At 41.9% G+C, this 288,358-nt stretch overlaps 8 protein-coding genes, 2 non-coding genes and 2 pseudogenes across 26 annotated transcripts; 7 read left to right on the top strand and 5 right to left on the bottom strand.

Annotated features, from left to right (window-relative positions):
• The first annotated feature begins 21,325 nt into the window (after positions 1-21,325).
• NRROS (negative regulator of reactive oxygen species) lies at positions 21,326-46,560 on the top strand. The gene is made up of 3 exons (XM_036448491.2): positions 21,326-21,460; positions 39,991-40,111; positions 44,348-46,560. The coding sequence occupies exons 2-3, from the start codon at positions 40,004-40,006 to the stop codon at positions 46,301-46,303; spliced, it is 2,064 nt and encodes a 687-aa protein (XP_036304384.1). The 5' UTR covers positions 21,326-21,460; positions 39,991-40,003; the 3' UTR covers positions 46,304-46,560.
• A 28,396-nt stretch (positions 46,561-74,956) lies between these two features.
• LOC118725111 lies at positions 74,957-75,079 on the top strand. The gene has a single exon (XR_004989857.1). It is a non-coding gene; the product is annotated as a small nucleolar RNA SNORA23 (small nucleolar RNA).
• An 8,170-nt stretch (positions 75,080-83,249) lies between these two features.
• Positions 83,250-90,759, bottom strand: CEP19 (centrosomal protein 19). 3 transcript variants are annotated; one of them, XM_036448494.2, is made up of 3 exons: positions 90,622-90,759; positions 85,745-85,938; positions 83,250-84,446 (listed from the first exon to the last, which is right to left on the bottom strand). In XM_036448494.2, the coding sequence occupies exons 2-3, from the start codon at positions 85,878-85,880 to the stop codon at positions 84,085-84,087; spliced, it is 498 nt and encodes a 165-aa protein (XP_036304387.1). In that variant the 5' UTR covers positions 85,881-85,938; positions 90,622-90,759; the 3' UTR covers positions 83,250-84,084. The 3 variants fall into 3 exon arrangements, with proteins under 3 accessions (XP_036304387.1, XP_045439823.1, XP_036304388.1); XM_045583867.1 differs by lacking the exon at positions 90,622-90,759 and adding an exon at positions 90,432-90,613; XM_036448495.2 differs by lacking the exon at positions 90,622-90,759 and adding an exon at positions 86,671-86,721 and having other exon boundaries at positions 85,745-85,941.
• Positions 87,754-90,470, bottom strand: LOC118722466 (annotated as a pseudogene).
• PIGX (phosphatidylinositol glycan anchor biosynthesis class X) lies at positions 90,746-106,052 on the top strand. The gene is made up of 6 exons (XM_036443932.2): positions 90,746-91,160; positions 94,879-94,942; positions 97,388-97,529; positions 98,966-99,179; positions 103,033-103,133; positions 105,867-106,052. The coding sequence occupies exons 1-6, from the start codon at positions 90,746-90,748 to the stop codon at positions 106,008-106,010; spliced, it is 1,080 nt and encodes a 359-aa protein (XP_036299825.1). The 3' UTR covers positions 106,011-106,052.
• Positions 106,053-115,589: 9,537 nt separating this feature from the next.
• PAK2 (p21 (RAC1) activated kinase 2) lies at positions 115,590-199,289 on the top strand. The gene is made up of 15 exons (XM_036448492.2): positions 115,590-115,855; positions 151,727-151,934; positions 166,398-166,498; positions 167,111-167,258; positions 169,456-169,487; positions 170,465-170,572; positions 172,119-172,251; positions 174,584-174,647; positions 177,747-177,795; positions 178,336-178,448; positions 180,472-180,589; positions 184,585-184,684; positions 188,275-188,471; positions 193,448-193,585; positions 195,987-199,289. The coding sequence occupies exons 2-15, from the start codon at positions 151,748-151,750 to the stop codon at positions 196,071-196,073; spliced, it is 1,575 nt and encodes a 524-aa protein (XP_036304385.1). The 5' UTR covers positions 115,590-115,855; positions 151,727-151,747; the 3' UTR covers positions 196,074-199,289.
• Positions 179,264-180,461, top strand: LOC118724827 (annotated as a pseudogene).
• Positions 199,290-207,402: 8,113 nt separating the features above from the next.
• Positions 207,403-207,505, bottom strand: LOC118725060. Its single transcript, XR_004989811.1, has one exon. It is a non-coding gene; the product is annotated as a U6 spliceosomal RNA (small nuclear RNA).
• Positions 207,506-210,675: 3,170 nt separating this feature from the next.
• On the top strand, positions 210,676-259,202 carry SENP5 (SUMO specific peptidase 5). 11 transcript variants are annotated; one of them, XM_036448557.2, is made up of 11 exons: positions 210,677-211,187; positions 227,260-228,746; positions 234,885-234,990; positions 235,134-235,272; positions 235,535-235,582; positions 237,412-237,489; positions 250,176-250,313; positions 253,454-253,537; positions 255,194-255,244; positions 255,417-255,488; positions 256,087-259,202. In XM_036448557.2, the coding sequence occupies exons 2-10, from the start codon at positions 227,291-227,293 to the stop codon at positions 255,456-255,458; spliced, it is 2,142 nt and encodes a 713-aa protein (XP_036304450.1). In that variant the 5' UTR covers positions 210,677-211,187; positions 227,260-227,290; the 3' UTR covers positions 255,459-255,488; positions 256,087-259,202. The 11 variants fall into 11 exon arrangements, with proteins under 11 accessions (XP_036304452.1, XP_036304454.1, XP_036304450.1 ...); XM_036448554.2 differs by lacking the exon at positions 255,417-255,488 and having other exon boundaries at positions 210,678-210,884; XM_036448553.2 differs by lacking the exon at positions 255,417-255,488 and having other exon boundaries at positions 210,678-210,906.
• NCBP2 (nuclear cap binding protein subunit 2) lies at positions 257,139-266,354 on the bottom strand. 3 transcript variants are annotated; one of them, XR_004989712.1, is made up of 5 exons: positions 266,196-266,353; positions 264,763-264,944; positions 262,353-262,491; positions 261,673-261,804; positions 257,139-257,319 (listed from the first exon to the last, which is right to left on the bottom strand). XR_004989712.1 is itself a non-coding variant. In XM_036448564.1 (4 exons), the coding sequence occupies exons 1-4, from the start codon at positions 266,271-266,273 to the stop codon at positions 261,733-261,735; spliced, it is 471 nt and encodes a 156-aa protein (XP_036304457.1). In that variant the 5' UTR covers positions 266,274-266,352; the 3' UTR covers positions 261,289-261,732. The 3 variants fall into 3 exon arrangements, 1 of the variants encoding a protein (XP_036304457.1); XR_006742076.1 differs by lacking the exon at positions 257,139-257,319 and adding an exon at positions 259,821-259,924 and having other exon boundaries at positions 266,196-266,354; XM_036448564.1 differs by lacking the exon at positions 257,139-257,319 and having other exon boundaries at positions 261,289-261,804; positions 266,196-266,352.
• A 13-nt stretch (positions 266,355-266,367) lies between these two features.
• On the top strand, positions 266,368-267,211 carry NCBP2AS2 (NCBP2 antisense 2 (head to head)). The gene has a single exon (XM_036448565.2). It carries the CDS (start codon positions 266,483-266,485, stop codon positions 266,783-266,785), a length of 303 nt encoding a protein of 100 aa, XP_036304458.1. The 5' UTR covers positions 266,368-266,482; the 3' UTR covers positions 266,786-267,211.
• A 4,077-nt stretch (positions 267,212-271,288) lies between these two features.
• Positions 271,289-287,068, bottom strand: PIGZ (phosphatidylinositol glycan anchor biosynthesis class Z). Of its 3 annotated transcripts, none has more exons than XM_045583864.1 (3): positions 286,158-287,068; positions 275,347-275,560; positions 271,289-272,878 (listed from the first exon to the last, which is right to left on the bottom strand). In XM_045583864.1, the coding sequence occupies exons 2-3, from the start codon at positions 275,489-275,491 to the stop codon at positions 271,350-271,352; spliced, it is 1,674 nt and encodes a 557-aa protein (XP_045439820.1). In that variant the 5' UTR covers positions 275,492-275,560; positions 286,158-287,068; the 3' UTR covers positions 271,289-271,349. The 3 variants fall into 3 exon arrangements, with proteins under 3 accessions (XP_045439820.1, XP_036304456.1, XP_045439822.1); XM_036448563.2 differs by having other exon boundaries at positions 275,347-275,557; XM_045583866.1 differs by having other exon boundaries at positions 275,347-275,551.
• Positions 287,069-288,358: the final 1,290 nt, after the last annotated feature.

The raw sequence follows: 288,358 nt of genomic DNA, 5'->3' as shown, positions 1-288,358 counted from the left end.
CTCTGGAGATCAGAGGCAGAGAGGAGAGAGCAGTTGGGGTGTTTATTCTTCTGGCTCCCTTCTTTCAAGGTATCTTTAGGGTGGCTGCTTCCCTGTATCGAAGGCCCTCTCTGTGTCATCGTCTGAGTCTGATCACCATTGCCTCTCCTCAGACCTGAAGGCCTTATCAGCTCTTTATGGCCAATCCTGGGTTTCTGCAATGCCGTGCCCACATCTTTGTATTAGTCCCTTATTAAACCCGTCTCAAATTGCCTAATTTGCATGTACCAAGTCTTTGCTTCTGGGATTCTACTTGATACACATAACATGCACATGGGAAAATACATTTGGTTATGATTGCTGAGCCTCAAAAACAAACACACACACACACACACACACACAAAACAACAAAGTAGGAGAAGTTTACAGAAGGGGAACAGAAGTGATCAAGGGGGTAGGCTTGAGAGAGAAGTCATTTGGGGACAAATCACAATCTGATGCCTGAGCATAAAATTCTAAGTAAATAACTTATAGATTAGATGATAAAATAGAGGTATTGGGAGCACATCTTGACCTTGAAGATATACCTTAAATAAATAAAATGAAGTACTATTCACGCAGAGAATTGTACAATTGTGAAATTCATTACCCAAAGAGGTGGAATAATTTGAAAGTAATGTTTAATTACAAAAGTAGTTTGAATACTGAAATCAAGAAATTATAAGCCATGAAGGGAAACTTGAATTTTAAGGTTAATATTGAGATATGATAGGGGGAAATGGGGTGGCTGAAATAGAACTGACTGGGAAATCATTGTTTTTAATAATAAAATAAAATGTGAACAAAAATAAAACTTGGAGTCAGCTTTTTATTTTCCACTCTAGTTAACCCTTCTGAAAACAAATACCTTTGATAGTACTTAAAAAAATTCCAAACTATTATCTACTACCCATTCAGGACTTGTTGACCTGGGGTCCATGGACCCAAAGGGCCTGTGATTAAATTCTATTTCAATATAGTCTATTTTCTTTATGATCCTATGCATTTTATAATCTTCATTTAAAGACATGACTCTGAGGAGGCCAAAGGCTTTTCCAGACTAATCATGTTAACTATTAACTGGGTGTGTGTTTTTCTATTATATTTTTCCAATATGTTGTGGCAACAGCATCATTGGGCACAATAGTTTTATTTTTTATTACATTTATTGGGGTGACATTGGTTAATGAAATTACATAGGTTTTAGATGTACAATTCTATGATACATCATCTGCATATTGTATTGTGTGTTCACCACCAAAGGGGTGTGTGCCATAAGGAAAGATACGATTCTTGTGGACCATGTCAGCCGCCTGAATTACCCTCAGAGAAGTGCATTGTCTTGCTTCACATCTCTGGCAAGAATCCTGCTTACCAAGGCTCTTCCCTGGGGAAGGCGGAGAACTCCTTGGAGAGGCAGAGAATCCCGCTCTAGTCTAGATGCAGAGGGCACCGAGGATGGAGCAAAAACTGGTAAGGAACCAGTGTACGGGGCTGATTGGACAGGATGAAGGGAGGGTGGTAGGATCTCGCTTCCTGGAAGAACAACAGCGGCCACATCCCTTCCTTGGTGGCTGCTGACAAAGACTCTCTCCTTGGCTCCCTTCCCTGACCTCATCTTGCATCACTGGACACACTTTTGGGCCATCACACTGATGTTTGGGCCGCTTCGTCCTTGTCCTGATCTTTGGAAGCTACACAGCCTTGAGCCAGCCTACTTAGCCTGTCATTGCTTTGTCCCCAGCAAGTAACCCTCAGGACCCAGACTAATGACTAGTTACGTGGCCCAGGGGCCAAAGCCTCTGCCACGCCGAGAACCACACCATGGAGTTGTCTGGGTCACTAAGACAGCGCGGAGCAGAGGGAGGAGTAGAGGCTGAAATCCAGCCTCTGTGTTACCTGTGGGCTGTGTCCGGCTGGAGGGGCGTCTCTGCTAACGTGAAGACACAGCAGAAGCCCTGGACCAGAGCTACTGGTGGAATTGCCTCCCTAGTAACAAATCCCTCTGCAGATATTCCATCATGCATTTTAATCTTCATAGAGTCATAGTCTCAGGGTTAGGGGGTTCTAAAGTTCTGAATAATTACTTGGTTTATCCCTTAACCCAAAGAATATGTCCAAATCCCTTCTGAATAAAACATGGTATTTTGAGCACCTCTGACTTCACCCTCCCTTTACACCTTAGGTTCTTACATTATGCCTGCAGAAATCTCTCTTCCCTTCCCTCCTCTCCTCTCCTCTCCTCTCCTCTCCTCTCCTCTCCTCTCCTCTCCTCTCCTCTCCTCTCCTCTCCTCTCCTCTCCTCTCCTCTCCTCTCCTTTTCTCTTCTCTTCTCTCTTGTCTTCTCTCGTTTTCTCTCTCTCCCACTCTCTCCCTCCCACTCTCTCCCTCTCTTCCCTCCCTCTCTTCCCTCCCTCCTTCTCCTTTCTGACTGATTGCTTGCAATATGCTCATGGATTAACCAAGAAATAAAGTATCTTTAACCTTCTATCTAATTCATAATGAATATTACTGGCAAACACAATCAAAATAAAATAAGATTGGCAACTGCCTATACTGAAACATTTTTAAAAATTGTTTTTAGCTAAAAATTGAAAAGAAAAATAGAATCAGAAAAGTTGGACTTGATAGAAATAATAGCGATTAAAAAAATGGGTTTATCAGTGGGTGTATCAGCTAAGGCATTTTCTATTGCAAGGAAGAGAAAACTCAAGTAAATTGGCAAAAAAAGAAAAAAGGACTGGGAGGGGACTGAGCGGCTCATGTAACAGTTAGATCCATAAATAGCTCTTTCAGGTGTAGTTTGATCAGGGCTTCAGATCAGTTTCCATGGAGCCCTGTCGGTCTCTGTGTGGTAGCTTAGCTTCCCTCATGGAAACTAAATGGTTGCAAAGCTCCCGGGCTTCCCATCTTCATCCCACATCGGTCGAATGAAGAGAAGGGAACTGCTTTCCCAGAACCACAAAAAGTCCTCGCCCAAAGTCTTTTCTAACCCATTGGCCTACTCCCTGCAATAACAACCCTTCCCCACAGATGGGATTTTTCTGATGCGCCGAAGCCTGAGCCATGGTCCCTGCGTTAGCCAGGGTGAAGCTGGCTTTCCTGAGAGCCCTGGACTGCCTGGTGGAAGCATACTATATATATAATAGTGATTGGCCAAACGTTGGCATGGTCACCAGGAATAAGGAAATGGATATTGTTAGGGGTTGGGGACAAGCACAAAGTCTCCTAGTGAAAAATATTGCATTTGAAAAAAATGAAAACGAGTAAAAATGGAAATGTTTCAAGTGTTTGTCATAGAAAGACCATGAAGGAGTTAAATGGACTTAGTGGTGTTTGTTCCAGAAAACACATTCCTGATGAAAATGAATCAATGTTGGTGTCATTCTTTTGAAATGTTTGTCTTGAAATCGTCCTTGGGGACAAAATGGCAGGGATGGAAATGTTCTCCCACTGCCCTTTCGAGGTGCTCACCAGCCATCTTGTTAACAATCCATTCTGTTTCTGGGACTCACAATAAATACAATGGCCTGTGGCGTGTGGCATTGAATTTCCTCACTGGTTTAAAACTTGTAACAAGTGCTTGCCTCCAGAGTTCTGTCCTTTAGACCACATGTGTCAAACACAAGGCCCGCAGGCCAAATCCGTCCCGCCAGGCCTTGCAATGTGGCCCGCACCGCGGTGTCATCACTGCACTCCGCTGCGTTTCCATCACAATGACAGTTTATGACTGTTCAGTAAACTATTCGGGCCGCGATTTAGGCTGGATTTTAGATTTTGGCCCCTTCTCTGATTGAGTTCGACACCCCTACTTTAGACAATGCCTTTAGGGTGATTCACTTGCAAGTCTCCTCACACTCTGGAACACAATTTGTTCTGGGCAGGTTCCTGGAATTCATACAAAGACCCTGATGTTGCCTCTCTGTGATATTTCTCCCATCTTGGGTTAACGTTTCCTCTGGGCGTTTCTGTTCCAAGAACATTCCCTTTGACAGAAAAAAAAAAAAACACCAAAAAAAAACAAACCAGAAGCAAAATACAAACTGCGGAGTTCTGCTTTCTCTCTGTCACCCACCAACATGACAACATTGACCACAAAGATTGTATCCCCTTTTTGCTTTGAGTATGACTTTGTGAAGGTCTTTGTGGGCTTCAGTTTAGTGGGGGCTTTCACTTTCTCAAAACGACATCAGGCATCCATTCCATCTTCTTAGGTCATGTGCCTCTCTGTCCATCTTACCTTAGTTTCTCTTACGATCAAATAAACAAACATTAATGTATCTGTATGATTTCTTAAGCCCTTCCCCTTTCTCACTGACTTAAGATTTCATAGGTAAAGAGAATGTTCTTAGGAAGTTATTCAATTCTTGAGCATTTTTCTAAATCCTAAAGCTATGGTATTAATACTCTTTCAACCGGTATAATCTAGGGAATCCATCTAATTGTGCCCTCCTGTTTCTCTCACTATCACAAACTTCAAGAAGACACAGTTGCTTTCTCCCAAGGTTCCTACCACTTCCACTCTGCCAACCAATTCCTCCTTTTGGCCAAATTTAGGTTCAGAGTGGCAGTTCCCCTTATCACTTCCTCTACTCTCTGGAAGATGAAATTGTCAGCAAGCAATAAGAACAGCTAAGGCCTATTGAATTCTTGTTGTGTGAAAGGCACCTTTCCTATGTGGAAACTGAGGCCCAGAGAAGCTAAATATCTTGCTCAAGGTTATCCATTGGGAAGGTCATGGAGCACGGACAGAGTCTGGCTCCAGAGCCAAGTTCTGTCTCTGGTTAGAAGAGCTTGTCGATCCCAGAGGGGAAGAAGGGTGGGAGGTGGACAAAGAGGGTACAGGCCGTCAAATATCCAGTGACAGAAGGAGATGAGCTGCAGTGGTGAGCACACAGTAGAGTATGCAGATGTGGTATCAAGTTGTAGACCTGAAATATAATAATGTTACTAACCAATGCTATCCCGAATAAATTTAATTTTTTAAAAAGAGAGATGTTGTTGCACAGTCTGGTTGGAGTTGTTCAGACTTCCAATAGGCCTGAGATGTTAATATCTTCCGTCAGCATCTCCAATCTCTGGGCCACTTTTGGGGTACAGAGCAGTTTGTGGTGTATTTCCTGCATCAAATTGTGGGCACTGTGGTAATCCTGCTGCAACATCCTTTCTGGATCTCTCCTCTCCTTCCACCCTGAGCTTTTGATTCTCATGACCCACAACCCAACACCCTCTCCACTCCCAAGAGGGTTTGTGTGGTTACCTCCCAGAATGTCTTCCCTGACAAGTCACAGAAAGAAACTTTTCTTTAACACTTTTGCTTCCTCCTGCCTGTGAACCATCTCGCACTCATGACAGGCATGGCTGGCATAATGGTGGCACACCTCTGTGGGACACTTGAGGTTAGTGATTGGTTACCAAGTAGAATGGTTACTTCTGTGGATCCTCCTCTAAACAGTTCTGCTCGCTCTCTTTTCCCCCGAAAGTTAGATAAGTTTTGGGATGCCACTTCTTTTTTTAAGTTATCTTGTTTTCATTTTTTATTTTAAAAAATATATTTTATTGTTGTTTGTTTGTTTTTTTACAAAGAGGAAGGGAGAGGGATAGAGAGTTAGAAACATCAATGAGAGAGAAGCATTGATCAGTGCCTCCTGCACACCTCCTACTGGGGATGTGCCTGCAACCAAGTGCATGCCCTTGACCGGAATCGAACCTGGGCCCTTTAGTGAGCAGGCTGACACTCTATCTCTGAGCCAAATCGGTTAGGGCTCTTGTTTTTGTTTTTTTTAAAAATATATATTTTTATTGATTTCAGAGAGGAAGGGAGAGGGAGAGAGAGATAGAAACTTCAATGATGAGAGGATCATTGATCGGCTGCCTCATGCACGCCCCACACTGGGGATTGAGCCCGCAAACCAGGCATGTGCTCTGACTGAGAGTTGAATCCTGGACCCTTCAGTCCACAGGCCAACTCTCTGTCCACTGAGCAAAACTGACTAGGCCTGCTTTCCTTTCCACAGTCATCGAGAGTACATCTGACTTTACCTCAGCAAAAAAAAGCCCAAGCACAAGGACAATAGGGGGGTGGGGACATGAGTTGGGGGTGGTGGGGGATTGGAATGGGGGATTGAGGACAAATATGTGATACCTTAATCAATAAAAAAAAATTTTTTTAAAAGCCCAAACATTACAATAAATACAACTAACACTTATTGGGCTTGCTGATAATCATCCAGTTTGCACCTAAAATAGAACAAAGCCTATATGTATCTGTTTCTTTCACAAACTTTCTATAATATATATTTTTGTTTGTTTATTTATTTATTTTAGAGAGAGGAAAAGAGAGAGAGAGAGAGAGAGAGAGAGAGAGAGAGAGAGAGAGAGAGACTGATCTATGCATTTATTGGTTGATTCTTGTTTTTTTTTTGGCGGGGAAGGGAAATTAATTCTTATATGTGCCCTGACTGGGGACTGAATCCACCAATTTGTTGAGCTACTTGACCAGGGCTACATATTATATTATCAAACAATCTGTATGATTGAAGGAATCCTAAGATTGAAAGAAGTATTTCATTGAAATTATTTTATTTTATTATTATTTAAAAATATATATTTTATTGATTCTCTCCAGAGAGGAAGGGAGAGAGTCAGAAACATCAATGGGAGAGAAACATTGATCAGCTGCCTCCTGCACACCTCCCACTGGGGATGTGCCCACAACCAAGGCACATGCCCCGGACGGAATCAAACCTGGGACTCTTAAGTCCGCAGGCCGTCACTCTATCCACTGAGCCAAACCGGTCAGGGCTCATTGAAATTATTTTAAATTCAATATTGCCAAATTTAAGTATAAACCATTATAAATTTAGAAAGTATTATTTTTTGTCAGTAATTCCAATTATAATGTTTATCTTGCCCTAGCCAGTTTGGCTCAGTGGATAGAGCATTGTCCTACGAACTGGAAGGTCCCAGGTTCAATTCTGGTCACGGGCACATGCCCAAGTTGTGGGCTCAATCCCTAGTGGGGGACTTGCAGAAGGCAGCCAATCCATGATTCTCTCTCATCATAGGTGTTTCTATCTCTCTCTTCCTCTTCCTTCCTCTCTGAAATCAATAAAAATATATTTTTTAAAAAGAGTTGGTATAATATTTATCTTAATTACATAGAATTAGGGTTTCAGAATAGCTTTAACAGTAATTATAACCTGCCTTGCCGGTGTGGCTCAGTGGTTGTGCATTGACCTATGACCCAGCGGGTCATTGTTCAATTCCCAGACCTGGCATGTACCCAGGTTACAGGCTCAATCCCCAGTGGGGGGCTTGCAAGAGGCAGCCAATCAATGCTGGGGCGGGGTGTGGGGGCAGGGGTGTGGTGTGGGCAGAGGGTGCAGCCTGAGGTCCCCCAGCCTGGCACTGAGATGGGGAGAGCAGCCTGAGGTCCCTTAACCCAGCACCAGGACGGGAAGCACACCTTGAGGTCCCCTGTCATAGCCTCAGGTCCCTGCTGATTGCTTGTTAAGGCTCCTTATGGGAATTTGGCCTCAGCTGTGGGTTCAGCCATCTTTGTGATGGAGTGATGGTCAATTAGCATATCCCCTCTTTGTTAGGTAGGATAGTCTTTTGTGATGGATTCTTCATATAAATATAATTATATAATATACGGTCTTTTGTTACTGACTTATTTCACTTAGAATAATGTTTTCAAGATTTCATCATGTTGTAACATACTTTATTCTTTTAATGGCTGAAAAACATTCCATTGTTACATTGTTTCATGTACTAGTTTTTGTGTGGATATGTTTTCATTTATTTGAGTTATCCAGGAATAGAATGTGGTAAGATGGAAACAAGGTGGAGTGATCTTCTGTTTTTCTCACATCATATGATACCTTCATGTTTAACCTTTTGAACCGTACTGCCAATATGGTTTTCCAAAGTTTCTGCACAATTTTGGATTCCTGCAATGGTGTATCAATATTTGTTATCTGTCTTTTTTATTGCAGCTGTTCTGTGGGTATGAAGAGGTATCTCACTGTGGTTTTGATTTGCATTTCCCTGATGACAAATTATGTTGAGCACCTATGTCCATTTTTTAGTTGGGTTATTTGTCTTTTTACTATTGAGTATAAGAATATATATATATCACCTTTGGACCAGTAGCACTGACCACAAAGGGACAGATGCTCCAACCAGTAGGTTAGCTTGCTGCTGGGGTCCGGCTGGTCAGGACTGAGCGAGATGGGCCGGACACACCCTGGAACCCTCCTGTGGTTCCTCTCAGGCCCCAATTATGCACCAGGGCGAGGGACACCACTGGTGCACAAATCCATGCACCAGGCTGCTAATTCTTTATATGTTAGTCTTATCTTATGAGCGTCAATGACTGATTTGCTGTGCTACGGTGGAGTGCTCATGGGCTATAGACCCATGCAGGGCTTTCTGCCGTATATTAAAAGGCAACACGAGCTGTCAGGAAGAACCAAAAAAACAGTTACAAGAGCCTGTCTTCGTATATTTACATATTTCTTTTTTTCTTACTTTCCCTGCTATCAGCCCTTGTTCTCACAGCTCTAAATACTATTAGTCTAGGACCGAGGTAGAAGTGGAAGGTGACTCAGCTTATCCTATGAATGAAATGCGTGGGCTTTGAGACAGACAGCTTTCTGATGTGTTCTGGGTAATTACAGTTGCCAGAAATCTGATTCTGAAAGAGTTAGGTGGCGTTTTACGTAACTAGAGGTAATAAGTTGAATAGGATGGGCTTCATTGGGGTGGCTTTTGGGAGGTGAGTAGTCGGTGAAATTCCCAAGGGGGAAGTGACAAGATCCTGGCAGAGAAGTGGAGATTCCCGTAGGAGGGAATTTTCAAGATGTGCACGGAAATGCCTCATTGGTTCCACTGATGTTGGTGACTCCTGGGAGAAGTGGTGAAAGGTCTAACTGCAGCCTTTGAGCTCATTGCTAGGCTGCTGATAGGCCTGAGAGGTCAATCTTCTTTTGGCTTCCTGATGTGAGAAAAAAGATCACTCCACCCTCTTTTCCATCTTACCAGCTTCCCCCCGCTACCGACTCCACCCTGCCCTCGGCTTGTGGCTAAACTGCCCAACTGCCAATTAAAACCCACACTTCCCAGCATGCCTTGCACCACCCAGAAGCCCAGTCCCCACCATTCAAGTCTGCTCCCCAACCGAAAGGGCTCTAGCAAATCACCTTCCAGATTCAGGGCGCCCACTGCAGGGCCCCTCGCTCTTTGGAGGCCTCTCCCCTCCGCCTCCCCGATTGTGGCTGAACTTGCTACCACTTGACAGCAAACCACACTTGACAGGAACAGGAAGGAGGATGGGCCTCACTGCCCTGCGCCTTCTACTAAAATCAACAAGGGTTGATTGTGCTCATTCCCCCTCCATAGCAGGCTGCCTCGGAGTCTTCCACCCTCTTTCCTCTCCCCCAGGGTCTCAGGAGGCCTGATCCTGGACACGCAGAGCTCCTGGGGGTAGGTGGATGTGAAATGAACACGGGACTTCTGACCTGTGCTTTGTGGTAGTTTGTATCTTGCTCCATGGCCAAGGCCTCTCTGGTCTTAGTCACCAGCACTTCCCCCTCCGCAGGCACTCCCTCACTTCTAAGGAAATGCTCCTGGTTCCAGGGCTGACCTCCAGGCCTGCACCCTTCCCTGTTCAAGGAATCCCACCACTGCTTTTGCCCTTCTTTCACCTCCCTGAGCAGCCGGAATGGCTATGCCTTTGTGGCTATGCCTTGCTGTTGCCATTCTAGACTGTCACATGGGAAACATGGCCAAGCAGTGGAATAAGCCAGCTTCAAGTCCTGACAGGAGTCCATAATTCTGAAATCCACAAAGCTCTAAACACCAAAGGTGTTTTTGATGAGTTTGGCATAAACTCATTTGGTTACAAAACCTGGCCTGAACTGACAAGAGCCTATTTTGTCCACTTTTTCTTTTACCCATTTAATGTGAATATTCATTATTGTTGCCAAATTATTTCTGTGCTGACTTTGGGGTGTGGTTTTAGACTTTGTTTAAGGAATTATGCAATATGGCATATGCATTATATTGCCTTTTAAAAATGTATGTATTTTTTTTATTAATTTCAGAGAGGAAGGAGAGGAAGAGAGAGATAGAAACATCAATGATGAGAGAGAATCATGGATTGGCTGTCACCTGCATGCCCCACACCGGGAATTGAGCGCACAACCCGGCCATGTGCCCTGACCGGGAATCGAACCATGACCTCCTGGTTCAACCACTGAGCCATGCTGTTTGGAGTATGTTACCTTTTAAATCATGAAATATTGTGATTTTTTAAACACTTCTGGCCCCCAAATTTTAGGGTAAGGAATTTTGGACTTGTACTATTATGCCACACAAAAGAGGACAGGAAAATTAACTGTAGACATCCAAGGGACAGAATAATATGAACCTAATCAAAAGCATGTCCAGCCGAAACAGGTTTGGCTCAGTGAATAGAGCGTCGGCCTGCAGACTGAAAGGTCCCTGATTCGATTCTGGTCAAGGGCATCTACCTTGGTTGCGGGCACATCCCCGGTGGGGGTGTGCAGGAGGCAGCTGATCCATGTTTCTTTCTCAGCGATGTTTCTGGCTATCTATCCCTCTTCTTTCCTCTCTGTAAAAAATCAATAATATATATATATATATATATATATATATATATATATATATATATATATATATATGTGTGTGTGTGTGTGTGTGTGTGTGTGTGTGTATATATACACACACACATATATATAAAAAGCTTGCCCATGCCCTGACTGGTTTGACTCAGTGGACAGAGTGCCAGTCTGCAGACTGAAGAGTCCCAGATTTGATTCTGGTCAAGGGCACATGTCTGGGTTGTGGGCCCGGTCCAATGTGCAGGAGGCAGCCAATCAATGATTCCCTCTCATCACTGATGTTTCTATCTCTCTCTTCCTCTCTGAAATCAATAAAAATATATATTTTTTAAAAAGCATGTCCAAGAAAATTAGACATAGAGAAACAATTCCAATTATTGTCATAAATTATGTATGTAAATTTACAAAAGAGCATATAGAATCTAATCTCCACTTTATTTAAAAATATGTTACATATGGGCCAGCCACAGTGGCTCAGTGGTTGAGTGTTGACCTATGAACTAGGAGGTCATGGTTTGATTCCTTGTCAGGGCATATGCCCTGGTTTTAGGCTTGATCCCCAGTGTGGGGTGTACTGGAGGCAGCCAATAAATGATTCTCTCTTATCATTGATGTTCCTATCTTTCTCTCCCTCTCCCTTCATCTCTGAAATAAAAAATAAAATATATTTAAATATAAATATACTAAAGGCCTGTTGTACGAATTCATGCACAGGTGGCCTCCCTCGGCCTGGACAGAGATTAGGGCCAATTGGGAGGGCCAGCCAGCCTGGCAGAGGGGTGGTGGGAGGTTGGCTGCCAGCTCCCCCAATTGGGGCTTATTGGGGGCCAGCCACTGGGAGAGAGGGACTTAGGGAGGCTGGCTGTGGGAGCACACTGACCACCAGGGGGCAGCTCCTGCATTGAGTGTCTGCCCCTGGTGGTCAGTGCGTCTCATAGCAATCTGTCATTCGGTCACTTGGTTGCTTAGGCTTTCATATATAGATATATATTGCATACGTATAGAAAAAGCTTGGAAGGCAATACACCAGTGTCAACAGTGAGTTGACTCTGTACTGTGGGTCTGTGGTTGATTTTCTTCTTTTTAGACCTTTTAATGCCTATGTAATCTATATAATAAAAGCCTAAACGACCATTATGGTGGAACCATCAGAATGACCAGTCACTGTGATGCACACTGACCACCAGGGGGCAGACACTCAATGCAGGAGCTGCCCCTTGTGGTCAGTGCGCTCCCACAGGGGAAGCACCACTCAGCCAGAAGCTGGGCTCACGGGTGGTGAGGGCAGCGGCAGTGCTGGAAGCCCCTCCTGCCGCTGCAGCAGTGCTAACGCACAACCAGCAGGTGGGTGGCAAGGAGCGAGGGGTCCCAGACTGTGAGAGGGATATCCGACTGCCAGGTTAGGCCTGATCCCCTAAACCGGCATTCAGACATCCCCCAGACTGTGAGAGGGTGCAGGCTGGGCTGAGGGACCCCCCTCCCAGTACATGAATTTCGTGGACTGGGCCTCTAGTACTTTTATAATGAGAAAAACATTTTTTTAAACCAGAACTGTTGATACTAAAAACAAGTCGATATTGACACTTTCTATTGTGATCAATAGGAGCCTTGGGTAAAACATGTGATCAATAGGAGCCTGATTTTCTCTCTTGTAAATGGAGACTATTAGTACCTGCTTAATGGAGTTGTTGAGGGGTAACGTATGTACCGTATTTTCCGGCGTATAAGATGACTTTTGAAACGAAAAAAAGTCAACCGAAAATCGGGGGCAAAAGACCAAATTTGCACAAAAATTAACGTGCAGATCTTGACTGCAAAGTAAGTCTTTTCTTTGAAGTGGGGGGTAGTCTTATACAGCGAATATAGGCCTACACCTATGTTTTAACTGTAAAATTAGGGGGTCGTCTTATACGCCAGAAAATACAGTACTTAGGCTTTCTCCTCGTGCAGGCCTGGCTGCCCAAAGTCATATGACAGTGCAGGTCAAGTCTCACACATTCCTGTTGTATCGCAAGTAAGGATTGTAAACAGGGATGACCAACAGTCCTTTTAGCTCTGTCTTTTTCTCTCCCTATCACATTGCCTTGACTTCTACCACACACAAAGAGTTTGCCAGTCTGTCAAGGCTAACCCCATGAATGGACTTGATTCCATTTCTACTTATCTCTCCCTGAGGGAAAATAGACATATTTACATGGTACCTCACATTTTACATAAAGTATTCACACATTGATGACCTCGCGACCTTATTTCTTGAACTAGCAGTTGTTTCTCCCTATGTTTCTTTCTATACACCTGGTCACCAATTAATCACCACCGGACAACCTGACTCCAGACCCTACTACCTCTGTACTGAAACTTCTCTTTTTAAGATCATTCATTCACTAATGCATGTAGTCCACATACATTTCTGAGTGCCCAGGACGGATCAGGCTCTGCTCTGGGCACGGGGCTATAGCAGTGCGTAAACAAATGTCGTTCCCTTAAGAGTACCCAATTTAGTTGGGAATGCAGACAGTTAGCAAGTAAATATACCATTCGATATCAAGCAGTGACATGAAAAAAATATTGCGAAGGAAAGGCAAAAGAACGTAATAGGAGTGTGCACTGTTTTAGATGGTGTGGTCAGGGAAGGTCTCTTTGAGAAGGCGACATTTGAGCAGAGGCCGAAGGGAAGTTGGGGAGTGGGCTGTAAGCATTCTTGGCTTAGAAAAGACCAATGGCAAAAGCCTGCTTAGCTTAAATGAGGAGCTGCTGTTCATTTATTTATTTTAAATATATTTTATTGATTTTTTACAGAGACGAAGAGAGAGGGATAGAAAGTTAGAAATATCGATGATGAGAGAGAAACATCGATCAGCTGCCTCCTGCACACCCCCCGACTGGGGATGTGCCAACTAAGGTACATGCCCTTGACCAGAATCGAACCTGGGACCTTCCAGTCCACAGGCTGATGCTCTATCCACTGAGCCAAACCGGTTTCAGCAGACGAGCTGCTGTTTAAATGAGGACTTCATGCTTTGAGTGGAGTGAGTGAGGAGGGAAGTGATAGGGTATGAAATCAGAGGGAGCAGAGCACCTGGGCTCATGGTAAGGATTTGTGCTTGTATTTGTCAGTAATGAAAAAGGATTTCTCAATGGCCAGCCATGGACTTTTCCCAAGTCCTTAACCTCTTCAATTGCTCTAGAGCAAATGACACTTTAATTCATTTAAGAAGCCTTTGCTGGGCACCCACGAGGTGCTAGACTAGGCATTGCTGGGGATACGTGCAACGTGAACAACTGTGAACAAATCATGTTCCCTCCCTGCCAATCTCACTGCCACGAAGGAAAGGCAGAACTATCACCTGTTAACAATGTCGCCCCTGGGGCAACCTGGACAGAACCATGAACTGAGTCCTAAGGGGACACAAGGAGAGGCCATCATCTCTCCCAACTGTCTCTTCCCCTTGAAGTGTTTGTCTCAATGCATCATCTTCCTTATCGCTTCTTCCGTCATCAACCCCACGCCCAGTCCCAACGCTGAAGATTCCTATCAGAGGCCTCCTCTTCCAAAAAGCTCTCCCTGAAGCCTCCCTCCACCTGTGCCCTCTTCCTCCAGGACTCGCCCAGCACCTCGCTCCTGTTCTTCCAGGATTCCCTTCCATTTTTCCCTGATTGGAACCATGGTCAGGTGTATGTGCCCCTCCCCCTGGATGCGCCACTGCCAGTCATGCCCTGGCACCGACAGGATATTTCCGTAAGCATCTTGTTATCTTTGCACAGCACCCAATCTCTGATCAAATGTTGATCACTGTCAGTGTTTACAGAAAAGGAAGAGGCATTGTCCCCACAGAGTCAGGCACTGGAACTAGCGGCTGAGGGAGGGCCATGGGCTGCTCCCGGGTGAGCTTTGTGAGCTGCCTGGGCAACGGGGAGCAGGAGCAGCTGCCCTCGGAGACCCAGCTCTTCACCCCCAGATGGCTGAAGGAGAGGAGTAAAGAGGGCGGGAAGGGTCGTTAGCCAAGCCACTCTCGCTTGCCCTGCCTTCACCCCTCAGTTGTTCCAGGCCTGGCATCACGAGGGGTTGAGTGGTATCAATGTAGGTGGTGGCCTTTCCCCTTTCCGTTCTCTGACTTTTGATTCTTAAAAACTACATCCCAAATGAGGGAAATGAAACTACTGAAGACTCTCCCCCAGGAGCCGGCTGACGTGGGGCAAGAGAGCAATTCCCAGTTCAGGCCCCAAAGGAAATCCCCTCCCCATCATGTGCCGAGGCCGGAGAAGTGGGGAAGGCATCCGTTCACTGCCCGGCCGGGCCCAGCCTCCAGGGTGAAGGGCGGGAGCAAAGGACTGCCCTGCCTGTGGCCAGGAACGGAGCACCCGAGGCAGAGGGAGGAACATCACAGGTGACAGTGAGAGGACCAAGATCTTGGACCTAGAGGGAGCTGCGGGTTCCAGAAGCAGACCCTGCCACTCCATTCTAGTGTGGAAGAAAAGGGGCCATAGACTACACCTGACAAGCTCAGGGGCGGTCTGCATGGTGGGCTTAGAAACTCAGAGACCCCAAGTAACCACATAGGATGGTATGAACATACAAATTCCCAACTGAAAATGAGTCACGGTGGGTAGACACAATCCCAGACCTGTAGCTTCCTTGACAAAGGTTAATCTTTTCCTTCACTGAGCCTGTTCATTGTCCTTTTGCATCTAAGATTACAAATCTTTGAAATATCAGAGTAATCCCCTTTCTCTGGACTCCTCCGGGTACGACCTCACCCCAAAGCATAGACCACAGAGCTCCTCATTGCGATCGTTTTTTGTTTTTTGTTTTTTAAATATATTTTATTGATTTTTTACAGAAAGGAAGAGAGAGGGATAGAGAGTTAGAAACACCGATGAGAGAGAATCATCGATCAGCTTCCTCTTGCACATCCCCTACTGGGGATATGCCCGCAACCAAGGTACATGCCCTTGGCAGAATTGAACCAGGGACCTTTCAGTCCACAGGCCGACGCTCTATCCATTGAGCCAAACTGGTTTCGGCCTCATTGTGATGTTGTTGCCTGAATATCCTCTATGTGCTGTAGATATTCACCGTTGACTATCCTGTAGCCACTAATGTAAAAGGAGTGCACATCTCTCTGTCTTACTCTTACTTCAGTCCCAGAGATTTTCTTGATTTGCTTTCTCCCACCCCCTTGAGCTACCACCAATATATAAAATAAGCTGTAAAACTGTTATTCTCTGGAGCATTTTCTCAATCCGTTGAGATTTTGCTTCCTGATCATTGTCATCAGTTAGACTCAAATAAACTCATAAAAGTTCTCTGCAGATTTGTAAGACCGTCCAGTAAACCATGGCTGGCTCTAGGCCAGTGGTTCTCAACCTTTCCAATGCCGAGACCCTTTAATATAGTTAGTTCCTCATGTTGTGGTGACCCCCAACCATAAGATTATTTTCGTTGCTACTTCATAGCTGTAATTTTGCTCCTGTTAGTGAATCGTCATGTACATATCTGTGTTTTCCGATGGTCTTAGGTGGCCCTGCTAGCAGGGTCGCGACCCACAGGTTGAGAACTGCTAGCAGGGTTGCCTAAGACCAGAGCTGCTCTAGGCAGACCCACTCGGGGCCAGGGGCCCCTTCCGGTAACATTTGGACATTTCTTACATCGACATGGGTACAGTGGACTGTATCTTCTCTCACAGACCCATCTAGAGGAAGTACAGTGCCCCTCCCTCTCCGCCCCTCATTTCTCCTTTTGCAGCCTTTGCATATTACCTCCCCCACAACTTGAAATGTCTTCCTTCACAGTCTCTGCTGTAGGCCTCCTCACCCCTCAGTCCTGAAGAGTTGTTTGCTTACCATCTGAAAAAGCAGTGGGAGGGGAGACAGAAGCTCAAGTCCCTTTGATCTCTTTGGGAGACTGAGACCTCCTACCCATAACAAACTATTGTACAGCTTAGTTTAGAAACAAACAAACAAACAAACAAACAATTAAGCAAACAAACACATCTCAGGCAATACTTAGAGAATCATGGACAGCTGAAACCGGTTTGGCTCAGTGGATAGAGCATCAGCCTTCGGACTGAAAGGTCCCAGGTTTGATTCCAGTCAAGGGCATGTGCCTTGGTTGGCACATCCCCAGTGGGGGGGGTGCAGGAGGCATCTGATCGATGTTTCTAACTCTCTATCCCTCTCTCTTCCTCTCTGAAAAAAAAAAAATAAATTAAAAAAAAAAAGAATCATGGACAAGTTAGGTTTGCTGCCTTCCTTTCTTTTTCCTTCTCCTCCCTCCTTCCTTCTTTGACTAAGCCCTTTGGAATAACACACGACCCCTCCCCTCAGATATTTTTAGTATAATTGGAGAAACCCGACAAAAACCCTAAAAGTTAAATCACAGTACAAGAGATGTCATGAAGCCCTGACTGGAATGGCTCAGTTAGTTGAGCAACATCCCACGAACTGCAAGGTTGCTGGTTTGGTTCCTGGTCAGGACACAAGCCTGGGTTGGAAACTTGATCCCCAGTAGGGTTATGGAAGCAGCTGATAAATGTTTCTCTCTCTCTCTCTCTCTCTCTCTCTCTCTCTCTCTCTCTCTCTCTCTCTCAAATCAACAAAAACATATTTAACCTGTTAACCGGGGAGTTCCCTTTTTAATGATGCAACCTGTACTGGGTGCATACTCTTTCACTAGGACGTGTCAGTACGTCACACCTGGAACACGTATTTTCATATTATTATTATTTTTTTAAAATTTATTTATACTTAATTAAAATAAATGAAATATATATATATTTTCATTTATTGGGTCGGCAAGTAAGTAATTGCGGATTTTTTAAAGAAAATCAAAGACAATTTTTTCATGGAACTAAATAACTTTATTCTGTAATGTATTGCCCATTTTGATCAATGACCTTTTGCCATCTTTCAGGCAGCATCATAATCCCACGTTCAAAAAACTTCTGGTTTTTATTAGCAAAAAACTGAATCAGGTACGATTTGACATCATCATCATTATTGAAATTTTTACCATTCAAGGAGTTTTGTAAAGATCGAAACAAAAAGTAATCAGATGGTGCAAGGTCAGGACTATATGGTGGATGTGGCAAAGCATCCCAACCAAGCTCCATTAATTTTTGCCGAGTGACCAAAGATGTGTGTGGCCTTGCATTGTCATGATGGAATACAACACCTTTTCGATTTGTCAATTTGGGCCACTTTTCTTCAACTGCATTGTTTAATTTCATTAGTTGTTCAATGTAGACATCAGAATTGATCGTTCGGTTGGGTGGTAAGAGTTCAAAGTAGACAATTCCTTTGTAATCCCACCAAACTGATAACAAAACCTTCTTTTGATGAATATCAGCTTTTGATGTTGTTTGAGTTGGTTCACCTGGCCTGCTCCACGATCTTTTCTGCTTGATATTGTTGTAAACAACCCATTTTTCATCGCCAGTTATCAGTCGTTTTAAAAATGGATCATTTTCATTATGTTTCTTTAGCAAATCGCAGCTGCTAATGCGTTGCGTTAACTGTGATTCTTTCAGTTCGTGAGGAACCCATGTATCAAGTTTTTGAACATAGCCAAGTTGTTTTAAGTGATTTTCAATGCATGTATGTGATACATGAAGCTTCTCTGCAATCTCACGTGTTGTACTGTGACAGTCCGAATTGATTATTGCTTTGATTAGGGCGTCATCAACTTCAACTGGACAACCAGAGCGTTTTTCATCTTTGAGTGAAAAATCACCAGAACGAAATTTGGTAAACCAATTTTGACACTGCCGTTCTTTTAAGGCTTCGTCACCATAAACAGCACATAACTTTTTATGAGCTTGCAATGCGCTTTTCCCTTTGTGGAAATAAAAAATCAAAATATGACAAAAATGTTCCTTTTGATTTTCCATTTTTCAACGAACGCCAAACGAAAACTACAAAACAGATCAAAAAACTTTTTTTACTGATTAACAGCTGAATAGCCAACTATCAAATAACAAAATGTGTTTTACATTTGTACTACGTCTGCAAACCTAAAAATTCAACTGAAGCCATATATGTGTGAAACCCGCAATTACTTACTTGCCGACCCAATATTTATTGTATATATAAAGCGCAGAGGAAAATACAAAATTACAAACAAATAGAAAAGAATACCAACAAAAAAATGGAAACATCGAATTAAAAATTATAAATTTTACAAACAATTATAAAGATTACAAAAAATATATACCGTCCCTCTCAGGGCGCAACATATATTTCAAGGACGTATTCATACGTCCTACCCGTTCCCAATATTGTTTACGATTGACGTATTTATATTATAGGTCCCGCTCGGTTAACAGGTTAAAAAAAATAAATATCATATTAAAAGAGAGAGAGATGTCATGAAGCCAGTGGATCTTGTAAGACACTTGATGCTCTGTGTTCAGAGGAAGAAATAGAGGCTTGGCAGAGGTGAGGGAGCCCAAGCCATGCCTTCAGATGGAAAGGGTTGTGGCAGGCAGAAAACAGGCCACTTCAAGCAAGGGAACCCTCCGAGGGAACCCTTTGACAGAGGAAGTACAGAGTGGGGAGGTTTGTTCTGTGCTGAGGGAAACTTGAGCAGATAGGAGTAGATGACACCCACCTGCGGGCCACAATGGAAAGAGGCCGGAGGCAAGATCAGGCTGGATAAGGCACGTTCTCCTCTAGCTGGGAACTGCTCAACTCCTTGCTTTCACCTCAGATCTCCTCTGAGATCCTGGAGTGCTGCTTGCACTGAACTTGGCTTAGGCATGGGGTGTGTACACACTTCCCAACACATGGAGCAAGCTCCAAAAAATAGGGAAATGGTCCCCCAGATGTGCTTTGCCAGTGTGCACCGTGGGCTGCGTTCCAGAAGTGCCCTCATCTCTTTGCCTGGCGCAGGGTGGCCGGGTGAAGAAGCACAGCCCCCCACCAGGTTGGAAAATCCTGAACTGTGCGGTCAGGGTTACAGCCTCGCTGGCACGAGTTGTAAATCAACATTGGTTTTGGCTGCAAGTCTTAGGTCCTCCCTGCCGAGCCAGCCTGCTGCTAGCAGGGGAGTCACTGGTGCTCTGTGCCAACAAACTGGCTCATCCCCACACATTCATCAAGATAACTGGTTTCCTACGTTTTTGTTTGTGTGTTTTTTTGTTGTTGTTTTGTTTTTTAGGGTAGTAGCTGCCTTTCTCAAAAGAAATTCTACAGAGAACCTCAATGTATAAAACATACAAGAGTGAAATTGTGCCCTAACCGGTTTGGCTCAGTGGATAGAGTGTGGGCCTGAGGCCTGAAGGGTCCCAGGTTTGATTCTGGTCAAGGGCATGCACCTGGTTGCGGGCACATCCCCAGTAGGAGGTGTGCGGGAGGCAGCTAATTGATGTTTCTCTCTCATCAATGTTTCTAACTCCCTATCCCTCTCCCTTCTTCTCTGTAAAAAATAAATTTTATATATATATATATATATATATATATATATATATATATAGATGTCTTAATTAAAAAAAAAAAGTGGAGTTGCTTGTGATAAGGAGTGGGTAGGGTAGACAACGTGCTGGATGTTTGGAGCCAGGAGTACTTGCTCCTCTCTAGGATGGCTATGCCCAGGGCAATAATGCCAGCAGTGTTTCCCTAACTTTTGACATATGTGTACCCCGTCTATAATTTTCATAATGCTGAGTACCCCTCATGCTCATGAGAACATAGAATTAGGCGCAGCTAAGCACGGTGCAGTGCATATCCCCACCAAACTCCGGTGCAACGTGTACCCCCACCAAACTCTTCCTGTACCCCTGGGGGTACACGGACCACACTTTGGGAAACACTTTATTGAATAAATATATATTGAATAAAGCTTCGTAGGTTAACAGGCAATAAGAGATGTGAACCAGCCCTCCAGGACCCTTGGATTACCCCCCTCCCGCCCCCGATCTGATGGGAGAGAGCAGCCCTGGAGACCCCTTCTTTGACCCTCCGATCACCTTGTCCTCATTCAGCACGCGGCTGACTGTCCACGTTACCTTCTCCACTGGATTGTTAGCTGCTGGAGCGTACAAGCTATGAGATAATGCAGATAGCGTTCTTAGCATAGTGCCCGGCCGCCTTTTGATAGTAGCTATCATTAATTCGATTTAAAAAAAATTTTTTCTTGGAGAGAGCTGGCAGGGGGTTTTGTACACAGCAGGTACACAGGTTTATCCAGTCCCTGATCACTAAGCTCAGGGCTCTCTGCCGTCCACCGCAAAGCAGCTTCCATTTCTTTTTCTGTGTGTGATGTGCTGGACCCAGAGAGGGAGATTGTTAGTAAAGATCGGCTGGTCGGATGGCTCTTCCAGGAGCTGGACTTTGTCTCAAGTGGAATTTCCGAAGTCTGCACCAGCGTGATGCTCGGACATAACCTCGGAGGAGAGGGTTTTTTTGAGTCAGCAGAGCTCACAGACAGGGGCCTCTAGCTCAAAATCTCCAGGGCAAGAAAGCCCTGGGAGCCTCGGCTAGCACTGCTGGGGGTCCATCACCAATACCTACCCTCCTTCTCCGCTAACCCAGCTGCCCTCTCCCTCCCCCCTCCCCACCCGCCCCAGGAGGGGGCAGTTCCTTCTCCGATGCCTGGTCGCTGCTGTGAGTGCTGAGTTGCAGAGCAGCGCGCTCTCCATGTGACTTCAGTTTCCGTCAGTTCCTTCCGCAAGAGCTAAAATAATCTGATGCTCCGGAGAGAGGAGGCAGCCCAGCCCTGCGCGGGGCTGCTGTCGAGGAGGCCGGAGCCCCGGGAGAGGATGCGCCCGGAGGAGCCGCCTGGGCCTGCGGGAGCCGTGAGTATCTCCCGCGCGGCGGGCTGTCCCCTGTGTGAGGCGGGCGAGCAGGGCCCACGGCCGGGGCTGCCGGGGAGGTGGCTGCTTGCTGCATCCGAGCCCCGCCGCTGCTGTGCCCGGCGCAGGGGCTAACAGCTCGGGGTAGGTGGGATTTGCGTCCCTAAGGAGCGCTGGGCACAGAACAAGGTGGTGTGGGGTAGGGGAGCCAACAAGGGCTTCCAATTCCTGGCGTGAGAGTTGGATGACTGGCCTTCCCAAGCCTCAGTGTCTTCATCTGCAGAATGGGAGCAAGCATGCTCCCTCCTGGATTGGATGGGTGGGTGCAGTAAGATGACTACTGTGAGCACTCAGCATGTGGGGGTGCTGGGATCTTCTTTCCTGCCCCACGAGCCATAGATGGAGACCCTGATACTCACTGACAGCAGCACACCCTCACCGGTGTCTTCCCCGCGCAGGCCTGCTCTGGGGCTGGGAACAGAGCTGGGAAGGACGCAGGCAGAGCCCCTCGGCTACACAGTGTCCTTGGGAAATTCACTGGCTAATGAGTCTCAGAGGGAGGCCAGATGCCAGGCCTTCCTGATCTTTGCCCAGTGCTCTTCCTCACGGCCTCCCTGTGGGCTGGATTCTGGAGGATTCGGCACATACTCCCATGTACTCAGGAGCTGGCATACGTGAGGAGCCACTGGCTCGGCCCTGGCTCTGTACCGCCTTCAGGATGGGGGCCCGCTCACTGGGTGCCTGAGACACGGTGACCACGTGCCCAACCGTGGCTGCTTCTCAAAGAGCCTGAGGCGTGACCTGGGGAGGGAGCCCCGGACAGGCTGCTCTGGGGTGGTGCCCTTCCAGGAGAGGCGAAGGGAACCTTGGGAGTGGGGACAGCCTGTGGGGAGCTTGGACAGTAGAAATGGTTTGAATTTATGAAGCTGGTCTTCTGTGCTCCTTTCCCCACTGTTGGCACCGCACAGACTGTTTCTGTGGGTTTCACAGCCCTGAGAATTATTTATTTGCCTCACACACCCCAGAGGTTTTAACAGGTATGTCAGAGAGTTCCTAGAGGGAATTATAGAATTATGGGCCCAGAAAACACACACACACACACACACACACACACACACACACACTTACATACACTCTCACACACACACACACATACACACACCAAAAAACAAAAAACAAAAAAACAAACAAAACCCAGCTCAGCTCCTGCCGTTAGGTAAAAAAGAAACAAGAAACAAAAAACCTGTTTCACAAAGAGGTTGCTTTCATCTAATGGGGAGTAATCTCATGAAACTCCATGAAAACCCATAGAAACCTGATCCCACATAGTGTTTCAGTCCGTCCTCCGAGAGAGCAGAGCCTCCCAAACAGATGGCGGCTCCTGGTGTCTCTGTCCTGGGCCCAAGCTAGGACGGCACTGACCTGGCTGTCTCTGATCTCTGATCTCTGGTCGTCTCTGCCATGGAAGAGTGACGCCAGGACTGATTGTAACCTGCATTGGGTTACACCTCAGATCCACAGTGTAACCACATAGTGAGGGGAGGGGAGGCTTTTGACCGTGACTGAGAAACATCACCTCTCTCAGGGCAGGCTGGCTGTGTGCTCAGCGATGCTCACTGATGTGTCCACACACTAGCGACAGATACTTTTTTGCCTTTAGTAAAATGTCTTTATTATATGCACTTCCCTCCCCTCCCAAAACTATTCTTTCTCAACTTCATCGCTGCACACTTGTCCTGGCTCACTGTGTGGGACGCTCTGGGTTAGGTTAAGGGATGATCTCTGAAAGCTGAGGGAGTTAAGGAGAGGGAAAAAAGGACAATAAGCCAAAACTGGTTTGGCTCAGTGGATAGAGCGTAGGCCTGCGGACTGAAAGGTCCCGGGTTCGATTCTGGTCAAGAGCATGTACCTTGGTTGCGGGCACATCTCCAGAAGGGGGTGTGCAGGAGGCAGTTAATCAATGTTTCTCTATCATCAATGTTTCTGGCTTTCTATCCCTCTCTCTTCCTTTCTGTAAAAAAATCAATAAAATTTCTTTAAAAAAAAAAAAAAAAGGACAATGATACTTATATCTTACCAAGCCTCACAAGTAAGTGTAAATCTGAGTTTAGGGGTCTTTTAGTTACAAATGACAAAAACCCAATAAGCTTGGCTTCAGGAAAAAAAAGATAGAAAAAAGTAAACTTATTGTTCCAAAGAACCAAAAAGTCTATGGAAAAAAGCTTCAGGCGTGGCTAAATCCAGGTGCTTAACCATCACTAGGAACCCATCTGTCCCCATTCCTCAGTGTTGCCTTCCTCTGTTCTGGCTTCATTATCAGGCAGGTCCTGAAGCTGGTGGCAAAGATGGGTGCCTGCTGCTCCAAGCTTACTTGTCACCAGTGTGGCATCTGAAGCAGGAAGAGAAAACCTTCTTTCCCAAAAGTCCTAGAACACTCCTTGGATTGATTCTCCAGGGCTTGGCTTCGTGAACCCGTTATAAACCAGCCACTGTGGTTAGGGAACAGGAGGCTCTGATGGGCCCCCGCTTGTTCACAGGGGTGAAGCTCAAACTCAACTGACCGTGAGCTTCTTCAGAAAACAAGGGGGTTGATTGCATGACAATGTCAATGCACTTAGTACTACTGTGCTCTACACCTAAAGTGCTTAAGATGGTAAATGTTATTTTTTAAAATACATTTTATTGATTTTTTTACAAAGAGGAAGAGAGAGGGATAGAGAGTTAGAAACATCAACGAGGGAGAATCATCGATCAGCTTCCTCTTGCACACACACCCCCCCCCCCCACTGGGGGTGTGCCCGCAATCAAGGTACATGCCCCTGACCAGAATCGAACCTGGGACCTTTCAGTCCACAGGCCGATGACACTCTATCCACTGAGCCAAACCGGTTTTGGCAAGATGGTAAATTTTATGTTAAGTCTATTTTACCACAATTAAAAATTAAAATAATAGCCCCAGCTGGTTTGGCTCAGTGGATAGAGCGCCAACCTGCGGACTGAAGGGACCTTCCTGGGTTCGATTCCAGTCAGGGGCACATGCCTGGGTTGCTGGATTCGATCCCCAGTGTGGGGCATTCAGGAGGCAGCCGATCAGTGATTCTCTCTCATCATTGATGTTTCTATCTCTAACCCTTCCTCTCTGAAATTAATAAAAAAAATATTTTTTAAAAATTAAAATAATAAAGAAAGAAACTGGTGATTTCCTCAAAGGGGAGTTAAGGAATTGTCACCAGAAGGAGAAATGAATGTGGGTAGGCAAAACCAACTGATTTCCAGAGCAAATGGAGTCAGGTGCTGAGAGCAGACCACATGTGTCTTCTCACTTTAATGCATGAGAAGTTTCAAGACCGAACAACGGGAATAAAGGAGGAAGTAGATACTCTCGTGGTTCTCACCATCGAGGTGGGCAAGAAGAGCAGGCTGGGACCAGTAATGGGCGAAATGTAGCTACAAAGCCCTGAGGACATAGCGATTCCACACACAACCGAGAAGGCTGCCTTAGTCAGGGGCCGTGCCATGGGCCCACACTGCTTACTGCTGCCAAGAAAGAAAGAAAGAAAGAAAGAAAGAAAGAAAGAAAGAAAGAAAGAAAGAAAGAAAGAAAGAAAGAAAGAAAGAAAGGAAGGAAGGAAGGAAGGAAGGAAGGAAGGAAGGAAGGAAGGAAGGAAGGAAGGAAGGAAGGGGCAGGGACTTCAGGAGATGGCGTCTGCGGCTCTATCTATTCACCCTGGCTCTTCTCCAGCAGAAAGTGAGTGAGGCCGCCAGCACCCAAAGTGACCAGGAGCAGCTCACCTGAGAGTGCACGTCGTGTTCTTCGGTAACCTCATGTCGCTCCACCTTCAACATCAGGCTGGACACTGGCTCCTCCCGATCTCTCCTTCTGTCCTCTCCTGGACCAGCCACAATCCCTTAGGTCTCTCCTGCCTTTCCAGTGTCTCCTCTCAATGGTCCCACCAGACGCCAAGGCTGAAGTCCCTCCCTCAGCCTGCAGGGTCAAGGGCAAATGAGTCTTTCCCTGACTAGCCCTGGGCCACTGCTTCAGCCTCAGACATGTTAATGGTCTCCTTATTACTGCCCCCTGGTACCCCGTGACTTCCTCATGGCCTCCCCCAATGACCTTTCTCTTGTTCTAGGTTCTTGCATCCTTCCTCGGGTTCCTAAGCTTCCATCTTAGCTAATAATACTGACTTCTTATTCCCTTCTATATCCTCTGTTTTTTAGGCTTTCTGGTTTCTTTTGCAGAACCTCTAAAGATCCTCATCTTTGTCATAAGTACAATCCCTGGTGTCAATAGGTTGCCTCATCCCCGCAGAGATCACGAACCCATGAACACCCAGGGGTGCTACTTAGAATGTCAGACACCACATGATACAGGCACTGACCAATCAGAATGGACATCATCGTTAGCAGCAGGGTCCTGGGTTGCTGGATCATGGTGGGAGCCTTGAGAGTTCCAAGACAGTGGCTAGGCCGCTGTGGTGGGATTCATGGGGTAGCTGTTTACCATTAAATACTTATCTATGCAATCCAGCTGAACATTCATTCAATGTATATTCCTCTCAGACAGGTTCACATTGAGCACTTCCCACCTGGGCCAGAACTCAGAATTGGTTTTGGCTTCACTGTCTACAAACTATGAGACTTGAGCAATTCACTCTGGCTTTTTTGAGTCTTGGGTTTCTTATCTGTAAAACAGAGATAATAAGCAGGGACTAGAGCATAGATGTTTGTACGCTAATGTTCATAGCAGCATTACTTACCAAGATCAAAAGGTAGAAACATGCCCAGCTGTCATGGCTCAGTGGTTGAGCATCAACCTAAGAACCAGGAGATCACGGTTCAATTCCCAGTCAGGGCACATGCCCAGGTTGCAGGCTCGATCCCCAGTGTGGGGCATGCAGAAGATCAATGATTCTCTCTCATCATTGATGTTTTTATCTCTCCCTAACCTCCCCCCTCCTCTCTGAAATCAATACTATATATATATATTTAAAAGGTGGAAACAACCCAACTGTCCATTGATGGAGAATGGATAAACAAAATGTGGTGTATACTTACGATGGAATGCTATTCAGCCATATAAAAGAAATGAAATTCTGATATATGTTATACAATGGAATGGCTTTGAAAACATAGTGCTAAATTAAATAAGCCAGACACAAAAGGACAGATGTTAATGATTCCACTTACTTGATTCTTCTTAAATGAGGTGCCTAGAACAGGCAAATATTGTATATAGGGAAGAAAGCATAGTGGTTACCAGAAGCTGAAGCAAGGGAAGAATGGGTAATTACATTTAACAGAACTTCAGTTTGGGATGATGAAAACCACTGGAGATGGGTAACAGAGAGATTGAATGGCAATGTGAATTTACTTAATGCTCCTGGAAAGGCATTAAATTGGTAAATTATATGTATATTTTACCTTAATTTAAAAAAATGGAGATAGCCTGGGCTGGTGTGGCTCAGTTGGCTGGAGCATTGTCCCATACACCAGAAGGTGGTGGATTTGATTCCCGGTCAGGCTCCATACCCAGGTTTCGGGTTTGACCCAAGTTGGGCATGTGTGGAGGTAGCCAGTCAATGTTTCCCTTTTTCCCTTCCTCTCTAAAATCAATTTAAAAATTTTTAAATGGAGAGAATAATGCCTACCCTGTAGAAGTGTTATGAGGAATCAGACTTAAACAGGCAATCGGACATCCCTCTCACAATCCTGGACTGCTGGCTCTTAATCACTCACCTGCCAGCCTGCCTAGTCACCCCTTACTGCCCCCCCCCCCCCGCCCTGTCAGCCTGATAGCCCCCAACTGCTCCCCTCTGCCAGTCTGGTTGCCCCTAACCTCCCCCCACCTCCTCTGCTGGCCTGGTCGTCCCATACAGCCTGTTGTTCAGTCATTTGGTTGTCTCTCACTAATCCCCCTGCTGGCCTGGTTTCCCCATGAAGCCTGCTTGTTCAGTCGTTTAGTTGTCCCTCACTAACCCCCCTGCCGGCCTGGTTGTAGGCAACCGTCTTGTGAGGACATGATGGTCAATTTGCATATTACCTCTTTATTATTTAGGATATGAGATCAAATGTTTGTAAAAAGCCTTTGCAACCTCAAGTGCTATTTTTATTAAGCAATAGCATTAAGTTATAATCCAATTACCTTGGATTCATTCAAGGATTTCCTAAAAAATCATTATTTGGGGGTTAAGAAGGGATATTCTTCTGTGAATTCAAATAAGATTTAAGAAGAAAAAAATCAGCCTTAGAATAGCCATGTTGCCAATATAATTTGAGGGATTTTTGAAAGGGCAAATTTATCTCCCCTACTGTTCTGAAACTATACCATGAAATTTTATTATTTTTCATAATTATTATATAAAAAACCATTAAAGTATAATGCATGAAAAAGGATATCAGTCATTTACACTTCAGTATGAACTGATTTCCTTCTGAGAATAGTAAGATAGTGATTATCGCTGAAACTGGTTTGGTTTCAGTGGATAAAGTGTCGGTCTGCGGACTGAAGGGTCCCGAGTTCGATTCCGGTCAAGGACATATACATTGGTTGTGGGCACATCCCCAGTGGGGAGTGTGCAGGAGGCAGCTGGTCGATGTTTCTCTCTCATAGATGTTTCTAGCTCTCTACCTCTCTCCCTTCCTCTCTGTGGAAAATCAATAAAACATGTTTTTGTTTTTGTTTTTTTAAAGATAGTGATTATCAAATTCTTTTTTTTATAAGACATAAACATTTTCCCAAATAAAATACCTGACTTTGCAATTTCAATTAAGTTGAGATTAAATTAATTATATTGATCCAGAAGATTGAAAACATAGGAACTTTTAAAATTATTTTATTTTATTTTATATATGCATATATATATATATTTTTATTGATTTCAGAGAGAAAGGGAGAGGGAGAGAGAGAGAGAAACATTAAAGATGAGAGAGAATCATTAATCAGCTGCCTCCTGCATGCCTCCTGCTGGGGATCAAGCCTGATACCTAGGCATGTGCCCTTGACTGGAATTGAATCCAGGACCCTTCAATCCATAGGCTGACACTCTATCCACAGAGCCAAACCAGCGAGGGCAAGAACTTTTAAATTAAATCACTTGGTATGCATTCTGGGGAACTCAGAGAGTGCGCTCACTCCCTGTCGGCAACCTGGGAGAGCTGTCATGGGGAGAGGGGGTCCAGAGGGCATGGCTAGCATTGAGAAATGGGAAATTAGGAGGAGACAGACTTCAGGATGATGGGAAGATGTTTCTATTCGATCCTTACAGGGGAGTGTATTGATGACTGCATTCTATTTTGAAATGCATCAAAAATAAGGTGGATTTGCCAAAACCAGTTTGGCTCAGTGTATAGAGCATTGGCCTGAGGACTGAGGGGTCCCAGGCTCGATTCCGGTCAAGGGCATGTGCATTGGTTGCGGGCACATCCCCAGTGAGGTTGATGGTTCTCTCTCATCGATGTTTCTAACTCTCTGTCTCTCTCCCTTCCTCTCTGTAAAAAAAAATCAATAAAATATATATATTTTTAAAAATAAGATGGATTGAAGGATGGATAAAAGGGTAGAAGGATAGATATATGACAAAAACTAGTAAAAAGTTAATAGTCGTCTTGGCTGGTGTGGCTCAGTTGGTTGGAGTATCATTTTGGACACCAAAGGGTGGCGGGTTTGGTTTCTGGTCAGGGCACATGCCTAGGCTGCAGATTCAATCCCTGGTAGAGTCAAGTATAGGAAACAGCCGATTGATATTTCTCTCTTTCTCTCTCCATTCCTCTCTCTAAAGTCAGTAAAATTCTTCTTCTTTTTTTTTTTTTAATCGAAGAGTAGAATCTAGGTGGTGGGTATATGAGTGATCATTGTCAAATTCTTTCAACTTTCCTATATGCTAACATATTTTATAATGAAAAGGAGGAAAGTTAAATTACTGACAGGAGCTGCTCATATTAATTTTCACAAACATAGAAATCAAATAATAATTAAAAAAATCTTCAAGCTGTGGCTGGGCAGCTTAGTCATCCCAATACACCAAGGTTGTGGGTTCAATCCCCGACCAGAATGAATACACCAGTAAGTGGAACAACATAAAAGAAGCAATGAATGAATACACCAATAAGTGGAACAACAAATCAATGTTTCTCCCTCCCCTGCCTTTCTCTCTCTAAAAATCAATTGGAACTACATCTATAATATATTAGCATAATGTATGCGTTATTGAACCGTTAGGATGTGATGAGGAGGAAACATATGCACTGGGCCTTGAAGGATGAGTAGGAGTCAGACAGGTGGAGAAGTCCAGGAAAAGGCCCTTTCCCACAGAGGCATCAGTGTGTGAAAATGCATGATTTTCAGTCAAGTACAGCCAGCATCCCAGGGTGGCTGGGGCTTGTGGTATTGAGGTTGAACTTTGCTGGACTCAACCACAGGCTAAGTTTAAATTGCTGCTTTGACATGCTCTCTAGCTCTATGGCCTAAACCTTTGCGAGACTCAATTTACTACCTGTAAGATGGGGATGATAGAAATTACCTGCTAGGGTTTTGTGAGGACCCTAATATATATAGACTAGAGCATTGAACATAGCAGTTATCCCAAGATGAGCAGTCCATAAACATTAGCTATTATAATTATGAGCCGGGAACGCAATCTGGGAGCTTGAATACTATCCCATTTAGCTGGTCAGTAACCAGGAATACATTTCATTTCTCAGGTGTGCTCTTTCTCAAGAGGACCAAGATTTAGGGTGCAGTGGTGATATATTCCATCTGGGCAATAAGCCTAGGTCAGGGGTCTGCAACCTTTAAGACATAAAGAGCCACTTGGACCCGTTTCCGAAGGAAAAAACCTGGGAGCCGCAAAACCATTGCGACATTTAAAACAAATATAACCCTGCATATATTGTTTCTTACCTTAATGCTATATACCGGATCGTGCAGTTAGCTGTCAATCTGAAGAAAAAAAGGACTTTTGCACTTAACAATGTAAAATATATTTTTGCGAATTAATAGCTAATTAAAATATTTAATTTACCTGATTAATGGGATTTTTGCTCCTGAACCTCAGTGCACAGTGTCAGCACATCAGGGCTGTAAGACGTTACCTTCGTTTTCACACAGGCTTGCAAGGTGTCGGAGCCGCGGTAAAGCTTCAAAAGAGCCGCGTGCGGCTCTGGAGCTGTAGGTTGCCGACACCTGGCCTAGGTTATCGCCTAAAACCCCCATCTTGGCCATAGTCTCCCACAGGCTCTGCATGGTCTCACCTTCTCTGAACACCCCCAGGTCCACATCCTGCAGCTCCTACAGTCGGAGGAAGATACTGCACCTGCTCTGTTTCATTTATTTCAACACCAGCTCCCGTTTGCACAGAGGATCTCTGCCTTTGCTTTAATTCTGACACTGCTTTTCTTACCAATGAAACCCACAGCATTTCCTTGTACTGACAAAGCTTTACCACACACACACACACACCTCTTACTCGGTCTCAACACAACCCAGTGAGGTTGGCAAGGCCGGCGTTATTGTCACCGGTGGCCACAACCGGAGAGAGGTGGCCAGAGAGAACACGCCTGTGACACTGAAAGGAAACGGGAAGTTTGGAACGAATGCATTATGGGTTGGGTTCCCACCCACAGGTGTTAGGTTGTGGGTCTCTCATAGGCAAAGGGGACACCACAGAACTACCACCGGCCACGTACAGGCAAGGTGTCACCTCCCCAGGGAAGCAGAGGTGCATTTTTATAGACCTGTGGCCAGATGCAGCCCGCGGCCATGGAACAGAATGAGTCGAATGACCTCTGTTGGTTCTCAGGGCTGACCCTGACCACAGAGGAAAAGCAGCCGACTCATTCGAGCAGGGCAGTGCTCTGCGTGGCACTTCACACGTTGGCTGCCCAGAGTGGTGGTGGAGACAGCCCCAGGGGAGAAGAGCTGCTGTGGCCTCCAGCCTCCCTCCAGGAAGAGGCAGCCTCCGATATTCCCAGATGAGACTCTTCTCATGAGCCCAAGGAGGGAAGGGGAAGCCCTGGCTGACCAGGTACGCTGGGTGTGGGGTGGGAACAGCACTTGGAAGCCCCTACATGGCGGCATTCCTCGTGGCACCTTGTTCCTATCATTTCATCTCTCTGGCCTGCGTACGCTCACCTCCACAATAGCGGTGTGTAGCCTCTTTATGCTGCAGTTCCTCTCAAGAGGATGGTCAGTTACTGCATTTGATTGGCAGGGCATTTGCCAGAAAAGGCACTTGCAACAGAACTGTCCTTTCTCACACAGATTCTCAGGGACATACACTTAATTAGCATTCCAACAAATTTAAAAGGGATCCAACTTCTAGAGGCAAATGTCAAGGGACCCAGAGGTACAACCAGCGGCTTACAAAGCAGGGAGCGCCCACGCTGGGTGTGTTGAAGCATCTGCTGGGGATGAAGGCGCTGTAATGATGACAGAAACAACTTTCGAGTGTTCCTTTAAGGCTCATCTGAATACAAGCTCTATGATTCCCATTTTAGCCGAGTGATGTGCCCAAGTAAATGTTGAGGATTTTAGATGCTCACTCAGCTAAATGTTGTGGATGTCATTAGCCTGTTCTGTCTTTCCCCTTAACCTGGGCTCTTTCTTTACCTTTTACCGCTGCCTTTCCGGGGGCTAAGAACATGCAACCCCAAATCTAAATCCCTGGACCCTGAAAAAAAGAAAATAATGTCTATAATAAAACTTATTTTAGTTACTAGGCAATGATATCTTTTCTTCCAATAATTCCAGACATGATCATTTTAAGCACACTCACATTAATTTCAATCTAAATACCTATAAGAAGTTCTCTGTTTCAGTAATATTTATTAGGCTCTCATTTAAAAAAAATATATTTTATTGATTTTTCACAGAGAAGAAGAGAGAGGGATAGAGAGTTAGAAACATTGATGAGAGAGAATCATCAATCAGCTGCCTCTTGCACACCCCCCACTGGGGACGCGCCCGCAACCAAGGTACATGCCCTTGACCGGAATCGAACCTGGGACCCCTCAGTCCGCAGGCTGATGCTCTATCCACTGAGCCAAACCGGTTTCGGCTATTAGGCTCTCATAATGACATATATTTTAAGTAATGATAGGTAGATTCTATTATTTTTAAAACTTGTCTTAATACAGTCATTGAAGTGGGCTGTTGGAATATTAGAAATTATTTCTGTAAAAATACTTTTACATATATTGTAATCCCTTAGGATGTTTCTAGACGTGTAACTACTGAATTAAAAGTAGCCTATGATGTCAAGATCTTTGATAAATTATGCTAAATAGCCCTTCAGAAAAAGTGTGTAAATTTGCTCTCCTTCATGTGGGATATGAAACAGTTATTGGGAGTCAGGGAGTCAAAAGCCATTCTGTTGTCTATATTTTAACAACATCATCATTAAGAGAGAAAGCCAGAGAGGCAAATCATGAGGTCTGAGTGCACACATCACAATTCTAAATGCTCACCTGGCCAGGTGGCTCAGTTGGTTGAGTGTTGTCCCATACATTAAAAAAAAAAAGATTGCTGGTTTGATTCCTGATCAGGGTGCACACCTAGGTTGTGGGTTTGATCCCTGGTCAGGGTGCGTATGGGAGGTGACCCATCGATGTTTCTCTCATACATCGGGTGTTTCTCTCTCTAAAAATCAATAAAAATATAATCTGGTGAGGATAAATAAATAAATAAATGCTCTGTCAGCCCAATCTTCAATTTGCAAGTTCTTTTTTAATGTATCCACCATTTAAATATGATTCTTTGCAAAATATATGAATACTAGAGGCCCAGTGCATGAAAATTCATGCACTAGAGAGGGGTCCCTCAGCCCAGCCTGCCCCCTCTCACAGTCCGGGAGCCCTCAGGCACAGGAAGTGACCTGGTGATCAGGGGAAGGCAACGCACCCATCACACCTCTGCTACTGCCACTGCTGGTAGCGCAAGCCTATGCCGGCCCTGGTTATCTGAGCCTCAGGCAGCCATAGGCAGCTGGGAAGCTGCCGTCTGAGACTTGCCTGCACCTTTGGACCACCTTGGATGGCTGGGCAGCTGCCATCTAAGGCTTGCTTGTACCTCAGGCTGGCCCTGGGCAGTTGGGGGACTGAGGGGACTGGGGGACCCTGGAGGCAGGCATGTGCAGTGGCCAGACCCACCTGAGGGTGGGCCCAGCCATGCTGCATGCCTGCCACCCCAGCAGGACTGAGGGTGCCACCATCTTTGAGGGCATAATAGTCAATTAGCATATTCCCTCTTTATTGGCTGTGGGCACTGCCATCTTTTGTGAGGGCGTGATGGTCAATTATCATATTCTCTCTTTATTAGATAGGATATTACTTTGACCAAAGAATAGAACTAGTTCTTTAATTTTATAACCTTTTTCCCCCATTTTCTTTTATATGTATTTCCAAAATCATAATTGAAGAAATATTTGGATTATACATTTTTTACATTTCTCCAAAAATACATAGAAATGGTCAATAAACATGTGAAAAAGGCACAATATTATTACTAATTAGGGAAGTGCAAATGAAAACCACAAAGAGACAGCACTTTATAACCATTAAATGGCTATAATAAACACGACAGAAAAGAGCAAGTGCTGATGAGAATGAAGAGAAATTGGAATGTTAGTAATATTGCAAACAACATGCTCCTTTTCCTCTAAAAAATTCAGTGTATATTTTCTAAGAACAAAGATAGACTCTTACATAACCACAGTGCAATGATCAAAATCCAGAATTTTAACATCGCTATGATATTATCATTTCATCCATTATCTGTATTCAAATTTTGCCAAATACCCTAGTAAGGCCTCTTTAGTAATTTTGATCATTTGATTATAGAGGTGTCTGCCGGTTTTTCCACTTATAAAGCTATTATTTAGAGTGTGCAAATTTAGCACACTATGTTGGCAACTCTTGGGCCAGCTGCTGGGGCGGTGATGGTGGTGGGGTGCTGCCATAGGAAGCACGGGGCTTGGGAAATGGCCCCGGCCCCTCGGAGAGCCGCCAGGAACCCGAGAGGCGCTCGTTCTCTCACCCTCTCTTCCAGCTTGTGGTCCACCCCCTTGTCACTCTTTCGTCTTCTCTGATCTCTGCCCTCGGTTGACTATTTCATTATTTTCTTGGTATCTACCTCATAGCTTCTATTCCTCAAGGCAAGATCTCTCAAAATTTCAATTCCATTTTTAAAAAATATATTTTATTGATTTTTTAGAGAGGAAGGGAGATGGATAGACAGTTAGAAACATCAATGTGAGAGAAACATCGATCAGCTGCCTCCTGCACACTCCCCACTGGGGATGTGCCTGCAAGCCAGGTACATGCCCTTGATTGGAATCGAATCTGGGACCCTTCAGTCTGCAGGCAGATGCTCTATCCGTTGAGCCAAACCAGTCCTGGCAAAATTTCAATTCCATTTTATCTGTGCCTCTTAGCTCCAATTTCCACTGCTAATTCTCTCCCTTGTCTCTATGCACTGGGATCATTCATAGGGTGCATGTAAGAAATGACTTCCTCTGGTGAGGTCCTTCCCCAAAATTCTGCCAGCTAGGTGGAGGTGGAGGTGGAGGTGGAGGTGGAGGAGGAGGCGGGGGTGGAGGTGGAGGTGGGGGTGGAGGTGGAGGAGGGGGTGGAGGTGGGGGTGGAGGTGGGAGTAGGGGTGGGGGTGGAGGTGGAGGTGGAGGTGGGATGAGGGTGGGGGTGGGGGTGGGATGGGAGTGGAGGAGGAGGTGGAGGTGTTGGTGAGGTTGTGTGCTTCTCCTGAGGACAAAAGGTTACTATAAGTTCCCCTCTCCCTTTAGAAATTCCAACAATTATTTAATTTTCCTCATTTTTTAATTTTAAAAAGTTTCAAATTTATAGGAAAAAATTAAAAAGCACAATACTAAATTTACCAGTTGATAATATTTTACTTCAATTTTTTACTCTACATTTGAAAGTAGGCTACATAAATTGTAGAAATCATGAAATTTCATCTCTAAATACTCAGCATACGTTTCCTAAGATTAAGGGCAATTCGTATATAACCAAAACATTATTATACTTAAGATAATTAGTAATAACCTGATAATATAATACCATCTGAAAAGACATTATTTAGCTAGTACATATGTAAATTTCTCCAATTATCTCAAATCTTCTTTTAGAGATTTTTAAAAACCCAAAATCTACACAAGGTACATGCATTCGACTTGATTATTATGCTTCTTGCTCACCTATAATCACACACACACACACACACACACACACCATTTAGATTTTTTTTTTTTTTTTTTAGGCTTCAGGGCAAACATTTTTGGCTAGGGCACGGTATGGAGATGGAGCTGTGTTACCCAAGGCATTGATTGCACCTGGAGGCCAAGGGTGCAGCTGGTCTCACCGTGGGAAATGCTAAGTTTGAACATTTGATGGAGGTTGAGTTCACTTTTTATTTATTTATTTATTTATTTATTTATTTATTTATTTATTTATTTTTGCTGAGAATCAAAGAGACCAGAGCTACTTGCCTGAGGCTTTCGAATACCTCTTGGTAGCAGGGATTGTTTGATGTGGTCACCGAGTGGGGTTTCTGTTTTTGTTATCTGTTCTCTGTGGTCCCTGACCAGCTGCCCTTTCCTTTCTCCCAGGGTCCGGGTAGGATCTGCTCTTTTCTTTTAAACAAAGCCAGCCGCCCTTTCGGCGGGAGCCCTCTACCTAGCCCTCAGATCAGAGTTTCTTCTTAGCATTCCCATAGTTTGAGTACGAGGACGCCTTTTTATAGACAAAAATGCCTGAGATTGGTCCTTTCAGCTGTAATGTAGAATTCTTAGCCAATCTTCCCTCATATTATTTTAAATTTATTTTATTTCCCCCCTTATATTTTCCACACAGTTAATATGACATATTTATTCTTCCAGCCAAATTACTCGTTATTTTATTTTATTTATGTATTTATTTTGTTAATCCTCACTTGAGGATATTTTCCTATTGATTTTTAGGGTGAGTGGGAAGGAGGGGGAGATCGAGACGAACATTAACATGAGAGAGATACATTGGTTAGTTGTCTCCCGCACACACCCGGTAGGGATTGAGCCTGAAACCCAGGTATGTGCCCTTGACTGAAATCAAACTGGGATCCTACCAGTCTTCAGGCTGAGTAAACTCAATGGACGCTCTATCCACTGAGCCAAACTAGCAAGGGCCACATTACTCATTATTTTTTCTTTTTTGTGTAATTGCTGAATTACATTGGAGGTTGTATCTAGGAATAATAGCCACACATAACCAGCTCACTGGTGTTCTGAACTCATCCTATATAATAAAAGGATAACATGCAAATTGACCCTAAGGGAAGAATGACCAGAATGACCACTCGACCAGTCACTATGAGGTGCACTGACCCCCTCTCAGCCCCCCACCTCCCTGCTGACAGGCTCCCATTGGCCCATGGTGAATGGGGAACCAGAGGTGGGTAGTAGGGGATGCGGGCAGTGCCAGGCCAAGACCCCTGCCCTGCAGGTTGCCCCACACACAGAGGGTGACCTGTGATGGGGCGGGGCTGGCAAACGGGTAGGAACGGCTGACCTCTCGGTATTTTCTCCTGGCTGGCTGGCCAGCAGGCTCTGATCACCTGATGGAAAATGGGGAACCACAGGTGGGTGGCGGGGCCAGCTGTGGGCAACCAGGGAAGATGGCTCTGATCGCAGGCCGGGCCTAGGGACCGTACCTGTGCACGAATTGCGTGCACTGGGCCTCTAGTCAATAATAATTATGTTAGCCGAAACTGGTTTGGCTCAGTGGTAGAGCGTCGGTCTGTGGACTGAAAGGTCCCGGGTTCGATTCTGGTCAAGGGCATGTACCTTAGTTGGCACATCCCCAGTGGGGGGGTGTGCAGGAGGCAGCTGGTCAATGTTTCTCTCTCATCAAAGTTTCTAGCTCTCTATCTCTCTCCCTTCCTTTCTGTAAAAAATCAATAAAATATATTTTTTTTAAAAAGAAACAGTTAAAAAAAACAATAATTATGTTATATAGTTATGTTACCTTCATAGTTAACAAAGCACTTTCACATATGCTATTTGATTCTCATTGAAACTCTGAATGGCTATTATTGTCTGCATTTTTAGAAGGATTAACTGAGTCTAGGAGACTGTGAATTGCTCAAGGACAAGTGAAAAACACTGGAGCCAGAATTCAAATCCTGGTCTGTTTGGTTCTAAATTCCATAATCTCCCCAGGCTAGCTCACGATAGAAGGAGTTTCCCAGAGGGTACAAGAAACGTTTTTCTGGGCTGTTTGGTTGAGTTTAGGAAGAAGGAGAATATTTTAAATTTAAAAATTGTCTTGTTGACCCAGAAATTAAAATTACATTCTGGGCATTAGTGGCAGGCCTATCTAGCATTCCAGTCTGAGTTACATTCTCCCTGAAGAAACTGCACTCTTTCCCTGAACACCATCTAGATTCAGTATTTCAACGTATGGAGTTGGTTGTTCTAGAAGGGTCAGTGTCACAACAAATACCAACCCGAATATGTTTTTAAAAACATATATTTCATTGATTTGAGAGAGAGAGAGAGAGAGAGAGAGAGAGAGAGAGAGAGAGAGACAGAACGAACTACCAATGATGAGAGAGAATCATTGACTGGCTGCCTCCTGCATGCCCACTACTGGTAATCAAGCCAGCTATCCAGGTATGTTCTCTGACTGGGAATCAAACTGGGAATCAAACTCCTGATTCAGAGCTCATGCTCAACCACTGAGCCACACTGGCTGGGCTACCCATCCCAAATCCAACAGAGATGGTGAAGAGGAGAGGAGGGAGCAGGTCCATGGTTCCCACTCCCTTTCTCTTCTCAGTGAAATACAGGACACTCATTGAAATATGAATTTCAGATAGACAATGAATTTTCTTTCTTTTCTCTCTCTCTCTCTCTCTCTTTTTTGTATAAGTGTGTCCCAGATATTGCACGGGACATATTTATTCTAAAATGTTGTTTGTTTTTAGTATAATCTGCTAAGTCTAGCAACCTTATTTCAAAGTGAACAGTGATTCCAAGATTGCAGGTGTGTGTGTGTATGTGTGTGTGTGTGTGTGTGTTGAGAAGATACTGAGAACAGGAGCCCATATGGCTCTGTGTTTGCCATCTGTGCCCTGCACATGCCCAGAGGTGATGATTCCTGCACAGGTGCAGAAGCAGAGAGAGTCTGGGAAGAGAATTCCCAGTTAATGATGAATTCTGAGTTCTTCTGAATTGGAGGTCTCCTCTGTGGTAAGGAGAGCGGGCCTGGCCTGAAGCGAAGGTTGGAGTTGGTTTACCGGGTTTCACTTAGCCTTCCTGTGGGTCTGTTTTCACTAGTGAGTATTCAAATCTAACCAGGAAGTTAAAATTAGCCTTAGAGATTGTGCAAACTCATTCAAAGAAAGGAAAAGAGGAAGGGGCCCTAGAGAGCTGAGCTGTGCCAGGCAGAAGGGTCCATGGGACAGGTGAGGAGGCTCATGTCAGTGCTGGCGCTGTTGGCCCAGGAGAAGACGGGAGCGCTGCCCCGGCGTCTGTCCCAGGCAGAGGTCAGGGAGAGGGGGGGCAGCGGGAATGCTGGGGCCAGGCACTTGTCTCCGATTCTGACAGATGCCGAGCTGGGAGGCGATTCCACCCACCGGTCTACAAACTCTCTCAATAGGAGGATTCAACCGAACAGCACCTGCAGGGAGAGCAATTAGTCTGGTTTCTCATCCTGGAGCTCAGGGAAGAGGGTCTGCCAGCTGTTACCAGCCGTGTCCTAAGTTGATCTTGAACCTTGAATAAGCCATTATTATTTGTGTGTTCACCTGTAAAAATGTGATGGTGGAGGATGTATTATATTTCCATTATGGTTCCTCTTAGTTCTAAAATTCTGTTGGTATAGATGTAATTTTAAGCATTCTCATGTCTTTTGTTCTGTGTTCACTGGCATGATAAGAGGGCTGGTAATCATACTTCATCAATAATCCATATTATACTGAAGATTGCTTTTTCATTTTCCCCTTAGCTTTTCCCTTATCCAGGCAAAATATCAAAGTCCTATTTTCAAAGGGCTATATTCAAATGAGTTAACCAATGCGATCTACTCTTTTCTAAAGCCTCCTGTCACCAATTAGTAAGTCGATGGGACCAGAGGCAACAATTAATATTTCAATTCTAGCTCACTGTTCATTCATTCAAAACTTATTTATTGAGCTCAGGTGACACATCTGGCAGATGTGAGCTTTGGGAAGAAAACTTCAACAGAACTAAAAAAACATGACAAACTCTAGGTACCTCAAATCTTTTGCTTCTCACTTCTGTTGCTGGACTCGGTGTTCAGCCACCTGTCTATCGGATGGTAGGGGCAAAATGAAAGTGAGTTCTTACAGTAAGAGGTTGAAAGTATGGGTTAATGTGAAGTGTCTGTGGGTTTCCACCTGCCTGAAGCTATGGGCTTCCATGACCAGACACCACTGGGAACTGGCTCCTTCTCCTGAGAGTGCAGCGCGGCCCTCTGGGACGTCGTTCTCTGACCGTGTTTTCCCTGCCCTCTGTCCACAGGGCTGCACTTGAGATGGAGTTATTGGCTCTCTGGCTCTGCCTCGGTTTTCACCTCTTGACAGTGGAATGGAGGACCCGAAGTGGAGTAGCCGCAGCTGCTTGCCAAAGGTGCTGCAAGCTGGTGAGTTTTCCCGGAAACTCTGGGTTGTCTGCTGTTCCTGTGCTGACAAGGTTTGGTCCATTTGGAAAGCTGATGGGCCATCAATCAGGGAGGGCTGGAATGAATAAATCCGAATTGCTCTTCACCTCCCTAGCTATGATGCCATGTGCAGCCTGCTCTTTAACCAAAGGTTAAGATGATGCCTAGGAAAGGCTCTGCCCCACCTTTTTCGTACCCCCTGAAGGCACGAGGCCTCAGAGACAGGCCTAAGTGAGCCACCGGGAACAAAACCACCGTGTTAAAAGCTGGATGATTGAGCTCCACTAATGTTATTGGGATCTGATAACGGTAACGCATATTACAGCTGAAGAAGCCCTGCCTCAGAGTTTATGTTTGAGTTAATAGCAATTGCTTTAAAAGCTGCACTGAAGCCCCGGGCAAGTGGCTGAATTGGTTGGAGTGTTGTCTCAAACACCAACAGGACTGTGGGTTCGATTCTGGTCAGGACAGATTCCTAGGTTGTGGGTTCAATCCTTGGTGGAGGTGTATATGGGAGGCAACTGATTGATATTTTTCTCTCACATCAATGTGTGTGTTTTTTTCTCTCTCTCTTCCTTCCTCTCTAAAAAAAAAAAAAAAAAAAAAAAAAAAAAAAAAATCATTAAAAAGATATCCTCAGATGAGGGTTTTTTAAAAAAACACTGTACTGAAGAGCATGCTGCCCACGGGCACTGCAGAGCAACACCCCTGACCGTGCGTAGGTGAAGGCAATCCAGGAAGCAGACACCAAGCTTTTGCGGTCTGCTCTCTGCAGGGCTCTCAGCCTGTACAACAGCTGTGTACATTCCTAGAAATTTTCCCTTTGACTGTCACTCAGGGATGTAAAAATCTGCCTGAGAAACATGCATTTAATAAACATTCCTTGTGCTCTATTATAACCCAGGCACTGGGAAGACTAATTGGATGCCAGGTTTAATACTTAGATTAGAAAATGTGTTCTTAAGGCTGATGAATCTCAAAAACCCAGCTGGTCATAGTTCTTAACCACTTTTGGTAACCTCTAACCACTACACTGTAGCATGCGCCAGCGTGGGGTAGAGGTTATGAGCCAGGCCAGGTTTAAACCCCAGTCCCACCACTTTCCAGCTGGTGTCATTGGGCCACTCTGCCTCAGTTTCCTCATCTGTGAAAGATGGAGGCGTTAATAATGCCAAGCAATCATACCGTCGCACTGGGTTGTAATGACGACTAAATGAGTTCATGTACGTAAAGCTCTCAGAACAGTGCCTTGAATGTGGTAAGCGCTATGTATTTTATCCATTATTATTATTATTGTTAGTCTCTGCTACACAGACTTCCATTATTCCCGTACGGAGGCGATGAAAGATGAACTTCGCAGCAGCTAATTCAGGAGTTCCCAGGCATAGAAAGAGGAGGGAATAAAGTTCTGTGACAGGCTTTGAAGGTTCAGGCTAGACTCTCCCTAGCCTGGCGGGAAGAAGTGGGAACTCAGCTCCAGTTCCAGGGAGTTCAAGGAGCGGCTTTCCTGTGGCTTCTCGGGACAGGCGGAGGGTTTGGGAGTCCAGGTGCCCCATTGCCCCTCCTTGCCTTAGCCATGTGATGTTATAATAAAATGAGGAGGTTTTCTTGGGCTCTGATGGCCCCGTGTGAGCCCCAGGGAATTGCAGGGTGTGGCGCCCATGGCCTCCACAGCTGTGATAAAACAGTCTTACCCCCTTTGGAAAGCCCCTAACCACAACATTCTCCAGAGAGTCCCAGTGTGGGGGAGACCAGCACTTACTCAAATAAAGACATACATCGTGTTTCTGCATGGGGAGATCTACTTTTACAAAGATGCCAGTTCTTCTCCAAATCACTCCATGATTGTAAATGCAATTCTTATAAAAATTCCAAAGATTTTTGGAGTAAAGGGAAGGTGTGGAAAGAACTTCACAAATTCATCTGGAAATGAGAAACAAGTCAAATGCTCTATAAAATTAATTGATTAAATACAACGTATCATTATAGCTAACATTTATTAAGCATTTATGTGCCAAGTTCTATGTTAAATGTTTTACATAAATAATCACAGTGAATCCTCATTAAGAAAAAAAAAAACCCTATGAAAAAATTACAAGTATAATTTCAATTTTACAGGTGGAATAATGAAGGTCCTAACTGGTTAGGGAACAAGATCAAGATCACCCATTGGTTAAAAACTAGAACCAAGTTGCATTGACTCTACAACTCTTGCTCTTAACCACTGTTCTATTCATGTAACAAACTCATAGACAGTTGCTAAACAGAAGATGATCAAAATTATTTTATTGCTGGGGCAATATGTCTATTACATATTATTGGGGAGATAATAGATAACTAAACAGTTTGTAGAGTACAGACTCATTTAAAAACAATTTATTATTATTATTATTATTATTATTATTTAGAAAAGGTAGATAATATCGTTAGAAAAGAGTCCAGAAGGAGAGGTAACAAAAGGTTATTGGTGTTTCTTTGAGGAAGAGGCTTAGGTTACTGATGAGTTTAATTTTCTATATTTCTATATTATATCAATTTTTAATTATTAGAAGGTTTTATTTTTTAATATATTTCATTGACTTTTAAGGGAGAGGGAGCGTTAGAAACATTGATGAGAGAGAAACATCGATCAGCTGCCTCCTGCACCCTGCACCCACCCGGGATGTGCTGGCAACCAAGATACATGCCCCTGACTGGAATTGAACCTGGGACTCTTGAGTCCACAGGCCGACACTCTATCCACTGAGCAAAACCAGCTAGGACTAGAAGGTTTTTATTTTAATAATCAGATAAAGAACTTGGGGCTGTGAGAGGTTAATTCCTTGTCCAGGGCCCAAGCTGAGATTCAGACTTGAGTCTGTCATCTCTCCAAACTGGTGCTGCTTCTTCTCTATCAGATTTTTCTCCTTTTTCCGTCAGTCCTCTTGCTCCGGGGGATTGGGCCCACCTGTGCGAAGGGAAGGCCATTACTACCCTTTCTTATCACTTACCACTTTTTTCCTAGACCCCTAATTGACATCCTGTGGCTGATAGTTTTTGCCAATCTTGTAACACATTGCTGACACACTGGGCCGAGTTTATCCTGGGGCTTGAGTGACTTCTGCAATGAGACCAGGGTCATTCCATCCCTCCCGCCTCCTTACGCAGCACAAGGTAGAACCGTATCCAGGGAAAGAACTGGATTGGGCATGACGAGCTCCGGGCTCCAGTCCCAGCTCTGCCCCTGACTCTCCACTTCTCTCCAGACCACGTTCTGCTTTTCTGTGTGGTCCAGGGTGGCGATGAGCTCCGAAGTCCTTTTAAGCTGAGACATTTATCAAGGCCGCATGTAGAGGAATGTTCAGACAAACTTCTGTGGTGGAAAAGAAGATGCCACAGCACTGCCGGTTGCTAGGCAGTGTCCCTCAGACTCACAGGTGCAATGGGATAGCGATTACAATGCAGCGGTGACAGGCGGCATTAACAGTACCCGCTGTGTGTCAGGCCCTTGCCGTCTCTTGTCTAATCTCACTGCAGACCTCTGACACAGGTGTTCCCTTTATCTCCATTTTTCAGAGGAAGTGTCAGACTTAAATTATTTGCCCAAAGCCACATGGAAACAAATGGCAGAGGCAGGATTCAAATCCAGGTAGAGACCTGGCTCTCAGTTCCTCTCACGGCTAACACCAAAGTGCAAATACAATTGTTGCCACTCAGCACCTGATGGACAGGTGCTCAGATCTTCTCTCACCTGCTGTGTGTTTTAAACGAGGCCTGGAACTCAGCTCCCAGCTGACTAGTTTAGTGTGACGGTCAAGGACAAAGAAAAGTCCCGCTTTTTTTCCTACAATGTTTGATCCTTTTCTTTTCTTTTTCTTTTTAAAAAAAAAATATATTTTATTGATTTTTTTACAGAGAGGAAGGGAGAGAGATAGAGAGCTATAAACGTTGAGGAGAGATAAACATCAACCAGCTGCCTCCCACACACCCCCTATGGGGGATGTGCCCGCAACCAAGGTACATGCCTTGACAGGAATCGAACCCGGGACCTTTCAGTCCACAGACCGATGCTCCACCACTGAGCCAAACCGGTTTCGGCTGATCCTTTTCTTTAATTATGATCTCTAGAGCCATTCCTCCAAGATGCAGGGACAGTCTGATGACTGAACTAAGTTTCTGTACCCCAACCTCTGCCTCCGAGGCCTCCTCCTGCTGACCCGTGTGTTTTTTGGGCCTTAGGTGGATGGAGTCGCTGACTGTCGAGAGCAGAATCTGGCTTCGGTGCCCAGCGATCTCCCTCCCCACGCGCAGACGCTCATCCTAGATGCCAACCCTCTCAAGACCCTGTGGAACCACTCCCTGCAGCTGTACCCGCGCCTGGAGAGCCTCAGCCTGCGCGGCTGTCGCCTGGAGCGCATCGGCCGCGACGCCTTCCTGGGCCAGGCCCGCCTGCGCAGCCTGGCGCTGCCCGACAACGCCCTCTCGGAGGGCTACAGGGAGACGGCGGCCGCCTTCCACAGCCTGCGGGCCCTGCGGAGGCTGGACCTGTCCGGGAACTCCCTGACGGAAGACATGGCGGCCCTCATGCTCCAGAACCTCTCTTCCCTGGAGTCCGTGTCCCTGGCGAGGAACGCCATCATGAGGCTGGACGACTCCGTCTTCGAGGGCCTGGGGCACCTCCGGGAGCTGGATCTGCAGAGGAACTACATCTTTGAGATCGAGGGGGGAGCCTTCGAGGGCCTGGCCGGGCTGAGACACCTCAACCTGGCCTACAACAACCTCCCTTGCATCGTGGACTTCAGCCTCACGCAGCTCCGGTCCCTCAACGCCAGCTACAACGACCTGGAGTGGTTCCTGGCCTCGGCGGGCGCGGCTGCGTTCGAGCTGGAGGTGCTGGACCTCTCCCACAACCGGCTGCTGTTTTTCCCGCTCCTGCCCCAGTCCAGCAAGCTGCACACCCTCCTGCTGAGGGACAACAGCATGGGCTTCTACGGGGACCTGTACAACGCCTCGTCGCCGAAGGAGATGGTGGCCCAGTTCCTCCTGGTCGACGGCAACGTGACCAACATCACCACCGTTAACCTCTGGGAGGAGTTTGACTTCAGCGACCTCGCAGACCTGCGCTTCCTGGACCTGAGCCAGAACCAGTTCCAGTACCTGCCCGAGGGCTTTCTCAGGAAAATGCCTTCCCTCTCCCGCCTGAACCTCAACCGGAACTGCCTGGGGACGCTCCGCATCGGGGAGCACGAGCCCCCCGGGGCGCTCCTGGAGCTGGACCTGAGCCAGAACCAGCTGTCGGAGCTGCACGTGGCCCCCGGGGCCCCCGGCTGCCTCCGGAGCCTCCGGTCCTTCAACCTGAGCTCCAACCAGCTCCTGGGTGTCCCCGCCGGCCTCTTTGCGGACGCCGGTAACATCACTACAGTTGACATGAGCCACAATCAGATCTCACTCTGTCCCCAGCCAGCGGGCGTGGACGGCTGTGTGGACGTCAGGAACGTGGCGTCTCTGAGGAGCCTCTCTCTGGAGGGCTGCGCGCTGGGAGCATTACAAGACTGCTCCTTCCAGGGCACGGCCCTCACCCACTTAGACCTTTCTGGAAACTGGGGGGTTCTGAATGGGAGCACTGCCCCCCTCCGGAATATCGCCCCCACGTTACAGGTCCTGTCTCTCAGGGACGTGGGCCTCAGCGCCAGCTTCTCGGAGTTGGACTTCTCCAGGTTTGTAAAGCTGAGGGACCTGGATCTGTCCGGAAACGCTTTGACCAGTTTCCCCAGGTTCCGGGGCAGCCTGGCCCTGCAGACCCTGGATCTCCGCAGAAACTCGCTCACGGCCCTTCCCCAGGGGGCCGTGTCTGGGCAGCTCACGACAAGTCTCCGGACCATCTACCTCAGTCAGAACCCGTATGACTGCTGCAGGGTGGAGGGCTGGGCGGCCCTGCAGCGCCTGCACACCATCTCCGACTTGGCCATGGTCACTTGCAACCTGTCCTCGAAGATCTACCGCGTGGTGGACCTGCCCAGAGGCACGCCTCAGGACTGTAAGTGGGAGAGGGTGAATATGGACCTGCTGTACCTTGTGCTCATCCTCCCCAGCTGCCTCACCCTGCTGGTGGCCTGCACCATCACCTTCTTCACCTTTAAGAAGCCTCTGCTTCAGGTCATCAAGAGCCGCTGCCACTGGTCCTCCATATACTGACCTGGCTACCATTCAAGGTCAGAAACCTGGTCTGTCCTCGCAAAGACACATTCTCTGCCAAGTTTCAAGATCCGATGCTGCAGAGGACACGTCTGAGGAACTAAGCTTTAAATTAAAGTGTAACTTGTTTCCATTCCTTCGTCACTCCAAGTTCTTCCTCTGTCGTTATGATTCATCCTTATCATCCTGGTGAAATATTTATTAATTGACATGCCACACAAATAAAAAAACATGTTTCATACATACTCTTAAAATCACAGCTTGCGTCTTTTTCTTTCTTTGATGTGTCTTGGTAGTTTCGCGTAGGTGATTTTTCTGTGCCCTTTCCTTGATGGCACCCACGGGGCTGGTGAGAAAGGGTGGCGATTCAGTGCCACCCCATAGCAAAAATGACTTCAAGAGCGTGTCCTGTGGAGGGTGAGAGCCAGTGCCCTGGGAGTTCAGCAAGAGACAGAATCTCAGAGCCGAGCTGGGGGAACAGAGATGAGCACTGTCACCTCCTGACTTGGCTTGCGTTGCCTCCACAGGCAGAGCTCATCCCGGGAGTTGCTGGCAGGCAAATGTGACGCTTCCAAGGAAAAGCCACCAGAATAGTAACGGGGCCCTGAGTTTATCTGTGCAGGAAACGGAACACCAGGCACCGTCCTGGTTCTGAGAGGAAGTGAAGAGGAACACAGAAAGGGGTGAAATCTGTTTACGTGTGGATTAGGCCCCCCCCCCACACACACACACCAAACAACTTCTCAGCAGTTGTCCTATATCTGTATTCACGACGTCCCTCTCTCCTTCCCTTCCCTCAGTGAACAGTGAGCAATTTCTGTGCTCCTCTCTGGGGAAAAGATGTTAAAGAGACAGCCCTTGCTCTTTTGGCAGTTTAGAATTTACACTGTCCTTGCACTTTTTATCCCTGCTTATTAAATCATGAATGAATTAAAGGCAGTGGTGGTGGGGTGGGAGGAGGATAAAAATCTCACTAACTGCCAAAACCGGTTTGGCTCAGTGGTAGAGCGTCGTCGGTCTGCGGACTGAAGGGTCCCAGGTTCGATTCCGGTCAAGGGCATGTGCATTGGTTGCGGGCACATCCCCGGTAGGGGGTGTGCAAGAGGCAGCTGGTCAATGTTTCTCTTTCATTGACGTTTCTAGCTCTCTATCTCTCTCCCTTCCTCTCTGTAAAAAATCAATAATATATATATATAAAAGCTACCATGAATACTAATGTCAGCAGAAACATTAGGCAAATCAAAGAGATAAAATCAATGGTCTTGCTTTGGTAAAGCAGAAGCTTCCCTTGGATGCTCCCCAGGATGACAAGGCCATGTCAGTCAGGCTCCTCACTCAGTGTCAGCCGTGTGAGTTTTGCCCTTACTGCACCTCCATCTTTCTGGTCATTGTGTCTGTCTCCACCCTGCATTGCCCCAGCCTGGTGCCTTGTCTGGCCCTCAGGTTGCTTTGAGGCCATGACCAATATCCTGCTAGGAAAGTCCCATTCAGTCAATATCCATAAGACTAGATTCTCCTTAATTCATCCCCTCATCAACAAAAACTCTTTCTTGGGGTCCTATTGTTCCCCAAGGTGTGACAACTAACTATTTAGACAAATGAATCCATCTGCAGCTGATACATTTATGGCTTCTCTCCAGGTAATGTGTCACCTCTTGCATTAGTCAGTGCTCTTAGTCAGGTATGAGTCTTGTGTTAGTCAGGTTCTTGCAGCTGAGGGTGACTCTGTCTGATGTGAGCAGCATGGGATTTAGTAAAAGTGTGTATGGGAGCTCTAGGCTCTCCCGGAAGGCAGTGGAGCTCACGTGGGAAATGGGCAGGAACGGGGGATGCTAGGCAGCAGCTGGGACCAGGCACAGATCACGCCATCAACGGCAGACGCTCCTTACTGCTGGATGCCACAGTTTGCGCTGCTGCTACTGACAGCTCGGGACAGGGCCACCGCCAGAGGTCACTGCCACGGCTGCTGCCCGAAATCAACCCTCTCCCAACTTCTGCTGTCTTATGTCACCAGCTCCCGCTGTGCGGTCTGGAGCATGTGGACCTGGTTGGTCGACCTTAGGTCACGTGTCCCTGTCCTGACTATAAGAGCGGCTGGGACAGCAAATGCTGCACCTCCTGGTGAGGATTCTGTACCAGAAAATGGGATCTGTTTCCTAAAAATATTCGTAAGGGGTGCATTTCTCAAAACAGGAAGGGAAGTGCTGTGTTGAGAAGATAAAAGAAAGACAAATGTGCTCCACACCCTGCTAGGCTGCACACACATTGCAACAGAGGACTGGTCAGCATAGAGTGACTCGGGTGGCGGAAACCTCAGGCAGATTCTCAGGCCAGCAAGGGAGATAGCTGGGGCCAGGAAGGCCTTTCCAGTCCCTTTATGTAGCTCACCACCCCGTCTACCTGCGCTTCGGGCCTAGCCTTGCGGAATGGCATATTGAGAAGACTTAGGGCGGACCCCTGCCCTTGCCTGTGGCAGTGACTTCAGAAGGCGGTGGGCTTTTCTTGGTTGGTTAGTCCATCGCTAGGGTCCGAAGACTATTTCCTAGGTTTCTTTCAATATGGTGAGAAGGATGGAAGGAGCGGGTGGATTTCTGTCTCCAGTCCTGAGCTGTGGTTTCTCCAGCAAATCCTATACCTTTGTCCTGCTTTGCTCAGCCCTACCTCCACCTGCAGGAGAGAAGTACAGTCTAATGTCCACGCTGAGAGCACTGGGGGGTGGGGAGAGAGGACCCACAGAGCCTTTTCCCGAGTTCCCTGCCCGGACCAAAGTGGTGTCTGCCTAAGGCTTCCCACTGAGCGCCAAGCAGTTCTTTCTCATGGGTGGGAAGTGGGGGCCACCCCTAGCTGTCAAATACCAGAATACTCAAAGATAAATCAGGCATAAATGATGTCAGAGATTGGACTGTTAACATGAGTAATAACAATTCAGATTTTGAAAATCTGGTTATAAAACAAAAGCTTCAAGTTTTTCTAGTGGCACAAAGTCACTAGGGGTCAACTGATTTCTTAAAGAACCCCAGTTTCAAGAAATTGGATCAATTATAATCCTTGGTTCATATCACTGGTTATCTTTGGTCATCATAGACAGGCATGGCCCCCTTTATCTATTTAATGTTCCATATATCTTCCATTTGTCCCTCTGAATTCACCTTCACCCTCCTCTGTCCTGCCCCAGGAGGCTGACCCCAGTAGGCTCCCTTGCCTTCTGCCATCCTTCTGTATTTGCCTAAGGAGTTTTGTCAAGTCAGAGAGATGAAGGAAAGTGAGATCAGGGTGTTTATTCTGCTGACTCCTCCCTGTGGACGTGCCTCAAACTGGTTGAACTTACAACAAAGATCACAGTCCTCTCAAGGTGGCCCTTTCCATATAGAACCCCTGAGCCTTAGGGTTCCAGGAACCACTCACACCACAGGCCCCTCCCCTCATACCATAGACTCCACCCCTCACACCACAGGCTCCTCCTCTCAGGGACACTTAACAGCTCTGTCATTACCAACCCTGTGTAATTGCATTACCCCTTGTGATGTACCTTTTCCTGTCCCTCCCCCCAGTTGTAAACAGTCCCTTTATAAACCCTCTAAGTTATCCTTGTTTGAATGGTGTTCCCACATTCACCCATTTTGTTCCTGCTGAAACCCCCTGATGTGGGGGTTATTTATTTGGTAACACTGATCCAGAGAAATCCCAATACTTATATCAGAGTCACCAAAGGAAAAGAGCATAGCCAGATATGAAGGCAAATCCCCTAGAGATGACTGTCTTTATGGGTGGACATGACAAAAAAGCTGGACATGAGTAAGCTGTCACATGTCATCATATTACAAATACATTCTGACTAGAGGCCCAGTGCACAAATTCATGCACCAGTCAGGTCCAGCTGGCCTGTCCTGATGGAGACCGATTGGGGGCGGGCCAGCCTGGGTGAGGGACTGTGGTCATTCTGGTCATTCTGGTCATTCTGGTCATTCCACTATTTGGTTGCTGGGTTATTATTATACAGGATGTGACTCAAATTGCAGAGGGAGAAGTTGTCAACCTTGAAGACCTTCTTTAAAAGAGTATGAGTGTTGTGATGGCATGAAGCCAAAGAAACAGACAATGGGGCTAGAAAATGTGTTATAATGAAAAAGAAGAAGAAAAAAAAAGAAAAATATTCTTCACTGACTAGTCATCTTCTATTCTGTCCTTATCAAGAATTTCCAAGCCCACCAGTGTGGCTCAATGTGGAGCTTTGACCTATGAACTAGGAGATCAAGGTACGATTTCCAGTTGGGGCATAAGCCCCGATTGTGGGGTCCTTCCCCAGTGTGCGGTGTTTAGGAGGCAGCCGATCAATTATTCTCTCTCCTCATCGACATTTCTCTCTCTCCCTCTCCCTTTCTCTCTGAAATAAAAAAATATATTTTTAAAAAGAATTACCAAGAATATCACCTAGCAATCCCACTTCTGGGTACTTATCAGAGAAATTTTTTAAAAAACCACACACCATGAATTAAAAAATATATGCACAACCTTAAGTTTATTGCAGCATTAATTTATAATAAACAAGATATGGAGGCAATCTAGGTGTCCATCCATAGATGATTGTGTAAAGGAAATGTATATTTATAATGGAATATTATTCAGCCATAAAATAATGAAATCTTGCTATTTATTACAACGTGGATGGACCTACAAAGTATTATCCTAAGTGAAATAAGTCAAATGAAAAAAATACTTGTTTTTTTAAATCCTCACCTGATATGTTTTTCTTAATCTTAGAGAGAGATGGTAGCCAGATAGAAGTTTGAAATAAGGGCAAAGAAGGTGAAAGGATTAGGAAGAACAAACTGCAGGTTAAAATTAGTCACAGGAGCCAAAACCGGTTTGGCTCAATGGACAGAGCGTCGGCTTGGGGACTGAAGGGACCTGGGTTCGATTCCGGTCAAGGGCATGTACCTTGGTTGTGGGCATATCCCCAGTGGGGGTGTGCAAGAGGCAGCTAATCGATGACTCTCTCTCATCTCATCGATGTTTCTAGCTCTCTATCTCTCTCCCTTCCTCTCTGTACAAAATCAATAAAATATATATTTTTAAAAATTAGTCACAGGGGTCTAATGTACTGCATAGGGAATATAGTCAATATCATAATAGCTATGAAGGTGCTAATTGGAATTAGACTCATTGTGGCGATTACTTCATAAAGTATATAAATGTTTAATTACTGTGATACACACCTGAATTGAATATAATATCATATGTCACCTATAATTTTAAAATTTTTTAATTGAAAAAACTGCCAAGGACTTACTTTGTGCTAAGTGCTTTACAATAAAAATTTTCACTTAATTCAGGAAAACTCTAGAGCAGTTCATATTCGCTCCAGGTCATGCAGAACTGTGGTAAAGAAGTTAGCATTAAGTTCTAGAAGAGTAAGGCAGCTGCAGCAACTTGATCATCATTATCAAATCTATCAAACTGTCCACCTGTAGGTGGCTAGGGGTTGCTGCTGAACAGCATGTTTGCTGATTAAAAGGCAAACATGAAGAGGTTCATAAGGGCATAGGTGAGGAAGTCCAGAGCATAGTAGGTCCTCAAATAACGTTCCACTAGAACATTGATGAGATATCATAGCAGCTTTACTCTTGTTTCCATCAATTAGCCTGCGGTAAAATTGGTTTTGTTATACAGCGTTTTGCTGCAGTTTTGATAACTTATCAACGATGACCTTAAGAGAGGATTTGCTGTAGTTAAAAGTCACCCTTCTTTCTGAGACCGTTCTGCCGGCAGCAGCTCGGTTTGTGATAACGTGGAGGTAATTTACAACAGAAGACTCTCTCCCGATGCCTTCCTCTTCAGCAAGGCTCAAAACCAAGACAAAAGGCTGATGCAGGAGGACTCTGATTTTCACCAGGATTTCATTCATTCACTGTGGGTGAAGGGACTGATCAGGGGAACCATCTTGTCAGAAAGGAGATTGTTTCTGGAAGAGCCATCTGATCCAAGTTTTTCAAGTGCAGGACTCAACTTTTATAGATGTAATAGCTCTGAGAGGAACCATTAGGTTAACCCTGGCAAGTGTGGTTCAGTGGTTGGAGCATCATCTAATATACTGAAAGGTCGCAGGTTTGAATCCCAGTTAGGGCACATAACCAAGTGGTGGGTGCAGTCCCTGTTGGAGTGTGTATGGAAGACAACCAGTCGATTTTTCTCTCATCCCCTCCCTCCTTCCCTCTGAAATCAATAAGAACATATCCTTGCTTGAAGACTAAAAGAAAGAAAGAAAGAAAAAGAAAGAAAGAAAGAAAGAAAGAAAGAAAGGAAGGAAGGAAGGAAGGAAGGAAGGAAGGAAGGAAGGAAGGAAGGAAGGAAGGAAGGAAGGAAGGAAGGAAGAAAGAAAGAAAGAAAGAAAGAAAGAAAGAAAGAAAGAAAGAAAGAAAGAAAGAAAGAAAGGAAGACTAGGTTAAACATTAATAGAAATAGCACTCACTCACTAGAAGTAGACGTATGAGTTGTTAAAACACCGACGCATTCACTCCAGGACCTCTGAGAGCTCAGGCAGACCGTGAATGGTAGATAAGGGTCGGGTAAACCCCAGGAAATACTTAAAGAGAAGGATTGCGGCACGCAGACTTTGGCATTCCGCATGGAGTCTCCCTCAAACTTACTTCTCAGGGCTCTTTAAAAACTGTCATTTGTGACTGCTCCCAAGAGTTGTTTGTGTCTTTCATTCATATCCTTGACAACGGCTTTTATTTCAATTGTCCCATCTTCATGTCTGTGTGATGACTGTCCTCAGGCACTCAGTCCTATACTTCTGCCGGATCTTTTAATATGAAAAATTTTGGAAAACTAGATTCTGAACTTCTGTTATATTTTAATCTCTTATCCCTGGACACAATGAGTTTGTAATCAATAATCCCTCTTTTTGCTTATTTCATGAGTGTTTAGCTTATAAAGGGCAATACCACACACCATTTTCCATATAAGAACATGCATAGCAATACTGATTCCAATGGAGTCCAGTCACAATGATTAAGCCTTAGTAACTTTAGACAACAGTATCTCACACAATGCTGAGACCAAGAGAAGTTTCTTACAGAATCTTGAAATCTTGAGGTTGAATTAGCAGATCACAGTTTGAACACAGTCTTTCTGCACAGATCTCCAAAACACTTTATTTAAGAGGAGGGCATGAGGAAGGTCATGGCCCAAGAAATTTTTTTTTAATTCTCACCCAAGGTTCTACTTATTGATTGAGACAGAGAGAGAGAGAGAGAGAGAGAGAGAGAGAGAGAGAGAGAGAGAGATGAGAGAGAAACATTGTTTGGTTGCCTACTGTACATCCCTAAACCAGGGTCGAACCCACAACCTAGGTATGTGCCCTGACTGAAAACTGAACCCACAACTTTTTGGTGTATGAGACAACACTCCAAACAACTGAACCACCCGGCCGGGGCCAAACCAATTTTAATGAGAATAAAATTGCCTAGAACACTGGAGCGTCCTGAATTGTGCACCCCAGCAAGGCCTCAGAGGCTGCGAGGAGGAAGTCAGACCACGTGGGGAGGGCTGGAGAGTGAGGAGGGTCATGCTTTCTGGAGGGTGGGCGTGTTTCTTTTCCGTCTACCGTTATCGATGTGGTGAGCCCGGCCCTTCAGCGGAATGCCCTGGAGAGGAAACCCAGCGCTTCCTGTTGTCTTACCAAATGCTGCAAAAGGCAAGTGAGAAATAAAGAAAAAGGGAGGAAAAGTGGGGGAAAGACGTGAAGCTCTCTGGCTAGGTCAGGGCTGCCGATCTCCAGCTCACTTTTTCCTGGAGATGTAGAGGAAAAGGCACATCCCAGAGGTCAGCTGGTTTCCAGTCCATCCAGATCCAAAACATACTCTCTCCATGTGAAAAGGACATTGTTGAGAAACAGCAGGACAGACACCAAAGTTAAAGATCTTGAAAGAAAGAATAAGGAAATGTGTATAAGGACATACTGCCAAAGAAATGCACACATCCCTGCTTCATGCCCTTATTATCCTCTCTTTGTGAGGTGTTACTCTACAGTTTTGCAAAAATTCTTCTAATATCAGATTCTGTTTTGTTTTGCTGCTCTGAGCATCTTAGCCACCTGTGAGATACTTCATGAGATTTAGTTGAAATAACATCCTGGGTCCTGAGGCTGAGTGCACAGGGGGTGCCAACAGGTCACCACATATTTATATGTTTATATATTTATTTATAGCACCATCATCAACATAAATATGTTTATTTACTAGAAGCCCAGTGCACAAAATCTGTGCACAGAGGGGGAGTCCCTCAGCCCTGCCTGCACCCTCTGCATTTCGGGACCCCTACACCTTTCTCTTATCTAGCTAACCTCTTCACATTTAAAAAAATTAACTGAAATATCACCTACTCCAGGAAATTCTCTTTGAACAAATGTCTTTACAATCTGTATTAAGTATTTTCATAGTATACCATTCTTTTTTTTTTTTTTTTTTTTTAACAGCTACTTAAAGTGGATGCGATGTGGTTTTTATCCTTGCAACCTGAATTTTTTCTTCTTGCTCTTGTAATAACAAAGCTTATCCAATTTACATTTGCCCTTCAAGGGCTTATGTTCGGTTCAGTTTCTAGTTGGCTCCATGCTTTTTTTTTTTAAGCAATAAACTTGGGTTGTGATAGTAAGCCTCACTTGTAATCAAGCCCATAGGTCTCCCTATCTGAATATTTCTATAATACCTATCACTTTAGCATACCAGAGATTGTGTTCATTTATAGAAAATAACAATAAATGTCACCTGAACAGTTGATCTTCCTATAATATTTTAGGGCAAAATGTATTATTCTAGTCATTTAACTATTACAAAACTGAGGTGTACAGAAATAAATCACATTGAACAATAAAGAATGACTCAACTATCAAAGCATGGTACACTTAGGGCCTCCCTTGTCCTGTGCCTCAGATATCATAGCACAGTACACAGTTCACATGGAACTCAGCTTCCTTTAAAATAGGAAGGGATGCCATACTCATGAAGCAGCTACTTGCACACATTTTTTTAAAAATTTAATTCACAGCACATACTCTTTGTAATAATTATTGGAAAACCATCCTAGCAATTACCTCTGTTCCTCTCTGTATTGTTGCCTTACAGTCTGATGTTATTACTGCGCTTTTATCAACCACTCGCTCTAATAAGATTGTGAATTTTTTAAGGGCAGAGATCATGACTTGAGCTTGTGGTTCTCTGTCATGGTGCCTAGATAAATACTCAAATGCCATCCACTCCAAATGACTGTGATGAGAGAGGCCCACCGTTGCTGGAAACCTCTGACTTTTATTTAAGGGGCCTCACTTGTTCTGCACCTTTACAGAGGGGTGAGTCGGGGCTGAGGGAATTTGAGGAAACCCAGACAGAATTCTCCTCCTAAAAGATTTTGCTAAGCTGGCAACTGGGACACTGGGCATTTTGTCCAGTTAAAATCCAAAAACACAGCAATAACAAAGGCGCTGGTCTCCCACTGCTAATGCGTGGGGATCAAACCCCCGCCTGCAGGAACTCAACCCCGCAGTCAGGACCAGGCCGCTGGGTTGGCCTGAGCTGGAGCTCCTAACTCTGGGGAGAGCGAGACTTCCCATGGCTGCAGGCCAGAGGCCGGGACTCTGCACCATGTGCCCGAACAGGTCCCTAGCACAGGTTGGTCAGCAGAGCAGCTTCTTTGCCTGGGATTGGGGGGCAGCTTGGCCAGGCTCAGCCTGGCCTGTTCGCCCTGTGATTGCGAGGCGGCTCGGCCTGGGCTCACTGCTTTCCACCAGCTGCAGCTCGCCAGTCTCCCATGGCCTGGGGGGAGCCAACCAATGGAGCCCACGGCATGTGGCAGTGGCTGTGAAGGTCGCCACAGCAACCCAGCACTGACTTCCGTTTGGTCAGTCTTCAGTGGTGATCAGTGGTTACAAGTTACAACCCTGGGCTCTTATTATTAGGATAACACTACATAACTTATCACTGAGCAAAATACTATCCTTGTCTTGTTTTTCAGTGGCCAACATTTTTTTCTCCTATTCTTCTGAACGCCAGCTTTATCGCAATTAAAATTTGGTTTGCCCGTGAACCTTCCCGTGTCCTGCTCTCAATGTTTTCTGGGGATATGGGGGGCTTCTCAGGTTGCAACCTGTTAATGCCACCTCTCCTAAGCTTTTGAGCTTCTGTAGAGACCTTCTCTTAAACTTTTCAAGCACGCTTCCTTGAACTAGATTTTTTTCAAACCCACAGTATCTCTCCCTCTGGTACCTGTGTTTCACGTGGTAGAACATCCTTCCTTTGAGAGATAACAACAGAAACTGCGCTTTGATCATCATGATTGATTAGAAAAGGAAATTCCCTCCAGTTTTCATACACGTTATGCATTCCCCTTGAAATACAAGTAATTTTTGTGTCCTAACTCCATTCCCTGCAGTTTTTTCTAACAGGCGAATGGACTGCCGGAGGCAAAGGCGAACGGGACAAACATCTTTCTCGATAGCGTCACCTCAGGTCTTTCGTTTGTCATATCCAGCTTTGTTCCTAAAGATGACGTTCTCTACTTCACTCTTCTTTACCAGACTTTCCAACAGTGTTAGAATTACCTTCTGGACTGATTTTTATGAACAATTCTAAAATAATCTGCAATATGTGTCTTATCCCAGAGAAAATGCCTTACGTATGTGTCATGTCACACCCTGAGTGCAGGCCTGCAGAGGCAGGTGGTCTGCTCTGTCAGCTGGCTCTTTCTGGGAGAGAGGAGCATTGTAACATAGATTGAATTGCTTCATTTTCCTTTTTATTGTTGAAAACAACTATCATTAATTGCAAAAATGGCTACAATTCTACCACAGTAATTATCAGAACAAGTACAATCCAAGTGTTCTTTAAGAAACTGAAGACCATAAATATAACCTGGGATTTGAAAGCTTAAATGATTATGATGTGAAAAGAGATTTAATATTGTTCTGGCCAGTGTTGTTCAATGGTTAGAGCATCAGCCCGAGGACTGAAAGGTCTTGGGTTTGATTCCTGGTTGAGGGCATATACCTGGGTTGCAGGTTTGGTCCCCAGCCCTGTTTGGGGCACTTTTGGGAGACAACCAATTAATATCTCTCTCTCAAATTGATGTTTCCTTCTCTCTCTCTCTCCCTCCCCCTCCCTTCCACTCTCTCTAAAAATCAATGGAAAAATTCTCTCTGGGACAGGGTTAACTAGAGGAGGGAGGGGAAGAGAAAAGAGAAAGAAGGGTGGAGAGGGAGAGAAAGAATGGTGAGGAAGAAGAGAGAGATTGATTTAATATTATGTTGGGTCATCACTAAAGTTACTGTGTGGCAAGAATGCTGTATGTGAGGCATGACAAATTGTTAGCAAAATCATTCCATTTAATGGATCCAAAGAATGCCTCTGTTCAATGGCTCTAGAGAAGCTGATTGCCCAATATAAGGCAAAGAGACATAGTCCTTTACCTAAGTTCCAGTTTCACATGAACTTTAATGCCATTAAACATGTGTGTGTGAGGATAGACTAATGGAGAAATTGCACATAAAATAAAAAGTATTCAAAAAATAAAATAAAATAAAGAAAAAATAAAAAGTATTCAAAAATGGATAGAGAATGAGATATCACCATTTTGTAAATAGCCTATCTAATAAAAGAGTAATATGCAAGTTGACTGTCATGCCAACACACAAGATGGCCAACCCCATGTGGTCAAAGATGGCTGTCCCCATGTGAACACAAGATGGCCACCACAATATCACCAGCAGAAGAGGGCAGTTGGGAGGGACCAGGCCTGCAAGGCAAGGCAGTTGGGAGGGACCAGGCTTGCAGAGGAGGACAGTTAGGGGTGAACAGGCTGGCAAGGGAGGGCAGTTGGGGGTGACCAGGCCTGTAGTGGAGGACAGCTAGAGGTGACCAGGCTGTCAGGGGAGGGAAATTAGGGGCAACCAGGCTGGGAAGGGAGGGAAGTTAGAGGTTACTGGACCAGCAGAGGAGGGCAGTTGGGAATGACCAGGCCTGCAAGAGAGGACAGTTAGGGGTGACCAGACTGGCAGGGGAGGGCAATCGGGCTGGCAGGGGAGCAGTTAAGCAGAGATCAGGCTGGCAGGGGAGTGGTTAGGGGTTATCAGGCTGGCAGGCAGAAGCAGTTAAGGGCAATTAGGAAGGCAGGTGAGCGAGCGGTTGGGAGCCAGCAGTCCTGGATTGTGAGAGGGTGTCCTGGATTGTGAGAGGGAGCAGGCTGGGCTGAGGGACACACCCCCTGTCCACATGCATGAGTTTTATGCACCGGGCCTATAATTAAAGGAATAAAAGTTTAGTAGAAAAGGAGAAATGTAAAATGTATAAAAGCATGGACTAGTTCAGTGGAGATAATGTCCATTGGGCAAGTTAATTACAGGGCGGGGGTTGGGGGGGGGGAGAGAAGAGATAAAAAGACCAAGGGAAGTAAAATATTTGACTTTGTAAAGACAGCTTCGTTTCAAAATGAGAGAACCATTTGCATAAAGAATGTGTTCACAAACAAGAAATTGATGAACCCTGGAATATCCTGCTCTGTGTGAAAGAAATGAAAGTACAGTCTTTCAAACATGGGCTTTATTTACCTCCAGCTGCGTGCTCTTACTGAGGTTTTCGAGATGAGAGAGGGTTCCCGCAACTGCTCAGCTCTCCGTGGGTTTCAGGGCTCCCACTTCCCTCTCCCTCTCCCCCGCAGGCAGAACATCTTTGTTTGTGCTTTTTAAGTTTATTCAGACCCATGGGGAAATCTTTTAACAGCTGGATTTTTTTCTTCTCCTATTTATTTATTTATTTATTTATTTATTTTCACCCATACATTTTTTTTTAAATAAATCTTTATTGTTCATATTGTTACAAAGGTTCCTCATTTTCCCCCCCTCCACCAGATTCCCACCCCACCCACAACCCCCTCCCCATCCCCCATTGTCCTCATTCATAGGTGCAGTTTATGTTCAGTCTCTTCCTCCCTCCCTTTCCCCGATAGTAAATCCCTTTTCAGATAGTAAATCAGTTACTTAGCATTTTCTCATATCAATAATACCTCCACATGCCCAATGATACACTTCACACAAAAGACATTTCCAAATAGGTCAACCAGCCTCATCCAGGCCCCACCCAAGGCACTCACAGATCAACACTCCAGCCCTATACTAACTCAACACATCCAGATCTAAGCCTTCATCACTTGATTCAGCAGACCCTCAAGTTTCCACAAAAGTTTCCAGCCATGTCTGAGAGGCAGCCGTGGGGGAGGGGCAGGCGAGGAGCGAGCTGTTCCGGGCCTGGCTGCTCCGGGCCTGGCCTCTGTTGCTCTGGTTCGTTCCACAACCAGCTGCTCCGGGTCTGGTCACTGCCGCTCCCGACCTAGTTGCTCTGGACCTGGCTGCTGCTGTTCTGGGCCTGGCCGCTCCGGGCCTGGCCGCTCCCAGCCTGGCAGCTGCTGCTCCGGGCCTGGCCGCACCAGACCCGGCTGCTTCGGGCCTGGCCGCTCCCAGCCTGGCAACCGCTGCTCCAGGCCTGGCCACACCAGACCCGGCTGCTCCAGGCCTGGCTGCTCCCAGCCTGGCAGCCGCTGCTCCGGGCCTGGCTGCTCCCAGCCTGGCAGCAGCTGCTCCGGGCCTGGCCACACCAGACCCGGCTATTCCGGGCCTGGCCGCTCACAGCCTGGCAGCTGCTGCTCCGGGCCTGGCCGTACCAGACCCAGCTGCTCTGGGCCCGGCTGCCCCAGGCCCAGCCGCTCCGAGTCTGGCTGCTCCCAGCCTGGATGCTCCAGGCTTGGCTACTGCTGTTCTGGACCTGGCTGCTCCCAACCCAGCTGCTCTGGGCCCGGCTTCTCCGGGCCCGGCCACTCCGGGTCTGGGTGTTCCTGGACTGGCCACCCTGGGCTTGGCTGCCTCCGCCTCAGGCCTGGCTGCCACTGCCCCAGGTCTGGCTGCTCCAGTGCTGGCTGTTGTTGCTCTGGTTCTGGCTGCTGCTGCTCTGAGGCCTGGCAGTTGCTGCTCCGGGCCCGGTTGCCATTGCTTTGTGCCTGGGCACTCTAGGCCTGGCCGCCGCTGTTCCAACATTCTGTCCTTTTTTTTTAAAACGCATTTATGTTGCAATGTTGGCTGGTGAGTTGAGTTCTGAATTAGTCATTGATTTTTCAAGATCTTCTTTGTATTCTTTCTTAAGTAATTTTACTATCTTTTGCTCTCACTTGATTTCTTCACATTGAGAACTTTGGTTTCTTCCTCCTTGTCGTGGGAGCTCAGCAGGTTGGCCTGTGGCACCCCTTTGTTCTCCGCGGGCTCCCGCGCTGCTCCAGCCTGTTGCCGGGGTCGGCGCCGCCCAGGAAGCAGTCCCCCGGCCTTGGCTTCGATGCCCGCGCTCCGAGGTCGATGGCTCAGGGGCACCCCCCCCTCTGGGGGCCCCGTTGCCTGCCTCCCTGCCGGCGCCCGGCTGGCTGGTGTCCAGCAGGGGCTCCTGCTCCTTGTCGCATTCCTCTAGTCTGGAGCTTTTTTTCTTCTCCTTCCCGCTAGGGGAGTCCAGGATCAGAGTCAACAGACTGTCCTCTGCGCGCAGTGCGTGCAACTCTGGGGGCTCTGCTTTTCACCACTCCCCTGGGATTCCGCCTCACAGCCCCGTCTCCCCCTGCCTGAGCCTGGGTCCCCAGGGTCTGGTCCAGGACTGGGGTTCAGAGCAGTCCGGACTGAGGCTCAGCACCGCCGGAGGTTTTGTTTCTTCACGCTAGGGTAATCCAGCATCAAAGTCAACATTCAGTCCTCTGCGCACAATGTGCGCGGACTCCGGGGGCCCTGCTTTTCGCTGCTCGCTTGGGATTCCGCCTCACAGCCCCGTCTCCCCCGCCGGAGCCTGGGTCCCCAGGGTCTGGCTCATAACTGGGGGTCAGCGCTGCCGGTTCGGGGGTTTAGCCCAGGCTGGGGGTTTTATTTCCTTCCTGCTAGGGAACGCCAGGCAGCACCCAGCCCTCTCCTCCTCTCCAGCTGCGACCTCTCCGCGCACGTGTGCGTGTGAGCGCGCAGCATGTCTCCGTACCTTAGGCTTTTTTTCAGCTCCTCTGATTTTCCTTCTGGTTTTCTCTTTCCTTCTTGTTGTAGAATTTTCAGTCAGTCGACTACCTGTAGCTCTGGGCGATGTCCACTCTACATTTTAGTTGTATTCCATTGAAATTGTTGTGTGCTGCTGCGGTTAGGTGTTTACCCGAGCAGCCATCTTGGATCTCTTCTCCTTTTTGATAGTTATTAGCTTGCATACTATCCCCTCTTTGGCATTCAAGATCTTGTAAATAGGTACAATGTTTCTCAGATTTCACAGGAAGGCTATTGCTGATGCTTCTTGAATTGAGAAGCTCAGCCTCTGGTGGCATTGAATTCTGTTGGTCACCACTAAAGCTATCCTCTTCCATTCATTTAATCTTTTTTTTTTTCCTCCCCAGTTTGTACTCATTCAGCTCCCCCCTCCTCCTTATTCTTCTTCTTTCCTTTTTTTTTTTTTTAAATATATTTTATTGATTTTCCATAGAGAGAAAGGGAGAGGGATAGAGAGCTAGAAACGTCGATGAGAGAGAACCATTGACCAGCTGCCTCCTGCACACCCCCCATCGGGGATGTGCCCGCAACCAAGGTACATGCTCTTGATGGGAATCCAACCTGGGACCTTTCAGTCCGCAGACTGACGCTCTATCCACTGAGCCAAACCAGTTTCGGTCCCCCCCTTCTTTTATTTATTAGGTGCTTTCCTTGGATGTGTTTTTGTGAGTTCACGACCAAATTTTACTTTTTTGGGGGAACGTACTTTTCTGATAAACGTAAGTCTGTGTACCCTTGCAAAATGTTGGAACTTACTGTGTAGTTTGTATTTTGTTTGTGTAGTCATTATGACTTCACCATTGGAGAACTATATTTCTGTTGCTTGGTAACCAAGATAATGCCTGCTGTGGCTTGTTTGTTAAGAATTAACTAGCGCCTGAACTTTCATGTCTAGGAGGTTTGTTCATTCTCAGAGCAATTTAAGTTTGAGTGGCTTGCTGAAACTACTAGATTTTCCTATCACTGGCTTTCAATGTTAACTTTAGAGCCTGCTTTCCTTTTTGTGGTGAATGACAGTGCTCATCGCCTTTGAGGTGACTTGAGTGTCGCTTCTTTGGGGGCCAGTAGCCATGCGGGATGGTTGCTGGTCCTGCTCCTTTGAGTCCTCAATGGCTAACACTTTCTGTCTTTCATGGGACGTGTTCTGCTTCCCAGTTCCAAGCTGCTCCTTTTTACAAGTATGATTTTTTTTTTTTTTAAATCCACCCATTTAGCCAAAACCGGTTTGGCTCAGTGGTAGAGCGTCGGTCTGCGGACTGAAAGGTCCGGGGTTCGATTCCGGTCAAGGACATGTACCTTGTTTGTGGGCACATCCCCAGTAGGGGTGTGCAAGAGGCAGCTGGTCGATGATTCTCTCTCATCGACATTTCAAGCTCTCTATCTCTCTCCCTTCCTCTCTGTAAAAAAAAATCAATAAAATATATTTTAAAACAAAACAAACAAACAAACAAATAAAACCCTACCCATTTAATCAGTTTTCCCCTTGTCTGTTCCTGAGCTGTAACAGGTGGGAAGGTAGGACAGTCTAGGTCTGGCCGTTGAATCTACTCTGAGGAGCAGCCCAGGGTAACGGAAGAGCCTTCTGCTGGGAGTGACCGCTGAGGTCATAGTCCCACTGGGCTTCTAACTCGACGTGGACCCTGAAACCAGACATTTGCCGACACCGGTTTGGCTCAGTGGATAGAGCGTCGGTCTGCGGACTGAAAGGTCCCGGGTTCGATTCCAGTCAAGGGCATGTACATGGGTTGCGGGCACATCCCCTGTAGGGGGTGTGCAAGAGGCAGCTGGTCGATGTTTCTCTCTCATCGACGTTTCTAGCTGTCTAGCTCTCTCCTTTCCTCTCTGTAAAAAATCAATAAAATATATTAAAAACAACAATAAAAAACAGACATTTGCCTTCCCCGCCTACAAAATGAGGAGGTTGAACTGAACAATCTCTTCAGCATCTTGCAAATCTCACACCCCATGATGTGAAGGAGCTTTCTGTTCAACTCTCTGTGTAACGTAGGCAACTATTGCAAATATTAAAAAAAAAAAAAAAAAGAAGAAGAAAGAAAAAGAAGTTAATTAAAAATAAGCGCTGGCCCATGTGGCTCAGCTGGTTGGGCATCCTCCAGTACATTGGAAAGTCACTGATTCGATTCCCGGTCAGGGCACAGACCTGTGCAGGGAGCCTGGAGGAGGCAGCTAATCCATGATTCTCTCCCATCATTGGTGTTTCTATCTCTCTCTCCCTCCCCCTTCCTCTCTGAAATCAATTAAAAAAATATATATGAAATTAAATAAAAGTAGGAAGGTTGGGAGGTCAGTTTAGTTAAGAAATGGAGTGACATGGAGATGCCTGGTTTGCTGATGGCACAAAGGTAATGGTGAAGCAACCTTACTTCTTTTTTTTTTTTTTAATATATTTTATTGATTTTTTACAAAGAGGAAGAGAGAGGGATAGAGAGTTAGAAACTTCGATGAGAGAGGAACATCGATCAGCTGCCTCCTGCACACCCCCTACTGGGGATGTGCCCGCAACCAAGGTACATGCTCTTGACCAGAATCGAACCCGGGACCTTTCAGTCCTCAGGCCAACGCTCTATCCACTGAGCCAAACCGGTTTCTGCTGACCTCACCTCTTTTTACCCTATTTCATCTGATTGTGTGAAACTTGGAGCCTCCAGATGTGTGAGAACACTCACATGGGTTTTTTTGGTTTATTGTCTGTGAGAGTTAATTCATACCTATTCCTGGCCTCATCACCCTCCAGGAACTGTGTGTTTCAGCTGTACCCTTCTCGTCAGGGTGTCAGGATCTACGGATACTGACCAGGCACCTCCCTGTTAATTTCTCTAAAATGGGCTGGAATTCCCCTCTGCCACAAGCCAACTGTCGGCAACTGAGGAGGATGGGCAAGAGGAAAGCCAGAGGCTCCGGGCACGGCCAGGGGTGCTCTGCCGGGGAACTGCCCACGGGTTTCTTGGTATCAGTCAACTGGAGCTCAAAAAACAACCGAAAAAAACAAAACAGCTTCATCATCCTACCCAACATCCTCAAACTGATGTCATAACCAGGGAATGACGGCTCAGTGTCTTCCCTAAGATTTCAACATCATAGATTTTGTTGGTTCGCTTGCTTTTTGTTAATCCTCACTAGAGGATATTTTAAAATATATAGATTTTATTGATTTTTTACAGAGAGGAAGGTAGAGAGATAGTTAGAAAGATGGATGAGAGAGAAACATCGATCAGTTGCCTCCTGCACACCCCCTCCTGGGGATGTGCCGGCAACCCAGGTACATGCCCTTGAGTGGAATCGAACCCAGGACCCCTCATTCCACAGAACAACGTCTATCCACTGAGCCATACCGGCTTCGGCTAGAGGATATTTTTTTCCATTGATTTTTAAGAGAGAGTGGAAGGGAGAGTGAGGGGGGAGAAAGAGACAAGAGAGATGGATGCGGTGAGAGAGACACATCGATTGGTTGCCTCCTGCTCTTATCTCAAACGGGACTGGGGATCAAACCTGCAACCTAAGTATGTATGTGCCTTTGACAAGGAATTGAGCCTGAGACTCTGGTCTGCGGGCTGACTCTCTACCCGTTGAGCCACACTGGCCAGGGCAACATCATAGATCTTTCAGGTTTAACTTAAGAATGTTTATTTATTTGCTTTGAGCTCATTTCAAATCCAAATGCGCAGAAATGTCTTACTCCTTGTTTCATGCCCTTCAGTGTTCTACTGAGGGAATGGGCACAGGTTCCCAAGACAAACATTCATTCAGCAAATACTTATTGAAAAACCCTTCAATAGCCCTAGCTGGCTTGGCTCAGTGGATAAAGCATCGGCCTGAAGGGTCCAAGGTTCTATTCCAGTCAAGGGCACATGCCCGGGGTTTTGGGCTTGATCCCCAGGAGGGGGTGTGCAGAAGGCAGCTGACTGATGATCCTCTCTCATCATTGATGTTTCTCTCTCTCTCTCTCTCTCTCTGAAATCAATAAAAATAAAAAAATAAATAAAAATAAAAGAATCTAGAGAATTTTTTTAAAAAAGAAACTCTTCTATGTGCCAGATGCTAGTTGCTCTCGGGATACATACAAAGTTAGATTTCTTCTCATAGGTTGTCACGTATAAACTATTTTTCGCCATTTCCATCACCCAAACCGTCCACTGTGCTTGACACCCCTCAGGATCCTTGAAGGCTGAATACAGGACTACTCTGGCTAATGCAGGACTGAGGCACTTCTTACCATATTTGGGCAGTTACAGAAAAGGTAGCACGTGTATTATACGCTCTTTTCTGTGTCTTCAGTTTTCTTAATTTAATTTGTTCTTGAGAGAGGAATCGGTTTCTGTTCCTGTGTCAGCCACGCATTTGTCAGAAATCTACACAATGGCCCGTTTTCTTGGTTCCAAAGCTGGGTGACACAAAACCAATTCCTCACAGACCTAGTCATCCAAAAGACACTTTAGGCCTGGCTCTGAGCCGCAGAACCTCAAAGAAATGATAAAACAAGTTAAGTAATATTGACTTGAACCCAGGTGCCAATCAGCTGCCTGTTTACTTTCATATCTATTCTTCTTTTAAATCCTTTCTCAAGGATTGAGGATATTTTTCCCATTGAGTTTTAGAGAGAGTAAAAGGGAGGGGGAAGGAAGAGAGAAAGAGAATGAGAGAGCGAAACATGGATGTGAAAGAGACACATTGATTGGTTGCCTCCCGCTCACATGACCTGGATGAGGATTGAATCTGCAATCCAGGTTCTGCCCTGACCAAGACTCCAACCCGAGACCCTTCAGTTCTTGGACCAACGCTCTAGCCACTGAGCAAAACTGTGGAGGGCTCATTTTCAGTCTTTATACTTCCCGTTTTTCTGAGCATCCATACTGACATAAAGAAATTACTGAATAAATAAATAGTTGGGAAAGAAGAGACAAATATTCCTTACAGAAGAATTCCAAATAATGAATGTAGATACTTCCCACTCTAGGAAGTAAGCTTAGCCTCCTCTTATCTCCATTGCTTTTTAAAAATTATTTTTTTATTGTTGACAGTATTACAGTTGTCCCCCATTTCTCCCTCTTTGACACCCCCCCCCCAACCTTATCCTCACTGCAGGCCTTCACCACACTATTGTCTGAGTCCATTGGCTATGCATACATGCATATATGTTTTATGGTTAATCTCTTCCTATCTCCCTTCCCTCTGAGATCTGTCAGTCTTTAAATCTATCCATGCCTCTGACCCTATTTTGTTCATCAGTTTATTTTGTTCATTAGATTCCACATATGAGTAGGATCATTTGATACTTGTCTCCCCCTTGTTTTTTGAGTGTGGGCTGAACTTAGTAGCTCGCTTTCAAAGAATAGAGTATGGAGAGAGAAAAATAGCAACTTTATAGTGGAAAGAACTGGCAGATATTACTTTAACCAAATAATCAAGCTTAACATCACCAGGGGGTGGTTATTATACACCCTAATATGATGTGATGGGCATATCACCTCTGGGTATTCTTTTTAAAAGCCCATATCCCATTCTAATAATTAGAAAAACCTAAAACATTCTATAAATATCTGACCAGTACTTCTCAAAACTGGCATGAAAAATAAGGAGAGACTAACACCTAAACACAATGTAGTACCCTGGGTTGGATCCTGGAACAGATAAAGGTCATTAATTTAAAGAACCTGATGAAATGTAAATAAAGTCTGGAGTTTAGTCAATACTAATGTAGCAATATTGGTTTCTTAATTGTTAAATATATTGCACAAAGATAGTTATATCATCATATTATCTTTTTAATTTGTAGAATCTGCAGATATATTCTTGTTTTCAGTCCTATTGATAATTTGTGTGTTTTTTTCTCTTGACCAGGCTTGCTAGGAAGTTTTTATTTTACCAAAGTGCAGGAAAAGTACATCAATTTAAAATGTGCAATTCAACCCTAGCTAGTTTGACTCAGTGGATAAAGCATCAGCCTGTGGACTGAAGGGTCCTGGGTTAGATTCCAGTCAAGGATACACGCTTAGGTTGCAGGCTTGATCCCCAGTATGGGGCATGTAGGAGGCAGCCAGTCAATGATTGCCTCTCAATCTCTCTCTCTCTCTCTCTCTCTCTCTCTCTCTCTCTCTCTCTCTCTCTCTCTCTCTCTCTCTCTCTCTCTCTCCCTCTCTCTCCCTCTCTTCTTCTCTCCCTCTCCCTCTCCCCTCCTCTCTGAAATTAATAAAAAAACAAAACAAAAATGGAGGTACATCTACCCAATGGAATACTATGCTGCTGCTAAAAAAAAAACAAAAAAAAACAAAAAAAAACCAAAACTCTTACCATTTGCAAGAGCATGGATGGACATAGAGAGCATTTATGTTAAGTGAAATAAGCCAGTCGGAGAAAGATAAATATCAAAATATCTCACTCATTTGTGGAATTTAAGAACAACATAAACTGATGAACAAAAATAGAGCCAGAGACATAGAAACACTGAACAGACCATCAACTTCAGGAGGAAGGCGGTGTGTGTGTGTGTGTGTGTGTGTGTGTGTGTGTGTGTAAGAGATCAACCAAAGAACTTATATGCATGCATATAAGCATAACCAATGGACACAGACACTAGATGGGTGAGGGCATGTGCTGGGAGGTAGGGGTGGCTGGGGAGAGGTCAATGGGGAAAAAAGGAGACATATGTAATATTTTAAACAATAAAGAATTTTTTAAAATTTTAAAATGGGGGGTGCTATTAACATTGAAAAAAATGTTGAATTATAGCTATAAACTCAGGTAATGGTTTTCTTTTCTTTTTCAGGTAATTTCTAAAGAGCCTGCCAAATGGGTTACCAAAACCAGCGTTCCTATCCTACTTCTGCCACTCAGATGATGCTAAGCAGCCTATTTACTTCACTCTGCTTTAGTTTCTTAATCTGCATAATAGGAACAGTAATTGCTCAGTAAGGAAATTCTCCCAAAAAGGAAATTCAAACCCAGCAGGTTCTAACATCCGACGTTGGCATACTCCTGCCCCCTGGTGGTGATTTTTAGAATTATGTGGGCAGTGGTAAGAGCAAAAATAAAATGTGGAAACTGTTCAACAAAAATAATGAGATGCCTTCCTTGTAACCCACATTAGCTTTTTAATTGTTAATATCCTTGCCTCCTTCGTGCTTTCTCCCACCCACTTGTAGCATCAGTCCAAACACACTGCAGGAAATGTCAGGAGTCATCAGTTAACCCAGAGGAATGGCGTATGTTTGTTCTCATTTATATTTTTCCTCCAGGTCAGGTGGATTTGTGAAGCCTGTCCATGTCTTTGTGTCATTAGCATGGCACCTTTAGGAAATGTAACAGGAGACACACCAAACCCACCTGGAGGTCATTGATATCTCACGCTGCTGTAGCACTAGCAGGTAGAGCGAACGGGAACGGAATTTCAGATTGAACGAAGCAGTAAAGAGATGAATGGTATTTCATTAAGGAGAGAAGTAACTGAGGTATGGAACTTCATCTATCCTAATTAGGTGATAAAAACAGAAAGAAGTTTAAAGAATTAGTAGGGCTTTTTAGTATATTCAAGGGAATAGTATGTATTTTCCTACTTGACATGACTGTAAATGGGAGAAGGAGTGGAACAGAGGAGCAAAGAGAGAAAGGAGTAGGAGGAAGATCCTAGAAATGTGGGTGGGGTGGGAGCAAAGTTATTGCATATATTCGCCAAATCAACTCTCCTTCCTCTTCGGCTGACTTGGTGGACCTTTTCCCCAACTTGCAGCTGGCCCTGCCATTGTGTTGCCTCTGGGTGACCAGGGCTCCTGCTCTGTCATTGCACCTGGACACTCATCAGGGGGTCTTGGCCAGGACCCTATCACTACCCTTAACATCCGGGTCTTTCATCTGCTCCACTTTCTTCCACTGATGCCTACTAGGGCCTAACCCTGGGTAACGTTGTGATGTGCCCGAGGTATCGGTGTGATTCAAGGGTCCTAGGAAGAGAATTAGGAATTTGGGGTTCCAGCTCCAACTTGGCAATTTACTACCTTACAGTCTCCTGGAGCCTTGATTTTCTTACCTGTAAAATGGGTGTATCAATATTCTCTAGCTTCAAGGAAGGATCAAAGATGTAAAATACATGAGAAAGAGCTTATAAAAGCCAAGGCTTGAATCACTGTGAAGCTGTGTTATTAAAATAGCTATTAATATGCTATGTACATGAAATATGAAAGGTATATGATCATCTGCTGCCTCCATCCTCCCCAGGTGCTCTCAGGCTCTCTCCTTCCTGCCTGACTTTTCCCATCCCGTATCATAATTTGCTCTTTGTATATAATTGCTCTTTACACCTTGGTAGTATTAAATCAGAGAGATATTTGCATATTAAACCGAATCTCTATTTCCATGGTAAAAATGTTTATCCCTTATTCCAGAAATGTTAACCAGCAGTTTGGATAGGAGAGAGAAGCAAGGCTTTGCTTGTGTTTAGAAACAACTTTTCTTTTACTCCTCAATTATTTCATCTGAGCTGGAATTCAGAGTGAATCTTTGGATCAATGTTTTAAAGAGATAGCTTTAGAGACCTAAATTTTATCCTCCCCATATAGTTTTTTTTTTTATTGGAACCATATTACATGTACAGTTAACATCCAATGGACCAACATAGTCCACTGAGAGACACAATCCGTAATAGTGAGGAGGTTTAGTGCACAAATTCTGAAGCCAGATGACCTCGGTTCAAATCCCAGCTCTCCCATTTATTACCTGTGTGTCCTCTGTGCTTCAGTTTCTTTGGCTATAAAATGGGGGGAATTGATGCTACCTACTTCCATAGGTTTATTGAGAGTATTAAGTAGGTTAATATGTCTGAAACACTTAGAACAGTGTCTGGAAGTTAGTTAGGACTAGTTAGTATTTATTGCAATTACATGTAAAAACTTCAAATCATTCAGAACTTTTTAAAAATATATATATATTTTATTGATTTTGTACAGAGAGGAAGGGAGAGAAATAGAGAGTTAGAAACATCGATGAGAGAGAGTCATCGATCAGCTGCCTCTTGCACACCCCCTACTGGGGATGTGCCCGCAACCAAGGTACATGCCCTTGACCGGAATCGAACCCGGGTCCCTTCAGTCCCCAAGCCGACGCTCTATCCATTGAGCCAAACTGGTCTCGGCAAGAACTTTTTTTTTTTAATTTAAAAACCTCCCACTTAAGCTCCTCCTCTCTCATTGTAACCTCATTTCCCTCTCCACAGTCAACTTGGTTTGTGATCATCCTTCAAGGGTTTTACTATCATTTAAAATCATGAATTGTAATATACTTACTACTTGGCAACTTATTTTTCTCACTAACCATGTATCTAGGAGATATTCCAGGTCACTAAGCCTACCTCCTTTTTCATGTGTGTATTATAAGACACCACAGCACAAATAATGTCTCTATGATGGATAAAACAGACCAAAAAAGGAGTTCTTTGGAAAGTAACCTCACAGGGTAATCTGATCATAAATTCCTAACTGAGCAGGTCATGGTGGGTAGTCACACCTCAGGACTATAACTTCTTTAGTAAAAGGTTTATCTTTACCTTAAGCAAGCCCTGTCCATTGTTTTTATGCATCTAGGTTAACACACCCTTGAAATAAATTGTAACCACCCTCAAGAAAGCATATACAATGGTGCCTCGCATAAAGAACGCCTCGCACAGCGAACGCTGCACACAACGAACTTCGTTTCACACAACGAAGTCGCCCGAGCTTCCACGACCGCTTTGCCCGAGCTTCCACGACTGCTTCGCCCGAGCTTCCACGATCGCTGCTGATGTATTGCATCCTTCCGCGCAGGCACTGCAGGCAGTCGTTAGTCACTGCGCTTAACTTAAGCACGTATCGCGGCAATCGTTCTTCATTACGAATTAAATCACGCACGTATCACGGCAGTCGTCCTTTTAAGTTAAACTCAATATTTTTTTATATAATTAAAAAAAATTATGTTTTTAGATGTATCTAAATAAAAATAATAACAAAAAATTTATCTTTTTTATGTCATCTTAGCATATTTTATGCTACAGAACGAATTATTTTTTTTAACATGTATTGTTATGGGAAAACGCGTTTCACATAACGAACTTTTCGCATAACAAACTTGCTCCTGGAACGAATTAAGTTCGTTGTGTGAGGCACCACTGTAATCTTGTTAACTATCCTGTAATCCAATCCCTGCCTTGCTTTCTCCCACCTCCGTGTTTCTTTCTTAATTTCAAATGCATAAAATAAGATGCAACGCTGTTATTCCCTGGAGCATTTAGATCTTGCTCCCCACATTAGTGATCATTTTGGCTCAAACAAACTCATAAAAATGCTCTTCAGGTTTGGCTGTTTCTTTTTCTTTTTCTTTTTCTTTTTTTTAAATTGATTTTCCACAGAGAGGAAAGGAGAGAGATAGAGAGATAGAAACGTCGATGAGAGAGAAACATCGACCAGCTGCCTCTTGCACACCCCCTGCCGGGGATGTGCCCGTAACCAATGTACATGCCCTTGACCGGAATCGAACCCGGGACCTTTCAGTCCGCAGACCGACGCTCTATCCACTGAGCCAAACCCGTTCGGCTGGCTGTTTCTTATATTGATCGAAATCTGGGTTGTTTCCAATGTTCCACTCTTGTGTTCGCTTTCTACACATTCTTTCTGTTTTGTAATTCAAAGCCATCAAGCGAAGCCTCACAGGGCTTCCTCATTTCACCGTCTGCTCATTTCCTATTGAGCAAAGCCTCTTCCTCAGGGCCGCTCTTGCCGCACCCTGCGGGGTGGGGGCTTTTTCCGCAGAAAGAAGAAGTAGAATTATCTATCCTGGGCCTTCGGAGCAGAGGCCCACGCTGCCCGGCCCACACAGCACGGCCCCTGTGGCTCTAGAGGAGCCGCCGAATCACCTCGTGGCAAAATCAGCATCCCTCTGCCTCCGGTGAGGTTGACTTGCACTTAATAAGTTACAATAGTTCTGGCAACAGCCGAAATCAGTTTGGCTCAGTGGATAGAGCATTGGCCTGCAGACTGAAGGGTCCCGGGTTCGATTCTGGTCAAGGGCATGTACCTTGGTTGTGGGCACATCCCCAGTAGGGGGTGTGCAGGAGGCAGCTGATCGATGTTTCTCTCTCATTGATGTTTCTAACTTTCTATCCCTCTCCCTTCCTCTCTGTAAAAAAAACAATAAAAAAAATATATATTTTAAAATAAAAATAAAATAGTTCTGGCACCAGATGGGATGCTTTCCCTGGACATACTTCACCACTTCGCTGAAGACATATGTGTTCCAGGGTGAGTCTGTTTCCTCAGGTGATTCTCACATATGTTCCTGTTGTCAGGGGTCACTGGCATATGGTTCTGTGGCAGGATAGTAAGAAAGCTAGGGAAATTCCTGGGCAAGGGGAATGGGGAGACGGAAACAAGAAAATTAAACAAGGCCAAACAGTTTGGGCAGCTTCCAGCCGACGTGTAAATCACAAGATCTTATCTTCCCCAACCAAGGACACGTAAGAACAAATGGCTTCTAGCTCTCCTCCTAACCAGGGAATACATAGCTTAAATCACCCTGGCCTGGGAAAATAAAGAACAAAGATCCAATCAATGCCATTTGTGCCAGCTACATCCAAGGACAGATGAAATCTGGGGGACAAATAACAAACACCCCAGAAGCATTTGGAAGGTTTCACTTGAGGGGGGAATGTTGGCCAGGACAGATAGCTGGTAGGGCAGGAGGAGGGGAAGGGGGGAAAAAAGGAAGAGTTGATCTCACCCACTGAACAAAGAAGTCAGCAGTCTTGGGACTTGCCAAGATAATACTGGCAGATGCTCTCATTCATTCTGGGAAAAGCCTCAACAATGTAAAAAGGGAACCTTGAAATCTAGTCTATCTTTTAGGGGAACCTTGAAATCTAGAGGGAGAAAAATATAAAACCCTTGAACCCCCACCCGGTGAGGCACTCAGACTAGCTGAGTTGCCCATTTGTGTGCTATGCCAAGTGTATTTTTAATAAATTCACTTGCTTTGCTTCAAAACTCATCTGAATTTTGTCGTTCATCAGAATTCCTTCTGGTGAGTGTGACAAGAGGGGGGAGAGTCAGCCCCCTCTGACTTGGGTGGCTCTCTGGTACAGTTTTCTTTCAGAAATGCTCTATTCCACCTGGCCAGTGAGGCTCAGTAGTTGAGTTTTGACCCATGAACCAGAAGGCCACAGTTCGATTCTCTGTCAGGGCATATGTCCAGGTTTTGGGCTTGATTCCTGATGGGGTGCATGCAGAAGACAGCCAGCTAATGGTTCTATCTTGTCATTGATTCTCCCTTTCCCTTCCTCTCTGAAATTAATATATATATTAATTATATATATATATATTTATATATATATATATATATATATATATATATATATATATATATTTCCTATTGAGCCAGTTAATGGTTCTATCTTGTCATTGATTCTCCCTTTCCCTTCCTCTCTGAAATTAATATATATATATTAATATATATATTTTTTTTAAGTCTCAGGAGATGTAAAGCAAGTAAGAGGACTCCAAGTGTTACTCATGCTTTATTTCATTGTCAGCCCCTGGACCTGGTGATGGAAAATGGAGACTCAAATCCAAGTGACACAGGGTCCTTCACTTTGAGGACAAAGGGGATACAGTGATTTTACCAGATAAGGTGGGCTCAGTGTCAAAGTGAGTGGAAAAATGGGGTCCCTTGGAAGAGCTTGTCACAACACAGGTTTCTAGATCCCTCCCTGGGAGATTCTGATTCAGGAGATCTTAGGAGAAACTGAGTCTATACCTTTTTTTTTTTTTTAAACTGAGTTTATACTTTTAAAACACTGCTCACCTTTTTTATGGCACCTATAAACATACGCCTGGTTTGAGAAGCCCTGGTATGAATAAATAGTGGTGATGAGTTCTGAGTAGGGAGGAGAGAATGCATGCGTTGGGTAGTTGGGAAATCCTAGCAAGCAGGAAGGGATCCTCCTATCTGCTGAGCTCCCCTCCAGGGGCCGACACTGGCCAAGTGTCTCCTAGAGGGCCGCTGCCACATGAGGAGGACAGATGCCCAGGGCCGGAGTTCTGACTGAAACGTGATCTCAGAATTCTCTCCCTTTGGGTGGAGGAGCAAACCTTTGTTGTCAGAAGTTGGGAGTGAGGAGGAGGCAGAACAGGAGGAAGGGTGCATGAGAGGAAAGGCTTAAAGGTTAGTGCTATGTAGCCTCCAAATTGTCAGGCCTTACACATTCAAGGGATACTAACCAAAAGATTGAGTCTGCTTTTTTTTTTTTTGCTTTTTTTTTTTTAAGGGAAAGGAGGGGACCATTTAGATAGCTCCAGCGGTGAATGAGCTCAAATGGTCCCCTTACAGCCATTTATTAGGACTTCCCTTGCCTGTGCTCCAGAGCGAGGAGGTGTTGTGTCACCACATGAGCTGGTGAGAAAGTCAACATCTTCAATGGTTTTAAATATTTGATTCTGGTAACAGAGGCCTCAAATATCTCAAGTGGAACCCCCAAGAAAGAGAAAACTTAAAAATTAAGAACTGACCTGCTATGGTTAGTTACGGGTTCACACAAACATCATGCAGCCAAAGAGTAAGTTGGGATCATAAGTATTGATCCAGTGTTGTCTCATTGGACATAAGTTACCAATGGCCAGCCTCCAAATTTCCATACAGAAAAAAAATAGGGGTCCAGTTCCTCCTTAGTCTCCCTCCTTTCTATCCTTTGGAACAATGACCATTCCCCACCTTGACCCCCGCCCTGGCTCCCTGGGACAGCCCTCCATAGAAAGCAGGTTGGAGAACACTGATCTGATGAAGCTTTCGTGCTATTAGATAGATTGCTTTCTGGGACAGCCAGATGGCCACTTCACAAAGCCATCCTTCCTGTTCCTGGAAACTCTGATCCTCAGAAAGTTCTTCCTTTTATCGACTGAGTGCTGCTCCCTGAAGTTCCACCCACTGTCCCTCGTTTTCCCCTCCTAAAGTTCTGCTACGTTGTTCTACATGGAAAGTCTTTAAATAAATATTCATTAAGAGCAATCTTCTCTTTTCCAGGCAAAAACCTCTTCACGTCTTCCAATAGATTCTCGTGTGACATGGCCACTCTCTGCTGGACACACTCCAGTTTGTCAATGGCCCTTTTAAAATTAGGCTCCTGAAAGAGACCATGGCTCCAGACAGGATCTGGCCGAGGCAGTGTGAAATGATGGGCCATTCCTTCTCTTGATCTGGACATTAAGCGCTCAATTAGTGCAGAGTGGAATTATATTAGCTTCCTTGGCAGCCACTCCACAGTCTTTTATAGTGAATCTGCTGTCCATTAAACCCTCTCTGTTTCACATTAATTGGTATTAGAAGTGAATCATTTTTTTAAAAAAATGGATTTGAGCCGGAACCGGTTCGGCTCAGTGGATAGAGCATCGGCCTGCAGACTGAAAGGTCCCAGGTTCGATTTCGGTCAAGGGCATGTACCTTGGTTGCGAACACATCCCCAGTGAGGGGTGTGCAGGAGGCAGCTAAATCGATGTTTCTCTCTCATTGATGTTTCTAACTCTCTATCCCTCTCTCAAAAATCAATAAAATATATTTAAAAATGGATTTGAGAGAGAGAGAGATGGATTTGGTGTACCATGTATTTATGCATTTATTGATTAATGCTTGTATGTGCCCTGGGATCAAACTGCAGCTTTGGCATATCAAGAGGATGCCCTAACTCAACTGAGCTACCTGGCCAGGGCCATTATGAAGTGAACTCTTTTCCATCCTGTGCTCCTGCAGTTGACATTTCTTAATGTAAGTGTTGGACTTTACTTTTATCTTCCTAATATTTCATCCTGTCGCTTTTAGTCCAGTCACTCAAAACATTTTAAATTGTCTAACCACTATGCTGTATGCCTGAAATTAACATAAAATAATATTGAGTGTAAACTGTAATTGAAAAATAAAAATTTTAAAACCTATCACAAGATCTTCAGCCATCTTCAGTGGGGTATAAGTTTAATAGTTGCCTTGAATTTTAGTGTTACTTCTGTACATCTAAAAGACTGATAACTTAGAAGAGAGGTAAAGGCAAGAGACACTTTAAAAAAATTTGCACTTCCTGAATACTTATTCCTTGCCAGATACTGTACTATGATATTTATTTAATCTTACACTGCCATAGTGAAAACAGGTAAGAATACAGTATCTCATTTTATAAATGAGGAAACTGAGAGGAAGGAATGAAGAAGAAAGTGTCCTATTCTCTGATGAATCTTTCTCAGCATCAGTCTCAGTGATGACTGAGCATATAGAAGCTCCTAAGCACACAAGCCATGTAAGTCTTCCCAAAAGGAAGGTTTTGGCTCGCCGGTATCTAAAAGGCTTGGACTAAAAAGGAACAATAAACTACTGTCTCCTTCTCCTTAGGGCAGTGGTCAGCAAACTCATTAGACAACAGAGCCAAATATCAACAGTACAACGATTGAAATTGCTTTTGAGAGCCAACTTTTTAAAAAATATATTTTGTTGATTTTTTTTCAGAGAGGAAGAGAGAGGGATAGAGTTAGAAACATCGATGAGAATCATTGATCAGCTGCCTCTTGCATACTCCCACAGGGGATGTGCCCGCAACCAAGGTACATGCCCTTGACCGGATTCGAACCTGGGACCTTTCAGTCTGCAGACCGACGCTCTACCACTGAGCCAAACCGGTTTTGGCAAGAGCCAACTTTTTTATTTTTATTTTATTTTATTTATTTATTTTTTTTCCTCACAAGAACTTTATTTACCCTAATTTTTTTTTAAATATATATTTTATTGATTTTACACAGAGAGGAATTGAGAGGGACAGAGAGTTAGAAACATCGATGAGAGAGAATCATCTATCAGCTGCCTCTTGCACACCCCCTACTGGGGATGTGCCTGCAACCAAGGTATAATACATGCCCTTGACCGGAATTGAACCCGGGACCTTTCAGTCCGCAGGCTGACGCTCTATCCACTGAGGCAAACCGGTCCTGAGGAGCCAACTTTTTTAAACTTAAACTTCTTCTAACGTCACTTCTTCAAAATAGACTCGCCCAGGCCGTGGTATTTTGTGGAAGAGCCACACTCACACATGTGGCTCGTGAGCCGCAGTTTGCCCACCACAGCTTTCGGGTAACATCAGCCTTTTGACGAAAATGAAATCAGGCGTAGGAATGAACAGAAACTGAAAACAGCTAGAGAAAGATGAAGTTTTGGGTTACATGGATAAAGCTTAGCCCTGGCCAGGTAGCTCAGTTGGTTAGAGAGTTGTCCAGATTCACCAAGATTACAGGTTAGATCCCCGGTCAGGGCACTCACAGGAAGCAACCAATGAAAGCATAAACAAGTGGAACAACAAATCCATGTTTCTCTCTCTCTCCCTTCCTCTCTGTCTCTCTCTAAATCAATCAATTAAAAATATTAAAGAACTCTTATTGGGCATAGAATGCTATAAAATGTGATGTGGTCATACAGGTGTCTTAGTTACATGACCTTGGAATTTGCACTTGTGGCTTTGTCAGGCTGCTAGAATGTTTTTTCTTGTCTTCCTTTTTATTTTTATTTTTATATTTTTAAAAAATATATCTTATTGATTTTGTACAGAGAGGAAGGGAGAGAGATAGAGAGCTAGAAACATCGACGAGAGAGAGTCATCGATTGGCTGCCTCTTGCACACCCCCTAATGGGGATGTGCCCGCAACCAAGGTACATGCCCTTGACCGGAATCGAACCCGGGACCCTTCAGTCCCCAAGCTGATGCTCTATTCATTGAGCCAAACCAGTATCAGCTTGTATTCCTTTTTAGATTAGGAGGGAATGATGCTTCGGTGAAGGACTTAGCCCATATCACTCCACTTAAATTTATCTGTACAGAATGTATAATATATAATATTTTCCTTGTTTATTTATTTCTCCGCATGGAAATGTGAGCTCCATGAAGGCAGGCTCCTGTCTTATTCTCCTCTGTATCCCTATTACTTTAAATAGGGCTTGGCACAGATTAAGTGCTTAAAATGGATGAATCTAAGTCTGACACAAAAGACCTACTATTTTTAAAAGATTATTTAAAAACCATGTAAAGGCTGAGCCAAGTTTACCCCAGCACTCACTTGGATGTGGATGCAGGCACATGGCTTAAATTTTAAGAAAATATTACTAACATCCTTTTAGTGCTTAGCCAGAGCTCCCTTTTGATAAATTAAAACACACACACACACACACACACACACACACACACACAAATACTGCCCTCTGATGGTAGTGATTTTTTTTATCCTTTTTAATTTTAGTAGCAATAGTTGTACATCCTCATTTCCCTAAGATCAAACTATGGCTGCAGGTAATGGAGGGACTTTAAGATGGACAATGCTTTGCATATTCCAGACAACTTTCCTAGCTACAACCCTTCGCCCCAACCCTTCCAACTAGTCTGCTTGCCCAGCCCTCTCATTCTGCAGTCCTAATGGTTAAGTTGGCAGTGCCAGGGTGGACCTTCCCAAAGGCTTATCGTAAGACAGTGACACAGCTTGCTTGCTTGGGCCAGCTGTGACTCAAAGGGCGAGGGTGACCCCTCATATGGCAATTGTCCTTTATTTGTCTGACTTCACAGCTTGGCCTCTTTCTCTTTTGCCTCAAGCTTTCCGTTCTTTCTGGCTTCCTGTTCCCAGCTCCTCTCCTAGGTGAAAATGTTAAAGGTTGAAAGTTTAAAATATGCCAGCCCATTATAGCAAAAGTATGTCCCAAAATCTAAAAATATTTTAATTATTTTATCAGGGCTATTCAGGTATCAAAGTTTAATTCTCAAAATTTTAAAAAACATAATTTTCATACCAATGTAAAATGAATGCGTATTTAAGATTTATTTAACTCATCGATTAAGTATCAATAAAATGATAACACTGGTTCAAAAAGTGGTTAATGTCTGCCCTAGCTGTTTGGCTGGGTGGATAGATCGTTGGCAGACTGAAAGGTCAAGGTCGATTTTGGTCAAGGGCACATGCCAGGGTTGTGGGCTGGTCCCCAGTAGGGGACGTACAGGAGGCAGCTGATCAATGATTCTCATTGTTGATGTTTCTATTTCTCTCTCCCTCTGAAATCAATAAAAATATGTTTTTAAAAAGTGGTTAACCACCCAGAACTGAAATATCATTGCTGACATGTACACATAGGAACTGTTTGACATTGAAATTGGGTCTCAAAAGATCTGGTGGCCCAGAAAGAAACTCACCACAGACTGATTCATATGCCTTTCAGCATAACGATTATTGCTTGTTTCATTTTTTATTCTTATAAGTATATCTCCAGTAGGACATGATCTTACTCATCTAGGGGAAATGGTGAACAACATAGACTGATGAACAAGAACAGACCCAGAGATAAGGAGCCATGGGTCAGACTGTTGGATTTCAAAGGGAGGGTGGGGATAAAAGGGAGAGATCAACCAGAGGACTTATGTGCACACATATGAGCCCAACCAGTGGTCGAGGTCAGTAGGGGGGTTGGGGCATGAGTGTGGGGGAGGGGGTTGGAATGGGGGATTGAAGACAAATATGTGATACCTTAATCAATAAAGACATTTTAAAAAAGTGGTTAATGCCTTATAAGCAAATAAACCTATTAGTTATCTTCTCTACTGGACCAAAATTTTCAAATTAACATGGAACTAAATACACAGTATCTGGGCTCTAATCAAATAGTAATACACTAAGAAAGTCAAACACAAATACACTGTCCTAGAAAATTAAATAATCCTTGAGAAATTTTAAAATAATGCTGCAATATAATGTTGAAAAGACATGTGGCCCTCATCTTTTCCCTTATGTGTAAGTTTTAGAAATTTTTCTTAACACAAGTTTATATATATATTTTTTATATAAATTATATAGATATATGTTTTACATAAAACATGTATGTTTATCCTGTCAGTCTTTACCTGTTTTGTAGTGTGTTAGTACTTCCCAAGTAGTTAACAGTAGAAGTGAGAGAGCAAAAACATAAATCTTATTTTGTTACTAGTTGATAACTCTAATTTCAGGGTGAGAGTGTTGGTGTAGAGTAGAGGGAAAAGAGACAAAGTGAGGGAAGAGATTAAAAGATTTGGATAAAATAAACTTTGAGGGTTACATTAAGATGTTAATTTATTTCCATGGTTATCAGATATAATGGATACCTCTAAGTTTCTTGTCAGTAGAGAATGCATCTCACCAAATATGTGAAAATTGTGTAGTAGCCAGTGTAATAACAGGAAAGAGGGACAATGAAATCACAAATATTTAATAGTAGTGATGACAGATGCCTGGCTCTGGTTAAAATTTCCTTATAAGTATTGAGGCATGTGGTAATTTTGCTCTAAGTACATAAGGCTACTATTAACGAGGGCAAGGTCAAGAAGGAAATCCTATTAGTATTTGTTAACCAAATAGCTTCTATCAGAAACTGAAAAATTCCTACATCAGGATGGTCATATTGAGGTTGGGAACAAGGAGCATTCATTCAATTTAAATTTGTCTTTAGCATGTACTACCAATTTTGTTTGTTGTTTTTTTTTAAATATATTTTATTGAATTTTTACAGAGAGGAAGAAAGAGGGAGAGCTAGAAACATCGATGAGAGAGAAACATCAACCAGCTGCCTCTTGCACACCCCCTACTGGGGATGTGCCCGCAACCAACGTACATGCCCCTGACCGGAATCGAACCTGGGACCCTTCAGTCCGCAGACCGACGCTCTACCACTGAGCCAAACCGGTTTCGGCTTGTTCGTTGTTTTGCTTTGTTTTTGTTTTTCTTCTTTTGGTGGAACATATATGAACTTTTTTCCTGCCCTAGCTGGGTGTTCAGTGGTTAGAGCACTGGCCTGGGGACTGAGGGGTCTTGGGTTCAAATCCAGTCAAGGGCATGTACTTTGGTTGCAGGCTCAATTGCACAGGGCAACCAATCAATGTGTCTCTCTCAGATCATGTTTCCCCGAAAATAAGACATCCTCCGAAAATAAGACCTACTTACAGGTTTCCTTCTGAGTGAAATATAAGGCATCTCCCGAAAATAAGGCCACCCTAGGCTAAACATGAGAGATTTGGTCCACTGATTCTGAAAGAAATGGAGTCACAAGAAATTCACCAGGAAATTCAGGAATTGGATTGTTATGATGTTCCAGAAGATGATGACATGATTGTCATTGAATAAATGAGTAAATTTTTTTTTTTTTTTTTTTTTTTTTTTTTTTTTTTACAGAGAGGAGGAGAGAGGGATAGAGAGCCAGAAACGTCGATGAGAGAGAAACATCGACCAGCTGCCTCTTGCACACCCCCTACCAGGGATGTGCCCGCAATCAATGTACATGCCCTTGACTAGAATCGAATCTGAGACCTTTCAGTCCACAGACCGACGCTCTACCACTGAGCCAAACCAGTTTTGGCATGAATAAATGAGTAAATTCTTGATACTGTAGGATTCACAGTTTGTCTGGTTTGTGTTGACAACTACCATACTACCGTACCGTATACAGGTAATAAATTTCCTTTATTTTCATTTAACAATAAATGTGTACCGTATTCTTCTTCATGGAAAAATAAGACATCCCCTGAAAATAAGACCTAGCGCCTCTTTGGGAGCAAAAATTAATATAAGACACTGTGTTATTTTCGGGGAAACAGGGTACCAACGTTTCTCTCCTACATCAATGTTTCTCTCCATCTGAAGTGGGAGAGGGAGAGAGAGAAATATTGATGTGAGAAACATCGATCAGTGCCTCCTGTAAGCACCCCAATTGGGGATGGAACTGATAACCTAGAAATAAGCCTTGATGGGGAATCAAACTCACAACCTTTTAGTGTACAGGGAAATGTTCCGACCACCTGAGCCGCCCCGCCAGGGCTAAACATCTATTAATTCCATCCCTCTACATTTTCTTCTTTAAATTATTGATGCCATTGTCCAAAACCATAGAATTTTATACCTACTCAAATGACTTTAGGATTTGGCCTATTTTCTTATCTTTGCCCCCATCAGTGTTCCCAGGATCTTTCAATATCCGAGCTATGGCTCCTCCAGACTCCTTAATCTCAAGACTCCATCAGTTTGGGTCTGGAAAGTTCAGATGCTCCATGTTATCACCACCAGGAATTGCTGAACTTCTGAGGTCACTTAACTCAGCATTTCCCTTCTCTGACCCAATTACTTTAATTGCTCACCAGTCACAACTTGTCAGACCTGGCTTCTGGGGCCACCCCTTCTAGTGCTTTTCATTGCTCAGCCCCTAGATCTTCTCCAGTCTCACTAACCAGGTGGCTCCACCTTGTTCATGAAGAAGACTGAAATCATAAACCTGGTCCTGCCCCTGGCATAACTGCTCTGTCAGTCTTCTCTCTTGTTCTTCCCTCTCCTTTAAAGCTATTTCTTTTGAAACGTCCTGGGGGAGCTTCCATAGAGTAAATACTGTGTTTAGTGAGTGAATGAATGAGTAAACAAATCTCTTCGGAGGAAAATAGCAAAGTTATAATTTAGAATGCACATACCCAGCAAGTCTCCTCTATACATTATTTACATTCATGCACATGTGTAAAATAGAGAATGTACAAGGTTATTTGCTGTGGCATTGTTGTTATAGTGAAAGGGGAAAACAACCTAAGGTCAACTTTTAAAATACTTCATCTACATCCCTGCAATAGAATACTATGTAGATATGAAAGAAACTCCTATTCTGAAAATTCTTTTGCTACCTATGGCAAACATACATGATTCATGACCATCTTGTTCCTGGTGATGTCACCATAAGAATAATCCCTTCAATGAGGCTTTTAATGGTAAAGAGTAGAAATGGACACATAGAAAGAATGAATAATTTTTACAGTTTATTTAATGAGTATTGAGTTCCTTGCAAAAAACAGGATTTCTACCATTTAAATAATATTATCTGTATACATATAACCTTGTCAACAAAAATCTCCTCTTTGTAGATCCAAATTCATAAATAGGCCTAAACTGCAGTACCTATTGTTCATTTATTATGGGTAGGGTTCCCATTTTACAAACAAAACTTTTTTTATGGGAAAAGGTTCAAGGTTTCAGAATGCCTTTGGTGTACATTTCCTGATACGGGAAGGGCAGAATTCTCCTGCTGTCCACCCAATGACATGCCCTGGCAGCTGCAGGGCACTGTGCAGGGGCACTTCTTTACTCTAGAATGAAATACTTAGGAAAGAGTTAAATATATGTAAAGACATAATGCACACAGGATAGTCTGCTAGTAACTATATATGCCCTCCAATCTTATCCAACTATAATTTGCTTACTGTGCCTCAATGAAAAAAATTTTCTTTTTTAAATCCTCACCCAAGAATATTTTTAGAGAGAGGAGAGGAGAGAAACATCGATGTGAGAGAGACTCTAACATCGATCAGTTGCCTCCTGTATGTGCCCCAATCGGGGATCAAACCAGCAACCCAAGTATGTGCCCTGACCAGGAATCAAACCTGCAGCCTTTTTTGTGTATAGGTCAGTGCACCTATAGAGTAGATGCTCTCCATGCCCTGTTTTTGAAAAGTAACACGGTCAATCCAAACATGACCTGATGTGTACATTTAGTGTTCTTTACAGATTTTTCTAGGACTAATCTACGTTCTCTGTTTAAACATGGAGTTTCTGCTAGCCCAATAAAATTTTTGTTTTTGATATCAGAACTCGTCAGCTGACTCTGTGTCCCAGCCACAGGATTGCAGCTGTTCATCCTGTGGGAATTCAACTTCTATGTCATAAACAAAATTTGGATCATCCTTCTTCTTCTGATTTTTCTCAAAAAGTTCATCCATGATACTCTTCCTTTTGGCAAGTTCCTTGTCATCTAGCTTGTTTAGGTCTTCCTCAGGATCAATGGTTGTTTCCCGTTGAAACTGTTCCATTGTTTCGGCCAAACTCTGTCCCCACAAGTAACCTCGTAAAAAACTGAATAATTTCTCCAGCTGTCTCAGGGACACTTGTTCCAGGTAACTCTTGTGGCGTGGATTATTCTTTAATTGTTCAGCAGCTCTGCTGCAATCTAGGAGGGAAGAATAAACAAAACTATACACCACACGAAACCTACACACCACAAGCTATTGGTGCACCACAAACTACTGACAGCATTATTGCCATTATAGCCAAAGAGCTAAGTGGTTTGTTCGGAACAAATTGTTCTGCAGAACTATTTCTTTATATGGAGCTTTGAATGTGGTAGAAGAAGAAGGGATTTTTTTTTTTTTCTTAACTTAAAATCATTTTGAGGAGATGTTAAACACTTTCAACTGGAGAAAAATGTCGGAGAAGAAAAAGTAGTATTGCAGCTTTAGATATTAGTACAGGTACTAAGAAAATATGGAGACTACAAGTAAAAAACACATTTGGAGGGAGAGATGGAAGTTAATATTATTATTATTTTTTTAAAAATATATTTTATTGATTTTTTACAGAGAGGAAGGGAGAGAGATAGAAACATCGATGGAAGAGATTCATCGATCAGCTGCCTCTTGCACGCCCCCTACTGGGAAATATGCCCACAACCAAGGTACATGCCCTTGACCGGAATCGAACCCGGGACCCTTGAGTCCACAGGCCAATGCTCTATCCACTGAGCCAAACCGGTTTTGGCAGGAAGTTAATATTATTGAATAATGCTATCTCAGTTAACCTACACAGCTATTCTGAAAGGGTGGGGATGATTAATTTCCTTTTACAGATTAGAAAACTGAAGCTCACGTCTGCCCTGAGAGATGTAATTAAATGAAGGTCTGTTTAACTGTGAATGCCCTGTCACACCATTACATAAAACACAAATTGTTCTTATTCGGTCATTTAGAGAGCATTTAAGATGGGAGGTGAGATAAAACATGAGGTACCTGAGCTTGGCCGGTGTGGCTCAGTAGTTGACCTTCTACCCAGGAACCAAGAGGTCACTGGCTTGATTCGTCAGGGCACATGCCTGGATTGTAGGCTTGGTCCCCAGTGTGGGGAGTGCAGGAGGCTACCGATTAATGATTCTTTCTCATCATTGATGTTTCTATCTCTCCTTCTCCCTTCCTCTCTGAAATCAATAAAAATATATTTTAAATAAATAGATACATAAAACATGCGTTAGCCGAAACTGGTTTGGCTCAGTAGATAGAGTGTTGGCCTGAGGACTGAAGGGTTTGATTCTGGTCGGAGGCATGTGCCTTGGTTGTGGGCACATCCCCGGTGAGGGGTGTGCAGGAGGCAGCTGATCGATGTTTCTAACTCTCTATCCCTCTCTTCCTCTCTGTGAAAAATCAATAAAATATATTTAAAAATAAATAAATAAAAATAAAATAAAACATGAGTTACCTGAAAACTTGGAAAAGTTTCGGACAGGCATGATGCGCTGGCGATTTTTCCCTTTCATTTCCTTCTCATAGATTAGGATAATAGCTGGAGGCTGAAACCTAACCCCACATTTCTTGGCAGTGCACGTCATTCTCATGTACACTTCACGGTAAGTGAGAGGAAATCTGGAAATGTGTTAGTCACATAATGACTTCCTGCAAAAGAGGGGAAAAACGAAGTGTTGGATAAATCACACTCCTCCTATCTCTCCTCCCCAGCAGATGTGGCTCTAGTCCAGATCTAGATCAGTTCTAGAGATACATGCTCAATCTCAATATTTTGAGCATTACCCTGAAAGTTTAGTTTGGCCCTGGGTTAGTCTTAAGACTGTTGGATCCCTGATTGAGGGGCACCTGAGCTTGGAAATGCACTTCAGTTGGGCTCTCTTAGTGCACTGTACTTTTAATCAAAGCTTATATATGAGCCCATGAGTCAGCCCCAAAACTGACTTACAGGATCTTTTCCATTTAACAATTAAACAAGTATATACAAGCACACTCTGTCACAATACTAAGAATTTTTCAAAATTTTATAATCATTATGTTTTGAGGGGTTAACCAGAGCAGATCTGTTTCCCTTATCCTTTCCCAGTCATTTTACACGTTGAGTTTTTTATAATTACTTAATCATTTTTCTTCCTTTCTCTTCCATATACTCTATGAGGACAGGGAACATATCCACTGATTACCACAACATCCCAGCACAATACCTGCAATGCAGTAGGCATTCTGTACATACTTGTTTAAACTGATGTATTAAAATAAGCCCCTGTACATCCTGAAAGATTTTACAGTCCAGAAGTCTGACCAAAAAGGCAAACCCACCTAGCCAGTGTGGCTCAGTGGTTGAATTTCGAACCAGGAGGTCATGGTTCAATTCCAGGTCAGGGTTTCAGCCTCGATCCACAGGAGAGGGCATGCAGGTGGCAGCTGATGGATGATTCTCTCTCATAATTGTTGATGTTCTCTCTCATCCTCTGAAATCAATACAAACATATTTTTTAAAAAGGCAGAGCCACCCTAGCTGGTTTGGCTCAGTGGACAGAGCGAAGGCCTGCTGACCGAAGGGTCCAGGGTTCAATTCTGGTCAAGGGCACATACCTCAGTTGCAGGCTCCTCCCCGGACCAGAACCTAGTTGGGGCACGTACAGGAGGCAACCAATTGATGTGTTTCTCTCATATCGATATTTCTGTCTTTCCTTCTCTCTTCTACTCTCTCTAAAAAGCAATGGAAAAATATCCTTGGGTGAGGATTAAAAAAAAAGGCAGAGCCAATGCAGAATCAGCCTATACATACACAAAACAATAAAGTTTATATGACTTTTATTTTTTATTATTATTATTTTTTTAAATATATTTTATTGATTTTTTTTACAGAGAGCTAGAAACATCGATGAGAGAGAAACATTGACCAGCTTCCTCTTGCACACTCCCTACTGGGGATGTGCCTGCAACCAAGGTGCATGCCCTTGACTGGAATCAAACCTGGGACCTTTCAGTCCACAGGCTGACGCTCTATCCATTGAGCCAAACCGGTTTTGGCTGACTTTTAAACTTGTCTCATTACATTATTTTTTTTTTTTTTTTTTCGGTTACAAAGAACACAGCTATTTTTTAGGGTAATACTTTCTATTCCCTCTTCCTGCCCCTGTCCCCAATGCCAAAGTACACTTACTTATAGGGACTGCTTTAGATGTGACTTTAAGACTTTTTCAGTCTTTATTCCCAGGAAATTTTGAAAATATCAAGGAACCTAGAAGTAAATCACCATAGAGTAATGGTATCTTTTTCTTTTTTGAAGGTATTTTTATTAATTTCAGAGAGGAACGAAGAGGGAGAGATAGAAACATCAATGATGAGAGAAAATCATTGACTGGCTGCTTCCTGCATGCCCCCCACTGGGAATGGAGTCCACAACCCGGGCATGTGCCCTGATGGGAATCAATGATGATTTGGTTCACAGGTCAATACTCAACCACTGAACCACTCGGCTGGGCAAGTAATGATATCTTCATAAACTTGGCTGTCAGCTACAGGCACATAGTTATTGAATACATGTTCACTGTAGAAAACTGGAGGTGAAGGTGGGACAGGGGGAGGAAGAAACAAAAAATAATTACCCTTAATTCCTTTCAGTCTTTTTTCTAGGCATACCATTTTATTTTTTTAAACAGTAGCCGGGTGGGTCCACCTTTTCGATCAGGCTTTTAGACTGTAAAAACTTTCAGGAGGTACAGGATGTAGCCTTTTAAATTTAACAACCTATGTGATTTTATCATTAAATGTGCCATCAAAATGCTATTTTTTGTTGTTAAATGAAAAGACATTTTGTTATTATTTTACTCTATAACATACCATGTTTCCCCGAAAATAAGACATCCTCCGAAAATAACTCCTAGCGCATGGAAAGATAAGACATCCCCTGAAAATAAGACCTTGCGCAACTTTGGGAGAAACAATTAATATAAGACACCGTCTTATTTTCGGGGAAACAGGGTAGTAGTGAATATATCTGATTGCATTTTCTCAAATGGCAAATGAGAACAGGACAGTATTTAACTGAAAACCTCAATATCATGTCTTTTGGAGGATTCAGTTTCCTAGATGAGTATGATACTGTCCATAAGGATACCAACAGTGCTTAGGAATAAAGAACATTTTGCTAGAGTTGTTCTATCATGGGTCCTTGCTCAAAGTGTTCTTTTTCTTCTAATCTGGTTTTCAGTATTTGATCCTGTGTTTCTTCATAATTATGCACAGGATCTGGCCGAGGGATAGGCTTGGTGTGTTCATATGGAATATCCACTGAAGGATGGTAGCAAACTACTGTCCTGCCATCAGATGTCAAAGCAAGTTCTACGTGACAATTATAGTAATCTGGAAGAGAAGAGTATGTGGATTTAGGACAAACACAGTATAAAGTTTCATTTTGGATTGGAAATAAATGTTTCAAAATAGTTCTGGATATTGCCCGTTTCACTGCTATACGGCCATGGTTAATCGAGATGCTTATAAGGTGGTATGGGAAAAGATTTGAAGAGAAAATGCTTTTAAAATTTGCTTCTAGGCATACCTATTTTCATCCCTTGACTTCTGCTCACCGTGAGCCCTCCATCTTGCCTCCACAAAATTCTAACTTTTATATTACTGATAAATGTTTGTCCTAAGGATGTATCAAAATCTCTCTTATCCACCCCTTACTGTCAGATGTAAGAAATTTTACTCTTAGAAAATTAATAATATATAAAGTTTTTTCAAATTTCTGTGGTCTGTCCCTGACTTGTAATGCAATGATCCCACTCCATCCCCTCTTTCTTCTTCTCCTCCTTCTTCTTTTAACAAATAGTAGTATTCCCAGTTCACCTCACTAAAATTTGGTGTATTAGTAAACGTTCTAGGAGATCCTACTGAGCACAATATAAATTCCACACAGTCAAGTAAATAGCTGTACTCATGAAGGACACATGCAACTGATATTCAATAATACAGTTTAGCCCTCGCTGGTTTGGCTCAGTGGATAGAGCATCGGCCTGTGGACTAAAGGCTCTTGTGTTCGATTCTGGTCAAGGACATATCCTGGGCTGTGGGCTTGATCCCCAGTAAGGGACATACAGGAGGCAGCCAATCTCATCACTGGTGTTTCTATCTCTCCCTCCCCCTTCCTCTCTAAGTCAATAAAAATATATTTAAAATATTAATAATACAGTTTAGTAATTTTAAAAAAAACCTATTTTTAAAATTCAACTTTTATTCTTACTAAAGTAATGTTTGTATTCTGTTTAAAATGTAAAATAGCTGGAACCGGTTTGGCTCAGTGGTAGAGCATCAGTCTGCGGATTGAAAGGTCCCAGGTTCGATTCCGGTCAAGGGCATGTACCTTGGTTGTGGGCACATCCCCAGGAGGGGGTGTGCAGGAGGCAGCTGATCGATGTTCCTTTCTCATTGAAGTTTCTAACTCTATTCCTCTCCCTTCCTCTCTGTAAAAAAAACAATAAAAATATATTTTAAAAAATAAAAATAAAGTGTAAAATAATTCCACGAGGCTTATAACTACTTTCCTTTTCCAATTCTTTCAAATGCTTCTTCCAAAATTTATCTTCATAGTTCTTTTTTTAATTTAATTTTATTGATTTTTCAGAGAGGAAGAGAGAGGGATAGGGAGTTAGAAACATCGATGAGAGAGAATCATCGATCAGCTGCCTCTTGCACACCCCACACTGGGGATGTGCCTGCAACCAAGGTACATGCCCTTGACCACAATCGAACCTGGGACCTTTCAGTCCACAGGCTCTATCCACTGAGCCAAACCGGTCTCGGCTCTCCATAGTTCTTAATAGTGTACGGAAACTGCTATTTTCAGTGCTATCATCTTCTGACATCTTTCCCCTTTGAGACGTCCCTCCCAAAGCCCCTCTTCTGCTCCAATCTGCAATGGATGTTCTCTTGATCTGCTTACATGGTCAACTCAACCCCTGAGGCCAGACGGACGCAGGTCCCACCTCTGCTTCTACAGTAATGCTTCCCCAGGAATCAGTGACGGCCTTGATCTAGCCAAGCACCCCCCAACCTAAAAGGGTACGGATTTTGCCGACAGGTAGACGATCCTCTCCCTACTCACGTCCCCAGTAGTGAAAAACCGACTTTTTTACCCTGAGAGAAGTACAGAAAGTGCATCTTCTGCCGGCCATCAACGGACACCTCCGGAGGGGGCGTTTCCACCAGCTGCGGTGCAGAGAAGCACCTGCTGGGCCTGGAGGCCGGGCGGACAGGCCGCAGCCACCGCCCCGCAGACGGCACTGTGCGGTGCACTCTCCGCGAGGACGCCGCGTCCACAAGCACCTGGACCTGGAGGCGGAGACCCACACCCGGGCGGGCCGCTCGGAAGCCAGAGTGAAGGGGTCAGGGTCCTGCTGCAGGCGCCCGAGGCCGTTCCCACAGAAACAGCCCAGAGCACTCACGGCGCATGCGCCTCTCCTCGCCCCGCCCCCTCCCCGACAGGGGCGGAAGTGGGCGGGGCAGCGAGGCGGAGAACCCGGAGCCGGGACGGCGGCCGCCGCTGGAGACGCCGGAACTTTCGGGGGCCGGGGCTGCGGGCTGTGCCGGGGACGGCGGGACCGGACGCGTGCGCGCACCGAGGCGTCCGTCTCAGGCACCTGCACCGGGGCCGCGCGTTGTCGGGGCGGCGGGAAGCGCAAGTGGCAGGCGCCTCCGTCCGCGTTGCATCGGGCGCGCTCCTCGCCGGCGCACGTCCTCCGGCGTCCTGGCGGCCCCGGCTGCGGTCGCGGCGGTCCGAGCTGCGGCCTGGCTGCTGCTCTGGGCGGCTGCGGAGCTCACCTGCCCGGCCTCCGGGGCCCTCCCCGCCGCCCAGGCCGACGCGGGTAAAGAGGGGGGCGTGGTTGTGGGAGTGGGGGCGGGGCTGGAGCGCGGACTCCGGGGTCCTCTCCCCCGAGCGGTTTGCGGAGGTCCGTCTGTGTACCCCGGAGGTTAGTCTCTGTACCCGGGCGCCTAGGACTGAGGGGTGAGCTGGAGGAGGTTAAAAACCAAGGCCATGTGCCTCCTCTTCTCTGGCTCCGCCGGCCACCCGCACAGCCCCTCGGACTCTGGGCAGTTTTTCTGGCCACACAGTTACTAAAACATTGTGAAGGGAGTATGGCGATGAAGCGTCTTGGGATGCATGGAGCTTCTTTTTTTTTTTTTTTTTTTTTTTAATATATATGTTTTTTTTTTATTTTCCACAGAGAGGGAGAAGGATAGAGAGCTAGAAACGTCGATGAGAAACATAGACTAGCTGCCTCCTGCACACCCCCTACCGGGGATGTACCCACAACCAATGTACATGTCCTTGACCGGATTCGAACCTGGGAGCTTAGAGACCGAAGACCAAGGCTCTATCCACTGAGCCAAACCGGTTTCAGCTGCATGGAGCTTCTTACACCCACAGGGAGCCAGTAAGGTCCCCGAGCCCTGTGAAGTGTGAGAACCCCAATCCCGAAGACAGAGGCTCCGCGGGGGGGGGGGGGGGGGGGTGGGGTGGGGGGGGGCGTGGGAAGAGAGGACGACTAGGTTTTTTTTGTTTTACAAACACCTTTGATGGTAGACTGGATTGCGCTGGGGTTTCTCTCCGGTTTAGCCAGCGCATTGATGCATTTCTTTGGGCCCCAGCTCGTGGGCTGGAGTGCTATGTATGCTGTGTGTTGTGGGTCAGCCCTAAGCTGAAAACACACTCCCCCACCCTCGTGGAGCGTTCAGTGGGTTTTCGGGGGGAGACATTCTACTAGTGATAATTAGATAGAGCGATAACGTTTGCTAAGGAAAGAAAGGCAGGGCAAAACCACGCGAGTTTCTCCACCTGGAACATGATCGACTAATACCTGTCAATCAGTGCAGTTCTGCTTTTGTGTGTCTACATATTAGGTTTCAAATTTATATGAAGAAATGATTATGAGGCCAAGTAGATTTTTGAAACAACTTGTCTTGGTGGTTTTTAAGACTCCTCCTGCACTGGCATTTTATGATTTAAAAAATGGGTCAATTTCCAGAGCCAATACAGACCGTAATAACCAAATAAAGTAAAACTTAAGAGAAAAAAATAATTGAAGGTGAATTTGGATGCAACAAATTCGTTTTGAAAATGGTACTTTTGCCTTAAAGATCATAGTTGTCTGGTATTTGCTATACTGTTTGTAAATTAGCTTTTCTACCATCCCAAGATTTACAATTTGCTAGTGTATATCAACAGAATTTAAATCCATTAATCTGGTCTTTTTTTCTAATTTAATATATTGGTATTTAAAAACTTATTCCCTACTTCACCCCCTTTAAAATTAAACATGATGAAGAAACATCTAGATTTGTACAAGAGGTACCCTAAGTTATTTGGGGAAAGATTAAATATGCTTTTCCAAAGAAAATAAGGCTTTCTTTAAATAGCTAAGAGAGGGGAAATATACGAGGCTATAAAAGTCAGGCAAATCTTGCCCTGGCAGGATAGGTCAGTTGCCCTAGCAGGATAGGTGAGAATGAGCTAGATATGCCAACGTTGTGGGTTGGATCCCTGTCAGGGCACATACAAGAATCAACCAGTGAATGCATAAATAAGTGCAACAAATCAGTGTCTCTCTTAGTCACATCAATAAAAAAAAATTGAAGATATATGTAAAAAAATACATGTCAGGCAAATCTTGCTTCTAATCAGTCACTTATTTGTAAGACTTCCAGAGCCAGTTAATATCTCTTACAAGTCAGAGCTTCCTTCTTTGTACAAATGGCAATGATTTATTTTTATTCTCACCTGAGGATATTTTTCCAATGATATTTTAGAGTAGAAGGGGTGGAGGGGGAGAGAGAGAAAAAGAGAGAGTGAGAAATATCAATGTGAGAGAGAGAGACATGCCCCAACCAGGGCCAAGGATCAAGCCTGATGGGGAGTTGAACCAAAAACCTTTGGTTTATGGGACAATGCTTCCAACTGACTGAGCCACCCAGCCAGGAAAATGGCAATAATTTTGACTGCCTACTTTGCTAGGTTGTTAAACTCATGTGAAAGCCCCTATCATATAGGTATTATTTAATAAATGTTATTTTTTCATACTTTTCCCTTCAGTTGTATATTTCATGTTTTAATCTCTCTGACATGCTTTTTCAAGTATCTTTTCAGGAATATATATAATGGACCTAGCAACATAGAATATAATATGGTCTTCATGTATTTTAATGATTTTCCCACATTCTACCTACTTTTGAAAATGAAATAAAATTATATTGCAAGGCACTTGGCAGAGTTGGTAATCTGATCATTAGTTATGATGCTCACATTAAGTAATAGCTTTTAAAATATATATATTTTATTGATTTTTTACAGAGAGGAAGGGAGAGGGATAAAAAGCCAGAAACACTGATGAGAGAGAAACATCGACCAGCCGCCTCCCGCACACCCCCCATCGGGGATGCACCAGCAACCAAGGCACATGCCTTGGACCGGAATCGAACCCGGGGCTCTTTATTCTGCAGGCCAACGCTCCATCCACTGAGCCAAACCGGTTTCGGCTAAGTAATAGTTTTAATGTCTGAATGTCAATGTTCTTAATTCCCATGCTATAGAGTCTGTATAGTGAGATTTCTGGTTATTCTAAATTTATTAAAGAACCTTTTGGAACGAGGTTTGGCTCAGTGGTCAGAGCATCGGCCTGTGGACCACAGGGCCAGTTCCCAATCAAGGGCACCATTGGGGCATGTGCAGGAAGCAACCGATTGATGTGTCTCTCTCGTAAATGTTATCTCTGTCTCTCTCTCTTTCCTTCTCCTGCCTTCCCTCTTACTCTCTCTAAAAGTCAGTGGAGGCCAGGCCGATATGCTCACTGGTTGAGCATTGACCTCTGAACGAGGAGGTTTGATTCCTGGTTGGGGTACATGCCCATGTTACAGGCTCGATCCCCAGTGTGGGGCTTGCAAGAGGCAGCCGATTAATGATTCTCTCTCATTGTTGATGTTTCTCTCCCTCTCTAAAATCAATAAAAGATATATTTAAAAAAAAATTAAAAAGCCAATAAAAATATTCTTGGGTGAAGATTAAAAAAGATTCATTTTAATTTTTTTTTTTAAACACTTCCAACATGTCCACAAGGCAAATGTACTGTCTTCTCAGTTTTATAGGTAGTTGGAATTAAAACAGATTTTCTGCCCCTGCTGGTGTGGCTCAGCTGGTTGGAGTGTTGCTCCTTACACCAAAAGATCACCTGGATAAAGTAATAACACTATATGATAAGACCTATTTTAACTACTACTTCATATATTAAGTCTCATGACAACTAGCAGAACAATTAAACTATCTTATGTAAAGTCACATAGCTATTAAGTGACAGGGTTTTGAAAGTAAGCAATCTAATTCCAAAATCAGTGTTCTTAATTCCCATGTTAAACTAGAAGTAGATTTATATGTAGCTCAACTTGCTTAAGTTTTAGAGTTTTTGTTTCATTTTCAGGTTGGTTAGATTCTCCAGGCAATTAAAGCCTATTAAGAAAATTATTTTCTAATTTGTAAGTAGTATTTGATTGAATTCTTGTTTTATTAAAAATCAAATCTTTTGGTTCTTACAGGCATAAAGGCCAGTTGTTCTGAAATTATTTTGCGGCAAGAAGTTTTGAAAGATGGTTTCCACAGGTAAGTTGCCTGTTGACTTTTACTTGTATCAAAGTACTGTTTCATGTTTAGAGCAAAAAATCAATAGTTGAAAAATGGATAAAACTGAAAAGAAAATCACTTAATTTCTTCCAGTTGTAAGTGGCAGATTTATTATAATGTGGGTACAGTTTGAAATAATGATTAACCCATTGTATGCCATAAGCGTCTGTAGACCCAAGTGGCTGACCTTCCCCACACACCACACACATCTATTAAAAAATAAAAAATTTTCCCTAAGAGATAAACCTGACCAACTTTAGAATCATTTTTCATGAGAATTTTCAGCTGAAAATATTTAAGAATACCCGAGCTGTAATATATTTGTTTTTATAATATTCATTGCAAATTGATTTTTTTAAGTAAATTCAAAATTTTGTGGCATGTGGGCATGGTTTCCGTTTTGGATGCATATTCAATCCCCAAGCCGAATCAATGATTCTCTCTCATCATTGATATTCCTCTCTCTCTCCCTCTCCTTTCGTCTCTGAAATAAATGAAAATATATTTAGTTATAAATTAACTGGAGATGAGGGGAAAACAAATGTTTATAAATTAGCCAAAACCGGTTTGGCTCAGTGGATAGAGCGTCGGCCTGGGGATTGAAAGGTCCTGGGTTCAATTCCGGTCAAGGGCACGTACCTTGGTTGCGGGCACATCCCCCGAGGCAGCTGGTCGATGTTTCTCTCCCATCGACGTTTCTAACTCTCTATCCCTTCAATTCCTATCTGTGTAAAATCAATAAAAAAATAAAAAATAAATTAAAAAAATGTGTATAAATTAACATATTTAGAAGTTGTGTATATGTAATATCCTATTTAATCTTCACAGTGGATGAGAGATGATACCTTTCTAGTTTTTCAGATGAGGCAACTAGGGTTCAGAGAATTTAAATAATTATAATAGCAATATTTCCTTCCTTAGCCAAAAGTTGCATTTGCTTTATTGCAGTCTTTTTTCATTATGATATAGCTATAAATATATTCTTTTTTTAAAAAGTAATAGACTTTAATCAGTGTGGCTCAGTGGTTGAGTGTTGATCCCTGAACTAGGAAGTCATGGTTCAATTCCCAGTCAGGGCACATGCCCAGGTTTTTGGGCTCAATCCAGGGGGCAGGCAGAAGGCAGCTGACTGATGATTCTCTCTCATCAATGTTGTTTCTCTCTCCCTCTCCCTTCCTCTCTCCAGAATCAATAAAAACAGGCAGTCAGACATCCCTTTCACAATCTGGGACTGCTGGCTCCCAAATGCTCGCCCCCCAGCCTGATCATCCCCTAACCACTCCCCTGCCAGCCTGATCGTCCCCAACTGCACTCTCCTGAAAGCCTGGTCACCCCCAAATGCTCTCCCCTGCATATTCACTCTTTATTAGATAGGGTTATTTCTTTAACATATTGGACAGTGTACCTGCCGTGTCTTGACAAACCAGTAAAATTATAAACTCAAACTGAAAGTGTCATGAAATAAACTCCTTAAACAGAAATTTCATACGACCTTAGAGAGGTGATATCATGTGGCTGTTTCTTCCTTTTTTCCTTCTTTTTCTTTTTCTTGATGTTGCATCTTTTGTCTTTTCTTTTCTCCTTTTATTCAGTGGTCCAGTTTCTCTATCAATATTTGAAAACAATTAAAAAATGAGAGAAAATGTTTTTATATTTGCTCATATATTTATCATTTGCTCTTCTGTCATTATTTCTATTTTCTTACCTAAGTGAGTCTCATTCCCTGAACTTGGTCCAATACATGCCTCCAGACAGAAAGCTGTGACAGTTACCCCGCTAGATTATAGACTATTTCAAATTAATTTTTGTATGTCTAGTTGTTTCGATTTTATTTTTTGAAAAGACTATCTTTTCCTCATCAAATTATATTTGAACTTTAATTGAAAATTTGTGTATGCTCTTTTTTCACACTAATACAATTTTCCAACCTGTTTCATCTCATGGTACATATAAACTACTAAAATTCTGTGGCACACCAAAATATGTATTTTTTTGTCAACCTGACAAAAAACATAGGTATAATTTTGATTCATTCATTTGGATGGCTAATGTTGTCATTTTTTTGACAATCTAAGGGAAAATTGGTCATTGCCCCTAATTAAAAAGTGAGTGATACTTGTCATGCTTGTCAGTAGTAAGCCAACTAAACTGAGCTGATTGAATGCATGTTTTAAAAAAATCTTGTGGCACAGCAGTGTGCCTTTTGCTGGTTGAAAATCACTGCATTAATATAACACTATGGTTTATGATATGGATTTTTGAAAGATCTAATGGGTGGTTCTGATATGAAATAAATATTTCATTTGATTTTATAGTCTCTATAATTTTTAAAATAGAGTGTTTCTACTAATTTGAATGTAATGTTATGCTATCTCATTAACAATTTAATGAAGAGATTTTTCTCTGAACATACTTGTCTTACAGAGACCTTTTAGTAAAAGTGAAATTTGGAGAAAGCATTGAGGACTTACAGACCTGCCGACTCTTAATTAAACAATGCATTCCAGCGGGACTTTTTGTGGATCCATATGAGTTGGCTTCATTACAGGAGAGAAACATAACAGAGGTACAGCTGTTAGATGATTTTTACAACTATTGGAGCATTATTTTGAGAGGAAATTTTTTTAGGAATGCTATAATTTGGATCAAGGCAAAATAGTATGTAAGAAAACACTAGATACATTTTGTAAAAGTCTATCAAGTAACATTTTTAGATAGTATAGGAGTATTTTTTAATAAGTGAGTGATACTTGTCATGCTTGTCAGTAATAAGCCAACTAACCTGAGCTGATTGAATGCATTTTGGCAATATGGTTTCCAGTTTAGTGACTAAGAAAATGAACAATTAATAAATACTGTTTCAATAGCAACTTTGTTAAATTAGAGAGACATACCTGACAGCTGTATAATTTGAGTATGAGAGGAGAAAAAATTAATATTTATTGGATCTCTATATGTCAGGTATTTTCTATCTTTCTTTTTTCTAAGAAACAAGGTAAAATAAGCATAAAGAAAGATTATTATTTATTTTTTATTTTATTTTATTGATTTTGTACAGAGAGGAAGGAAGAGAGAGAAACATCGATGAGAGAGAGTCATCGATCAGCTGCCTCCTGCACACCCCCCACTGGGGATATGCCCTCAACCAAGGTACATGCCCCTGTCCCTTCAGTCCCCAAGCCGATGCTCTATCTATTGAGCTAAACCAGTCTCGGCTTAAAATGTTTTTTACCATATTATTTTTTTAAGGAGTAATTTACTATTTTTTTCCATTACCTTTTATACCCAGTATATAAAGAGTGCTGACCTTTGCTTTGATTTTCTGACCACAGTGATCTATCTCTCTACCACCTTACTGGCATCTCTGAAGAACAGGAAATTACCAGAATGATACCAATCATTTTTACCCACAGCTGGGTTAACTGTTTTTGTTTTTTTTGTCATAATTTTCATACTTATTGAACAATGCTACACTTATTCACAAACTTTCTCATTTCTTGGTACCTGTTTTATAACCTAAACAAAGGTTGATAATTTTTATTGTGGGAAAATTTTCTAGTTTCCTTTTAGTAAACAAGCTTTTATTAAACACAGATCACATCTTATGTTTTCTTAACTTGAGGATGGAAGGGGAATGGAAATTGCTTATAAAGGGGATGAATTTTAAAATCTTTTCACCTGTATAGCAGTCCTCTGGTTTATTTTTTATTTTTTATTTTTATTTTATTTTATTGATTTTTTACAGAGAGGAAGAGAGAGGGATAGAGAGTTAGAAACATCCATGAGAGAGAATCATTGATCAGCTGCCTCTTGCACACCCCGTACCGGGGATGTGCCCGCAACCAAGGTACATGCCCTTGACCGGAATCGAACCTGGGACCTTTCAGTCTGCAGGCTGATGCTCTATCCACTGAGCCAAACCAGTTCCGGCTAGTTTTGTTTTTTAAATCTTCCTTATTCATTTTTTTCTCTTGGATTAATAATTTGTTTTTGTTTTGACAGGCAGTCATGGTTTCAGAAAATTTTAATATAGAAGCTCCCAATTATTTGTCCAAGGAATCTGAAGTTCTCATTTATGCCAGACAAGATTCACAGTGCATTGATTGTTTCCAAGCTTTTTTACCGGTGCACTACCGCTACCATCAGCCACATAGTAAAGATGGAGAAACCTTTATTGTGGTCAGTAACCCTGATTTACTGATGTATTGTGACCAAGGTAAGGGTTGCACATCTTTTCTGAGGGTTGAAAATAAAAATAAAGGTATGGTGGCAGGTCTGAAATCAAGGGATAACAAAAGCATGTTTCTTTTTTCTTTTTAACTTTTTGGTTGTAAAATAGGGCATAGATATGGAAAAACTTCACAAATATGTAGTTTAGTGAGTTATTATAAGGCAGATGTTCTTGAAATTATCACGCAGGTCAGAAATAGCACTTAGCCTATCTAGCAGCAGCTCCATGTATCATCTCTCAAACATAGTCTCCTCCTTTCTCCTAAGACTAAACCCACTATCCTGATAATCACTTCCTTTTATTTATTTTTTAAAATATATTTTTATTGATTTCAGAGAGGAAAGGAGAGAGAGATAGAAACATCAATGATGAGAGAGAATCAAGCCCCCTACTGGGGATTGAACCTGCAACCCAGGCATGTGCCCTTGACCAGGATCGAATCTGGGCCCCTTCGTCTGCAGGCCAACGCTTTATCCACTGAGCCAAACCAATCGCCAGACTGTGACTCGTGAGCCACATAGGGCTCTTTGGCCCCTTGGGTATGGCTCTTCCACAAAATACCACGTGTGGGCACACTTGTACGGTGCGATTGAAACTTTGTGGCCATGTGCAGAAGTCGGTTTTCGGCTCTCAAAAGAAATTTCAGTCGTTGTCCTGTTGATATTTGGCTCTGTTGACTAATGAGTTTGCTGACCTCTGAACTAGGGCAACTATTTCCTTTTATAATATATATATATAAATATATACACTGAGTGGCCAGATTATTATGATCTCTGAATACATAATAATCTGGCCACTCTGTGTATATCCTATATAATAAAAGGCTAATATGCAAATTGTCCCCTCAATCAAGAGTTTGACCAGCAGGCAGGCTGGCCAACCGCCCATATCCGCCCCCCCTCGCCAGGCTGGCCAGATCCCACCCATGCACGAATTCATGCACTGGGCCTCTAATACACACACACACACACACACACACACACACACACACACACACACAAAGTGGCCAGACTATTATGTGTTCAGAGATCATAATAATCTATAAACTATACTAGAGGCCTGGTGCCTGGATTTGTGCACAGGTGGGGTCCAGCCTCCCGCCCCGATGGGGGCTGACCAAGCCAGTTGGGGGGGGGGGGGCATAAGAGGTTGGGGGACCATTTGGGGCCCTGATTGGGATTGGGCTGGTTGGCCACTGCAGTGCATGTCATAGCAACCAGATATTCCAGTAGTTATGTTGTTCCAGTCCCTTGGCTTTTATATATATCCTATATAATAAAAGGCTAATATGCAAATTTTCCTCTCAGGAATTTGACCAACAGGGAGTTTGACTGCTCGCTATGATGTCTGCTGACCACTCGGGGGTGGCATGGAATGAAGGAAGGCCCCAGCTGGTAGTCAGGGGAAGGAAGACCCTGGCCAGTAGTCAGCAGCCCAAAGGCCCCAATCGGCCCTGATCGCCAGCTAGGCCCTACCCTTGCATGAATTTCGTGCACTGGGCCTCTAGTAGATATATAAAAGCCTAAGTGACCGAACGACCCGTTGACCAGTCACTATAACACACACTGACCTCCAAGGGGCAGACACTCAACCCTGGTGGTCATTGTGCTCCCACAGACAACCTCCTGTGGCTGGCCAACCCCCTGAGGTCCCTCCCCCAGGCTGGCCGCCCTAATCAGCCTCCTTCACCGGCCAGGCCGAGGGACCCCACCTGTGCACAAATTCATGCACCAGCCAGGACCGGTTTGGCTCAGTGGATAGAGCGTCGGCCTGCGGACTGAAAGGTCCCGGGTTCGATTCCGGTCAAGGCCATGTACCTTGGTTGCGGGCACATCCCCAGCAGGGGGTGTGCAAGAGGCAGCTGGTCAATGTTTCTCTCTCATCGACGTTTCTAACTCTCTGTCCCTCTCAATTCCTCTCTGTGTAAAATCAATAAAATATATTAAAAAAAACAACAACAACAAAAATTCATGCACCAGGTCTCGTGTGTGTGTGTGTGTGTGTGTGTGTGTGTGCTTGCGCGCTTGTGTGTATACACACATATTATTTCAGGGAGAGGAAAGGAGAGGGAGAAAGCTAGAAACATCAATGAGAACAATCTGCTGCCTCCTGCACACCTCCTCCTGGGCATGAGCCCACAGTCCCCACATGTGCTCGGACCAGGAATCGAACTGTAATGTGATCTGGTTCATGGATCAGCACTCAACCACTGAGCCACACTGGCTGGGCCCTTATATTTATTTATACTTTTATCACCCAAGTATATGATACACTATAGCTTCGTCTTGCCCATTTAGCATTTTTCTCAGAGTTGGGGTTTTGGTGATAGTAACCATGCAGTTCATGTGACCTTTTTATTTCCTGGAAATTGGCACCTGGCTCCAGGGGTGTGATTAGATTCAGGTTTGCTTCTTTTGGCAAGTGCTGTGTTTTATAAGGAGGTGTATAATGTTTGGTGTGCTTCTATTTTCAGCATTGATACTCATTGCCCCTTTGCTGTTTTCTATTTATTCAACTTATTGCTGTTGGTATTTTGTTTACACTTGCATGTATTTGGTGTTGAGGGTACTTTATTACCTAGTTTTCCTATAAACAGTCCATGAATTTTTGGTTTTGTAAGTAATTGTTCTGTTTTTATGTGTAGATTTGAGTAAGTATTTAAAAATTTGCTTTTCATTCTCATTTTTTTAAGAATGAAAACTTTTTTAATTAATTTATTTTTTTAATGTTTTTTTAAAAATATATTTTATTGATTTTTTACAGAGAGGAAGGGAGAGAGATAGAGAGCTAGAAACGTCAATGAGAGAGAAACATCGACCAGCTGCCTCCTGCACACTCCCCACCGGGGATGTGCCCGCAACCAATATACATGCCCTTGACTGGAATCGAACCCGGGACCTTTCAGTCCACAGACCGATGCTCTACGGCTGAGCCAAACAGGTTTCGGCTATTTTTTTTTTAAATGTTTTATTGGTTTTTTTACAAGAGGAAGAGAGGGATAGAGAGTTAGAAAATCATCAATCAGCTGCCTCTTGCACACCCCCTACTGGGGATGTGCCCGTAACCAAGGTACATTCCCTTGACCGGAATCGAACCTGGGACCCTTAAGTTTGCAGGCCGACGCTTTATCCACTGAGCCAGACCAGTCTCGGCAAGAATTAAAACTTTAATTTAAGAAACCCTTTTCAGATTTTTGGCTCTTGGTGCCTCCATAATTGGGTTGATTTGAATGTTTGCAAAAGTTAGTAGTACTGTTACTAAAGACTGGCAGATAGGAAGTTTTCAATTCATACATTTGCTGCTGTCATATATTTCATGGTGAAAAAATAAAAAAGTGTTCAACTATGTTAGCTTTGTTCATCCAACCTAGTTTTCTGTTTCTGTTAATGATATTGACTTGTCTTAAATAAAGTTTAAAAATGTGTTCTCTTCTGAAAGAGCATCTGGGGTTCTGGTGTTATTCGGGTGTTGGTCTGAAAGCTCTTTATGGGTGTGTTTACACCTGGAAATTTATTGAGTTGGATGCTTAGGACCTGTTTACTGTCTAAATATGTGTTATACTTCAAGAAAAAGTTTAAATTAAAATACTTAAATAGTGGCCTCTAGTATAATGGGATTTGTTAAGAAATCATGCACAGTCTTTGTAATTTCATAATTTCTTAGGCATTCACTTAAAACAGGCTGTTAAAATAAAACAATAGGTGATAGATGGAGCCAAATCAAGTGGCTCCATTGTGTATTAAAATGCTTGAATACTCATATTCCAACATGACAAATTGCCCTAGCCTCTAGTCCAGATTAAAGTTTTGTGACATGATCTTCAACCACTTTTTCTCAGAGTTTCCAATTTTGAAATGCTGGGCTCAGTCAAAAGTGGCAGCTCCTTGTGCTTTGAAGAGTAAGGATATTTGCCAGTGGAACAATATGAAATATAAATCAGTAAGTTAGTATTTTATATTTTTAGATTGTACTATTTCATTTAAAATTCTTTATGTAATGTTTCTGCCACATTTAAGGGATTAGAATTTTATATTTTACCATAGAAAACTGTTTTGGTTTTTTTTTGTAATGTCATTTCTTTGCTGCAGATGACAACAGTGGTTCCTTCTTTATATAGAATCATTTGAGGGCTAGAGATTTAGTGTTAGTCCCATGTCTCATTGGTCCAGAGCTTAAGTATAGATGATAAGGCGATTTAAATGTGTGAAATGGCCAAGAAAAACAGTGGTACATCCATAAGGTATAAACTTTATTTAGAACTTTTTATTAATTTTTGAACAAATAAATTAGTTAACTTCATTGTATTACAAAGAACAAGTGAAAAAAAGGATAATAAAACTCAAATTAGTATTATTTCAACTGTGTTAGTTTTTAGACAGTTTTCTTTTTACCTTCTTATGTTAGAGGCCCGTTGCACGAATTCGTGGACGTAGGGACCCTCAGCCTGGCTGGCGATCGAGGCCTATTGGTGGGCCAGCTGGCTGCAGGGAGGGACCATGGTAGGTTGGCGGGCCGCAAGAGGTTGGCTGTGGGAGCGCACTGACGACCAAGGGGCAGCTCCTGCATTGAGCACCTGCCCCCTGGTGGTCAGTGGGCATCACAGCGACTGGTCGACCGGTTGTTCCGGTCATTCAGTCTTAATGGCCACTTAGGCTTTTATTTATATAGTCTACTTTTTTCCTCTCTTCAGAGTAGTTAAGTTTTTCCCCCCATTGATTTTTAAAGGAAGTGACAGGCAGGAGAGAGAACATCTATGTGAGAGAGACACATCAACTGGTTGCCTCACACACACCCCCCTAGGAGCCAGGGATCAAACCTGCAACTGAGGTACATGTCCTTGCCCTGGAATCGAACTCAAGAATTGATGCTCTAACCTAGGGGTGTCGAACTCAATCAGAGAAGGGGCCAAAGTCTAAAATCCAGCCTAAATCCTCGGGCCGAATGGTTTACTGAACAGTCATAAACTGTCATTGTGATGGAAACGCAGCGGAGTGCAGTGATGACAGCGCGGTGCAGGCCACATTGCAAGGCCTGGCGGGACGGATTTGGCCCGCGGGCCTTGTGTTTGACACATGTGCTCTAACCACTGAGCAACCAGCTCCTCTCCTTGGAGGTCTAGGGTGGGACTGAAAGTTCCAACTCTCTTATCACATGGTTGACTCTATTGGCAACCAGTCCTCATCCTTAGGTGCTTTCCAAATCTACTTCACCAACGTAAAAGACACCATGCTTATTCTTAACACTTAGGAAATTCCAGTTTGGGGAGCTTTGAGCCAGAAAGGGAATGAAAACCAAATATATATATATATATATATATATATATATATATATATATATATATATATAGTTATTGATATTTCACGGAGAGGAGGAAGGGAGAGAGACTGAGAGAGAGCTAGAAACGCCAATGAGAGAGAAACATCGACCAGCTGCCTCTTGTACATACCCCACCGGGGATGTGCCAGCAACCAATGCACATGCCCTTGACTGGAATCGAACCTGGGACCTTTCAGTCCGCAGACCGATGCTCTACCACTGAGCCAAACCGGCTTTGGCCATGTTACAATAATTTTTTTCAAACTCTAAAGTACATCTGGAGAATAACATTTAAGATTATGTGAATGAAGAATATGATTAGTGTTTATGATTTATTGATTTAAAAATTGGAAGTGTACAGATATGCACGGCGCCTCTGGTGACGGTGGTAGCCTAGTAAACAACTGCAGCTGTCTAGGAGAGCTGTTTTAGTTCGTGACGTACCGGCGGGCAGGCCTTCTTAATGGATGACAAGGCGGAGGATGGCGGAATGAATAGTCAGGGTGGTGGAGAGAAATCGCTCAAAAAGCGACTGCGCATGCGCGTCCCGGGTTACCCAGGGTCCCCGAGCGGCGCCGGCAGGCGCCAAAGAGGAAAAAAAATTGGTAGTGTGCATTGCTATAAAATAAATACCCTGTTAGAATAGTTTGAATTCATTTCTCTTTAAGACCATGTGACTTGAAATAAGAAGTCATACTTAAGCTATTTGATTTTTTTCCCTTTACTTTGAGTAATAGGGGGCCGTTACTAAGTTGGTGATCCTTATTAAGACTTATTTGCTTAAGATGCCATTTTTTTTTAAGATTATAATTTTCAAATAGCACTTTGTTACAGATTGTGGTGATAAAATATTTTTTTGGATGTGAAGTTATAATCCAGGATTTATAAAAAGAAGTAAAAAATAAAAATATCCCCAAATTTTAATGTTTTTTAAAAACTCACTTTTAAACCACAAAATTTCCCAAAGTTTTTAATTGAAACCTTTATCTTCAAAACCAAATAGAAAATAGAAACTAAGTTGAATCTGCAACCTCTTGTACATGGGACCACAGTCAACCAACAGAGCCACACCAGCCTGGCTGGCCTCGGTTTTTAAAAAGAATATATTCAATTCTATGTAAAATATTAAAAAAAAAAAAAAGTAAAAACTAATGACAATTTAAGAATTATTGTGGGAATTGAGTCTGATTTATTTACATTAAATGTTCAACCCAAAAGAATTAGCCGAACAATAATGGTACATTTAGTGTAGAATTGGCTGAAGAATATTTAAAAGCAAAAAAAAAAAAGAAAGAAAGAAATAGTGGTCTTACTTAGAACATCCATTTTAAATGTCTCTAACTTCTCTCCCCACAGGTGCATAAGAATGTGACTCTACAGGTTCCAGTGGGACTGACTGTACATACCACTTTAGTATGTTCTGTCACTCTGCTTATTACCATCCTGTGCTCTACTTTGATTCTTGTGGCTGTTTTCAAATATGGCCATTTCTCTCTATAAGTTTTCTGCAATTAAATGTTTTCCATAAACCTAAATAAGACCCAGTCGTTTGTGATCAGAAGCATTCTTATAGAATTGTCATTACTTTTATATTTTGTCTTCATTTTTGGTTAAAATTATATTTATTGGAGGAAATTTTGGATCATTTTCAACAAATTCCAAAATTGAGTGCTCTGTTGTGTAGACCTGTGATAATCTTCAAGTATCGAGTGCTAGTGGAGAAAACTTAATTGTTACTATTTATTTTGTGAGAAGTGACTTTTATCCTCATTTGGGTTATAAAAGTGAGTACTTTCTGTATTAGAGACAAATTATTCTCATTTTATGAATAGAAACATTTCAATTTAAGCTAAAAATTGAGAAAATCATTATAAATAAGAATAAAATAAGTTAGATGAATGAGTTTATTTAAATCTTAATTTTATGAGATATTGAAGTCATCCAGAGTTTCTAAGAAAATATTAATATCAAAATTGATTATTCTTTAAAGCATTTCCATTTTTCTTTTAAATGTTACATTGCTTAAAAAAATCTATAGTAGTAAAAGGGTAATATGTAAATTTCTTAGGAGGCTCTCACAGTAACAACAAACAGCAGGCTTTGTGGAGCTACAAAGCCAGCAGAGGGGTTAGTGAGAGATGACCAAACAACTAAACAGCAGGCTGCATGTGGCGACCATGCCTGCAGGGTGATCAGTGAGGGGCAACCAGGATGGTGGGGAGGGGGCAAGGGGCAACCAGGCTGGCAAGGGAGGCATGTAGGGGCAACCAGGCCAGCATGGGGGGCAGTTGGGGGCGATCAGGCAGGCAGACAGGTGAGCAGTTAGGAGCTAGCAGTCCTGGATTGTGAGAGGGATATCCTGGATTGGAGAGGGTGCAGGCTGGGCTGAGGAGATGACGACCCCCCTTCCCCAAACCCCCCCTCCCCCCATGTACAAATTTCATGCACTGGGCCTGTAACCGATATATATATATATATATATATATATATATATATATATATATATATATATGTGTGTTTTTATTGATTTCAGAGAGAGAGAGGGAGAGATAAACATCAATGTTGAGAGAATCATCCATTGGCTGCTTCCTGCATGCCTCCTACTGGGAATTGAGCCAGCAACCCTGTCATGTCTCCTGACCAGGAGTTGAACCATAACCTTCTGGTTTATGGGTCGATGCTCAACTACTGGGCAACACCAGCTGGGCTATATTGCTTTTTAATATATGAATTGCCTAAGGACTTGATGAAAACTTGATGAAAGATTTAGTTCTGACTTAGTACTGAATTTTTCAGGAAGACAGCTCAGAAAGAGTGTATTTTATTAAGTTATACATTTGCAAAAAATCTTTTTGTATCTTCAGGCAATTTAAAAAAAATTATTGATTTTTTACAGAGAGGAAGAAGGAGGGATATAGTTAGAAACATCGATGAGAGAGAATCATCAATCAGCTGCCTCTTGCACACTCCCTACTGGGGACGTGCCCGCCACCAAGGTACATGCCCTTGACCGGAATCAAACCTGGGACCTTCAGTTCGCAGGCCGATGCTCTATCCACTGAGCCAAACCAGTTTCGGCTCTTCAGGTAATTTTTTAAAAAAATAAGAGGTCTTGATTTAGAACCAAAAAACTATATTAATAAATACAACTATGCTAAAAAGAATAAAGTCATTGTTAATAGTCTCAGAATTCTGTACATACATATATTACTTTTCTACATTTTGAATGCACCTCACATCAGCTTCTGCATTAAGTTTGTGACAAATTTGTGCTGTTCTTAGTGTATGCAAGACACTTGACTTTATTGTTTTATTCTTTTATGTAAAAAGTGCAATATGGACTTATATACAGTCTTTACTATGTTAGATTTATAAACTGTTGTTTTGGAGAATGTAATTGATAAATCACAAATCTTAGTGAATAATGGTGTGATTTAAAGCTGTTACCAGCTCGAGCTGGTATGCTCAATAGATAGAGGATTGGCCCAGGGATTGAAGGGTCCCTGGCATGTACCTCAGTTGCAAGCTCCATCCCCGGAGGAAGGCAACCAATCTATGTGTCTCTATCTCACATTGATGTTTCTCTCTCTGTCTCTCCCCTTCCCACTCTCTAAAAATCAATGGAAAAATATCCTTAAGTGAGGATTAACAAAAAATTAAAAAATAAAGCTTTACACTAGTATTTTGAGACATTAATTTAGTAATTTTATATTGGGGGTAGTAAGAGTTTTCAATTTTAATTAGAATCTCTGCCCTCCTGTAATTAAACATTCTGTACAACATCTGTATTAAAAATAACATTGCTGATTTTTTGGGAAAAGTCTTGGTTTATTGTTTTACTTTGGGGGAAAAATAGAAAATAAAGTAAGTGCCATAAGCCAATTAAAAAATAAAAGGGCAAGCATGCCCTTTCATTTATTTAGGGCAATTTTTTAGGGCAAATATGTTCCAAAACCAAAACCACTAAAACCTTGCTATGTTGGCATTGTTGGTTTTAAATAAATTAAAGGGATGTGATAAATGTGTATATGCTATAACTGATTTCCTAAAACATTCTGGGTTTTTTGTTTGTTTGTTTTTTGTTAATCCTCACATGAGGACGTTTTTTCCCCCATTGATTTTTTTTTTTAGAGAGAGGAGAGACAGAGAGACACATCTATTGGCTGTGTCTCTCCTGCACTCGCCCCTACTAGGGCTGGGGGAATCTGCAACCGAGGTACACATGCCCTTGACAGGAATAGATCCTGTGACCCTTTGGTCTGAGGGCCGACATTCTAACCACTGAGCAAATCGGCCAGGGCAATAGCCTGGTGTCTTTATGGGAATCTTTTATAATTTGACATGTATGGCTTGACTGACTAGTCATAACATTTCTTTTTGAAGATGTGTTTGAGAATTTAAATATTGAAAAAAAACAACCCAGTGCCATAAAGCAGAAATATTAGAAGTCTTAAAAATGACTAAAATTTCCACCCTGTCTAAATCGTGGCTTGGAACATGTTTTAGCCATTTACTCATTTATATAGCTATTCAAAGGTATTAAAAATGTGTATGTCAGTGAAGAAGACTTGGATATGACCATTCTTGCCTAATAAGTGGTTGCAGGTGACATTAATATATATATGTATGTATTTATTTATTTATTTTAACATTTTTCTTTTTCTCTTTTTTTAAATATATTTTTTAATTTTTTATAGAGAGGAAGGGAGAGGGATAGAAAGTTAGAAACAATCAATGAGAGAGAAACATCCATCAGCTGCCTCCTACACAACCCCTACTGCCCGCAACCAAGGTACATGCCCTTGACTGGAATTGAATCCAGGACCCTTCAGTCCGCAGGCTGACACTGTATCCCACTGAGCCAAACCGGTTTCTGCTATATATGTATGTATTTAAAGTAATGTCACCTGCAACCACTTATTAGGCAAGAATGGTCATATCCAATGATCATATATACAATGTTTTTACTAGAGGCCCGATGCATGAAATTCATGCAAGGGGCTTGGCCCTTGTACCTCGGCTTCATCTGGAAGGTCCTTCGGCTCTCTGGTCTAATTAGCATATTATGCTTTTATTATTATAGATTGATTTCAGAGAGAGGAAGTGAGAAGGATAGAGGGATAGAAACATCAGTGATGAGAATCACTGATGGGCTGTCTCCTGCATACTCCCTACTAAGGATCAAGCCCAAAACCCAGGCATGTGCCCTGGTCAGGAATCAAACTGTGACGTCTTGTCACAGTGGCTGGGTCAGATGACATTACTTTTGATAGAACATTTCTGGTTTTGAACTCTGTATATTTGGATATTTTAAAAATGAATAAGCACTTTATTTGTAAAAATCGGTTTTGTGGTTATGTATATCATCTTTTTTATTTTATTTTATTTTTTTTAGGGCCAAGAAAATGGGTACTGATCTCTTGGTTATTATGATCCAGTAATTGTTTTACTTTTGTGGTTAAAGTATTATGTTATGTCCTTTTGGGTGAAAATGACAGAGACAGGAAACCTCTACTAAGGGGGAACAGAGGTGTGTGTGTGTGTGTGTGTGTGTGTTCCTCAGCCACTCTACCAGGAATTGAGATATTTTAGCTATTTATCATGGCAGCTGGTATATACATGGCTTGGGAACTAGAAAAATCTATTGCAGTTCTAATTATTTCAAAATATAATGAGTTTCAGGATTATTCTAGTCAGATATTCTATTCATTTCAAGCTATTCACATACCGTATTTTTCGGACCATAAGATGCACTTTCCCCCCCCCCCCCAGAAGTGGGGGGGGAAAAGTCCCTGCGTCTTATGGTCCAAATATAGCCTACACATATACTATAAAAAAAAAGTTTTTTTACTTGCCCGGCTCTGTGTGGTCTCTGTGTGCTTGCCTGGCTCTAAAATGGTTCTAAATGCTGCTGTTTACTTTACAGGGTTGATTACATGTGTTTATGACTGTGATGTTGGGTTTTAATGCACATAAAATATTTTAGGACACTGTTTGTTTCAGAATCTTTTTTTCTTCATTTCCCTTCTCTAAAAACTGGTGCGTCTTATGGTCCGGAGCATCTTATGGTCCGAAAAATACGGTATATTTTGGTAATTGATTCTGATTCATATGATATGGAAATAAGGAAATTAGAGTTAGGTGACCAACACCTATCTATCTGTATTATTCTCCATACTCAAAAAATATGCTATTGGCAGATTATTGAATGTAAGAGGGTTTTGGTAGGCGGAGAGACAGTGAAATAATATGGACTAAGCATGCCCTTCAGCATTGTCCTAATCAGTGATAGGATGGTAGGTTTAGCTGTCTACCTGATTTTTTGCATCTCAGACCTTACTTCTGGAATCAGTTTCTTCCTGAAGTATATATTTTTAAGGAGTTCCTTTTTCCCCTTTTTTTATTGAATTTATTGGGGTAACATTGGTTTCAGGTGTACAATTCTAGAATACATCATATGTATTGTGTGTTCACCATCCCAAGGCAAGTCTCCTTCCATCACCATTTATCTCCTATACCCTCTCTACCTCCCCAACTCCTTTCGCCTCTGGTACTCAAGGAGTTCCCTTAGAAGGTCTCTGTTTTGTAACATATCTGCTTTTGTTTGATGATATCTTTATTTTCCCTTTACTTATATGACTGATAATTCAGCTGGGTATAAACTTCAAAATTTGGTTATTTTCTCTTGGTACTTTGAAAATATTTGTTCATTGTCAACTGGCAACCCATTTTTTTTAAAAAATATGTATTTTATTGATTTTTTACAGAGAGGAAGAGAGTGGGATAGAGAGTTAGAAACATGGATGAGAGAGAATCATGGATCAGCTGCCTCTTGCACACCCCCTACTGGAGATGTGCACGCAACCAAGGTACATGCGCTTGACCGGAATTGAACCCGGGACCTTTCAGTCCGCAGGCCGACACTCTATCCACTGAGCCAAACCGGTTTCAACAGGAAACCCATTATTATAATTGTTTCTTTACAAGGCATGTCTTTTCTCTCTGGTTGTTTTACCTTTGGTATTTTGCAGTTTCACTTTGATATGTTTGGAGAAGATTTATTTTACTTATTCTGGTGAGTAAAAGAGAAGACAGGAGAAAGTAACATCTATTTGTTGTTCCACTTATTCATGCATTCATCCTTGTATGTACTCTGACCAGGGATCGAATCCACAATATTAGCATATAGGAACGATGCTCTAACCCCGTGGTCAGCAAACTACAGCTCGAGAGCCACATGTGGCTCTTTGGCCCGTTGAGTGTGGCTCTTCCACAAAATGCCATGGCCTGGGCAAGTCTGTTTTGAAGAAGTGACGTTAGAAGTTTAAGTTTAAAAAATTTGGCTCTCAAAAGAAATTTCAATCACTGTACTGTTGATATTTGGCTCTGTTGACTAATGAGTTTGCCAACCACTGCTCTAACCAACTGAGTACCTGGACAGGGCCAGTAATGGGATTGTTTTTAAGATTATCTAATAGTAAATAGCCATATTGCTCTTTAATTCCTTTCTCTTGTATTCTCCATATCAATTGAGTTTTTTCTCTTGTTACTTTGGTCCATTTCTTGTATCCGTCATCATTACTGCCTCCCTAGTTCATTTCTCTTCTATTCTTGCTTCTCTGTACTCCATTCTCTACATAGAAACCTAGTGATCTTAAAGTGTAGCCCAGATAACATCACCTCCATGCTTGAATTTAATAGCTTAGAAAAAAGTCCAAAGGCTTTATCATGGCATTTAAGGTTCTTACTGACCTGAATTTTGTTTACTCTAATGTTTTCATACTGCCCTCAGCTTCATCTAAACAGTCATTCTGAACTGACCTTAGCAAGCCCCTTTCTTCCTCCTTCTGCTTGAATACTTTCTCCTAGGTGCTTCTCATGGCTCTGTGTTTCAACTTACATGCCACCTCCTTAAAGATGCTTTCTTTGGTCAAGCTATTCAAAACAATCTCCCCAGTTTTCCCTCATACCAGATATCATGATTTTAATTATTTTTTTTTTATATTTGTGAGCACCACAAAGGCAAAGTGACTTGTACATTTTTAGGTCCCTGATGCCTTAACAGTTTCTGGTACGTATTAGACTCTCAAATATTTGTAGTACTAGGGGCCCAGTGCACAAAATTTGTGCACTGGGGAGGGGTCCCTCAGCCCAGCCTGCCTTCTCTCACATACTGGGAGCCCTCAGGGGATGTCCTAATGATGGCTTAGGTCTGCTCCTCATTGGAAGCGAACCTAAGCCTCAGTCTGGCCTCCCTTTGCATGAGGCGACAGAGCTAATCAGGAGAAAGCACCAGCCCCATCACCCCGCTGCTGCAGCCACTGCCCGTCACCGCAGCTGCCAAGATATTTTCATCAACATGGACTCCAGTCTCTTCACCATGAAAAAATGACAACTTTTTTCAGGTATTTTCAGGATTTGTCTTTCATAGGATATGCCATTTCTTTCTTTATTTTTCTATTTATCCTCACCTGAGGATATGTTTCCATTGATTTTCCCCCCCTTCCCTCTGATCTCAGGCTCGGCCCCTTCCCAAGCCTAAAGCCTCTGCTCTATGCTTTAGGCTTGGGGAGCACACACACCCCCTCTCTGATAGCCAGCTGGGAGTGACCTGGGTGCCAAGGAGGTTCCCAGGACCCAGGCATGTATGCAAATTAACTGCCATCTTTGTTGGGTTAATTTGCATACTCTGATTGGCTTTGGGCATAGCGGAGATATGTTTTTGTTATTATGTAAGATTAGTGAATACATCGATAACTCCTCTGAAGATAAAAGTTAGAGGCCTTAATTTGTAAGGAGGTGGGACTTAGCAGCAAAATATAGTAGAGTTTGTAAGTAAAAAGCAAAATGAATAGCCCAGCCAGTATGGCTTAATGGTTGAGCATGGCCCTATGAACCAGAAGGTTGAATTCCCCATCAGGGCATATGCCCCAGTTGAGGGCTTAATTCCTAGTAAGGGGCATGCAGGAAGCAACCGATGGATGATTCTTGATTCTCTCTCATCATTAATGTTTCTCTTCCTTTCTGAAATCAGTTATATATATCGATATATATAATCAATATACACATTGATTATATATAACACACACACACACACACACACACACACACACACACACACACATATATATATATATATATATATATATATATATATATATATATATATATATATATAAATCAGTCAGACATCCCTTTCACAATCTAGGACTGCTGGCTCCCAACTATTCGCCTGCCTGCCTTCCTGATTGCCCCTAACTGCTTCTGCCTACCAGCCTGATCACCCCCTAGCCACTCCCCTACCAGCCTGATCGATGCTTAACTGCTCCCCTGCCAGCCTGATTGTTCCCAACTGCCCTCCCCTGGCACCCTGGTCACCCTCAAATGCTCTCCCTTGCATATTCCCTTTTTATTAGGCGGGTTTTTTCTTTAGCATATTGGACAGTCCTAACTGGTTTGGCTCAGTGGATGGAGCATTGGCCTGCAGACTCAAGGGTTCCAGGTTCGATTCTTGTATCTTGGTTGGGGACACATATCCAGTGGGGAGTGTGCAGGAGGCAGCTGATCGATGTTTCTCTCTCATAGATGTTTCTAGCTCTTTATCCCTTTCCCTTCTTCTCTGTAAAAAAATCAATAAAATATATATTTTTAAAAAGAAACATTGAAAATTCTTCCATATCTGCCTGGCTGGTGTGACTCAATGGTTGAGACCCCAGGCTGCCACTGCTGTAAGGGGATCACACCCTGGCCAGGCTGAGACCCCAGCCCAGGCTGCCATCTCCGGGGAAGCAAGCCCCACCCAGCCTGGCTGCAGCTCCCGCCCAAGCTGCCTCTGGGGCCAGGGGGTCGCGCGGCTTAGGTGTGAGGCCCTGCTGTCCTGAGACCCCAGCCCAAGTTATTGCCGTGGCCGGGGGATCTCGTGGTGCTGCTGCATGGCCCCAGCCCAGGCTGCCGCCGCTGGCGAGTGATCGCACAATGGGGGGGCATGGCCATGCCAGCCTAAGACCTCAGCCCAGGCTGCTGCTGCTGCCAGGGTATCGTGCAGGTTGGATGCTAGACCCTGCTGGCCCAAGGTCCCAGCCCGGGATGCTGCCGCCGCTGGCCAAGATGGCTCCGGACACCCTGGACTGCCACCGCTGGTCAGACTTGGGGACTCCCGCAGGGCTAAGATAAGGTGATCAGACATCCCGTGTCCCACAACATTTCTTGTCTCACAAGATTCTTTCCAAAAATCGGGACTTTTTTTAAAACGCCGCGGGACAAATTGTTAAAAATTGGGACTGTCCCGCCAAAATCAGGACGTCTGGTCACCTTACGCTAAGAGGACTGGGCACCGCCATCTTGTAGCTACAGGCGTCACCATTTTGTCAAGGAGTTATGGTTAATTTGCATATTTTATTAGATAGGATATATATACACACTAAAATACTAGAGGCCTGGTGCACGAGATTTGTGCACTCGGTGGGTCCCTCGGCCTGGCCTGTGCCCTCCTGCAGCCCGGGGTTGAGGAGTGGACCTGAGCTGTCAGTCGGATATCCTCAGCGCTGCTGCAGAGGCGGGAGAGGCTCCCACCATTGCTCCTGCTGGCCAGCTGTGAGCCTGGCTCCTGGGCTTCTGGCTGAGAGGAGCTCCCCTGTGGGAGTGCACTCACCACCAGGGGGCAGCTTCTGTGTGAACCAGCGGCTGTCCCTCGTGGTCTGTGCGCGTCACAGCGACTGGTCCTTCCACCGATTGGTCAATTTGCATATTACCTTTAATTATATAGGGTAGGATTTTTTTTTAAGTACGGTAAAATGGATAATGGATGAATTCCCAGAAACAAACGTCCTGGAGCAGATTCATATAACAGACATCTGTCAGCGTCTTTGGTGGGCAAGGAACTGAGTGGAGACAATGTTGAATGGGATGAGGGACCGGCTGCCTCTCCATAGGCAGCACATCCCACGCCCCAAAAGAGAAAAGCTGTGACCTCAACTACAACTACAACTCCCAGCATTCCCGCGGGGCCCGCCCACCGGGAGGCGGGGTCTTTCCTCGCCCCGCCCCCAGCCCCGGGCGGGGCCGCCCCGCCCTCCGCTCCCGCCGCCCTCCCCCAGGGTTGTGGCCACGCGCAGCGGCGGCGGTTGTTCCGCTTCCCCTCCAGCCGGGGCCGTCGCCATTGCCGAAGCCTCCCTGCCCTCCCTCCCGGCGCCTGTGGGCTCGGCCGCCGTTCGGCCTAGCGGTAGGGCGGCCGCTGGCAGCGCGGCTCCACTCCGTCCGCCGCCTCTGCGTCCCCTCCCGCCCCGCGCCGCGGCCGCCGGAGCTCGGACGGAGCGCCTCGCCGGGCGGGGGCCGCTCCTCGCCGGGTAAGTGGGCAGACGGCGGGGCCAGCGCTCCCCTTCCTCCTTCCGTCCCCGCGGCCCGGGCGGCCGGGCGCGGACCTGCCCGCCCCGCGCCGGGCCGCCGCCGCCGCCGCCACACCTGCGCACCCGGAGCGGCTCCGGGGCGGCGGCTCATTGTCTGCTCCCCGCGCTGTTTTCCTCCGCTCTCCCCCGAGCGGGGAGCTGGCGGCCGGCGAGGCTCCCTTTCCTGGCCGGTCCTGCCCGACCGGGTCCGCCGTGGGCTCTGCCCTCCGTCCCCTCCCCCGCCTCTGCCCCGCTCTCCGGCCGCTCCGCCCGGACCCGGCGTCCCGGGCGCAGCCCCGGCCCCTCCGCCGCCGCCGCTCCGCTCCCCGCCCCGTGTACCGCTCAGCATATTGTCACCTTCAGACCGAAACCCAGTCTCTAACCCGCTTCTCATTCGGAAAAACGTACAGGTACCCGAGGGTTGGAGGGCCTCCGCTTAAAGAACAGAACTTTGGGGTTTTCTTGTGATTTTTTTTTTTTGTCTGATCTTCTGCCAGGAGGTGATGATTTGCTTCTCTAGGTGATTTGGGTGCAGATTGGCTTTTAACCATGTTTGGCTATCTTTTTCAAACAGCACCCACCCACCCCACCCCCTTCCCACAGATTCCTGGCGGACGCAGCCTTTTGACTAATTCTTTAAATACAAAGTTCATTCAGTAACCCAAGCGTGAAAGGCCATTGCCAGCGGCAGTGTTCCTCTTCCTAAACTTTGTGGGGATTCTCTGCTGTGACCGATATTTTGTTTCCTCCACAGATAAGGCCGCCTCCCGTTGACATGATTATCTCAGTACTCCTTTACAAGTGACCTACAGTTTTCTTTTTTATTCTGTAAAAAAAGACGAATCAGAATGATTAGGCCTAAACTTAGACCACAGCGAGCTGTGTTTTGGATCCAGGTTGTGCACGTCACGTTTCCCCCCCCCCCCCCCCCCCCCCCCCCCGTTGTGTTCAACTCTTCCGCTCTTATAGGTAGGCAGGATATTGAAATGGGCAAGAATTTGCTCTGGGGTGTGTGTGGGGTGTGTGTGTGTGTGTGTGTAGAGTTTATCCAAAAGAAGAACATTCAATGAAGTTAGATTGGGATAAAGGCAGTGAATAGTAATTTTTAAAGCAGGTTGGAACTTGTCAACTTTGCCAGGTGCTCTGTGGCATTTGTAAAACATACTCATACTCCTGTATGTTTTATATAGATGTGAAAAAATTTACATGAAAAGTTTTTGCTCGTGTCCTCCTCTTTAGGGTATTGATTTAAGGCAGTTTTTTGCATCCTTGGTTTTAAAATCTGATTTACAAAGAACACTGATTTACGTTGTGAAAAGTGAACCTCAAAATGTTTTTGACCTATAATATACGTCAAACCCACTTTCAGGTTTTGGTGAAAGACATTAACCTTAATTCAGTGAATTTTGTGTTTTCACTAACTAGTCATTGTTACTGATGACTTAGTACTGAGCTTCAGTACTGCCATCTTTTGGTAGCATCAGTTGTCCTCAACTTAAAGAGTTAATTAAGGTATAGAATGCTGGAGTGTAAAACTTGGTCTGTGATGTCAGCTTCTCTGCCAGTTCCTTCTATAAGCAGATACTTTTTCTGAGAAAAAGCTAGGCATTCATTCCACTACCGGCCTTGATTCCTGGCTTACCAAGTTATGCATGGAGTTATTCTTCTGGACTTTGTGATGTTTAATGCCAAATTTATAAAGTTGCAGTAGGTTTGTAGTTGGAGAATATCTCTTAAACAATGAATAGGGGTTTCTATGTTTCTCTGATGTTTGTGATAGGCGGGTTTCCAAGGGGACATGGTTGACGGTGGTGTGTATTTCTTTTTCAATTATAAGCGAAAACTTAGAAGTTGTTTAGGTAGCTAAGGATAAACGTTCATTTATACTTTTTAAAAAAGATCTTGTTAAAATAGCTGAGGATAAAATAGCTACTGTCAAATCCTTCCTATGTTTAATCTGTTAATATTGATTATTCTTATATTCAAGTCTAATGTTTCCTTTGGCTTTCTAAATTTTACATTTCTTTTTTTTTAAATATATTTTATTGATTTTGTACAGAGAGGAACGGAGAGAGAGATAGAGTTAGAAATATCGATGAGAGAGATCATCTATCAGTTGCCTCTTGCACACCCCCTACTGGGGATATGCCCGCAACCAAGGTACATGCTCTTGACCAGAATCGAACCCGGGTCCCTTCAGTCCCCAAGCCGACGCTCTACCCGTTGAGCTAAACCGGTTTCGGCTAAATTTTACATTTCTTATTTTATATTTTTTATTGATATTTTACAGAGAGGAAGGGAGAGAGAGAGAGAGCTAGAAACGTTGATGAGAGAGAAACATCGACCAGCTGCCTCCTGCACAACCCCCACCGGGGATGTGCCCGCAACCAATGTACATGCCCCTGACCGGAATCGAACCTGGGACCTTTCAGTCCGCAGACCGACGCTCTGCCGCTAAGCCAAACCGGTTTCGGCTAAATTTTACATTTCTGATGAAACATGAAACTGGGCCTTGTTTAAGGCTTCAGAGTTCTGATCAATTTGTTGACAAAAGCCTAATTTCAGTGAGAGGGCTACCTAATTTCAGACCAAAAAGAGGGAAGTTGTTAAGTTACCCATCTGAGTTGTCCCTTGTATCCTTCTTGTTCCTTGGTTAGAAGCAGAGAAGGAAAAAATAGCTCCTATTGCCTTGAAGAAACACTGATTGTTTTCTTCTGTGTTCGGAATTGAGTTTCACTACTTCTTCATTTCGGGATCACTAATCTGATTAACAGTAGACAATCTGAACACTCATGCAAGATTTGAGTTCTAGCTTATCTCTGATGTGCATTTGTACTTATTCCATATATCTCAGGTGGTTAGGAGCTGGAGACCTGGGTTTAATCCTGGCTTTTCTACATAATCCTTGCCAAGATGTGCGTTCTTTTCAAAACCTGATTTTTTTTTTTTCATCTGTAAACTGGGAATAATAATAACAGTATCATACAAATTTCATAGGGCTATTTAGAGCAATGCAGGTAAAGTACTTAGCAGATGCAGTGCTTTAAGTGCTTAATAAATGTTAGTTAATATTCCATTCTAAAATAGGTTTTACATTTAATTATAGCAAATGTTATACTTCTATAGCAAATGTTCTACTCCCAAACTTAGATTTAAGACTGTTTTATAAAAGATGTTGGAATCTCAGGACCAAGTTTCTGAGACCAAAACTGTTAAATTAAAAATTACTTTTTCAGGAGAAAAAAAAATAGTTTCACAGCTGAAATAAAATACAGGTGTGTGTGTGTTTTTTAATACAAGCTTCTCAGATTAAAAAATATGCATATTTCTTATAGAAAATTTGGAAAGTAGTGAAAATTATTAAGGAACAGGACACTTTATTTTCAGCTCTTAAGGATAACTATCATGACAGACTAATAGTTTAGTTTTTTTCCTTATTTTAAAATTAAATTCCAGAAGAGGGATGTACTATTATAAAAACTTCAAGTAAATTATTTAGAGTAAAAAGTGAAGATTAGATTTTCCTCAATTTCTAGTCCCATTCCTTAGAGGTACTCACTATTAATAGTTTTGTTTTACTTATGCAATTAGAAATAAGTACAGTGTGTATAGTTTTTTAAAATTACAAAATCGATTATTATATATTATTTTCCTTGTCAATACTTAATAGTTGTATCTCACCATTCAACAGACATGAAGTATTCCATTACATAGTTCTACTTTAATTACTCATGTTTCAGTTTTGAGCAACTAAAACTGAAGATCTAATGAACTCCTTCTGTCTCTATGTGCATGCATATGTATGCAAGTATTTTCATAAAAAGAATTCTTAAATGTACACTTTAAGTTTCAGAAGATGCCAAATCCACTTACTAAAAGGCCCGAGCAATCCATACTTTCTTATCTAAGTGTATACTCTCCTTATACATAATAGATATTAAACCTTTGCCTTCTGTTTAAGATCGTCCCCATTTCATCTTTATCAAAAAAACATTCTTGCCGAAACTGGTTTGGCTCAGTGGATAGAGCGTCGGTCTGCGGACTGAAAGGTCCCAGGTTCCATTCTGGTCAAGGGCATGTACATTGGTTGCGGGCACATCCCCGGCAGGGGGTGTGCAAGAGGCAGCTGGTCGATGTTTCTCTCTCATCGATGTTTCTAGCTCTCTACCTCTCTCCCTTCCTCTCTGTAAGAAAAATCAATAAAATATATTTAAAAAAAAAAAAATTCTTCATCCTGACTGATTTGGCTCAGTGGATAGAGCACTAACTAGCCTGTGGACTAAAGGGTCCTGGGTTTGATTCCAATCAAGGGCACAAGGGCACATGCCCGGGTTGTGAGCTCGATCCCCAGCATGGAGCATGCAGGAGGCAGCAGATCAATGATTCTTATCATTGATGTTTATCTTCCACTTTCCAAAATCAATAAAAAAAACCATTCTTCTATATTGTCTTGTACTTTAAAAAAATATATTTTTATTGATTTCAGAAAGGAAGGGAGAGGCAGAGAGAGATAGAAACATCATTGATGATGGAGAATCATTGATTAACTGCCTCCTACATGCCCCACACTAAGGATCGAGCCTGCAACCCTTGGCATGTGCCCTTGATGGGAATTGAACCAGGGACCCTTCAGTCTGCAAGCCAGTGCTCTATCCACTGAGCCAAACCAGCTAGGGCTTGTCTTGTACTTTTAATAATTGTTGTATTTTAATCTTAATCCTTCTGGACTCTTTTTTTGCTTGTGGTGAGGGCAAGTAAGAGAGTTTTAAAAATATAAAATAGCTTGGCTACTGAAAATCAGATATAAAAATGTCTTTAGGGGTTTGACGTTGGTGTGAAAGTTGCATTTATAGGGATTCAGAAAATAATAATGTAATGGTTTTATTGTAAGCATCACATCTGAAAAGAAAAAAAGTGCCCCTTTTGACCTCTTTCTCATCACCTACTTAATTCATCCTTATCCTTCAAATCTCAGCCTTGGTGTATAGCAAGCATGTCAAACTCACAGCCTGAAGGCTGTCTGGGGCCACAATGAATATTTTTGTGGCCCAGACAATATAACGGTACGCAAGAAATGTTTTAATAAAAATTTTGTAACTTAATTTTTATAATATCCTGTTATACATAATTATTAATAAGGAACTACAATGTTTGCTAAGGACTGATTACTATAATCGTGTTGCATTCATTTTCCTTATGTGCCTTACTCACAGGCGCACCATTTCTCCCACTAATACTAGCAGCGGATATTTTAGCAGCTGATGGCCACTTCATTAGTCTTGGACTGACTTGTTTGGTTGCACAACAGGAAATATTATGCTTTTGGAAAACAAGAAAAATAGGTTTATTTGCGTTACACTTATTGTGCAATTATTCAGTGTCTGGTAAGTTAATGTTCAAGAAAAAATATTAATTTTTATTAAAATGTTCTATTTTATGTTAACGGTTACTCATTTATTTTAGCTCTTTGTATTCAGCATGTCTCTATAAAAATAAACCTACCAGCACATTTCTATGAAAATTGACGCTTTTGTTTTTTTTGTGGCCTACATAAACTTAAACCTTGTTTATTTGGCCCGTGTTAGCCTTTGAGTATGACATGCTTGGTGTATAGCTTTCTTTGGCAGTCTTTCCTGATCTCCATTATGATTTTGATATTATTACGTTCTTACACATTTATCTTAACATGTTACCCTCTAACCTTTATTTCCAGTGCACTGAAAACATGAGTTATTAGGGCACTTTTAATCCACATTAGTATCCGCATATGATCAAGCTATTACATTTGGTAATATTGTTTCATGTAAATGTTTAATAGGTTCTGGAAAGATAGGTTTATTTTTATTTTCCACAGAGAGGAAGGAAGAGGGATAGAGAACTAGAAACGTCGATGAGAGAGGAACATCGATCAGCTGCCTCCTGCACACCCCCTACTGGGGATGTGCCTGCAACCAAGGTACATGCCCTTGACTGGAATCGAACCTGGGACCTTTCAGTTCGCAGGCCGATGCTCTATCCACTGAGCCAAACCGCTTTTGGTGATAGGTTTATTTTGCATTAATTAATTAATTTTAAAAATATATCTTTATTGATTTCAGAGAGGAAGGGAGAGGGGGAGAGAGATAGAAACATCAATGATGAGAGAGAATCATTGATTGGCTGCCTCCTGCAATCCCCTACTGGGGATCAAGCCAGCAACCTGGGATTGGACCTGAGACCCTTCAGTCCACAGGTTGATGCTCTATCCACTGAACCAAACCAGCTAGGGTTGCATTTATTTCTTAAGAGCAAATTGTATTTTAAGATAATCTTAGCTTTTAAAAATTAATTCCTATTCCTTTTAATTTTGAGTTTGTTCAGTAATCTATAGGCTTGTGAATGAAGCAAAATTGTTATATCAATATAATAAACACATTAGCAACAGATATGGGGTAAAGCATTTAGGTAAAATTTCAGGTGCTCTAAAGAGCAAATTATTAATAAGAACTTACATAGTGGAAATATAGCCAGATGTTTGATAACGTATCTGTGTTGTAAATTTTTTCTAAACTTTTTTCACCTTCCTAATTAAATATTTGAAAAAAGCAAAGTAAACACACACCGAAAAACTCGTTTCTTTTCCTATGGGTAATTACTGTTGATATTTTGTTATGTTATCTGCTAGTACTTTTTCTCCTTTATATATATGTGTGTGCATAGTTTACTTTTATAAAATTGGTATCATATTTTGTATAATTTGCTATCTTGCTTTTTTAAAAAATATTTTTATTGACGTCAGAGAGGAAAGGAGAGGGAGAGAGAGAGAGAAACATCAATGATGAGAGAATCATTTATCGGCTGCCTCCTGCACGCCCCCTACTGGGAATTGAGCCTGCAACCAGGGAATGGGCCTCCACCGGTAATTCAGCCCGTGGCCCTTCAGCCCGCAGCCCAACGCTCTATCCACTGAGCCAAACCGGGGAGGGTGCTTTCTTTTTTTTTTTTTTTTTTTTTTACCTAACTTTATATCTTGAAAGTTTTCCTTTGTTCTTTTTAAAAACGATTTTTTCTGTTTACTCCTCACCCAATGTACATTGATTTTAGAGGGAGGAGCAGAAGAGACAGAGACAGAGAGACATTAATGCAAGAAACATTGGTCAGCCCTACCCAGTTTGGCTCAGTGGATAGTCGGTCTGCAGACTCCAGGGTCCCGGGTTCGATTTCGGTCAAGGGCATGTACCTTCGTTGCAGGCACATCCCCAGTAGGGGGTGTGCAGGAGGCAGTTGATTGATGTTTCTCTCTCACCCTTCCTCTCTGTAAAAAATTAATAAAATATATTTTTTTAAAAGAGAGAGAAACATTGGTCAGTTGCCTCCCATATGTGCTCCAATCTAGGGATCAAACCTGCAACCTAGGTATGTACCCTGACAAGGAATCGAACCCACAACCTTTTGGTGCATAGGATGACCCTCCAACTAGTTGGCAAGAACTAAAAATGATTTTTTAATGTTTACCTAACATACCATTGTAGAGCTCTGCTGTAGTTTCATTATTTTCCTATTGCTGAAATATCCCAAATGTATATTTCTAATATTTTATATAAATAATGCTATGGTGAATATCTTCCTATTCCTGATTATTACTTTAAAATATATTTGTAGACGTGGAATTACTGAATGGAAAGGTATAGCATTTAAAAGTCTTAAATTGACCCTTCAGAGAGGTTGGATGTTTACTATCACTAGAAATGTGAATCTTGTTTCTAATAAATACATAGAAGTAACTAGATTTTTGTGTTCACTGTTATTTTCATTATCTCCCTGTACTTAAATACAATTTTCTTTACTTTTGCTTTCCTGGTTCATTGTGAAAATAATAGCAACTTTTGTCTCCTTTCAGATAGTCAACATATTTATATTTGTTTTAGCTCTTTATTACATTGAGCAGAATCTCCAAGACATGGTTAAATAAGAGAGATGATAATTGTTTTGGAACATTTTGGGTATTTTTACAATTAAGGATGATGGCAGCTGTTGGTTTTAGAGAGAGATTTATTTTTAAGTTCTTACCCTAGGATATGTTCTTATTGATAATAGAGAGAGAGGAAGGAGAGGGAGAAAGAGAAGAGAGAGCAAGAGAAAATATCAACCAGTTGCCTCCCGTATGTGCTGTCACTGGGACCAGGTCTATTTCCATCGAACCTGAAACCTAGGTATGTGCTCTGGCTGGGAATCAAACTGGCAACCTTTTGTTGTATGGGATGACACTCCTACCAGCTGAGCCCAGCTGGCCAGAGCTAGAGAGATTATTATTTTATTGTTTCTACTTTACAGAAAATAGAAATGGCTTCTGAATTTTATCAAATGTTGTTGTGTAACACTTATTTAGGAGATGATCAGGTTTTTCTTTTTTAATTACTGATAAGAGTATCCATATATATAAAAGCCAAGCAACCAGAAAGGCAGAATGACCAGAACAACTGGCCACTACGATATGCACTGGAGTAGCCAGCCAGCCCGATGGGGGCCCTGATCAGCCCCTCCCAAGCACCCGCTGCCCCTGTATCCTGGCCGGCCTGGCCCCAATCGGCCCTCTTTACCCCAATTGGGGGTGGGGCCAGCCGGCCAACCTCCCATGTCCTTCCCCTCCCCCCCTGCCTGGCCCCAATCAGCCTCCATTGGGGTGCTGGCCAGCTGGACCCTACCTGTGCACGAATTTGTGCACCCGGCCTCTAATATAATAATAAATTTGCTAATAAAGGCATATAAGGAATCAAAACCCTACTTACGTTAGTCAAGTATATGGAACTTATTGAAAGGATAAAGAATATCATGGGAATTTGGTAGTAGTATAATAAGAGTAACAGGCCATATGGTAACACCTGAAGTTCTTTTGTAGTCTTCTAAGGCCTCTTTAGGTATTGGAGAGTTAGTTTTGATAATTTCTATTTCCAAGCAGTATATTTTAAGATTTTAAATTTATTATAGAGATGCATGTAAAATTTTTTATAAAATCTGGTACATATTTTCATCTTTTATTATTATTATTATTATTAATCCTCACCTGAGGACATGCTTTAAAAAAAAAAATGATTTCAGAGAGAGAGAAACATGTACATGTGAGAGTGAAACGTTAATCGATTGCCTTCTGCACTCGTCCAGACCAGGACTCAGACCTGCAGTCTGGGTACGCGCCTGGACCCTTCGACCTTTCAGTGTTGCCATGACACTCCAACCAACTGAGCCACATCAGCCAGGACTATTTCCTTCTCTTTTTTGTTATTTCATTATTTTTCTTGACTTTATTTGCCAAATGTTTGTTTACTTAGTGTGTTTTTTAATAATCAGCTTGGAGATTTATTCTGTTGTTTTCTGATTCCCTGATTTCTACTCTTCTCTTTATTTTGCTCTTGTTGCTTTACTTCATAATTTTTGTTGTACTTTTTTTCTAGCTCATTAAATTCTTAGTTCCTTTGTTTAAAATAAAACATTTAGTGTTCTTAATTTACCTCTGAGTACAACTTTGGCTGGGCTGAACTCTATAATTTTTATGAGTGATATTCTTATACTTCTAAACAAATAATTGGTAGTTCTAAGTTGATTTTCACAGTGACTCAAGAGGTATTTAGGACAGTTCTATTCACTCTCTTTTTTCCCTTGTCAGTACTATAATCTTTTAAAATACCTTTAAATTTATTGAGGTTTTCTTTGTGATTTAAAGCCTAATCCAATTTAGCAAGTGTTCTTTGGAAACTTAAAAAGAATATTTTTTTTTTTGTTTGCAGGGTATAGTGTAATATATCTATTAATTAAACTTTATTAAAATTATCTTATTTGACTTATTCCTTATTAATAGTTCTTTTTAATTATATGGCAATCTTTATTAATTTTTAAAAATTCTTTGTTGTTTAAAGTATTACATGAGTCTCCAACTTCCCCCCATTAATCTCTCCCCTACTACCCCATCCCCCAAGCATAAGCCTTCGTCCCCTACTGTCTATGTCCATTGGTTTTGCTCATATGCATGCATACAAGTCCTTTGGTTGATCTCTTACCCCCTCACCCTCCATATCTCCATAGTTTTGCATTTTCCAGAATGTCATGTAGTTGGAATCATATAATATCTAACCTTCTCAACTTGACTTTTTTTCACTTAGCCATATTCATTTGTGTTTTCTCCGAATCATTTCATGGCTTGATAGCTCATTTCTTTTTAGCTCTGAATAATATTTGATTGTCCCAGTGTACCAGTTTGTTCATTCATTCACCTACAAAAAGCTATCCTGGTTGCTTCCACATTTGGCAATTATGAATAAAGCTTCTATTTAACATTTATGTTTAGGTTTTGTGTGGGCATAAGCTTTCAGCTGATTTGGGTGAATACCAACGGCCATGATTGCTGGATTGTATGGTAAGAGTATATTTAGTTTTATATATAACTGTAAAATTGTATTGCAAAGTGGCTTTACCATTCTGCTTTCTTACCAACAGTTGCTCAACATCCTCACCAGCATTTGGTGGTGTCATTAATGAGATGGATTCAGTGCTCATTGCCATTTGGAGTTTAGCCAATCTAAATGTGTAGTGGAATCTTATTGTTTTAATTTATAATTTCCTACTGATGCATGATGTTAAGCCTTTTTTGGGTGCTTCTTTGCCATCTTTAATATATATGCCATCTTTGGTCAGGTATCTCTTTAGATTTTTTTACCATTTCTAAAAATATATATATTTTATTGATTTTTTTTTTTTTTTACAGAGAGGAAGAGAGTGAGATAGAGAGTTAGAAACATAAATGAGAGAGAAACATCGATCAGCTGCCTTCTGCACATTCCCCACTGGGGATGTGCCCGCAACCAAGGTACATGCTCTTGACCGGAATTGAACCTAAGACCTTTCAGTCTGAAGGCCGCAGCTCTATCCACTGAGCCAAACCAGTTAGGGCTTTTAACCATTTTTTAATTATGGTGTTTATTTTTTTATTGTTGAGTTTTAAGAATTCCTTGTCAGGGCCCATACCCCTGTGGGCTCTATCTTCAGTAAGGGGCATGCAGGAGGCAGCCAATAGATGTTTTTCCTCTATGTTTCTATCTTTCCCTTCCTCTCTCTGAAATCGATTAAAAAAACACACCCAACAATAAAAAACAAATTATGTGTAGTTTATTTTTGTTTTAATTTAAAATGAATGTTTAAAACATTTATGAAAAATGTTATAATGAACTCTGTTGGGCGTGTTTCTGTCATTTTATGTAATGCTTACTGGTTTGTGTGCATTTGTTTTTAATTTATTTCAGAGAGGAAAAGGGAGCAAGAAATAGAAACATCAATGATGAGAAGAATCATTGATTGGCTGCTTCCTACATGCCCCACACTTGGGATTGAACCCCCCAACCTGGGCATGTGTCCTGACGGAATAGAACTGTAACTTCCTGGTTCATAGGTCCACCATCAATCACTGAGTCATACTGGCCAGGCTGTGTATATCCTGTTTTTAAAGAGCATTAGTTTATATTGTAGTTTAAATAAATTCAAGTATAAATCTAAATTTCAAAAAGTAAACTCCTGATTTGTTAGCATGAAAAAGAAAATTATACTTTGACTTGTCTTATATCTGAAGACTATTATTTTCTCTTAATCCATCCTCACTTTATTCCCTTTTCTCTCTCTATGGTGAATTTGGGACCTCAGAATATTGTTAGTATATTTTTGGTACATGTCATGTTTTTAACTTCTTTCAGGACTTATCTTGGTAATTACATTCAGTGCTATCACAAATTATTTAGAAGCATTTGAGATTTCACTTCCTGGCAATTGTTATCAGTCTGGCTCAAATAAACTCATAGAAATTCTCAAAAATTATTTAAACTTTATTGAGATGGGTGCAGTGCTCATTGCCATTTTTCTCCATCTTAACCTTTAAGCAAATTCATCATGTAGCATAGATTTTTACCTAAATACTTTTAGTAGAAATACCTGGAAGACATACTTAAAAATTATTAGATCACTATTGTCCTTAGGAATTCTGTAGATAATCACTCTGTCATCTTGCATTAATCATTTTGTTTCAGAGCTTCCTGTGCCTGATTGTGGTAGGAATTTTCCTTTTTATTGAAATATTTTGACAAATCATGCCTTGTTCATTGATATTGCCTGATATATTAGCTACTTACACTTTTCAAAATTGGTTCTTTTTTCATTTCCAGAAATATTTGTGGTATTTTGCTTTAGTTCTGTTTTCTTCCCTGAAAACACTTGTAATAAGTAGTCTGGCTTATCATTTCTGTCCTTTGTGTAAGCTTCTCACCTGGTTGTCCTTATCTCTCATTTTCTTTTATCATCTGCTATTGAGCTTTATTTCTGCTATTGACATTTTCGTTTCTTTACATCCTTTAAAAACTTAACCTCCTCCCTTTTTTTCTTAAATTACTCTATTTCATCTTGGTTTTTTTTTTCTCCATATGTGCCTGTTTCATCGAGCTTGCCCTGATTGGGAGGCAAACCCTTGACACTTCAGTGCATGGGACTGTGCTCCAACCGAGTCACACCAGGCAGGGCAGTGATCTGGGATCTTTTTGTTGCTCCCTCCCTGCTTCCCCATTCCCTACCTCACAGGCAGTTTTGAAGCCTTTTCTGAGTTTCCCTTTTTTTTTTTTTTTTTTTTTGAGTTTCACTTTTCAGTGTAGTGATTGGGTGGAGGCCAGTGGGGGAAGAAGAAAAAAAAGAAGGATCGCATTTAGATGACAAAGTTTCCTTACACGCACTGTTTCCTCTATACACAGAGACCTTCCTTTCTTTCTTTGCCTGGCAGATTCCTTCTTCTTTAAAAAAGCCAATTCTGATTTCTTTGCCTAATTACTCTCATATAAGTAGGAGCTCTGGGCCCTCTTTTCCATTGCATCCCACTCATCCCTGTCGGCTCCTCTCAGTTGCGGAGTAAGTCCTGTGTTACTATTTCCCCACTCATGGTTTGGTGCTCATAGTGGACTAAACCTTAGTATTTTGATCTCCAGTATGGGACACATTGTACATATGGTAAATAAATATTGGAATTAGGATAGGCTTATTAGGAGTTTCCTCCTCCCCCTTCATTTCATTTTCCTGCTTTTAGTGTTAAAAATAGGTTTCTCTGGAAAGTGGAATTATGAATTTTTTAGTTTAGATTTTATTCTGGTTTATTCTATTTTTTTAATAATGATTATGTACTATCAGAATTAAAAACCCAAAACCTTAAAACTAAATCTCTCAAATTTCTAGGTTCTCCCTGTGGTCTAGCATCTGTGTCTTTCTGCCTCCATTCAGCAGTCTTATTTACTTACTACTCCTTGCTACTGTACGCCCTCCCGTTTCCTTGCTGTGTCTCATGAACTAGGTCCTGCTTATTGTTCCTGTTGCCTAGAACCCATTTTCTGCGTAGGAATATGAGCTGTTGTAAATTGGAAAATACTTGTAATAGAGATTGACTAGTGACAATTCAGACTAATGTCCTGCTGGCCTTATCCTGAATATATGGTGGATAAATGGAACATTTAATTGTAATTAGCTTTCTAAAATAGAGATCTTAAGAAGATACAGTGGTGGGTGTATCTTCAAATTTTCCTGCGTCTCCCCTAGCCTAAAGCTTTCATCACAGATAAACCTTTTCATTGATTCATGTATTCATTAAACGGATAATTACTCATCTCCCGGCCACAAGGACTAGACATAGTGCTAGGTGTTAGTGATGTAATGTCAGCAGCATTTTCACTGGCTCTGTGCTTGTGGAGTTTATAACATAGAAGACATTTAAAAAGCAAATCCGGCCCTAGCCAGTTTGGTCTATGGACCAGAAAGGGTCCTGGGTTCGATTCTAGTCAGGGGCATGTACTTTAGTTGCAGTACATGGTCAGGGCTTGTGCAGGAAGCAACCAGTTGATGTGTTCCTCTCACATTGTTGTTTCTCTCTTATCTTCCCTTCTCTTTTCCACTCTCCCTAAAAAATCAATGGAAAAATATCGTTGGGTAAGGATTAACATTAACAAGGAAGGCAAATTCAGCCCTAGCCGGTTTGGCTCAGTGAGTAGAGCATCTGCCTGTGGGCCAAAAGGTCCCTGGTTCAATTCTGGTCAAAGGCTCCTCCCTTGATTGCAGGCTCCTCCCCGGGGCCGTGGTCAGGGAGCATGCAGGAGGCAACTAATCGATGTGTTTCTCTCACATCGATATTTCTATCTTTCCCTCTCCAAAGTCAATGGGAAAATATCCTCGGGTGAGGATTTAAAAAAAAAAGCAAATCCAGTGTGGCTCTCAGTGTTTGAACATCAACACATGAACCAGGAGGTCATGGTTCAATTCTCATTCAGGGCACATGCCTAGGTTGCCAGCTCAATCCCCGGTAGGGGGCATGCAGGAGGCAGCCGATGGATGATTCTCTCTAATCATTGATGTTTCTATCGCTCCCTTCTTCTCTGAAATCAATGTGTACCGAAAGGTTGCCTGCCTCAATTCCCAGTCTGGGTTTTGGGATCGATCCTGGTAGGAGGTAGCTGACCAGTGTTCTGCTCTCACATTGATGTTTACTCTCTCTTCTTTTCCCTTCCTTTCTCCCTAAAAATAAATAAAAATATTAAAGGCAAAACAAATTCAGAGTAATGAATGCTAAGGCAGAAGGGAATAAACTAATGTGCATGGTTTGGGAGCAAAGAGGTTTCAGAGAAGCTTTTCTGAGAAGGTAATTTTTAGACCAGTAAGTGTTTGACAGGTGGAAATGGTGGACAGAAACAATGAATGATCCGGTCTGTTTCCCAGGAAAACTCCCTCAGTCACAGGCATATGGAATAATTGGTCACTGAACAGAAGCCTTTCCAGGAAGATCCAAGATGGCTAAGAATGGATAAAAAGTTAAATATTATAGAGGGAAAGAGTACAAAGAAATGAGTCTGGAAACTTGGGGGCCCGATCCTGAGTGTACTATTAATGGCTTTATATTAAAACCTGAAGTGATAAATTTTAATATGTTCTAAATGTGCTCCCTGCAGTGGAAAGAATAGACTGGGAGTGACGAAGAGTGGGTTTGGGTGTAATAACAATTATTAAGTCACAGCTGCAGTGATTTAGAAATTTTGAGGAAGTTGTTTTGAGAGGCGTGGATAGTTGTGATAATTGGGTATTATGTTAGAAAGACGGGAACAAATGTTTTTTTTAATGATTGTTTTCCTCACTCAACTTGTGTGGCTCAGTGGTTGAGCATCAGCCTAGGAACCAGGAGGTCACAGATTGATTCCCATCAGGGCACATGCCTGGTTGTGGGCTCTATCCCCAGTGGGGGGCCTGCAGGAGGCAACCTGTCAATCATTCTTTGTCATCATTGATATTTCTATCTTTCCACTCACTCCCTCTCTGAAATCAATAAAAATATATTTTTTAAATTGCTTCCAAGAATGTTAATTTCTTTAAAATGGTAAAAGGACACATTTTCATTCTCATGTTTTTCTATTTTTCAGATAGAAAGTTTACTAGCAGAATAAATAATCCAGACAGGCAGGGTTGATTTTTTGCTGGTTTCTTTTGTGTGTGGTTTTACTTCTTTAGTGATGAATGTCACCCTGATTGTGAATTTGATCTCAGGTCAGGGCGCATATAAGAATCAACCAATGAATGCATCAATAGATAGAACAAGAAGTTGTTTTCTCTCTCACTCTCTATTAAATAAATAAAAGTTTTTCTTTTTTTAATAATTAATGATATCTTTTTTTTTTAAAGTTAATTTCAGAGAAGAAGGGAGAGAGAGATAGAAACATCAGTGATGAGAATCATTGATTGGCTGCCTTTTGCATGCCTTCTCTCCCCCCCCCCCCCCCCCCCCCCCCACACACACACACACACCTGGGGATCAAGCCAGCAACTCTGGCATATGCCCTGATCGGGAATCAAACTGAGCCTCCTGGTTCATAAGTTGATGCTCAACCATTGAGCCACATTAGCTGAGCTAAAAGAAAATAGTTTAAAAAGGTGTTCTAGAGACTTTGGTTCTTTAAAAAAAAGTGATGACAACCTTTTTCAGATACGAACAACAGCAACATAGAATGTAGGAGGCATGGCTGTGAAGTTATGAAAGTGATTCTTTTCCTGAACACAGCAAAAACTATAAATAGTTTTGTCACCTTCAGAGTAGTCCTGTTTGAAAGGCTGTGTGATGATTCCATTGTGCTTCCATTATTCAGGTCACTTTTTAGAACTCTTCTCTTTGAAGTACTCTAGGAGACTACAGCGTATTCTGTAGTCTGTCTTCTTCACCAGCGGCAAACCTTCCATCCTTGCCTCTGCCTCTGCCTCTGCTCCCATCAGCCCTGCTCTCTGTGTCTGCATCTGCCCAGGTGGTTTCTTTCTTTTCCTTAAATTAAAAAAAAAAGAGAGAGGTAATATATTTTATTGGGGTAAGTTGGAGGGGGTTCATTTGAGTAACATGAACGAGCCAAATTGGGCTTGAGGCCAATTTGAACCTCTCCCAGCTTTCCTCGTGGGAGGTAAAATGAGTGCTGATGAGACTGTGCTTGTCGAAGGGGCCTTTCTGCTAGGTTTTTAGAAGCCCAGAGAGGAGACTTGCCATAGGTTCTTACACTTTCAACCATGTTACTCTGAAACTCCAACGTAATTATTTGTTTGTAAATAAATAATTTGTCGCCTGGCTGTAACATCCTCTATCGTTTTGAGCATAATTTTTTTACCTTATTGTTCACATTTAGGCAAAAATAAGCATCATTCATGCTCAGGCCCATTCCCACCCCGTTACCTTGAACAGTCTGTGAGCATGGGCAGTTCATTATTTCTTGTCTTACAAGGTCTGATAGGTCTAAGCATGCAGGCTGGTCTTGACTTTGCAATCTTACAGTCTAGTGGACACTGAGGAATGCATTCTTATGATATCCTGATTATTTATGCTTTTGGTGGTAAAAATTCTTAAGTAAAGTGGGTTATTAGAAAATGTGTTATTTGTTTATAGTGTCCTTAAACTAATGAAAGTATGTAGAGTATGAATCATTTGAAGTATGTGTTTAAACATTTGTTGGTACTTCTGTATTAACAGCATTATATGTCAGATAGATACAGAGAAGTATGAAAAGTGTTTCTTGTAGCCAGAAATTTATAATCTTGTAGAAAGAGAAGTTAGAATCCAGCTGACTGAAGTTCAAGGAAGTATGTGTCATATTAATGGATGGGACTGTATCACTCTGGGTCTGATCAAGAAAGAAACCACACAGGAACTTGTACATGGAAAGAATTATTGACTCTTAACAGGAGAATGGAAAAATGAGGGATTAGCTAGTAATAAGTAGATAAAACCCTTAAAACATAGGAATAGCAGAAATAGAAGCCGCTGCCATCCCAGGGCGATGGTCGATAGAGCCACAGGCAAGAGCCAGCCTTCTCCCTGGAGCTGGGATCCAGACCTTGTTGGAGAGAGTAGCTGTGGATCACTCAATGGCCAGGTCATTGTGATGCTGTGTTGGTGCTACGGAACCTCCCACAGAGTCTGGGGAAGCCCCTGCAGAAGGGCTGGACACCTTGCCCCATAGAAGCCTGGAGCTGGAGGAGCCCTGGAGCTGGCACACCAGAACCAGGAAGCAAAACTTGTGCAATGTCTCTCCTGCGCCCTCTACTGATAAATTTTAACATCGTTCCAGCTGGGAAAGGAAAAATACTTATGTAAAGGTCCCAGATCCATTCTCAAGAGTAGGCAAAAAGGATGAATTTGGAATTGAGAGCCACTAAACCAATAACCAGCATGGGAATGGTGTTAGTGCTGTAGGAGCTCAGAGAAATAGAGATCATATCATGTTCTGACTATTAAGTGCTATGTGAAAGCTCTTGAGATGAGTAGGTTTCTTTTTATTTATTTTTAAAATATCTTTTATTGATTTTTTTACAGAGAGAAAGGGAGAGGGAGAGAGTGTCAGAAACATCGAAAAGCTGTCTCCTGCAGGCCCCCTACTGGGGATATGCCCACAACCAAGGTATATGCCCTTGACCGGAATCGAACCTGGGACTCTTGAGTCTGCAGGCTGACACTCTATCCTTTAAGCCAAACCAGCTAGGGCGAGTAGGTTTCTTTTTAACGAGATGACAACTGCTTTTCCTCCTTACATAAACAGTACATGCTTATTTTATTAAAATTAGAATATAAATCTCTTTGTTTCTTGTTTAGATTCTAGAAACCAAAGGTAAGGCACTCTCGTTATTACCATAGAGAATCAGTGTTAATTACTTAACAAAATATTACTAGGTAGTTGATATAGTAGAGAGGAAAAGCTTTTTATCATGGTGCTTGCAGCTGCTTTTTTTTGTTTGTTTGTTTGTTTTACAGAAAAAAATTGGCTGTGATGTAATAATGCTAAATAATATAAACTGCACTTGAGGAACTTTCTATCTTTGGTGTTTATATAAAATTTATTTACATAACTTCTTTAAGTAGTTTGTCAAATAAATATTCCCTAGACATTAATTTGAGAATCTTTAAATGATCATTGGGAAAGGATTTTTTTGTTGTAATCACACTGTTGGAATATTGTATTTTAGAAGTCCATCATGTGCCGAGACGGGTTTGGCTCAATGGATAGAGCATCGGGTTGGGGACTGAAGGGTCCCGGGTTCGATTCCAGTCAAGGGCATGTACCTTGGTTGTGTGCAAGAGGCAGCTGATCAATGACTCTCTCTCATTGATGTTTCTAACTCTCTATCTCTCTCCATTCCTCTCTGTACAAAATCAATAAAATATATTTAAAAAAAAAAAAAAGTCCATCATGCTTTTCTCTCCTTTGCTCAGATATTTTTCATATGAAAATTATGAATGAACCCTCTTAGTAGCAGGGTTCTAGCAGACTTCATCTGGTAAAACAAAATTGCAAGCTGAATCTTGCCCTTGTTGAGGTGTAAGGACTAATCTTCCTCCCAGATATCAAAGACTGCAGGATCCTCATGAGAGAGAAAGACTTTATAACCTTATCACTGTTTATTGGAGTTTATGCTTTAAAAATTGGACAGTAATTCTGTCCAGTGAAAGAGAAGTAAACAAAGAGATGAAAACAAATTTCTTGAGTGTTAGGGTACACCTAGGTTTATATAAATGATTAGAATACTATAATAAAAGAGTAATATGCAAATTAAAGGAAAACATGCTCATTTTTTAAAAAACCTCTATCTGCAATTTGATACTGTTTAGGAATATTCTTAAACGTTTCTCACTTTAAGGTTAAACTTTTCTTAAGAGAGAGAGGTTTTTTTGTTTTGTTTGTTTTGCCTCTTTGTCTCTGCCTGATTATTTGATTTCATACTCTCCTGTAAGTGGAATGCAGCCTCGGTATTTCCATTACAGCATACAGGAGGATGTGGCAGCCAGCTTACTCTGGATCATTCAGAGTAGTTCTGTGAGGTGAAGCCTGCTTGCTCTTTGTGATCTATAGGTAGTTCATGGACTATCCTTAGCTCATATTTTATCTGTGGAAGCTGTGCTTTATGTCATTTATCAAGTCACAGCCATGCTCTTTCACAAATCATCTTGAAGTGGTAGAAGTGATCTATACTAATGCATTAATTCAACAGTTGCCTTCCATGTATTCCCAGACTCTGTTGAACTGTGAGGGAAGTAAGGCATGTTGCCTGTAGACTGAGACAGTCAAGAGCCACATCCTCCCTCAGTCTTTTCCATTTTGGTGGTGACTTGTTAAGATGGTAGAGCTTTAATAAGATAGTGGACCTTTAAGGAGATTTAAGATCCCTAAAACCCTTAGGAGAAGAACTTCCTCAAGCTTAGTATCCACTACAGGTAAAACCTTTGTTGTGTTAGGCCAGTGGTGGGGAACCGTTTTTCTGCCAAGGGCCATTTGGATATTTATAACATCACTCGAGGGCCATACACAATTATCAACTTAAAAATTAGCCTGCTATATTTGGTCAAACATTTAATTAACTCACCCCTAATGCCCTTAGCAGGGCAGGGCCAGGCCAAATGATTTTGCAGGCCTAAATATGGCCCATAGGCCAAACATTCCCCACACCTATGTTAAGCCATTGAGGTTTGGGGATATGTTTGTTACCAAAGCGTAGTTAGCCTAATATGGAGTTGTTTTCAGTCATTTGCTGTTATGACAAATGTTACTATGAATATTATAATTTGCACATGTGCAAAGTTTTTGGACTTATATCCAGGAGTAAAATTGCTGAGTTTCAGAATATACAGACAGATGATCAACTTTACAAGCTAATACCCTGTTTCCCCTCAAATAATTTGATTGTTATTTATTGGGTTGTTGGTGGTTTTGCTCATTTCTTTATAGGAATTCTTTATACTGGATATTTTATAAGTTAACTTTTGTTGCAGAGTTCCTGTTTTGTGACTTGACTATTTTATGGTGTAGAATGTGTCATATTTATCAATCTTTTTCTTTATAGAGTGCTGTGTCTTAAAGATATTCTCCTAAATAATTTTCTAAACATTAGAATTTTGCCTTTCACATTAAATCTTTAATTCATCTGAAAAAAAAATTTTTTTTATATGATGTAAAGAAAGGAACGAGGGAGATTGGCCAGCCAGGGAGGGACTGCGAGAGGGCTCCAAGGGGTGTCTGGCCCATCTTGCTCAGTTCCAATTGGTCGGACCCCAGCAGCAAGCTAACTTACCAGTTGGAGTGTCTGCCCCATGGTGGTCACTGCACATCATAGCTACTGGTTGAGCTGTTGACTATCTGTCTCCTGGTGGTCAGTGCATGTCATAGTGAGCAGTTGAGTGGCCTTAGCATATTACACTTTGATTGGTTGAATGGATGGACGACCTACAGCATATTAGGCTTTTATTATGTAGGATTTTCTTTCAACTTCGGGTTTATTTTGCTGTTTTCATTTTGATTCTGGATATTTAACTCATTAATTTTTAGTTCTTTTTTAAATTAAAAGTTCAGAACTAATATGTGTTCTTAAGTACTTTAATTACACCCTGCAAGTTTTGTGTGGTAAAATATACAGAACATAAAGTTGACCATTTTAACCATTTTTAGTAATTGGCATTAAGTGTGTTCACAGTGTGGAGCAAGCATTACCAGTATCTATTTCCAAACTTTTTCAACATCCCAAGCACAACCTCTGAACCCATTAAACACTAACTGCTCACTCATACTATGCGTCTACATGAATTGGACCACTGTAGATACCTCATATAAGTGAAATTATACAGTATTTGTCCTTTGTGTCTAACATATTATTTTACTTAATGTGGTCACAGTTCATCCTTGTTAGAGCATGCATCAAATTCCTTAAAAAAAAAAAAAAAAAAAAAATATATATATATATATATATATATATATATATATATATATAAATAATTGATTTTTTTTTTTTAACAGAGAGGAAGGTAGAGGAGAGAGAGTTAGAAACATCGATGAGAGAGAATCATCGATCACCTGCCTCCTGCACACCCCCCACTGGGAATGTGCCCTCAACCAAGGTACATGCCCTTGACTGGAATCGAACCCCAGACCTCTCAGTTTGCAGGCTGACGCTCTATCCATTGAGCCAAACCGGTTTCAGCAAATTCCATTTTTTTAAAGCCAAATAGTACTCGACATATATATCACATTTTGTTTATTCAGTCCTGCAAGTTTTGATACATAGTTTTTTTCATTCTCATTCAATTTTAATTATTTTCTAATTTCTATGAACTTAAGTTTTTTAGGGGTCTTTTAAAGTTTCCAAACTTGGGAGTTTTTTCCTAATTATCTTTGTATTACTGATTTTCAACATAATTGACCTTGATAAAAGAATATACATAGAGTTCCAATTTTTTGTAATTTTTGGGGGTGCTCAAACCCTTATTTCAACCTTATTTTTGAAAGATAGTTCTTTTGAATCTGCAATTTATGTTAGCAGCTCTTTCCTCTCAGTACATTGAGGATATCCCCATGTCTTCTTGATTTCACTGTTGGTAAAGAAGTAAGGTAAAGATCCACTTCTGTGAAGTCTGCCCTTTTTTCTCCTTTGGCTGATTTTACAAACTCTGATATTTTTTTCTTTTTCTTTTTTAATGTTTTTTTTTTTAAATTGACTTTTTAGAGAGACAGAGAGAGGGAGAGAAACATCAATGCATCAATATCAGTTGCTGCCTCTTGCTGGGGATTGAGCCTACCACACGGGTATGTGCCCTGACCAGGATCAATCTGGAGACCTTTTGGTGAGTGGGTTGACGCTCAACCACAGAGCTAGTCCGGTGGGGCATCTTTAATGTTCTTAAGTTCACTGTAATGTATCTTCACTGCTACGTGCATAGATTACTTTTCATCCTGCTTTTTATTCATTAGATTTCTTCAATGTACTTCATCATTTCTAGAAAATTTTCAGCTATTTATCTGGTGAACCATTCTCTCATTTATTCTATCATTTTTTTCTGGAACTCCAAATAGATGTTTCTTAGGTCATTCAACCTACTCATCTTCTCTTTCAGATTTTCTCTTTGTCTCTCTGTCCTACATTCTAGATACTTTTCCAGATATGTCTCCCACTTCACAAATTCTCTCTTTCCCTGAGTCTTTGCTGCTTTTTAATTCAATGTTAGGTTTTAATTTTGAGGTATTTTTTTCTTATTAAATGTTCTGTATTTTTTCACATTTGCTGTTTTCCTGCCTGTTTCCCCTGAACTTCTTAGATATCCCCTGTGTCAGATCATTGCACATCTATATCACCAGTCTGTTTTGCCTAGTTATGATACTCTTTTTGTTTACTGAATTTTCACCATGAGGTCTTCCATTCTGTAGAATTTTATCTTTGGGTATTATTTGAGGCATGTGTTGAAGTTGTTTTCTCCTAGGAAGGCTTTATATTTATATTTGATACTACCATTCACCAGGGAGTGCTACCAGATTCAATTAAACCAATTTGGGATTTTTTTAGATGGACTGAATTCAGATCATATGTGTGCATTTTGTTTGCAATTTCTCAGAGATTCTCCCTGCCCCCTTACCACTGGGCTTAATATACTTAAGGTTTTCTTATTTCCCTTTTGCCCAGAAGGATTTATTTCTGACTCACTGTTATATTTATTTTAGCCTTTTAGGTCCTAGCTTGTGTGGGAAGCATTCCTATTACGTTTTTAAATTTAGGGAGACTGGGTTGATTTTTCACATGTCCCCTGTGAGAGACATCAAAGTGGGAAATTATGGTCTCCCTCAAGAATAACTGGATTAGTAAATCGCTTACTCTCTTATTCCAGGTTTCACTTTGCTTTGGGAGCTCTATGGAAACATTCTTTCATCTTAACTAGCTTTCCCATGCCTTAAAAAAAAATTAATATTCATTATTTTAAAAGATTTGATATTATCCAGTTCTTTATTTATTTGAATATGAATCTGAGTTTCTTTTCCTGTTCCTTCTTTATTCTTTACGAGTGCCCCTATTTTGTTTTCTCCATCTCTTCCCTATTTTTCCTTTTGCCTTTTTGGCTTTGCTACTTATAATATAATAGGCCTGATGTGAGTATTGCCACCAAATAAAATAATCCTTTCATTCTGATTGGTTTCTCATGTATATTGTTTGCCTAAGCTGATTTGGGATAGTAAAAATTTTTTAATTTGTTTTCTTTGTTGTTTTTTTCCGATTTGGGATATTTTTATTGATGTTTTTGCTGTTAGAGGCATTAGAAGCTTTTGAGGAATAAAAGGCCAGTGATGTTGGGGCTCTGGTAGTTTATTGAGAGACTGTTAGATGTCTCAGCAAATACATTCATATGGTATTGAAAATTAAGGTCTGTTTGTTTATATAAAATGTAAGTAAAAATATAAAGCAAAATTGTACTTTTATTTTAATTATTTATAAATTGTGCTTTTAAATCATGGAGTGTTTTGTTTTGTTTTTGTTTGTTTTTTAATAAAACATGGTTTATACTAGTTTATCCTAGTGGATTATAAGAAAGTTAGTAGTTTGTATTATTTGGACTGACTGGTTCCAGACACCACTCCTTTTTATATTTCTGTTGTATATTTAACTTCCCCTAGTCTCCTTAGTAGACAATTGAGGTATTGTTTGTCTTTGAGTCAGTCACAATTAAACAATGGGCCTGTTAGAAGAGTACAGTGTGTTTTGGGCATGCTTTTTGTTTCGCCTACTTGTTTTTCACTGAAGAGTAGAAAAAGTGAAAAGTATTTTAATGAATTTGGAGAGAGGTACTAATCATTTGTTCTTTTTTTTATAAAACATTTTTGAGTAATGATGGAGCAAAATATAGGTAAGTCAGTATTTTATCATGAATTGTTTTTACATTTCTTTATTGTTTCTGGCTAAATGTAGTATGTAAAGAACCTTATCTCATCCTCATTTGGCACTAATAGGCAGTTGATAGTAGAAGGAATATACAAAAAAACACACTTACTGCTTTATGGAACAGGATTGAAGATTAAGGCCAAGAATTAGGTGTTAGGGGAGGCTATGAACCTTTCCAAAAACATTTTTGTTAATATAGGGTAGTGGATAATTTATCTTAGTGAAATGCTCTTTGATAAGAGAGTTAATAAATTAAAGAAGAATATTTCGTCTGGGCACAGAGTGTGTACTATAAATTAGTAAAGATTATTGTCTAATACATGAAAGGATCTATGTTAAACATTATAGAAGATAGTAAAATAGTATAGCAGTAGTGGCAGTAGGAATAGTAATAACAATAGCAATACTAGTAGAATCACTGCCTTTATTTTTTTGTTATGAATTCTCATCTGAGGATTTTTTTTAGAGAGTGGAAGGGGGAGAAAGAGAGAGAATCCATGTGAGAGAGAGAAATCGATTGGTTGCCTTTGCACACCCCCTGACCAGGCCATGAATCGCGCCTGCAATGGAAATAACATGCTCTTGACCGGAATTGAACCCAGAACCCTTCAGTCTGCAGTCTGACACTCTTTAGTAAACTAAACTGGCTAAGGCAATCCCTGCCTTTAAATTGCTTGAAGTCTTGGGTAAGAAAGACACTTAAATTTATAATTAATGATGCAAAGTTATAATTCATTGTCCAAGAATGGTGCAGTATCTATAATAAAAGCCTAAGTGACTATCACAACTGAACGGATGACCGAACAGGCTGTGTGGGGAGCCTGGGCCAGCAGGGGGGTTAGTGAGGGAAACCAAACAACTGAGCAGCTGGCTGTGTGGGGCTACCAGGCCGGCAGGGGGTTAGTGAAGGGCGACCAAACAGCAGGTCCCAGGCCGGCAGGGGTGGCAGTTGGGGGTGACCAGACCCACAGAGTTGGCAGTTGGGGGCAACCAGGCTGGCGAGGGGGACAGTAAGGGGCAAGGGGGGCAGTAAGGTGTGACCAGGTCGGCAGGCAGGCAGGTGAGCCAGTGGTCCCAGATTAAGAGAGGGATGTCTGACTGCCCCTTTAGGCCCGATCCCCAGGACAGTCCCCGAAGGGATCCCGGATTGGAGAGGGTGCAGGATGCACTAATATTTTGTACCGGGCCTCTAGTATTAACATAATTATAAAAGAGTTGTTAGTAAACTTGAATTCCGGTCTTAATTTTGTTAGATAGGAAAGAATTGGGGGGGATAAGGGTGAGGTATAGAGTTGGGATACACTTTAAAGCAGCAATTCTCAAAGTGTAGTCTCTGGTACCCTTGGGGTCTGTTGGGTCAAAACCCATTTTCATAGTAATACTAAGTTTGTACATTCTTTGCCTTCTACACTGTTTTAACATTTGCATTGATGCTGCAAAGGCAGTGGTGGGTAAAACTTCCTGTACTTTACAACCCCACAGCCAATGCCTTCATTTTGTTAAAGAATAGGAAGTTTTACCCAGGAAGGTATTGGCTATAGGGTTGTAGTGTTTTGTTTTGCTTTTTTAAACCAGGTTCACTTAAGGATGTACTTGATAAAACAGTGAAAAGTATTTATGTAGCAAATTGGGAAGTAATCAAAAGGCACCTATGAAACATGATAGGTTGTCTTGCAGAAAACTACTTATGTGATTGAATTAAACTAACCCTTCATGGGAAACTATATTTATTTGAAAGAATAACTGGCCCACAAACTCTGGTTATTCTGACTTGGGTATTTGGCAAGAAAATGAATGAAATGATTTAAGCTTTCAAGTGAAAATTAGAATTTTAGAAAACTTGTATATACTTGGTTGAGTTGGACAGTTTCCCAATACTTAAGACTTTTCTGATTATATCAATAGTGATATTAATTAATGTGATTTTATTTTTATTGTAATTAAATATGTATAGAGGTTGTATTCATAATTCAGTAAACCAATATTTTCCAAATAATTTCTTTTTTTTTTAATATATTTTATTGATTTTGTACAGAGAGGAAGGGAGAGAAATAGAGAGTTAGAAACATCGATGAGAGAGACTCATCAATCAGTTGCCTCTTGCACACCCCCTACTGGGGATATGCCCGCAACCAAGGTACATGCCCTTGACCGGAATCGAACCCGGGTCACTTCAGTCCCCAAACCGGTCCCGGCCCAAATAATTTCTTTCATTATAAAATTCATACAAGAGTAAAAGATTCATTTGGATTGTAAGAGAAATCGGTGGGTTTAATGTAATACTACAAAATTATTACTGTGGTTTCAGATTCCACAATTAATAACATAATAAATTGAATGCCGAAGTAGATTATGAGCATTCACCTGTCTTCTACTAAGCCAGATTTGCAGAAATGTAAAATAATTCCACTCTTCTCAAATTTATTTTGTTTTATTTTCATAAAAGTGTCATTTATATTAACATGCAATAGGTTTATTTTTTAATGAAATAAATAACTTAATTTCTCATGTGATAAATATAGATAGATGTAACCCATATAAACAAAAAGTATTTGAGATTCTTAAATATTTTAAAGTGTTCTAAAGGGATCTTGAGGTCAAAATATTTTGAGGAGTGCTACTTTGAAGAAACTAAGTGGTTTTTAATATGCATGTGTTGAGAACAGATATTGATAAAGGGGATGCATATGACCTAACTTAAATTGGGCATGTGTCGGTCTTTTCTACTCTTACGTTGTGAACTCTTTTATATTCTCCAACTTCTAGCATAGGATCTTACAAATAATAATAACCGTGAGAGTAGAAGCAGAACTTTCAATATTTATTAACTCTTTTAATCTTTATACAGTAAATATTATTTTTAAAATTAAGATATAATTTACATAGCTGAAATTTATCATTTTAATGTATACAATTCAGTGAGTGGTTTTAATGTATTTACAAGATTGTGCAACCATTAGCAATGTCTAATTCCATAACATTTTCCTTCCCCCAAAAGAAACTTCATACCCATTAGCTGTCACTTTCCATTCCCCTCGCCCCCTAGCAGCCACCAGTCTACTTTCTTTCTCTATGAATTTGTCTGTTCTGGATATTTTATATAAATGGAATCATATAATATATGGTCCTTTTTTCACCTATGTTTATAAGATTCATCATGTTGTTGCATGTACCAGTACTTCTTTACTTTTTTTAATTTTGTTTTTTAATGTATTTTATTGAGTTTTTGTTTTTTGTGTGTTTTTTTGTTGTTGTTTTTTACAGAGAGGAAGAGAGAGGGATCGAAAGCTAGAAACATCAATGAGAGAGAAACATTGATTAGTTGCCTCTTGCACAACCCCCACTGGGGATGTGCCCGCAACCAAGGTACATGCCCTTGACCGGAATCGAACCTGGGACCTTTCAGTCCGCAGGCCGACGCTCTATCCACTGAGCCAAACCGGTTTTGGCAGTACTTTCTTACTTTTTACGGCTGAACAATATTATATGGAATATTGCTTTGTCTATCTGCTCACCTATTAATGTATATTTTGGTTGTTTCCATCTTTCGGCTGTTAAGAATAATGCTGCTATGAACATTTTGTTTGGACATATGCTTTTAGTTCTCTTAGGTATATACTGGGAGTGGAATTGCTAGGTCATATGGTAGGTAGCATATTTAATTTTTTTTAGGAACTTAGTAATTCATTTTTTAATATACTTTTTATTTTTTAATATACTTTTTATTTTGGAATAATTTTAAATGTTGAAAGAAGTTGCAAAGATAGTAGATTTCCTGTATAGCTATAACCCATCTCCCCTAATGTTAACATCACTTAAACCATAAAATATATGTCAAAGCAAAGAAGCCAGCATTGGCTCTGGATGGCATACTCAGTGGTTGGAGTGTCGGCCTATGGACAAAAGAGTCAAGGGGTTGATTCCCAGTCAAGGGTATGTACCTGGGTTTGTTCCCCTCTCTGGTCAGAGTGCATGCAGGAGGAGGCAGCGAACCAATGTGTGTGTCTCACACATTGATGTTTCTATCTCTCCCACTCTCTCTTAAAAAAAAAAAAGCAGCAGCCAACATTGGTACATTACTATTAACTAAATTTTAGAATTTATTTGGATTTCATCAGTTTTTCCACTAATGTCTTTTTTTTTCTGTTCCTGGATACCACCGCATTGTTGTGTCTCCTTAGACCAGCGTTTTTCAACCGCTGTTCCGCGGCACACTAGTGTGCCGCAAGATGTTGCCTGGTGTGCCGTAGGTGCAGACAAGACAAAGAATTTTATAATTTTTCACTATTTTGTTTACTTAATATTTCATAATAAAGTAATTATAAAATACTTTCTTTGTGTTTATTTGATTCCTATTCAAGAGAATTACTTTATATATAGTCAATATAGGCACAGAGTTAAATTTTTTAACATTTTCTAATGGTGGTGTGCCTCGTGATTTTTTTCATGAAACAAGTGTGCCTTTGCCCAAAAAAGGTTGAAAAACACTGCCTTAGACTCCTTTTCTGTGACAGTTTCTGTCTTTCTTTGTTTCTCATGTCCTTGGTCGTTTTTAGGAAACTGGTGAGGAACTTTGTAGAATGTCCCTGTTTTGGTTTCTCTGTTTTTCCCCCCATAATTAGATTGGGTTATAGGTTTGGGGGAAGAATACGACAGAGGTAATTTAGGGTGTTATCAACATGATTTATCACTGGTGGTGTTAACCTTTATTACTTAGTTAATGCAGTTGTGATGAAAAAAAGGGGTTATTTGGAAACTAACCTCACATGGTGATCCGATCACAAATTCCTAACTAGGCAGGTCAAGGTGGGTAGTCATGCCCCAGGCATATAACTTTTTTAGTAAAAGCTTTATCTTTGCCTTAAGCCAAGAGAGCAGTACTATTAACTATCCTATAATCATATCCCCAAATTGCTTTTTCCCATCTTTATTTAATCTTTGTTTCCTCCTTAATCTCGCTTAAAAGAAATTGCAAGTTGTTACCTGCAGCATTTGTCTGAGTCTGTTGAGATTCTTCTTCCAGGGGTGTTCTCCTTTTGGCTAATTGATATAAACATTCTCTACAGGTTTGGATATTTCTTATCGGGTCTAGTAATAATTAATGTCGTTTTTTAACATTCGTTTAAAATCTTGCTTGGCGTTGACTTGTATTGACGTAACCTTCAAACACGTGGTATCTACAGAACGTGTGAAGTGCAATTAACAAGTTTTGCTTAAAAAAGTTTGTGTTTGGTTTGGTTTTTCTTGCAAAATTAGGGCTAAGAAGATGGCGGATGAAGAGCATATTCGGCACTGCATGCTTTACGAGTTCCAATTAGGAAGAAAAGCAAGTGAGGCTGCAAAAAACATCTGTAGTGCTCTTGGTCAAGATGTAGTTAGCGCCAGAAAATGCCAGCGTTGGTTTGAGAAATTTCGCGAGGGAAATTTTTCGTTAGATGACAAGAGTGGTCGAGGCCGTGTGTCCAATTTTGATCAAGAAGCTCTTCAAGCTCTTTTGGTGCAAAACCCTCAAATTACCCAACAAGAGCTTGCGACAACTTTAAATTGTTCACAAAAAACAATTTCCAATCAATTGCGTGCCCTTGGCAAAGTCCAAAAGTTTGGAAAATGGGTTCCTCATGAGTTGACCGACAACAACCGTAATCAAAGAGTCACAATTTGCAGTTCGCTCCTCTCGTCAAAACCGTTTGCCGTTTTAAGAGCAAATTGTTACCGGAGATGAAAAATGGGTGCTGTATGTTAATTTGAAAAGGTGGCCTCAGTGGTTGGACAAAAATGAGGCTCCGCAGCCCATGCCAAAACCTGACTTGCATGCGAAAAAAGTGATGTTGTGTGTTTGGTGGAATTTTAAAGGAATTCTTTATTATGAACTTTTACCATCTAACCAAACCATTACAAGTGCGCAGTGTATAGTGCCCAATTGGAAAGGTTAGCCCAAGCTTTAAGAGAAAAAGAACCCGCGCTGATTAATCGGAAGGGCGTAATTCTTCACCACGATAACACACGACCGCATACTGCAAGAATCACTGCTGAAAAACTGCACCAGTTGGAATGGGAAGTTCTCCCTCAACCTGAATATTCTCCTGATATTGCCCCTTCCGATTACCATTTGTTTCGTTCTTTGCAAAACTTTCTTCTTGGAAAAAAATTTAATAATGAAGAATGCCTCAAAAATGCATCGACCGAATTTTTTGCATCAAAATCACAAGAATTTTACAACAGAGGGATTAAAATGCTTCCTGAGCGTTGGGCACAAGTAGTAGAAAACAACGGCAACTATATTGTTGATTAAATTTTATTGTATTGTTTAAATAAATTCGATTTTAAAAAAGTATTAGAAAACGACATTAATTATTACTAGACCTAATATATAGACAGTGTTTGTGAGATTTTTCCACTGCGAAGTTATTTTTCCCATTCCATATTTTTTGGAAATGAGTCACCAAGTCCAGCTTACAATCAAGTGGGGAGGAAAGTTAAATTTTAACTCTTACAGGGGGGTGTATCTACATATATCATTTGGAAATCTTTTTTAAGGAAGATTTGATGCCTCATTTTATTTATTCATTTATTTGTATCAATATAAATTTTATATATTTATTTTTTTCTTAATAAATTTTTATTGTTTAGATTATTACAGTTGTTCCTCTTTTTCCTCCCCATAGCTCCCCTCCACCCAGTTCCTACCCCACCCTCTGCCCCTTCCCCCCTCCCCCCACTGTCCTCATCTATAAGTGTATAATTTTAGTCCATTCTCTTCCCACACCCCTTTTCCCCCAAGAATTGTCAGTCCACTCCCTTTCTATGCTCCTGATTCTATAATACTGGTTTGGTGGTGATGAACTCCTTTAGCCGGCACCACAAAGTGAACTTATAATGTCCTGCTTCCTCTGAGCTCCAGCACCAGGGCAAGTCTCTGGGGAACACATAGGAGGAGGAACTGGATTGTCTGGCATTGGGGAAGAACTGAGGGGCAGCTTTCTCCCAGATGGAAGTGCTTGCAGGGTTCATTGTTCTTATGCTGGGACCTCTCCTGTGCAGTACTGACTGGCAGCCATTTCTGTTTGCTCCACTCTACTGATTCCCTAAGACCCCACCTCATTCAATTTACAACCCCACCTAAGCTGTGTGCAGTGGCTTTTGCATATGAATGGCCTGTCCTTGCTCAGACTAAAATCTTTCAAACAAACTGCAGCTGGGTCATGGAACCTCAAACCTATCAATAAAAGGCGCAAGACACAGCACCAGCAACAGCCTGCCTTGCTTCATAGCTGGGCATCATCTGGGCACTTCCAAACCCCAAACAAAGGAGGAATCTGCAGCTCTCTCTGTAACTCCTGCTTAGTGGCCCCAGGCAGTGGCTGACTTTGCACCTCCCTGGAGACCCAGTAGCCCGTGTATCCAGTGGTCACTGTCAGATCATACTAGATTACAACTCTACACATCCATAAGCTACCCACTCAAGGGACAGACTCAATGAGCACCAAAGCCCCACTGAAGTAAGTCCTACTCTATAAGGGTGTCTTCTGCACAGCAGCTCTCCCACTGTAGTTGCAGCTGTTCCTCACAGCCAGTTGGCCTGGAGGTCAGTTTCTCCTGGTGACATCAACAGCAATCAAGTCTCAACTACAATAAGACTGTACTCACAGCCCACAAAGGGGTGCACCTAGAGTGACTGGGAAGACTGAGCCATGGTCCCTATAGAACACTTACCACACTAGTCCACTCTACCAACTCAAGGAGACATAGCAGCTCTTCCCTATGTATAGAAACAAACACAGGGAAGCAGCCAAAATGCAGAGCAAAAAAAATGTCACAAATGAAAGAAATGGAAGAAAGCAAACTTCTGGATATAGAGTTCAATACCACAGTTATAAGGTTACTCAAGAATCTTCTAGAAACCTCAAAAAAAAAAAAAATGGAAAAGGACCAGTCTGAAATTATGCATACACTGACTGAAATGAAGAACAATACACAGGGATTCAACAGTAAAATAGAGAATTCTGAGAATCAAATTAATTTGAAATATGAGGAAGCAAAACAAATCCAACCAGTAGAGCAAAAAGAAAATTGAATCCAAAAATACGAAGATAGTTTAAGGAGCCTCTGGGACAACTTCAGGTGTACTGACATTCACATAATGGAGGTGCCAGAAGGTGAAGAGAGAGAGCAAGATACTGAAAACCTATTTGAAGAAATAATGACAGAAAACTTTCCCTACCTAGTGATAGAAATAAACTTACAAGTCCAGGAAGCACAGAGCCCAAAATAAGAGGAACCCCAAAGAGGATCACACCAAGACATCATAATTAAAATGCCAAGGGCTAAAGACAAAGAGAAAATCTTAGAAGTAGCAAGAAAAAAGCAGTTACCTACAAAGGAGTACCCATATGACTATCAGCTGATTTCTCAACAGAAACTTTGTAGGCCAGAAGGGAGTGGCAAGAAATATTCAAGTGATGAATAGTAAGGACCTACAACCAAGATTACTAGCAAAGCTATCATTTAGAATTGAAGGTCAGATAAAGAGCTTCACAGATAAGAAAAAGCTAAAGGAATTCATCACCAAACCAGTATTACATAAAATGTTGAAAGTTATTCTTTAAGAAGAGGGAGAAAAAAAAGATAAAAAAATATGAACAAAATGGCAACAAGTACATACTTATTAACAATTGAATCTAAAAATCAAAATAAATGAACAAGAAATTTAATGAATAAAATAAACTGAATAAAATAGAATCAGAGGCATGGAAATGGGACAGACACAATTCTCAGGGAAGGGGGGGTAGAGGATGGGTAGAGATTAAACAAAGATCTTATATGCATATATACATTACCTATGGGCACAAGCATTAGGGTGGCCAAGACCTGGGGTGGGGTGGGGTGGGTGGGAACTGGATGGAGGGGGTTATCGGGGGGGGGGGGGGGGGGAGAGTGAGACATCTGTAGTAATCTCAACAATAAAGATTAAAAACAAAAAGAAGTCATCAGCTGTCTTGGTACTTGCCAAGATAAAATTGGCAGATGTTCTCATAAATTCTGGAAAAAGCCCCAACATTATACAGGGGACCTTGAAAGCTAGTCTATCCAGCAGGGAAACCTTGAGACCTATAGTTGAAAAAGTGTAAAACCCTTGAACTCCCACCAGGTGGGGCACTCAGACTATTTATTAAGAATATGCCAAGCGTATTAATAAATTTGCTTGCTTTGCTTCAACACTGCTTTCTATCACTTATCTGAATTCTTTCTGGACAGTGTGACAAGAAGCTAGGAGGGGAGAGCCTCCTCACTCTCAGACAGTTCTCTGGTAGCACTTTGATTTTTAAATTTAATGTGCATTAATATAGATGATTTTGGTCACAGCTTAACCAAAATGCATTTGGTCAAAGTGTAATCAGAATTTGATCCTGCTCTCTCTGTTGTCACTGGTGATTAAGTTGAAAGTGAGCCCTAACCGGTTTGGCTCAGTGGATAGAGCGTCGGTCTGCGGACTGAAAGGTTCCAGTTTTGATTCCCATCAAGGGCATGTACCTTGGTTGCAGGCACATCCCCAGTAGGGGCTGTGCAGGAGGCAACTGATTGATGTTTCTCTCTCATAGATGTTTCTAACTCTCCCTCTCCCTTCCTCTCTGTAAAAAGTCAATAAAATACATTAAAAAAAAAAAAAAGATGATGAAAGTGAGTTGCTCTAAGGTTAATCTCTTGTTCCATAAGCGATAAACATCTGTCTTGATTTATCAAATAATCCTCAAAACATTATTACTAAGCCTTGTCTTTCTTCCATTTATAGAAATAGGCAAGTGCCTTTTGGCAGGGCACACCTGACAGCCCACACTGAAAAACAGTCAGTCACATCCTGCTCATATCCCATCCCAAACACACCCACATGATGTGACCAGCTGGTTTGGAAGGATCATCTCACTATGTGTCCCCTGCACTACCTTTGATTTCATCCCCATTTCTGCCTTTGATCACCAGTAGTTTAATTTCACGTGAGGCAGTTTTTCTCACACATAAATACAAATCTGCCGAAACTGGTTTGGCTCAATGGATAGAGCGTCGGCTTGGGGACTGAAGGGTCCTGGGTTCGATTCCGGTCAAGGGCATGTACCTTGGTTGCGGGCATATCCCCAGTAAGGGGTGTGCAAGAGGCAGCTGATCGATGACTCTCTCTCATCAATGTTTCTAACTCTCTCCCTTTCTCTCTGTACAAAATCAATAAAATATATTTTTAAAAATAAATAAAATAAATAAAAATATATAAATCTTTTTGTTCCCATCTTCCAGCCCTTCTCTCAGTTATTCCCAGAAATGTTTCTTCCCCCTCCCCCTTTACCTTCTCTCATTCTCCTTCTTTTATAGGCTGAAAAATAACTGTCATTATGTCAGATAAAATACCTGATACTCCTATCAAGGAAAACAAAGTGTGTGATTTGGAGTAGAATTAAGCATTATAATCTTCATTCCTCCATTCTGTCCAAATTATACCTATTTTTCTTCAGGTAGCATTCAAACTATATAAATAATTTAATTTTTAATTTTATGTAAATAGAGTTGGCATTCTTTTCATTGTACATATACAAAGTTTTGTTCACTTACATGCATTAAATAACTTTATAATCAGGATCTAATTATCAATCAAAACTTTTAGTGGAAAAATGGGTAGTTTCCTAGAATATATAGTGTTGTATCAGAATTCATCTGAAAATTACAAGGCATCCCCCTTAAATGCTGATTTTAAATGTGTGCAATCCACTTTTTGAAAAACAAAATATGTATGTATATGTAACAAGCTTAAAGTTTCCATTGAATTAGCCTCATGGATAAGAGGGGTTATTTGACTGCCTAGAAAGGGAATCACAGGCTGGTAGAACCTTGAGATGTGGCCTGACTCTGGTTTTTAGCCAAGCTATGAATATACTTTTGTCAGTGTTCCCAAATGGATCAAGTTCTATGGCCCTGCCTGCAAGACTCACAAGGGACTACGGAGTGTAATAGAATGCCAAATTTTCAGAGAGACCAAATATTGCACCAGTGGTACATTTTCATCCTTTAGGATAGTTTACATGAAGGATAAGTTGTAGTCATAAGGCTGGTGAGCATGGAACCAGATCCCAGAGTAGGGAGTTTGTTGGTGTATTTCATAGCAAGTGTCATGTCTCTGCTGCAGAAATGGAGAGACATACCAGAAACATTTCCTTTGATTGTCTTTCTCTTTGGAATTCTCTTTTTTTAAGGGTCCATGTTGTCTGGCATTTTATTGAAACATTTACTCTTAGCATCAGTTGGTTAGGTGAATCATTTTATATGTTAGTATCATTATAGTTTCCCAAAACTACCATAATAGCTTTTCAGACATTTCCTCAGCTAACCATTCACTAACTTTGTTGGGGGAGATTGCCATATTTATAGGAGATCAATTTAACCTTTTACTCATTGAGTTTTGTAGATCTCACAAATGTCACCTTAAGTGAGTAACATTTTCTAATTTGAAACTGAGGAGGGATTAGTTACTGTATCGCACTTGTGCCTACTATTTTTCACCTTGTTATTAACTATACGTTTTTTCCTGTGTTTCAGGACATACCGTAACTCTGAATCATGTCTGATAACGGAGAACTGGAAGACAAGCCTCCGGCGCCGCCTGTGAGGATGAGCAGTACCATCTTCAGCACTGGAGGCAAAGACCCTTTGTCAGCCAATCACAGTTTGAAACCTTTGCCCTCTGTTCCAGAGGAAAAAAAGCCCAGACATAAAATCATCTCTATATTCTCAAGCACAGAGAAAGGTAAATAGTACTATGGCTTTAAGAGTCTGTTATTATTTTGTTACTCATTTGATATCTTTTTAATTAAAGTGTATGTTGATTTTTAAATTTTTTTATGGTGAGAACAATAAAAACCCAAGAAAACAACTAGTGGTGGTATATAGGCATTATTAGGAAAACTAGTTTATTTTAAACTATGATAGAAAAGAATAAAACTAAAGTTTTGCTCAACGAACTTGCTATGCCAGTGATTTTCTATACTCTTAATTTTTAGAGACTGGGGCTATAGTCATGGCTCCCCAACATTAATAAAAGCTCTGATACTTGAGAAAGACCTACTATTATAAGAATTGTGATATAGTCTACAATACCATGTTTAAAATCCCTGGAGCCAACTTTGTTTTGGAATTGAGAGGTTTTCTGATTTTGAGAACAGTAATGCTGGGGGTTTTTTTTTATCATGTGTTCTATAATGCCCTCAGAAGCGTCTGAAGCAGCACTCAGCAGTGTGTGAACGCATCTTTGGCAAACATGAGTCTAGCCCATAGTTTCTCAACCTCATTACGATTCCACACAGTGAAAGTTGTTTCATTTTGGTAATTTTCCCAATATTTCAAACTTTTATTATTATATTTCTTATAGTAATTTATGATTGGTGATCTTTGATGTTACTAGCATAATGGTTTTGGGGCACTACAAACCACTTACAAACCACACCTATGTAAGATGTCAAACTTAATAGATAAATGTTGTGTGTGTTTTAACTGATCCAATGACTGGTTATTTCCCCGTATCTCTCCCTCTCCTTGGGCCTCCTTATTTCCTGAGACAGCAATATTGAAATCAGGCCAATTAATAACTTTACAATGGCTTCTAAGTAGTCAAATGAAAAGAAGAGTTGCATATCTGTTACTTGAAATCAGAAGCTAGGATAGGACTAAGTTTAGTGGGGAAGGCTGAGATAGGAAAAAAGCTAGGCCTCCTACACCAGTTAGCCAAGGTCTTGAAGGAAATTAAACTGCAATTCTAGTGAACATACAAATGATAAGAAAGCAAAACAGTCTTATTGCTCAACCACTGAGCCACGCCAGCTGGCTACAGATAAATTTTGGAAGACTGTATCTACCATTGGTAATAAGTCCGATGGATCTTGGCAAATAAATTGAAACCTTCTGGAAAGGATTCACCATTCTAGACGCCGTTAAGAAAATATGTTCATTCTAGGTTTGTGAAATATGCTGTTGGTATTTTGGTGGGAGTGCATTGAATCTGTAGATTACTTTGTGTAGTATGGACATTTTAATAATGTTGATTCTACCAATCCATGAACACAGTATGTTCTTCTATCTGTTTATGTCTTCCTCTTTCTCTTTTTTCAGTGTCCTGTAGTTTTCTGAGTATAGGTCTTTTACCTCCTTCGTTACGTTTATTCCTAGGTATCTTAATTTTTTTGGTGCAATGGTAAATAGGATTGTTTTTTTAATCTCTCTTTCTGTAAATTTACTATTGGTGTATAAAAAAGCCATTGATTTCTGGGCATTAATTTTGCATCCTGCTACATTGCTGATTTTATTAAGTCTAATAATTTTTTGATGGAGTCTTTCGGGTTTTCTATGTAAAGTATAATGTCATCTGCAAATAATGTCAGTTTTACATCTTCTTTTCCAATTTGGATGCCTTTTATTTCTTATTCTTGTCTAATTGCTATGGCAAGCCTATTGATGTTTTGATTGGAATTGTATTACATTTGTTGGGTAAGTTCGGGAGAATTGCATTTGGCTTTGTAGTTGAGACTACAGCATCTGTGGAGTCTCCCTTTGTAGCTTGTTTGGAGGAAGATTTAGAAGCACAGTCGTTTTTCTGTTAAAGAAAGAGGGAATATTTGGAGGGTTGTGTGCTCTTATTCCCTGAGACTCTTTCCCTCCCTTTCCAACCCTATTTCCCCCACTTACTGTTCCTTCCTGACACAACTGTGGCCTGAAGCTTTGAGGATTAGGAATGAGGGAAACCCTATGTGTGTGTGCACATTCGTACTTAGAAGAACCCAGTAATCTACCTGCTTAACCACTACCAACATTTATGCAGTAGCATTCTCCCGCCTAAATCCCGAGCTGCTGTTTTTGTCTTTAGTTTTGTCCTAATTTATTTCTGGGACATTCCTCATAGATTTTGTTTCATGGTAAAGAGATTTGATGTAGAAAGGGAAGGTTACAATATTTGTTTCATCTGTCATTTTGAAACAAAAGTCTGGGAGGGGAAAAATTGAATCATTTAAAAATATTTATTTCAGAGACGAAAGGAAAGAGAAAGAGAGATGAAACATCAATGAGAAGAGAGAATCATTGATTGGCTGCCTCCTGCACGCCCCCTGCTGGGGATTGAGCTCGAAACCCAGGCATGTGCCCCAACAGGGAATCCAACTGTGACCTCCTGATAGCTTGATGCTTGACCATTGAGCCACACTGGCTGGACTGTATCATTAATTTTTTTTTCTGATTGTATCATTATTTTATTTTTTAATATATTTTTATTGATTTTTTACAGAGAGGAAGAGAGAGGGATAGAGAGTTAGAAACATCGATGAGAGAGAATCATCGATCAGCGGCCTCTTGCACACCCCCTACTGGGGATATGCCCACAACCAAGGTACATGCCCTTGACCGGGATTGAACCTGGGACCTTTCAGTCTGCAGGCTGACACTCTATCCACTGAGCCAAACTGGTTTCAGCATATCATTATTTTAAAAGTTAAAATGGCCCAGCCAGTTTCATCATTTATGTTTCTTTCTCTCCCTTTCCTTTCTCTCTGAAATGAATAAAAACATGCTTTTAAAAATCAAAATGACTGAAAGATTGTTGCTATCTCTAATGTAAAGCCTGATCTATAGATATTTATTTTATTCTACGCAAATTTACACTCCTTTGTGCTGTTCTTGTTAACAAACATCTACTATTTTCATTTAAAAGAAGAAAGGATGACTTTAGAGTATCTTCAGTTATTCATTTTTGGTTTTAATTGGTATCATTGGAAAAATAAGAAAACAAGAAATTACACTTTTTTTTAATTTGTGGGAGTTTTTATTTTTAATATATTTTATTGATATTTTACAGAGAGGAAGAGAGAGGGATAGAGAGTTAGAAACATCAATGAGAGAGAATCATCGATCAGCTGCCTCTTGCACCCCCCACACTGGGGATGTGCCTGCAATCAAGGTACATGCCCTTGACCGAAATTGAACCCGGGACCTTTCAGTCCGCAGGCCAACGCTCTATCCACTGAGCCAAACCGGTTTTGGCAAAATTACACCTTTTAAAAAATTTATCTTTATTCACTTCAGAAAGGAGTGGGAGAGAAAGATAGAGAATAATTGATTGGCTGCCTACTGCACTCCCTGCACTGGGGAACTGAGCCTGCAATCCGGGCCTGTGCCCTGACTGGGAATCAAACTATAACCTTCTGGTTGTGAGCCTCGCCAGCTGGACAGTATGCCTTTTATGGCAACTTATTTGGACAAATTGTTTTCACATCTCTGCTAATTTGTACCATATGCACCCTGTAGTCATCAGAGACACAGTGACAGGCGAAGCAGATGGTGTCGCTGCCCTCATGGCACCACTGATCAAACACTGCAGCATAGCCCTGGTCCGTGTGGCCCAGCTGGTTGGAGCGTTGTCCCATATACTGAAAGGTGGTGAGTCTGTCTGTGTCTCTCTTCCCCCTTCTTCTCTCTAAAAAACAAAAATACCGCAGCACAAAATTATAAATTATAAACGGAACCATGATAGTAGAGATAGTGTAAGATATCTATCCTATCTGGAAATGCTTCCTAAGGAAATGACATTTAAGTTGAAGGTTAAAGGATGAGTAAGTGAATATATTATAGTTAGGAGGATTTTGATAGTTAAAACATGTTTTGAATGCCTAGAAAATAATTCCAGTGCCACGGACACAGGAGGGCTCATAGCATATTCATGGAGCTAAATACAGTCCTGCAAGATGTGAAAGCAGAGAGGGAGAGAGAATTATATAGCAGTAGAGGCCTGCTGCACGTAATTCATGCAAGAGTAGCCTTCCTTCCCCCAGCTGCCAGCTTCCCTCTGGCACCCAGGACCCGCGCTCAAATCCAGTACCCTGGAACCCGGGCTTCCCTCGCAGCCCTGGCTTCATCTGGAAAGATGCCCAGTCTAATTGGTATATTACGCTTTTATATAATGTAGGAAACTACAGACGGCAGAAGGGGCTGGGCTGTAGACATGAGGTAGGCAGGGAACAGGTCATAAAGGGCCTTGTATTCCATGCTACAGAGCTCAGATTTTATTCTGTTTCCTGGGGAACCATTACAGAATTTTAAACAGGAAAGACCTGGTCACATTCCTGTCTCAAGTAGAGACTGGTAGTTGTTTAGAAAATAGATTTTGTTAGTGAAGATGGTAATGCTCTATTATCTTGGCTTATATTTAAAAACTCTGTTTAATTAGCTAGTGTTAAATGTTATAGTATATATAAACTACAACAGTTTTCACATCTAGTAAATTAGCCTATAAGCAAGCACCTTCACGTCTGGTTAGTTAGGAAAATGCTAGAGTTAGAATTATAAATATCCCTTTTGGTCTAAAAATTTAATTCTAAGATTAGTAATAGTAGCCCATACTCCTCTGTCTTTATCCTAGAGAATGTCCTTCTGTGGGATGGAACAAGTTTAGTTTCACAATTTAAAGCTGTTCTGGGTCAAAAGAACAAAGGGGTAATCACTGGTTTTATTTTTGTATTTATATACATAAGTTTATTATAAATTTTACTGATAATAAAGCTGGAAAATAATACACAATTTACAAATGTTAAATATATACTTATAAATATTAACATATGCTGTGCTCTTTATTGTAATGCTACAGCATCGAATGCTGTTTGAATTGATTCTTATATTTGCTAATCCTTATATTTGCAGCTGGTGGTTGCAATGTATCCAATATTTTTAAAAAAAAAATTAAATCTTTACTATTGAAAGTATTACATAGGTCCACCCCCCCCCCTTCGCATTGACCAATTCTAGCCTGCCCTGCTATAGACCTTTACCACCTTATTGTCTATATCCATGGGTTATGCATATATATGTTCTTTGGTTGATCTCTTCCTACCTTCTCCCGCCTTCCCTCTGAAATTCCACAGACTGTTCTATGCTTCTGTGTGTCTAAATATTTTTTTTATTTTTTCTTTGTGTGTGTGTGTTTGTGAGTGTGTATGACTCAGTAGTTATTCCCCAGAACTTTCCTGGAGTTTTATTTATTTTTAAAAGTTTTATTGTTGAAAATATTACATATCTCCCCCAGTTGACCCCCTCTAGCCTGCACCCTCCCCCAAGGCCTTCACCACTCTATTGTCTGATCTGTACGTTATACATATATGCATACAAGTTCTTCTGTTGATCACTTCGCATCCACCCACCCACCTTCCCCACACCTTCCCTCTGAGATGCCATAGTCTGTTCTATGTATGCTACTATGCCTCTGGATCTATTTTGCTCATCGATTTATTTTGTTCATTAGATTCCCCATATGAGTGAGATCATATGATACTTATCTTTCTCTGGCTTATTTCGTTTAACACAACTCTCTCCAGGTCCGTTCATGCTATCTCAAAGTGTAAGAGATTTTTCTTTTTTACTGCTGCATAATATTCCATGTTATAAATGTACCACAGCTTTTTTATCCACTCATCTACCAATGGGCACTTGGACTGTCTCCAGATCTTAACTCTTGTAAATTATGCTGCTATGATCATAGGCGTGCATACATTCTTTTTGTTTGGTGTTTCTGTTTTCTTGGGATATATTCCTAGAAATGGGATCACTGGGTCAAATGGCAGTTCCATATTTAATTTTTTTAGGAAACTCCAAACTATTTTCCATAATGCTGCACCAGTCTGCCTTCCCTCCAGCAGTGTACTAGGGTTCCCTTTTCTCCACATTCTTGCCAGTACTTGTCATTTGTTGATGGTAGCCATTCTGACAGGTGTGAGGTGATATCTCATTTTAATTTGCATCTCTCTGATGATCAGTGACTTTGAGCATTTTTTATATGTCTCTTGGCTTTCTGTATGTCTATTTAGTAGGTCCTTTGCCCATTTTTTAATTGAATTGTTTGTCTTCCTTCTGTTACCGTTAAGTTGCATGAGTTCCTTATTTTGTTTGGCTATTAACCCTTTATCAGGTGTATTATTGCCAAATACCTTCTCTTATACAGTGGGCTCTCTTGTTTTGTTGATGGTTTCTTTTGCTATGCAGAAACTTTTTATTTTGATGTAGTCCCATTTGTGTATTTTCTTCTTAGTTTCCGTTGTCTTAGGGGATGTATGCGTAAACATATTGCTAGCAATGAGAGATGTCTGAGATTTTGTTGGCTATGTTTTCTCCTAGAACTTTCATGGTTTCACGACTTACATTTAAGTCTTTCATGCATTTTGAGTTTATTCTTTTGTAGTGTAAGTTGGTAGTCTAGTTTCATTTATTTGCGTGTATTCAATTTTCTCACCACCATTTAATGAAGAGACTGTTTTGACTCTATTGTTTGTTCTTGCCTCCTTTGTCAAATACTGTATTAAATGAGTGTAATTACTTAGGTCGATTTCTGGGTCTTTGGTTCTGTTCCATTGAACTACTAGTATATGTTTGTTCTTGTGTCAGTACCAGGCTGTTTTGATTACAGTGGCTTTGTGGTATAACTTCATATCAGGTGGTGTGATCCCTCCAACTTCATTGTTCTTTCTCAAGATTGCTGCAGCTATTCAAAGTCTTCTTTGGTTCAATATAAATTCTTGGAGTATTTGTTCTTAATCTGTAAAATATGCTGTTGCTATTTTAATAGGGATTGTATTAAATCTGTAGATTGCTTTGAATAGTATGGACATTTTAATTATGTTAACTCTACCAGTCCATGAACATGGTATATTCTTACACTTGTTCATGTCTTCCTCTATCTCTCAACATCCTGTAGATTTCCGAGTGCAAGTCTTTTATCTCCTTGGCTAAATTTATTCCTAAGTATCTTAAGTTTTTATTGCAAATAGTAAATGGGATTGTTTAGTTTCTCTTCTGAGAATTCAGTATTGGTGTATAAAAATGATTTCTGGGTGTTAATTTTGTATCCTGCTACATTGCCAAATTCATTTATTAAATCTGGTAGTTTTTTTTATGGAATCTTCAGGGTTTTATAGGTACAATATTATGTCATCTGTGGATAATAACAGTTTTACTTCCTCCTTTCTAATTTGGATGCCTTTTATTTCTTGTCTGATCGCTATGGCTAGCACTTCTAATACTATATTGAACAGGAGTGGTGAAAGTGGACATCCCTGCCTTTTCCTGTTTGTAGGGAAAATGGTTTTAGGCCGAAACCGGTTTGGCTCAGCGGTAGAGCGTCGGTCTGCAGACTGAAAGGTTCCAGGTTCGATTCCGGTCAAGGGCATGTACTTTGGTTGCGGGCACATCCCCGGTAGGGGGTGTGCAAGAGGCAGCTGGTCGATGTTTCTCTCTCACTGACGTTTCTAGTTCTCTATCCCTCTCCCTTCCTCTCTGTAAGAAAAATCAATAAAATATATATTTTTTTTAAAAAAAAGAAAAAGCCCAAACCGGTTTGGCTCAATGGATAGAGCATTGGCTTGGGGACTGAAGGGTCCCGGGTTCGGTTCCTGTCAAGAGCATGTACCTTGGTTGCGGGCATATCCCCAGTAGGGGGTGTGCAAGAGGCAGCTGATCAATGACTCTCTCTCATCGATGTTTCTAACTATCTCCCTTTCTCTCTGTACAAAATCAATAGAATATATTAAAAAAAAAAAAAAAAAAAACCAGAAAAAGAAAATGGTTTTAGTTTTTGCCCATTAAATATGATGTCAGCTGTAGATTTGTCATATATGGCCTTTGTCATGTTGAGGAATGACCCCTCTATTCCCACGTTGCTGAGAGTTTTTATCAAAAATGAGTTTTGGATTTTGTCATGCTTTTTCTGCATCAATTAATATGATCATGTGATTTTTGCCTTTTAATTTATTTATGTGATGGATCACATTTATTGATTTAATAAATCCCACTTGGTCATGGTGTATGATCTTTTTAATATATTGGATGCGATTTTCTAATATTTTGTTGAAGATTTTAGCATCTACAATATGTTCATCAGGGATATTGGCCTGTAATTCTCTTTCTTTATAGTGTCTTTATCTGGTTTTGGAATTAGGATAATGCTGGCCTCATAAAAATAGTTTGGAAGTGTTCCTTCCTCTTGGATTTTCTGAAATAGTTTGAGGAGTGTAAGTGTTAGTTCTTTGAATGATGTTTGGTAAAACTCCTCTGAAGCCATATGGACCAAAGCTTTTGTGTTCTAGGAGTCTTTTGATTACGATTTCCATTTCATCAGTTGTTGGCCTATACAGGTTTTCTGATTCTTCCTGATTCTGTTTTGGAAGTTTGTAATTTTTCTAGGAATTTGTCCATTTCATCCACACTGTCCATCTTGTTGGCATGTAGTTGTTCGTAGTATTTTCTTATAGTCCTTTGAATTTCTGTGGTGTCAGTGATTACTTCTCTACTTTCGTTTCTGATTATATTTATTTGGGTCCTCTGTCTTTGTTTCTAGATTAGTCTGGCTAAAGGTTCATCAATCTTGTTTTTCTTTTCAGAAAATCAGCTCCTGGTTTAATTGAAAAAATAAAAAAAAAAAAAAAAAATATATATATATATATATATATGTATATATATATATATTGTCTCTATGATTTATTTCTGCTCTCATCTTTATTTTCTTCCTTCTACTTACTCTAGGTTTTTCTTATTGTTCTCTTTCTAATTCTTGAAGATGTAGGGTTAAATATGATTTTTCTTGTTTTTTGAGGTAGGCCTGTAATGCTATGAACTTTCCACTCAGGACTGCTTTTGCTGTGTCCCAGAGATTTGTGGTTGTTGTGTGTTCATTTTTGTTTCCAGGAAGTTTTTATTTATTTCTTGATCTCTTTGGTAACCCATACATTGTTTAATAACATGCCATTTAGCCACCATGTGTTTGAATGTTTTGAGGTGTTTTTATTATTGTTGATTTCTAATTTCATTCCACTGTGACCTGAGAAGATGCTTCATATGATTTCAGTCTTCTTGAACTTTATGTCCTAGTGTGGTCTATCTTTGTGAATGACCCATGTGCACTTGAGAGCAACATATATTCTGCAGCTTTGGGGTGAAATATTCTGTAAATGTCAGTTAAATCCATCTGATCCAGTGTGTCCTTTAAAGTCACTGTTTCCTTGTTAATTTTTTGTCTGTAAGATCTATATCCAATGAAGTGAGAGAGGTGTTCAAGTCTCCTACTATGACAATGTTGTTGTTGATTTCTCCCTTAAAATCCTCTTTAAGTATTTTTATATATTAACATGCCCCTATGTTAGGTGAATTTATGCTTAGTGTTATATCCTCTTATTGGATCTATCCCTTTGGTTTTATGTAGTTACCTTTCTTGTCTCTTGTGATTTACCTTCATTTTCAAGTCTGTTTTGTCAGATGAGTATTTTTTAAAATTTCTTTATTGATTAAAGTATCACATATTTGTCCTCAACCTCCCATTCCAATCCTCACCCCTCCCCACTTATGCCCCCAACCCCCTGTTGTCCTTGACCACTGGTTAGGCTCATATGTATGCACACAAGTCCTTTGGTTGATCTCCCTTTTATCCCCACCCTCCTGTTGAGGTCCAACAGTCTCACCCATGGCTCCTTATCTCTGGGTCTGTTCTTGTTCATCAGTCTGTTTTTGTTGTTGTTGTTGTTGTTGTTTTAAAATATATTTTATTGATTTTTTACAGAGAGGAAGAGAGAGGGATAGAGAGTTAGAAACATCAATGAGAGAGAATCATTGATCAGCTGCCTCTTGCACACCCCCTACTGGGAATGTACCCGCAACCAAGGTACATGCCCTTGACTGGAATCAAACCTTGGACCTTTCAGTTCGCAGGCCGACGCTCTATCCACTGAGCCAGACCATCAGTTTTGGCCATCAGTCTTGGCCATCAGTCTGTGGTGTTCACCATTTCCCCTTGATGAGTGAGATCATGTCCTACTGGAAATACACTTATAAGGATCAAAAATGAGATAAGCAATAATTGTTATGCTGAAAATCATATGAATCAGTCTGTAGTGAGTTTCTTTCTGGGCCAACAATTCTTTTGAGAGCCAATTTCAATGTCAAACAGTTCCTTATGTGTACATGTCAGCAATGATATTTCAGTTCTGGATGGTGGACAAATGGTGGTAATGCAGGTCCAACCTTCTCTGGTTTGGTCCTGGGCAACCTGCAGTGATACACAGCTGCTGACTGCTATTATGGCAAGGTGTCATCGGCGTCTGTCAGATGAGTATTGCTACCCCAGCTTTTTTTTCTTTTCTCTTTGCATAGAAAATATTTTTCCATCCCTTCACTCTCATTCTCTGTGTCTTTTGTTCTGAGGTGAGTCTCTTGTAGACAGTATATAATTTGGTCGTATTTTTGTATCCATTCAGCTACCCTATGTCTTTTGATTGGAGCATTTAATTCATGTACATTTTTTTAGAGCTTTCTAGAAAGCTCCTGTTTTTCGTTTGTTTGTTTTTTTAATATATTTTATTGATTTTTTACAGAGAGGAAGGGAGAGAGAGAGAGAGAGAGAGAGAGAGAGAGAGAGAGAGAGAGTGCGCGCGCGCGCTAGAAATGTCGATGAGAGAGAAACATCGACCAGTTGCCTCCTGCACATCCGGGGATGTGCCCGCAACCAACGTACATGCCCTTGACCGGAATCGAACCCGGGACCTTTCAGTCCGCAGACTGACGCTCTGCCGCTGGGGTAGAGCCAAACTGGTTTCGCCTAATTCATTTACATTTAAGGTTATTGATAGGTGCTTATTTATTGCCGTTTTAATTCTGTGTGCCTAGGTTTATCTATTTCTTCTCATTATGATAGCCTTTCCTTTAGCATTTCTTGTAATGTGGGCTTGGTGCTGATGTACTCCTTTAGCCTTTTTCTTCTTTTTTGTTCTAGGAAGCTCTTTATTTCACTGTCCAATTTGAATGATAGCTTTGCTGGATATAGTAATCTCAGTTTCAGATCCTTGCTTTTCATTATCTTGAGTACTTAATATCATTCGGTCCTGGCCTGTAGAGTTTCTGATGAGAAATTGGGTGTCAGCCTTATGGGAACTCCTTTGTAGGTAACACTGCTTTATTCTTGCTGCCTTTAAGACCTCTCTTTGTCTTTAATGTTTGTCACTTTTAATTATGATGTGTCTGGACATCGGTCTGTTTGGGTTCTTCTTGCTTGGACTCTGTGCCTCCTGCACTTGTGTGACTTATTCCTTCAGCAGATTAGGGAAGTTTTCTCCATTATTTCTTTAAAACATTCTCTGTCCTCTGCGCCTTTTCTTCCCCTTCTGGCACATCTACTATTTGAATATTATTATATTTCATGTTGTTCCATGGCTCCCTTAAGCTGTCCTCCTGTTTTTCACTTGTTTTTCCTATTTGGTTCTCTAGTTGAGTGATTTTTTTTTTTTCCTATCCTGTCCACTAATCACTGATTCAATCCTCAGCTTCCCCTAACCTGCTGTTTATTCCTTCCAATGTGTTCTTTATTAGTGCTATGTCATTCTTTATTTCTGACTGGTCTTTTTTTATAGTTACTGTATCTTTTCTCCTGCTGTTGAGCATCTTAACCATCATTATTATCAACTCTGTATCAGATAACTTCCTTATCTCCATTTCATTTATCTCTTCTTCTGGAGAATTCTCTTGTTCTTTCTCAGTGTTTTTTTTTTAGTCTCCCCATTTTGGCTGCCTGTTGGGTTTGTGACTAATTGGTTTATGACTCAGTCTCTAGTGCAGGACAGACAGTGTCAAATGCTGTTTCTGACTAATTAGGTCAGGTAAATACTAAAAGCCTTTACATATCCACCTCTCCCTGTTGACTAATTGTTTTCAGTTTTGAGTAGCCCTCAGGCAATCATCCCCAGGTGTAATGAGAGGTTTTCAAATAGGCTGGGTGGGGCAATTGCTTCTGCCTAGAGGCTATTTGTTATTCTCAGTCTGTTAATGGGCCTCAGAAACTCTGCACCCTTGGGCAAGGTGTTTGCTATAGAGTGAGTCAACTGTCTTCCCCCCCAGGCAAAAACTGCCTCCATAGCAGAGATAGCAGAGGTCTGTCTGAGAAAGATGTCCTATGCTGCTAGAGGGAATGACTCAGCACTGGAAACCATGGTAGCCACCTTCTGAGCTCCACCCCTAGAGCCCTCATCCCTGGCTTCTGCTCCAGTCCACTCTACCCTCCCTCTGCTGAGCCCAGGGTGAGTGGCAGCATACTAAATTTTGTGCATTGGCCCTTTAAGAGGGTGCCTGCATTTTCAACCATCTCTCCCTGGCAGCCAGCAACCTGCTGCTTTTCACAGCTATATGTTATGTGGGCACCTTTCTCAGTTCTGGTGCTCTGTGTTGGAGAGCCCAAGCGTGGGTTTAGACCCCAGAGTTCTCGGTGGAAACCCCCCACAGCTGAGACATCCCTCTGGGCCTTGAGCTTCTGGCTGGGGGAGGCCAGCCAGCCCTTTCTGGTCTCTGTGCTTCCTACGAGTTTCCATGCGGTCTCTACTTTCCGTCCTGGATTCTCATGCTAGTCTTCAGTTGATTTTTCAGGGTAGTTTTTCTGTATTTTAATTGTATTTTCAGTTTGGGCCTGACAAAGTGTCCGTGTAGCTTCTACTTACTCTGCCGCCATTTTAAAGCCCCATCACTGGTTGTTTTAAATTAGAGACGGAAGAGTCTCCCTTTAAAGAGAAGGGTATTTTTTTCTTGGAACAATAAAAGACCCCGAATAGCCACAGCAATCCTGAGAAAGAAGAGTAGGAGGGATCTCAATACCAGACTTCAAACTATATTACAAAGTCACTGTTCTCAAAACAGCCTGGTACTGGCACAAGAACAGACATATAGATCAATGGAATAGAATCGAGAACCCAGATATCAACCCAAATCACTATGCTCAATTAATATTTGACAAAGGAGGCACAAATATACAATGGAGTCAAGACAGTTTCTTCAATAAATGGTGTTGGGAAAATTGGACAGACACAATGGAATACTATGCTGCCATAAAAAAGAAGGAATTCTCATCATTTGCAGCAGCCTGGATGGAATTGGAGAACATCATGTTGAGTGAAATAAGCCAATCATGAAAGAGAAACACCACATGACCTCAGTCATTGGTGGATGATAAAGATCATTATAAACTGATGAACCAAGAGACAGATATAGAGAAAGTAAAGCAACAGGCAGACTGTCAAATTACAGTGGGGAGGGGAGGAAGAACTGGGGGAGATAATAGATCAACTGAAGGACTTGTATACATGCATATAAGTACAACCAACGGACATAAAACTCTGAGGAGGGAGGGGATGTGTGGGAGGGAGGGGGGCAAAAAAATCAATAAAATATGTAAAAATAAATTAATTAATTAATTAAAAAAATAAAAAGAAGGGTGTTTTTTTCAATTAAATTTTTATTGATTTCATACAGGAAGGGAGAGGGAGAAAGAAACATCAATGTTGAGAAACTCATTTATTGGCTGCCTTCTGCCCTGACTGGGAATTGAAATATGACCTCCTGGTTCATAGTTCGATGATGAACCTGGGACTTCTCAGTACACAGACCGACGCTCTATTCACAGAGCCAAACTGGTTTCGGCTTTATTGATTTTTAAAGAGAGATTGGGAGGGGAGAACACATTGGCTCAGTTGTGTCCTAAATGAGCCCCATCTAGGAATCAAACCTACAACATAGGTATGCCTTGACCAAGAATTGAATGAACTCTTGACCTTTTAGTGTATGGACAACTCTCCAACCTGGCTAGGGCGACCTGTTAACTTTTATACTTTTATATATGAGTAAACAGTGAAGGATTGTCAGACACTTGACAACCCTTAAATAAGAGAGGCCAAAACAATGGGGTAAAAAAGGAATGTAGAAGAAACAGACAATGTAAGGAGAAAAAAAACCCAACCTACACACACAAAAACCATATAATAGAGAAGATAAATTGCATCCATAAAACAAGAAAAATATTCTCAGAAAAAGAATGATCAGAGAACAATGAGAAATAATTATTGGAAAGCCATCATTTAAGATAACTGAAACAAAATATGTCAATAGGTGAAGAGAAGAAGATCATTAAATAAAATTTTCCCAGATCATTAAACTATAATGCAAAGATAAAAAATATGGCACTGGTTGTCTCCACCCCTAATTTATGACAGGATTAGTTACTGTTCTTCATTTATCAGTTTTCTATCAGTCTTTCTCTTTAAGAGAAATCTTTTTTAAAAATAACTTTGTTTTAATATGTTTTAGGAAAAATATAAACTTGATTATGAATACCTTTTAAAATTTTGTTTAATAGGTTGATTCTTTTTTTTTTAATACCCTTTAGGAAGTAGGAAGAAAGAGAAGGAACGGCCAGAAATTTCTCCTCCTTCTGATTTTGAACACACCATCCATGTTGGCTTTGATGCTGTTACTGGAGAATTCACTGTAAGTTTACCTAGTTGGGACTCATTTTTATATCATCACTCAAGCTTTTCCATTCAGTAGTAAGTTTGAAGTTAACTTTCCTATCCACGTATTAACTATGAATTCTTAGTGCTTTTCTCTTCTTCTAGAACAGTGGTTCTCAATCTTTCTAATGCCATGACCCTTTAATACAATTCCTCATGTTGTGGTGACCCCCAACCAAAAAATTATTTTCGTTGCTATTTCATAACTGTTACTACTGTTATGAATCGTAATGTAAATATCTGTGTTTTCCGTGGTCTTAGGCTATACAGCAACCAAAAAATAATTTTATGGTTGGGATCACCACAACATGAGGAACTGTATTAAAGGGTTGCAGCATTAGAGAGGTTGAAAACCGCTGTTCTAGAAGGATTTGTGGATGGATGTATCCTTTCCCTAGGGAACTGCAACTATGAATTGTAATTATGCAAAACAGATTTAGATAAATAGACCTTTAGAAAACTAGGCTTTTTAGAATTTAGTCAACTATAGTTAATATAGATTGCTTGATCTATTTCATCATTCACCTCTGAAAATTGATTTTATTAGAGCAACTCTAAACCGCTAATTCCTAACTGTCTTGTTTTTTAGGGCATGCCAGAACAGTGGGCTCGATTATTACAGACCTCCAACATCACCAAACTAGAGCAAAAGAAGAATCCTCAGGCTGTGCTGGATGTCTTAAAGTTCTATGATTCCAACACAGTGAAGCAGAAATATCTGAGCTTCACTCCTCCAGGTAAGATACCAATTCTAATTCACATAAGATTGCAGAGTTGTGAAGCTCCTCTAAATAAAAAGATTGCTTCTAAAAAAAACAACAAAAAATCACCACCTATGCTGTAGTTTTTGTCCCTACTTTTTTCCTTGCATAGATCTACCATCCAACCATCTATCTATCTATCTATCTATCTATCTATCTATCTATCTTGTTTCCCTGAAAATAAGACATTCTCCGAAAATAAGACCTAGCGAATGGGAAAGATAAGACATCCCCTGAAAATAAGACCTAGCACAACTTTGGGAGAAAAATTAATATAAGACACTGTCTTATTTTCGGGGAAACAGGGTATCTATTTATATTTCAGAGAGGAGGGGAGAAGGAGAGGGAGATAGAAACATTAATGATGAAAGAGAATCATTGATTGGCTGCCTCCTGCACACCTCACACTGAGGATCGAGCCTGCAACCCGGGCATATGCCCTGACCAGGAATTGAACTGTGACTTCCTGGTTTGTAGGCAATACTCTACTACTGAGTATTGAGTTTATAAACTGGCTGGGCTAGATCTAGCTTTTATAAACTGAATGGAGCAGCTCTTATGTATAATCTCTTAAGCTTTGACAAAAGTAGATGTTTTGGCCTTTTGTTTGTTTTACTCTTTACTTCTTTTGAATGACTTCCATCAATAGGAGAAAATGCTGATTTATAGTTCATACTATCAATAGAAATATATTTATTGTTAGTGGAACAGGAAAAGGGTTGTATTACTATATAACTGCACAGACTTTGAGGTAAAAAATGTTTTTAAGTCCACTCAAAATTTGAAACATCAAATATACAAAAATAAGCATTAGACTATAAGAAGTTATTCCTCAAAATTGAAATATCATCAGGCAAGAACCAGAATAATAGTGGATTTTAAAAAAATAATTTGTTTGAATCAGTATCGGAATCAAGTTCCTACATTGTAGTTGATTGCTATATCTCTTGAATCTTTTTTTATATTTAGGCTTCCCCTCCCTCATTCTGATTCTCATGGACTCTTTTCCTTGTAATTTATTTGTTAAACAAACAAGATCATTTGTCTTGTTTCCCTAATAGGGATTTTACTGATTCGTCCCAAGGTGTCATTTAATGTGTTTCTCTGTCCTCTGAAGTCATATGTGTAGTTTTTACAAACAATGTGATTGAGCTAAAATCGTGTAGCATTACCTGTACTTAATTTGATGGCATCATTTTAAAAATAGAGACCACTTGGAAAATGATTTTAATTTTTTTAACTTAGTAGTTTGAAACATCCTTAGCAAAAAATTAGACTTGTCCCTTAACTTTTTGTCAACTAGTAAATCTGTATAAAATAGTAATCTTTTTTTAAATCATGTTTGGCCAGAAAATTATGTATTTCATAGATATTATATATGCATTTTAAAAAGTAAACATAAACAAAACTTACTCTTCTAAATTGTAGAATGAGTATTTTATTTATCTATTTTTAATATATTTTTATTGATTTCAGAGAGGAATGGAGAAGGATAGAAAGATAGAAACATCAATGAAGAGAGAGAATCATTGATCGGCTGCCTCCTGCACGCCCCCTACTGGGCATCGAGCCCACAATCTGGGCATGTGCTCTTGATTGGAACTGAACCCGGGACCTCGGACCCTTCAGTCCGCATGCCAATGCTCTATCCATTGAGCCAAACCAGCTAGGGCCAGAAAGTGTATTTTAATATTTAATCTTTATGAATTGGTTTTGCATTAAGGGATTTGCTTTTATACTGATCACAACTTATATCAAGCATTGCCCTTTGCACGTTTTGTCTGCATGGTTGGTTGTTTTAAGTTCCTCAATAGGCAGTTTTCTGGAGAAAGTATCATTGTGAATAAACTTCTGTTTTGTTTAAATACAGATGGACAGGTATAGTTTCAAATAAATTTTAATAATTTTATTAAGGTATGATTTACATGCTATAAAACTCACCCACTTAAAGGATACAATTCAATGATTTTAATAAATTTATATTAAGATTGGAGATTTGTCGACTGAATCTTACATAAATTCCTGTTTGAATACCGATATTGTCAGTTTTATCGAGACTTAATTTAAAATCAGTCTAAATATTTTACTTGCTCTGCTTTCTATTATCTTTTAATTTTTAGGCGTTTTATTTTTTGAAACGTTAAGTTAACATTATTTCCTGTTTCATATTCAGAGAAAGATGGCTTTGCTTCTGGAGCACCAGCGGTGAGTTGATATGTTATTCCTTACAGCTCTTGTTCTAATCTAAGTTTCCCAAAACAAACCAGTTTTTATTTTACTTCCTAAAGTAAATTACAGCCATCAGAAATAAATAACTACTTAATATATGTTTTACCTAGCCACTTAATTAGTTGAGGAGGCCATGTTAAAACAATAGAATATTCTTGATAGGATATGTCATTTAAGCACAGTTACCTCCTGCAGAGTCACTGTTTTAGTTTCAATTCCTCAGTTAGAGGAAATAGTCTCCTGGGGTTAATGTGAAGATTAATTGGAATAACATGTAAAGTACCTATCTAGCACACACCTGGCACATAATAATCTCTGTATAAAGGTAATACCTTCCTCTTTTGCTTCATTAGCCATTTTTTTCTGGTGAATGTAGCTGTTTTAAATGACTGAAAATGAGTCTGACTTACACAAAGCTTAGAGCCGTGGTCGGCAAACTGTGGCTCATGAGCCACCTGCGGCTCTTTGGCCCCTTGAGTGTGACTCTCCCACAAAATACCACGGCCTGGGCGAGTCTATTTTGAAGAAGAAGCATTAAAAATTTTAAGTTTAAAAAATTTGAATCTCAAAATAAATTTCAATCATCGTACTGTTGATATTTGACTCTTTTGACTGAGTTTGCCGACCACTGGCCTAGAGGATTCTTGTTTTTGGTCTTAACAAATAAAGTGATTGTTTCTAAAGGGTTTGTTAAAGGGTATAAAATTCTCTATATAAAAAGTATACATTCTATTTTAAGAATACTTAATATTACCACATATATTTATTTCATAAACTTTACTTACAGAATTGCCTTCATGTTTTAAGTGATTAAATTAGAGTAAGGGAGGATTTACTGTTTTGAAATGAGCTATTAAAATAAATATTTTTTTAAATATGCTAAAAGAGATTCATATTTTAATATATTTTATATTTGACATGTCTTCCTTACCTTTGCTTGTTGATAAATACAGTTGAATACCAAGGGATCAGAAACATCAGCAGTAGTAACAGAGGAAGATGATGATGATGAAGAGGCTGCCCCCCCTGTCATTGCTCCACGACCTGATCATACAAAATCAGTGAGTGTCTTGTTAGTGAATTGGGCTGTGTATGTGTGCATGTGTGTTTTAAAAAGCAGTCTGTATTTTAGTTCCATTGATCAATTTTAAAAAGCCCTTATGCTTAAAATATTTTAGTGTGGGGAAATTTGACTAGAAGATCTTTACCTAAAGACCACTCATCAAAAAACTAGCGCTATATATATATATATATATATATATATATATATATATATTTTTTTTTTTTTAATTGATTTCAGAGAGGGAGGAAGTGGGAGAGAGATAGAAGCATCATTGATGAGAGAGAATAATTGATTGACTGCCTCCTACACCCGCCCTAATGGGGATCAAGCCCCATAACTTAGGCATGTGCCCTTGATTGGAATTGAATCTGGGACCCTTTAGTCCATAGGCTGACGCTCTATCTACTGAGCCAAGCTGACTAGGGCATAAAACTAGCTTTTTTGAAAATTAAAATCAAATGAGTTTTTTAAAAGTTAAAATACAAATACTGTTTTTTCTTTTTTATTTATTGGGGTGACATTGGTTAATAAAATTACATATTTTATCTCCCATTTTACAGTCCTCTCAAAGTTTGAATGTCATTCAAGGGGCTTCTAAGAGTGAATTCCTAACCAGATATAGGAGAACTTTAACAATAATGACCTTAGATAGAGATAGAGTCCTGTCCCTCTCCCTGTACTAATACAAGTAAAGTAGGGGAAGGTTCTGTGCAGCAGCGTCGGGGCATGGTGGTACACTTGGCAGGTAAAGCTCTGAGGACTGCCAGTGCTTCCTGATCTAATATGAGGGCTCTGTTTCCTGTATATCCTAGAACTGGCTGTTGGAAATGAAAGGGTAGAAATCATATTTGTGCAAACATTTGGGGAGATATTAATAGTTATTTTAACATCAAAATTTCTATTATTTTCTTTATTTCTCTTTTGTGGTAAAGACATTATTTTAAACTTTTTGCTTCATTACTAGCATATCATTTTATTTTATTTTTTATTAATTTTCACCTGAAGATATTTTTCCATTGATTTTTTTTTTTTTTTTTTTTTTTTTTGAGAGAGAGAGAGTGGAAGAGAGGGTGTGAGACAGAAAAATCGATGGATGTGGGAGAGACACATTGATTAGTTGCCTCCCACACATGCCCCAACCAGGGCTGGGGATTGAGGCTGCAACCTAGGTACATGTCCTTGACCACAATCGAAGTCAGGACCCTTCGGTCCACTGGCCGATGCTCTATTCACTGAGCCAGACGACCTAGGGCTATAGCATATCATTTTAGATCTGGTTACACTTAAATTTCATTCAGAGATCTGTTCTTTTGCTAGAAAAAGTTAAAAGACATGATGTACTAAATTAAAATGTTTCACATTTATTCTTCGTTACAAGTCATTTTTCCTACAAGTCTTTTTTAAAGACAGATCTGAAAATATTATTCTCATTCTTTAGATCACTGGAAGGTAGTTTTGGTTAAAATAAAAAAAGTGAATAGTATGACAGTAAAAATACATAAACATTTTCCGTTAAGTTTCAGTAATTAACTATCTCTTTGCAGATTTATACACGGTCTGTAATTGACCCTATTCCTGCACCAGTGGGTGATACTAATGTTGATGGTGGTGCCAAGTCTTCTGACAAACAGAAAAAGAAGACCAAAATGACAGATGAAGAAATTATGGAGAAATTAAGTATGTTTCCCACATTTTACATTATTCTGAAATTGTTGACAGCTCTTGAAACATTTGGCACAGATGGATATTTATTTGTTTGTTTGTTTGTTTGTTTGTTTTCAAATGCTCCATATACCGTATTTTTCGGACCATAAGACGCACTTTTTCCCCCCCAGAAGTGGGGGGGAAAAGTCCCTGCGTCTTATGGTCCAAATATAGCCTACACATATACTTTAAAAAAAAAGTTTTTTACTTGCCCGGCTCTGTGTGGTCTCTGTGTGCTTGCCCGGCTCTAAAATGGTTCTAAATGCTGCTGTTTACTTTACAGGGTTGATTACATGTGTTTATGACTGTGATGTTGGGTTTTAATGCACATAAAATATTTTAGGACACTATTTGTTTCAGAATCTTTTTTTCTTCATTTCCCTTCTCTAAAAACTGGTGCGTCTTATGGTCCAGAGCGTCTTATGGTCCGAAAAATACGGTAGCTGTTTGTTTATTTTTTTAAATCCTCACCTGAGGATATTTTCCCATCGATTTTTATAAAGAGTGGAATGGGGAGGGAGAGACAGAGAGAAACACTGATGAAGAGAGACACAATTGATTGCCTCCCACATGCCCCCCTGACCAGTGCCTGGAGTCTGTAACTGAGATATGTGCCCTTGACCTGAATTGAACCTGGGACCTTCCAGTCTGCAGGCTGACTCTCTATCCACTGAGCCAAACCAGCTAGGGCTGGCCCAGATGGACTTTAATTTATCCCCTATATTTTAGCTTAAGACATAAAGAATAAATTGTTGACTTTCAGAACCAACTTCAATTAAAATCTGAAAAAGCCCCCAAAATATTCTTCTTTGCTTATTTATTATTATGTGTTGACTACTGAGCAATACTTTTCCCCAAAGGGCCAAATCTAAGATTCACAGTTGGAAACTTTATCAAAGGAAGTTTGTATATATTTATACATACCTATAGCTTCTCAGTATGAGAATATAAAATGACCATAAGAACTAAACAGAGTGGCCCTCCTGTATGGATATATTTGTAAACATAAAGTGGATTTTTTTTTTTTCATCCATCAACTCTCATTGGCCTGGATCAAGCATTGGAATTAATTTACATAGTGCCAGGGAGATTGTAATGATAATGTCTGATTTGCAGGACTACAGAAACTATAGTTATAATGAACACCTACATGGAGAGATTAAGGAAAAATACTATAATTATAGTGGCTGTAGACTTGTGGGTTATATGTGCCATATTCCTATTTTCTTTCACCTTGAGCAAATGAAAGAAAAAAATTTAAATATATTTTTATTGATTTCAGAAAGGAAGGGGGGGGAGAGAGAGAGAAACATCAGTGATGAAAGAGAATCACTCCTGCAACTCGAGCATGTGCCCTTCAGTCCTCAAGCGGATGCTCTGTTCACTGAGCTAAACCAGCGAGGGCGAGCAAGTGAAAATTAAATGTGGTTTTCTCATGTTTTCACTTACTGTAATAAGAATATAAGTTATAGTTTTATGTCCAACAGCCTAGTTCTAAAACCTTTTTCTTAGTTGTAACTTTGTGACCTTTCCTAAAACAGATGTGTGCTTAGCTCATATTAGAGTAGTTTTTATACTGATAAGTAGTTTTCTAAATACATTGTAAGATCAAAGATATATTTGTATATTCAGAAAAGCCAATTAGGGTTAAGTTTTTGGGGGGTTTTTTTAGTGTTTGTGGTTGAAACATAGTATTTTGAGATTTACTGTAATATTTGAAAATCACTATTCTAAAATCAGTAGAGTTTATTAAAAGGAATAATGCTATCAGAGTTAATTTACAATTTTAAAAGTATGTATATTTCTGCCGAAACCGGTTTGACTCAGTGGATAGAGTGTCAGCCTGTGGACTGAAGGGTCCCGGGTTCAATTCCGGTCAAGGGCATGTACCTTGGTTGCAGGCACATCCCCAGTAGGGAGTGTGCAAGGCAGCTGATCGATGATTCTCTCTCATTGATGTTTCTAACTCTCCCTCTCTATAAAAAAATCAATAAAATATATTATATATATATATATATATATATATATATATATATATATATATATTTCTTTATTGATTTCAAAGAGGAAAGGGAGATAGAAACATCAATGATAAGAGGGAATCATTGATTGGCTGCCTCTTGCACGCCCCCTACTGGGGATTGGGCCCACAACCCAGGCATCTGCCCTTGGCCAGAATCAAACTTGGGACCGTTCAGTCCACAGGCCAATGCTCTATCCACTGAGCCAAACTGGCTAGGGCTAATTTACAATTTAAAAATGCTTGACTGAGCTTATAATTTTTTGTTGTTTTTATTTAAAATAGGAACTATTGTGAGCATAGGTGACCCTAAGAAAAAATATACAAGATATGAAAAAATTGGGCAGGGGTAAGTATTTGTGACTGTATTATCACTATATTCAATACTTACTAGATGTACAGCATATCTCTTTTACTTGCCAACATTGAGCACTTTTAATATTCTCTGAGTGATGTCCTTAGATTTGTGTAGATAAGTAATATATTTCTTTTTAGATGCTATGAAAAAACTATTATTTAGCAACAACTGTACATTGTTTTGTTTTGTTTTTTCTTTTTATTGATTTTAGAGAGAGGGAAGAGGTAAAAAGAAACAAACATCAATTTGTTATTCCACTTATTTATGCATTTATTGGTTGATTCTTGTATGAACTCTACCCAGACTGAACTTCCAACCCTGGTGTATAAGGATGATACTCTAACCAAGTGAGCTACCTGGCTAGGGCATGAGTATACATTGTTTCTTCTTAAATGTAATTAGATTAATTAGACGGGTGGAAAAATTGGTGATGAGAGATTAATTAGAAGGGTGGAAAAATTGTCCATCAAATATATTTATTAATAAAAGACTATGGGAACATTTACTACATTATTATAGGCAATAAAAACATACATTTTAATTACATCTATTGACTCTCTTTGAATCTACTGATTATTTGATTTTGTCCAGTAACTTGTATTTTTAAACTATATTAACTAAACACTTTCCCTGTTGTTTGGGAAGAGATGAACATCTGGGATTTTTAATGTTATTCATCTTTGGAAAATGTTCTGTGAATTTAGAAAGAGAGCTTACGTTATTTTTGAAAGTTTCTTTATGAATTTCTTTTTAAAAACCAAATTTAATTACAGCACTGGTTTTAATAACAAAAAGTAAAAGTCAACATTTTAAGCATCATAATGGATAAATTGTAATTTTTGGAATGATACAGGTTGGAGCAAAAGTAGGTTTATAATTGTTTGGAAAAAATAATAATAAGTAATAATATAAGAATGAACTGTGTTTCGCGTGTTCACAACTGTAAACCTAATTTTGCCCCACCTTGTATATGTAATAATAATTATGAGTGGACAAAATGATATCTAACAAAAAGCAAAGGGGGAAAAAAGAACAAGAAAGAATAAAATCTATCCATTTCGATGACCATCCCAAATTCAATGTTGAATTATAAGAGAAAATTGCAGAAAAAATACATAAAGTTAAATCATTTTTATGAAGTTTAAAAATTATGTTAACCTTGGCCCATGTAGCTTGGTTGAGCGTTGTCCTATGCACTGAAGGGTTGCTGGTTTGTTTCCTAGTCAGACATGTCCAGGTTTCAGGTTCAATCCCCATTTGGGGTGATGCTGGAGGCAGTCAGATGATGTTTCTCTCTCATATTGATGTTTCTCTCTCCACCCTCCCCCTCTCTCTCTCTTTTTTCTCTCTCTCCATCCCCCCCTTTTCTTTCCTCTCTCAAATCAATTTCAATTCTTAAAAAGTATGTTAAATATATTCTGTAGAGATACATATCTATGATCTTTGTGGATAAAGTATAGAGAAATGGATGGAACTGACATACATCAAATACAAAATGGACAAATGCAGATTACTTTTGGGACGAAAGAGGATGCCTTTGGAAAGGGCACACAAAAACCTTCATATTTATTTGTAGTTCTTCGTTGTTGTTTAAATATATTTTTATTAATGTCAGAGAGAGGGGGGGGAAGAGAGAGAAATAGAAACATCAGTGATGAGAGAGAATCATTGATTGGCTGCCTCTGCTCACTCCCTATGGAGGGTCGAGCTCACAACCTGGGCATATACTCTTTTTTTTTTTTTTTTTTTTTTTAATATATTTTATTGATTTTGTACAGAGAGGAAGAGAGAGGGATAGAGAGTTAGAAACATCAATGAGAGAGAGTCATCGATCAGCTGCCTCTTGCATACCCCCTACTGGGGATATGCCCGCAACTAAGGTACATGCCCTTGACCGGAATCGAACCCGGGACCTTTCAGTCCCCAAGCCGACGCTCTATCCATTGAGCCAAACCGGTTTCGGCTGGGCATATACTCTTACCTACAATTGAACTCTGACCTACTGGCCACTGAGCCAACCTGGTGGGTTAGTTCTTTGTGTTTTAATTAGTGAAGTGGATCCATCGGTACATGTTGCTTTTTTTTTTCCCCTTTATCTTTTTTTTTTTCATTTTTGTAGATATGAAATTTGTGACAAATTTCTAACCTAATTTTTGGCCACAGGGATAGCCTCTCTTTTACTTATTTTCCCCCCTTTTTATTTTTACTTTTGTTTTTTACTTTATTTTGTTTTTACTCTTTTTTTTTTTAATCTTTATTGTTCATATTATTACAAAGGTTCCTCATTTCTTCCCCCCTCCACCAGGTTCCCACCCCACCTTCCGCCCCCCCTCCCCATCCCCCATTGTCCTCATCCATAGGTGCACAATTTATGTTCAGTCTCTTTCTCCCTCCCTTTCCCCGAATGTAAATCTCTTTTCAGATAGTAAATCAGTTACTTAGCATTTTCTCATATCAATAATACCTCCACATGCCCAAAGATACACTTTACACAAAAGACATTTCCAGATAGGTCAACCAACCTCATCCAGGCCCCACACAAGGCACTCACAGATCAACACCCCAGCGCTATAATAACTCAACACATCCAGATCTAAGCCTTCATCACCTGATTCAGCAGACCCTCAAGTTCCCGCAAAAGTTTCCAGCCATGTCTGAGAGGCAGCCGTGGGGCAGGGGCAAGCTATTCCGGGCCTGGCTGCTCTGGGCCTGGCCTCTGTTGCTCTGGTCCGTTCCACAACCAGCTGCTCCGGATCTGGCCACTGCCGCTCCCAACCTGGTTGCTCTGGGCTTGGCTGTTGCTGCTCCGGGCCTGGCCGCACCCAACCCGGCTGCTCTGGGCCCGGCCGCTCCGGGCACGGCCGCTCCCAGTCTGGCAGCTGCCACTCCGGGCCTGGCCGCACCCGACCCGGCTGCTCTGGGCCCAGCTGCTCCGGCCCGGCCACTCCCAGCCTTGTTTTTACTCTTATTAAAGATATTATTAAGTCTTAAATGTTTAATCCTTTTTCAGTTCTAAGTATAAAGTCTTTGGATGTTATAAATGGTAATGATTTAGAAACCTTAAACGTGGTTGTGTTTTTTTCCTCGTAGGGCTTCTGGTACAGTTTTCACTGCTACAGATGTGGCATTGGGACAGGAGGTAGCTACTTTTTCATTGTTCTGGGTGTTACCATTAGGTTGTAGTATAGGAGGAAAATGGATGAACCTATGATAATCAATAAAAATCTCCCTTTCAGTTGGATATGTTGAAAGAATTATTCCACACAATTTTATTTGCTATGTAATTTTTATAGTACTTTATTAAGGGGGGGAGGAATTAATGCATTGCTTCATTAATAAGCAAATATTTTAAAAAATTATTTTCCCAACTTAAAATGAGCTGACCTTGGGTTGGTTAATCAGCTTTAAGAGAAATCTAAAAATATTTGGGCTCTGTGTATTACAAAGCTCTGTGCATAGGAAGTGTGGAAATAAAAGTACTACCTAGTTATAAATTATAATAACTAATTATTATAATTTCATTATATAATATACTAATATACAATAAATTATTAACTGATTGGTATTTCTAATTTTGTAAGAGAATTACTTTAATAAGCTTTTCAGACCTGGTGGAGCAGAAAGTGTCCTCATGGGAGTTGACTTTTCTAATTTTTAAAAAATTCTATTGCCATTATAGGTTGCTATCAAACAGATTAATTTACAGAAACAGCCAAAGAAGGAATTGATCATTAATGAGATTCTGGTGATGAAAGAATTAAAGAATCCCAACATAGTTAACTTCTTGGACAGGTAAATATGAATATTTCTTAAGCATTGGGACAAAAGTGTGGAAATTTTAACTCTCATGGTTTTGGAGGTTAGTCACTTTAGTTAGACCACAGTAGAGTGATGAAAAGTAAGCTTGAAGGAGGAGGAGGTAAAAATAGCACATTTGCAGTTTAACATAGATACCACTTGGTCAATGAGAGAAGACGGTTAAATAAAAGACATTGCTGCTGGTACTGATATTAATTATAAATCTTCAAAAGCAGAAACATTAAAAGAAGGTATTCATATCTTGACCAACAGAGGTGACAGGCCACATAGTTTTTAAACTTTCAGGTGAATTTTTATTTCAAATGCTTTCATGAGCAAATAGTATATCTATCAAAACCTCATTTAATTTAGGAATTAATGTTTAAAAAACATATCTTAAAAATATTGTGCATTTTTAAAAAATTATTTTGTTGTTAATCCTCACCTGAGAATATTTTTTCCATTGCTTTTTAGAGAAAGTAGGATGGAGGGGAGAGTGGGGAAGGGAGAAAAAGAGAGAGAAATATTGATGTGAGAGACACATCTCTTGATTGCCTCCTACACATGCCCCAACCAGGGCCAGGGAATGAACCTGCAGCCCAGGTACGTTCCCTTGACCTGTAACCAAACTCACGACCTTTGGGTGTGTGGGCTGATGCTCTAAACCATCGAGCAACAGCCAGTCAGGGCACAGCTATTGTTTGTTTTTTAAAAGCAGTCACATGTATGTGAATGTAAGAAGAATAATAGAAAAGTAATGGAAATTATAGTAGAGATTATTTTGGAGATAGGGGATTATAGGTGATTTTCTTATTTTCACATCTAAATTTATTTTGAAGTAATGATAACTAATTTTTTATACTTTAGTCATAGTAATGAGGAACATGTTCATAGAAATAAACTTACCAGATACATTTAAACGTAGTATTTTAAGTTGGTGTATCATGGTGGTTAAGAAAAGCCATAAGCTTTCTGGGCCTGGTGGAGCAGAAAGTGCCCTCATGGGAGTTGGCATCTGCCACACAGAAACCAGAGGTTTGGAGTAAGGAGCCCAAGTCCCAGAACATCTACCCAATCCTATTGACCAAGCTGTACAGGTTTCTGGCCAGACAAACCAACCCCACCGTCAACCAAATGGTGCTGAAAACGTTGTTCATGAGTCCACCAACTAGCCACCTGGGTCCCTTTCCCGAATGATCCAGAAGAGGAAGCTTCCCAGCCAGAGGACAAAACCACTGTGGTTATTATTATTTTTTTTGTTGTGGTTATAGGGACTATAACTGATGACATTCATGTCCAGGAGGTGCCCAACCTGAAGGTTGTATGCACTTCGTGTGAACAGTCGTCCCCGAGCCACAGCCTCAAGGCGAGGAGCTAGATCCACACCTTCAAGCAGTTGGCCCTGGGCTCCCCCAAGGGTTGTGGCTCCATGCTGCTTTCTGGTCCTGCAAGGACTGAGGCAGGTGCAGGCATTTGGCCAGACCCCCGGAACCTCACACAGTCACACCAAACCCTATGTACCATCCAGGGGCCAGAAGTTTGAGCACGCAAGCGGCTGATGGTCCAGCTCCAGCTACAAAAACTAACACAGATCTAACCTAGTTATTAAAAAGATTGTGGAATACTGGCAAGGGAGCCATAAGCTTTGCAATCACTTCATACATGGCTTCAGTTTCTGATTTTGTCACTTACTAGCTATGTTACCTTAAATGAGTTACTTAACCTCTCCAAGCTTCTGTCTGTTCATCTGTCAAACAGGATGAATAAGTCTACCTATGCACTCAAGCTACAATTGTGGTCAAACTTTAATGTGATTCAGGAAAATCATAATGACCCTCAGTTATTTTTCTGTGCTCTTCCATAGCAGCTTTCCAGATGTATTCCTAGCTATCAAAGCTATCAGCTTTCTAGTTTTGTTATGAAGATGCCTAAACTTTGAATTCTTCAACATTCAAGAATACCATGTGTTTAGAAAATATAGAAATGTGACTGTATTTTGTGTCTTGTTTCTTTTTAGTTACCTGGTGGGAGACGAATTGTTTGTAGTGATGGAGTACCTTGCTGGGGGATCACTCACTGATGTTGTGACAGAAACCTGCATGGACGAGGCACAGATTGCTGCTGTGTGCAGAGAGGTGAGTTTGCTCCCATTTCGATAGGTTGTGGTGATGTTCGGTTAGCAGGAGATGAAAAAAGGGAAAGTTTCTAGTGTAACCCTTTCTCTGTACACATTCTCTGCACGTTTTTTCCATACCATTTCATCCTACTTGAGAGTTGCAGCCCTTTCCTTCATGTGTAAGATGGTTCTGCAATGAAGCATGAGCCTTTGAAGAGCGAAACTCAGGTGAATTTCAGTGGGGTCATCATTATAATTCATCATCCACACAGGATGCTTTTGAGAGTGAAAGGGGAATCCATTAAAAATGCACCACTCACCCTGGCCCAGTGTGGCTCAGTTGGTTGGAGCATCCCATGCACTATATCGTGGCAGGTTCTATTCCTGGTCAGGGCACATACTCATGTTTCAGGTTTGATCCCCAGTCTGGGTACATAAGGGTGGTGGCCTGTTGATAGTTCTCTCTCAAATCAATATTTCTCTCTTGCTCTTTATAAAAATCAATTTTAAAAAAATACACCATTCAACAGAGGAAATAAACCCTCCTTCATGAAAAGCAGGACATATGTTCACCTTAAGTGTTAATACATCTGCTTCTGGTTTTATTAATCTTACTGAAGGTAAAGAAACTAATTGTTTCTTGATATTTATTATGAACTAGAGGCCTCCTGCACTAACATTCCTGTAAGAGTAGGCCTTCCTTTCCCCGGCTGCCAGCATCGGCTGTTCTCCTGCCGCCAGCAGACCCAGGACCCGGGCTTTCCTCGAAGCCCCAGCTTTGTCCGGTCTAATTAGCACATTATACTTTTATTATATAGATTACTAGACATACTGTCTGATTTTAAATCACAAGTTCTGCCAAATTGCCTAAGTTAAGTAAAAATAGGTGCCTGCCTTCTTCCAGCTAACTTTTCCTACAGATGAGACTTAGGTTAATGATTTGCTTATTGTCACTGAAACTGATACTGCTTTTGAATATCATAGGAATCATTATTTCAGTGGACAAAATTGTAAAAGTTCTTACGTCCTGTGTTTTTAAGGGTTTTTTAATGCTCACCCAAGGATATATTTTATTGATGAGAGAGAGAGAGAGGAGGGGTGGAGGGAGAGAAACATAGATATGCCAGAGAAACATTGGTAGGTTGCCTGATGTATGCATATCCCAACCTATGTACACCCCAACTGGGGGTCACACCCACAACCTAGGAATGTGCCCTGACCAGGAATCAAACCCACACTTCAAACAATTGAACCACATCAGCTAGGGCTTCTTTGAAATTTTTAATTGTTCTCCATGTAAAGTGGGGTAGCTTCTTTGGTTGTTTTAGTGGGGAAGGAAGTAAGAATTTTTTAATGAATATGATAGTTTAATAGCATATCTCTTGACAAAAAAATGTTAGTTATTTAAAAGCTGATAAAAACTTAACAAGAATTTATACTTAATTTGTTTTTCTAATAGTTCATAATGGATATGCTATAAAAATATTTTCGGAGTTCCTTTCATTGTAACAAGTTTATTCCTATGTGTACAAGTATTTTTCTGGGAATTTGTTCTTTTCAGCAATCTGCTTAAATGTTTGGTAAATGTAGTGTAATAATACACATAGTTTACCTATTTTTTTTCTTCAAGGAAAGTACAAGATTTTCACCCTGACTGGTATAGTTCAATTGGTTAGAGTCTCGTCCCATACACTGAAAAGTTTGGGGTCCAATTTCCAGTCAGGGCACATTCCTAGGTTATGGGTTTGATCCCTGATCGGGGCACCTGTGGGAGGCAACTGATTGATATCTCTCTCTCTCTCTCTCTTTCTCTCTCCCTCCCTCCCTAAAAATCAATTAAATTTATTTATTTTAAAATATATTTTTATTGATTTCAGAGAGGAAGGGAGAGGGAGAGATAGATAGAAACATCAATAATGAGAGAGAATCATTTATCAGCTGCCTTCTGCACACCCTCTACTGGGTATTGAGCCTGTAATCTGGGCATATGCCCTTACAGGGAATTGAACAGGTGACCTCCTGGTGCATTGGATGATGCTCAACCTACTACATCACATTGACTGGACTCTAATCTCATTCTTGTATTTAAGGAAGCAAGGAAAAATTTGGGCTCAGCCTGTTTTCTGAAACATTAGCAAAGAAGAAAGTTATTCCTTTATCATTGGTGTCTAGGTTGTGGATATTAGCTTTATGTAAAATTCACCATAGAAGAAATGAAGAAAACATCTTACATCACATTGATGAACCATACCAGCCATAATCTTACCTACTTTTCATGGCACATTGATTAGACTTGAGTATCTGAGATTCATGTGGGGATAATCACAATTTTATCCTTTACTATTGATTTCTAAAGAGCCTTAAGCATGTTTGCAGGTGCTGTATACCTTTAAGCACTTAAACCTGGAAAGGCCTAGAAATTATATAGACTCACCTATCTACATGTATATAAAAAGCCAGCAACTGTAATGGTCATAACGACCCTAACGACCAGTTGTTAAGATGCTACTTTGACCAGCGAACCAGTCCGATCAGGAGGTAGGGCTGCTTGTCAACCTCACAGCCCCTCCCCACTGCCAGACCACCCCTGATTGGACTCTCCCACCCCGATCAAGAGTTATGTGCAAAGTTATAAAAATAAGACAATTAATTAGAACCCTTATCTCCCACACTCTGGTCTTACCCAGAAATCATTATTAAATGATGTCTTATCTAGTCCTATCATTCTGTGTTCAATATTTTCATTTATATGTTAACCAAACAACCCTCCCTTCACGTCCAGTCCCATCTCCGATCAGCCTGCCTCTCCACAATAGGCCTGCAGCCCCTTCCCCGGCCAGCCTCTCCTGATTGCACCACCTCACCCCAATTGAAGTGGCCAACCAACTACAGCCCCTTCACTGGCTGCCCCATCTCTGATTGCACCCTCCACTCAACAGGAAGTGGGGCTGGCCAGCCAACCTGCAGCCCCTCCCCCTGGCTGACCACACACTCTGTGATCCCCCACTATTCTGATCGGCCTTCAGCCTCACCTCCCCCTGGCCGGCCCCACCCCAATAAAGGGTGGGGTCAACCAGCCAACCTCCTGCAGCCCCTAGCCCCACCCCAGTCAGGGGCAGGACAGGACAGCCAACCACCCATGGCCCCTCCCCCAGGCCACTGTGTCCATCCCCTCCTCCCCCCCCCCATCAGCACCCCTTACCCCAATTGGGGGCAGTGCCCACTGGCCCATCACCCGCAGTCCCTTCCCCCAGTTGTCCGGCCCTGATTGGGGCTGGCTGACCAGCCAACCTCACACCATCTCTTCCTCCTTACAGGCCCAGCCCAATCCGGCAGGACCCCACTGGTGCACAAATTTGTGACTGGGCCCCTAGTCATTTTATAAATGAAAATATTGAACACAGAATGATAGGACTAGATAAGACATCCTACCTAATGATAGAGTAATAGTCAAATTAACCATCACTTTGCTACACAGGCCATGCCCACCAGCCAATCAGAGCAAGTAATCAAATTAACCCAACAAAGATGATGGTTAATTTGCATACACAGGGAGGGAGGAGTGAAGACAGTATAGAAGGAAGAGGGAGGGAAAGTGGAAAGCAAGGCAGCTTCAGCTGCTGGAGGGAGAGCACTGGCGGGGCGGGGTGAGGCGAGGCACGCAGGAGTTGCATGCCTTGCCCATCCCATTCGCCCCACCCGCCCCACCCTACCCGCTACAGCGGAAGAGGTGGCAGTGGTGGGCCCGAAGTATTGCAGGAATATTCCTGCAACAGGTCACTAGTCATTTAATAATTATTTCTGGGTAAGTCCAGTGGGAGGGAGATAAGGATTCTAATAATCTTATTTTTATAACTTTGCACATGAAAGGATGTTTTTTCTTTATAAAAATAAGTATTGTAGTGTCTTCTGCTGGATACCAGAAGCGATGTATCCAGCCATAAAAAGTGTATGTAAACCTCCCTTAGACTTTTCAGAGATTGTTTTATTTATTGTTTTTATTCTTCTGTTCAGTGTTTACAGGCATTGGAGTTTTTACATGCTAATCAAGTGATCCACAGAGACATCAAAAGTGACAATGTGCTTTTGGGGATGGAAGGATCAGTTAAACTTAGTGAGTAACAAATGAACAAATAACATTTATTTGTTATTTATTGTAATTTTTTGTCTTTTATTTAAATAAAAACCTTTTATGCTATTAATATTGTATGGCTTACTTAATATATGGAGAGGGAGGGAGAATAGTGGTTAAGAATATGGACTCTCACCAGGACAGCCTGTGTTTAAATAGCAGAGCTGCTATACTTGCTGAATAATTTTAGGTGAGTTACTTAATTTCTTTGTGTTTTTCCCATTATGAAATATGGAAAATAATATCTGTCTCAAAGAATTCTTCTGGAGATTAAAACACTAAGAAAAAGTACCTAGTACTGTCATAATATTGGTGCTATCTTCCAAAGACGAACTTGAATTTGTTTCTGCTACCTTTTTTTTTAATTCAGAGAGGGAGAGAGGGGAAGAGAGAACATCAATGATGAGAGAGAATCATTGATTGGCTGCCTCCACTAACCCCTTATTGGTAATCCAGCCTTCAACCCAGGCATGTGCCCTGACAGGGATCCAACTATCACCTCCTGGCTCATAGGTTGACGCTCAACCCCTAAGCCACATCGGCTGGGCTCTGCTATCTTCTAGGTTAGGGGTGTCGAACTCAATCAGAGAAGGGGCCAAAATCTAAAATCCAGCCTAAATCGCGGGCCGAATGGTTTACTGAACAGTCATAAACTGTCATTGTGATGGAAACGCAGCGGAGTGCAGTGATCACAGCGCGGTGCGGGCCACATTGCAAGGCCTGGCGGGACGGATTTAGCCCGCAGGCCTTGTGTTTGACACATGTGTTCTAGGTCATGCTGTTCAACTTTCATGAATTCGGCAATGTGACCTAATCATTGAAAGGCCTATGTGACCCTGACCTTGTGATTACTAACCTTAATCTTAGTTGGCAAGTTAAAAATGGACAGTTTCATGCATTTTTAGTGAATACATATGTAAATAATTGGATTCTTTTGGATAATATTTAATCCTAGCTCTTCTGCGAACTAAATGAATAATCTTTGTAAGTTATCTAAAAACATATGTGTCTATTTCCCTATAAAATGAGAATAATAGTAATGTACCTGTCTAATAGATTTATGAGGATTAGATATGTTAATTCTTATAAGGTACTGGGAACAATATCTGTTTTTTTATAAGCTCTCATTTTAGCTATAGATAGTAGGATTTGACCTAACAATTGTTCTTTCAGGATTCACTCCTATAAAATTACTAAACATATGTACAATTATAAGATATTCTCTGCAGTATTGTAAGGAAAAACCAATATATGTTACATGTCTAGCAGTACAGGAATGGTTAAATGTTTTAAAATTTTTATATTCTTTTGTTTTTGTATATTCTTTAGTATTGTATATAATAATGAGGTAGTTCAATGTATTAATATGGGAAGATCTCTAAAAATAGTTTCTTAAAAGTTTACAGAATATCTTAGAATGAATCAAATGGTTCATAGATATTATTTCTATGTATATAAATGCATAGCAAGAAGTCTAAAGCTCACATTTATATTCAACTATAGTAGTGTTTTAAAAGTTAAATAAAGAATAAATAGATATAAAAGCTCTGGAAGTAATTTTATTAGGAGGAAAAAAGTAAAGATTGCAAACATAAACATTAACAGTAGTTACATATGGAACAGAATGGGAGGGAGGAAAAAATTTATAGATTCTCATCCTGACTTTGCTACTAAACTAGGTATTCTACTACTTAGTTATTATAAAACTAGTGGCCTAGTGCACAAAATTTGTTCACTGGGGGAAGGAGGGGGTACGGTCCCTCAGCCGGCCTGCACCCTCTCACATTTCTGGATCCCTTGCTCCTTACTGCTTGCCTGCTTACTGATCCTTACCACTTGGCTCTCTGCTCCTTAGCACTGCTCCTTAGGCAGGAGAGTCTCCTGCCACCAATGCTGCACTCCCATTGACCACCAGGGTACAGCTTTTGCATTGAGCATCTGCCCCCTGGTGGTCAGTGCTCATCATAGTGACCAGTAGTCCTAGTCATTCCACTGTAATGATTGCTTGGTTTGTGTTTGTGTGTGTGTGTGTGTGTGTGTGTGTGTGTGTGTGTGTGTGTATACGCACGTGTAGACACACACTAGAGGCCCAGTGCACGGAATTCATGCACGGCAGAGAGAGGGGTCCTCAGCCCAGCTTGCACTGTCTCCAATCCGGCATCCCTCAGGGAATGTCTGGCTGCCGGTTTAGGCCTGATCTTGCAGCAACCCGGACCGCTGGCTCCTAACCATTCACTTGTCTGCCTGACTAATAGCCCTTAATCCTGCTGTCTGCCTGCCTGATGCCCCTAACTGCTTCCCTGCCTGCCCGATCCCCCTAACTGCTTTCTGCTGGTCTGATCCCCCTAACTGCTCTCCCCTGCTGGCCTGATCCCCCAACTGCTCTCCCCTGCTGGCCTGATCCCCCTAACTGCTCTCCCCTGCTGGCCTTAATCCCCTAACTACTCTCCCCTGATGGCCTGATCACCCCTAGCTGCCTCTGCCTTGGCCAACATGGCTTTGTCGAGAAGACATCTGGTTTACCTGGTCTAATTAGCATATTACCCTTTTATTAGTATAAATAAGGAGGCTGGAGTATTGCTGGTGAGCACATTGTACAATAGGTACAGTTATAGTTAAAGATGCCCTTTTTCTAGACACTGCTATCAACTGTGTAGTTAATAGCTTCTGTTTATTTTCATCAAAAGTAGTTATCATTTCCTGACTTTTGCCTGTTTGGTGACTTTTTCTTCTTGACTTTTTTCAACTTTATTAAAATCTGTAGGGTAGAATTAACCTTTTCATTGAATTTATTGGAGTGACATTGCTTAATAAAATTATATAGGTTTCAGGGATACAATTCTATAATACATCATCTGTACATTGTATTGTTTGTTACTATTCCAAGTCAAGTCTCCTTCTATCACCATATATCCCCCCCCTTTATTCTCTTCTACCTCTCTCCCTCCCCTCCCCTTTTTCTCTTGTGAGAATTAATTATTTAGAATAAAAGACCTCCTGATTATTTGTCCTCTGCTTGTGGGAAGTTAAAAAGTGAGAGTATGTAACATCAAAATATTTGTAAATCCATCCTAGTTGACTTTATTAATACAGTCTTAAAAAACAAGTGGGTACCCTAACCAGTATAGCTCAGTGAATAGAGATCAGCCTGTGGACTGAAAGGACCTAGGTTCGATTCCAGTCAAGGGCATGTACCTTGGTTGCAGGCACATTCCCAGTAGGAGGTGTGCAGGAGACAGTTGATCAATGTTTCTAACTTTCTATCCCTCTACCTTCTTCTCTGTAAAAAATCAATAAAATATATTTTTTAAAAACAACAATAGTCAAATGTAATTAATTAAGTTATCTGCCCTGGCCAGTTCAATTCCCAGTTAAGGACATGTTCCTGGGTTGCAAGCTTGGTCCCTGGTATCACTTCACTACAAGAATGACCTGCAGGAAGCAACCAATCAATGTCGTGCTCTCGCGTCAATGCTCTCATTCTCCATCTCCCTCTTATATCATCTAAAGTGAATCTAGATAAAACCATCCATGGACACCATTAACTTTCGATATTTTGTTTTGTTTTATAGCTGACTTTGGTTTCTGTGCCCAGATCACCCCTGAGCAGAGCAAGCGAAGTACCATGGTTGGCACACCATACTGGATGGCACCAGAGGTGGTTACACGGAAAGCTTATGGCCCTAAGGTGGACATATGGTCTCTGGGTATCATGGCTATTGAAATGGTAGAAGGAGAGCCTCCATACCTCAATGAAAATCCCTTGAGGGTAAGACAAACACCAAACTTATTTTAAGAAAAATACTTTTATTTAAAACATTTAGGTAGTACCTGCTTGTTCCAGGCACTGGCCAAGAATTTAGGATGCTAAAGTTGATAAAACCTGTTGTTTCCTTCCCTCTGCATCTAAAAAATCATTTGCTTCTGGGTTGAATTGAATGTGTTAGGTAAAGAGTTTGTAGATTTTTAGTGAGTTTAATGTTTTCTAATTTTGTATATAAGTAAGAATTTCCTCACTTTTCTACAGAGTTAAGAGTCCCTAGACATACCCTTCAGGTTATCACCTTTGAACCTTGGCCTCTGGTACCCCTAGGTACAGAGAAGAGGAAAGCAAGATCACATCTGTAAGGAAGCTGTGTAGGTGGCAATGTTAAAGCCTGTATTCAGACAAAAGAGTGAGGGCCCTGAGATACAGATGAGGTCAGTAGATTTTAAACAAAAATTTAGCAGTTGAGGATGGAGAGTTTCCAGGTTTCTTCCTTCCTATCTCTCTCCCTTCTTCCCTACCTGCCTGCCTTCTTTATTTTTTTTCTTCTATTTCCACTTTTAAATTATCATATATGGCTCAATATCATATCATTCACTACAAGAATTACTATAATAAAAAAGTTGAAGAATACCCAAAACCGGTTTGGCTCAGTGTATAGAGCATCGGCCTGCGGACTGAAGGGTCCCAGGTTCGATTCTGGTCAAGGGCATGTACTTTGGTTGCAGTCACATCCCCAGTGAAGGGTGTGCAGGAGGCAGCTGATCCATGTTTCTCTTTCATCGATGTTTCTAACTTTCTATCCCTTTCCCTTCCTCTCTGTAAAAAAATCAGTAAAATTATATATATATGTAATATATATATATATATATATATATATATATTTTTTTTTTTTTTTTAAGTTGAAGAATAAATAAGTATTGGTGAGAATGTAGAGAAATTGGAACCCTTATCTTGGAACCCTTAGCTAGTGGAAAGATAAATGGTGCATGTAGCACTTTGAGTGTTAATACCCTCAGTCCTCGGGGATAAAAATAATAATAAAACTTTCAACTTCTTTTTAAAAAAAGAATACATATAAATGTCATTGAATTAAAGAATAAAGCCATACTGTTGGGAGCATCTCAAAGAGGCACAGGAGCCAAGCTGAAAGAGCTCTAGTGTCCAAGGTACAACAATTTGAACAGCTGTAGTATGGGATTATAATCCAAAGTATAATATGTATGAGCCCATACTGATAGGAATAAAGTGATGAGCCGAAACTGGTTTGGCACAGTGGATAGAGCATCGGCCTGCGGACTGAAAGGCTCCGGGTTCGATTCCGGTCAAGGGCATGTACAGTACCTTGGTTGTGGGCACATCTCCAGTAGGGGGTGTGCAAGAGGCAGCTGATAAGTGATTCTCTCTCATTGATGTTTCTAACTCCTTATCCCTCTCTTTTCTTCTCTGTAAAAAATCAATAAAATATATTTTTTTTAAAAAAGAAAGTGATGAAATAAATAAGATGGAAGAGACAGATCTCCCATGCAGAAGAATGCCAAATATTTATGGAGATGTTTCACCCTGAAGGAGGTGAGGCATAACGCCCACTTCTTAAGTGTGGCTGCACCTAGTGACTTTCTTCCAAAGAGCACATATGGAAAGGGGAGAAAAAAATAACTTAATAGTAGAGAAACCTGACAAACACTACTTCAGCCAGGTGATGAGGTGAACGTGAACAGTCCTCAGTTCTATTGATAGTATGTTCCTTTAATATTGCAGTGAAAATGAACTCTCTTACTTTCTCTCCCAAACCCATAGTCTCTAACCATGAGAAAAACATCAAATTCCAAGGACAGCCTACACTGTAATACCTGAACAGTACTCCTTCAAACTGACAGGGTCATTCAAAGGAAAGGAAAGTCAGAAATTGTCACTGTCAGGAGTATCCAACGGAAATGTGACAGGAACAGAAATAGGAGAGTAGAAGAGTGAATGAAACCTAGTGTGAGTGCTGGAAGCATAGGGGCCCCATAAGTGATGCCAGTCAGCAGGGGTATATCCTTTTCTTTCACCATACTTAGCTGCATAGGTACAGGCAAGGAGTAGGCAGAGTTTTAACGGTATATAGCCAGTGAGTGCTGTAAAGTGCATGAGAGTCAAAGAAGTGATTATGTGAGAAGAATGATGGACACTAGAAGATCAGTAGGATTTATTCGGGTCCAGTGAAGTCAAAGGTTCACTGGTATGAGGGAAGTGAGAGTGAAAAGATAGGAGGTGGAGTGCAGTAGAGATTTAAGAGTTGTAGTTATTGATACTCTTTAAGATACAGGATATAACCATAGGTGTGTGCGGCTGAGGTAGGCTAAAGGACAAGAGCATCAGAGAAGAAATCAGGGAATTGTAACCAAAATCTTCATAGCTATTGGAATTGTAGTGAATTATGAATAATGTTAGACCTGATAATACAATAGCATTTTGTAGGTGTTTGAATCAAAGAATGGTAGATAGGAGTTTGAAAGCCCAGGAGTTACAGAGGAGGGGAACAGGAGGTCTCAAAAAGACACTGTAAGGAGCCAAAAGAACACTTCATCCTCAGGGCCATGCAAAGGTGTGGGAGAGAAAAGGCTTCCACTAGAGAATGCTACAGATGAGGCAGATTGCTCATGGGAGAGCCAGGCCTCAATAAATTAAGGAAAATGTTTGAGGAAGGAATGGGAAGTGGGCATGAAAATATTAAAGCTAGAAAGAATGTGCAGAGGCACATGGGCATTAGAATGGAGAGGCAGAGGGCATGATTGGGAGTCATGGGTTGCTTATAATCACTAACATAAATAAAGATAGAATGTAGTAAGGTTTATCCCAAAGAAGAGGAAAGGTTAAATATTTATTTTTATATAGAGTTCCCTATTAATTCATTCCAGTGGAAGAGTTGAAGCTCACGACAGTCACATGATCTTAACTTGAAATTCCTAGCACAGGGATAATTTCTTACAATGAAAATTTTAAAAGAAATACTGAGTTCAGAGAGGAAGGAGAGAGAGACATCAATGATGAGAGAGAATCATTGCTTGGCTGTCTCCTGCATGTCCCCCTCATTGAGGATCGAGCATATAACCCAGGCAAGTGCCCTGACTGAGAATCGAACTGACCTCCTGGTTCATGGATCGATGCTCAACCGCTGAGCCACGCCAGTCAGGCACAATAACATTTTTTAGTGAAAGTTTTGGGGGAAATGTCATATAAAGAGAAATTAACTTAGTGACAGGGAAAGAGCACATTGGTATACTGATGGTACAAGTGTCAGTTGGTACCTTTTTTTAATGGCAGAAACTTTAAATGAGGCTATATGTTCACATTTTTATACAGTGTATTTTTACATTATCAACATCCCTCATCAGAGCTTACATTTTTTAAACTATTTCTGTTTTTATTTTATTTATTGTTACTATTATTTAAGAGGTTTTAGAGAGAGGACGAGGGAGAGAGAGAGAAATATTGATCAGTTGCCTCCTGTGCACTTGCCCTGACCAGGGATGGAACCTGCGGCCTGGTATGTGCCCTGATCTGGAATTGAACCCACCACCTTTTTGTGTATGGGACGACGCTCCAGCCAACTGAGCCACACGACTAGGACAAGCTTACATTTCTTAATCAGTGAACCTACATTGACACATTATCATCATCCGGAGTCCATAGTTTACATTAGGATTCATGTTTGGGGTGGTGTACATTCTTTGGGTTACAGCAGTGGTTCTCAACCTTTCTAGTGCTGAGACCCTTTAAGACAGTTCCTCATGCTGAGACCGATTTGGCTCAGTGGATAGAGTGTCGGCCTGCGAACTGAAAGGTCCCAGGTTCGATTCCAGTCAAGAGCAAATACCTTGGTTGCAGGCACATCCCCAGTGGGGGGTGTGCAAGAGGCAGCTGATCAATGATTCTCTATTATCAATGTTTCTAACTCTCTCTCTCTCTCTCTCCCCCTCTCTGTAAAAAATCAATAAAATATATTAAAAAAAAAAAAAAAAAGATAGTTCCTCATGTTGTGGTGACCTAAAACGATTGGAAAATGCAGATATTTACATTACGATTCATAACAGTAGCAAAATTACAGTCATGAAGTAGCAACGAAAATAATTTTATGATTGGGGTCACCACAACATGAGGAACTGTCTTAAAGGGTCTTGGCATTAGAAAGGTTGAGAACCACTGGTTTAGACAAATGTATAATGGATAGCATGTGTTCATCATTTAGTATATAGAGTATTTTCAGTCTTAAAAATCCTCTGTGCTCTGGCTGCTTCTTCATCTATAGCTACATAGATATAACTTGTGTTTTCTTTTTTTCTTTTTTTTCAAAAAAAAAGTTTCAATAAACTACATTGTTTTGAAATGTAGTGTGACTTGAATAAAGCTTGAGAAAGGTAAGTGGGATTCTATATGTTAATGATAGGATTGTGGTCATTTTTTTATACCCTTACATATTATATTTCTTTTTTTTTTTTAATCTATATTTTTATGGATTTCAGAGAAGAAGGGGGAGAGAGGGGGAGAAACATCATTGATGAGAATCATTGATTGGTTACCTCCTACACACCCCCTACTGAGGATCAAGCTCACAACCCTAGCACGTGCACTTGACTGGAATCAAACCCAGGACCCTTCAGTCCACATGCTTTGCTCTAACCGCTGAGCCAAACCATTGAGGGCCGTATTTTATTTCTTTTTATCAATATGTATTGTATTTATAAGCTCTACCCTACACACACACACACACACACACACACACACACAAAGAAGCAGCAGCTAATTTTTGAAACATCTAAAATAAAGGAAAAATATCTAATCCAAGAGGATAGAAATAATACTAACCTCATTTTAGTATTTATGGTGATTGTCTTTACAGAAGTAAAAGGTCCATAAACTTTATATCAAGTGCTTTCTCACTTTGTTGAGTTACTATCTTAAGAATATAAAAGATGTTCTTTTTTTTTTCTTAGGCCTTGTACCTGATAGCCACTAATGGAACTCCAGAACTTCAGAATCCAGAGAAACTTTCCCCAATATTTCGGGATTTCTTAAATCGATGTTTGGAGATGGATGTGGAGAAAAGGGGTTCAGCCAAAGAATTGTTACAGGTGAATTTGGAAATGATACTATTTTTGGAAAAAAGTTGGCTTTTTTGAGTAACAAACAAAGATTACATAGGTCTGTTAGTTACATTTCATTGCTCATTCACCACTAGAAGCATTGCAGCTGCCACAGTTTAAGATTTTATTTGCTGGAAATAAAATGTCCATCTTTAATAATAAAAGCATAATATGCAAATCAACTGCACGACCGAATAGCAGGACGACCATGCTAGGACATGCACTGGTGCCAAGCCAGCCAAGGCGGGTGTGATGCAATTGGTTGAGGGGCCTGCTATTGCCCCACAATCACCCCACTGAGGGAGGCCCAGGCCACCAGCCAGGAGGGCGATCAATGGAGGGGGGCTCCATAATCACCCCAAAAGGAGAGGCCCAGAGGATAAACCAAGATGGTGGCATAGGTAAACACCTGAACTGCTGCCTCACACAACTTCAAAACAACTAGAAGACAAAACGGACATCATCCAAAACCACAGGAATGCTGGCTGAGTACATTCTACAACTAGAAGGAAAGAGAAAAGCACACTGAGACACTGAGGAGCTGCAGAAGCCAGAGGTACAGAGGTGCGTGCGCGGTGAGGACGCAACTAAGTATGCGGCTGGCTTCCTCAATCGGGAGAGAGACAAAAGCTCCCAGCTGTTCTGAACTCCAGTTCCGGGTGAGACTGTGGGAACACAGACTCATATGGGGAGAAACTGGACTATCTAGCAGTCTGGGACAACTTCAAGCATACCAATATCCAATTTATGGGGTGCCAGAAGAAGAAAGAGAGCAAGATACTGTAAACCTATTTGATGAAATGACTGAAAACTTCCCCCACCTGGTGAAAGAAATAGACTTACAAGTCCAAGAAGCACACACAACCCCAAACAAAAGGAATCCAAAGAGGACCACACCAAGACACATCATAATGCCAAAAGCAAAAGACAAAGAGATTCTTACAAGTAGCAAGAGAAAAACAGTTAGTTACCTACAGGGGAGCACCCATATTTCTTACACCTGATTTCTCAACAGAAACTATGCAGGCCAGATGGGAGTGGCAAAAAATATTCAAAGTGATGAATAGCAAGTACCTACAACCAAGATTACTCTACCCAGCAAAGCTATCATTCAGAATGGAAGGTCAGATAAAGAGCTTCACAAATAATAAAAAGCTAAAGGAGTTTATTACCACCAAACCAGTATTATATGAAATGCTGAAAGGTATTCAGCAAGCGGAAGAAGAAAAAGGTAAAGATAAAAATTATGAACAACAAATACATATCTATCAACTAGGGAATCTAAAAAGTGAATAAAACATCTGATCAACAGAATAAACTGGTGAATATAATAGAATCAGGGGCATAGAAAGGGAATGGACTGACAATTCTCGGGGGAAATGAGTGTGGGGATGCGGGAAGAGACTGGACAAAAACTGTACACCTATGGATAAGGACTGAGAGGGTGGTAAGGGCAGAGGGTGGTGTGCGAACTGGGTGGGGGGGAGCTATGGGTGGAAAAAGGGGAACAATTGTAATAATCTGAACAATAAAGATTTATTTAAAAAAGGGTGGGGGGAGGCCCAGGCCATCCTCTGCAAGGTGATCAATCGAGGAGCCCCAACTGGGGGCCACCGAGGGAGGCCCAGCCACCTGGCCGGTGGCACTGAGGCGGGTTGGTGGGGCCTCCCACTGTGGGGCGATCAGTCTGGGGACCCCGTGATCAATCACCTCACAGAAAGAGGCCCAAATCACTATCCAGTGATGCGGCAGGTGTGCGGGGCTAGCCAGTGATCGCCCGCAGAACAAGGCCTAGGCCAGCCAGGTGATCGAACCCTACGCGTGTCGCCCGCAGAGGGAGGTGACTGGTGGTCGGGGCCAGGGGGGCAGCACCACACAGATGGCAAGCAGTGGTAGCCGGGGAAGGAAAGCTTCGATAGGCCCTTATTGCCGGCCAGGCCTAGGGACCCTGCCTGAGGGGTACTGATTGTGAAAGGAGGGAGAGGGCACAGGCCAGGCTGAGGGACGACACCACCACCACCACCACACACACACATACACACACACACACACACACACACACACACACACGTGCACGAATTTCATGCACTGAGCCTCTAGTTATAAGTATATGAATTTTTACATGTTATTAATTTTCAGGCCAGTTCTTTGCTAGCATGGGTATCTGGGGCATTTAACTGAGATTTTGTAACAGTATAAAAACTAAAAAGACCATGCTTTCAACTATAAAAGAAATGTATTGGTTATGCTGATTTTATGCAGGTATGAAATATGTTTATTAAATAAACTATAGCCCATTAAAATCTTTGGGTTTTTAATTGAAAGGAAATATTTAGCTTCTAAACGGGTGACATTTATACTTTTTTTTTCTCTCCCCTCTTTCTGGCAGCATCCCTTCCTGAAACTGGCCAAACCATTATCTAGCTTGACACCATTGATTATGGCAGCTAAAGAAGCAATGAAGAGTAATCGTTAACATCATTGTCGTGGCCTCATATTCTTTTTCCATTTTCTAAAAGAAGTCTTTTAATATATGAAAATTATTACTCTTTTGGGGTTTAAGGAAATGTCCTGCGTAACGTGGAGGGGAAAAGCAAACTACTACTACCTGAAGACAACCAAGAGAAAATTACAAAACAGAATGACAACTTTCTATTGAATCCCTTCTTCAGGGTCCAAAAGGAATTGTGGACTGAATCACTAGCCTTACTTCTTTCAGCAGACAGCCCATCCGGGCCATTTATCATGCTCGAGATTTGCCTTTTATTTTGCGGAGTTCATTGTAGTAGGTCACATTGATTGTCCCTTTGGAGGTATTTTCAGTACTTGAATAGTAGATTCGAGTTTTTCAGAGTATTTGTTCATTTGCTAGTCTTCTTTTCTCTCTTTGTAGCTTTCTTTTTCCTTGACTTGCTCCTTTTGAGTTGCTTTGAGAAGTTTTTCTTAGGCCTAAATTTGAGGCAATTTTGATAGAAATTATGTAGCTCCTTATATTGGCAAAGGAGCTTGATAATGGTTTAACTTTGTACAGAAGTTAGAACCAGCTATTGTACATGTAATATTTCAGTTCAGAATTTGAACTGGGGGAAGGGAAGAAAAGTATGTGATTTTTACCTTTTTTAACAAATGTGAAAGTCCGTTTTAGAAATTTCATGGTAGTGAAATGTTTGGCATTTGTTACATGTATAGAGAGAAGACTAATAATCTATATTTATAACTAAATCATTGAGACAGAGAAAGAATCCCATTGGCTCTACATCTTTGCAGTTTTGTTTCCTTTTTGACTGTTTCCTCTTCAGATACGGCTTCTGGAACCAGAGTGATTTGTTCTTGTTCCAACTTTTGTTAGTGCCGCTGCTTTCCCCTTCCTCTGTGTCCCCTTCATTTTGGAAATAAGTTTCTGTATATGTTGTAATTTTAGTTTGTTTGTTTAATTAACCCTCTGTCACCCTACTGCCCCCACCCCCTGGTAAATACTGTAATAACCATTGACTTTTCAGATTTTAAAAATAAACTCTTTTTTTCCATTTAAAGGAGAAAAATATTTGGAGCCAGTAAAGACAAAGTGAGAGACTTGAACCTTGGTGAGCTCTAACATAATTAGCTGAGAGTACATTGATGAAAGAGAATTGTCAGTACATAGAGATGGAACTACTGACCAGTAAACTACAGATCTGTTATAAACATTGTTGCCAAACCATTACCAACATTGTTCTGACACTGAGAACTTAAGTGATAAAGTATTTCTTGATAAATTCATGTATCATTTAAGATGTTGAGTTACTTTGGATTTTTTTTTCAAATAAGGAAATAATATTCATGTAAAAAAAAAACTGGAGAAAGGAAGAAAAATGAAATGTTCTTGTTGATAGCAATACTTTTTTTTTTTTTAATTTTAAAGATTTTAAAAGGTCTGTGACCTGTAGCATTAATTATTAGAGTGCCCTCTCTTCTCCCCTCTCTATCTCTTTCTCTCCTCTTCCTCTCATTTTTTTCCCTATTGTTTTGCATTTGGATGCAGTATTGTTCCTTCTGGCATGCCAAGGACCACATAAAAGAGAAACATCTGTGGTTTGGTTCTGGAAGACGGGAATGTTCCCACCATTCTCCTAAGTTCATCCATACTTGCCATTGTGTAACAGTACAAATCATGAATAAAAATGATTTTGATGTTTTGGAGTACATTGAGGGGAACTAATACTGATTTATTTCCTATCATTCCCATCATCTGTGTATAAGATGTAGTTATAAGGATAGAAATGGCTGTTCTTTATTGATAGTACAGGAAGGTTAAAAAAAAAAATAGTTCATGGAACTTTTATCTAGAGCACTTAATGGTCTCTGTTTTCAATTTGATTTTTTATTTCAGATTTCTCTGGATTATATTTGCCTTCTATAGTTACTATTAAATTACAGAAACAAGCCAAGTTTACTTACGGTGGAAAGCGACTTTGCCTTTGAATTCCAGATTTGAACATTCTTTGTAAATAGTCTGGATGGATTGTGGTGAAGAAGATGCTACCAATGAAAAACAACTCGATGATAAGACTGTGATCATCGTGACCACTCTAGATGGCGCTTCCATGCATAAGTCGTAAAGACCATATTCATTGAATATAGTGCCAATGCCCCATTTTTATTCCTATGACTCAACAAAGGTCTTTTCAATTTATAAGAGCAGTTTGGGATTTGTATTTACAACTTTTGATGGTTACCTGCATGTCCATTGCTGGCAACGGACTTTGTCGTTAAAACCTGACTCCTAGGTTAAGGGAGCTACACTGTGGTTTATTCTTTACTTACTTGGATAAACTAACTAACTTGTAATAGAAATATACTTTGGTTAATTCTGAAATGTGTCATTTTTAAACAGAATAATCTTAAAAGCAATATGAAATTGTGATTTATTAGTTAATTGTAAATTAAAGTTTTTAGATCTTGTTGAAAGAAAAATTATATCTGAATCAAGGTTCATGTTTTCTAAATACCTATCTGCCTTTTGCACTCACCCGTTTTGTCATCACTTTAGAAAGAAAATTCCCATGGAAATCTAAAAGTTACTTTAGTCCTCATATTACTAGGACAGTATTACTGTTGTACTTATTTATTATATTTTTAGACTCTAGCATTCTTAAAGTTTCCTTCTCCTTTTGATCCTTTTGCTGCTTTGGAGGGCAGTTAAAACTGGGATACCGTGAAAATATTGAGTATTTTATCCTACCTAGGATAGTAAACAAGTAGAGAAATTGTGATAGCATCAGAAACAAAGACTAACACAACTCTCTCTTCACGTGTTGACTGCCTGGCACACTGTATGAATTCTCTTTCCTTCCATATATAAATATGAAGCTGCTTATCTAGTTACCACCAGTCCTAAATGAACCTGTGCCTTTAATAAACAATTAAAAACCTGTGAGTATTTCTTTGAGGGCTCACATAAGCACATTTGTTTAAATATACTGTATTCTAACCAGAATAATACTAGATATCATCATATTGCTATAGTTAGAAAGTATTGCTATAGTTAGAAAAAAAGTGAGTGCTTAAAGAATTTGCATCAGTCTTTTAAAAGTTTTAAAATATACTGAGGTCCATATCTAGTGAAATGTCAAAAAATCAATTCTAGAATATAGCCAAAATTCAGATTAGTACTCATTTTGGGGGGTTTTAATAGTAGAATTTCATAGTAATACAAAGATTTTCCTTGTCTGTTGCTCCCACAATAGATATTTAAACAATTAAAATCAGTTTTTTTACAGTGCATGTATATGCATGTGTATAAGAAAGGAACAAAAAAACACAGAGACATATGCTTTTTTCCCCCTCAACACATTTATTGGCCACTTGGGCAAAGACACTGTGGTAGGTATTGTGGGAATTACAAAGGAGAATCAAACACTGGCCTGGCCTTGAGAGAAGTGAAGTCTCTCATTCTCAATTCTAGAAGGTTGCCAAGTGAGAGGGAGAAAGAAATGCTAAACAAATTTTCATTCTGTATGAAGAAAACTAGAGAATTACATATTACATATTTGGAATTAAACATTTTTTGTTGCTTTTTTTTTTTGTTGTGGTAAATAGAAATGTAATTAAGTGAAAGTAGCTTTGCTGTTTAGTCTTCAAATTTTATATTGACTTATTTTTTATTTAATCCCATTCAATTATTTAATTGTTTCATTGACATTAACTGCTGTATTTGATTACTTTGTTCAATAATTTTGTTCTTTCAGGGCTAGAAATAAACTTTTCTATGTTAATTTTTCCCTTTCTTAAACTTCTTTAAATTAGAATACCTTAAAAGAATAAGTGTAATAGGTTTTCAAGAGCATTCTAGTATTTTTTTAAGTGTTTTTTTAAAACATGTCATGGCACCATTTTTAATGTATTACAAAGTCCAAATTTAAAAAGCTTCTAGAACTATGGGTAGTAAGCATGAGCCTTCCCTCTTCTAAACCAGGTTCCAAATAAATTTCTTAGAAATGTTCTCACTCTCAGACCCAGTTAAAACACTTCTGATCTATTAGACACCTCCAGTAACTTGGCCTGGAATTCTAATGCTTACCTGACTGAAGTAATAATCATACTAGCGTTTCTGTGTTAAATGCACCAAGAGAACTTTAAGAGTACAATAATTTAAGGAATCACTTGTTTATAGGCAGGCAGTGAAGTAGGAATGTCCGATACCCTGACATGGAGAACAGCTTCAGTATGGAGAGCTCACTATCAAAAAACAAAACTAGCCACGACTGGTTTGGCTCAGTGGATAGAGTGTCGGCCTGCGGACTCAAGGGCCCTGGGTTCGATTCCGGTCAAGGGCATGTACCTTGGTTGTGGGCACATCCTCAGTGGGGGGCATGCAGGAGGCAGCTGATCGATGACTCTCTCATCGATGTTTCTAAGTATCTCCCTTCCTCTCTATAAAAAATCAATAAAATATATTAAAACACACACACAAAAAAAAAATTAGCCCTAGCAGAGTTGACCCAGTTGATGGAGCTTCGGCCTGCAGACTGAAGGGTCAGGTTCCCCAGACAAAGGCACATGCAGGAGTTACTGACTTGCTGACTTGCGAGTTTGATCCCCAGTAGGGGGTGTGCAAGAGACAGCCAATCAATGATTCTCATTATTAATGTTTCTAACTCCCTTTCTTTCTGAAATCAAAAAATATATTTAAAAGAACTAAGATTATACTTTTTAAAAATATATATTTTAGTTATTTACAGAGGAAGGGAGAGGGATAGAGAGTGAGAAACATCAATCAGCTGCCTTCTGTACACCCCCTACTGGGAATGTTCCCACAACCACTTTTGCATACCCTTGACTGGAATAGAACCTGGGACCCTTGAGTCCACAGGCGGACGCTCTGTCCACTGAGCCAAACTGGATAGGGATATATATATATATTTTAGCATGGAGTAGAGAGTATAGGCAATGACTGCTTAAAATACATTTTTTACATTGTCAAGCTGTTCAGTGCTATTACATTTTTGTATTTAATTATAGCAGATATTTAAAACTTTGCCTACGAAAAGTTCAAAAAGTCCTGTATGATTGATTTGAAGAGCACTATTTACATGAGCTTAATGCATGTTTTACTGCAACTTTAATATTTGCGGCTTTTTTTTTTTTTAGGAAATTATTTTTTATGCTAAATTATTTAACAACTTTTATCTTTGAAAGAGCAGGAAGAGTAGAACCACAAACAGGTCTTTTTAGGTTTAGTTATTCTAGGTTTTTAACAAAGTAATGTGCATAGATTAAAGATTGATACTAATCCGTGCTGGCTGGTGTGGCTCAGTTGTCTTGGTGCCACCCAGTGCACCAAAGGGGTGCCAGTTTGATTCCTAGTCAGGTTATCATTCCATCCCTGGTAGGAGGCGTGCAGGAGGCAGCCAATCGATGTTTCACTCTCACATCCATGTTTCTTTCCCTCTCCCTTTTTCTCTCTAAAAAGCAATAAAAATTTTTTTTTGATCCTTTTAAAAAAATTAATACTGATCTTAAAGGACTTTGTAATAAATAGTGTTGGTTCCATGCTTTAAACTTCCCCGCTGCCAAGTCTTACTTCACAGAAGCACCTGTTTTAAAATTTGAGCTGTTTTTAGCATGCATTAATCTTCACTGTAAAAAAAAAAAATACGTTTTTATTGATTTCAGAGAGAGGGAGAGAGATCTAAGAGAAAATCATTGATTATCTGCCTCCTGCATGCCCCTTCCTGGGGATCGAGCCTGCAACAAGGACATGGGGCCTGAAAACCCTGATCTCCTGATTTATGGGTTGGTGCTCAGCCACTGAGTACTATCGGCCAGGCATTCTTCACTTTTCTGTTATATACTTAAACATGTATTTATTGACATTTCTAAATTTTACTTTAGTTACGACAGCTGAGAATTTGGGTGCTATCATACCATCCCATTCTCCCATTTCTACTCTTCAGTCTCCCACTTGTGAGAGATGGCAATTTTTGTTAATTTCTTTTAAGATATTTTTGTTGATTTCAGAGAGGATGGGAGAGAGAGAAAAACATCAATGATGAGAGAGAATCATTGATCGGCTGCCTCCTGCACACTCCACACGGGATCAAGCCCTCAACCTGGGCATGTGCCCTGAGCTGGAATCAAACTGACTTCCTGGTTCATGGATCAGTGCTCAACTACTGAGCCACACAGGGCTGGGAAGAGATATGGTAATGTTTAATTCAATTAATAGGTTTTTTTAGCTCATGACCATGTAGGTGTTTTGTTCACCATTACATGTCATTTCTTTCACAATTTGCTTTTCTTGTCTTTTTGTTTACTTTGAAAGCTTCTGTTTCTATCACTAAGTTTTTCCAAAATCATTACAGATGCATTCCGAAGACTATTTTCTATACAGTCTCAGATAGTGCACCTCCTTTCTGGCAACATGCCTGGGGCTGGAGGCTGGACTCAGCTGAAACTCAGCTTCACATTTCTCCTGAGTTAAAACCTTTGTTTCCTGAATACCATATCTAATTGTTTGGTTTATTCTCTTATTTTGGAGAAGTACTTTTACTAGCTTTCTGAGAAAGGATACATGTATGTAAGATTTTAAAGAAAATGTTTCATATTTAACTGATAATACAGGATTTTAGGTTTATATCATCTTTCTTGAGAATTTTGAAGTCACTACTTCTTTTAACCTGCCATTTCTGATAACATTTTTGTATGTAACCTATTTTTCTGCTCCAGGAAATTTTGTTCTAAAATTTTACCATGAAGTGCCTTGGTGAAGGTGCGTATGTTTTAATTAGCTCCGGTCATTTGGTAGGCTGTCTTAGTCACAGACTCATTTCCTTCAATTCTGGGCAATTCTTGTATTATTTAATAATCACCACACTCTTCCTCCTCACCCCCTAGTATTTCTTTCTGGAATTCCAGCATTAATCTTCTGTCTGTCTTACCTTCCTCTCCCGCTTACCATCTCTGCCTTTTGTTTCTAACTTTCTAAGAGAATTTTCTTGATTTGACCTCTGATCCTTTTTTGAACATATGTCAAGCATCACATCTTTAATTTTCAAAAGCTCATTCTTGTTTTTCTGATCTCCCTTTTTACAGCCTCTGTTCTTATTTCACAAATTCAATATCTTTCCTGAGGTGTTTATGGTAAGAGTTTTTTCTTGGTCAGTTCAGGCTGCCATAACAAAATACCATAGGCCAAGTAGTTTAATCAGCAGAAATTTATTTCTCACAGTTCAGGGGCTCAAGTTCAAGATTAAGAGGCCAGCAAGGTAGGTTTTATTCAAAAGCCTCTTGATGTGTATAGGCTGCCACCATCTTGCTATGTGTTTAGAGGACCCCCTCACTATATGTACACACAGGGACAGAGCAGTCTCTCTGGTGTCTCATAAGGACAGTAACCAATCATGAGGCCCCACCCTCATGACCTCATCTAATGCTAATTACCACACAAAGGCCCCATCTTCAAATCCCAATACAGTACTTGAACTTACAAATTTTAAGATATGTAAATAAGCCGTGATAGGTGATTTTTTCCAAGTTTTTTTCCCCAGTCTCAAATTGTGTATATTTTTTCTTTGTTTTTAACTCACATAAAGATTTTTTAAAATATATTTTATTGATTTTTTACAGAGAGGAAGGGAGAGGGATAGAGAGTTAGAAATATCAATAGGAGAGAAATATTGATCAGCTGCCTCCTGCACACACCCTACTGGGGATATGCCCACAACCAAGGTACATGCCCTTGACCAGAATCTAACCTGGGACCCTTCAGTCCTCAGGCCGATGCTCTATCCACTGAGCCAAACCGGTCGGCATTTTTTTTACAGATGTCTAATGAATGCCCCAGATTAATGATCGTTTCTGTAACACCAGCACTGTTTAACACATTTACACTGATTATTTCTCGGCTCTTGGTGTTATTCACCAATCACTCATTTTGCTCCTAGGATTTTTCTCCTTTTTCTCCAGGCTCTCTCTCATGACTCCCACCTCTTTTATTCCACCATCTCAACACCTTCTACCCTATCACCAGAATTTTCTCTCTCTGCCTCCTTCCTTTTGGTCACGATGGAAGATGTTCATCTCAGCAGCTAACCCCACCAAAGATCTGTTCTCCACCTGGGAGAACTCTCACTTCTCCCAGCTCACCCTTCACTCTTCTCTCTCAACCTCAGCAAACCAAGCATATCTTCCTTTTAAAACAGACTTCCTCTGACATTGCTTATCATGTCTGTCCTCAACAAGTCATTGAAACTCCTCTTACCAACATCACCAATGTCGGCTAAGTTTCCAGGTGATTCTCAAACCATCCAAAAGATGATTCCCTGAACTGTTAGCCAGTGTGCTCACTGGTGCTTTTGAGAATTCCTGAGGTTCTGCTTGTTATGAGACTTCATTGTGAAATAGAACCCATTTATTCCCAGCTTTTTAAAAAAATTCTATGACCAGACATTTATTTGAGCTAAGGTTCAGAATGTGTTGTGTAGGTATCAATTTGGTAAGCTTTTAGTAGGATTCTGCTTTCATCATTAAATATACACGATGCAAGCAACTATTGAACTTAGCAATTGGAGGGGGAAAATAGTGACAAAGTAAAATTCTTTTTCAAAATATATATTTTATTGATTTTTTTACGGAGAGGAAGGAGAGCCAGAAACATCAATGAGAGAGAGACATCAATCAGCTGCCTCCTGCACAGCCCCCACTGGGGATGTGCCTGCAACCAAGGGATATGCCCTTGACCGGAATCGAACCTGGGACCCTTGAATTCACAGGCCAACGCTAACTGCTGAGCCAAACCGGTTAGGGCATGACAAGGTCAAATTCTTAAAAAGTACTTCACAGTCCCCTAACCGGTTTGGCTCAGTGGCCAGAGTGCACACCCCAGTGGCGGGTGTGCAGGAGGCAGCTGATAGATGTTCTCCTCTCTCATTGCTGTTTCTAACTATCTCCCTCTCTGTAAAAAATCAATAAAATACATTTTTTTAAAAAGTTCTTCACAGTTTGTTATGTACTTTGAATAACAGATTTGCTTTCTGGTAATTTTGTTTAATCTTAAAGTGTTTTCATTCTTTGAGCTTGTTAGCATGGACACCCAAAGAAGAAAGGCTTATCTAGGAATGTGCTAAGTAGCAGAGAAAGACAATCTGGCCTTAAAAAGCAAATGTAGATTATTGATCAGAAATTAAGAGTTGATGATTACCTATGTCTTTATAAAGAGATTTTTATCACCTCTATAGTCCTGATTATAACATTTTTACTTGTATGTCTTTTAGGGAAAGAGACTAAAAATACTGTATTTCTTGAAAAATGTGTTCATTAAATAAGTCATGTAAATATCACTAATGTTCATTTTTCTTTTTTTAATTCCTTACCTGAGAGTATTTTTCCACTGATTTTTCAGAAAGACTGGGAGAGGGAAAGGCAGAGAGAAATATTGATGTGAGAGAAACATCAGTTGGTTGCCTCCTGCACAGGACCCAATCTGGGCCCAGGCCAGCAAGGAGCCTGCAACTGAGATACATGCCCTTGACCGGAATCGAACCTGAGACCCTTTGGTCTGCAGGCCAATGCTCTACCCCCTGAGCCAAACCAACTAGGGCTATATATTCTTTATATATAAATTTGTAACTCAGGGTTGATTATTTTGAAAGGACCAACACTCATATGGATATATAATTTCAGTTATACTTGTTAAGAGCTATGTATCACATTGCCTTATATCAATCCATCCAGTTTGTGTCCTTTAGCAGTTGAAAACATCTTGTTCTATTTGTGTTTTTTTTAAAACAATCAAAATGGAGTAACAGTACCATATACATTTATCTTTCATTCTTAGGTCTGTACATATACACAGCATTATGAAAGCATTGTCAAAAAATGTTTTTCTCTTTCTTAATGAATTACTTCACTTTGACTTCTCCTATATTTAAAAACAGAAATGTACCATTTTCACAAACTATTTGAGCCATAAGGTTAAGGAATGTATAACAGTGCAATCTGATTCTGATTGCTTTACTTTATTGTCGTTAAAAACTTTAAGGATGTTTTAGTTTAAACTAAAACACATTTAATCACATCCAATATTCCTTATACTTTAGGATACTTTAAGTTTTTCTGCTATTAACTGTTGAAGAGCTTTATTTTTCAATAAACTAAAAACATCTCAACCATATGAGTCTCTACAAGACATTGTCACTAGTTTGATCGCACTCTTTTTCTTGTCCAAGACTAAGGTGTCACTGAAAATTAAGTTTAGACCATGGACCGGGAAATTTTCATTTCTCTTTCATCAGCCACTTTCATGTTACTTGCATTGTCAGCCAAGTAAATACTTTCCCTTTTTCTTTCATTTATGCATATCTTACTACTGATATACATTTAAGTATATCTTACTACTTACTACTGTTTCAGTATGTCTTTTAATGACAAAGTACAGCTGACCCAAGGTATTATCTCAAGAAGTTGAGTACTTGAGTTCTTGCTGCACATTTCTTCATCAGTAAGCATTGTAAGAATTTTTTTTTTCTTTGTTTTATCCTATAGTCCAGGGGTCCTCAAACTTTTTAAAGTGGGGACCAGATCACAGTCCCTCAGAGAGCTGGAGGGCCAGACTATATGAACTACTAATTCCTACTGTAACACCTCGGCTGCGCTCACTGCCCAAAAAACCTGGCGGGCCGGATCAGACTCCTCTGCAGGCTGCATGTGGCCTGCGGGCCGTAATTTGAAGACCCCTGCTAGTCAGTTTGAACCTGGTGGTTTCTTCTAAATAAAAATAGGCTGCATAATTTAAAATTTTGCTGCCAGGGAAGGACCAGTTATACTTCCAGTAACCATGCTATTTTAATAGAATGTACTAACAATTGAAATTGTTACTGTGAATTAGTTATTTTTTTGTTTCTTTTGGGGGAGTGATAAAAGAGCCTACATCATAGGGTATTTTTTAGGGTCAAGTGAATTAGTTTCACATAAAATGTTTAGAATGCCTAGCACATAGTGAAGCATTTGATAAATGTGATCTATCATTACTTATCTTTTTCGTTTACCCATTGGACAGTCCTTTATGATAATGCAGTAGCAGATGGAAAACCAAGGATGTTGCACAGAGCTATTTGCCCTTTTTCCCACCTCTCATCTTTTTAAAAATGTATTCATAATTTACCTTAAGGAAGTATATTACAAAAACTATATTAAGGCCCCAATACATTCTTGTTCAGTAACATATTATGAATTTGCATATTTTATAGTATTGTATATCATGCATAACTTGAAATATGAGACACTGCATTTTATATTCATATATATATTTTATTTATTTTATTTTTTTTAATATGGAACTCTTCACGAACCTGTGTATCATCCTTGTGCGGGAACCATGCAATTTCTATATTGTTCCAACTTCAGTCTATGTGATGCAGAAGTGAGCAACATTATAGTTTAGTCATTTTCCTGAAGGGTATTTGAAAATATATATACTTGGGTATTGGTTTATATATTCAGGGGATGGCAAAGGGAGGTATAAGTTTGAGGTAACTAACAGGTACCCAAAAGAGACTATAACCAAAAGGGACTTATTTAACTCACACAAAAAGGAAGTCCAGTGTAGTCAATCGAGGCTTGTAATGAACTCTGTACTTTCACTCTATCAATCTTAGCATGTAGGCCTATCTTGATGCCTATTGCCACAAAATGCAAGATCGCTGCTCTACCTCCATCTTCATGTCCAGGTGCAGACCAGAAGAAGAGAGAATGATTAAAAGGAAAAAGCAGGAGTAATGTTTACATTAAGAAAGTATGAGTTTTCCCAGAAACCCTCTACATTATTGGTCAGAACTGTCATTTGGTGCCTTCCCAGACAAAAATCAGACTTGTTAGTAAAGAAGGGGGAATGGGTGCATAATCTATAACAGTAGACTATGCATGTGAAACTGCACCATCTTAATTTCTATAGCTCTTCCAGTCTTACTCCATTTGTGCTGTTATTACAGAACTGGAAGCCCGATGCACGAAGATTTGTGCTAGAATGGGCTTTCCTTTCCCTGACTGCCAGCACTGCCTTTCCACTCCGGCCCAGCCCCTTCCTGTTCAGGCCCCAGAGCTGCTGCTTTCCACTCTGACCCCACCTTCCCACATTGCCCAGAGGCCCTGAGAGACCAGGGATGGGGCAGAATGCCAGCATTGTCGACAATGCAAGCATCCTGCCCCATCACTCTGCACGAGTGTATGCAAATTAACCACCATCTTTGTTTGGTTAATTTGCATACCACTCCTGATTGGGTGGTGGCTTAGTGGAGGTACAGTGAATTTGCATGTTTATTATTAGGTAAGATGTAAGATGCCATATACTGTGTGGCTTATCAAAAACATGGTATTGAGACGAAGAAGGCCAAGATCAAGAAGCTGGCAAGATTTGGTGTCTGGGGAGGGCCTGCTTCTTGGCTGTAGGCTGCTGTGTTCTCACAGGGTGGAAGGGCAAAGAGCTCTCTAAGGCACCCTCTTTACATCATCATCTCCCAACGGCCCCCTCCTTCATACTATCACATAGGCATAGGGATACAGGAATACTGGGGGAGGTAAAAACATCTATGGTATACCCTCATATTTCTACAGGGCTTTCACATCTGTTGTCTCCTTTGATACTGCACCACTGATGGATTAATGTGCTCCTTTCTAGAAGGGAGGAAAAGGGCCAGGGAGGTGAAGTAATTTGCTCAACATTACCCAGATAGAAATTCAGCCTTTTCCATTACTCAGCTCTTCCGAGCTAACTGGAAACACCTTTCAGTTTTGTAGGCCAGTAGCTGATTTTGAAGGAATGTTTACATAACTTATGAAAACAAATGCAATGTAAATATAACTGCAGTGTTGCACGCTTAGTAATCCATCAGTGGGAAGAGCCTGCTATAAATACTTGGAGTGATTTAGCTTAACGGGGGAGGCAGCCACCTGGAGCAAGAAAAGAAACGACCCACTTCACCAGAGGAATTGACCTTTCATGGCTTCTCACCCGAGTTCCCTCTAGAGGACACTGCTGCCGCTAACAGTCTCAAAGATCCAGGTGAAGGTGAAAAGTGAAAAAGAAACCAAATTATTGCCATTACCTTGCTACATTTAGGCTGAAACCACCATTCTGGAAGAATCTAGATAACATTCTGTTTAGAAATATCTGACTCTTGAGTCAGATTTGGTATCAGCAAAGCCACATTTATTTATTTATTTATTTATTTATTTATTTATTTATTTTTTGCCACATTCTTATAGGGAGAAAACAAGGTTAGGTATCTTCCCAGCTTCCAAGTGCTCCAGAAGGCCCATCTCCCTGTAGTCATTTTTATTCTATAAAATTTTCTTCAAGCACACAAGAATACATTCTCATTAATTTTAGCAATTCAGATAAAAAGTATTCTCAACACAAGTCCCTTTCCCAAAAGAAAACGTACCTTTTTCTATTACGTATAGATATTGATAGTTAAGAAAACCAAGCAGTTCTTGAAAGGTGTATAAAAATAAGTGATAATTAAAAGCAAGCCACCCTGTCGTCAATTTTACTATTATTTTGATCTTCTTTATAGTCAATGTACACCCTTATGCCTGCATCTGGGACACAAGGCTCCTAGCACCCAACCCTTGATATTCCATTGTATCTATCTCCACTCTATTTATAAACGAGTATGTCCAAAATTGAATTTATTTGCCACCATAAACCAGCTAATGTATTTTCTAGCTGTCAGAATGTTGCATTATGTTATCTGTCACTTTCCCCACAATTAGACGGAGGTCTTACAAGAGAAAGAGTACTGGTATATCTGCATTTCGAAAACGGTTCAGCCCTGGCTGGTGTGACTCAGTTGATGGGAGCACCAACCATGCACCGATTTGATTCCAGGTCTGAGGTTTGATCCCCGAATACGGGATGCAAACGACGGATGTCTCTTTCTCATATTAATGTTTCTCTCTCCCCCTCTCTTCCAATCTCTCTTAAATCAATACAAACATATCCTGGCGTGAGGATTAAAAAATGTTCAATGACTAGTGCTTCTCCATGTGAGGCTGATGTCACTTTCCTCTCTCATCTGAAAGAGCAACAGATGTACTGCACAGACTTAGCACTTGCAGCTCAGTCACTTATCTGGTGCGGGGGCCACTACAGTGCATACATCCGGGCTCTGTCCTCCCGTGATACTGTGCTCAGTTGAGGAGAGGCCGCGCCACGGGAGAACCGGAGAAGAAAGGCCTGGGAGCAGGAATGTTGGGGTTTAGCAGAAGGGATTGGTGGAGGGAGGGACCATAGAGTAGCGGCGGTCGGGCCTAGGTAACATTTCAGAGGGGGCTCAACAGAAGTCTCAACCCCGCTTTGTAGAGCCTCTGCCATTTCCATATCACAGTTTCTACAAGATTAGAACTCCCGCACTCGGAAGGGGGCGCCGGGCGGGGCGGGGCGGGGCGGGGCGGGGCGGGGCGGGGCGTGGGAGCGCGAGTGTAGTCGGGCGGAGCGCCGCGCTTCCGCTGAACGTCCGGGTAGGGGCACGCACGCCGCCGGAAGCGGAGGGCGGCGGAGCCACGCCCCCAGCCGCGGCGTCACCGCCCCCACCGCACGCTGCGCAGGCGGCGCTGAGGCGAGGCGGAAGGGCAAGGAAGGAGGTGACGATGAAAGTGAGCGCCGGCTCCAGCAGCGGTTCCGAGGGAAGCTCAGCGGCCGTGGGCGCCGGGAACAGGCCGGACACCTCGCTGACGGGCTGACCCCGGTGCTGGCGAGGGCGGGGCCGCGGAGCGGGCTGCCGCAGTGTGCGGGCCCGCGGCGGGCCGGGTGAGGACTGCGAGGCACGGAGGTAAGCGGGAGCCGCGGTGTCCGTTCGGCCAGATGACAGCCCCCTGGCCGCTCCCGCGCCGTGCGCGCCAGCTCAGCACCCCGGCCTGGAGGCCGCAAGCGCTGCCCTCCTCCCTCCCACGTCCGCCACGGAGGCAGCGGATCTCCGGGGGCCGCTGCTCTACCTTTCTCGGGGCGGGAGGGAGCTCGTCCCTGGGGACCGCCGTCCTCTGTGTCTCGCCAGTTCGAGCTGATCGACGCAGAAGCAGGAAAAACTAGCGCCCCCGGCAGCCCCTCCTGAAGGTAGGGAAAGCGTTGAGAGAAAGAATTGCTGCTAGAGGACCTCCAGCCCCTGCCGCCTTGAAAGTCAAGGGTTTCTATTTATTCGGACAGGTCTGCTTCTTCCCTGCCGTTGGCTCCCCATTCCCCCATCACACACACACACACACGTTTCTGGGACCCTGGGCTAGTGAACGTGCCTGGCACAATGAATATTAGGGCGGTGGGAGCGTGGTTTTCCATTCTGCCTTAGCTGGGCAGTAGCAACCCCGGTTCCGCTGCCTGGCCGGCCACGCTGTTGGGAGGGATGCGGAAGAGGATGTGAGAAGCGTTTTACAATTCAAGTCAGAAGAGCTGGGTTGAAATCCTAGCCTGCCGTTTGGTAGTGGCTTTAATCTCGTGCTAGACACTATGGCATTTTTAACGGCATGTGAAGTGGAGCTTTCTTTTTTTTCTTTTCTTTTTTTTTTAAAATATATTTTATTGATTTTTTTACAGAGAGGAAGGGAGAGAGAGAGAGCTAGAAACGTCGATGAGAAACACCGACCAGCTGCCTCTTGCACACCCCACATCGGGGATGTGCCCGCAACCAATGTACATGCCCCTGACCAGAATCGAATCCCGGACCCCTCAGTCCGCAGACCGACGCTCCACCACTGAGCCAAACCGGTTTCGGCTGAAGTAGAGCTTTCTTATACCTGTGTAAATTCGTAATGAGAATTCAACGAAATGAAGAAAGTAAGAGCGTTAAATTAATAATGAAATGTTTGGGGGAATTCTTAAATCTCGGTTTAAGAATATCCGGGACATAAATGTAGGTTCCTAATTATGTATTTTATCCAGAATAACTAAGCTTAGTATGAAGAGGGGTGCCAGAGGAGATACTAGGATCTTGTATGGTTAGATAGACCCTGCTTTGGATTGGCCAGCATTAGGAAGAAGTCAGTCTCCTAGTCACCCAGATGCCTCATGCTTATTCATGAAACATTATTAGTGTATGAAGAATGACCCAAGCCACTTTTGCCCCTTATTCAGAATAACTCTGCCCACTGGGTTCTTTCTAGGAGAAAACTGGAAGGGCTTTCATTTTGGAAGAATTCTTTTCACGTATTTCAGAGGACCCCTCACTCTGCCCTAAAACATTTCATGTTAATTGAAAATGTTGCAGATAATAAATAGAGGGATTTGAATCCTTTGAGTGCCTGGGCATTACAGTTCTAAGTCAGTCTGGAGAGAAGAACATTCACTACTCTGAAATTTAATAGACCCTATGTTGGAGAAGTATTTGAGAGGAGGGATGGGAGATCCAGTCAGTGACTTCAGTGAGTAGTCTCTGTTCTTATAATTGCTTGTTCAGACAAATTCAGAATGCTTTCTTTTCTTGGTGGGATGTGATGATGGCTGCTGTGCAGTATGTAACCAAGTGCTGTCTTCAGTGCTTTTGACAGAATTGTCAATTTGGAACTTTAAGACATGGATAAGAAGTGGACATTGAGAGTCATCAATCCAGTGGTTCCAAGACTTGGCTGGACATTAGAGACAGTCGGGAATTAAAACAAAACCCCAGGAGCCTGGACACTACTTTAGTGGATCTGAAGAGGAACCTGGGCATTCGTAGTCTTTAAAAAGCTTCTCAGGTTACTCAAGGTTTGAAAACACAAATATAGATCAGGTTTCACACTTTAGTTTATAAACAGACTCAAAGATGAGTGTCATGCCCAAATAATTTAAAAAAATATATATATTTTATTGATTTTTTTTACAGAGAGGAAGGGAGAGGGAGGGAGACAGAGTTAGAAACATCAATGAGATGCCGAGATCGGTTTGGCTCAGTGGATAGAGCGTCGGCTTGGGGACTGAAAGGTCCCAGGTTCGATTCCGGTCAAGGGCATGTACCTTGGTTGCGGGCACATCCCCAGTAGGGGGTGTGCAAGAGGCAGCTGATCAATGACTCTCTCTCATCGATGTTTCTAACTATCTCTCTCCCTTCCTCTCTGTACAAAATCAATAAAATATATATTTAGAAACATCAATGAGAGAGAAACATTGATCAGCTTCCTCCTGCACATCCCCCTTTGGGGATGTGCCCCCAGCCAAGGTACATGTCCTTGACTGGAATCGAACCCAGGACCCCTGAGTCCACAGGTTGACGCTCTGTCCACTGAGACAAACCAGCCAGGGCTAATTTATTGCCTTCTTAATATTTTTCTCTTTCTTTTTCCTTTCCTTAACAAATGATCTCACTTGAATCAATAGTACTATTTCAGGTTTTGTAGTGCTTTGAGCCCAGAACTTAAAAACAAATTATTTAAGTCAGTATATGCAATTTAGTTTTTATAGCTTTCTATGCAGTTAGATTCCTTAATACTCTCTGATAAAAGTAGATTTTACAGTAAAATTTCTTACTAAATGTTTAGGTTTGTTTGTTGGAAGAATAATTTTAATTAAATTTTTTTTAAAAAATATATTTTATTGATTTTTTACAGAGAGGAAGGGAGAGAGATAGAGAGCTAGAAACGTCGATGAGAGAGAAACATCGACCAGCTGCCTCTTGCACACCCCCCACTGGGGATGTGCCCGCAACCAAGGTACATGCCCTTGACCGGAATCAAACCTGGGACCTTTCAGTCCGCAGACCGACGCTCTACCACTGAGCCAAACCGGTTTCGGCTAAATTTTTAATAGTTTTTTTGCCAGCCTTCATAAACCATGGGAAAATTCCATTTTGTGAATATTTTGCTTTTGTATTGGCTTATCGATCGTAAACCCAGTGCACTATATACAGACTCCCTCCCTCCCCCTATTCTGGTATGCATGACCACTTAACTTTGCGTCACTAGCCAGCTTCCTAAGAGGAACTCAGTTTGAGAATTGAGCTCTATATTGCCTTGTAAACACCTGATTTAACTAAAGGCTTTCACTATTTGCTTTACGCTTGTCCTTGAATTTTTACTTTCTTTCCTTGGTTAAATAGTACTGTGCTACTGATTTTAAAATTTTGATAGATGTCAAGAAAGCATCAGCTAATGAGGTGGTAACAGTGCCTCATGTGTATTTTTCTTATCGTTTATAGTGAAAAGCTTATGACTATTTTGTGCGGGAGAGGGGTGGTTAATATCGTATTTTCCGGCGTATAAGATGACTTTTGAAACGAAAAAAAGTCAACCGAAAATCGGGGGCAAAAGACCAAAATTGCACAAAAATTACCTGCAGATCTTGACGACAAAGTAAGTCTTTTCTTTGAAGTGAGGGGTAGTCTTATACAGCGAATATAGGCCTAAACCTATGTTTTAATTGTAAAATTAGGGGGTCGTCTTATACGCCGGAAAATACGGTATTTAAATAATTATTAAGGTAATAGGCCATCAGGAAAATATATTCACCCTCAGATTATTCTTTGATAGTCTTCTCATTGCTCCAGTAAATTTCTATTCTGTTAGTAGTAAAATCAGAAATGAACACTATATCACAAATCTTCTAAAGCAGAGGTGGGGAACATCGGGCCTGCAGGCCAAATACAGCCCACAAAATCATTTGGTCTGGCTCTGGGAAGGCATTAGCGGTGAGTTAATTAAATGTTTGACCAGAGAGAAACCAAAATGGTGGCACAGGTAAACACCTGAACTTGCTGCCTCGCACAACAACTTCAAAGCTACAACTAAAAGACAAAATGGACATCATCCAGAACCATAGGAAGCCTGGCTAAGTGGAAATTCTACAACTAAAAGGGAAGAGAAACACACACTGAGACTCAAAGGAGCTGCGGAAGTAAAGTGCAGAGGTACAGAGGCGTGAACACTTGTGTGAAGAGGGCAAGCAACTGAGTACACGGCTGTCTTTTTCAAGCGGGAGGGAGATAAAAGCTGCCAACTGCTCTGAACTCCAGTTCTGGGTGAGACTCTGGGGACCCAGACTCATACTAGGAGAAACTCGACTGTCTGGCAGCAGGCAGAACTCGAGGGTGGCTTTCTCTCAGAGGTGCTTGCAGTGATTACCAAGGGACACTGAGATCCTGGGGCCTCTTAGGGCAGGGCTGACAGAAAGCCATTGCTGTCTGCTCTGCCCTGAGACTGCCCCATCCAAGCTGTGTGCAGAGGCTTTTACATATGATTGGCTTGGTCCTTTGAAATCTAAACTTACCTAACAAACTGCAGCAGAGTGAGTGAGACCCAGAACATCCAAAAAGCCTAAGGCCCCACAGTAGCTTGCATTACTTCACAGCTGGGCCTCATCTGGGCACCTCCAAAATCCAAACAAAGAAGAGGAATCTGCAGATCTCTCTGTAGCTCTTGCTGGGTGGCCTCAGGCAGAGGCTAAATTAGCACCTCCTTGGAGATCCAAGAGCCAGTATACCCAGGGATCAGAGTAGGACCATCCAGATTACAACTTCTCAGATCCATAAGGGACATACTCAGGGGGCAGACTCAGTGAGCACCAAAGTCCCACTGGAGCAAGTCTTGCCTCATAAGAGTGTCTCTAGCACAAAATTCTCCCATCATAGACACAGCTGTTCCTCACAGCCAATTGGTGTGGAGGTCAATTCCTCCCAGTGATACAAACAAAAATCAAGGTTTAACTACAAGACTGTGCACACAGCCCACAAAGGGGTGCACAAAGAGTGTCCACCTCAGGTAACGGGAAGCTGAGCCACTGGGACCTATAGGACACCTAGCAAACAAAGCCACTCTATCAACTCAGGGAAGCAGCCAAAATGTGGAGACAGAGAAACAGGTCACAAATGAAAGAAATGGAGGAAAGCAAATAACTGGATAGAGTTCAAAACCATGGTTATAAGGTTTTTCAAGAATTTTCTAGAAAAGGCTGATAAATTTAGTGAGACCCTGGAGGATATGAAAAAGGACCAACTAGAAATTAAGCATACACTGACTGAAATAAAAAATACTAACACCCAATAGCAGACTAGAGGATAGCAAGAATCAAATCAAAGGTTTGAAATACAAAGAAGCGAAAAACATGCAACCAGAAAAAGAAAAAAGAATCCAAAACTATGAAGATAGTGTAAGGACCTCTGGGACAACTTCAAGCGTACCAACATAATTATGGGGGATGCCAGAAGAAGAGAGAGCAAGATAGTGAAAACCTATACACTGTCTGAAATAAAGAATATACAGAAACTCAACTGTAGATCAACGTACCCCAAGAGTCAAACCGAAGATCTGGAATATGAGGAAACAAAATCACCCAACCAAAGAGGCAGAAAGAACCCAAAAGTGTGAGTATAGTGTAAGAAGCCTCTGGGATGGCTTTAAGTGTACACATATCCAACTTATCGGGTGCCAGAAGAAGAGAGAGAGCAGGATATTGGAAGGCCTATTGAAAGAAATGACAGAAAACTTTCCCTACCTGGTGAAAAAAATAAGACAAGTCCAGGAAGCACACAGAACCCCAAACAAGAGGAATCCAAAGAGGACCACACCAAGACATCATAATTAAAATGCCAAGGGCAAAAGACAGAATCTTGAAAGCAGCAAGAGAAAAACAGTTACCTACAAGGGAGTACCCATAGGACTGTCAGCTGATTTCTCAACAGAAACTATGCAGGCCAGAAGGGAGTGGCAAAAAATATTCAAAGTGATGAATAGCAGGAACCTACAACCAAGATTACTCAACCCAACAAAGCTATCATTCAGAATTGAAGGTCAGATAAAGAGCTTCACAGATAAGAAAAAGCTAAAGGAATTCATTACCGACAAATCAGTATTATATGAAATTCTGAAAGGTATCCTTTAAGAAGAGGAAGGAGGAAAAAAAGATAAAAATTATGAATAACAAATACATATCAACAAGTGAATCTAAAAATCAAGTGAATAAAACATCTGATGAATAGAATAAACTGGTGAATATAATAGAACCAGGGACATAGAAAGGAAGTGGACTGACAATTTTTTTGGGGAAAGGGTGTGAGGCGTGTGGGAAGAGATTGGACAAAAATTGTACACCTATGGATGAGGACAGTGGGGGCAGGGAGTAAGGGCAGAGGGCTGGGAAGGGGGGGGGGGAGAGGAAGCTATGGGGGGTAAAAAGAGGGAACATTTGTAATCTGAAAAAAAAAAATTTATTAAAAAATAATGTTTGACCAAAGATAGCACAGTAATTTTTTTAAGTTGATAATTTTGTATGTCCCTAAGATGATGTTATAAATATTCAAATAGCCCTTGGCAGAAAAACATTTCCCCACCTCTGCTCTAAAGGAAGATGCTAAATTATTTTCTTTCTAAAAATGACCCAGTTTTTAGCATATTAACTTTCTACAGCCAGATGACAAAGGACATTCTAAATTCGCTGATTAAAAAAGCCATGTTAGCCCAGCCAGTGTGGCTCAGTGGTTGAGCATCAAACCAAGAGGTCACTGGTTTGGTTCCCAGTCAGGGCACATGCCTGATTTTCGGTTTTGATCCCCAGTTGGGGGCATTCAGGAAACAGCCGATTGATGATGTTTCTCTCTCATCCATGTTTTTCTCTCTCTCTATCCCCCTCCCTTCTCTCTAAAAATTAATAAAAAATGTATTTTTAAAAAAGCCATGTTAACAGGTAGTCTATGAATTCATAACCTAGAGAAACAAATGGTATCTGACTTATGAAAAACCAACCTGCTGAGTCTCTAAATTTTTTATTTTTGTGAGTTTAAAATATTTTAATTTTGAATTTTTAAAAATTGTTTAATTTCATATTCTGATAGAGCTAACTTTTTAAGAAGAGGTATTTAGAAATTATAAATATGAACCCAGTGTCACGATTTTAATCTAAACTGACATTAAAGTGGGGAAGGAGTGAGTGGAGGTGGAAGAGGGCACAGGGGATTAATGGTGAAGGAAAAAAAAATTTTTTTTAATATATATTTTATTGATTTTTTACAGAGAGGAGGAGAGCGGGATAGAGAGCTAGAAACTTCAATGAGAGAGAAACATCGACCAGCTGCCTCTTGCACACCCCCTACCGGGGATGTGCCCGCAACCAATGTACATGGCCTTGACCGGAATCGAACCTGGGACCTTTCAGTCCGCAGACCGACGCTCTACCACTGAGCCAAACCGGTTTCGGCGAAAAAAAAATTTTAAAGAGAATTTAAAAAACCTTATATTAAAGAGTTAACATAGAAACAAAGGCAGGGTTAATATAACAACTTGAAGATTCAGTGAAAAGTGGAGTTTAGAAGTCCAGTTTTCACTGGTCCTTGAAGTAGTCTTCTGTATCTGTAAGGACTTGAGACTGAAATTGGATACTTAATCCACTTTGTATCTGGTGGCTGAATGTGAAGAAAGTATCATCTGTAAGTACCATAAATGTACAAGTCTCCAGTTCTCAGTCTTGATCTTTATGATTTATTCATGTCCTCTGATGCCAATGGGAAGTATTCGTTTTGTTTTTAATCTTGTTTCCTACTGCAAACCATTTATTCTGTCATTTTTCTGAGATGGGTAACCCCACTCCTGTTTGTTTACTAGAAACAGCTATTCTCATTACTGTCTTTTTACCTCTAAAAGAAAAAACTTTTTCATAGTAATGCTCCAGTTAACTTGTCTAGTAGCTGCCCTTAAAATTTCTACCCAGCCCTAGCTGGTTTGGCTCAGTGGATAAGAGTGTCAGCCTCTGGACTGAAGGGTTCCATGTTTGATTCCAGGCAAGGGCACATGCCTGGGTTGCGGGCTCGATCCCCAGTAGGGAGCGTGCAGGAGGCAGCCGATCAGTGTTTATCTCTCATCGTTGATGTTTCTATCTCTCTATCCCTCTCCCTTCCTCTCTAAAAATCAATAAAAATATATTTTTTAAAAAGTTAAAAAAATTATATCTAAATATTGGGCCCCTTAAAGATTATTCAGAATTTGGGCTGTCTTAGGGTCGGTGAATACCTAATAGTTGAAAGCTCACTTCTGTTTTCCTTGTGTTTGTGTTATTTTTCAAGGAATGTTGTTAATTGGTGAACATGAACACATAAAACATGGCTGAGAATACAGGTGCAGAAATGTAACGGGACCTCATGGGGACGTTGCTCTTAATTTTTATTACATGTGCTCTGGGCACAAGCTTGGGATTTGTCAGTCTTAGGGTGCAGTTGCTAGAGTCTTTATTAGCAGTATTGTCTTATTTCTTCAGCTAGTTAGATTTTCCAAAGAAGAATCTTCAAATCTCCGGCTTAGAGCTTACCCCAGCAGTCTGGTAGCTAAATTGGGGATAAGGATAGAAGCCTTAGCATTCAGTATGTAAGCCCTCACTTAAGTTCATTTAAACTCAACTATTTTTAATATGATACCCTCATTCTCAGATGTGCTAGGTATTTCCCTGTCCAGGAATCTTTTGTTGTACCCTCTAGAGCTACATTGTCTAATAGCCGCAAGCCACATGGAGCAACTTAAATAATTGAAATTAAATAAAATTAAAGATTTAGTTCCTCGGTGGCACCTCAGTGATTAATAACCATCTGTTCAGAGGCTATCATATTAGACAAGGCAGATGTAGGATAGTTTTGTCAGTGCAAAATTTTATTGCACAGTGCTGTTCTAACCTGAAAATAATGCTCCAAGCTTCTGCAAAGATGGTGAAGGGGCAGTAGGTTGGTTTTGAGGAAAGAGGGAGGGTATCTAATTGATTTGACCAATCCTTTTGTTTTTAACACCATATTTACCAACCCCTCTAATAGAATATGCTGCTGCCAATTCCTGACCTGTTTTGAGACATTGTATACTAGAGGCCCGGTGCATGAAATTCGTGCACTGGTTGTGTGTGGGGGGGTGTCCCTCAACCAAGCCTGCCCCCTCTCACAGACTGGGAGCCCTCAGTAGATGTTCTACTGACGGGGAGCAGGCCTAAACCAGTCTGGCCTTCCTCTGCAGGAGGTGACTGGGCTGATGGGGGAAAGGCACCAGCCCCATCGCCCCGCTGCTGCCGCCATTGTCACAGCTGCCAAGGTGTTCTCATCAACATGGACTCCAGTCCCTTCACCATGAAAAATGACAACTCTAGTATCTTATAACATCCCAGTCACTATGAGGTGCATTGACCGCCTATTGGTCCCTTCCCAGCCCTGCTCTCCTGGGCCTGCAGACTCTGAATGACAATGGCAAACAGGGATCAAGGGTAAGGGGCGGGAGGACGGGACTGGGGACTGGCAAGCAGGCAGAACAGCCAACCTCTTGGTCCCTCCCCCCAGCCCGCAGGCCCCAATAGCAGGATGTGAAAAGGCACCGCGGGGAACCAGGGTGGGTGGTGGCAGAGCGGGGCGGGGCTGGCAAGCAGGCAGAAGATGGTCCTGATCACAGGCGAGCCTAGGACCCTACTCGCACATGATTTCATGCGAAGGGCCTCTAGTATCTTATAAAATCCTCATAAATTGACTGAAGAATCTTGGTGCCTTGGCACACAATTTCAGAACTATGGATGTAAACTATTATGGTTTGGTGTATATTCTTTTAGACATTTGTCCCCTATAAATATTCAAATATACTTACATTTTTTTCTTTCACCACAGTGGGTTCATAACAACTTGGGGTTTGGCTTATTTTCATTCAACAATATGTTGTAAAGATATTGGAATGATAATATACATTTAATTCCACTTCAGCCTGAGAAGTCATTAAAACACTAGAGAAATATGTGGGTTTTTTAGAACCCAAATGACAAAGAATAGAAGCAGGGAGAATAACAAAATTCTGGAAGCTGGAAAGCAGATTAGCAGAATGGATTAGCAGACTTGAGAAAGCCAACGTGAAGTCATATTTTTTGTTTCAGAGCCTTTAAAAATTTTCAAGATTAGTGGTGTCATGTACTGTAAAGGTGAAGGTAAAGCAAAAAAAAAAAAAAAAAAAAAAAAAAAAAAAAAAAATATATATATATATATATATATATATATATATATATATATATATGCATGCAATTGTATGACAGTCTATTTAAGAAAAATACTTTCAGATAGAAATGACCTTTTTGTCCCATACATGGTAACTAGAGATTTAGTATCTGGATGGAGAGGGTAAAACAATCTTTGGATTTGGTGGATGCACAGCTGAGGGTGGGGTACAGGCCTGCAGGAGAGGGCAGTTAGGGGTGACCAGGCCTGCAGGGGAGCAGTTAGGCATCAATCAGGCTGGCAGGGGAGTGGTTAGGGGCAATCAGGAAGTCAGACATACGAGCACTTGGGAGCCAGCAATCCTGGATTGTGAGAGGGATGTCCCAGATTGGAGAGGGTGCAGGCTGGGCTGAGGGACACATCCCCCACCTTGTGCACGAATCCGTGCATGTGCGTGCCTGTGTGTGTGTGTGTGTGTGTGTGTGTGTGTGTGGTTACACTTACACACACACTAGAGAGCTGGTGCACAGATTCGTGCACTGGTAGGGCTCCTCGGCCTGGCCTGCAAGGATCAGGCCAAAAACAGCCCTCTGACATCACCCAGGGGTCTTGGATGGCGAGAAGGTGGTTCTTGGGTGACACACTCCAGAATCAGGGTCCCTTCTCTCTACTTCTTGCTGTGTCACCTGAGAACTGCAGTTACCAACTCACCACAGCTCAGCAGCTCCTGCATTGAGTGTCTGACCCCTGATGGTCAGTGCACATCATAGCTACCGGTCAGAGTGTCTGCTCCCTGGGGGTCATTGCATATCATAGCTACTGGTTGGACGGATGCTTAGGCTTTTCTAGATATAAATTAGAGGCCTGGTGCACGAAATTCATGCATAGGGTGGGGGAGGGGTGGTGGTGTCCCTCAGCCCAGCCTGCACCCTCTCCAATCTGGGACCCCTCAAGGGATGTCCGACCGGGATCGGGCCTAAACAGGCAGTCGGACATCCATCTCATAATCCAGGATTACTGGCTCCCAACTGCTCACCTGCCTGCCTTCCCGATTGCCCCTAACTGCTTCTGCCTGCCAGCCTGATCACCCCCTAACTACTCCCATGCCAGCCTGATTGATGTCTAACTGCTCCCCTGCCTGCCTATTTGCCCCCAATTTCCCTCTGCTGGCCTGGTCACCCCTAACTGCCCTCCTCTGCAGGGTTGATCACCCCCAACTGCCCTTCCTTGCAGGCCTGGTGCCTCCCAACTGCCCTCCCTTGCTGGCCATCTTGTAGTGGCCAGCTTGTGTCCACATAGGGACAGGATCTTTGACTACATGGGGGCAGTCATCTTGTGTGTTGGAGTGATGGTCAGTTTGCATATTACTCTTTTATTAGATAGGATAGAGGCCTGGTGCACGGGTGGGGGCGAGCTGGTTTGCCCTGAAGGGTGTCCCAGATCAGGATGGGGGTTCCCTTGGGGTGTGGGGTGGCCTGAGCAAGGGGCCTGTGGTGGTTTGCAGGCCAGCCACGCCCCCTGGTGAGCCAAGTGGAGGCCCTGGTATCTGAAATTTATTTACCTTCTACAATTGAAATTTTGTAGCCTGGAACGGCAGCCAAGTCCTCTGCTCGCTTGGTGGCTGCTGCCATTTCTGTTTGGATTTGTTTACCGTCTATAATTGAAACTTTGTAGCCTTGAGTGGAGGCTTAGGCCGTCTAGGGCAGGTGGAAAGCTTGGCTTCTTTTATTGCCAGAGAAACCCAAGCTTCCCTTCTGCTATCTGTGGCTTCAGCCATCTTGGTTGGGTTTAATTTGCATGCTTGCTCTGATTGGCTGGTGGATGTGGCTGGTAGGCATGGCTGGCGGGTATAGCAGAGTTATGGTCAATTTGTATATTATTCTTTTATTAGATATTTATTGATTTCAGAAATAGAGGAAGATGGAGAAAGAGAGTTAGAAATATCAATGATGAAGGAGAATAATTGATTGGCTGCCTTCTGCACCAATCTGGGAATTGAACCTGCAATCTGGGCATGAACCCCGACTGGGAATCAAACTGGGACCTCCTGGTTTATAGGTCAATGCTCAACCATTGAGTCACACTGGCCAGGCCCCATGACTATCATTTTATATTCATTTGCTCAGTATGTGTTTTTTGGCCATTGTGAGTCTCTTAAAGTTGTCTCCTGTATCCTTTTGACATGTCTCAGAAATTTTTAAAATATATATATTTTATTGATTTTTCACAGAAAGGAAGAGAGAGGGATAGAGAGTTAGAAACATCCATGAGAGAGAATCATCGATCAGCTGCTCTTGCACACCCCCTACTGGGGATGTGCCTGCAACCAAGGTACATGCCCTTGCCCAGAATCGAACCCGGTTCCTTTCAGTCCGCAGGCCTACGCTCTATCCACTGAGCCAAACCGGTCCCGGCATGTCTTATAAATTTTTTAGCACTTGTATACTTTCTGGCACTACAACAATATTCCAGGTTTATCTTATACTTCCTCCGCCCCAGCTCTGGAGTCAGCCGTTTAAGTGTAGAGTAATATTTAGAAACCAAGATCTGCGTTCTGGAAGGGCACATTGCTACTGGGATGCTATTGCTTCTAGACTCTTAAATGGACAGAGCTAGAAAATAAATTTACCAGTGTGTGTGTGCACACTTTTAGATTTCTGTGTGTGTGTGTGTGTGTGTGTGTATGTGTATATTCATACAAATACCTCTGGTTTCTGTCTGTCCCTACGGATTCAGAGTTATCTCACTTTGTCTCTCTCATTACTTGTAACTTCACCAACAGTGTGAAACCTAGTTCTAGTTACCCACAACATATGAACTTATTTGATTAATCCTATATAATAAGGAGGGAATATGCAAATTGACCATCACTTCATCACATATAATAGATGGCTGCACCCACAGCTAAGGCCAAGTTCCCATAAGGAGCCTTAACAAGCAATCAGCAGGGATCTGAGGCTACATCCTCCCCATGCTCTCCCTCACCCTATGGGTCTTAACAGGGAACCTCAGGCTGCATTCCCCACCCAGCCGGGCTTGACAGGGGACCTCAGGCAGTGCCCCCTGCCCTGGCATCAGGCTAGGAGACCTCAGGCCACACTCCCCGCCCATTGCCAGGCTCTGGGATCTGAGGCCACACTCCCCGCCCCATTGCCAGGCTCTGGGATCTGAGGCCACACTCCCCGCCTGGCGGGGCTTGACAGGGGACCTCATGGTGCGCTTCCTGTCCTCGTGCTGGACTAGGGGACCTCAGGCTGTTCCCCCTGCCCCAGTGCCAGGCCCCTCACCAGGTGGGGCTTGACGGGATCTCAGGCAGTGTCCCCTATCTGGCGGGGCTTAACAGAGGACCTCAAGGCACGCCCTCCACCCCTATCTGGGCTGGGGGACCTCAGGCCACACCCCAACCCTGGCATCGGGCCAGGGGGCCTGAGGCTATGCCCCCTGCCCAGTGGGGCTTGACAAGGGTGGGACTGGCCGGGTCTGGATCTAGCCCAATGGGGGAGGGGGACTGCCGGGTCTGGGTCTCATGCAATTTTGAAATGCATGTGGGTGGGCAGGGACTTGACTCTGGGTCCCATGGTGAGCCCCAGACTCTGACATGAGGAAGGTTTTCATATACATTTTACTAATTTTCTTTCATCTCTGACACTTCTATTATAGAGAAAGGGCAAATAGCAATGTTAAATTATTTCCTCTAATTCAGTGTTTCCCAAAGTGTGGTACCCGTACCCCTAGAGGTACGGGAAGAGTTTGGTGGGGGTACGCATTGCACCGGAGTTTGGTGGGGATATGCACTGCACCGTGCTTAGCTGCGCCTAATTCTACGTTCTCATGAGTACGAGGGGTACTCAGCGTTACGAAAATTATAGAAGGGGTACACGTATGTCAAAAGTTTGGGAAACACTGCATTAATCCCCTTTTAATGTGCACGAATTTCATGTACCGGGCCACTAGTTTTAGAATAAAGACAAAGCAGTTTCAGAATTTCATTTCTCTTTGAAAAATTCAATAACTGAAGTATAGTATTTGTATAGTTTTTTTTTTTTTTCTCATCTTACACAGTTTTCGAAATTTACTTTGGCTAATTCTTTTCTGGTCTACTCCTTTCATTCTGGTTACGTTGATTATTTGTAATACAGTAAGGTTCATTTATTATTGTTTTTATTTATTTCAGTTTGGATTTACTGTACAATAAACCCCCAGTTTTGTGGACCTTAATTTAATGGACTCCCTAGAAAGTAAAACTTTTGTTTTCTGCCAAGATAGGAGAAGGAATCATAGGGGTTTTTTTTTATTCAGACTTTGAACCAGTTCTTCATTTTTCCACTCCCCTCCTTTCCTGATAGGTATTATTGCTTTCAATTCTTAATCCTTTCTGAGGTCCTGTAGCTTGCCCCTACTGCTGGCTTAATTTCTGCTATTTTGGCCTTCTAAGTCTGTTAATACTCATTCATCTGCTTTCTTCTTTTATTTATTTATTTATTTTTTTAAACTTAAAAAATATATATATATATTTTATTGATTTTTCACAGAGAGGAAGAGAGAGGGATAGAGAGTCAGAAACATTGATGAGAGAGAATCATCAATCAGCTGCCTCTTGCACACCCTATACTGGGGATGTGTCCGCAACCAAGGTACATGCCCTTGCCCGGAATCGAACCCGGGACCTTTCAGTTTGCAGGCCGACGCTCTATCCACTGAGCCAAACCGTTCCCGGCTCTTCTTTTATTTTTAAATTTATTTTTTAAACATTTCTTATTGATTTTTTTACAGAGAGGAAGGGAAAGGGATAGAGAGTTAGAAACATCGATGAGAGAAAAACATCGATCAGCTGCCTCCTGCACACCTCCTACTGGGGATGTGCCTGCAACCAAGGTACATGCCCTTGACCGGAATTGAATTTGAGACCTTTCAGTCCACAGGCCAACGCTCTATCCACTGAGCCAAACCAGTTTTGGCTGCTTTCTTCTTTTAAAAATAGTATTGCTCTCATTTCCTTTTTCATTATCTTTGTCCTTGAGTGTTTTTACCATTTTAAAACCCATGTTTGTTATCTTAATGGGATTTAGGGAGGGAACTGAGGTAAACATGTATTTAGTCCTTGCATATTGGGAAATGATTCTTTTTTATTTTATTTTATTTTATTTTATTTTATTTTATTTTATTTTTATTGATTTTTTTACAGAGAGGAAGAGAGAGAGACAGAGAGCTAGAAACGTCGATGAGAGAGAAACATCGACCAGCTGCCTCTTGCACACCCCCTACCGGGGATGTGCCCGCAACCAAGGTACATGCCCTTGACCGGAATCGAACCCGGGATCTTTCAGTCCGCCTGCTGACGCTCTACCACTGAGCCAAACCGGTTTCGGCGATTCTTAAAACTTATTTTATTGTGGGGCCGGGATCGGTTTGGCTCAGTGGATAGAGCAACGGCCTGCAGACTGAAAGGTCCTGGGTTCAATTCCGGTTGAGGGCATGTACCTTGGTTGCGGGCACATCCCCAGTAAGGGGTGTGCAAGAGGCAGCTGATCGATGATTCTCTCTCATCGATGTTTCTAACTCTCTATCCCTCTCTCTTCCTCTCTGTGAAAAATCAATAAAAGTAAAAATAAACAAAAACAAACAAACAAACAAAAAAAACCCTTATTTTATTGTGGGTACGTATAGCAAACAGGGTCATGTTAGAGTACCCATGACTTTCTCCTCAACTTTCACTGTGGGGAATCCCTTGATCATGTAGGATTTCATTGTGTCTGATAGTCTAAGTTGAACTTTTTGTGCTCTCTTTATTCATTTTTTTAAAATTTATATTTCTGTGAATATATCTCTATAATCTAAATTTATTTAAAGACTTTTTTTTACTGATTTTTTAGAGAGAGGAAGGAAGAAGTAGAGAGAGAAAGAGCAAAACATTGATGTGAGAGTGGTGCATCAATCAATGGCCTCCTGCATGCCCCTACCTGGGATCAGACTCACAACCTGGGCATGTGCCGTGACCTGGAATTGAACTGGCAACCTTCCAGTGCACAGGATGACACCCAACCAAGCCACATTGGCCAAGCTTGACCTAAATTTTTTTAATTGATTTTTTTTCATAGAGAAAGGAAGGGATAGACAGAATCATCAACTTGTTATATCCACCTATTTTGGCTGATTTTGTATGTGTCCTAACGGGATCGAACTTGCAGCCTTAGTGTATCTGGATGATGCTTTAACCAAGTTACCCCGCCAGGGCTCTTTATGACCTAATTTTTAGGGTAGAAATGTAACTTTTCTTTTTCTTCTTTACAGCTACATCCAGATCTCATTATGTATCAGAAAGATGAAAAAACAGAGGAAAATTCTATGGAGGAAAGGAATCCACTTAGCTTTTTCTGAGAAATGGAATACTGGGTTTGGAGGTTTTAAGAAGTTCTACTTTCATCAGCACTTGTGCATTCTGAAAGCAAAGTTGGGAAGGCCAGTTACCTGGAGCAGGCAGGTGAGGCATTTCCAGAGCAGAAAGAAGGGCCTTCAAACCCAGCAAACTTGGATCCAGGATGAACCCCTTTTTGATAAGACGAAGTTGAATGTGGCTGCTGAAAACGTTAGTCCTCTGTCCTCTAAAGTGAAAAGAAACGGCAGTAAACACTCAAGGACCCTCCCGAAACGCCAAGCAGAGAAGTCGCTGTCAGCAGAGAACTGTGACCATGAGGACCACGGAGGGAAAAATCTCTCGCAGGCAGGGGCTGACTTACCAGCAAATAGTGTTTTAGGTCACAGACCCAGGAGGGAGCTGCAAGCTTCTGACTTTCCCATGAAGTTCAATGGGGAGAGTGGCACGGTTGTGGTCACCTTGAGCAACCATAAGAGAAAGCGCTTTTGTTATGGCTGCTGCCGAGGACTGGAGCACCCCAGGAAGAGGGGACCTCTGACTCCGAAAAAGTTCCAACTTAACCAACATAGAAGAACAAAAGGATCTCCTCTTATGATGTATGAGAAATTATCCATGATTAGATTTCGGTACAGGATTCTCCGATCCCAGCACTTCAGAACAAAGAGCAAAGTTTGCAAGCTAAAAAAAGCCCAGCAAAGCTGGGTGCAGGTCACTGGGGACCATCAGGAGACCCTTAGGGAGAACAGTGAGGGTGGCAATTGCAGCCCATTCCCTTCCCCAGAACTGAAAGACCCTTCTTGTCGGCATCAACCACACTTCCCAGACATGGACAGCAGTGCTGTGACGAAAGGAAAGAACTCTCACATGCCTGATGGCTGCGCTAAAGGAAGCCCTTTCTTGGGCAAGGAGCTTAGTTTAGCTGAAGCATTCCCTGACCAACAGAATGGCGGTGCCACATACACCTGGGACCAGTCACCCTCTTCCCCTCCTAAGTGGGAGTTTCCAGAGCTAATTCATGACATCCCCTTACCAGACCATCATTCTAGTAACGTGTTTATCTCAGAAACCGAAAGAGAAACTGTGACTCTTGGTCAGGAAAATCGGACAAGTAATGACACAGTAAAATTGCCAGTGTCTGGGGCAGATCAATCTGTAAGTAATGTAGATGGGCCTGTGTCCGAAGAGACTGTTCAGAAAGAGGGCTCGTACCAGATGGATGAGGATGGACCTCTCAAGCAGAACATTCTTAGTTCTAAGTTGCTGGACCACCCTTATTGTAAAAGCCCGCTGGAGGCTCCTCTGATGTGCAGTGGAGTCACCCTAGAAAATCAAGTGGGAGGTGGGAAGAACAGTCAGAAAGCATCTCCAGTGGATGACGAACAGCTGTCAGTCTGCCTTTCTGGTATGCACTCTTCCTTTATTCTCCCAACCTCCAGCCCACACTCGCTGTTCATTGTGCTGTCTAGGATAGTGCTTTTCCCTTCCACACATGGATTTCCCTTTACACAATTAGACATGCTCCTTGACATTTGTCTTTTATATTGCTTTATTATGTAGATGTCCCATAGTTTAATTCTTGATTGAAGGACACTTCCAGTTGTTTTCTTCTATAAACAATGGTGCAATGCAACTACTTCTTTATAATTATGCAGGTGTTTCTGTAAGTTAAATTCCTGGTAGTAGAATTGATGGTGGAAGAATATATTAAAAATTTTAAGAGGATTGTTACATTAGAGTTCAAAAAGTTGAGTCAGTTTACACTTGTTAAATTTTGTCAGTCTTACGGATCACGAGAGTTTTTCGCTTTAATTTGAGGGTTTTTTTTTAATGTTCAGTTTTTATTTTTATTTTTTAAGCATTTTTTATTTTAATACTATTGAATTTTTTGGTGTGACATTGGTTAATAAAATTAGTTAGGCGTCAGGGGTACAATTCTGTAATACCCCTGGGGTACATCATCCGGGATATATCATCTGTATATTGTATTGTGTTTACCTCCCCAAGTCATAATTTGCTTTTTTGAGTTTAAAGTTTGAACATTTTTGTCTATATTTGTTGGCCATTTTTTGTTTGTATATAACTTTTATTTGCCTATTTTTCTATTGGGTTATTTATTTAATTACAAGAAGCTCTTATGTACCAGGCAATGTGACAGTTCTAAGAATGTAGCACTAAATACTCTGTGAGGGCAGGATACACTGATTCTTACCTCCATAGACTTTATCTTTATCATCATTCTAGTTTTAAAGATGTTAAATTAAATTTTAATTATAAATATGATGAGTTTGTTTTTCTCTCCCAAAAGATAAAAGCCTACACTTTGTATATAGTTTTGCTTAACAGAAATTTTTTTTTTTTTTTTTTTAAATATATTTTTATTGATTTTGTACAGAGAGGAAGGGATAGAGATAGAGAGCTAGAAACATCAACGAGAGAGAGCCATCGATCAGTCGCCTCCTGCACACCCCCCACTGGGGATATGCCCGCAACCAAGGTACATGCCCTTGACTGGAATCGAACCCGGGTCCCCTCAGTCCCCAAGCCGACGCTCTATCCATTGAGCCAAACCGGTCCCGGCTTAACAGAAATTTTCAGTTCTTTCATAGTAAAATGTATCTGTCTTTACTTTATGGCCTCAGGTTACTGTGTCATGTTTTATTTTATTTTATTTTTTATTTATTTTTATTTTTTTATATATTTTATTGATTTTGTACAGAGAGGAAGAGAGAGAGAGTCAGAAACATCGATGAGAGAGAGTCATCGATCAGCCGCCTCCTGCACATCCCCCACTGGGGATATGCCCACAACCAAGGTACATGCCCTTGACTGGAATCGAACCCGGGTCCCCTCAGTCCCCAAGCTGACGCTCTATCCACTGAGCCAAACCGGTCTCGGCATTGTGTCATGTTTTAATTGTTAAAATCTACCCCCCAAAATCAGTTGGCATAAACATTTTTGGAAGACACTATGGTAGAGTGTCTAACATGTATTCCCCTTATTGCAATTTATCCAAGATCTAAAAGAGTACAAATATATTTGTACAGGGACATTACTTAAGACAATAAATGTTTCTATGGCACATTCAAGCAGTAGTATACTATGAAGCTGTTAAGGAATAAATTGTATCTGTATTTTGATACTGAAAGCTGCCTATATAAAATGAAAAAGCAAGTTGTAAAATGATGCCATTTTGTTAAATATTACATATGCATATATGTAGGATAAGTATATGTATATATGTGTCCACATGTATCTGTATAAGATATATCTGGACAGATATATCAAATTTTTATAAATGGCTTTTTCTGGAAAGATATATCAAATTTTTATAAATGGCTTTTATAAAAGGCAAGTTACTTCTTGGTGGTTTAAATAATTCTGAACACTTTGTTTGGCCAACAATTAAATCTGTATAAAAAATTCCCAGACACACATGCAAAAACCTCTTCAAAGTACAGAGTCCTAGCAAATCTTTAAAAAACCTATTTTTGTCATTTATACTGTCCAGAAGAAAGACAAATTTCCCTACCATGAGATTAGCAGAACCATGATACACAAACCTAAAATACCAAATTAATTTATACATATAGATGTAGCACTTCCAAAAACAATAAGTACATTGAATATGGCATATATTAAAACTGTAGCATGATGTGAGGAAGTAGGAATTTTTATAGAATTCATGTTTATTCACATTAGTGATGTGTACTGCAATACATGAAAAGTATGTTAAAAACACATGTGTCTCTCCATACTTAAAACTAGGAGGAGAGTTTGGGGAAATCAGAAACTGAGTAACTCCCAGAAGGCAGAAAGGAGAGGGACGGTCCAAAGGGGAGCCCCAGGAGCAGAAGGAAGATTAGTGCAGGGAAATGATGCAGTACCAAGTGAGGCCCATTTCTGGAGATGGTAGAGGTAGAAAGGAAAGGGGAGACCTATGATAAAAGACTGAGTAGAGGAATCTCAGCAAAAGTATCTTTCCCGGCCTGTGCCACATATCAGCAAGGAGGATATCAGCCATCAGGCTGCAATCCTCACTCCTTTTGCGTACAGCATTGGTATTCTAACAACAAGATATTGATGGGGAGAGAGGACATTTCCCATCCTCCCTGCTCCAATACTCGTAACACTTGGCAAGAATGAGGAACAGTCATTTCCAGAACAGTTTTTGGAGTTCTTAGCTTCTGCACCAAATTGAAAATAGTTCAAGACAGCCTTAGCCGGTTAGGCTCAGTGGATAGAGCGTCGGCTGTATGTACTTCAATATACTTACTGTTTCATAATATTATCCATTAGTTTAAGTGGAATATGAGTGTAAAGAGAAAGTTATTCTTTTCAAAACCAAGTTGGATGTGTTGAAATGACAACTGAGTTGCTGAAAAAAATTTATACTGAGTTTTGCTTATACAAGATAACTTTTTAAAAGTATGTTTTTATTTATTTTTTTTTAGGTGGGATAGAAATAGAAACATTGATGAGAGAGAAAACATATACTTTAAAAGAGTTGGAGGATATGAAAATCTAGGATTCTGTATTCAGATTAGCTAATGTTTTGGAAGGAAAGAAATAGATTCCTTTGTCACAACATTCTAGATGGATTAAAAATTTAATTAGAAACAAGTAAATACATAAAAACTTGTACCCAATGTTCATAGCATCGTTATTCATAATAGTCAAGAAGTGGAAACAACCTAAATGTTTATTAACTGATGAATGGATAAATAGAATTTGGTATATCTACACAGTGGATTATTGTGTTATAAATAGAAATGGAATACTTAAATATGTTTCAGTGTGAATGAATTGAAAGTATGCTAAGTGAAAAATGCCAAATAAAAAGGCCACATACTGTAGGATTCTATTGATTTGACATGTCCAGAGTAGGCAAATATGTGGAGATAAAATTAGATTAATGGTTGCCATGGCTGGGGGGAGAGAGGAATAAGGAGTGATTACTAATAAGTTTCTCTGTGGGTTAATGAAAATGTTCTGGAATTAAGTAGTGATAATGGTTGCACAATTCTAAATATATAAAATCACTGAATTGTTCACTTTAAGAGGTCGAATTTTGTGGTGTGTAAATCATAGTTCAATAAAACTGTTAAAAAATAAGTACAAGGAACTATTTTAATAATCAAAGCATGATGGGAAACTCAATCAATAAAAATATACCAATCTAACTTCATAAACATTAAAAACTTGTATATGTGTATAACAAAACTCATAGGTGAAAGTTAAAGTTTTAGACATGCAATTGTCCTTTGATCCAGAAATTTGACTGTTCTGGCAACCAATAGAACAAAGATATGTGAAAGGTTTTAATTACTTAGAGAGCTAAAAATTAACTTTTAAATGGTCATCAATAGGGAATTGGTTAAAATATGGCATACCCATGTAATGTTGTTTTGAATTGACTTAGGTAAGAAATAACATGTATTGAAGGAAAAAAAGCAGATTCAAGAAGAGTAAATATAGCGTATTGTTTATATGTTTAAGAAAAACATGTTTATAAGGGCGTAAAGTTATAAAATAATTACAGGGTAATTGCCACTTCGTTTTAAAATATTTATGGTCATAATTTAGAAAAAAAAACCCTTAAAATTAAAGCTTCTTCCTGTTTGAATACTATAAAAATATTCATTCCCACTTTCTTCTAGACCATTAACGTGTTATTTTTACATTTAGCCACTTGGAAAAAAGTAAAATGGATCCCTGCCTCATTCTTTACACCAAGATGAATTCCAACTGTGAATAAAATAATTGGTCACTGGTTCTAGTACCATTGATTGATTCATCTTTTCCCCAGGGTCATGAGAGCCACCTGCCATTGGCTCTGTTTCTTTGCTAGCACTGTTCTGCTTTGATTGCTATTTAGTTTTATAATTTGGTGGGACTAGGCTCTGTTTCTTCTCTTGCTCCTTATTCGCTGCTCCCTTTTAATCCTTAAAAAGTTTAAAGGAATTTCTCACATTTTTGTCTCAAGAGGAATTTTGGATTTTTTAAAATTATAAACAAACCGTGGCTTTTAGTTGGTATTGTATTCATTTATAGATTAATTTATGGGAAATTGCATTGATTACAATATTTGTGTTTTCCTGTCTAAAAACAAAGAATTCCATTTATTGACCCATCTGTCCCTTATAGAATTTTATAATGCTTTTTACTTAGATTTTGCACAAACCTTAAGTTTATTCTTATATTTCATTATTTAAAAATGTTTTAATTGAATTTGATAGGATGATATTAACAAACTTACATAAGTTTCAGGCATATATAATACATCAGTACCTTCCTTTTGATTTCTGGCATATGTATTTTTTAGAGAACCAAGTGGTTGCATTTCTTATGTGCATAACACAACCTTTTTCCACTTTTAGGATGGGATGCTATTTCAATAAAAAACTGTCCAATTTAACTTCTTTTTAAAAAAATATATTTTATTGATTTTTTACAGAGAGGAAGGGAGAGAGATAAGAGCTAGAAACATCAATGAGAGAGAAACATTGACTAGCTGCCTCCTGCACAACTCCCACTGGGGTTGTGCCCGCAACCAAGGTACGTGCCCTTGACTGAAATCGAACCTGGGACCTTTCAGTCAGCAGGCTGACGCTCTATCCACTGAGCCAAACAGGTTTTGGCATGTCCAATTTAACTTCTAAAATAATACCTCAGCTTTTATTTTTTAAATTATTACCTTTTGTACTTGCAGGATGGACTATAATTTGAACTGTAGTTTTTTGTTATTTTTTCCTCCCCTAATATTTTGTCCTTTGCTTCTTGGTCACATTGAAATTTTAGTTCTTTTGAAGTAAAAGAAATTGTATTCCAAATGCACTTTTCCTTTTTGGTTCATTAGTTTGGTGATAGCAAGAATAATAGACCTGGCCGGGACCGGTTTGGCTCAGTGGATAGAGCGTCGGCCTGCGGACTGAAGGGTCCTGGGAGGCATGCCGGAGGAAACTGATCAGTTATTCTCTCTCATCATTGACCTCTCTCTCTCTCTCGGAAATAAAAATAAAAAATAAATAATTTTTTTTAAAAGATTTTGTTGTTGTTAATCCTCATATGAGGGGTGGATGGTAGAGAGAGACATCTAGTTGAGAGAGGTACATTGATTGCTTGCCTCCCGCACTTACCTGCAACCCAGGTATGTGACCTTGACCAGGAATTGGGCCGATGCTCTAACCCAGTGGTCGGCAAACTGTGGCTCGTGAGCCACATGCGGCTCTTTGACCCCTTGAGTGTGGCTCTTCCATAAATACCACCTGCGGGCATGCACGTACAGTGCAATTGAAACTTCATGGCCCATGTGCAGAAGTCAGTTTACAGCTCTCAAAAGAAATTTCAATCGTACTGTTGATGTTTGGTTCTGTTGATTAATGAGTCTGCCGGCCACTGCTCTAACCAATAAGACACACCTGCCAGGGCAAAGATTTTTTAATAGTATGACATATGTAGTACGATAGGTTAAATATAGGTTAAGTATTGGGAGAATGCTGAAAATGGTTTTTCCACCTTAATCTTTCTTTCTTTATTTAAGGATTCCTAGATGAGGTTATGAAGAAGTATGGCAGTTTGGTTCCACTCAGTGAAAAAGATGTCCTTGGAAGATTAAAAGATGTCTTTAATGAAGACTTTTCTAATAGGTTTGTCTATGATGCTTAAGTTAAGCCCTTGACAATAAAATTTAGCATACATAACTTTTTCTTGATTAAAATAAGATACTTTAGTAATAATTTGAGTAGAACTCATGTTTTTAATTTTCTATTTAAAAATCTTTCTGTTTCAGAAAACCATTTATCAATAGGGAAATAACAAACTATCGGGCCAGACATCAAAAATGTAACTTCCGTGTCTTCTACAATAAGCACATGCTGGATATGGATGATCTGACGACACTGGATGGTCAGAATTGGCTGAATGACCAGGTTAGTGTATTGTAGGTTCTCATCATGGAAAAGTTGCAAAGGATGTTGGACAACAAAATATAATTAATAACGTCTGTGTTGGCCTTATTGTTATCTTTTGGAATCAAGAATTCTTTATTCCTTATTGAAGTGACTCATTCTCTAACCCCACTGTCCGAAGGTATGATTACTGTTAGCAGTATCAATGTGTTAATTCATTTTGAGTGGGATGTTCTAAATTGTATAGGATTAGTAAGCTGCTTTTATGTTGGCTTCTTTATAGGTCATTAATATGTATGGTGAGCTGATAATGGATGCAGTCCCAGACAAAGTAAGTGAAAACTTACTCTTCTTTAGGAGCAAGAGCCCTTGTATATTAAAAACAAACAAACACTTTATATAATTATGATATTGCTTGGATTTTTTTAAAAAGGATTAATTTTGTCTTGATCAGATGCTAGGTTTGGGCTTATGTTCTACAAAATCACTTCTGCATAGAAAGTCATGACTGCTGGTGTTTCCTACTATTTGTTTCAAAGTAGATATGGTTATCTTTTTTTTTTTTTTTTTTTTCTTAATCCTCACCACAGAGGATATTTTTCCATTGATTTTTAGGGTAAGTAGAAGAGAGAGGGAAAGACAGAGAGAAATATTAATATGAGAGAAACACACCTATTGGTTGCCTCCTGCATGAGCCCCGACCAGAGCCAGGCCAGGGAGGAACCTGCAACCAATGCCCTTGATTAGAGTCGAATCTAAGACCTTCAGGCCACAGGCCAATGCTCTATCCACTGAGCCAAACCAGCTAAGGCTGATTGTTGATATCTTGAGACGGCTTTTTCTTAGTGGAAGATACACAAAAGGGACTATTTACTTTAAGCTTTTAAATTTAACTTAGTTTTACTATCTTTTAAAAGTGGTAAAGTAGTATTTAGCTTCATTTTATTTTGGATTAATCGTTGATACTCAGTTCAAATACAAACTAAATTTTAAAATTTCCTTATCTTAGTTACATATTAAAACTATTCTTAAAATGTAATATATTAATTTCTTTCTGAGTACTACTCAAATTGCTTAGTGAGTAGCCTTTGATTTCAACAATCAAAACTTTTCGAAATACTTTATAAACTTTTGAAAGTCTAACAGATTAACAGATAATGTAATGAATATCAGATTCCAACACTATTTATGAATATAGACAAAATGTCATAACTTTCCACTTAGAATCGCAAATATGTTTTATCATGAGGCTAATCTGTCAGATTGCATTCCAGATTCTGATGAATACAAAGTGTGAGACTCACTGCTCTAGAAATAGCTACTGTAAGTTCTTTTAAAAACCTGTATCTTAAGCCACATGGTTCTCAAAATAAATGTGCATCAGAATCCTCTGGTTTATGAAACCAGATTGCTGAGCCTCAACCTCAGAGTTTGTGCTTCAGTAGGTCTAGGGTAGAGTCTCAGAATTGCATTTTGGCAAGTTCCCAGGTGATGCTGATACTTGTGTTTTGGTGACCACATCTGAGAAACTCAACAGGAAGAGAACAGTTGTATCATTTCAAGTGAGTCAAAGTTTCTGAGAAAACATTTAAGACCACAATTGTTTACCGTCTCAGGTGGCCTGATACTAATTTAGAAGCCAAAACTTTGAAGCCATGGATGCAGGACATGATACTCCATATGACTGGAATAATTCTTTCAGTGCTAGAAATGATTAAGCTATGGCCTTTTTATAGTTGTTATGACAACAAGAATTTCCAAATTCACATTCTTCATATGAGGTTAGTTTTGTAATCCATACCCTTTAGTTCAAGGTAATTATTACCTCATTCTTTCATAGCTTCTTTCAACTTGATCACCTGATTTGGAGAAATCTGTCAGGTTGCTTGTCTACTTGATTGGATTCAGGTAATCTATTTACTGTCCATTCCAGTTCTAACTATAGACCACAGCTGTAAGGTCATTCTAATGAAAATTTGAGTAGAATCTTCTGAGAACCATGCAATGTATTTTTTTATATTTTGGTTATTTTAAAGAAGAAACTTCCCCTCACTTTTTTTGTTTATCTTATATTCAAGGAGTTTAAATTTCCTTTTTTTTTTTTTTAGTTAAACCTGGGCCTAATATAATGTGGGTGCTTGTATTTGATGTCTCTTCTAGGTTCACTTCTTCAACAGCTTTTTTCATAGACAGCTGGTAACCAAAGGATATAATGGAGTAAAAAGATGGACTAAAAAGGTATTCTCTTTTTTCTAAATTTGTAATGCAGATGATAATCCACTTTGAGTGGAAGTATACGAACTTTATTACCAATGTGATGTTAATTAGAAACAGACTTTTTTTTTAATTGATTTTTTACAGAGAAGAAGGGAGAGGGATAGAGTTAGAAACATTGATGAGAGAGAAACATCGATCAGCTGCCTCGTGCACACCCCCTGCTGGGGATGTGCCTGCTGCCAAGGTACATGTCCTTGACCGGAATTGAACCTGGAACCCTTCGGTCCATAGGCCGATGCTCTATCCACTGAGCCAAACTGGTTAGGGCTAGAAACAGACTTTTAATGTGAAAGTTTTTTGTTGTTTCTTTTAAATCTTGCTCAAAAAATAAGACACTAGTAAAATTGAGTCTATCCCCTTGATTGGAATGTACTGTTGCTGAGCCTCAACCTCAGATTTGGTCTTTAGTTAGGTCTAGGGTAGAGTCTCAGAATTGCATTTAGTAAGTTCCCAGGTGATGCCGATGCTTATGTTCTGGTGACCACATCCGAGAACCTCAACAGGAAGAGAACAATTGTATCATTTCAGGTAACAAAGCACTGGCAGAAAGTTAATGGTTTGCACTACTATTAGCTTAATGTGCAACTTGGACAAGACAGTTTGGGCTATAGATTGCTTATTTATCAAAATGATAAATCAGAGTAATCCTTAAATCACTTTGTCTTTTTAGAAGATATATATTTTTATTGATTTCAGAGAGTAGGGGAGAGGGAGAGATAGAAACATCAATGACGAGAATCTGATCAGTTGCCTCCTGCAGACTGCCTGCTGGGCATCAAGCCCGCAACCCTGGCATGTGCCCTGACTGGGAGTCAAACTGGCGACCTTTTGATGTTTCTCTCTCATCTATGTTTCTAGCTCTCTGTCCCTCTCCCTTCCTCTCTGTAAAAAAATCAATAAAATATATATATTTTAAAATATTCCTATAAAAAAAAATAAAGTGATTCACACTAATTTTGGGGTTTCCCCGTGCCTGTAAAAGTTATGTTCACATTATACTGTAGTCTATTAAGTGTGCAATAGCATATGTCTAAGAAAACAGTGTACATGCCTTAATTAGAAAACACTTTATTGCTAAAAAAAAAAAAAAATGCTGACCATTCAGGCCTGTTGAGAAATGGCACCAATAGACTTGCTCAATGTAAGGTTACCACGAGCCTTCAATTTGTTAAAAAAAAATGCAATATTTGCAAAGCACAGTAAAGTGAAGAGCAATGAAATGAAGTATACCTGTACACTCATGGAAAATTAAACATGAGAGAAAAGGACTAAAATCAAGTATGCAAGTCATTTCATTAAATAGAATGAATTAAATTATTCTGTCCTCTAGATCCTTTCAGATTGGATTAAGTTACTAAATTCATCTATATGTTATATATAAGAAATAAAATAATATGAAAAAGAAAGGTTGAAAATAAAGCAACAGTTAAAGAGGTAGTAGGCGATTGCAAAACAGAAGAAGGAAGTCACCAAAAAACACACACACAAAAAAAGGATTAGCATTATTAAGAGCATTTGAGGTAGAATTTAAGGTGAAAAGTAAACTATGATAATTCCAATATTGTAAAAGTGTAAAGATTGCTAAAATAACAGTATTGGGAGATATATATACTAGATCTTTATACCCCTCAAAAAGAAAATATACATTTGTTCCTTTAAGAAACATTTGTAAAAATTGATTGTATACTTGGCTACAAAGTACATATTTCTTGATCACAATTCAATCTAATTAAAATAAATAATAAAAAGTGGTTTAAATCTTAATAATTTGAAGATTTTATAGATGCATACATTACTAGATATGGCCATGGGGTTCAAAAGAAAATAAAAAAGTAACTTATACGGTTTGGCTCAGTGGTAGAGCATCGGTCTGTGGACTGAAGGGTCCCCGGGTTCGATTCTGGTCGGGGTTTGTACCTTGGTTGCGGGCGCGTCCCCGGTGGGGGGGGTGCAGGAGGCAGCTAGTCGATGTTTCTCTCTCATCAACGTTTCTGGCTCTCTCTCTCTCTCTCCCTTCCTCTCTGTTAAAAATCAATAAAATTTTAAAAAAAAGTAACATATACAAACTGTCTAGAAAGGGATGGAAAGGGGAGTATATCTTACCAACTACTATGAAAAGCTGTTTTGAGGAGAAAGTTAATGGCCACAAATGCCTTTATTATTAAGGAAAAGTGAAAAATAGAAGAATTAAGTAAAATTAAATTACAGAATGACTAAGGATTTAAATGCAACAAAAATGAAATAGTGAAAGTAAGAAGAGAATCCGTAAGATCTTTTAAAAAACAATGTCAGCATAGTGAAGTCTATTCTCTATACAACTTAAAACTCAGATGCTATAAACAAAATTAATTCAATTACACAAAAAGAAATAATTTTGCATTTAAAATAGGAGCAATGTAAAAGGACAAATAAACTGGGACAAATATTTGTAACTCATATCACAGAACTAATTTTCTTTTTTTCTTTATGTATTGATAGAGAGGAAAGGGAAGAGAAAGAGAGATAGATTTGTTGTTCTACTTACTTATGCATTCATTGGTTGATTCTTGTATGTGCCCTGACCAAAGATCAAACCCTCAACGTTGGCATATTGGGATGATGCTCTGACCAATCAAGCTACTTGGCCAAGGCCACAGAACTAATTTGCTTACTGTATAAAGGGCTTTTTGTACAAATCAATAAGAAAAGACCCCACAAATAGTAGAAAAATGGGTGAATTATATAATTGAAAGTTTTAAAGTTTATTATTGAGTTCTGGATATAAGTCTTCTGTCAGATCTGTTTCGTGATTGTTTTCTTTTAGTCTATGGCTTTTTTACTTATTTTCTTAACCATATCTTTTGATGAACAGAGATTATAAATGTTGATGAAACCTAATTTACCATACTTTTTCTTTTATAGTTATTGCTTTGTATAACCAGTCTAAAAAAATACTTGCCTCTGATGTTTTCTTTAGATAGCATTAAAGTTTTTAGGTTTTATATTTATATCTCTAATATATCTAAATTTTGGTATAAGAAATGAGGTAGAAATCAAGGTTCTTTCCACCCCCTTCCCACTCCCATATGGATATCCAGTTGTTCCAATGTTATTTACTGAAAAGACTTCTCTTTCCCAGTTAATTGCTTTGGCAACTTTGTAGAAAATCAGTTGATCATATATGTGTGGTCTATTTCTGGACTTTATGTTCTCTTACATTGATCCATTTGTTCTTATGCTGGGTATTCCTCAGCCCTGCCTGCACCGTCTCCAATTTGGGATCCCTCGAAGGATATCCTACTGCGGGTTTACAGGGATTGGGCTTAAACTGGCAGTCAGACATCCCTCTCACAATCTGGGACTGCTGGCTCCAGCCGCTCACTTGCCTGCCTACCTGCCTGATTGCCCCTAACCACTCTGCTAGCCTGTTCGCCCCCAACTGCCTCCCCTGATGGCCTGCTCACTCCAAACTGCTCCCCCTCCTGCTGTCCTGATCACATCCAACTGACCCCCACTGATGGCCTGCTCACCCCCAACTGGCCCCCCTGCTGGTCTGCTTACCCCCAACGGCCTCTTCTGTCTCATTCTGGCCTAATCACCCCCCTCTCCCTCCCCTCACTCCCCCCCCTCCCTGTCTCCCGCCCCCCGTGACCCAAGGTCCCAGCTCCTCCTTTTTCTTTTTTCTTTTTCTTTTTCAGTGCCTCCTTGAGTGGAGGCCAGGGCCAGCTGAAAGCAAGTATCTAGGATTTATTGACCTTATATAATTGAAGCTTTGTAGCCTTGAGCAGAGGCCAGGGCAGGTGGGAAGCTTGGCTTCCTCCATTGCCAGGGCAGCCCAAGCCTCCTGCTTGCTCCAGCTCTGTGGCCGGCCACCATCTTGGTTGGGTTACTTTGCATACTCACTCCTGATTGGCTTCTGGGTGTAGTAGTAATGGTTAATTTGCATGTTTCTCTTTTATTAATGTAGATCATACTAACGTGATCACCGTATGTTAAAAGTATGTCTTGAAATAAGTTTAAGTTGGCCAGCTTTATCCTTCTTTTTCCAGATTGTTTTGGCAATTCAGGTTCTTTGCATTTTTCATATAAATATTAGAATCAGTTTGTCAATCTCTTTTTGGTGTGTGTTTTTTTAATTTGCTGAGTTATTATTGGTATTGTATTTAATTTGTATGTTCATTTGTGCAGAATGGCTACCTTGACAATATCAAATCTTCTAATCCATGAACTGGCATATTTTTCATTTGTTTGCGACTTTAATTTTTCTCAGCAATATTTTGTAATTATTTTTTCTTTTATTTAATTCTCTCCTGAGGATATGTATATATGTTTGTTTGTTTTTGTAAATATATTTTATTGAGTTTTTACAGAGAGGAAGGGAAAGGGATAGAGAGCTAGAAACATCGATGAGAGAGGAACATCGACCAGCTGCCTCCTCCACACCCCCTACTGGGGATGTGCCCGCAACCAAGGTACATGCCCTTGACCGGAATCAAACCCGGGACCTCTCAGTCCGCAGGCCAACGCTTTATCCACTGAGCCAAACCGGTTTTGGCTGTATATGTGTTTTGAGGATATATTTTTATTGATGAGAAAAAGAGCAAGAGACAGACATAAGAGAGAGAAACATTGATTCATTGCCTCCCATATGCAAGGGGATCGAACCGGCAACCTGGTTATGTGCCTGGACTTTTTGGTGTATAGGATGATGCTCCAACCCACTGAGCCACCCAGCCAGGCTATTTTGTAATTCTTAGTGTACAGGACGTGTACATGTTTTTAAAATGTATCCGTAAACATTTATATTTCTCAAACTGCTATAAACAGAATTAAAACATTTTTATCTTTAATTGTGTACTGATAGTAAGCAGAAAAACAGTTGGTTTCTATATGTTGAGCTTATATGCAGTGACTTTGCCAAATTCACTCACTGGCTCTCGGAAGTGTTTTTGTGGATTCTGTAGGATGTTCACAGGAAGAAATGTTTGTAAGTAGTGACTTTTCTTTCTTCCTTTCCAAACGATATGTTATTTTTTTTTCTTACTGCTAGGACTTCTAGGACACTGTTGGGTGGAAGTAATGAAAGGACATCTGTGCCTTGTTCTCAGTCTTAGGAGGAAAGCATTGAGTCATCTAACAGTTATGATGTCAGCTGTAGGTTTTTTTGTAGGTGCTCTCTATTAAGATAAGGAAGTTTTCTTCAATTCTTAGTTTGCTGACAGTTTTTAATAATAAAATGGATGTGCAGTTTTATCAAATGGTTTTCCTGCATCTGAAGAGAGAAATTTATGGTGTCTTGTCTTTATTTTTTTAAATGCGCACATATATATGTGTGTGTGTGTGTGTGTGTGTGTGTGTGTGTGTGTGTGCCTCTTTAATGTGGTTCATATACATATACATAATGTGTTACATAGACTCTTTTCTATGTACATGCATGCATCTATTTTTTTTAATGCGACTCAGATTGAAGGAGCAGCACTTAATCTTAAGACATTCCAGTCTCAGGGCCACATGATCGTTCTTGAAGCCTCAGCTTGGTCATGACATAACTTCAGCTCTGTTTCCAGCGCATTAATTAAAGCAGAGCTGGGAGGCTCATTTGAAGCCACATGGCAATAGGCAGTTCTGTATAATTCTCTTGTAGGGAGAACTACAAATAATTGGAATCAATACAATGTAGGGAGACAAAAATATGCACATGAAATAAACTCAGTGTTTTATTTTTTAAAATATATTGTTTGGGATCAATGCAATCTGCCACACACATTTTAAAAAATATATAGTTGGCATACAGTATTATATTTGTTTCTGGTGTACAACATAGTGAGTGATTCAATACTATATACCTTATGAAGTGATCACCATGATAAATCTTGTAAACATCTGTTGCTTTACTTAGTTATTATGATATTATTGACTCTATTCTCTGTGCTGTACATTATACACCTGTGGCTTATTTTATAACTGGCAATTTGTACTTTTTAATCCCCTTCACCTTTTTTGCTCATCCCTCTATTTCCACCCCACCCTCCCACCCCCCTCTGGAAACCATCAGTTTATTCTCTGTATCTGTGAGTTTGTTTAGTTTTTGTTTGTTCATTTGTTTTATTTTTATTTACTTTTTTAAAATATATATTTTATTGATTTTTTTACAGAGAGGAAGGGAGAGAGCGAGCTAGAAACGTCGATGAGAGAGAAACATCGACCAGCTGCCTCTTGCACACCCCCTACGGGGATGTGCCCACAACCAGTGTACATGCCCTTGACCGGAATCGAACCTGGGACCCTTCAGTCCGCAGACCGACACTCTATCACTGAGCCAAACCGGCTTCGGCCATTTGTTTTATTTTTTAAAGTCACTATATAAGTGTAAGCACACAGTATTTGTAATTTTATGTCCAGCTTATTTCACTTAGCCTTATACCCTCTATGTTCAAATATGTTATCATAAATGATTAGATTTCTTTTTCTTGTTGTGGCTGAATAACATTCCAGTGTGTGTATATGTGTGTATGTGTTTCACATCATCTTTATTGATGGACACCTAGGTTGCTTCCATATTTTGCCTGTTATAAGTAATGCAGCAGTGAACATGGGTGTCTTTTTGAATTAGTGTTTTCAGTTTTAGATCAATTGTCACAAATGGAATTGTTGGGTCACATGGTGGTTCTATTTTTAAATGTTTGCAGAATCTCCATTCTATTTTCTATAGTGATGTACCAGATTTCAATCCCTCTAACAGTGCACTAGGGTTCCCTTTTATCTACATCCTCATCAACATTTAGTCTTTTCTTTTTTACTTTATTAAAAAACTGAGGTTAGCCCTTTATGGTTTGGCTTAGAGGATAGAGCATCAGCCTACAGACTGAAGAGTCACAGTTCAATTCTAGGTTGCTGGCTTGATCCCCAGTAGGGGGTGTGCAGGAGGCAGCCAATCAATGATTCTCTCTCATCATTGATGTTTCTATCTCTCTTCCTCTCCCTTCCTCTTTGAAATCAATAAAAATATTTTTAAAAATACTGAGTTTATTTCATGTGTTTATTTTTGTTGCCCCACCATTTCTATTTGTCTGACCTTCACTGCTATTGTGTCCTATTGTATCATTTCATACATAGTTAGAACCAAGAAAGGGTGGAGTTTCACTTTAAAGCGAATCAGGCAGTTTGGACAATACATTCTTGGCAATGGAACCTGGACAACATTTATCAGACAGGGTAGGGAAAGTTCTCACTGCATTATGAAAAGGACAGCCTGATAGCAACTGTTTCAAAAATGAAGTAAGATGGAAAATTTTAACAAACTGTTTAAACTATTCTCTTAAAAAAAACTTACTAAAGAAATTAAAAAAAAAAAAAAAAGAAGAAGAAGAAGAAGAGTAAAGAAACTCCTCCACTGCCAGAGACCTTGGCCAGACTCCTGGTTAGTCATCTGGAAGCAATTCACATCCCTGATGCACTTGGCTTCCACTTTGGGAAAAGAACCACCTTTTTCTGTTTGTTCATATTTTTACTTTAAGATCATCTACTGAACTCAGTCTTTTTAATGTTTTAGGATTTTTCCTATTTTCTTGAAGGATTCTTGACCTTTTGATTTTGGTGTTGATGGTTTTAAGTCTTTTTCATTAGGGTTTGATTTTTGGCCGGAGTATCTCATATAGATTTCTTTACTAGAGTTTTTTCTTCAGCTTCAGAGGAAGGGAGAGGGCAAACCGGCTTCAGCTTCCTCATCCTCAACAATCTTCTTTCTCCTCTTAGTCATCCTCATCTTCAGCAGCAGTAACTTTGATCTTTTTCTGTGGAACCTTGCTACCTCTTCCGGGGGCAGAACGCTTAGCAGACACACTTAGGAGTTTCATTTCCTCCTCTCATCTTCTGACTCTGCTTCTGACTCCTCCACAGCTACTGAAGTGCTCTCCACTAATATGCATAGGCCCTGAACCGCACTTCACCCATAAAACAACAGGTGGCATTTTTTTTTAATCTTTTTTTTTTTAAATATATTTTATTGATTTTTTACAGAGAGGAAGGGAGAAAGATAAGAGAGCTAGAAACGTCGATGAGAGAGAAACATCTACCAGCTGCCTCTTGCACACCCCCTACTGCGGATGTGCCCGCAACCAACGTACATGCCCTTGCCCGGAATCGAACCTGGGACCTTTCAGTCCGCAGACCGACGCTCTACCACTGAGCCAAACCGGCTTCAGCTTTAATAAATCTTTATTGTTCATATTATTATGAATGTTCCTCATTTCCCCCCCCCCCTCCATTGCTCCCCTCCAGGTGGCATTATTTCAAAGCCACAGACATTTCCAAAGTTGCCAGTGTTACTTTAATTGGACTGCCTTCATAATTCATTCTCTGCTTCAACAATGTGCAATTCATCCTTTGCACCAGCCCCTAAACTGACTGTTCCTAAAGATAATTGTTTTCCAGAACCATAGCATTATGGTAGAAAACAGTGCTTGATATGATTTCAGTCTTAAATTTATTGAAACTTTCTGTGGACTAATATGTGATCTATCCTGGAGAATGTTTCCTGTGCACTTGAAAAGAATGTGTGTTCTGTTGTTTTTAGATGTAATGTTTTGTATATACTTATTAATTCATGTGGTATAATGTGACATTTAAGGCCAGAGTTTCCTTGTTAGCTCTTTTTCTTTTTTTAATTATGGTTGTATGTTGTTTTTTTAGATAGAGAGGAAGGGAGAGGGCAAGAGAGAGAAACATCGATGAGAGAGAAACATGGGTCGGCTGCCTCCTGCATACATCCTACTGGGAATCAAAGCCACAATCCCGGCATATGCCCTGTCCAAGAACCAAACCAGTGACCTCTTGATACATAGGACAGTGCTCCACCCATTGAGCCACACTGGCCAGGCTCCTTGTTCTTTCTATTCATTGTTGTGAGGTGTTAAAGTCCCTACCATTGTTATTATATTACTATCAATCTCTTCCTTTGTTCCAGTTAATATTTGTTTTATGTATTAGTTGTTCCCATTTGGGGTGCATTGATGTTTACAAGTGCCCTATCATCTTGTTGGGTTGATCATTATATAATGCCCTTCTTTGTTCAAAGTTTATTTTCTATTATTAGTATTGCTACTCTAGCTTTCTATTCATTTTCATTTTCATGAAATATGTTTTCAGTCCCTTCATGATGTGTGTCTTTAGTTCTGAAGTGGGTGTTTTGTAGGCAGCATAGATATGGTTCTTACTTCACTCTTTTTTTTTTTTTTAATCCTCAGCTGAGGATATATTTTTAGAGATTTTAGAAAGAGAGGAAAGGAGAAAGAGAGAAACATCCATGTGAGAGAGAAACATCGATTGGTTGCCTCCCGTACACACACCAATGGAGGATTTAACCCGCAACCTAGGTATTTGCCCCGACCTGGAATCAAACCTGCATCTTTTGGTAAATGGGATTATGCTCCAACAACTGAGCCACCCAGCCGGGCCGATCACTCTTAATTGTGTGTGTGTGTGTGTGGTGTGTGTGAGAGAGAGAGAAAATTAATATATTAGAAAAAAAGAAGAAAAACATCTGGAAAGATACACACTGAAGTTTTATCTTTTTATCTGTAAGTTTCTAATTTTTATTTTTTAATTTATTTGAGAGGAAGGAAGAGGGAGGGAGGGGGAGAAGGAGGAGAGGGAGAGAGAGAGACAGAGACAGAGACAGAGACAGAGACAGAGACAGAGACAGAGAGATAGGTTTGCCCACATGCGCCTCCACTGGACATGCGCCTGACTGGGAATGACACCCACAGTTCTTCAGTGTACGGGAAGGATGCCGCAACCGAGCCACCCCGGCCAGGGCTAATTCTTATGTGAAAAATTGTTTCTATAATTTAAAAAGTTTGGTATTTTTCCCCTCTTGTTTTTTTATTGAGGGAAAATTGTTATATAACATTATGTAAGTTTCAGGTATGACATCTGTATACATTACAAAATGATTGCCATAAAAAATTTAGTAACTGCCGAAACCGGTTTGGCTCAGTGGATAGAGCGTCTGCCTGCGGACTGAAAAGTCCCGGGTTCGATTCCGGTCAAGGGCGTGTACTTTGGTTGCGGGCACATCCCCAGTATAGGGTGTGCAAGAGGCAACTGATCAATGTCTCTCTCTCATCGATGTTTCTAACTTTCTATCCCTCTCTCGCTTCCTCTCTGTGAAAAATCAATAAAATATATATTTTTTAAAAATCTAGTAACTATCCATCATCACACAATTGATCTTTTCACTCATATTGCCCACCCCGAACCCTCTTCCAATCTAGTAATCACCAATCTGTTCTCTGTATTTCTGAGACTGGGTTTTTTGGGGTTTTCTTTTAGATTCCACATGTAAGTGAAATCATGTGGTATTTGTCTTTCTCCATTTGACTTATTTCACTTGGCATAGTACCCTCTAACTCCATTCAGATTGTTGCAAATGGCAAGATTTTATTCTTTCCTGTGGCTGAATAATATTCCAGTCTATTTATACACCGCATCTTCTTTATCCGTCCATCCATTTATGGACATTAGGTTGCTTCCATATCTTCACTATTGTAAATAATGTCACAATATATGGGGATGAATACCCAAAAGTGGAACAGCTAGATCATATGGTAGTTCTCTTATTAATATTTTGAGGGATCACCATACCATTTTCCAAAAATCTTACTATTTTTTAATCATGAAACGCTTATAAAGCATTTCTGACTAGGTTCTCTCCAGCCACGTGCTATAGATGTTGTGGACCTCGGTGGTCCAGCTTTTGGAGCTTCTAAGTTGTATGATTCAGTGTTTGGGAGGATCAGGTTGGTCCAGAGAATTTCTAGAGGGTCTTAATGCCTGGCCCTTACTTATCTGTTTGTTGTGGTTACCCTACACGGGGTATTTGGGGTGCTTACCCTACACGGGGTATTTGGGGTGCTTACCCAGCAAGGGGTATTTGGGGTGCTTTGGGAACCTCAGACAGCATGCCACACCACCCTGGCTAGGATGGAATAAATGCGTTCTCCAATCTGCAAACAACTGACTTTTAAAAGGCCACGTGGGCCATTCTCATTCACCTGTTTTCCCAGATTCATGTGCTGAGATGTTTCCATTATCTCACAGTTTCCATGCTCAGGAATCCAGGCTGGGTTAACTGCATTCTCTGCTCTGGGTCTCAATAGGCTGCAGTCAAGGATTCAGCCAGACTCCATTCTCACCCTTCCAAGCTCATGCAGATTATTGGCAGAATTCAGCTCCTTGTCATGGCAGGCTGGAACCTTCAGTTCCAGGGGCTACCTCTCTGTAGGAAGCGTCAGCATGGCTGTGTATTCCTCCCCAAAAAAGTTTCTTCTTGAGAAGAATAGAAATTTGGTGTAATTGAAGACTGTATTTTAAATGATTCCTTGTTTTAGAAACTCAAAATTTTTTAGCTGGAAAGAACCAGTTATCAGTCCTTTCTAATATTTCCTTCTATCTACATCCCAGGTTTGTGGATGCAAAAACTGAAAAGAGAAGTGTTAAAGTGCTTTGCTCTAAGGTCATTAGACTAGCAAAAGATTCATCTAGAGCAGGACAATATCTGAATATCAGAAAGCAAGGAAGGCTTGAGAACATTGCTAAGAATCTGGTGTGGTTGTGGGGGGAGGAGAGGGAGGATAAGTGGTGATGTGAGGAGACTTGGGGTGGGGAACACGCAGTACAGTGTACAGATGATGCGTTATGAAATTGTGCACCTGAAACCTGAATAATTTTGTTAACCAGTGTCACCCTAATAAATTAAAAAATAAAAAGAATCTGATGTAGTTTAAAATAGCCTTGTAATAGTTTTAACCCAAGGGATATCTAAAATAATCTTTAAAAATACCTGAAAAAATAAATCTATTAACTCTCTTACAAATGTTTATTAAACACCTACTACTTATCATCCACACTAGGATTTTGAGTGGAATAGGAAATATTCCTAAGTTGCAAAGGACATATGGGGATATAAAAGATGAATTAGAATGTATAAGATATTTGAAGTATTATCAGGGATATTTTTATCAATTTTGACACCTGGGAGACCTGAGGTAGTAATAATGGTAATAGCTAAGATTTATTAGCTACATATAATGTGTTAAGCATTTTACATTTATTATAACTTTCAAGAACTTTATAAGGTAGGTATTTTATATTAAAGAAATCAAAGCACAAAGAAGCTATGAAAATTGCCAGTTATCTGGCCAGTAAGCGGAAGAGCCACAATTTGAACTTGACCAGACTTATTTCAGAGCCCACAGTCTTAACTACCGTACTGAGTCTGTAGAAAGATAAAAACCATATAGCCATATTTTCTAATACCATGACTCCTTCCTAAATAAGACCTGAGTCGAGGCTAAATGTGAACACAAGAAAATTGGTTAAGCATAAAAATAAGGGACCAGATCATATCTGGCAGTGGATAAGCACAGCTTTAGCAGGTTAAATGGAAAATGGTGCTTTCTATATTATCAGGTTTTTTATTGTGTATTATAACTTAATAGTTATAATATGTGCTTCAGACTAAGACCTGAGTTCAAATTCTGGCTTTACCGCTTCCTAGTTTTATGACTTTGGGCCAGTCAGAAGTCAGGACATTGAAGCAGCTGTTTGTTGTTGTTGATTTGGATAGCCTGTGGTGATGCTGCGTTTCTGTTTCTGTTTTTGATTAGGTGGATTTATTTAAAAAGAGTCTTCTGTTGATTCCTATTCACCTGGAAGTTCACTGGTCTCTCATTACTGTGACACTTTCTAACCGAATTATTTCATTTTATGATTCGCAAGGCATTCATTTTAAGTTTTGTGTAGAGGTAAGTTAATGCCCATCTCCCCCCCTTCTTTATCTTGTGATTGACCAAATATTATCATAGATACAATACCACAGAGATCCAGTTCGCTCATAAAACCCCTCTGAAATGTTGGCAGAGAAGGACTGCCAGAGGACTCTCCACGTGAGGATAGGTGCTGTCTATAATCTGGATCCCTCTCTGAGATTCATTTGGATTTTAATACATTTCATTTTGCCTTTCCTTAACACTATTTTGAATGTGGAAAGAAATCGCTCTCTTTAGAGCTGAAGTTTGCCTGTATCTTCAAAATAACTTCTTTAGAATGAATTATAACCAAGAGAATCCACTGGTAAATATGAGAGTTCAACAAGATAGTGGAATACAAAGCAAGAAAATTCAGCAGGTTTCTTAATTTTTCTGCACTAGCAAGAACCAGTTAGAAAATGTGTCTGAAAACAGAAATATTCCACTTTCAAAAACAACAAAGACATAAATTACCCAGGAATATATCCTAGCAAAAAAAATTGTAGACATTTTTAAAAATGAAAAAAGTGTTTAAAGGAAATCTGAATAGATAGACACACTCAATATCGGAAAGAGATCATTTCTCCCCAAACTAATATATACCAATTTCTGTCCTGGTTGGTTTCCCGTCAGGATTTTGAAATAAACCTAATTAGCTTTTCATGGAATCCATATTTCAGAATTCACATGCATGAACAGCTAAAATAGTTTTGAACTAGTATAGTGAAGGAAGGATTACATGTCAAACTACATCATAAACTTTTCTTTAAAATTTAAAAATATTTATTGATTTTGGAGAGAGAGAAACATGGATTTGTTGTTCCACCCATCTGTGCATTCATTGGTTGATTCTTGTATATGTCCTGACTGGGTTTCAAACCTGCAACCTTGGCATATCAGGATGATGCTCTAACCAACTGAGCTACCCGGCCAGAGCTATATTATAAAGTTGTTTTTTTTTTAAATATATTTTATTGATTTTTTACAGAGAGGAAGAGAGAGGGCTAGAGAGTTAGAAACATCAATGAGAGAGAATCATCGATCATCTGCCTCTTGCACGTCCCCTACTGGGGATGTGACCGCAACCAAGGTACATGCCCTTGACCAGAATCGAACCCGGGACCTTTCAGTCTGCAGGCCAGTGCTCTATCCATTGAGCCAAACCGGTTTCGGCTATATCATAAAGTTTTAATAATGAAAACTATGTTTATATTTATTTAGGAATAGATGAGTAAAACTGGTGGAATAGCATAAAGAATCTAGAAACAGCTGATGCATATGTGGGAACTTAGTGTATGATAAAGTTGGGAAAGGACAGGCTATTCAGTATATGCCATTGGGAAAATTAGCTATCTTTTTGGAAAAGTAAAATATAGATTTTCACATCATACTATTTAGAAAAACAAATTTCAGATGGAATAATGACCTAGATATAAAACATAAAACTGTAAAAGTTAGAATAAAATACAGAAAATGTTATGTTCTTAGAGTAGGAAGGCATTCTTACCCAGAACCAAAAGAGCAAAAGATATAAAGGAGCACTTGAAGACAGTGTTTGTGACATGTAATAGTCACTGTCCAGAATATATAAAGTACTTCTACAAATGATTAAGGAAAAAAAAGGATCTGATAGAAACAAAGGATAAAATAAATAATTTTTAGGAAAAATGCAGATAACCATTAAATGCACGGAGAGATGCCTTACAGGAAATGCAAATACAGTTCCATTTTTTGCCTGTTATGTCAGGAAAAATTTAACGTATTCAGTTGGTAATGTGGGTGTAAGGAAACAGACATTCCCACATTTTCTGGTGGAATGTATATTTAAACAGTTGCAATTCTACTCATTTCTAAGTACCTTATAAATTATTGCATACCAATTCTATTTCTTGGTATCTACTCCATAAAAATATGTATTTATATAGAAGAATGGGGCATACACCAGGATGTTTGTTGCTAATAGTGAAAAATCCAAACACCCTAAATCTAGCTCTGCCAACAAATTAGCTAAATGTGTACATTACAGTCATACTGCTAAGCTGATCATTGCAGTTAAAAAGAATATAAATTTCCACGTTCTAACATGGAAAGATCTCCAAGACATAATTGAGTTTAAAAAAGCAAGTTGCAGGAATGATACAGAATAACATGTTTATGGCAATAAAAATATGTATGCATAATATATGTGTGTATACTAGTATATGTGTGTGTGTATATACACAAACAAACACACACTTATGTATACACACATATATCTACTCTGCCTTTAGGGAGGTTAATTTAATTCATGAAACCTCTGAACCCTTTTTTTTCCCTAAAGGAAAATAAATTATTTTTTAATATCTTTATTGATTTTTAGAGAGAAAGGGAGAGGAAGAAAGAGAAACATTGATAGGAGAGCTGAACATTAATCAGATACCTGCTGCACACCGCCCCGTCCCTGTCCCCCTTCCCCACCAGGGATTGAGCCTGCAATCCAGGCATTTGCCCTGGCCAGGAGTCAAATCAGCAGCCTTTTGGTGTACGAGATGATGTCAACCAGCTGAGCCACACTGGCCAGGCCAACTCTACTCTTAGGAGAGCTACACAGAGAGGCATGAGGAGGTGAGGGCATGAGGGAAAGTTTGAAACTCCAGTAGGCTTCATCTTGGTAGAAATGTCAGGATTCTGACTCTGTTAGTATTTGGAATGGGTTTAATTATAACTCGACAAATTAAATGATACTTTTACGTGCAGTTCTCAAAAATATGGAAATAGGAATGTTTTTCATTTAGTTTCAGTTATTGATTTCTCCCATGAGTTCCTTCCATTTATTGAGCTTTGGCAGTAATTTTTAACTTTCAAATTCAGCAGGTTGACTTACTGCTGAAAAAGGTTGACCATCTAATTAAAAGTTCTTATTAAACATATATCAAGTGTCCACAGTCTAAGTGCATACCTGAGTACAGGAGGTCAGAGTCCTTAATACTATAGAGTGAAGGGTCTGAAATAAAGTTCCGGCTGTAAACGTGTTCATGCATGCTCTTACCAGTGGTGGGGCCACAGTCTCCTCTTTTGCTTCTGAGTGCTGTGGGCAGGTTCCATTTTTCACCAGCTGATGGAACATAGCATCTGTGTTGTGGTTTCTTTTTAACCAGAATATAAGGAAGTATTTGCTGACTGAAGCCAGAGAAAAAAATAGACCCGAATTTCTTCAGGGTTGGCAGACTGCTGTTACAAAGGTACGTATGTGATAAATATGAAAACCCAGGCATATCAAGGGGATGGAATCATCAGATGGGTAGGAGTCTTTAAAAGCATTTTTAGTTGGTGATGAAGACCCTGGAAGCTGCAAAGAGGCAGCTCAGAACCTTAGTGTTCACCCTCTGGCTGCTGTTCCCAGTGCTTGCTGAGAACAAATAAGTTTAGCAATTTCATCTCTGGGGATGATATGGTTATACTATTTTTATAATGCTATGATTATTTAAAAATGTTTTGGTGGCACCTGCCTTTGCCTCATAGCTCTCATTTCCAGGAGATTCATATAGACCCAGAGAAAATACTGAAACAACTATTTGGATCTACTAAAGGGAGCAAGCACCCTGAGTTACTTTCCGGGCAGCTAGGGAAGACAGTGGCCGGGGTGTTCCAGTTTGAGCACAGTCTGGAGGCAGCACTGTTTGGCCCATAGACACTGAAAGCTGGGTATGGGCCCAGTGCGGGGGCAGAGCTCTCAGCCCTGTTACATATACCGGTGTCTTACAGTTGATGGTCACTGCTTTCATGTTTTCAAAATGTGTTTGCTTGTGTGATCTCATTTGATGATCCTTACAGCCTGTGAGGTAAGTGGGTCATTTGGGATAAGTATCCTCTTTGTTCTGTAGATGAGAAAGCTGAAGCCAAGTGTGACCTTCCCCAAAGGCTACCACAGCTATTGGGAGTGCCAGGTTCTTGAACGCAGGCCTGTCTGGATCATTGACACGTTATAAAGGCAGGGTTTTGAAACAAATCTTTAACCCAAACGCAAATAGATAAGATTTATTTGTTCATTGTTGAACTGAACCAAGTGCTAAATTTGAAACATAAGCTTCAGTTTTATGTTTTAAGTAACTTAGTAAATATATTAGTTCAAACTAGAATTGAATTTGTAAATTTTCTGAATTCGCCGAACTAGAATAGGTATTCTCTTAAATTTAGTCAGTCACAATCTTTCATATTTCCATTTTAGACGGGATACAGTAACCAGTTCTTTTGAAAACATATTATTTACCTTTACAATTTTGTTTGAAGAACAGGGCTGAGTTGTGTAATATAAGATGAAAAGTGAAGACTGCTAAGCAGGATTGTTACTGTCTAAGTATTCAGAATCTGGGCACATGTTCTCTGATCCACAATTCCATTGTCAGTGTATTCATAGCAAAACTATCCAAGTGGAAGTTTTTAAATAGTATTTTATTTCCCATTGTTCATATCTAGGCAAAGTATTGTTCTATAAATTGTGGTTCATTGATAGCTTTTTTCATGTGGTCAGATACCTCCATAAAGTCAAATACTTTATTTATTTATTTTAAATACGTTTGCATTTGTTTGAGAGAGAGAGAAACATCAATTGGTTGCCTCCTCCCGTATGCACCTCACCCGGAGATTGAACCCACAATCTGGGCACGTGCCATGACCGGGAATTGAACCAGCAACCTTTGGTACGGGGGATGATGCTCAACCAACTGAGCCACACCAGGCAGGGCTAACATCAAACACTTTAAAAGCCACTGATATACACCAGCTGTCCTGGATAGAGATACATTTCTTGTCTCTTATTTTTTTTATAATAATAAATTTTCTTATCTGAAGAGTATTATTTGGTCTTATTTTAATGATCATTTTGTTTTTCCCCACAGTGTATTCCACAACAGAAAAATGACAGTGACTGTGGAGTCTTTGTGCTCCAGGTAAAAAATAATAAAATTTCCCCCCAGTATTTACAATGTGTGAATTAAATTTTGGGTTTAGAGAGGAGAGATGGAGTCCCATGATGTATACATGGTACTAGCTACAGTTAACGGGTACTTTTCCTTCCTCCCTCCCTTTCCTATTAAGAATCAGGAGATTCTGTATTTTCAGATTTTATCATTAGGAAGAACCATCTTTGAAGACCAAGAATGAATAATTGCTAACACACATGTCTTATCAAAGGTTATTAGTTATTAGTGAGCCACATTGGACACTGATCTGAATTTGTCCATGTCATGGGCATTTGAAGAATTAACTGTATATTTTTAACCATTGGCAAGTGGTCTTTAGCTATAGAGTAAGAACTATTTAGATTTTAAATAAGGGTCGCGTTCAAAAGCTGTGCTTTCTCATACTGTAGATTCCCTTAGTGATCAAAAGGCTATTGAGAATTTTGCCACACATTATATATGTGAAGGAAATGATGGTATACCATCCGTGAATTTAGAGAACTGCCAAGATCTTGGAAGATGGGCTCATTCATATGACTCACGAATGTCTGGGATTTGAAAACAACTTCAAGTTCTCAGTTACAGGCCGTGTGAGGTCTGGTTGTACCTGGAGAAAATGGAGCCTCTTATCAATTTCCCCTTTTCATAGCATGAAGTGGGGGTGGGGGGACATCCCAGGCCATGTACGTACGTGGAAGGTTAACTTTTTAACAAGTTTAAACAAATTTCAAAACGCTCTCTTGGTCTACTTGATTAGGTCTGTGTCTGATAAAATACACCGGGCTGGCACCTAACTCCTCAGCCATTTAACTGTCTTTGGTCCTTTGCAGTACTGCAAGTGCCTCGCCTTAGACCAGCCTTTCCAGTTTTCCCAAGAAGACATGCCCCGAGTGCGGAAGAGGATTTACAAGGAGTTGTGTGAATGCCGGCTCATGGACTAACACCCAGCAACACTGGGAAGTCTGACCAAGTTGGAGCAGATGATTTGTTACTTGAATCTCCAAACACTTATTTGAATTCTAACAGATATTTCAGATCGGTGGTATTGGGCCACTATTGTTACCTCAAGTTTATTTTTAGCCCTTATTCATTTCTCTAACTACAATGGACTATTTTTTAATGTTCAGATTGGTTTCAGTTTTAACTTTATGAATTCCACATGTTCTCCCCACCCCATATTTAATATTTATTGTCCAAACGCATGCATATAGACAGAGCATGCAGTGCAGAGTATTAAAAAACACAAAAAAACCTAGATTTGGTACAGCTTTTGAAACTTAGATATGAACTGAACATAGGTTTCAAATATAATCCCAAAACCTAAAAAAGGTGGGATTTTTTTATACAACATGACTCTGAGAGTATTAGGTGTTCCCTGGGCGTAGGATAGCTAGTTGTTTCAACAAAGCCAGTCCTGTCTTACGTTTACCAGCAGTACCTCTCACTGACTTCCCTCTCTGAGTCTTGGAAGGTGAGTTGCATTCCTTTTGAAGGGTGAGAAGGAAGTGGCCAAAAACTAACTGGTGTGTTCCCTTCCCGGAGGCACATGTGAGAAGAATTACAATAAATGCCTATGTCTTACAAAGGATTTTACTGGAACATTGAATTCCCTGGATTTTTGTTTTTGACCCATTAAAAAACTTAGTATCTGTCAGACAAGTGGTCAAACAAATGAGAATTCAGCTTAGAGTAATTTACAAGTTGACACTTCTCTTGTCTCCCATAAGAAATTAGGATTTGTCAGATACCTTTCTATTTCAGGGGTATTTAAAATATAAACATTTAAAACTGAAGATTCTTCAGGTCTTTTCCAGGTGGGTTGGGGAAGAGGAATGGTAAGAGAAGACTTGATTCCTCAGGAGTACAGCAAGTGCTCCCCCCTCCCCCTCAGCTCTTCAGTGATCTTAGCAACGTGCTGGGCTCCTCATTTGGCCTCCGCTTGACCAAGGAGTCTTTTTTTTTGCTTCTATGAACCTCATCTTCCGGAGAAAGGCAGAAGTGGCCCTGTTCCTACACTTGGCTGCATTAGGATTAATACAATGGATCTTGCATCTTCAGTCTAGCTATTTGTGGTATTTGAAAGGAAATAAAAAATGCATGTTAAACTATCCAATTATCTGTTCTGAACTGGGCAGGAAAAACAACAGATATGTATGTAAGGAACTTAGACGTTTGTACAGAAAAAGACCAAGAAAATGGCAGAAGACACTTAGGATCTATGCCTAGTTAGGTGTTGAAAATAAAAAGCTAAAACGTGCCGTTTACCTTGGCCATCGGGCAAGGCCGGCAGCTGAGGGTGGAGTCAGCCATGTTTACACACAGGGTTCCCTCCGCAGACAGACCAGCACCAACACCAGTGTTTACAGTGTAAACAGCCCCCCAGACTCACTCTCTTTAGTACAAAACCAGGTCAGTATTTTTTATTGTGCTTCAAGTCCAAAAAGACTGAGATTAGAGGCACTTTATGCTGCTATAGATAGGGTTGTGTCTGCATTAGAAAAATTACAATTTAAAATGGGGAGGACATCTTGAGATTTTTCAGCTTTCAGACATAAAGTGTGCAAAATGAGGTTTTTTCAAATTTGTGACACATTTACCTAACTTTTTTGTAGCTGTACAAAGTAGCCAATAACTAGGTTTTTGATTTAAAACGTCTTATACTTTAGAGCTCCATCTCTCACTTCCTTACTGACAGAATTCGGCATGCAGAAGCTTAATGAGTGCCCAACGCCTGAGCTGCCGTTTCCTCCAATCTGAGAAACTGTCATCATCTCCACATTGAGGCTCGCAGGGATGTTCATAGAGAACCGGAAGTGAGCTGTCTCGTCATTTCTCATTCCCTTCCAGCTTTATGGGACACATTGGGATGCATTGCTCAGCATGCTTTAGTCTAAACTACAAATATTTTAAATCTGGTTAAAATGTTTCTCTGCATTCATGAAACTTGGTTTTATCAGTCACTTTCCCCCTCTTGTGATTAGTTATAAACCTCTAGCCCAAGAGTGGCCTTTTTATTGACGTTTGCAATAGTTGCTTCCTTGCAACAGACGTTTTTTAAATATAGTTTGGGCTGTTGGTGGAAGGGACAGGCATTGTTTTTACTGTCGCCAACTTGTCCCTGACTTGTTGCCCACGAGGTGGGTAGACCTTATGCTTTTGGGGTTGAGTGCAGACCTTGTATAAACTAAAAGCTACTTACGATGCATCTTCAGCAAGCTGCCCAGTTTTCTCCATCAGCAAGCTTACCTGTCTGTAGCCTGCGCTTCCAGTGATTTTTTTTTTTTTCCTTTTGTTAAATGTATAGCAATGAATGTAGACTTAACTCTTCTAGCTCTGGCAAGGTTGTAGAGAACCGACCTTCTCCTAAGGAAAGGAACCTTCTAAAGGAAAAAGCAGCACTTGCTCCTCAGTCCCCAAACCCCTTTTTAAGCTTTGCATTGTATTTTCTATTATCATTCAAGACGAGTTAACATTGGTCATCTTGAATTCATAGTTGGAACAAAACAAGTTCAGCCAGCACTAGTCTAAGCTGAGCTGCCCTTTCTCTTTGCAATTGTAGTTCATTGGTTTAAGAGATAACTGGGAGTTCTGGGCGGGTCAGAACCATCAGGCGAGAATCTGTATTTATAGTGTGAATTAGACATACTGACTACCTGCTCTGCTTACTGATGTTAAGAAACCAAACTAATCTGCAACTATAAAGCACATACCTTATGTGCTGGGCTCTGCCTCCTGGCCAGTAGACAATTAAGAAGGCCTAGGGATACCATCAGAGAAGCGCTAATTGTATTGGGGTTTTACAAAAGCAGACCTACACAAGCTGTTCTCTTAAGAAGTACCTTTTGGTCAGAAAAAAGAATTTATTTAAAGGTTGTGATAATGTAAAATGACTCAAACCTCCTAGCAAAAATATTTTTTTGAAAAATAAATGAAATGCCTTTATAAATGTGTGTTCTCTTGTATTGAATAGCATGTACTGTTTGGTGAGTAGTAATTTTTCCAAGTGACACTTCAGTCATGACAGCACTCATCTATGAATATGACCAGTGTACGCTCCAAGCGGCCTACCCTTAAAAAGCACTGTCCAATAGAGTTGTCTGCAGTGATGGAATCTATATGTATAATCTATATTCATAAAAGACTAACTTGGGAGTTCGACCGGAGACTAGGAGTTCGATTGCTTGCTTTGGGGTGCGCTGACCACCAGGGGGTAGGGGTGGCACGGAATGAAGGAAGGCCCTGATCAGCTCTGATAGCTGGCCTGGCCTAGGGACGCTACCAGTGCATGAATTTCATGCACCAGGTCTCTAGTGTTCTAAAGTTGCATCCACTACAATAGCCACTAGCCAAATGTGGCTATTGAGCATTTGAAATGTGGCTAGTGTAAATGAGGAACTGAATGTTTTAATTTAATTAGCTATATATGACAAGTGACTGTCAAATCAAAATGGGCAAGTTCTGAACATTATTCATAGATTCCCCCCCAAACGTAATCATAGATATTCCAGAGTAAGACAGTTCCACTGTCCCTCTTTCTTGGTGAGGAAACGGGCACAGACAAGGATAAGTTGGTCCAACTTTATTGAAATCTGTTACAGAAGTCACAGTTCCACGTAGAACCCCACTGTCTGTGGTTTTATGGTCTGTAGAAATCAGAGTTATGCTTTACTAAAAAAATATAAAATACATTAAACTCAAACGAGAGTGTAAAAAAATTTTTTTAAGTCAGCAGTATGGCCTCACAAAATTAAAATATTTGCAAATGTTTTTTTCTTAAGCACTTACAAGTAGTTATAGCTTTTATAAAAATTCAAGTAACCTGTTTCAATTTCAATGAGAAAACCTATACTTACCTAGTGTCAAGATGTTCACATTTGAGATACTTCAGCCCCAAGTTTCACAAACTACAAGAAGTTTGGAGATACTTTGTTGCTAGGTGAAAAAAAATCTCTTAATGTCAGGAAAAATTTTACTAGATTAGCAGTTTTAAATGAACAACAGAGACAACCATTGTCCTGCAATAGAGGCTCGGATAAAGAAGATGTAGTACATATATACAATGGAATACTACTCACCCATTAAAAAAAAACCAAAATACTGCCATTTGTGACAACACAGATGGATTTAGAGAGTATTATGCTAAGTGCAGTAAGTCAGAAAAAACTAAGAATCATATGGTTTCATTCATATGTGGGATATAAAACAAACTCATGGACTCGAATAGTGCAGTGGTTGCTAAGGGAATGGGCGGGGTGGGGGATTAGGGGATCTAATACAGTGAAGGAAGATTTGACTTTGGGAGGTGGGCACACAACACAATATACAGATCTTGTAGAAATCTACACCTGAAACCTATGACCCTATTAAACAATGTCACCCCAATAAATTAAAAAAAAAAAGGGAAAACATACTATTAGAGAGAAATCACCTCTTGCCTTACAAATGCAAAGTAAATACTCTGGACTCCCCTCTCTGTGGAGACCATTACTGTCAAGGCTCTGAAACTCAGTAAGCACAATTACGTAATAAAAAAACAAGACGGACTTCAACATGACAACTGGCCAAAACATATTTCCTGAGGAGAGCACTTCTGATCGTTTTTCATTAGGCTCTTTTTTTTTTTAGACCTATTTTATTCCCAAGATCACTCTGAAAACAAAGACAATAAATCTGATGGCCCTCACAGCAACCCTCCACGTTTCAAGACAATGTTTTAACTAGCGTCCTCTGATATTTCATCCCATTTCCTACTGACAATGTCCTCACTTCCCTTAGAGTATTTGAGGTTCTTCATAATACAAATCAAACTTGGCTTTTTTTTTTTAAATGTACTTAGTAAATACCTTCCAAGTCCTGTACCTAATTTCCTGACATACAAAGCATGTGAGCAGGTATATACCCTGGGACTGTCTAAGGCTTACTCTTTAGGAAGTTCTCTTGACTTCCTAAGTTTGCTTTTAGAGATTAGCATTCAACAAAGGGGGAAAATTCAGTTGTCAAACATCGGTTCCTAATTTAGAGCAAAGATATAAAATATCACAAAACTCCATTTATTCAACTTTATCTCAAGGCAACTTAAAATTTTTTTAAAATAGTAATTACAGGCCCCAATGTGTAGAACATGAACCTGCTTGTACACAAACAGAGTAAACAAAATTGTAAACTTTTTCCAATTTTCCTAAAAGACGTGTGGTGGTTTGGGCTGATAAATCAACATATATATACTCCGTTGCCAAGGAACACGATTTCTGACCTGGTAAGAAAATCATTCTGGTAACCTCACACATGCCCAATATAGAATTAAAGGCATTCTTTTGGCTTCTGTCCTTTAATAATTTTCAGAGGAAAGCCATGAAGTGGTGTCTGGCTCAGCAGAGACACTGATCAAATATTTGTAAAAATGCAGGTTTGCAGACCTTAGGCAATGTACATCAAACTCGGCAGGCCAAGGAGTGAGTTTTTCATGATGGTTCTGCTCACTGGTTTTGGGCCAGTTTTCCATAGCCGCCTCTCCCAGCGTCATAGTCCTGTCGATACTCATCTCGCACCTTAATTGAAAAGAACACAGGTTACAATATAGAGAAGATTGCTGTAATAAATATGCCTCCCACAAATATGCCAAACAGCTAAGCCTTTTCAGATGTAATGTGAATGAATAGTCAAGCAGGATATAATTTTTTAAAGCAACTTTCTTGCAGAATTATCTCAGACTACCTAATAGTTTGTGGGGTTTTGTTTGTTTCTTACCAAACATCAGGTGTACACTCATTCACCACCATTCAAAAATAGCTCAGTGCAAGGTACTTAAATTAGGCTATTTTTAAGTAAAAACAAAATTCATTTCAGTGCATTTTGCTTTTGTTCTAGACACTTCTGCAGGTGGAAAATATCTCCCCTAGCAAAAGTCCAGTAATGTACAGAATATACCATTGCATTAAGAAAATAATTTACTAATCTCAATGGGTGATTTAGGATTCACTTCAAGCCAAAATTATAGAAAGTTAATTTCAAAAGAGCAAATACAAATAGACAAAACACTTGTCATTAGGACTGGAATCCCAGGTAAAGGCTGAGCCCAGAGAACCTGCCTGCTCACCTGGCCTCCAGACCGTCCCCGGCCATACTGCCTGCCCTCCTTAAAGCCGGCATCCCAGTCCGTGCGGATGATCCGGTCATCCAGACGAGTTCCGTTTATGTACCGCATGGCGTTTTCCGCATCTGCTCTTATGTAGTATCTTAAGTATAAGCATTAAGGAATACTATATAGCATTTCTCCAAATCTTTTTGGAACTACAAAAACTCAACTAGACAGAGTTTAAAGACATCGGTTTGCAAAGGCCTGTTGGTCCCGAAGCACTAGAGTCAAATATGACGGACGCTTATCCATGGCTACATTGACCATGATTTCCTGAATGATCCTGTTAATAACTACATGGTCCCATTCTCTCCATATTTTGATTGCAAAATATGTATGTTCTGGGCAGGTTTATGCCACAAAATGCACTCATCATAGGAATCAATGCCATTCTTAGTTTGAGCTGTATATTCAAGAACAACCTTGAGAGGTCACAGTGCATATGGAATTGCCGTTGTATTTCATTAGAAGAAAAGACTCAGAAATGCTTTAATTACACAGGGAAACGCTTGCTGAAATTTCAGTATCCGGCCACCAGTAATTTGTTGAATGAATGGAATGCATGCTAACAGGGCAAACAAAAAAACAACACTGCCAATGAAGCATCTCTCTTGGGTATTTGCCATTATAATTATTGATCTTTGACTTACAAGAAAAAATGCAAAAATACCACAGTTCTCAGGGACTGATTATTATCTTTGAGTAGGATTTTGTCTTTTGTGTTTTCACTGTTCTCCCCATCCCCTGTGAACTATTGTTATCAGAGGCAAAAAACAAAACATGGATACTAGTCTCTTGCATCTAAGGGAGAATGGAAGGAAGAAGCTTGCAGAGCCCAGAAATTAGACACAAAAGTTAAAAGTGGGGCTTCTGGTTCGAGCTGATAGTGAGCACATTTCCCTCCTTTCCTTCTCAAGACCCTCATTTAAATTAGGAAAAAAACATACACCCAGAAGAGAAGAGGCTAGCAGCAGACTAAGTGATTCAACAAAAGCCGATGGGAGTGTTCATGGATGAAACAAAGTTAGTCTGAAATATTCTGAAGGAGCTTAAGAAGGGGACAGTAAACTCAGGTGCTCTTACCAAAGTTGAATAAAAAGTGAAGCTGCAGAAAGGGTTAACAGTCTCTACGTGGGAAGACTTGCTAGCAGGAAGGCATTTAATCCCAGGCAAGTACAATACAAATCAAATAACAGGGTTCTGAACAAACTGTCTGGAGAAACTAGGGCACTGTCTTGATGTTAGCTGGCCAAAATACAATCCCTTTTTTCCCCTGGCATTTGGTAAACCCACATATCCAAAGGTAAGGCAACAACTGGAGACAGCAGCTCTGCCCGAGTCCACAAAACCACCCTTCTTTCTCCTAATTCTGATTGCACACCCAAGGATCACCAGACCTTTATGGAAGATTTACAGCAAAAATACAACCAAAAGAAACAGATAATTCAGGACAAGGAAAAAATTTTTAAGACATATTAGATCGTGTTTTAAATTTCTCAGAATATAGAACAAATGGACCAAAGAAAGAAAAGTATTAGGAAAAGGATAAATCCAGAAGTTTCAATATTTAGTTCCAGGGAGAGAATAAATTATTACAAATATAGTTTTGGTTTTTATCTATAAACAGCAAGCTATATATATCTAATATAATGAATATACCTAATATAATTATATACATCTAATATAATGAGATACATACTATAGAGCCATTTTAAAAAGAGGTAGACCTCCATGTGCTAATATGGAACAATCACTAAGAGGACTGTAGTACCCTGCTACACATGCACAGGATTTTTTCTGGAGTTACCCAAGAGACTGGTAACTGACTGTCTCTAGGCTTAGAATGATGCTATTCCTTTGACTTTTAAAAATGTATTATTATTATTGATTTAAGAGAGGGAGAGAAGAAATTTTATGAATTCAATGGTTGATTCTTGTATGTGCCCTTGCCTGAAGATCAAACCCACAATCTTGGCCTATCAGGATGATGCTCCAACCAACTGAGCTATCATAGGATTCATGTGAGAGAAACATTGATTATCTCTCTCTTCTCCCCCCTCCCTCTGTCTCTCTCCCCCTTTCTCTGTAAAATCAATAAAAACATACTTTGTGTGAGGATTAAAAAAAAGAAAAAAAAAGAATTAACTATAAACAAAGCATGGATTTCGAAAACAAAATGTAAATATACCAGCTTTCACAATATAAGAGTGAAGACATACTAGACAGAAGGTAAGAGGTAGATGAAAGAAGAAGAGACAGAGAGATGTATAGAGATGCTAATTATCGAATATCCTCACTAATTTTTTTAAACAGGTGACTAACCACTCAGGTCTCACTCATCCAACAGCTACCTACAACACAGGAAGGATACTCCACAAAGCAGAAACCACATGCTGTTTTCTTCATTTTATCCAGGCCCATAATGATTTTCTTTATGTCTCCACTTTTGCTGAAGAGTTCATAGATTTGTTCTTCGGTTGTATAAAAGGAAAGATTTCCAACATACAATGTACAGCTTTTCTTCAGTAATTTTTCCTGTTCTTCATTGTCACCCTGAATTTCAAATAGAGAAAAAGTTAAGCAACACAATCTAAGAACAGCCCTGCTTAAATAGTAATCCTATTATAAATTCTGCTTCGAGAATCAGCTTCTCTCATCATTCCAATCTACCACAAATACTCTTCAGGGGCTTGGAGGGGGAAGGAAAGAGGGAGGGAGAGAGAGAGAGAAGAGAGAAAGAGAAGAGGTGGGAGAGAGAGAGATGTTCACAACCTATGAAGCAAGATCCAGATTGCTTTTAGTAGAGGGTCATGGCTTGAAGGTTACATTGCACAGAGCCCTCCTTCTGTCTCCTTCTGTACCATGCTGTCATACAAGTGGCATGCCTTTTCCCTGCACACTCCATATTCTCAGTACTGGATCCTCTAACCATTAGAGTCTAATGGTACCGGTTTAATTTCCAGACCCTGAACCAATTTATTATAAGGGGGCTTTTTAATCCTTTGCAGTGAAAGAATACATGGCTTTGCAGAGACAGGGTACCCCTGTAACACTCCCATAGAAAATGTTCAGATCACATGATCTCACACATCTAGAGGAAATGATGAACAACATAGACTGATGAACAAAAACAGACCCAGAGAAAGAGAAGCAGCGATTAGACTCTCAAACCTCAGAGGGAAAGTAGGGGAGGATGGGAGTAAAGGGAAGAGATCAACCAAAAGACTTGTGTGCATGCATATGGGCCTGGCCAATGGCCATGGACAAGGGGGGCGGGGGGGGGCATATGTAGGGAGGAGTTTGGGATGGGATTGGGGGGATAAGGACAATTATGTGATACCATAATAAAAAAAATGTTCAAAATAACTGCTTGGGTAGTTTATATGCTCAGATATTTTTCACTACAACAAATCAAGAAGTAAAAAGCTCTGGTATCTGAGTCAGGGAGGCGCCTCCATGGACTCTAGGTGTCCCAAGGACACGCCTTGCCCTCATCCCAAAGTCCCCGAGGCACAGCCCGGGGAAACGGAGCCGCCTCTGCCGCCGCGCCAACGCCTCTGCCCTGGGCCAGGCCCCGGGGGCGGCTCCCAGGGAACGGGAGAGCGAGCCCCCCATTCCCTCTCTGTGAGAGAAGGGGACTCCGTGACAGCCCCACGCCCTCGGCACCCATTCCCCAGCAGGCCCCGGGGCCTCGCTTTGTGTTTCGGGAAACCCGAGGATGAGGGACGACAATGAGACCGGAGAAAACCAGGTCGCAGGGTTCTGGGCCAGGGCCTCGCCTCCCCGCGGCCCGGCCCTCCTCACCCGGAAGTGCTGGTCCCGGTACTGGCTCAGCTCCACGTAGGAGTCGCTGCGCAGCGCCTTCAGGAGGCCGCTGGACATAGTGCAGAGGTCGACGAGGACGCCTCAACCACGGGAAGAACGAGCGGACGCGGAGGCGGCGGAACCGGAAACGCGAGAGGCGGCTCTGCCGACCAATCCCAGCGCGGCAGTGACGTCACCCGGCGGCGCGGGGCTCAGACGTGGTCCGACGTCCGGCGCCTCCGGGCGGAAGCCAGAGCGCGGCGCTCGGGTTCCGGGCCGCTCCAACGATGGTGCTGAGGCGGCTGCTGGCCGTCCTGCTGCACAACCCGCAGCTGGTGGAGCGCCTGTCCGAGTCGCGGCCCATCCGGCGTGCGGCGCAGCTCACCGCCTTCGCGCTGCTGCAGGCTCAGCTGCGCGGCCAGGACGCGGCCCGGCGTCTGCGAGGCCTCGCGGCCGGGCCCGCGGGTTCCCTGGGCCGCCGCGCTGCCCGCTTCAGAGACACCTTCACCCAGGAGCTCCGCCGCGGCCTCCGGGAGCGCCCGGGGCCGCCGCCACCAGGTAGCCAGCGGGGCCCGGGAGCGAACCCTTAATCCGGACCGAGATCGCCCCTCTCCCTTCTGGCTGGACACGGGCCTCGGCGCTTAGGAGTCATCCCCGGCCCTGCGCATGGCTTCCCCTCCTGACTCCTGTCAGCCTGCAGAGAGCCGCGCACCAGAGAGCCCAGGCCAGACGGACATGCCCGGTGAGCCCTGTGATGGGTCAGGGCGCAGTGTGTGAAGAAAGCCCCGAAGCATAACAACAATGAAGATAAGCTAGGCCTTGACCCACCACCTACAGAGAGCCATGGACCACGCCACAGCCCGAAGGAGAGCCTGCCCTCTGCGTGTGAGACTGAAACCCTGATAGATGCTGCTGCCTCTGCACTGACGTAGTAGGGCACTACCTCCAGTGGAGATCATGGATGGAAAGACAGCCCAGTAGATGCCCCGAATCCTCTGATTAAATGTGTGAGCTGAGAAATGGCTATGAGTGTGGTACTTCTCCGCCAAGATGGATTAGGGTTCCTCGGGACTGTAGGCCCATGGGAGTACTAGTTCACACAGACTGAGTGCTTCCTCTGTGTTGGCGCTTGCTAATTGCCCTCTGGATGGGTTATATTACGTAATCCTTACCATTTATGGACAAGGGTGGGCTACTTTCTTAAGTTGCCCATGGCCTTACAGAGCTGGATGTGAATACAGGTGCTTAATTCCAGGCCTTAAAGTCCATAATCAGCTTTCTCTTTTTTTCCCCTTCTTTTTAAATATATTCTATTGATTTTTTTACAGAGAGGAAGAGAGTTAGAGTCATCGATGAGAGAGAATCATCGATCAGCTGCCTCTTGCACACCCCCTACTGGGGATGTGCCCGCAACCAAGGTACATGCCCTTGACCCGAATCGAACCTGGGACCTTTCAGTCTGCAGGCCGATGCTCTACCCAATGAGCCAAATGGGTTTCGGCATAATCAGCTTTCTATAGCATTTACCAGGCCTCATCTCCAATGCCTGCCTTCCTACTCCTTACCGTCACCACTGGGTATTAGGGCTACTGCCTGCTAAGGAGCAAGCTACCTGGATTCCTGTTTCCCATTTTAGAGGGTCAGGTCACTTGAGGCTTCTGACTGAATTTCTGATCGCCTCTGATTAGGCTACACTGTTATTCCATCAGAAAACTACAGAAGGAGCTTTGAGACTGGCTGGTAACCAAACAGAATTTATACTCTGGCCATTTTCTGGTAGTCACAGGAAGCTGGATAGGGCGGGAGACCTACCGGGGGATGGAGGAGCTAAAGTAGCTTCTCCATTTTCCTTATGGTCAGACTTCTGATTTGGCATCCCAACCTCCAGTCTTCCCATCAGAGGTGCTACTTACTCCTCTTTGAGGCCAGAAGTCCCATCTCCTCATGACCAAAGTCCTGGTTTGGCATCCTACCTTCCTCTCCCATCAGAGGAGAAATCTTTCTCCCAAACTAGAGGCAACTCGTTGGATTTTCCCTGGAGCCTGGCAGTGATGAGCCTAAAGAGCTTGTTCAGTTCACTGTCCTGTCTGCCTCATTGGCCTCAGTGCCACCCATTGTCTGTGGATATCGGAGTACCACAGTATTAGCAGTCCCCAGCCCAAATCCATACCCTCGGCATAAATAAGCATACTCTGTGTGTTTTTTTCTAGAAGAGACAAAAAGGGAAGAAGTGCAGGAAGCAATGAAATTTCAAGACAAACTGGCCATTTAGTAAGAAAGGAAGGAGATCAAGAGAAGGGGCACTTGCTTAATTTTTGTGGGAGGAGTGGATAAGAATTAAGTCACACACCCTCATTTCTGGGAGCAGACAGAAAACTAGGCCCTTTCTGCTCCTACTAGATGCCTCCCCACTTCATTGTAAAAGCCTCCAGTGTTTGTAGTCAGTGGCTTACCTTCTCACCAGTTATCCTGTTACTAAAGAAACAGACCAGGGCCTAAACCAGTTTGGTTCAGTGGATAGAATGTCAGCCTGTGGACTGAAAAGTCCCGGTTTCAATTCTGGTCAAGGGCATGTACCTTGGTTGTGGGCACATCCCCAGTAGGGGGTGTGCAAGAGGCAGCTGATTGATGATTCTCATTGATCTTTCTATCCCTCTCTCTTCCTCTCTTTACAAAAATCAATAAAATATATTTTAAAAAATAATAAAAAATAAACAGACCAGGACTGACTGCTGTTGCTCAGTGGTTGAGCATTAACCCATGAACCAAGAGCTTCCCAGTCAAGGCACATGCCCCAGTTTCGGGCTGGATCCCCAGTAGGGGGTGTGCAAGAGGCAGCTGATGAGTGTTGATATCTACCCCTCTCCCTCTCTAAAATCAATAAAACCATTTTAAAAAGAAAAGAAACAGACCAAATTCTTCCCATTGACAACAGACTCCCAGCCTGCCTTTCAGATTCTTCTAAGCTTTGCCTAAAAGGGAATCGATTCATCCCCTCATCCTGCAGGGCAATTCCAGCTCACCTTTACACACACACACACACACACACACACACACACACACACACTTTACAGACACATTTATTAGAGCTCAGACCAACACAATCCACATGGGCTGCTAAGCCAACAGTTTCTCCGCGGAATTCATGGTTGTCGATCCAAATGGGGAAGCGAAGAGGCAGCAGCCAGAGGAGTTTGGGAGCCTAGAGTCTTGGATGTCTCCAAAGAGGCCCTTGGCTTTATATCCGTGGACAGAAATGCCATCTCTGGCTGCAAAATAAGTGCTTATCATTTGCCAGAGATGATGCTAAGTACTAAGGAGTAGGAAGACAAATCACGGGTTCATAGAAACATAAACCAGAAAAACAACGAGTTGTCATGAATGGGTCTCTAGAGTGTAAAGGAGGGAAATACCTGCCCGTGTGCTAGAGCCAGCTCACACTGTTTGATGAGGGTAGATCCTTGGCATCTCCCAACTTGGGGCCCAGAAACATCATTTTAGTTTGCAATCAGCCACGTGGGAATATTGACACCACAGAAATTGGCAAATGCTACAAATTGGGCACTTAATTCTTTTTTTTAATTTTTATTTTTGCCTCCAAGAGAACATTGCCACACATTTAGCAGCGTACCACTGAATTTTCTCTTCCTTGGGGTTGGAGACATGAGGAAGATGTGGCACTAAGATCCTAGTAGCAGTCAGAACAGTGTACATGTGGTGGTTGTAACTTTAAGATGCTCCAAAGCTTTCGCCAGCAGAAGGCAGAACTAGAAAAGGACTCAGGTTTGGTCTCCTCTGTGCTGACTGGTCTCTGTGGCGGTCAGAGGTGTGAGGAGGCAGATGAGGACAGGGGTAGAGCCACAGCGCCTCACGTTCCCAGTGGACTGGGTAGAGAATACCTGTGTTGGGAGCAACATGCTCAGGGGTGCGATGGCTTCCATCAAAGCAGCAGGTGTGGGTTTGGCATGGGGTGTGCTCTGCATGCTGTGACGAGGGCTTTGAGCAGAGGGACCAGGCCACATTTAAAAGAAAGGCATCTGCTTATCCTCAAGTGCTGCTAGATGCTGACCGAGCTTTGTGAATTCTCCACTCTCCCTGGGGCAGGCTGAGGAGGGGAAATGGTTCTTAAAGGGAGAGTGATCCTTAAAGGATGAGATGCTGAAATGTCCCACTACCGTTCAGGGACAGGAGTAGAAGGGAGTGAAGAGAAATATTCCAGAACTACTTTTTTAGTTGAAAACACAACAATAGCCCAGCTAGTGTTGCTCAGTGATTGGGTGTTGACCTATGAACCAGGAGGTCACGGTTCGATTCCCAGTCAGGGCCAAGCTGGGTTTGGGGCTCGATCCCCAGAATGGGGTATGCAGGAGGCATCCCATCAATAATTCTCTCTCATCATTGATGTTTCTATCTCTCCCTTCCTCTCTGAAATCAATAAAAATATTTTTTAATGTAAAAAACAACAAACATTAAGACAGCAGACACCAAAGTGCAATTAAATATACCACCTCACTCACTTCCATGCTTAAAGAGCTTTGGGGACGTGCTGCAGCCCCAGGAGGGACACAGTGTTAGCTGGCAGACACCTCCGAGAGGCTCTCACCCATTGTACAGGCCAGACACAGGCTGGGGGAGGGGAGGGAGCATTCTTAAGATCACACAGCGAACGACAGACCAAGGACTAGAACTCCGGTCCCCTGAGTCTGCACTCCCTACCCCCTCCTCATCCCACACTGCCTCCTTCCAGGTGTCTGGGAAGCCAACGGGTTGTCATGACAACAAGAGGCAAGGCATCCTGGGAGGTTTGGAGTTCAGTCAAGAATGTCATTAGCAGATCATTGTCTCTTCACAACCAGGTGCAGTGATATACTTAAAACATCACAGTTTCTGGAAGGAATAGGGCAGGGACCAACATTAGGGACCGGTTGGTTATACCAGATTCTTCGGGGCATCAGGACCTTGGCTTCGGGATTGTGACTGGACAGATCTTTGGTCTTTGAGGGAATAAGGGTGCCGGATTACCCAGAAGATGAAGCAAGGGCTGTGAGCGGGAGAGGCGGTGGTGGGAGTGCTGGGAGGGCAGGGGCCTCTGTCCCGGCCCAGCTTCCCGGAGAGGAGGTGGCGGGGCCTTCACCCACAGCCCCGGGTCCTCTGTCACGTCTGGGGCTTCTCCCCCAGCTCCAGGATGTGAAGGCTGAGATGGTCCCTCCAAGCCCCGCTCAGCAGGGAGGACATGGCCGGTGGGTCCTCCAGGGTCAAGTGGGGGAACACACGAGTCTCGCTCTTGAGGGGAAAGCTGCAGTTCTCCGTGGCGGGCCGGGTGGTGCCGGGGGTCACCACGAAAAGGCGGCAGAGCCGCGGCCCGCCGGCCGCCTGGCAGGCTGGTAGTCTGGTTAGGTTGCTCAGGGTCTGGCACAGGACCGGGTCCTCGGTCCCGCCCATTTCTATCAGCTCCACAAACGCCCCCGGGGCTGGGAGGTGCAGGAGGTGCTGCGGGGGCATGTAGGTGTGGGCGAAGAGGAGGGTGTAGTGGGTGGGCACGCCTGGGCGCACAGGTGCGTGCACCACCCGCTCCAGGTGCTCCAGGCTGGGCACCAGGCCGCCCTGGTGCAGGCAGCCGAAGAAGAGGGCGCCCAGGGCATTGAAGAGGACCAGGGCGCCCTTCCGGGGCACAGGCTGGGTCTGTGGGCTACAGAGAAGGACCAGGGGGACGATCAGGGGGATCAGGAACCGAGCCTCCTGGTGGCTGAAAGCAGACAGCAGGGCCAGGGGCGTGAAGTAGAGGAGCAGGAGGTGAGAGCTGCGGCTGGGCAGCAGGATCCGGGCATCCCACACCCTCGGGGAGTGCAATTGGCAAAAGACGCGCAGCTGCTGCCACCCAGCCCGCAGGGCCTGGCCATGCAGCACCCCGAAGAGCAGGAAGCCGTTGACCGCCAGGTGCGTGAGCCGCAGGTGCGTGCCGTGCCTCTCCAGGTTTCGGGGGTCCAGGTTGTACTGCAAGAAGTTGGCAGGTGTCAGGACGAGGGTGTTGGGTCTACCGGCAAACGGACGGGAGAAGTACCAGCTGTCCGCGGCCACAAACACCGCTGCCGTGAGGGTCGCTCCTGGCAGGAGCCCCAGGGCCGCCTTGGTCAGCGACTTGAAGGCGGAGTCTGTGGCTCCGCCGACGCCCCAGAGGAACACGGGGACCACAGCAAAGGCCGGGAAGGTGGGCCGGTTGAAGAAGCCAGCCGCCAGGATGCTCCCAAGAAGCCAGCTGTGCCACCACGAGCCCGGAGCAGGCTTCCTGGGTGCGGGGCCCCGAGCCACACGGGGCGACACCAGCACCAGCAGCCACGCGAAGAGCAGTCCCTCGATGGCATTGGAGAAGGTCCTGGTGTAGAAGACCAGGGTGACGTAGGAGCCGGACAGCAGGACCAGGGCGTTCCAGCGCTCCGCCTGCCACAGCGGCGCCAGGCGGTAGACGGCCACGTCCAGGGCGAAGGAGAGGGCCGTGAGGAGCAGCCGGGGCCCCACCAGCAGCACATAGCCGCTTACCAGGCCGGGCCCCGGGCACAGCTCTTTCCAGAGCTTGAGCAGCCAGAAGACAAAGCCAGAGGTCAGCAGCGGGAAGACCACCGTGCGGCAGGAGCTGCTGGGCTGGAACTCCCAGGGCCGGGCGCCCTCTATGCCCAGGATGTCCTCTGCAGAGGGACAGAGGGGTGTGTCAGTCCCAAGCTCAGAGACGAGGGTAGACAATGTTTCAGGATGGCCGCCTAATTTCCCATCCCCCTCGTGGACACTCCCCGAGTACACCCTGGGACGTGGAGATGATGGATTTCCTCTTTAAAAAAAAAAAAAAAAAAAAAAAATATATATATATATATATATATATATATATATATATATATATATATATATTATTGATTTTTGTACAGAGAGGAAGGGAGAGAGATAGAGAGCCAGAAACATCAATGAGAGAGAGTCATTGATCAGCTGCCTCTTGCACACCCCCTACTGGGGATATGCCCGCAACCAAGGTACATGCCCTTGACCGGAATCGAACCCAGGACCATTCAGTCCCCAAGCTGACGCTCTATCCATTGAGCCAAACCTGTCCCGGCGAATTTTCCTTTTGGGATTAGTTTATGTTGAACCAGCAGAACCTAAGACAGGGAGGTAATGCCGATGGGCCTGACATAATCACACGAGCCCTTTACAAGCAGAAAAGGACGTCAGAGATTCAAACCACTAGGACGATTGGATGATGCACCATTGCGGTCTCAGATGGAGGGGGCCGTTGGCAAGTACGATCTAGGAGCCGAGATCAGCCCCTGGCTGACTTTCAGCAAGGAAGTGGGAACTTTAGTTCCATAAACTGAAAAAGACATAAAGAATGAGCTTGGGAAGCTGATTTCCCCCCAGAGCTTCCAGACTAGAGCTCGGCGCGGCCATACTTCGATTTCAACCTTGTGATGCCCTGAGCGGAGAGTCCAGGCTGGACTCCCAATGTATAGAACAGTGACCTGACGGTTTTAAGCTCTGGGTTCGTGGTGATTTGTCATGCAGCACCAGAAATGGCGATAGGGAAGGCCAGCCCGTCGGAGGCCCCACCTGGGAAGGAACCATTCCTGGGGTGTGAGGGGACAATGTGCCCTGGACAGGGTGTATGGGGAGCATCAGGGGGAGGTCCATTCCTCTCCTCGGAGTTTAAAGTCTCCAACGTGAGGAAAAAAAAAAAAAGCATCTCTGTAATTATGGTTGTGTTCCAGGATAGGCAGTGTGAAGAAGGGAAAGGGAATGAGCAATTGTTAGACTTGTCTATGGTATTTTAATTTTTCATAAGAAGAACATATTCAAGCAGGACTTGTGTCATTCAAAGAATACTCGCTGCCTGAGTCTGGTCCATGATCCTGCACCCCGCGCCCCGGGGCTCTGAGGGGTGGGCTGAAGGAAACAAACTCTTGATTTCTGCTCCTCAACTCAAGCCCACACCTTCTCCTCCTGCTCGATAACGCTGCTGGTTTGTTCAGGGCTCTTTGTTTCTCCTACTTATTCCTCCAGCCTTTTAACCTTTCTCTCTCTATGTCAAAAGGTGAACGGGAAACAGAAAAGCTAGGATCAGATCAATATGGCTGCTTCTCATCGGCTCCGGTTTTTAAAAAAAAAAAAAGCGTGGAAAGGAAGACTAGACCTTTCAAGTTGGAATCCAGTGTTGAGCCGTGTGGCAGAAATAGCTAAATAGTCTTCCCAGTATCCATTCCCTCCTTCTTCCTTAGTCTCCTAAGTGGGGCATTTGGTCAGGTTTGAAGGCGGTATGTTTCAGCTTCTTTGCAGGCTAGCTGTTGCTATGTGATATATTCTCACTGATGAGATGGAAATGGTCTGAGACTTTCAAAAATGCCCTTGAAGAGAGAAGGCATGCCCATCTCTTCTGCAATGGCAGGAAAGACTTGGTTTTAGACTTGAGGGCGGGAGCTCCAGAGGCCATATTGCACTGAGGAGGAAGCCATGTGCCCACAGCACCTGAGAACCTTGTGGTCCCTGACAACCATCCCCATGCTGTGCTCCACACCACCAGGCAGGTAAGTTCTAACAATGGAGCATCCAGGCCTGGGTCCCCTCGGCCTCATATAAAACCACAGGAAGCTTTCATTGGCTCAGGTTATAACCCCGTGTACGTTTTCCCAAGCCCTGAGGAAGCCCAACTCAAATCCTTCGCTGAGAAATACAAAACAGCTTTTCTTCTCAGTAACTTCTTCTGTTGGTCCAAACAGGAAAACACCAAAGAGGCTGGCATTTCATGACTATCATCCAGAAGATCAGTGTTATCACTCAGGAAGGAGATGTGAGGTCCCCCCTCGCAAGTTCTTCCTCCAACTCTCTCTGGAGTAAGAACTTGTAACTTAATTTTTACAAAATCCTATTACACATAATCTTACCTAATAATAGACAAACATGCAAATTGACTATACCTCTGCTACACCCAGCAGCCAATCAGGAGTGATATGCAAATTAGCCAATAAAGATGGTGGTCAATTTGCATACCAGAGAGGCTCACTGGTTTTCTGCTCATCTGCACAGCCATGTGTCTCCCTCCCCACGGGACATCCAACCGGCTCCAATCTGGACTGTGCTGTGACTTATCATAGCCACACCCGGGGGGCTTTACCTGCCATGACCTCAGGCGACTGGAAGAACTCATCTGGGTGCACATAGCCTGTCTGCGGAAGGAGACACCACAGCAGGCGGAGCAGGCTGAGGCTGCCCCACAGCACCCTGGGTGCCATCTTCAGGTCAAGGTGCTGCCAAGACATCGGGCCAAGAACCTAGAAATACTTCTCCGCTGCTACAGACATCACTCTGGACCCACAGAGCTGCATCTGCTGAGGGTAACATTTGTTCGTTATTATCCTGTAAGTTATAATACGTTCAATCATCCGAACAAGCTCTAAAGCACATGTGTCAAACACAAGGCCCGCGGGCCAAATCCGTCCCACCAGGCCTTGCAATGTGGCCCGCACCGCGCTGTCATCACTGCACTCCGCTGTGTTTCCATCACAATGACAGTTTATGACTGTTCAGTAAACCATTCGGCCTGCGATTTAGGCTGGATTTTAGATTTTGGCCCCTTCTCTGATTGAGTTCGACACCCCTACTCTAAAGGGATCCTTGTAAAATTAAAAGGATAAGACTAACAGCTGCTATCTACTAAGTGCCTGTTAAGTGCCAGAAAGGTTACACTCATATCTCACTGAATCTTTTCCACAGTTTGGAACAGGGGGTCTCGGTATCTCATTTTACAGGTAGGGGAACCGAGACTTCTGTTGAGTAACCTGTTACTTGCTCATCATACTTTCTAAGCGTCTAAATATAACATTTTCGAGTGGAATTAGGGTGCCCTCCAAATCTGGGTCTCACAGCCCCAATCCTGTTCACAGCTCCCACCCGTAGGCAAGTATGGCAGTCTGTCTCTTGCAATTTTATAAACTTGGGAATTCTCCATGGATCCTGCCAAAAAATGCACCACATTCCACTCCATTGTCTTCAGTCACTCTCTCCACCTTTCACACACCCTGGAACCTTTAGAACATGCATGTCAAACTCGTGGCCCACAGGCCACACGCAGTGCACAACGATTATTTTTGCAGCCCAGCCAATATAACAGTATGTAAGAAACATTTTAATAAAAATTTTGTAACTTAATTTTTTACAAAATCCTATCATACACAATCTTACATAATAATAGACAAAAAGGTAAATTGACCGTACCTCCGCTACACACACCAGCCAATCAGGAGTGATATGCAAATTAACCTGACAAAGATGGTGATTAATTTGCATACACAGGGGCTGAGCGACAGGGGAGGGGGCAGGACGCTTGAGTTCTTGCATGATGACAACACAGGTGTTCCCCCCCAACCCCTGGTCTCTCAGACCTCTGGGAAGACGGGGCTGGGCAGAAGTGAAAAGGTGGTGCCAGCAGCAAGGGAAAGGAAGGCCCATTCTAGCATGAATCTTCGTGCATCAGGCTTCTAGTTATTACTAACGAGCTACAGTGTTCACTAAGGACTGATCACTATAATCATGTTGCATTCATTTCCCTTATGGGCCTTATGCACGGGCACACCATTTCTCCCCACTAATATGAGTAGGGAATTTTTTTAGCAGCTGATTGCCACGTCATTAGTCTTAGACTGACTTGTTTGGTGTGCGCAACAGAAATATTTCACTTCTGGAGAACAACAACAACAAAAAATAGATTTATATGTGTTACACTTATTAATTTGTGTAGTTATTCAGTGTTTGGTAAGTTAATGTGCAAGAAAAAATATTAATTTTTATTAAAATGTCCTATTATTTTATGTTAACAATTACTCATTTATTTCAGCATGTCTTATCAAAATAAACCTACGTTTCTATGAAAATTGAAGCTTTTGTTTTCTTGCAGCCCACATAAACTTAAACCTTGTTTATTTGGCCCGTGTTAGCCTTTGAATTTGACATGCTTGGTCTAGAAAGTGATGAGAACTCACTGCTAGGGTCTAACTGTCGCTGTCTCTCCCTCCCATTCCTATGTTGAAATCCTAAAGCCTGATGTAATGGCATCAGGAAGTGGGGCCCTAGAGGGGAGGTGACTAGGTCATGAGGGTGGAGCCATCATGAATGGGATAGTGTTTTACTAAATGAGCCTCCCCAGAGCTCCCTCACGCAGTCTACCACGTGAGGGCACAGCCAGAAGCCACAGCTGTGAACCAGGACGAGGTCCTTCACCACGCTGCTGCTTGGATCTTCCCCCCACCAGAACAGTGAGAAGTAAATGTCCCTTGTGTATAAGCCACCCAGCCCAAACAGACCAAGAACTTCCTTAGGTAACACCTCTCGCTAGGGATGCTCACTTCCTAGGTTCAAAGAGTAAGGGGAATCGGAGCCTGTTGCTTAGTGGACCTATCCATCAGCACCATAGGCCATCTCTGGTGAACAGAGAAACAAGTTTGACAAGTGTGTCACTTCTTCAAAAATACATATGGTGACCATTTCCTGACTTCTTGGCTTTGACCTTAAACAACGATTGTTCTCAGGTGTGACACATCCTAATGAACAAGGTAAAGCAACAGAACAGGAATCTGGCAGATGTCAACAGGACATCTAGATACCATGGATGAAAAAGGGGTGCGTTAATAAGTTACAACACACTTTGTAACTTACTAATTGCTCCTGTCCATTGCTCTTGTTTATCCAGTTTAAAGCCTTTGACATGTCAGAAGCAGTACCCCTCCAAGGTGTAACCACCCTCAAGAGAGCCTCATCTGTTAACTGTCCTGTGATCTGATCCCCACTTTGCTTTCTCCCACCTTCACTTAATCTTCCTTTAATTCCCTCCTTAATTCCAAATGCATAGAAGAAACTGCAAGCTGCCATTTAACTTGAGCATCTTACTTTCTGCCCATTGTCAGTTTGGCTCAAATAAAATATAAAAATTATTTATAGGTTTAGCCCTGGCCGGCGTGGCTCAGTTGGTTGGGCGTCATCCTGTGCTCCAAGAGGTTGCTGGTTCTAATCCTGGTCCCCAGCAGAGGGCATGCAGGAGGCAGCTAATCCATGTTTACTAAACCTCAAGTTCCTCATCAGGAAAGTCAGATAACAATAAAAACCTCATGGGATTGAGGGAGAATTAAAGAGCTGACTCGTGGATGGCACTTAGTGCACGGAGCTTGCATGTATAAGTGATCAGTCTGAGGTTGCCATTACTGCTGTTAATAGAGGCACAGATAATAAAATCCTGGCTGCTTCAGACACTTTAGGAGAGCTTCAAAATAGCACTTCGGCCGAAACCTGTTTGGCTCAGTGGATGGATGGTCGGCCTGCGCACTGAGGGGTCCCAGGTTCGATTCCGGTCAAGGGCATGTACCTTGGTTCTGGGAACATCCCAGTGGGGGGTGTGCAGGAGGCAGCTGATCTAACTCTCTATTCCTCTCCCTTCCTCTCTGTAAAAAATCAATAAAATTTGTTTTAAAAAATGGCACTTCCACTGGTGATGAAGATAAACAGGATTTGGTTAGTATAACTACTCGTTAGCATGGGTAGCTAGTTAGGAAGAGAGCAAATGGAATGGACCATTAAGCTTGATGCATTAGGGAGCTGAGTTAGACATTGGGCCTGATTCACTAGGAAGCCACAGCATTCACAGGGTCCCCAGGTGACAGCCTCATTCTCCACTGAGGGAACTTAATCCCCTGAATGGGCAGGAAGACTCTGCTACTGGTCATTAGCCAGGATAACCTGTTAACCGAAGGAGGAATAAAAACAACAGGGGAGCCTGGCAGCGTGGCTCCGTTGACTGAGCATCCTCCCATGTCACCAGTTCAATTCCTAGTCAGGGCACATGCCCAGGTTGCAGGCTCGATCCTGGTGTGGGGCACGCATGGAGAAAGCCGGTCAATGATTCTCTCTCATCATTGACGTTTCTATTTCTCTCTCTGCCTCTCTGTCCTCTCTGAAATAAATAAAAATATTTTAATAAATAAATGAATAAAAACATATTTAAACACAAAAATAAAACAAAACAAAAAAACAGCAGGGGAAATGACTTTGCTAGCCATATGACCAGCAGAAACCAAGATGGTGAAGAAAAAAAAAAAAAAAAAAGGCCCTAGCCTAGCTCAGTGAATAGAGCGTTGGCCTTCGGACTGAAAGGTCCTGGGTTTGATTCTGGTCAAGGGCATGTACTTCGGTTGCAGGCTCCTCCCCAGCCTGGGACCTGGTCTGGGCACATGCAGGAGGCAGCCAATAGATGTGTTTCTCTCACATCAATATTTCTCTCAGTCTTTCCTTCTCTCTTCCATACTCTGTAAAAATCAATGGAAAAATATCCTTGGGTGAGGATTAAAGAAAAAAGAAACCAAGATGGTGCAGGTGGAGGTAAGCCCGTGTGCAGCACAAACTAGACGACGCAGCAGATCTTTGGGGCATGCACAGTAGGAGCATGCGGGCAGAGTCTAGCCTGGGAAAATTGAGAAAAGAATCAGCTTGGCCCAAGCCAGCGTGGCTAAGTGGTTGAGCGTTGACCTACTTGTATGAACCAGGAGGTCATGGTTCGATTCCCGGTTAGGGAATAAGCCTGGATTGTGAGTTTCATCCCCAGTTTGGAGCATGCAGGAGGCAGCTGATAAATGATTCTCTCATCATTGATGTTTTTCTCTCTCTCTCCCTCTTCCTTCTTCTCTGAAATCAATAAAAAATATATATATTTTTAAAAAGAATCAGGTTCAATAGGGCTTGGAACCCTAGAAGGTTCAGGAAAGGGATCGGTAATATAGTTCCTCATGTTGTGGTGACCCCCAACCATAAAATTATTTTCATTGCTACTTCATAACTGTAATTTTGCTCCTGTTAATGAATCATAATGTAAACATCTGTGTTTACATTATGATAGGTGACTCTGCTAGCGACTCTCAGGTTGAGAGCCCCTGCTGTAGAGCCTAAGACCATCGGAAGACACAGATATTTACATTACGATTCATTAACAGAAGCAAAATTACAGTTATGAAGTAGCAAAGAAAATAATTTTATGGTTGGGAGTCACCACAACATGAGGAACTGTATTAAAGGGCCATGGCATTAGAAAGGTTGAGAACCACTGGATTAGGAGGAGGATCAGAGAAATCTTTTTCAGAAGTCCTTCAGCAGGCTTTCCACCAAGTCCCGCTGGTGAGAATAGTATTAAATACACCTTCCTACGCCGATCAATAACAAAGGCTATGGATGACCAGTGAGGACTCGCTGTTGTTCGGGTTAGCACGCCCTCTGGAGGCCTGTGTGCTTCAGGGGAGGCAGTTCAGAGCCTCAGCTCCAAACCGGAAGGCGAGTCCCCAGTCAGTTCGGTATGTTATTCTAATCAGAGTAAATGTTCTATTCCTAGAGAAAAGCTTGAGCTGCATGCATAAATGTATCTAGGCAATGGTGTTGCCAGTGAAAATGTTTGTGTGTTTTTTTCGGTGACACAAGATAGGAATTTCAACCGAAACCGGTTTGGCTCAGTGGTAGTCTGCGGACTGAAAGGTCCTGGGTTCGATTCTGGTCAAGGGCATGTACGTTGGTTGCGGGCACATCCCCGGTGAGGGGTGTGCAGGAGGCAGCTGGTAGATGTTTCTCTCTCATCGACGTTTCTGGCTTTCTATCTCTCTCCCTCTCTGTAAAAAATCAATAAAATATATTAACAAAAAAAAAGGAATTTCAAAGGGTACATGATTGGGAGAAGTTTAAGTGTAATGACAAGATTTATTGGGGTGAAGGGAAATAATACACCCCCGGATGTAGAGGGCAGGCACTCTCCGGGTGCAATTGCCCTGCGATCCCTGATAATCCTCTATTACAATTTCTTGATTTTGGGCAACAAGGAGGTTCGGGTAAGCACGCCCTCTGGAGGCCTGTGTGCTTCAGGGGAGGCAGTTCAGAGCCTCAGCTCCAATCCGGGAGGCGAGTCCTCACTGGTCATCCACAGCCTTTGTTACTGATCGGTGCAGGAAGGTGTATTTAATACTGTTCTCACCAGCGGGACTTGGTGGAAAGCCTGCTGAAGGACTTCTGGAAAAGATTTCTCTGATCTTAAAAAAACATGCGCATGCAAATCAAAACAACTGCACATCCAGGAGGATGGCTAGAATAAAAAAGCAGATCACAACAGACGTCGGTCAAGATTTGGAGAATTCAGAGCCCTCTGACATTACTGGGGGGATGTGAAAAACGTACAGCCGCTTGCCCCACAGTCTGGGAGCTCCGCTAATCGTTAAATACAGCCACCGTGTGACCAGCAATGCCATTCCTAGCTGTGTACCAAGGGAAATGAAAACATTGTGCCCACACTAAGCTTATACACAGTGCTTATAGTAGCATCTATAATAATAAAAGAATAATATGCTAAATAGACCGGATGTCTTCTGAACATCATTCTGGATGTCCTTCCCGATGAAGCCGGAGGGAAGCCAGCCCGGGTCAGGTGCAGGAGGGAAGCCGGTGCCAGCAGCCGGGGGAAGGAAGGCCTACTCTTGAGCGAATTTTCGTGCATCAGGTCTCTAGTTATTCAAAAAGGCCAAAATGTGCAAACAACTCGAATGTTCAACAAAGGCACGGACGCTAAAACACCATCCCTCCATACAATGCAGCAGCATCGGCCCCTCCTCTATTCTGCATTGTTTCTCACTTCAGAGTCTTTGCTCACATCGCTCGCTTTGCTGGCTGTGCTTATAACGTGGAGCTAAAACCAGCTTTGGCATCGCCTAGACCCGGCTTCAAATCCTTGCTGTCACTTGCTCATGGCAGAAGAGCATTTAATCTCTTTTGAACCCCATTTTCCCCCTGCTATACAATGAGGGTAACAACAGCACCGGCTTCAGGGCTGTTGTGAAGATGAAATGGCTGTAAAAAGCAAACACAAGTGGTTTCTTTGATTATCTATTTTGCTTCCACTGCCGGGACCCAGAGAAGCCCTCCCTTAACTCCCTTTCCGCAGGACCCTGTGCCAGGCTTTGCCCTGGGCGGTGCAGGGACCGGACTGCTGGGGCCTTCAGACAAGTTTCAGTGACTGACATCCCCCAGGTCTGGGATCCGTCCGGATTCGGCTGAGTCCTCCTGGATAGGCCCTCTGCGGGGCCAGGGTCAAGGACAGAGTAGAGGAGGTGGCAGCATAGCGGGCTTGGATTGAACAAGTGCGGGTGCTCTGCAGAACGAGCCCAGCCCGCTGCTCCCGGGCTGCCCGGCCCGGGCCTGGCTGCAGAGGTGGTCCTGGTGGCTGCTTCCCGCAGGGCGCCCCGGGGCGGGGCCACCCCGGAGGCGTGGCAACTACTCACCGGCACCGGGTCCGAGTCCTGCTCCTGCGGGGGAGGGGAGGAGGCGCGGGCCGGCCTCCGAGGCTGTGGAGCTGGAGCCTGAGAATGAATGGATGGCGCCGGGCCGCGCAGGCTCGGCGGGGAGGGACCGTGCGGTCCGGGGAGGAGGAAACCGCTGCGGCGGGCCGGGGAGCGGGGAGCTGGGGGAGAGATGGCATCAGAGCGGCGGGAGGCCGGGGGGCCGCCGGGGGGCCTCCGGGGGCCCGGACGCGGGTCTCTGGGCCGGATCAGAGCCCCCGCTCCCGGCGCCCCACCTCCCCCCGCCCCACCGAGCGCAGCGCCGTGGCTCCGGGGACGCAGCTGGGATGAGGAGGGTCCAGAACGGTACCCATCGCGCGGTTAGTCACAAAGATGCTGGGTCCTTGCTCCCTGGGGAGGGCGGCAGGTCCAAGGCTCCACCCTTTCTCCGGACCCCGCATTTGGAGCAGGGTTTTATTTACTTTTATTTTTGTTTATTCTCACCGGAGGATATCTTTCAATTGATCTTTTAGAAAGAGTGGAAAAGAGAAGGGAAGACAGAGAGAAACACATCGACTGGTTGCCTCCTGCGGGAGCCCCAACCAGGGCCCTGCAATCAAACCCGGGACCCTTTGGACTGAGGCCGAGGCTCTATCCACTGAGCCACACCGGCTAAGGCAGAGCAGGTTTTTAAAAAATATATTTTTAGCCGAAACCGGTTTGGCTCAGTGGATAGAGCGTCAGCCTGCGGACTGAAGGGTCCCAGGTTCGATTCCTTCAAGGGCATGTACCTTGGTTGCGGGCACATCCCCAGAGAGGGTGTGCAAGAGGAAGCTGATCCATGTTTCTCTCTCATCGATGTTTCTAACTCTCTATCCCTCTCTTCCTCTCTGTAAAAAATCAATAAATTATATTTTAAAATATATATTTTTTAAAATTTTATTTTTATTTATTTTTATTGATTTCAAAGAGTAAGGGAGAGGGAGAGAGAGAGAAACATCAATGCTGAGAGCGAATCATTGATCGGATGCCTCCTGCTCGCTCCTCCTGGGGATGGAGCCTGAGACCCCGCATGTGCCCTTGATCAGAATCAAACCTAGGACCCGCAGACAGACACTCTATCCACTGAGCCAAACTAGCTATAGCTAAAAAGTATTTTTATTAATTCCAGAGAGCAGGGAAGGAGAGAGAGAAACATCAATGATGAAAATAATCAATAGACTGCCTCCTACACGCCCCCTACTGGAGATGAGTCTGCAATCTGAGAGTGTGCCCAGAGGGGATCAAAAGGTGACCTCCTGGTTCATAGGTCATTGCTCAACCACTGAGCCGCAACAGCCGGTGGGACTGGAGCAGGTTTTAAAGACTGCAGGGGGCGGGAATATTGGAGAAGGGGGGAGGGTGGTCCTTACGCAACAGCCAAAGGGCTCTTCTCCCACTGGAAACGTGCAAGGACTGTCCCTCAAGACCAAGATCTCCTTCCAGACCCTGGGGTCCACCCAGGGGCAGAGGGTGGCTCTGAGCCCGTGTTCCTAATTGGTGTTGCATTTCATTCTAACCTGGACTCTGGGCCGAAAAATACCCTGGGGAGCCCCACCCTGGCAGCATTGGATGGTCTGACCGTGGCTGCCTCCTTTTTCTGGCAGTCCCCGGACCATGCTTACCCTTTGATTAACAGAGAATGCAACAGAGCGTTAGCACACAGGGGAGAGGGGAAGAGAGTAAGTTTTCTCGATGAACTGGCCTACATCACTTAACCGTCTGTGACCTCAGTTCCCATCTGCAAAATGGGAACTCTGCTCTGTAGGGGGAGTTTTGCAGTGTCAATAGTTTTTTTTTAAAGTATGTTTTTATTGATTTGAGAGAGAGAGAGAGAGACAGGCGGGGGGGGGGGGAAGAAAGAGAGAGAAATATCTATTGGTGACCTCCTGGGTGGCCCCCCGCACCGATATCGGGGATGCAGCCCGAATCCAGGCATGCGCCCTGACCAAACTGGCCACCTCTGTGTGCATGGGATGTCATTCAACCACCTGAGCCACGGGGCCAGGGCTTTGTGAATAGTTTTGGCAGTGGTTCCCTGAGGCAGAGGTGTCTGTGGTGAAGGATGACAGTGAAAGATCCCCTCCTTAAGGACAGCTGCCATCGTCCTTGCCAGAGTGTGCATCCCATGCAAAGGCCCAGACAGCCACCCACCAAAGCGCGGTTGGCGCTGGCCTGCATGTTTGCCTGGAACATCCCTGATGTCAGAGCTTTTGCTCTTGTCGGTGCCCCGGTGAGACTCCTGGGCAAGGAGGCCATTCTCTCCTCCTGTAGGAGTGTGGTAGGCAGTTACACAGACGTGAGCAGAGCGAGGACCGTGGGCTACGTACAGAAGGTCCCCAGGACCCTGGGTGCCTAGCAATGGGCAAAACTGGAAAAATAAGGACCTCCCCAGGGTAACCTTTCCTGGCATGTCGCTAATATGGTCTAGACCCCCTGGGAGGAGGAACATGGGGTGGGAGAGTGACTTCATGGGACGCCCAGGGAGGCCCTTGCATGGCCACTCCCTAAAGCATTAACCCCAAGGATAACATCTAGGCCTCAGTGGGGTTTCAGTTCCAGGTCCAGAAAGGCAGCAAAACCAGACCAGCAAGGCCAGGGCTGACAGCAGGACCAGCTGCACTGACTAAGGAACCCCTGCCAATCAGTAGAGACCATGACCCTGAAAGGACACACTCGGAAAGCTGGTGAATATTCTATTGGGATCCACCTGAGATCTCTGGATAAGTGCCCTCACGCCAGAGGACCCGGCACGGCTCTCTCCAGGCATCCTTCCCCAGGCGCCTTTTCCGCACTCTCTGTCTCCTAAGCTCCAAGGCCCCTCTTTCACCTCTACAACTTGTTGCTCGGGCCCATGTCTTCTGCAGCTCCCTTCTCCTACCTCCCTGACTTTCCAGAGAAACGTTCTTTTCTAGTTTGAGCCTTGGCTCTGAATCCTCTTAGCCAGAACTCAAACACCAAGGTTGCTGAACCCAGGCCCAATGGCCAGTAATATATGGGTGCCCCTTTCGCTGACAGCAGGAGGGCAGCCTGGCCTAAGTGTATCCCGCGGGGCCCTAATGGAGATTCTTCTCTGCAAAAACAACGTGAACCCAGCTGCTCTCACAGGCTTCCTGCTCGGCACTTTGCAGCGGCTTTTGGATTCATCCTAACAGGGACCCTGGAGGTAGCATTACACTCCCATTTTACAGATGGGGAAGTGCTAGTCAAGTTCCAAAACCGACCACGAAGGCCTGCCCATAGCTGGAGAGGAGTCAAGGCCTGCCCATAACTGGAGAGGGTCCCTGAAGTGGAGTTTACCTACAGCCTCCCTTCCTCCCTTCCCCAGGAAAGTCGCCGCAGGTCCCTGTCTCCTTTAGCCTGGGCCAGTCCGTGCTGCGGCCCGCGGCGCGGTTTGGGGCAAGCTGCCTGCGAGAACCTGGGCGTCCATAGCTCCCCTGCCTATCTCCCTGGCTCTAGCATCTGCCTGTCTCTTGGCAGCTAGAGAAGGCAGTAGCGGTAACAATTAGATACCTACCCCCCGCTTGACCCCACCCCCTCCCCCCGGCCTGGTTCCACCCCTTCCACCTCCTTTAACTCCTCCAGAGCTGAGACTCACCCTCGGGCTGCCTCGGGGCTGCACCTGCGGGGCTGACGGCGTCTGCTCGGGGGCGGGAGCCCGCCCTGGGGTGGGGCCGGGAGCCGCCGGGACCGGAGGGCCGGAGTCCGGAGGCCTCCTGGCTGCAGGGCCCGGGGATTCCGCTGGCTCCGCAGTGCCTGGCGCAGAGGGAGGAGGAGCGGGCCGGGGACCAGGAGCCTGCGGGCGGGGCTGCCCCAGCGCGCCGCCCGGGTCGGCTTCGGGCTGCGGCCCGGGGGAGGGAGCTGTGGCCGTGTCCCCGGGGTTTCGGGCTGCGGCCCGGGGGAGGGAGCTGTGGCCGTGTCCCCGGGGTTTCGGGCTGCGGCCCGGGGGAGAAAGCTGGTGGAGGGTCCGGTCCGCGGGGCCGGGTCCCGGGGCAGTGCCGCTCCGTCCCCTCTCCCATCCCAGCTCATCCCCCAGCGGCCCCTCCCCGGAGCACCGGGGACAGTCAAACCATGTTAGTCTGGGCCACCCTTGTTTGGTCACTCAAAATGGAAACATCAGTTCTGTGGGGGCGGGGAGGTGCGGCTCCGATGACCGGCTGCTTTGGTGGAAGGAGGTCGTGGGGGCGGAGGCGCCGGCCTGGTTCGGGGCGCGGAGCCAGCGCGCGGGTCCCGTTACCGCGGCCGCTGCCGCCCGGCGCCCGCGCCCGAAGGTCCTGCGGGCCCGGCTCCCCCTGCCCCCGGCGGCCCGGGGCTGAGTGCCGCCCGGGAGCCGGGCTGAGAGCCGGGAGCCAGGCGCCTTCTCCGATGCGGACCCGGGGGCTGCCGGGCGATGCCTGCAGGAGGGATGCGCCAGGGGCACAGGACGCGGCGCTGCAACACCCCCTCCTGGTCCTGGTCCTGGTCCCTCTGCCGCGAGAGAACTCCCCACATACACCCAACCCACACCCTCCACACCCCCCACCCTCACCCCCCACCCTCACCCCCCACACCACACACCACACCCCACCCCGCGGCTGGCGGCGGCCCCGGTGGGCTCGTGGCCTCCGGGGTCTATGTGGGTCACTCCCCCCGCCCGCCGCTGAGGGACAGAACGGAGAGGTCGGGGGACTACGACACCGCCCCCTGGCGGGGGAATATGTCACCAAGCCTCCTGGTGAGGCTGACTTGGCTGAGGAGATCCCTCCTTCCAAAATCAATGTGTGTGTTTTTTTGTTGTTCTTCTTTTGAAGGATCTGGAGCAGAACCCCTTCACCTATGTTCTCCTTTATGCTCCCCAGCAGCCCTCACATTAAAACAAAACAAACAGACACTGCTTTAGCCCGACCTGTGTGGCTCAGTGGTTGAGCATGGAACCAGGAGGTCACAGTTAGATTCTGGTCAGGGCACATGCCTGCCTGGGTGGGGGCTAGGTTCCCAGCAGGGAGCGTGCAGGAGGCAGCCCGTCAATAATTCCCTCTCATCATTAGTGTTTCTAGCTCTCTTGCCGAAGCCGGTTTGGCTCAGTGGATAGTGTCGGCCTGAGGACTGAAGGGTCCCAGGTTTGATTCCGGTCAAGAGTATGTACCTTGGTTGCTGGCACATCCCCAGTAAGAGGTGTGTAGGAGGCAGCTGATTGATGTCATCGATGTTTCTAGCTCTTTGTCTCTCTCTCCTCCTCTCTGTAAAAAAAAAAAAATCAATAAAATATATTTTAAAATGTTTCTAGCTCTCTCACTCCCTCTCTTTTCCTCTCTGAAATCAATAATTAAAAAAAAATAATACTACTTGCCAAAACCGGTTTGGCTCAGTGGAAGAGCCTCGGCCTGCGGACTGAGAGGTACCGGGTTCGATTCTGGTCAAGGGCATGTACCTTGGTTGCGGGCATATCCCTGGTAGGGAGTGTGCAGGAGGCAGCTGATCGATGATTCTCTCTCATTGATGTTTCTAACTCTCTATCCCTCTCTCTTCCTCACTGTAAAAAATCAATAAAATATATTAAAAAAATAATAATACTTTATTGCAGCGTTTTTCAACCGCTGTGTGTGCCGCGAGATGTTGCCTGGTGTGCCGTAGGTGCAGACAAGACAAGAATTTTATAATTTTTCACTATTTTGTTTACTTAATATTTCATAATAAAGTAATTATAAAATACTTTCTTTGTGTTTATTTGATTCCTATTCAAGAGAATTACTTTATATATAGTCAATATAGGCACAGAGTTAAATTTTTTAACATTTTCTAATGGTGGTGTGCCTCGTG

Source organism: Pipistrellus kuhlii, unplaced genomic scaffold (genome assembly GCF_014108245.1).
Source record: "Pipistrellus kuhlii isolate mPipKuh1 unplaced genomic scaffold, mPipKuh1.p scaffold_m20_p_2, whole genome shotgun sequence".
NCBI lineage: Eukaryota > Metazoa > Chordata > Mammalia > Chiroptera > Vespertilionidae > Pipistrellus > Pipistrellus kuhlii.
Note: the sequence above shows the minus strand (reverse complement) of the source record. Positions and strands in the feature narration are given on the sequence as shown.

Excerpts from the sequence above, each read along its gene's own strand:
- PIGZ (XM_045583864.1), bottom strand. The coding sequence starts at position 275,491 with ATGTCTTGGCAGCACCTTGACCTGAAGATGGCACCCAGGGTGCTGTGG. Across the intron at positions 272,879-275,346 it reads GTCGCCTGAGGTCATGGCAG|AGGACATCCTGGGCATAGAG; the intron begins GTAAAGCCCCCC and ends GTCCCTCTGCAG.
- CEP19 (XM_036448494.2), bottom strand. The coding sequence starts at position 85,880 with ATGAGAATGACGTGCACTGCCAAGAAATGTGGGGTTAGGTTTCAGCCT. Across the intron at positions 84,447-85,744 it reads AAACTTTTCCAAGTTTTCAG|ATTGCAGCAGAGCTGCTGAA; the intron begins GTAACTCATGTT and ends CTTCCCTCCTAG.
- SENP5 (XM_036448554.2), top strand. The coding sequence starts at position 227,291 with ATGAAAAAACAGAGGAAAATTCTATGGAGGAAAGGAATCCACTTAGCT. Across the intron at positions 237,490-250,175 it reads TAAAAAGATGGACTAAAAAG|GTGGATTTATTTAAAAAGAG; the intron begins GTATTCTCTTTT and ends GTTTTTGATTAG. Across the intron at positions 255,245-256,086 it reads GTGGAGTCTTTGTGCTCCAG|TACTGCAAGTGCCTCGCCTT; the intron begins GTAAAAAATAAT and ends GGTCCTTTGCAG.
- NCBP2AS2 (XM_036448565.2), top strand. The coding sequence starts at position 266,483 with ATGGTGCTGAGGCGGCTGCTGGCCGTCCTGCTGCACAACCCGCAGCTG.
- PIGX (XM_036443932.2), top strand. The coding sequence starts at position 90,746 with ATGCGCCTCTCCTCGCCCCGCCCCCTCCCCGACAGGGGCGGAAGTGGG. Across the intron at positions 97,530-98,965 it reads AGGAGAGAAACATAACAGAG|GCAGTCATGGTTTCAGAAAA; the intron begins GTACAGCTGTTA and ends TTGTTTTGACAG. Across the intron at positions 99,180-103,032 it reads ACTGATGTATTGTGACCAAG|AGTTTCCAATTTTGAAATGC; the intron begins GTAAGGGTTGCA and ends ACTTTTTCTCAG.
- NRROS (XM_036448491.2), top strand. The coding sequence starts at position 40,004 with ATGGAGTTATTGGCTCTCTGGCTCTGCCTCGGTTTTCACCTCTTGACA. Across the intron at positions 40,112-44,347 it reads GCCAAAGGTGCTGCAAGCTG|GTGGATGGAGTCGCTGACTG; the intron begins GTGAGTTTTCCC and ends TTTGGGCCTTAG.
- NCBP2 (XM_036448564.1), bottom strand. The coding sequence starts at position 266,273 with ATGTCCAGCGGCCTCCTGAAGGCGCTGCGCAGCGACTCCTACGTGGAG. Across the intron at positions 264,945-266,195 it reads ACCGGGACCAGCACTTCCGG|GGTGACAATGAAGAACAGGA; the intron begins GTGAGGAGGGCC and ends TTTGAAATTCAG. Across the intron at positions 261,805-262,352 it reads GGGGACGGTCTGGAGGCCAG|GTGCGAGATGAGTATCGACA; the intron begins GTGAGCAGGCAG and ends TTTTCAATTAAG.
- PAK2 (XM_036448492.2), top strand. The coding sequence starts at position 151,748 with ATGTCTGATAACGGAGAACTGGAAGACAAGCCTCCGGCGCCGCCTGTG. Across the intron at positions 174,648-177,746 it reads TATGAAAAAATTGGGCAGGG|GGCTTCTGGTACAGTTTTCA; the intron begins GTAAGTATTTGT and ends TTTTCCTCGTAG. Across the intron at positions 178,449-180,471 it reads ATAGTTAACTTCTTGGACAG|TTACCTGGTGGGAGACGAAT; the intron begins GTAAATATGAAT and ends GTTTCTTTTTAG.